At 39.6% G+C, this 288,358-nt stretch overlaps 2 protein-coding genes and 1 long non-coding RNA gene across 3 annotated transcripts; all 3 read left to right on the top strand.

The window, feature by feature from the left end:
- The first annotated feature begins 4,775 nt into the window (after positions 1 to 4,775).
- CENPF (centromere protein F) lies at positions 4,776 to 51,054 on the top strand. The gene is made up of 20 exons (XM_082481901.1): positions 4,776 to 4,811; positions 5,909 to 6,113; positions 7,506 to 7,702; positions 9,890 to 10,005; positions 14,395 to 14,486; positions 17,668 to 17,935; positions 19,508 to 19,710; positions 22,428 to 22,553; positions 25,915 to 26,043; positions 27,663 to 27,785; positions 31,438 to 31,573; positions 32,710 to 36,164; positions 37,774 to 40,059; positions 40,602 to 40,754; positions 41,953 to 42,129; positions 42,875 to 43,036; positions 44,683 to 44,869; positions 45,445 to 45,918; positions 47,953 to 48,146; positions 50,658 to 51,054. Exons 2-20 carry the CDS (start codon positions 5,952 to 5,954, stop codon positions 50,865 to 50,867), a joined length of 8,850 nt encoding a protein of 2,949 aa, XP_082338027.1. The 5' UTR covers positions 4,776 to 4,811; positions 5,909 to 5,951; the 3' UTR covers positions 50,868 to 51,054.
- Positions 51,055 to 72,093: 21,039 nt separating this feature from the next.
- Positions 72,094 to 78,648, top strand: LOC309670645. The gene is made up of 3 exons (XR_014269024.1): positions 72,094 to 72,115; positions 78,087 to 78,286; positions 78,634 to 78,648. It is a non-coding gene; the product is annotated as an uncharacterized lncRNA (long non-coding RNA).
- A 55,963-nt stretch (positions 78,649 to 134,611) lies between these two features.
- Positions 134,612 to 241,005, top strand: KCNK2 (potassium two pore domain channel subfamily K member 2; the record flags this gene model as incomplete). Its single annotated transcript, XM_082481467.1, has 7 exons — positions 134,612 to 134,645; positions 165,279 to 165,589; positions 179,104 to 179,221; positions 213,542 to 213,702; positions 216,965 to 217,151; positions 225,785 to 225,924; positions 240,649 to 241,005. The coding sequence occupies 7 exons, from the start codon at positions 134,612 to 134,614 to the stop codon at positions 240,964 to 240,966; spliced, it is 1,269 nt and encodes a 422-aa protein (XP_082337593.1). The 3' UTR covers positions 240,967 to 241,005.
- Between the last annotated feature and the right edge of the window lie 47,353 nt (positions 241,006 to 288,358).

Here is a 288,358-nt window from a genome sequence, read left to right as displayed (position 1 = left end):
GTTTCTAGCTGGCAGCAGAACTATGAAAAGAGGGAATTTACCATTAAGAAGAAAGAGTTCCAATATTATTTACAGCTCAGCAACTGGTAATTTGAAGCCCTAGACAATATAGACTTGATGTGTCATATCATAATGTAATTGCTGTAATTATTTATCATTTTCTTCACTGCACATTAGTTCTTTAAGCATTACGCTAATGGCTGTATTCATTGTGTTTAAAAATAATGTTTTTAGAACAGGAAGGGAAGATATAAATACCTTTTCACTACTCTAACCATTGCTAATAGCTGCAAGCCATTCACAGTCCTTTAGGTGAAGACAGTATGTGTGTACTCAAATAACAAACATTTTTTATGTCTGTTTTCTTCCTCCACCCTTCTAATATACTAACAAGTGTTAAACAACTAACAGCCCCTTCTTATTTTCAATTCTTTATATCGTTAAATAATTTTACTATTATTTGTGGTAAAGACTGTATCAGTGTAACTGCTTAACAGCTTTAAATTCAGAGGTTAACACTTCTACAGATGTTTGTAGATGACTAAAAATCACTGTAATGCTGCACTGCATGCAAAGGTCAGAATATTTTCCTGTGATGAAAATTATTTAGAATAATTCCACTTAATATGTAAGAGACACTTAAATGAAAGCAGGAGCTGTAAGATAGTTTTATCCTTGTAAAACACCCAAGTTCTGAAACACAAGAATGCATTTACTGTGGGAAGGCTTCTTACTACCATTTATGACAGATAGGTGCTCAGGATGAGAGCATGGGGACTTAGGTTCTTGTTACGTAATATTTTAACTGGTGTTTAAGCTGGTGTTGCCACTCTCTCCTGCATATCCCCGTTCCCTTTGTTGAGTTGGGTCAGGCATTCATCTGATGCCACAGTTCACCAATTTGGAGACCCAAGCTGTACACAAGATGATGTTACCAGACAGGTCTTCGCCTAGAATAATACCCCTTACCAGTTTAACTGTCTCACCTGGCAGTTCGGATCAGCAGCAAAGTGGTCATAAAGGAGCAGTGGCAGTGTGCAGATGGGGGACAGGAGGGAGGGTGGGAATGTGGCAACATTGCCTCCAGGTGTTTTAAACTGCCACAGAGCCACACCTGTGGGTTCCTGTCCAGCATCTGCATGTGATTCACTGTGTCACCTTAGACAAGCCAGGTAACCTCAGTCACCTCCTCAGTACTAGGAAACCTACCCACTCCTGTTTAGTAGGCTACACTAGACAATGTGATCACCAAAGAATAGAGCAGCTGTACGTATTTTATCCACTAATACCTTCATCCAGTCGACCCCAGTCAATATAAGTGCTTTAGTAGCTGTTTCCCTTTGTAGGTAAGAGATACTCTAATACTCACTAAAGAAACATACTCTTTCCTTTGGGAATAAAGTCATAGTTTATAATTTGTGATATGCTGTAGTTTCTGATTTTGTTCATGAACTGTAAAAAAGATTTTGCAGTTTGGTTGTTTTTTTTTAAGAGCCTAAGACTAGAGAAATCTAAGGTGTAAGGTTCTCTATGTATCCTAATGGCACCCTCCTTTACATGTGTTCTGTTCACTGAACAAGGTATGGGTTCTGTGGAGAAACACAACTTTATGAAGGACAGGAAATCTAAGGTTATATAAGCAATCAAACATTGTATTTTACTACAGTAGCTCACTGGGCTTTATTAGTGCAGACTTAACCTTGCAACTCCAGTACTAACGCCTAAACTGCCATCTTCTCAGTTACCTGCCCACATTGGCAGAGATGGAGAATTTTGTTTTCCAGAGGCAAGAGGCACCACTTAGTACAGGGTGGGGCTTGGGTGAGGCTAAGGGAAACGATCCGGCTTTCTTCTCTTTCACCCCCAACCTGGCAGAGCGTCTGCCTCTAGTGCCTCGACAGGGAAACTAGAACCACGTCAGACACAGAGCACCTGGCCCATTTCTCTCTTTCTCTGGGTGAATGGGGTTGCTCCAGCTCCTCAGGTGCTCTTTGACATGTGTGTATATGTGTGTGTGTGTATATATATATATATATACATGAAATAGGCTTTACCTGAAAGATTCTGAGACTGGCAAGGAAGAATACGGGGGGAAATCTCTGTCTGGTTTCTGCTCCTTGTAGCATCCAAGCAGCGTGGGATTTTCTCATTAGAAGCTCTTTCCCTTTCTTTCCCTTCCGGTTTTGTTTCATCATGTGCTCTGACATAAAAGCTGCAGTAATATGAATCCAACCTTTAGTGGGTTTTGTATTCTACTTAGTGTTCTGGCTCTCTACCAAAAATTACAGTACAGAATGCAGGTGAGAAAATGTAAATGGTGATATTTAACATTTGGTAAGAACTGAATGGAATTTCAAGGACAGAGAAAAGCCACTTCACAAGGCTGGAGTAGTTTTCTCTGCTCAAAATCATGGGGTGCTCCAAATCAGAGAATTTTTAGAGCCTCTTAGACCTCAAGAATCTTAGCTAGTAGAGAGTAATAAAATTAATTACAGGTGTTAGGCAAACTGGTGGTTGCTATTAACAACCTTTATAACTTGTTATTATTTGTTCAGAGTATTCGACCTTATTTTTGTATCTTATACTTCAATCTTACATTTAGTAATATTTTTGTATCTTATATTTACCTCTGATAACTAATATATATAATACTTAGGAAGCTACTGTGCAAAATAAGTTGGATATGGCAAAATAAAAAGGAAGTTTCTGTACTCTTCATGAGTCCTTTTATCTGTCATGGTAATTAGTTAATTGCTGCAATAGTAAAGGATGCCAAATATGAAAGAATTAATTTGTAAATCATTATCAACCAGTACAAATCTGACCATTTGTAGAAATAGGCTTCAGAACGAGTGTTCTCTCACACTGAAGTTTACAACAGCTGTCAGGTTCCTTTTTTTGGCCTCAGCTATCCAGGTATTCATCAGACTGCATCTTAAAAGCTATGCACACACCAGCTGATTTTTTTTTTCATGCCATGTAAGAGCCATGAAGGCTGTGTCTACTCATTTTTCCCCTTCTGAAAAACATGCCACCAATCTTGGAAGTTAAAGCTGTTTCGCTGAAACTTTCCCTGAGAGATTCATCATGATGCAGTAGTTTAAAGGCTAGTGCTCCCTGTCCATCAGTGGTCCCACTGTAATAGCATCTGCAGTAACTGAAAACTCTTTCAACTTCTACAGTTGATTGAGTAACGTTTGTTACTGTCAAATGAGAAACACTTACTGAATATAACATATCATGAGTATTTATTTCTTACAGAACATTTGCCTCTTGTCCACCAAGTGGGAGATCCCCTTAAGTTCAGGCTGGTCCCCAGCTTTCATGAAATATTTGCCAGAACTATGTTAGGGTTTCCCACTCTTCCTAGTTCCTGCTTCTCTGCTGTTGTGTTCCCCTCAGTAACACCTGCACAGTCATCTCTAAGAGTGCGTGAAGTTTATAATGGAATTTTCTAGCTTTTTTTTTATTATTTTTTGATTATTATGATGGATTGGTTCCATCAATTTGAGGGCTTGTTGTTTGGCTCTGGGGTTAGTTTAGAGTTTTTAAACAATGTACTAGTGAGTTTGTTGCACCATATTTATTTATAATTAGAGCTCTTGCGAGCTGATTGGTGAGCTGTTTAACTTATCAAAGAAGATTTGTTTAACTTAATTTCCTAAATATGATTAAAAGAACAGTGCTTGGGTAAATATTCTCAGAATGATCACGAGAGGGAAGATGTTTAACTCGGTGGAATAATCATCGGACCGGTAGTTCCCAGGCTCTACCTCCCCCCCCTCCCCCTTGCAGGTGGAGGGGAGGTCGGGGAGAGGAACACCTGAGGAAACCTCTGGAAACCAGTCACGGGCACTCAGGGAAGTTCACAGCAGCGTTAAAATCTTTAAGCCCTCCCTGTTGCCTTTTGCGTTCAGTGATCAGTGTTAGAAAACACTTAGAAAAGCTGTTCTTTTTTTACTCTGTGCTTCTATTTTAGGGTCGAAAATGTGCAATATTGGGCTGAATTGCCTTCCCCCCCCCAAAAAAAAAAAAACACCTCAAAACCAAACAACCCAACGCCCAGCAACAGTTTAGGCAGAACTAAATACTAAGCCATCCCGTGATCCTCTTGTAGGTCTTTTCAAGTTACCATCAGGACAGCATGGGGACACGTTCCTTTTCTTTTTTTTTTTTTTTTTTTTTTTTAAAAAAAACTCATGCTCTCTGTGGGATAGGAAACCCGATTTCGGATAAAAGGTCCGACGCTGCCGTTATGCCCCCACCTCTCTCCCCGACACCTGCTGCCCCTCCAGCCGCGCTTTCCTCACAGCCCTTCTCCTTTCCGCCTCGCCGGGCCGTACCGCGGGGCTCTCCCGGTGGTCTGGCTTTGCGGGAGACCGCCGATCGCCCGGCGTCGGTGCCTGGGACGGCGTTCGGAGCTCCCTCAGGGCCGGTCACCCCGCCCGCCTGTGGGCACCGGCCTCGGGAGCCAATCACCAGCCTCCTCCCCTCCCCGCCACCTCCAATGGCGTTTGAATGCTTCCGAACCAGCCAATCCCGCGGGCGGGCGGCTCGGCGCTGCGCCCTCATTGCTAAGGAGGCGAGGTCCGCCCGGCGAGCGGCGTCGCGGCCGGGCCAATCAGCGCGCTCGGACACGCCATTGCGTGGGGCGTGGACAAACGGCTGCCGGGGCCGCGGCAGCTTTGAATTTTGCGGCGGGGAGCGCAGCTTGTCCCGGCGTCCGTCCGCTGCCGGCTGTGAGGGCCGAGGGACCCAGCCAGCCAGCTGTCGGGGTGTGGGTGACTGCCGCTGGACGTCGGCGTTTAACAGTGAGTGAGTGAGCGAGCGAGCGGTCATGGCTCGGGGCGGGTGCCCGCCCGCCTGCCTCTGTGCGGCCGGGTGGGATGGAGGGGATGTCAGGCAACCCGAGTGGACCGGTGCGCTGTGGTACGCCGTCCGCCTCGCAGTGCCGTCCGATGACGCCTTAGAAGAGCGGGCAAGCGCCGTTAGCAAGGCACCGGCCCCGGCTTTCCCCTGGGGCGGGGGTGGAGGGGGCGTGCGGTGCCTGCCCGCCCGCCCGCCCTCGGCGCGGCGTGTCCCCGTGAGGCGGCGGTGTGTCCCCATCCGGCCCGCGGCAAAGGCGAGGAGCCGCTCCCTGGGCCGGGGGTCAAACCCAGTGAGGTTCGTGACACCCTCGACCCCCCTTCCCCCCCCCCCCATCAGCCCTGGGTGGGCGCTGTCCGTCCGTCGTGGATGTCTAGTTTTACTTATTCTGAGGTGATTTCTCTCACAAATAATCTCTGAGCTGTGCTGGTGCCTGGAGAAAGCAAGCTCGTGCCAGATCCTCTAAAGGCGGAGTCGTTGCAACAGCAAAAAATAAAATCGTGTGAGTGCGTCACAGTTGTATTTAAGGACTAAGTGTCATACAGCTGTTTCTGCCATTAGAGAGCCTTCTCAGTGCCCTGAGCTCAGCAGCATTGCTTTGAAAAACTTCTGCAAAGGAAGAAGCACAGCTGCCACCTGAAACAAAGCCGTGGGTTCTCACAGGGATTTCAGGTTAAACACCACTGAAGTACAATGCAGTCATAAGTACTAATGACTTTCTGCAATGTGAGTGTCAAAATAAAATGCGGAGATAAACTTTTTGAAGTACAGCAGTCAAATGTAATTAAGAATATCAACCCTCCTATTGTCAGGAGATTGAATAATGTGAGGTTTTAAAATCTCATCTTAATTGGACAGCAGTGTGTCAAAATAGGACCTAATATTAAAAGTTGCTGCTTGGTGTTTAGATCAGGAAGCCTGCAACTCAAGGTTGTGAAGTCCTGTAATCTAATCACTGCTAAACTTAAACATGGAATTTATTTTAAAGAGCGGCTTATTTAACCTCTTTCAAGATCTAATTGTAGTTGTCCTTGTGTTTCAGGCATAGTACTATCCATTTTGTTTAAAATAAGAATCCTGTCAATATGAGCTGGGCTGTGGAAGAATGGAAAGAAGGCCTCTCTCCCAGAGTCCTTCAGAAGATTCATGAGCTGGAAAGTCAAGTAGACAAGCTTAAAAAGGAGCGTCAGCAAAGACAATTCCAGTTAGAGTCTTTGGAGGCAGCTTTGCAAAAACAGAAACAGAAGGTAAGCTAGGTACTTCAGTCATTTCCCTAAAATGCCATTCTCCATGCAAAACACAATGATAAAGATTTATTGTCTGGTGGTTGTTAGGGGGTGGGTTAGTATTTTGTTTCTTCCCACTGATTGACCAGAAAGGTAACATAGAAATATAAAATGCCTGTCTTCAACTTACTTCATACTCATCATATTCTCCCTTCTGTTTAGTTCTCATTTACTGTTAATTGAATTCCTGCTTCCTATCAGTGTTTGGCATGGTTGTCCATTTCCAGGTGTTTATGTTTACTTTGAGGCTTTCCTACATCTCTTTATGATTAGGAAAATAAAGTACTACATTGTTATGCCTGTTAAAACACTTGATAATGACTAGGACTGTTTTGTATAACAGAGCTGCCCAGTTGACAGCATCTTACTCTTTCACCTTGCCTGCAGATAACTATAGTCTTTTACTTAGTTTATGGAATTCCCCATTTTTCCTTGTAGAGTCTGTGTTTGGGGATTTGGCTTTCTTTTTAAGGGCTGTAATTTTACACCTCATCTGACTTTACCCTGTCAGCCTTCTATCCAGGAAACCAGTGACCCTCTTGGTCAGGGTCCTGCCATGCTTCAGATCAGAAGTGATGCATTTGGTTGAATTTTGCTTTGTAATGTTTGACTACAGTTCAAAGGCAATTTACAAAGGTAGCCTTTTATTGTCTTTAGGCTGCTACAACTTTATCACAAAACTTAAGCCTAGTAGTTTTCTTTTAATTTCTTCCTGTGGGTTTCCAGGTACTTATTTCAATCATCCTCAGGAACTGCTGTGTACCCCAAACAAAAAGAAGGGGTGCGCTCGAATACACCTGCTTCAAACCTCTCAGAAGCAGCAGCTAATACTCACCACTCTTGAGTCATAAGAATAATGTTGTGCAAAGATGTAGCCTATCTGTAGCCTGCCCCTCAGAAGGTGGAAGGGAGGAGAAGGACATCTCTACTGCCAGGCTCTATTTCCAGTTTTAAAGATGTGACTCTTGATAATCATTGTGCATTCTTTGTTTAGTGAGTCAAGGTATTCTTGTTGTTAAAGTTGATAGGCTGGAAAGAGATGTAAAATGATCAGTGAAGAATGCAGGCTAGTGTGGATTGTTAGTATTTAAGGACTGATGAATTTTTTTGCTGAGCCTGTGTCTAGTCAATAAATAGAAATTGTTAACATCACTGAGCTGAATTTTAAGAAATATGGTTTTGTTCACACCCAAGAATATTTAAGCAATGTATATATCAGGTTTTCAGTGCTGTCAGGATTTTGAAATACTAGGAAGAAAAAAACAGTATGTAAACTCTGTGTTATTAAAATATTTGCACAGAAGTGTAGATGGGACTTGAGACATTTTTTGAAATGGTCTGTATTCCATCTAGGTTGAAAATGAAAAAAATGAAGCTGCAACACTAAAAAGAGAGAACCAGAGCTTGATGGAATTGTGTGATAGTCTTGAGAAAGCAAAGCAGAAAATATCACATGATCTTCAAGTAAAAGAATCTCAAGTCAACATTCAGTCAGGGCAGCTGAATTCCAGCAAGAAAGACATCGAAAGACTAGAACAAGAACTGAAAAGGTGAGGAATTGCTGTAAGTTTCTAACCTATGTACAGTGGTTATTTTCCTCATGTTTCACTCATTCAATGCGTCCTTCGTGGTCTTTTAGTTTCTTTTCTTCTCATACTTCATTCAGATTTTGTGACCAAAATCTCAAAACATCAGCCTTTTTTTTACATGCATGCAGGCATATATGGACTTCTACATAAATCTGTGTGCCACTTGAGGCAGTTAGCACTTATAGTCCTGGTTTAACTTGGGAGAATTCTGCAGAATTATGTGGAAAGGGAGCCATTCATTCTGTGATTATTTTTTTTTTTTAAGTACACGGGTAGTTCAGTCTGTAAGATCAAGTCTACAAATAAAATATGACTGCTGGAAGAAGGAGGCATGAGCATCTATTGGAGTGGAAGAGGAAGCTGCCAAAAGCAATGGTGCTGTGACTGAATCACTGAATCCAGTTGCTTTGGTAAAGAAGTGCCTAATTCATAACACCTCAACTTGTAAACATTGTTATTACTGAGACAGTATGTGTGTACTGTCTGTAGTGGTGGAATGCAATTCATACGATAAAAGAACATTCTGTAATGCAGACACATCTAAAATCCTTTATCCAAGGGTGCTACGTAAATGGAAGAGTTGCCCATAGTGCAGTGAATGTTGTCATCTGTTAAACTTGCTCTTATACTACGAGCACCCTCTATTCTGGAATAAAAGTATTTCTGAAGCTTTGCGTGGGTCAACAAGGCTGAGTATCCTGCCTATGCAATAAACTATTGTGCTAGTAATGCAGAATTACTGTCACAGGAGTGACCCTGATACCAGAATTTGTAGTGATTTTGTTTTTTCCTCATAGCCTGAAGCATGTCTACTTCCTTTAGCTTTTGGATGGTGTGCCTCATAGGTGTCCTAATAGAAGCAAATAAAGAGGAAACTGTTGGCCTTCCTGTTTTTTGTGGTTTTTTTTTTGTTTGTTTTTTTGTTTGTTTTTTTTTTTTTTGTTTTTTTGTTTTTTTTTTTTTTTTTTTTGTTTGTTTTTGTTTTTTTTTCCCTTGCTGTGCGGTCGACCCCCTGCTTTGGAAAAACTAAAGCCAGTTGAGGTATTTGACTGCTGTGAGAAGATTCTGGATATCAACAAAACAATTTGTCATGTAGAAACACCAGCTTTGTGTAAGGAGTTGCTGAAATCAATCAAAGAAGAATCCAGGGATATTCAACAGGATTGATAGAACCACATGCCTTTTTTCTGTACCTGCTGTCAAATGTTGGGCCAGAGAGACTGTGGGCTAAGAATATGTGTTATGTTTATCTATTGCCAAAATTAAGTCTCCTTGCCATTATTTGCATAGCTGTCCACTATAAAAGATCATCAGTTACTACATGTATCTTGATCTTGGCAGTCGGTTTCAGTTTTGTATTTGGCTCTGTTTTGTTTTATGCTGATAACTGATCATTTATGATGTCCTAGCAACTGATAATCCACTGGGAGAGGAAGCTGGTGGTGGTGTGCTGTAGCAGGGAGGGGGAAATAGAAAGGCAAGTTGTGGGATCACTAATGTGATGGGCTGTAGCCTGGAATCATTGTCTTATCAACCTGTACTCACTGGGCAAGACAAAAGTTGTTGTGTAACCTCCAAACTAGTTATTTGGTTTCATTGGATGAGCTTGTAATTCTTCATGTTCACAAAATTCACTGGAATGCGTTGTCTGCTGTGGTGTTTGGGTAGCAATGTAAATGGTACACATGAAAAATACACTGTTGGGTGGAGGGTATGTTTCTCAAAGTGCATGGTATCAGAACATAGAATAAAAGTAGTAGGTTTCCTACTATAAAGATGCTTACTGAAGAGCAAGACTTTTATATTATTAGTGTTTACAGTGATTTATGCATGTATAGCTGGACTACAGCTTCGTACAGTGAGACCTTAAGCAGTTCTAACTGATTTTCCATCTGCTTTGTCTGTTTGTTTTTGTTTTTTAGTTTTGATTCGTATATAATTGATAAAATATATTTAAACTATAAATAAAACATGCTTCATATTTCTGTATTATAGTACCTAAAAATTTTCAGTAGATGTATCTTGATTTGGTCTCTTAAACTAAGTTCTTAAAATCATATAATTTATTTGTGTATTTCAAGCTCTTAAAAATAGATAAATAACCTTTTAGTCTCCATTACTAATTGCTGCTGCTTCTTTCCTAAACAGATGCAAATGTGAGCTTGAGAGAAGTCAGCAAACATCCGTCACAGGAGACTTGTCATTCAGTGGCACTCCACAGAAAAGTTTTACTGCACCTTTAACGCCAGTTCAAAGTCATAATGGTAAATGATTTTTTTTCTTCATTTAGCACAGATAATTAACTGTCAGTTTTTGTCAAAGGTGAAGTATTTTGAACATTACACTTGTACTGAGTTGCCTAGTCCCTATTATATAGCTTATTATGAGACTGTCTAATTCATAGCATCATAGGTTCTGAGTTTAAAAATTATTAATGAAGATTGAACACTTATTGCAAATATTACATTTTTCAGCACTATGTTGATGGACATGGAATAGTAATAGGAATATCCATCATCAGACTGCCCATTCCTCGTGTTAGCTCTTCCCTTCATGTAGTGAAGAGCAAATTTCTTCCTTCATGTGCCACAGGTACTTTAGTTAAAGTTCAGTCAACAGTCATACGTGTTACTTCTTTAGAAAATTATTTTTTTATTTATACTATCATTGCACATGATAATTTGCACAATTTATGCACTGTATCTATTTCAAAGCATCACTTCTGTCTTCAAATTAGTGTCATCAAATAAATTTAAAATATTTGAATGAAGTGGAAAAGCGAAAGGAAGTTTCCTTAACTGGAGAACTGTACTGTAGCCAGACACCTTTATGCTGTCTATAGTGAAAAACTTTGGGTTTTTCAATGGGTTCAATATTATGCATGCTGTTTGCCTCTTTCTTTGCTGTGAACAAATGTTCTTTGAGTTTGGTATCTCAATCTTAGCTTCTGATGGGAAATGTGAGATACTTTCTTGCACTCTTGTTCCTTATAATTTCTTTATACATATCTTAAAAGGCGTACAGTAGTGGCAATGTCAAGCATTCCACTAAGCGTGGCACTACTGAAATAGGGATTAGATTGAAATGATTTAAATAACTGTATTGAAAATGGCATTGCTGGGGAGTTTTTTTGCCTTTGAAAGCTGGTCTTAAATTCTTTAAGATCATAGAATATCTCAAGTTGGAAGGGACCCATAAGGATCATCCAGGCCAACTTCTTGTTCCTTGCAGGACTTCCTAAAATTGAATCATATGATTAAGAGCATCGTCCAGACGCTCCTTGAACTCTGACAGGCTTGGTGCTGCGACCACTTCCCTAGGAAGCCTGTTCCAGTGATTGACCGACTGCCCTCTCAGGGAAGAACTTTTTCCTAATGTCCAACCTTAACTTCCCCTGATGCAGCTTCATTCCATTTACTCGTGTCCTATTGCTGGTCACTAAAGAGGAGATCAGCACCTCCCCCTCTGCTGTCCCCCTTGAAGAAGTTGTAACCTGTGATGAGGTCACCCCTCAGCCTTCTCTAAGCTGAACAAACCAAGTGACTTCAGCTGCTCCTCAGACCTTGCCCTCAAGACCTTTTACCATCTTGGTCACCTTCCTCTGGACATGCTCTAACAGTTTCACAGAATCACAGAATCTTCAGAGTTGGAAGATCATCTAGTCCAACTCCCCTGCTAAAGCAGGATTGCCTAGAGCACATTACTCAGGACTGCATCCAGGCGGGTCTTGAAAATCTCCAGAGAAGGGGACTCCACAACCTCCCTGGGCAGCCTGTGCCAGTGCTCTGTCACCCTCACCGTAAAGAAGTTTTTCCGTGTATTTGAACGGAACTTCCTGTGTTCTAACTTGTGCCCATTGCCCCTCGTCCTGTCACTGGGAACCATTGAAAAGAGCCTGGCTCCATCCTCCTTCAACCCACCCTTTAGATACTTGTACGCCATAATAAGTTCTCCCCTCAGCCTTCTCTTCTCCAGGCTAAAGAGTCCCAGCTCTCTCAGCCTTTCCTCATAAGGCAGATGCTCCAAGCCCTTAATCATCTTAGTTGCCCTTCGCTCCAGCAGTTCCCTGTCCCTCTTGAACTGGGGAGCCCAAAACTGGACACAGTATTCCAGTTGTGGCCTCACCAGTGCAGAGTAGAGGGGGAGAATGACCTCCCTCGACCTACTGGCCACACTCTTCCCTATGCAGCCCAGGATTCCATTGGCCTTTTTGGCAACAAGGGCACATTGCTGGGTCATGGATAATTTACTGTCTACCACAACCCCCAGATCCTTCTCCTCAGAGCTACTTCCCAGCAGGTCCGCCCCTAACCTATACTGGTGCCTAGCCTCCCCAGGTGCAGGACCTTGCACTTGCTTTTGTTGAACCTCATTAGGTTCTTCTCTGCCCATCTCTCCAGCCTGTCCAGGTCACGCTGGATGGCAGCACGGCCCTCTGGGGTGTCAGCCACCCCACCCAGTTTGGCATCATCAGCAAACTTGCTGAGGATACACTCTGTCCCCTCATCCAGGTCATTAATGAATATATTAAACAAGATTGGACCAAGTATTGACCCCTGGGGGACACCGCTGGTTACAGGCCTCCAACTAGACTCTGTGCCGCTGATCACAACCCTCTGAGTTCTGTCCTGCAGCCAACTCTCAGTCCACCTCACTGTTACCTCATCTAGCCCATACTTCCTCAGCTTCCTAATGAGGGTGTCATGGGAGACAGTGTCAAAAGCCTTGTGAAAGTCAAGGTAGGTGACATCCATGACTCTCCCCTCATCCAGCCAACCAGTTATAACATCATAGAAAGCTATCAGATTGGTCAAGCACGATTTACCCTTGGTAAATCCATGTTGACCACTTCCAATAACTTCCTGTTCCTCAACGTGTTTGGAGATGACATCCAGAATGAGTCGCTCCATTATCTTCCCAGGGACAGAGGTGAGACTAACTGGTCTGTAGTTCCCTGGGTCCTCCTTGCCTTTTTTGAAGATAGGAGTGATGTCAGCCTTCCTCCAATCCTCAGGCACCTCTCCTGTTCTCCATGACCATTCAAAGACGATGGAGGGTGGTCTAGCAATAACATCCTCCAGCTCTCTCGGCACTCACGGATGCATGCCATCAGGGCCCATGGACTTGTGAATTTCCAGCTTGGCCAAGTGGTCTCTGACACGGTCCTCCTCAACTGAGGGAAAATCTTCCTCTCTCCAGACCTTTGCCTTCAGAGTATGGGGTTCATGAGGGACAGCTTTAGCAGTGAAGACCAAAGAAAAGAAGGCATTCAGTAACTCTGCCTTCTCTGTGTCTTCCACCACTAGGGCACCTGTCTCATTCACCAGTGGGCCTACATTTTCCCTAGTCTTCCTTTTTCTATTGATATACTGAAAGAATCTCTTCTTATTGTCTTTAACTGCAGTGGCCAAGCTGAGTTCTGATTGAGCTTTGGCCCTTCTCATTTTCCCCCTACATAGCTTTGTTATATCTTGATAGTCCTCATAAGTTGCCAACCCCCTTTTCCAGAGAATGTAAACTTTCCTTTTTTTCCTGAGGTCCAGCCAAAGTTCTCTATTTAGCTAGGCTGGTCGTCTTCCCCGTCTGCTTGGTTTTTGAGACATGGGGATGGCCTTCTGCGCTTTTAAGAGCACCTGTTTGAAGTATGCCCAGCCTTCCTGGGCACCTTTGCTCTTCAAAACTGCCTCCCAAGGGACACTTTTGACCGTGCTCCTAAACAGGCTAAAGTCTGCCCTTCGGAAATCCAAGGTGGCGGTTCTGCTGGCTCCCTGCCTTACTTGATCAAGAATTGAAAATTCTATCATTTCGTGATCACTCTGCCCAAGGCGACCTCCAACTTTCACATCCCCCACAAGACCTTCTCTGTTAACAAACAGTAGGTCCAGTAGGGCACTTCCCCTAGTTGGCACTTCCCCCTAGTTTGATGTCCTTCTTACATTGAGGTGCCAAAAACTGCACACAGTACTGGAGGTGGGGGCACACTAGTGCAGTGTAGAGTGGGACAATCGCCTTCCTCAACAGCTCCCTAGGATGCTACAAAACATTCTAGTTCTAGAATTTTCCTGAGAGTTGTGGAATTAGAAACAAATTCAAGAAAAGGGAAGCAAGACTTTTGTTTTGGACTAATATGCTCCTCTTACAATTTCAGCAGGAGGACTCTAAATAAATTTTGTCCAATTCCTATTGCATTTTAAAGGAGCTAGAGGAAAAGATCCAGCTTTATTTTCTGTTCATTTCTTAGTAATATTAATGCTATCGGGCTGCTTGTAGGAAAACTTTTTTTAAAAAGTACATAATTTATGTGTAGAGATAATGTAACACATTTGTTTCATATATATCTTTTTTAAACCTGTGTATATAGTATATGTGTACACATTGTTTTCAGAGAGAGAGATTAAAAAAATAAAATTCTGGCATTGGATCATTACTTTTAACAGCTATGTTTTCATTTTTATGTCAAGTTCCAGATATCTCACCAGTTCCTTTTGAGGTCCTAAATTACTAAACGTATTGTATATACAATTGTTTCTTCCTCATGATCTGACACTTTTGATAACTGTTCATTTTTATCATTCCTGTAATAGCAATAGGCTAGAAAAGATTACCTATATACTAAGTTAGATTATGATGAAGTATTCATTGTGTCTTTGTAGATGCTAAGTTTGAAGAACTAGAAGAAAAATACAAGAAAGAAGTACAAGAAAGAAAAAAGCTAGAATTAGAACTGAGAACCATCCAGGTTAAGGTAAGTTTCTCTTAAGAATGGTATGTGTGATATCTAAGAAAGTAACTACTTAATGGACTTGGAAAATGGAGTGGAAAACTAGTGAAATATATTCTACATCACTTAAAGTGTAACTTAAAAAAAAGGAAGATAATCTGTGTGTATTGCCATTTAGAAGTAATCTTGGAGAATCCAGAAAAGCCAGCATAATTGAATAGCAAATGAGAACACATCCTTCAAAAAAATAGAATTCTCGTGCAAGCAAGGATAAGAGAAAATGGTGCCAGTTAAATGATAATAAAAGAGTCTTGAAAAGATTATGAGAAATAACTTGCCTAGCAAGTAAAAACTAATACATCTTTCAAATGCGTAAGTAGTAGGAACTGTATTAAGGAATCTCTGAGGCCAATAGATGACTAAGATGTGAAAGCCCTCAAGGAAAAAAGAGCCATTGCAGAAAAGCTGAAAACACTTTTTATGTTGTATTTAGAATCGTAGAATTGTCTAGGTTGGAAGGGACCTTTAAGATCATCGAGTCCAACCATTAACCTGACACTGCCAAAGCCACCACTGAACCATGTCCCTAAGCACCACGTCTACCTGTCTTTTAAATACCTCCAGGGATGGCGATTCAACCACTTCCCTGGACAGCCTGTTCCAATGCTTGATAACCCTTTCTGTGAAGAATTTTTTCCTAAAACCTATCCTAAACCTCCCCTGGTGCAACTTGAGGCCATTTCCTCTTGTCCTATCACTTGTTACTTGGAGAAGAGACTGGCCCCCACCTTGCTTCAACCTCCTTTCAGGTAGTTGTAGAGAATGATAAGGTCTCCCCTCAGCCTTCTTTTCTCCAGACTAAACAGTCCCACTTCCCTCAGCCACTCCTCATAAGACTTGTTTTCTAGACCCCCTCACCGGCTTCTTAGATTTACTATCTAAAGGCTTAAAAAGTTTTCTGTATCAGAGCCTTTCTTTACTGGGATTGAACCTGTGGCACAGCTTTAAACTGAAAAGTCAGAATTAGTCTTAAAATAGATAGAGAAAATGAACAGTAATGAAACCAATCACCTAGAGATAATATTTACCCATTAATTGATAGGGCACTGCAGTGTAGGACTGATCAATCACTGTGATGTGCAACTTACTTTATTCTTCTCTTGGCACTGGGAGGTGACAAGTATAACGCCATGTTTGTAAAAAAAAAAAAAAAAAAAAAAAAAAAAAAAAAAAAAAGCTTACAGTGCTGATGGCTGGAAATGTAGTTTAGTCAGGCCAAGTTTTTATCCTGGGTCAATTGTTAGAAACTTAAAGCAATACATTTATTGATGCATATGTAGGTATGATGTATGGAGAAAAGATCAACCCTTTATTTCTAAAGGGAAATCATGCCTCACGTATTTTCAGAGTTTTTGTTTTTTTTAAGAATAAATCAGAGAATGGGTGAGTTAAGCATGACTCAGTATAATGTTGTTGGATAGCCACAAAACACTGAAAAAACAAAACAGTTTTGATAAGGGGGAGTTCTGCTTGTGAATTTAAAGGTAAAGATAGAGGGCAGTGGCAATAAATGGTCAGTTTTTACAGCCAGAGAATCATCAACAGTGAAGCCTGAAAAAGATTGGTGAAGAGAACTGTGCTATTCAGCATATTCATTAGTGGTCTGAAAAACAGTTGAATAATTTGGTTGAAGACCACACAGTATTTTGTAATACTAAATGATTGCAATAATTAAGATGGTAAGTAAAACTCAGCCTAAAAAAAAAAGTGAAGTAATGCATCTGGAAAACATAATCTGAACAATCCATACCAGGTACATTCAGGTTTCAAATTTAATAAAATGATTCAAGAAGCAATTTGGTATTTATTGTGGCTAGTTCTCTGAAAACTACAATATTGTGTTCAGCAATGATGAAAAAGATTTTTTTAGGAAAAGAATTAAGAACTAATGAGAAAATGTTCTTTGTCCATGTATAGCCCAATGGCTCTCATATCTTGAATATTCCTTGCAAATTCCTTTCATCTCACCTCCAAACAGATATGGTAGAAGCGGATGGTACAAAGATGAGTGAGGATCAAAAGAGGAAATAGAGCATGGTCATTTTCCTACTTTTCATAAGGCATAATTACAGTACCAGCTCTGCAGGCTGAGAACAAAACCTTTTATTACACTGTACTGTGTTAAATGGCTGAACTCTTACTTGTTACAGATTTTGTAAAAAAGGCCAAACCACAGAGATCCAAAAGAGAAAGTACGTGTAAAGTATTTAAGTAAAAATGATTATTAATTCCCCTCAATTTCCTGGACTCAACATTTTGTCTCAGAAAATCTGTGAGTTTAAAGTGGTGTGTAACGGGAATGATTACTATATGTGTGGTTAGGTTTTTATGCTCTTTATCTATTAAAAAAGTTACTTTACAGGATTGGACACAGCATTCTGGACTATATAGATTTTCAGTCGTAGCACAGCTATTCTTACCTAACAACATATTCTCTGTTTGGACTGAGAAGTCACACTGGGTATTACCTGATTTAGGTCTTTAGTTTAAAAAAAGTTTTCAAATGAGAGGCATTTGAAAATCCAGTTAAAAATACAACAGAAGCTTTACTGTTTGAATTTTTTTTTTCACCTAAGAATGAGAAACACACAGCTAGTATTTTGGCTCTGTTCTGTTGTTCTGTAGGAAGAGGTTGAAAGCTAGTACCTGGTATATTTTGTTATTGCAATTTTGGGGTATTCTGTGTGTATAAGTTTACATAAATGTCTGTTCTGAATTTACCTGGGTTTGTCCAGAAGAACTAAATGTGGGTCAGATATCTTAGTCTACACTTCTATATTTCTTGCGGCTTGCTTGTCAGCACTTGCCTGTAAAAATGTAGGCTTCAATTTTGAAAAATGGGATCTCTCTTAAAAAGACAAAATCTGGGTATGTTACTTATGAAAATACACAAATTGAACTACTTTTTGTGAGGTTCTGGTTTGTGTTTATAAGTATCAGCTATTCTTGGATACTTGGGCTAAAGTTATTTATGTAGCATAAAAATAATTATATGAATTAGTAGTCTGCACTGGTAGATTATGTGATATTATAAAAATGTGAAATGACCACAACCTATTATCTACTTATTAATAAATTAATGATTTTGTTATATGTTGGATATGGAGCTGTGTAAAGGTATATCCCTTTTTTTTCTTGGCCACAGAAAATAAATCAGCCTCACCCTCAAAGTTCTTTAAGTCATAGGGAGATTGCTCGGCATCAGGCTTCCTCATCTGTGTTTTCGTGGCAACAAGAAAAAACACCATCTAGATATCAAGAAACACCTGCAAGGGGAAGTTCTACAACATCCTCTTTTCCATGGGAAAAAGAAACAAATTCTAGTATAATATCAGAGAAGAACAAGTTCAACAACAGCTTTGCTGAGAATTGTAATTCTTCACTCGTGATCCAGCTAAGAGCACAGAACGAAGGTATCCAATATGTTTCTTTAAAACTCAGAGGGAGTCTCCTATATGGTTTCATGAAAGCTGGTGTGTGGATAGAAGAGAGGTATTGAAATCAGTGCTTTAGGGAGGAAAAGAGAAAGATACCTGTTGTTACCTTTGGCAGCTAGCCCAGTTGGCTGCTGGTGTGTGTTTTCAATGATCAGCCAGTACATAGGGATTATCCACAAGCTGGGGTATCTTTTACATATGGGGTGTGAGAGTTGGAAGGAATTTGTATTTTGGGGGTGAGTAGGGGACATCGTATAAAAGGAAAATGGCCTTCTCCAATAATCCCATGCTTATGGAATAAAACAGTTAAACTCTTCAGGATTTCATTACATCTCACTGTTAAATGAAATTATATTGCTTCCTTAATTTTGTATGACTCTTGAGATTTATGGCTGAGCAATACCTGTATTAAAAATTCATTGATTGAACATGCTTAATGCATAACTAAGTTGGTCCATGATGGATGTTACTGGAAGCACGGGAAGAAGTATGATGGAAGAGGTCTAATGAAAAAGTAAGATATGATGTTGTGTTGTGCATATTGACATGAAATATTAATTCCTGATATCTGATAGTCAGAAGAGAGCAAAAAGTTGGTTTGTTGTGGATTTGGTGAGCACTTACTTAAGCCTACTATTTGGACCAGCTTTTCCACTGTTTCTTGTAGGGCTGTTATACAAGTTCCTGTACTCTCCAAACTGTTTATTCAAATACCTACATGTAAAACTTCAATTTGGGCAGCATTTTCAACTTGAAAGTCATATAAATTCAGCATCAGGAAGATGTGGTTTTGGTTGTGTGTGTTTGTGGTTTTTTTTTTTTTTTCTTGACAATAAGAATTTCCAGATAATAGTAATTCTGGATAAACACTCCCTGTAGCTGACTAATGTTTTCTACTGTAAAATTACATTGTGATTTTGGAAGGTAAACTCTTAATGATGTATATTGTGACAAATCACTTAATTTCACTTTATATATATGCTGCTTTGGGACAGGAAAAAGATTAAAATATAAAATACTGTATTTACAGATGCCCAATAGCTGAAAAGCTCTTGGAAGCAGAGGCTCACAGTTGCCCCAAAGAAATGTTTGTAGTGGGTATCTTTCTTTAAAAAAAAAAAAAAAAAAAAAAAAAAAAAAGTAGATATATCAAGTGACATGTTTTGGTGTGTTTAAAAACTACAACAAAAACAAACAAACAAACAAAAGCAAACCAGGAGAGGAACAAATTGCCTTTGCCTTTGCAGCCTTTGTACCTGACCTCGCATTTTGCTGTGTTCTCATATATTATGAAGTGGAAATTATTGATTTAGAGTCAGCTATCTTTTGGTCTTGATAGTTTCAGTCATTGATTTAGTAGTAGAAGAGAGTTGAAACTTTTGTTTTAACTTGCTGAACATTTTACAGGCTGGCTGCCTGTGTCAGGAACTTGGGTTGTTATCAAACATGCTAAATATTTTAGAATGTGTAGACACTTGGAAATTTGAGTTGCTGGAAGACATTTCAAAGAAGAAAGTACCCTTAATCTTTACTGTTTTTAAAATTCAGAGTTAAGTTCCACTGTTAAAGACCTAGAACAACAACTGCAAGCTCAAGAAAAAGGAAAGAAATCCCTTACGAATAAACATCAAGAGACTGAACTGCAGCTGGACAGAATGAAGTTGGAATTAACAGAGAAGAATAAAGTTCTCAGCAAAACCACAGATAAACTGACTCAAATGCGAACACAACTTGATCAAGCTACTACACAGGTAAAATACTGCATCACACATCTTCTGACTGTCCTTACAATTCATTCCCAGTATTCAAGTGTGTTAGTTTTCAGCCATTTTGTAAGAACCAAGGTTCTCAGTTAAGTTTCTTGACCATTTGCTGAGGATCAAGTTTTGAGAAGTATATGTTAGTTTGGTATGTATTACCTGTAAAAATGTAAATACTCATCAGCAGTTGCCCATTTCCTGGAAGGTTCTTACACCACCTGAAGAAATATATATATATATATATTTTTTTTTTTTTTTTTTTTTCATCCTCAGGCAAGACTGGAATTCTGAAAAGTATTTTCTGGTCAAGTTACATAGAGCAACAATGACATCTTGTGGCAAGTTCTGACCTTAAATAGACTCTCATGCAACTTTGTCTGAAAATCATTATCTATCTGTTGCTTATACCACAAGATGTTGTGGGAGCATAGTCTTTAGATTGTAAATTACTTGTGTAAAATAAAATATAGGTAAAAATGCCATGCAAGATTGAGAATGTATGTAGTTTCTAAATGGGATTTCGCAACCTAATCCTAAGGAGTTTGGATTCATAGTACAAAACCAATGGTATAGTACAATTTGCTTAGTCAAGAATTTAGAGTCTATTTAAATACGTACATATAAAAATGTGAAATGGTTCAGATTTTTTTGCTCCTAATCAAGCAAAGAAGAGAATGCCAGTGTTTGAAATAATTTAATTAAAACTGTAGAAGATAAATAGAAAACTCTTCTTACTTGTTTTCTTTATTAATCAGGTTGCATTACCTTGCTAAAGTCTTTTTTCACAGCATTTGGTAAATTTGAAAGTAGTGCACAGACATTCATTCCTTTAATCTTCATCTTTCCATCTGTCTTTTTAATTTTTTTCTACTACTTTGATTCATCTACAGGATATGAAAAAAGACATTTCTCTGTGTATCTTTTCAGGGTGTAATAATTGTTATCCATCTTTGTCAGCAAGTTTCTACATGATACTTAAGTATATTGGAAAACTGCTGTTTCCCACAACTCCTGTATTGGTCTTTAAAAAAATAAACCTTTGCATGTTGAGGGTTAATTAACCTGCCTTTTGAGAGAGACAGCAACATTTGCCTATTGCTAGCTTTGTGAGGAACTGGTTTAAGGGACGTCTTGGCTGGGAGTAAGGTAAAATCATATTCTTGATACAGTCTATTGACTAAAGGCACTGTCATCACGATGAGTTTGTGGGAAGACAGCTGAACTACCTAACAGCTCAATTCCTCTGAAAAATCTTTCTTTTCATTTATTTCATTCCCCAAATGACCTGATTCAACTTCCTAAATGATTAGGATATTATGTATTTAATTTTCCCTTTTGGCATTAAATCCAGCACAAGGGAAGGGGAAGTTTATATAGCTAGGAATGTGGACGAGGAGTAGGACTGACTGGCTCCATTTGAATTGAGGTGCAGCCCATCCTTAAGCTGCAGCCTAGCATGTTCCAGAAGGTTCCTTTGGTCTTGCCTTCTGAAGTTTGCTCCTTTCTGTTCTGTTTCTTCTTTCTCGCACTGAAATTGGATCTCTGCCTGCCCTCCAGGCTTTGGGTGTAGAACTTCATTGAGATTCTGGATTTTAGTTTCCTGCTTTTTGGCCTGAATTTAATTTTGACACGCCCCTTGTGCACTTCTCTGTCACTGGTACTATTCACAGACCTTGACCACAGCACCTCCTCTGTGTTATCAAGTATTTTCACATCTTGTGAGGTCTGCAGCCCTTCTGCAGGCAACTTTCTGTGTGATCATAGAGGAGCTCATGATCCCTGCAGTCTGTGCCTAATAACCAGACATCACAACACTACTACCTGCTTATTTCCTTATGACACAGATGGACTATTGTTTCACTAACTCATTAAACAGCCCTTATTGCTGGAAAAGAAAACAGTCCTGTTCACCCTTTGCTGTTTTTCTTACACCCTGGGGGGGGGAGGGGAAGAAGGTACATATTTTGCATTCACAGATTGCTTTTGGAATAAAAATGCATTTTTCTGTTCAGGGAGTTAGGTGAACATTGCTTCACTCCCTTAGATAACGTGATATTAACATAATAAACTGAATTAAATAACAAGTTAACATACTCTTAATGTGGAGTTTAACCTAGAACATAGGCTACTGATTTTTTATTTTTTTTTTTAAATTCAAGTTCAAATTGTGAAAAAACACTCTTCTGTTGTTGCAGTAGACTTTAGTTGCCTCTTTTTCCTATCCAAATCAATGTGCTGAATCACTCTGAAATTCAGTGGACTATCCAGTTATTTTCAGTCTGAATATGTAGTTGTTTAGCAGTTAGTGTTCATTCTTTAGTTCACAGAGACCTGAGGTACTGAAAATATAATCTATTTTTAGTGTTTGATACAGTACATTTTTGTAGACTGTCAAAGACAGATTTTCTGAAGATGTTTTTATTATTTTGTATGTATACACTTGTGTATGTATACACACACCTAACTATATGTATAAGTATACATATTCGTTCTAGATATGTATTATCACTAATGCAAGAAACTATGAGTTTAGTACTTTGGATTGCTAAGGATTTATATGGTGCCAGCTAATGTTTTGCTGTAGGCTATATTGAGTGCTAGAACAGTTGTAGTAGGTGAAATCAGTCTTTTTAAGTGAATGCATATAAATTTAAATAAAATGTCACTTGCGTTTTTAACACTTGTGATTGATAACTAAATTGTTATAGGTCCAAATGATGGAGCAAAAGGTGAAAAGATTGTCAGAAGAACTGAATTGCCAAAGACAAAATGCTGAGACTGCTCGTCAGTCTTTGGAACAGAAAATGAAGGCAAAAGAAAAGGAATACCAACAGGTAAGGCAGGAAGAACTCTTAAATCTTGACTTCCTGAGGAGATGAAATCACATGGCTTCTTTTGTGTACCTGCTTTTCAGTTAATTGCAATCACATTTGATAGAGAGCTAAAAGTTGCAAAAGTAATTGAAAAACTGAAAACAAACATCCCAACAGAGGGGGGAGGCTTGTTGGAGAGATGCAGAGTTATGTTAGTGTTCACTAGACAGTAGAGAATATGTGTGAGAGACCCAAGTGAGATACAAATCCATGAGAAACTAGGCTTCGTTGTTCACATATGTATGTGAGTTCAAACTTAATAACTGACTTAGTTATTTCTGTGGAATCCGAGTTAATATTTCGTGCATCTCTTACACAAGAAAATAATTTCTTTAGAATTATATTTCTATTATTCTGATTTTGGTTCACGCTCAGAAGATGGTAAAATATGGGATTAGCATAACTGTCTTTCACTTCCTTCATGACAGCTCGTGCAGAGAGACAAACTGTAGGAGTATCACAGGAATTTTTCTGGAGTGAAGTTATGTTTAGTGTTGACACTGATTTGAATTAGGTCTAAACTCCTTGTACTTTCTTCTTAAGGTTAGTAACATCATCAGTGTTAGGAAATCCAAGACACAGATTTCAAAGTGAAAGTGCCATTTCAGATGGGCATTTTAAGTTTGCTTTGGGGATTGGGTAAGGGCATTGCCCTGAAGAAGACTGATGTTGTGTCAAATGTTTAACTTGAAACTCCTTCTCCAAGGTATATCCAGAAAGATTGAAAAAAATGGTAGAGGAATTCTGCTGGAGTGGACAATGAACAGCTCTGCTACCAATGCTCTTGAGTGAAAACGTGGTTTCACAAAGTCTGTTAGACTGGGTGCTAACCCAGGATCTCAAAGAGATACTGAACCTTGTCTAGAAGTAGTAAATAGGAAGAACTGATCTTTGTATTTGAATAGCTGTAGCATTAAAAAAACACTGTTGAAAGATTCAAATAGAGCAGTCATTATATTCATCAAAAGATGGGTTGTAGGCCTGTGAACCTTCTGCCATGGCAGATTCTCCTTAAAAACCCAATCCATACTGGCTCTGCGATGCCTGATGCACTCTATTCAGTGGGATCGTTTAAGAATATGGTATTTCTGAGACATTCGTTCAGAGAAGTAGCACAGCATCCTCCACATGGGTTGTTTGTTGCTACAGCTTGTCTCAATAGCTGATAGCTTGGATGTCAGGCAGTTCAGGTGTCATGTGCAGGAACTGCTCCTGTGAAGCAAAATTTATTTTTAGTTAGAAACAAAAAGGCCTTCATAAGACTAATATGTAAATCCACATACTGTCATTCTAGGTTGTTCAGCAAGGCTATTTACTGAAAAAAAGAGAGTTCTTCACAGTTATGTTTGTGATCTGTGAGCTATTACAGGCTTTTGTGAAGTTTGTTTAATGTTAATTTATTTGTAATATTTCGCTGTCATGTCCCATTTGAAGGCTCTGTTTTACACATTCTGGCATCCAAATTTGTGTAATGTTGTAGAAATTCTGATCTGTGCATTTTCCTCAGAGAGAGATTCTTCCCTTCTGGGAAACCTAGATACTGGTCCTAATGAATTCTATTCCTGTAAAGCCTTGCTGATGTGTTGCTTATTACATTTCTGTTTCTAGAAGGCAGGTGAGATCCAGGAATGCATTTCATGAACTTTCAGAAAGACCTGAGAAGCTCCAGGCCTTGTTCTGAGATGGTGACACAGGCTAGCTTCAGAGTTGCACTTGTGTTAGGGCATGGTTTCCAATGTTGTCTCTCAAATTTTATTTAAATGTTTCCATCCAAGCTTCAAATTGAAAAGGTGAGATTCATAGCACCTTACTTTCGACATCCTGTGCAAACCTTATGAAGTTCAACAAGGCCAAGTGCAAGGTCCTGCACATGGGTTGGAGCAATCACACACACAAATTCTCCACCCATGCTGGGTGGAGGGTAGATTTAGATTAGCTATTAGGAAGAAATTCTTTACTGTGAGGGTGGTGAGACACTGGCACAGGTTGCCCAGAGGAGCTGCGAATGCCCCATCCCTGGATGTGTTCAAGGCCGGGTTGGATGGGGCTTTGAGCAGCCTCGCCTGGTAGGAGGTGTCCCTGCCCATGGCAGGGGAGTTGGAACTAGATGATCTTCAAGGTCCCTTCCAACCCAACCATTCTATGATCTCAAATCTAGGTGTTAGTCTAAGCTTGTTACTTAGGCCTCTACTCTGCAGAGAGACGTGTCCGTTATTCCGGACAGCTTAGATGTGGGTCTTAACTCTGGAGCTGGGTGTTTGCCTGCTGGCAATGGAAGGAGCTTCCACTTTTAGCTAGGATGTGGATAACTAATTTTTTGACATCTAAAGCTAGAGGAAGCACTTTTGTTTTGAGCATTCATCTAAAGAAAGAAAGGGTTTCTGCAGTTCCTCTTACCCTGTAACACATAGGGCTTAGAAAGCAGAGTCTTTTCAGTCCATCCACTTTAGAAATAATTATTGGAATGCTTTGGGACATAAAGACATTGAATTAATCATTTCATTAATAAGGAGAGTGCTAGGGTCCTCCTTGCTTGAGCTCAGGAAATGCTCCTGACCAGAGGTTTGCAGATGAGCTCTTTGGAGCTAATATGTTCTTTATTCAGCATCAGTTACTAGTGTCGGCTACTGTGACACCCCGTTGGTGTCCCACCTTTCCTTTCTAAATTGTATAGTGCTTCTGTCACCTTCTTGTGTGGGAATGCAATTGCAAACTTATCTATATTGGGTTCTATGTAACAAAATGCTAAACTTTATGTATATATACACACATATATTAATGATCTTTCAGGGTTTTTTGTTTGACAGTTCCACACTCATCCATACTTTCCCTGATAAACAAGAACTGTTTGTTTACTGGATGTCCTGCTGGTGGAGGAAGTGCTTGGGCCTCTTGTGCTGTCTTTGCTCTCAAGCAGAATGTAAGGGGTGCTGGCATCATTTCACAGATATGACTGACAAAAATACACTGACTTGTATGCAGGGAGTTCATGCACCTGGGAGCCAGTGAAGAATTTTAACACCATTGCTTTCACTAGTTTTAGAATAACTTTTCCCCCTTTCAGTGACAGGAATGTTGCGGTAACGGAGGTTTTAAGCAGATGACATAAATCAGGTTAGGACCATTCTTGCCCATGTAACTTTTGCAGCATGAATCAAAGTTGGTTTTAAACTGTTGTTTACTGTAAGACAAGTGTCTCTGAGCAGCCAGTATCTGCTAATGAAAATCAGTTGTTACTGCTCCAATAACCAAAATAGAGACTAGTTGCAGTTGTGTGGTTTTGGTTTTTTTTATTATTTGTTACTATACCACTGTCTTCTAGGAACTCTCTTGTCAGCAACAATCCTTACAAACACTGGATCAGCAGTGCAACCAGATAAGAAACAAACTGAGTCAGGAGCTACAGCAAGCCAAAAATGACTTCAACGCTCTGCAGGCGGAATTTGACAAAGTAGGCTTTTTTAATATTAAAATCTTCTACTAGATCTGGTATTTAGTTGTCTCAGCAGTACTGCTGTAATACAACTATACAAAAAGTGAAAAATCATTAATGTGGGGTCTTTTATTAATGTATTGTACAATTTGTTTTGTATTTACCATTTCTGACTGAAATACTGTGAATGTGAATTACAGGCTTTTAAAAGTTTGGGGCTAGTCCACTTCCCACAGAGAAGGAGATATGAATGCAGAACAGTTCAGCTAAAACAAACAAACAAACAAAAAAACAAAAACAAAACAAACAAACAAAAAAACTGTTTGAGAGGGGCAGCTTAAGGCTGATCACAAGAGACATATAGAAAACGTGCAGAAGTGCAGATTGTTGGTAGAGCTGAACTGCTTAACAGGTAGTTGCCCTCTGGAACAGCAGCACCGTTTCCTATACCCTGGCCATGCACTCCTGGTACTTCTTTTTTAGCAGTGCTACCCGTCATGTGACCCTGCAGAGAGCTGCTACAGATGCTAAAAGAGCAAAGAAACTATTATATAAATTAGCATCTGTGTACATGGGCACAAGCATTTGTGATCAGTTTAATTCCCTGAACTGGTTCTCCACAAAATCAGATGAGTGTCGGGGCTTGTGTACGGAGGAATGTCAGTATGAAGAACATCTTCCACAGCTTTGGCAGCAACTGTTATTGAACCTATTAGCTGTCACAAAACCACAATTTTAAGGAAGTTAGGAAGCAGCACAAGACTTAAGAGTGGGTGACCAGAAAAGAGGCATATTTAAAAGCCTCAAAAAAACCTCCTGAGAGCAGCTATAAAGCAGCAGAGCTAACTGAATTTCTAAAAAAGGCCACAAGTTTTTGAAGGTTATATTGAGAAGCCCCATTAGCAGGCAGCCTGAACTGAAACAGCATTTCTAAAACTGACAATCACTTTCTTGCAGGCTTGTTTTATTTTAGAAATATAGCCATGGGAATAGATTCAGTCAAATGTTTTCAGTGGAGGTTTCTTTATATGCATGTTCTTTTGTATATGCTTACTGAATAAATTGATTTCATAGAAAAATAGGTACCTTTTAGTTCTTTCTCTAAGAAAGTGAATTTATTACCTAATGACTTCAGAATAGACTTTTTTTTTTTCCCCTTTTTTGACCTGATAATGGTATTTCCTTCCTTTTTAATCTGGAGCACTTTAGGACTATTTTGAAAGAGCTAAAACCTGTTCATTTTTTATAAAATCTATGTCAATGGAGCAATAAGTGCAGTTATGATCCTAACTTTCTGATTCTTATAGCTTAGTAAAAAGGCTATTACATTCCCAATCTCATTTCTATCCTACAGATATCATTGTGGTGATGTAGCTGCAAGCTGGTTGTATTAATCCAATTTCAGACAGTCTAGAAATGTATTTATTTTAGAGACTTTCAGTCTTTCTGGTCAGAGGCAAAGAAGTAGAAAGGCAATAAGCAGCTCTCTTCTAAACTACAGTAAAGCAACCTTAGGTTCGTGGTGGGATAAAATAACGTTGTTTTATTTTGTAATACAATGTTGGAATTCAAGAACGGGAGTTAAAAAAAGTGATATATGCCTGTGAATACAATGTTAATTTTCAACGTTCTTACAGGTTGTGGCAGTGAAACAACTCTTGGAGCATGATGCCAGTGATCTCACCCAGAAGCTGTGCAGAGCAGAGCAGACTTTATTAGCAGCCCTGGCTAAGGAAACTGATTTGACAAGAAGCTTTGAGGTAATCAATGCAGAGGAGTAGTTGATAGAATTAATGGCACAAATTGGTAATCTGTAAACACCAATACTGTTCAGCATTTACTCATAGTGCATTTTCCCGTAAGCAATCTTTAAACACTTTTACAGATTATCTTAATAACGTATCTTAGTTGTAACACAAAACGAGGTCTTCACTAGTGTCATGTAGATTTGTAGAATTGGCTGCGTGGTTAGGATTCATTGCTATAATGCTGCTGATATGATTCTAGTTCATGTTGGACTTATCTTTTATCAACACCAGTTATTTGTTCCAAAAGTTTCTTGCTTTTGGTCCTGAAATAAAAATATATCAATGCTTGTCTGATTTTTAAAAGTGAATTCTAGAATCTGCTTTGCACACTGCCAAACACAGCAATTTTGTACAAAGATTTACTGTATCTTCTTTAAAAAAAAATGCATTTCTCTTAGAAGAAATACAGTCCAACAAATATACACTGCTGTAAAAACTTTCCCCTAAATGAAGATAAATTCAGAGAAGTCTTTGGATGCTGCCATACTACCTCATATTCAAACATGCAGAAATCTATTTGCTGTAATGTCTCCTTTGTTTTCTCAGTTATGTTGTTTTGCTTTGGTGGCAGTTAGAGAGCAGTTGCACTTGAAGTTGTTACAGTTTTGCCACTAGAGACCTCTCAATGCAAATTTTATCCTTTATTTGGAGAATCAGAAGTAAAAAAAGAGAGCTCAACACCTATGTAATCCATGTCACAGTTTAAGTGAAACACTCTTATTTTGCTTGTTGCCTGTTGTTGTGAGCGGATATAAAATAATCTGGCATAATTTTTGCCAAAAACTTACCTCTCAAACTCTATGAACAAATTTAAAGTAAAATAGTGGGTTTTGTTCAGGTCAGCACAAACATTGGTCCAACTTCAGTGTATTGTGAAACTTTAGGTACATTCATGCTGGTAGATTACGATGTCTGGGAACATTCCCAGCTATTGGAATGTGACTATTTATACTGTTAATTGTTACAATAGCACTTCACATGGCCAAGCTGATTAACAGTCTTTTGTACAATTCTCAGACACAGTTTGGGAGTTCACATAAGCCTGGGATCATTCCCAGCAAGCGGTTTGGCTAGAGCCAGCTGTTTAGGAAGACAGAAGACTTTAGTAGTACAGATACGGGCTGTTCCGTGCCTCTTGTCCTTCATGCCAGTTAGTGGATGGTCCTTCAAAACTATTTAGTAAATAAATGTAACTGGTGCCTTCCAGTGGTAAGACTAATCAAGATAATTTTTGTTCTTCCAACGTATCCCAGAGGAGGAAAGCTTCCATCGAGCTTCTGTACATTCTTAATGTAATCTTGAGACCAAAAAAAAAGCCATAGTTTATATTAGATACTGTAGTCTCATGCCCTTTCTAGCTTTGAAATTATGGAGTGAGGTTAGATTTGACCCATATTTTTTAAGTCCGATTGTCAGAGAGTATATAATTTGTGGAAATACCTTTTTTTTTTTTTCTGCAAATTCTTGGGAATGCTTCGTTTTATCTACCAGTCTTGTATCCATCTTACTAGGCTGTAACTATAGTCAGATTTTTTTTCTTCATATTTGTTTGTTTTGGTCAGACAATTGAACAGCTGGTGTTGGTGATGTATTAGAACATGGCCGATAAACTTAAGATTCTTTAATCTTTGGGGTCGATTGTAATATTCGAAGAGATCAGTACTACTAGAGTTCTCTATCTTAAAGACTCTCACATAAGAAATCATGGTATATGTCAGCAGAATTTAGGGCACTGCATGTCTTCCACACTCTCATAAATAAGTATAATGCAAAAAATTACACTGAATTGTTTTGAAGTTTTGGAGGCTTTGTTTACAGTAGATTTTGTTTACAGCAAAAGAAAATGAGTAAGATTGGCATTTCTTTTCCTTTATTAAAGGGAAATTGTGGTCTTACACTAATGGTCTAACTACCCAGTGGAGAATACAGTTGGTTTTTTGCTGGTTAATCCACTGCTGTGTTTAGTTGTTACTGTATAATAAGACTGGTGAGACATACAGGATATGCTTAATCTAAGGACTACTAAGTTTTGCAATGGTGTTATCTTGATAGCTTAGCAGTTCGTGCATCTGAGCATATGGTTTATATTTTGATGGTGCAAGCAAGCCTCTAACTATTCTTGGAAAAATTGTTCAATCAGTCCCTAAACTGCTCATAAGCCTGTCCTGTGAAGAGTTTCTCCAGAATAATAGTACTGCCTGCGTGTAGGTTCTGGGGTTTGCTTTGGTTTGGTTTTTGCTTTTTCAGGGAACAATTGCAGAATGGCTAACTTGAGTAATACAACATACAAGTAGAATTGACAATGGGATTGAAACAAAATTGATTCTTTTGCTTTTAGCTTTGGAAATTGTAAATTGTAAATGGCTAGTTACTATCAGATACTTTAAATTATGGGTTCCTGGGGTTTGCTGAGTGCTCTTATTGGGCGGGTTTGGATCAAATAAAAATAGTTGGACCTTTCAGCCACTTTAATTCTTCAAACTTGTTTGGTTTTCTTTCTGTAGATCACCCTAGCTTTTCCTAACAAATAGGCTTGTTTAGTTTGTGTACTTGTTTTACATCTGTGTATGGTGCTTTGAATGCAAGAAGTTTGGACAGTTGTACTTTCAAAAATTATTGTTAAGATTTCCATTGAAGAAAGTTTTCTAGTACTTACATGTGACTGGATTTATTTTTTTTTTTTTAAACAGTAGGTAGGGAAGCCTATGCGTAGAAGGGAAGGTAAGTGTTAGTGACAGTGACAATTTTAATGATGTTTTGAGGGTGACTTACTTATGTTGTTGCAAAAAAAGAGGCCTGCCATGCCAGCAAGCTTTTAATTTTTTTTCATCCAGACTTCTCTATTTCTTGATCTTGGCTTTTATAAGTACTGCCCATCTGCTAGTAGTAAACGGGTGAATAATTGACGGCCTGTTTCCAATTGGGCCATGTCAGTTCCATGCCATCTGTTGTCCAGCAGCACAGGAGTTTGGAGAAAAAGGATTAGTTTCCTTAAAAGTTCTTTTATTTGGCTTCCTAGGTGCAATGTAGTTACATAGTTTTATTTGTGTTTTGTTTTGTTTGTTTTTTCAAAAACTCAATTTATTTGGAAGAAAATACTCTTAATGGCAAAACAACCCTTTGAAAGAGTAAGCACTTCTAAATAAAATTTGAGCAGTGTTGCCATGGTGACAATGTTCAGTGGAAAGAGAACTTGTCTCTACATGAGATGATAGGCTAAATCTCATCTATACATTCCTCGTTAATTTTGATGCCATTGCAGGGATTTGTTTCCTTTGTTGCTTTGGGGAAAGTAGCCTAACTTCATCAACTCAGATTTTTGTAGGATATGTCCTGTCTTGTCCGATCTGTTTGGGGCAGGTGATATGGAGCTGTTTGCTCTACGCAAGCAAGGGGCATGCTAACTACATCAACTGGCAGCATCTCTCATATGCTGCCAAATAGTTCAGCTCACGTTCCCAAGCAGTGCTTAGGAACCCAGTGACAGCTGCCTAAAGACTTAATAGGACCTAATGGAATTTCTTTCTTTTGATTTAAATGAATGGAATTATTTTATCATCTTGGCAATTCACATGAAATATGGTCTTATTTGGTTTTGTTTTAGGAAGTGAAGCAGGAGAAAAACCTTCTTCACTGTCAACTTGAAAAAAAATTGCAAGAGAACCACGAACTTGAAGGAGAATTGAACACAATCAAGCAGTCTTTAAAGCAGAGCCAGAATTTTGCAGAAGAGATGAAAAGTGAGTTACATATTTAAATTTGCAGAACTCCTGTTGCATGTTTAATGGTATATGTTTCCTTCAATCCTGTAAGTTTCATTATGAATTAAGTAAAAGGTTTCCACTGTGGAATATGATTAGTGTTTCTAACGAACATTGAGTTTGTCCTAAGTGGAAGTGAATTTTTGTCTATGAACATGTACAGTTCCTGAAGATACACAATTTTGAAAATAACTGAAGTGTACTGAACTTACCAGCAAACCGAATTTCATAGAATCTATTTAAACTAGAAAACTTCTGTTTTGTAATCCTTTTATGTGATTCCCAGAGTTTAAAAAAAAAAAAAAAAAAAAAAAAAAGGGTAGGAAAATGTTATATAACCACCAACAGTTGAGTCTTGGTTGCAGTGTTTGTTTCTAATTGAGAACACAGTTTTTCAGGAATTGAGTTGAAATATACCTTGTAGTTCTGCTGGCTCTGACTAAAACAGGGGATAGATTCCCCTTGTTTCTGTGAATCAATCAAACTTTATATAAGATTTCAAAATAAAGCTTCTTTTTTATTTGATTTTGTTCTCCTTAAATTACTGCCCAAACTTTTCATTGTTTTTGAACTTATGATTTGTTTTAGAGCATATAGAAAATTTGCAGCCTTTACCAGCTATCTAGCAGAAAATAATGCCTCCTCCTGTGTCCCCCAACCCCATCCTTAGCCTTGGTGGTTCTTAGTCTGTTCCTATCAAGGCAGGGAAATAATCATGGCAATTTGGAGAATGACTGTGTAGAATTAGACATTCTTTGGCATAAATGGAGTATAAGACTGACCTAGAAGAAGGCTACTTTACATAAAAATTTGGTGACAGTGAGACACAGAAACAACAGGTAGTTACACCTGAGAAGTAAGGTCTGACTGGCTTGGGGTGTAGACTTGTATCAGAATGCAGACTGGAAAGCTGACAATGTCTATGAGTACATAGTGTCCAATAGCCTAAGGTGGTATAAACAATTCTTTAACCAGCGATACAACTTGAGAGTAATGCTTTGTGCTAGAATGAGAATTGAAAATACTACAAGTAAATAGTAATATTTAATCTAGAAAATTATCAGTAGAATTGCTAGTGTTGTCTGGCAAGGATTTGATGGTGTTTTCTTTTACAGATAAGAATACTTTTCTTGAAGCAGAGCTGAAGTTATTGGAAGAGAAACTTAAAAAGCAAGAGAGCTCTCTTTTGCTGGAGAAGCTGAAAATAGCTTTAGCTGACATGGAAAAGCAACAAGATTCTACCCAAGACCTGCTCAAGGAAAAAGATAATCATATTAAAGAACAAAACTGTAAAATAAGTAAAATGGAGGAAGAAACAGAAGCTTTGCAGAGGCTCCTTGGATTCAAGCAGAGAGAATGTGAAAAATTGCAAAAAGAGGCTACTGCTTTTTCTCAATGGAAAAATGAAAATGATCATCTTATAAATAATCTTAAGTCTGAAAAGGAAGGTATGCTGACTTATATTAATGACTTGGAGAGTTCACTTCAGAGTCAGAAAATCAAAAATCACGAGCGTAGTGAGAAACTCAGAATGATGGAAACTGAAAATGACAGGAAAAGCAAAGAGATTAGAGAACTTAAAGACATGCTTGAATGTAAAAGTGCAGAATTAGAAGAACAAAAACAAGCTTTTAATGAACTTCAGCAGAAAGCAGAATGTTCTGATAAAAAGTACTGTAAGGAGATAGAAAATATGTCCTGTAAAATACTCCAGCTTACCAAGCAAGTTGGTGAACTAGAAGCAAAGTTACAGTTAGCAGCAAGTGAAGGACTGCAAAGGGAGCAATGTTATCGTGACCTGCTTGGTGAATATGAAAAAATAAGTTGTGCTGTAAAAACAAAAGATACTTCAGAAATGACAGAAGATGAAGTTAATTTACAAAGCGGTCAAGATAAAACTGGTTTAGATAATATGCAACTTGCAGCAAATAACTCCATTGCTGAGGATCACGGATGTGCAAGAGCTCTTCTAGAAGCGGAACAAACTACAGATCTGGCCATTTTACAAGATCAGCTCTCTTCTCTTCAGACTTCCTTAGTGGCTCAAAGGCAGCTGAATTCAAATCAGCAGCAGCAGCAGTATGAAGACTTAGTGCAAATAAAGAGTGAAACAGAAGAAAGATTATTTAATGTAGAACAGATGCATGAAAGCTTCGTGACAGAAACTAAACAGCACATTAATAACTTACAAGCAGATATTTCAGCGCGTCAGAAATTAGTTGAAAAAACTTTAGCTGTTCTTGAGGAAAAGGACATGCAACTGCAAACTCTGAATGAAAGATTAGAAAACCAACAAACTGAGCTTCAGGATTTAAAGATCAAGAATAAATTGCTTGAGGAGTCAGTAAGACAGCTGGAGCTTATGTCTAGAACATGGGATTCAGAGAAGACAGACATGTCTTCCATGATTTGCTCATATAGCAAAAAAATTGATGAACTTACTGAAGAAAATGCAACCCTTAAGGATTTAAGCAGAGCTTTAGAGCAAGAACAAATAACTTTACTGGAAGCAAATAAAAATATTTCTGATAGTTTAGAGGAAAAAGAAGAAATAATTTCTGAAATGTCTGGAAAGCACAAAGAGGAAAGACAACGTATTGAATCAAGAACTGAAGAAATTGAATCAGAGCTTAAAGTTTTGCAAGCAAAGTATAAATTGGTAGAAGAAGAAAACATGAACGTGATAAGCATTCTGAAAGAGCAGACAATTGAATTTGAGGAAAAGAAAGCAAAATTGGAACAAGAGAAACAGATATTTAGTGAGAATAAAGATATCTTGTGTAAACTAATAGCCTCAGAAGAAATTAAAAAGGATTTGGTTCAAGAACTTCAGCAACTGCAGTCAGAATTTTCCAATATCAAACATGTGCCTTCTGTGGAACCGGAGTGTTTGAGACAGGAAATGTTAAATGTTGGGGCAACACAGAATACAATACAAGAGAAATGTGGTATCGTATTTCAAGACAAGGGGCAATTGGGGAAGGAACTAGAAACAAAAAGTGAACCTCTAATGTGTGACTTCAGTTGTGAACAGAGACTCCATTCAGAGCAGTTGAGGAAGTCCATGGAAGAAAAGGATGCCGAGCTGAATAAATACCAAGTTAAACTTGAGCTTCTTCAAATGGATTTCGAGGACAGAGAACTCTCCCTAGAGAACTACAGGTTAGAAGTGATGCAACTAGAGACTGCTTTAAAAGGCATGGAAGTAGAACTTGAGAAAAGTGTGAGAGAAAGAGAAAGGCTGCAGCAAGAACTACTGGCTGTTAAAGAATTGAAAACTTCAGATTCTCCACTTACAGTATTAGATGAGGATGGCCACTCACTGGAGTATAATTATGATAATGTTTCCCAGAATTGTGGCAAAAGAGGAATGGATGAAAGTTATTCATCGGTCTTCCTGGCATCCTCTTTGCAGGTAACAATAAACAATCTGAGCGAGCTTGAGAAAATGTGTGAGAGGTTGCAGAGTGAGAACATTGTATTAGCCTCTGGATTTACAGGCCCAAAACCCAATGGCATCACAGGTTTTAATAAAGTGGCAGAGGAGAAAGAGAACATAATGAATGCAGATAAAAATTTAAAGGCCGAGAAAGCTATTTTCCCTGATGAACTTATGGATCAAAGTGATAACAGCGATCTGAGAATGTATTTTGATAATAAGGAAGTGTCCTTGAGACTTAAAGATTGCAGTACTGGTCCCAGTTCTGACTACGAAGATTTAAAATTGTCCAGCAAAGAAGTTAAAATACACTTTGCTGAAGTAAGAGAGAAGCTTTTGTCTTTCCAGAATGAGCATATAAAATTATATGAACAACATTGCAGTATGAGTGCAAAGATATCTGAGCTACAGTCTTGTATTGAAATACTGAAGGCAGAAAATTCTGTGTTGTCGACAAGTCTGAGCAATTGTCATATAGATTCTTTGAGAGTGCCACTATCTTCTAGCCAAAATGACACAGTGTCTAAATTAGATGAAACTAAGTCCATGGTTTCTTCTTCAGATCTTTTTGAAAGTCCCTGTTTTATAGAAGTAAGTGAAGTGGTTGATTCTTGTAACAGTGGTACGTGCAAATGGACAGAGGAAATGAATCAGCCGGACAATTCTGCAGAAATAATTCCAGAAGGTGCAACAAAAGTTTTGGTTGAAAATTGTCATAATGATCACAAATTGGACTCTGCTAGAGAGTCCAGGAGTATTACTCCTAGAAAATCTAACCTTGAGAGTAGAATTGAAGAACTTCAGATGCTGTGTCAGACATATGAGAAGGCTATCAAGGTACTCGAAGACCAATTTCACATTCAAGAGAATATGAAAAATGAGGAAATACAAGAGCTGAAAAAAGTTATACTTTCTGAAAGAGAAGAAATAGATCATCTCAAACAGCAAAATTTATCTGACAAGGAGGAATGGCAGCAGAAAATGAATAAAGTGACTATGGAGATGGAGTGCAAACTGGCAGCAGAAAGAAAACAAACTGAGAATCTGTCTTTGGAGCTGGAAGCAGCAAGACTCCAACTACAAGTCCTTGATTTAAGTTCTCATTCACTGCTGTGTACAGATACTGAAAATGTAAGTAATTGCTGCCATGCAAATCAGTTTTATGTAAAACCTCTGATTTATGGTAAGCCAAATCTAATTTTTGAAGTTAAATGTGTTTAAAATTGTGTCCCACAGAAGTGGTACTGTTCTTTAGAGAAAGAAAAATAATCTGTACCTTAAGCCCAGATTTATGTATCACAGGGATTGTGAGAAATAACAAATGATGACAAAATCAACAAGTTTGGTCTATTAAAGTTGTGTAATACTTTGTGCTCCTTTCTTGGTTTTTCTTCAGGTCTGTGTCAGTGTGGATCCTGCTGTGTTTAGTGGGTGTGCATGCACTGTATGTATCTGTACTGTGCTTACAAGCTTAGATCTCTGATTTAACACAGTCAGTTGAAGATGCACACACTTCCCATCTCCCTTCATGAGACGAGCAAACTAGGGCTTCTTCCACACCTCTAATTCCTCCTTCAGGCTGTCAACAGCAGAACAGAATGAACTGGTAGCAAAATAGTTAATTTCCATTTCAGCCTGAATTCCTTCAAAATACTTAAGGGAGTCAGCTCTGTCTTTTTTTGCAGTGCTGTAGATGGCGTGCAACCAGTAAAGTAGATTTTGCTGCTCCTTGTAAGGAGCAGCAGAATCAAAACTTCACTCAAAGGAGGAAAACCAGCTTAATTCTTGCATATATTAGACTAATTCACCTTAAAAATGAAATTATAAAATAAATTATAAATTAGAAAAAATTAAAAATAAACAGGTGCATTTTCCACTTGTGAGAATTCCAGTCTTGGCCATTAAGTCCTATGCAAGTGGCCTCCAGTGCTCAGTCAACATACACTCTGAAATTAAAGTTTAACATGCTCTCACAGTCAGAGCATCTTGAAGCTCTCCATTTTGGCCAACTGTGCAACACTAAGCAACTCTTCCTTGCAGAGAAGAAAATCTTTCACTTGTCTGTGTTGCTTGCAATTCACATAGAGCGTCCACATTGATACATAGACACTTGAAGAAAGAAATACTGTTCCTTACCATACATATCTGGAGCTTTTTTAAGATGAAGTACTCAATATGGATTATTCGGGTGCTGCCTTCAGACCCAGTTCTCTTTTGGAGTTATCAAGTTTTGAAGTTACTCATTTTACTGTTTCAAGTGAGAGCGTCAGGTGGTGCCAAATGTAAACGCAGCTCTGACAGACAGTGGTAATTTGGAAAAGGGATTGTTTGAGGACTTGGGCTTGTGTCCCTTGAAAATTCTATGATGTCTAATAGAAGGTGAGCAGTAAACTTTTCCTCCGTTAGTGATACTAATAATTTTTCACCTTGTCATGTAGACACCTATTTTCCCAAAATATGGAGGCATGTGATATCTTCACACTTAGTCTTTCAGTAAATTTGGCTGAAGTTTCTCCCTCAGTATATCTAAAATCTTTTGCCCAAAGGTGCATATGTACATAAATAAGTGTAAATCCTTTCCATAGGAAAGAAGATTCTGAAGTAGAGAAGAATCTATTTATTTTGTGTAAGAGGACATTTGCAAGTTTAAGAAAACTTTTAAAACTCACCTTGTTTTTTGTCTTTATATATATTCTTTTTCTTTTCCTTTAATTGACGTATTGGTTCTTAACCCTTGCAGAACACTGAACAAGAAAACAATAGTCCTTATCAGTTGGGAGTGCCTATTGAAAACTTGGCCCTGAAAAGCAATAAATGTAAACTAACGTCCATTGAGAAAAGGGCTGTAGGACATACCTCTGTGTATGAAAACATAACTGAGACCCCTGAAGCAAGATTAATGGAAGATTATACTGAGAAGATTTCTGGAGAACATGAGTGTAGAAATGCGTCTGGAGAAATAACCAGTCCTTCAGAACATGCCAGTGCATTGTCATTTTGCAATAGTAGTATGTTTTTGAGTGCAGGGGATTTCTATGAAAATCAAACAACCACTGAAACACTTCAGGAGGCAGAACAACAGACTGCTGAAAACTTGAAGCTGACCTATGAGACAGAAGAAAGCATTGATTTACTATCGAAAGTTGAGCAATTAAACTCAGAGCTGAACTTTCAGAATGCACAATCAACTCCAAAGAGCTCAGCTTTTGCAGAATTGGAGGAAGCTACTGTAGTTGTTAAGGAAGAAAACTGTGACATAAAGGAAAAATTGGAATCGGCCTCTGTCAATAAGCAGCAATTATCTCTTATAGTCTCATTAGAAAAAGAACTTAAGAATGTAAAGTCTGAGCTGGAGATGTATAAAGTTAGATCATCTAATGCAGCAGGCACATTGGATGATGTAGAAATGACCAAAAGAGATTATCATGAACAACTTCTTGCAGCTGAAAGTGAACAGGGGATTCCAAAATTTGAGCAAGTTAATATTGAGAACCGTGCCTTGTTCGTAGAGCCTGATATTGAAATGCTTCAGGCAAAATGTCAGCAATTAGAAAGGGAGAGGGAAGTTAACCTGAAAACTATCTCTAGCTTTCAAGAGCACCTTGTCTCAGTCATGGCTGAGAGAAAACATATTGGCCATCAACTGAGTATTTTGTCTGAAAATAAAAAAGAACTGGAGCAGAAGTGTCAGAAGCTACAAGAGAAATTAAAAGAACAAGAGTCAACTAAGGTAGATTCTACTGAATTCATTAGAAGGTTAGAGGGTGAAGCGAGGACACAAACAAATCTGCTTGAGTCTGCAAAATCTGAAGTAAATCAATTATCAAATGAAAAAGACCATCTTCTGCAGAAGCTGCAAAGTTTGGAAAATGATGCTGTGTCTTTCACATTAGAAAATGGGAAACTCCAAAACGAAGCAGCAGATTTGAAGAAGGAGAAAGAGTTCATTGTAAGAGAGCTGGAGATGATGCAGAGTAAATTAAGTTCATCAGAAATGGAAAATTCAAAGCTTTCCAGATCTTTGGAAGGCTTGTTAATGGAAAAAGGTGAACTTGCTGCTAGACTCAGCTCAGCACAGAAAGAAGTAGACCAAATGCGATATGGAATTGAGAAGCTGAAAGTAAAAATTGAATCTGATGAGAAGAAAAAGCACCTTGTTGCTGAAAAGTTGAAAGAGAATGAACGGAAAGCTGACTCTCTTCTGGATAAAATAGAAAGGCTTGAAAGAGAATTGGAGATGTCAGAGAAAAATCTAGAAGATGCAATTATTCAGTCAGAGACTGCTAAAGCAGAGACAGAAACATTAATAATGGAGAAGGAAGAGATGACTGAAAAGCTGAAATCTTTTAACTTACAAATTGATGTCCTCACCTCACAAAAAGAGTGTTTGGCTAAAGATTTAAAAGAAAAGCAAGAAAGAATCCTTGAACTAGAGTCTTCGAATTTGACTACAGCAAAACTGTTAGAAGGAAAGGAGGAAGAAAAGATGCAAATCAAGGATGAGTTTGAAAATACAGTGGTATTGTTGAAATCTGAGCTCAAAGATCTAAGTGAGAAATTAGAGTTTTCTTGCAAGGAGGAAGCAGATGCTAGAGCAAAAGAGCAAGTCTTGATTAGTCAGGTGGCTCATCTTGAGCAAGAAAAAACAATACTATTACAGGAATGTCAGGAAATAAAAAATGAAAATATCAAATTGGATCAAATGAGGGAAGTACTTGTTCAAGAATTGATGGATTGTAAACAAAAACTTAATGAAAAGGTGCAGGAAAATGGTGTTCTTCAAAAGCAGGTGAAAGAAACGGAGGACCTGTCTTTACAGCTGACACACATGCAACATGAGCATGAATGTTGGCACCAGGAAAAAGAAAGGCTGCAGAATTTGATTGCTGAGTTGAAGCTGAAGGAGCAACATTTTTCTGATAATGAAACATTTCCGTATTTCCTGAATGTTCTAAAAGTGTCTTACAAAGACCTTGAGAAGGAACTGGAATCTACACTTTGTGAAAAGAGCACTTTATGTAAAAAGGTAATACCATTTCCGTTAGGGTAGAGTTCCTTTTTTTTAGAGAGTGAGGATAAAGTGTCCTCTGGCTTACCACTTCCTTAATAAATTATATCTTAAAATAACTTTAACCTCAGACTTTTACAGTAAGCATCCTATTCTTAAAATTAAGTTTTCAATGCATTGAAGTTACAGAACTGGAAAGCACAACATTGTTTTGTATAAGATGAATGGGAAGGTTGCTTGAAAGTAGGCATAGAAGTTTAAGTAATTGAATAGTGCAGGATAGTTTCCTCTTTCTTTGTAGAAGAAAAAGAAGAGAGACAAATTAGTATTGGGTGAATGAGGTTTTATATCAAAAATAAGGACTTGGGAAACTCAAAAGAAAGTGAAACAGTTGGACACTTGCCATGTGAAAACAGCATTAGCCTTGTGGCTCTTGCTTGGAGTTGGACCAGCTATGGGAATAAAATAACCCAGCTTAAAAACTGCTTGTTGCATATAAGGAAATTCTTTGGAGGTCATGACACATATAATAAAAATAATTATGGAAAATTTAATTTCAGGTAAATGAACTGACTGAAAGTCATATTGAGCTGCAAGTCAAGCTAAGTGATACTGAACAGAAGATTTCCAAATTACAGGAAGAATTTACCACAGAAAGGAACAAGCTTGCTGAAGAAATACAACTTCTTCAAGAACATTCAGAAAAGAACAAAGTTAGTTACTGCATGTGTAGTATTTCTGTGTTCAAGGCCAGGTGCTCAAGTACAGTAAATGTGTGGAGGTTGGTCAAGGGAGCTGTGCTGATGTACAGCATCAGATGTTCTTGCTTCCAGATTTCCGAAAGTTTAATGTTCTGGTCTGAGATAGAATGATGATTAGTTAGTAGTTTTTCCCACTTCCTTCTATCAAAACTATGTTTTCTTGCCATAAAGACCACAGGTGGATATCTAGAAATCTTTCAGTGCCAAGAAATTCTCTCTACTACAGGCATTCAATCATCAGACCGAGAATGCTGGATAAAAAGTGTAACGTTTCTCAAGTTTGTTTTAAAACCAAACTACTTTCACTGTTTCAGTAGCATGAAACTACTTTCAGGATAATGTCAAAGAAGAAACAGTTTTAGACTGTTTATTTTTAATTTGTTCATATTTAATTCTCAGAGGCTGTTTTACCATCTAGATGACTGTAGGTCTCATATTACGTGTTTAAACCAGTTTAAGTGGTCTTCTGACCTACTAATGTTTACAAAATGTTATAACCAGGGGCTTGTTTCTGTTGCAGCATTGAGGATTTTGAGGGGGAGGGGGGAAGAGATTTCTGCGACTTTCAGAAATCCTGTATGGAAACAGGCCAGCTGTCCAAAAAGTACAGTTATAAAAGTGAGTCAAAATGAAAATGCTTAGAAAGTTTTGTCATCAGTTGGACGGGGCTCTGAGCAACCTGATCTAGTGGAAGATGTCCCTGCTTATTGCAGGGGGGGTCGGACTAGATGACCTTTAAAGGTCCCTTCCAACCCAAACTATTCTATGATTGTGTCTTAAAAGAAGGTGAGGAAAGTGAGTCTTAACCTCTCCAGTCACTCTTAGAAGGAACAGTGTTTGGAGAGCTCAAGCTTTAATTTTGGCAGTGCTGCTTGATTTAGCAGTGTTGGCAGACTTGCATTCGGCTTACCCCTCAGACCATAAATTTTCTTTTTAGAAGATCCTCCTTTGCCTCCTATCCTGCCTCTTGTGTTCAGGTGTTCCATTCTTAATTACAGTGTGTTTAGCCACTGTTATATACTTTTTTCTTACCAAGTTGTTTTTGGAAATTCAAAGACACTTCAGATGGAAAGTCAAATAGCTTAATAGGTAACTGTTTCTCCATTGAGAAAATTCCAAATACCGAAGAATGCACTATTACTGTTTACAGATTCAGCTGCATCTAACTATGTCAGAAAAAAATGAACTGACTAAGAGTTTAGAGATGGTCCAGAAAGAACTACAAGAAAAAGAAAGTGAAATGAAAAGAGAAATATCAGAATACAAAGACAGACTACTTCAAGCAGAGAAAGAGCATCAGGATGCTCTGACAGAAGCAAACCGGAAGGTAAATCAGAAAATGGGAAGAATGGTGCTGTGAGTTTTTAATTAAATTCTATGTAGCTTACTAAATTTTTCTGACCCTATTGGAAAAGAAATTGTCTTTACTAACAATATTTCTGAACTCCATATATACTTACCTTGGAACTCAGTAAGTGTTAAATTAACCTTTTTCCATATAGCAAGCAATGAAAGGTGGATTTACCTCAGAACTCAGTAAGTGCTAACTGTGTGTATAATTTATCTGGGACTATACGTTCGAAAAAGGGAAAGCAACAGTATGTTTTAGTCCAGGAAATAGTTGTTTTGGTACAAACGGGGAAGAAAGTTTGCCCACTTTAGGATATAAGGGCAAATTTGTTGGAAATGCATTTGGTCAGCCATCATTGTATGCAAAGAGCCATCATCTTTTCTGCAGAAATATCTGTCTATGAATACGTCCTTGAGGCCAGTGGGACACGGGTAAACAATTTAATATATTTCTTAATAATTTTCATTCTTGTGAATTTAAAGTAAATTTAAGAGCAAGTTATAGTAAAATATAAGGGCTTTCTAATGGCAGACTTCTTAAATGCAAGATTCTGGTATTCAAAATGTGTACTTGAGACAAATTGCTCTTTCACTTTTAAACTCCTCAAAACATACCAAGCAAATTTGCTGTGGAATTCCTGTGGGCTGTGATGTGTTCTTAAGTACATCTAAAATACAACTAACTGTCCTTTTTAGTAATTAGGCACATTTTTTTTCTCTAGAATGAAGTAGAAATTGAGGCCTGTCAAGATAAGATGAATTCGCTGGAGCACTTTATCAGCTCACAAAAATTGGAAATTGAGCATTTGAAGTCAAATAAAGAAGAACTAAATAATTCTCTTAAAGAAGCTAATCAAACTTTAGGAGAACTCCTAAAAACTAAGGTAAGAAAAAAATAAATAAATGTAAGCATTGCCAATTACACGAGATCCAAGGCACTGTGTAGTAAAATAAACATGGGATTAGGAACCGGCACTCCAAAGCGTTGGCTTGACTTTGATACAGCCTTTGTTTCACTAATGAGAACATAGAGCACAGAGCAAACATTGTTACTATTGATCTACATTGGAAAAATTCTGTTAGGTCTGCCACAACTGAGATCACCTAGAATTGGTTTATCTGATACTAAACACAGCCGTCTGTTGTCTACACTGAACATTGCAACTGCATAATAACGTGGTTAGAATACACTCAAAGTGACTTCGTAGTGTCTCTATTTTCTGTTTGTGAATTACTTTTATCATCAAAGATACCACGTTCTGTCTTAAGCTTTAGTCTTAGTACGTGGCTCTTAATTCTTGAGAGTATCAATTCCATTTTATATAGAATTCTCATTACAAGTATTGACTACTGTAATTCTCGAAATGCCAGAACTGTTCTAAGTGATGATAGAATACGAGCTCCACATACTGTGAACAGCTGATAGCTGGGAACGGTTCTAGATGTGCTTGGGTCACTTTCTAGTAGCACAGGTGAAGCTTAACTGTCCATATAACTGAATTTCTGTATTAACTTCCCCTGTATTTTTTTGGTCTACTTTTTTTTTTTTTTTTTTGCTCCTGCTTTTGTCTGTGATTGAGTGCTCGCTCCAACTCTGTACTCTCACTTTGGGAATGAGTATCTCTCGAAGTGCACCCTTAAACATAGTCAGTTCAATTTACTTGCAACTAAACACTGACTTGGAATACGTTCATCTTGTTCAACAGTTCTTTATTCCATAGGGCCCTCCGCTGTTGTGTTAATTTGTTTAATACCAGCGGTCCAATGATGTAGTACTATAGGATATGTGCCAGTGACAGAAAAGAGTACTTATGGTAGTGTAAATGTAGCATACAAGGCTTCCAGTTGTGCTCACTGCGTGGTATTTGCACACAGGTTGGTACCAGGCGAGATGAGCAGGGAGCAACCCCAGGAGAGTGCAAGTGGGTGGAAAGGAATGATCTGCTTCTGCTCAGAACAGTATTTTTGAGCTGGAATTCAGAGTGCAAAGCAGGTGTGGGTTATCTTGCCTCTGTTGTAATAGATGCATTCGGGACGAAAAGAAGAATGAAGGAGACTCAGACTAGGAGAGAGCACTTTAAAATTTAGAATGTTGGTTTGAAATTTGTTACCTGGAAAGCAGCACTTTCTTATGCCATGTCGATTAAGTGGTAACAGGTGGAAAAGGACTACTGTCTCAGAACTCATACAGCTTTCTCATAGGTAGGATGCTAGTCTTGACATCAGTAATCTGAACATTCATAATCTGTTGGTATATCTGAAGAGAATAAGTCTCCCTTATTGGTATTTGAATTATTGTTTTTCTGCTGAGTTAATCACCTGTATGTACCCATCTAGTAAGAGGACTTCCATGTTTTCTGCAGTAAAGGACCTGCTATAATCAGGGTGTACAGAAACAAGCAAACGAGTATACATTATAACCATGCTGTACAGCTAATATTGTATAACAGTTGAGCTTCTGTTTGACATGGTAATGTTTAAATGAAAGAATTATGTTTCTGGTGTAATAACTACATTTATTATTTTGTAGGCTGATAATATTAACATTATAGTTCAACTGAAGAAGGAAAATGAATTTGCCCATAATAAAGTGCAGCTGTGGATGAAATCCTGCAAGCAGATGGAACAGGAAAAGGAAATGTTGCAGAAACAACTACTTGAACGTGATGAACTATTAAAGAAGAAAAATCTAACTATGTCAAAGTATAAGAAAGAAGGTAACCGAATCTAGATTCAACCTTAATGCTTTCTTAGCAGTGCATTAGTTTGTAAAACTTTCTTTTTCCTTAAAATGCCTGGATTATGAATATATATTTTAAATATTACATTTTTGTGGCTAAAATTGACTTAAGGTAGAAGGGGAGCGTTTATCTTAACTGAAGTTAGTGTACAAGTTTTTATTGTTTTCCAGCAAGCTGTCCCTTCTGATTCTCGTGCTTTGGTCTTTATATTTTGGCTCAACTCATGAGATACAGTGTATTGTAAATGATACTTAAAGTTAGGGGTACAAACTTGAGTGTTCAGAAGTTACAAAATGACAGGGAAAATGTCTGCCCATGCACTGGTCAACGATTTTTTTTCAAATTTCGTACATTTGTTTTCTATTTAGCAAATATATTATTATGTCTAACATATTACTGATTTGGTTATACACTGTTACTTGTTTTTTCTATAGTTGCACTGTAATAGAATGTGTATAATTAATTAAAAGATGTGTGACCACTGCATTATAAATTCTTAGCTATGCATCTTTTTTTATCTCAGTTATATGAATAATATTTTGCTTTGAAAGGTGCTGATGAGACTGCCATTACAGAAGAAATTAAGTTAAAACTGGAAGAATTACAGGAATCTACAGAAGTGAAAACTAGAGAAGCAAATGAGAACTTGGAGAAATACTGCTCTCTAATTGTTAAATATTATAAACTAGAGGAAGCAAATGAGATGCTAAAAACACAAGTCAGTTTGTTGGGTGCTCAGCTGAAACAGCTAACAAGTGATGCTGTCAGTGCTCCTTTGCTGAATTCGGATGACTCATTAACAGTGAGCAATCAGTCTGTCGAAAGGATGAGGTCAGATGAAGATACTACTAAGCTTTCAAGTAAAAGGCAGAGATATGAAGACAACAGGGAAGATAATGGAGAACCAAGATCCCCTGTACCAGAGACTTCATCAAAAAAAATAAGGAAGGATATCTGTCAAAATCTGCTGGGTCAGGACAACACAGACAGTGAGCCAGATGGGCTTCCAGAAGTAGTAAAAAAAGGTATTTATAGTGTTTTATAAAGGCAAGCATTCTCTGAGCATAGCAGGTGTTTGGTTTGTTTTTGTTGTTTGTTTTGTTTTGTTTTTTTTTCTTTTGGTTTGCTGCATTACTTTTACTCTGGGTGAGTAGGTGACTATGCAAATGCTTTTGGTGACAATGATGAAAGGTAAAAGTAGTCAATGGGAGACATGCCAGTTAGTGCCAAGTCAGTGTTTGTGGAGCTGGGGTGGTAGACCAGCATACTATGTTTATGTTGGTTTAATAACTACCATTCTGCTAAGAGGTAAACGGTCCTGGCAGTTACAACTTTGTAGCTCCTCAGGACATGTGTTAGAGGCTAAACATGATATGTAACAGCAACAAAGTTTTGTTGATAGAAGGCTTGCTGGCATCATTTAAAAGCATTATTTGAACCATTCACTGAAACTTACAGGAGAATAGATGTGGAGTGAATCTAATCTTAAAGGCCACAAGACCAGAGCAGTAAAAAACTGTGCTGTGATGGAGTCATGTTTGCTCCATCCATAGCCCCATGGTTCCTTCAGTATGACTCCTTATGAGGTCAAAGAGGCGGTTAATAGCCATGTGGCATCTGACTGGCAAGTGGTTGGAGGGGAGGGCTGCGGGGGGCCTCTGAGGAAGGAGGTCAGGGCTGCCTCGTGCCCAACATGGTTGGCTTCAGCTGGCTCCAAAGGATGACACCATGTACCAAAATGGAAGCAGTCAGAGGTTTTTGTTGCAGTAAATGGGCAGTAAATGCTGAGACGAAGGAAAAGCAATGCTGGGACCGGAGGGACAGGAGTAACACTGGAGCAAAGTATTATACTGAGCAGGGCATGGGGCTGAGGGGGGGGTGGTGTGGCCTAAACAGGGACAGGAGCTGGGGGACAGCCCAAGCCGGTCTGAGAGGAGACTTGAGGAGGAGGTATAACCCCACAGAGACTACAGCCAGTGGGTTTCTCCATGCTTGAGCAACTGAGTTAAAAACAAGAAGCAGGATCTGACCACGATCACCTCGCTGAACGTGTGGTGTGCGGGTAAGGTGACTGGAGACCAGAAACTGGGGAGGAGAGGTGTCTGGAGAGATGCCGAGGTGTCTTCCCCAATTATTTGCTTATTTGTGTGCTTTTATTTCTTTCAGTACCCAGAATCAATAAGTAAAAGTGTGTTAATTAATACATTAAATTGATTAAAATTCCCTGAGTCGAAACTGTCTTGCCCGTAGCAGTAATATGCTACCATCTTCATGAGAGTTCAGGTTCATTCTACTATGAATGCAATGAAATTAGGTAGCCTGATATCCTATATAAAGGTTCACCCTAGCAGAAAGTAACTGAGAAGATTGCACAAATCAGAGCTTGAAAAACACATTGTACGTTCAACTACCCATTAATTACCCCTTTATAATAAATGCAATTGCAGTCGTGAAAGGACAAGCCATAGAGATACTGAATCACCTCAACGGCAGTGATCACTCCCAGAACTCAGGATTTCTATGTCTACACGTTATTTGCATTTCATTTTCTTACCAGCATTATTATTTTTCTGAAAATACACCTGTTCTGAGGACATATATGCCACTTAATGTTTGACTTCTAGGCTAAATAGAGAGATAATAGACAATATATGACACTATGGTTCTACACAGAGAAAAATATGAAAAATCAAGAATATCATGTCACGGTATTGTGTTCTGACTGAATTCTAGTAAAACCAGTATGTGTTTTCAGACTGAATTTATTCTCCAGATAATAATGTACCTGTAAAGAAAAAGACCAAACACATGTTTGAAAAACTTTGCTATAGAATTACCATTGTAATTACTGTTGTACCTTGTATACAGTTTCCAGGGCTTGGATATGAATTTTGGAATACACAAGATCTCTTCAGGCATCTTTTTGATTCATTTTGTTCAACAGAACAAATTACTTATTTTAATCAGCTACTTTTATCCCCATTGTGAAAAAAGAGATGATTCATTTGAGAAAGTGTAACTTATTTAGCTGTTTTTAATAGAAGCTTTTTATTTTTCAGGGTTTGCTGATATCCCCACTGGAAAGGTTAGCCCTTACATTTTACGTAGAACAACCCTTAATCTAAGAACCAGTCCCCATGTGACTTCACCGAGTGAGAAATTGCCTTTGCCTACACAAGATGTACAAAAATGCAGACCAGATAATCTTAGTGAGCGCTCCTGTTCGACAGCTGGTGGCAGCAAACCACAAAAGGTAACTAAAGCCATTTCTGTAGATATGAAAGCCATGGGGAAAACTAATACATTCACTAAATGTATTCATCTTGCCAAGTAAGCTTAAGGACTTATCGTCGTTCTTTACATTTCTCAGCAATGCAGTGAAGATAAGACCATAAGTACTGAATCACTAAAACATGACGGAGGTCTTGACCATGCTAGCAATCTGCAGATTGTTCCTGTGATATAATTTGTGACCTCATAGGGAAACCCATTGAGAAATGTAAATTAAATACAGGTATATCTTCAGTTTCTTACAATGCATATTAAAGAGCAGATATTCTTTATACTGTGGTTTCTTAGGTTTCAGAAAAAGTAAACAGCAAAAGACAACCTCTGGGAGTCTGAGTTGAGGCTTCAAGTTTTCTGCTAGCAACTTTTCTACAGATATTTGAGAGGCTGTTAAACATAAATAGGGAACACTTAGATGGTAAAGAAACTAGACTTTAATGGTAGTGCTTACCAGACTTTAAAGTTATCAAAACAAATAAATACTACAGAGTTAGGTTTTGAAAGCTCAGTTTTATTAAAAAAGGTTTAGTAACTGAATTTTACATTAACTTTGCAAGTGTTTTCAGTAATATGACACACCGCTGAATGCTTCACAGTACATCAGAATAATGCATTCTTTCTAAGCTGATGCAAATGCTTCGCAGATTATAGAAAAATGTTTCAGCTTTAGGGCAGAAATAAACCTTTTGTTGTCTGAAATCTCCTCCAAAGTTTTTAACCATGCTATCTCAACCTGAGCAGTAAGAGAATAGTTGTTATATATTGATACTTCTTTACATGAGAGCTACATATAAATATGCCAGTAGATAAAAATTCTTCCAGTTTGCCAGGTTACACAAAAGCATTCTCTTGGCAATCAGTGGAGTCTGCTGCACAGCCAAAAGTGAAGCCAAAAAGCAAGAGTACAACTTTTGTTTTGTTTTTTTAAATGCAGTTATTTTGTGTTAGCCTATAAAGTATGTTGGCAAGATACTAAAAGTAAGTAAAAGCAAGAGCCGTGTGTATAGGTTTTGAGGCCAGAAAACACCATTGGGAAGACGAGTCAGATCAGAGCCATAATTTGTTTTGAGCCTATAGCAATAGGAAATCTGTATTTTGAAGTGAGAGTGAATCAGCTGAATTCCTGTATGTTGTTTCAAAGGTTAATTGCCCTACTTGCCAAAATTTTCTGCTTCTTGCAGACATTGCCTGGAGGTCTGTGTTTTATTACTGTTTTATTAAGTGATGCCAATAAATTTTATTTACGCTCATATATGTATGTTTTCCTGTAACTTTAGAAACAAATGGAGGGTATTGTTTGTGTGTTAAAAACAAACAAACAAAAACAAACAAAAGAAAACAAACCACCAAAAAAACCCCTCACAAACTCAGTAGGGCAAAAAAGAAAGGAAGCCTTGGCAGCAGAAATTTGTGTAGTAATCACCTGCCAGCACGGTGAAAGCTTGTTGTAGGCTCTCGCTGACCACAGTCAAGGTTACAGCAAATAACAAGTGATCACTAATATTCTTTTTAATTTAGCTGAGGAGGGATTTCCCAAACAGTCTACGTCTTTGCCTCAGGCTATATTGTCTAGGCCTAAGACAGGCTACTCCTTACCTTCAACTACATAGGAAAAATTAAGATTTCAGGGTTGTTTTTTTTCCCCCCAGGTGTAAATATGCAGAAGTCATCAGTTCCAGGAATTTGTGCCCTTCTGTCTTGGACGTTGCTGGATATATGTGTTTGTTTTATTTCAGGATGACGTACATCTGGGAATTTCTGGGGGAATTGCTCATAATATTGTTTCACTGTTTATTGAAACCATCAAAAAGTGTTGTTCCATGCTTTATATTAATACAGTAAATGGTGTGTCTTATTTTAAAAGTGAAATAAGCCTTGTTTTCTTCTCTTTGACAGGTACTTATACACACTTCATTTCAGACGCCCAGTTTCAAACTGTTGCAAATTTCTCAGGGTGTTTAAAATGCGCCCTGTCATTTTCATACACAAATTTATTCACTTTCCTATGTGAATTTAATGTAGAATTTAAATTGAGTGCTTTGACTGCACATCAGTTAAAACGTGAAAGCAGTGGTTTCTGTCCAGATGTCAGCAAAAAAAGTGACAACTATGTTTTATGTTTGCAGAATATGTACAGGAAAAACGAAATACAGATCTCAGTACACAATACCTGGTACCTTAGTAAACAGATTAAGAGTACTGTCTGTTCCTGGTTTAGCTTTTTTCTGCTCCTAGCAAATATCTAGCCAGCTGCGTAGCAGATACACCGCACCAAAGTGACTGATATCAAGTCTCACTGTATTGTATATTCAAAGTGATAAATGTCTTCAAAATATTTTTTCCTCTTTCTAATATGTATACATTTTTTGCAAACTCCCAATATTTAGTCTTTTGCAGTGAGTCTTTTGACGTACTTCAGAAAGCTAATATGGTTTTCCATTACCAGTAAAACAGGATGGGTTTTTTTGTGTTACAGGTAAATGATGAACAGCAGGCCCAAGTTGTAACAGCTTTTCTACCAATGAAATCTACTTCAAGGTCACCACTTTGCCCCTATAAGCAATCTGCAAAAACTGACTCTGATAATACTACGGAAAGTCGTATGATGCACAGAGCCAAAAATTCCCTAAATGAACAAGGACTACCTGAGCAAGAAGAGCAAAAAGAAAATTGTAAGGTGCAGTAAATCTGTGTGGACTTAATCACAACTCAGAAAAGCTGACGATCAAAAACCAGTTTGTGAAATAAATATCAGAACTATATGGAACTATATTATCCAATGATTAACAATATATGGGTTCTCCTGAGCTTGTTCTTGAATATTTACTAATACCAATAGTCACTCAAACTTGTGGAATGATAGCGAAGGAACAGATATAACTGATCTTCTGTAGAATTTTCTGTAAATAATTCTTCATAAATCTTAAAAAATTAAACCATGGAAAAAGTGGACTACATCTTGCCACGTAGTTCACTGTTGCCATTTTTTCTGTGTACCGGAGGTTGATTTACAAATGGAAACTAAACTCACCTAAGTATCTCTGAAAATATTAGGTTCCAGGAAAAATGAGGCAAACACTATTGGATGATTCGAAACGAAGCAGTGACTTCATTTGGAAGTGCAAAACCAGATATAAGATGCGTCCAATGCACAGGTCTAGTGCACTGTGTCTTGGAATCACTTCCTCCAGATGGAATCACAATGGGGGATGAGACTGGGTCCAAACAAACCCAGAGAGGACTGTTTTCTCTGAAACTAAGCATCTGTCAATCCATCTCTTTGTACTTCCCTGTATGCACTGGCTTTCACCATAGCCGAAGGTCTTACAATGTTAATGTTCACCTCTGCATAATGGCCCTTGGCCAGAGAGCAAGCTCGGGGTGGCACCACCTACCTGGCCAGAAAGGACACCACAACAACAAACTGTGCTCGCGGGACCAATAATGGCTGTCTGCTGATTCTCTCTAGGTCGCCCTTCACCCTGACAATGCTTGGCCTCAAACGTGTCACTTTGTATGAAAATCCTTGCAGACTTGTACCTGATGTAATGAGAGTGGATGTGTTGGAGGAAATGGTCAGGTGTCAAGAAATATGTGCATAGAATGCCCCGAGTTAGCTCCTTTTTATTCAAGAAAAATCCTATTTGAGATCCCTAAAGAAGGTAACTCACCTGGAAATAGCATTTAAGATTCTGGTATCATCACTATAAGAAAACAACTCCATCTAGTTCATGATAGTGCACTTGAATTTAGGATGATGCGTTACAAATAAGCTCACCACTACAAGCTTGTACTTGTGGATTTCAAGGGTCTAGTTAGGCTTGCTCAGTAGTGCAGAGCAACTTTATGCAAGAGAAAAGGGAGACATCAGCTAAATCAGTCATTTTTGAACTGAAGAGAAATTAGTTCCTAATAATTTCATATTGCTTATGCTTGACTACCCAGGGCAGGTGTTAGGAAAATCAAGCTCATGTACGTGAGCAGTAGTACCCTAAGATTCCAAGTTGCACAGCAAAGAGGCATTTTCAAGTTATTGTTCTATCAGAGAGCTGTTCTTTCTCTTTTCAACAAAAGTGGGCAATAGTGTTTTCTACTCCTTGAAAAAGATTCCTGAACTTAAAACAAAAGACAATACTTTTGTTCCAAGTTGAACTTTCAAAGTATAACAAGTGCTTCTCTAATGATTCAAAGATAAGATTCTACCTGAAGTTGAGTTAGTTTTACACTCAGAGTGTTTTTCTCTATTTACGTATACATACACACCATTATTCTGCCTTGCTTACATCATTGGCCATTAGAACACAGTTTATGAGAACAAATAATCTACACATCAGTCTAGCTGACAGACCTTTAAAGAAATTCAGCGTTTGTCTGAAATAAGTCTTAATAGAATAACACAATCCACAACATTCCATATAGTTCAAACAAACTAAAACTTTATATACAAGCTATCCTTCAGTAATTAGATAGACCTATGGTTGAGGTCAGATCAGTAGATCTTGTTTAAGAAAAGGCTACATCTCTAGTTGTTTGTTAACTGGAGTATTAGGTAATTAAAACAATCCTTGTGGCACTCTGCCTAGAGGCATCTTCCAGGGAGACTGAAAGAGGCCTGTCTTAAAGGATGCATTTTGATTTTCTCATCTTCTGTCAGTATACCAAAAAAGCTGCTCATAAAAGTTAAATTATTTCAGATAAGGTTTTGTATCTTCAAATTATTTAGGGATCATGTGTGGAATTGTAGCACTTAAAAAAAAAAAAAATAACTCTTTTGAGGTAGAAGTGTGGCTGTGAAAACACACTGATAGTGGGCAATAGGAAAAAAAAAAAAACAAAACAAAACTGGTGTGTTTTATTTATCCCAAACAATGTTTTTCTATTTTAATCTGATGCCTTGAAAAGTGCCCCACTTGGAGAAGAGTGGAAAAAACATCTACGTTTAGAAAGCTGTCTAATTTTAACCAGATAAATTTAAACTACGTTATAATGAAACAAGTAAATATCAATAAAAGAAAGGATTGAGGCTTTAGTTATTACATATTTTCCAACTTGGCCATTTTTGTATTTTAGACCCCTTTAGATTTCACTAAGTGTGAAATGTTTGCATTTTGAAAGATTACAATGCCTGTTATTTTTCAGTAACTAGTATGTATTGTAGTACTAGCTAATCTTAGTTCTTTGGCATATGAGTTCTTTGGCATAATACAGTTGAAGATTTTCAAAAGATCTTAAGGTACTTAGATTAATACCGAAATCACTTGAAAATGGGACTTAATGTCCTACATCCTTTTGCAAACTGATGAAACTTCAGGTCACAATTCATGTAGGGCTTTGCAAGCTGTATCAAAAGCTTAATTTCAACCTATCTGTAAATCAAGCGTGCAGTAGGAAAAAATCAAAATGCCTATCAGAATTCCTAGTAAGAGGATTGCATAGGATATGTTTTGTCAGTGTCAGCTATCTGTAACAAATGAAAGGACACTTGCATCTGGCTTTCTATTCTGATTGTGAAAGTTCCTGTAAAAATGCCATCTTTGGTGCTCTGACATTGTTCTTAGCATGTTAACCTGATTATTGCCATAGTGATACTGTGTTACGTCACAGGAAGATGCGTTAGCTGGATCTCTTTTTCATTTTCCTGTTTGCCCAAGCTTTACATTGTAATTGGTGTAAAATCCAGTTTGCTGTCCTAACTAATTTTGCATGCTCTCTGAAATGCCCAATGCTGTAGGTTAAAAGCGTGTCGCAGGAATGCTGGCGTCCTTTTGCCGTGTCCCATTACAGCTGATGGAAGGGTCTGGTTGGTTTGTGATGTTCAGCTCTTTCTTCAAGCTTTGAACTATTTTTCTCCTTTTTACCTAGTTAAGAAAGTAAAACATAAAAGGAGATTTGTTTGTCTGCTGCTCTTCCAGGATGATTATTACGGGCCAATGTTTGAACTGATCTGTCATATGGCAGAATCTAAAACACTCCCAGGTTGGATCCTGCCCTGCCTGCTTGCAGCCCTCTCAGCTGCAGAGGTCCTCAGGAGTTCCCTGAGCGCAGGAACAGCGCAGCAGTGGCAGGCCTGAGACAGCCCCGTGCTTCCCATCACACAGCCACAGTCTAACCGACTACCATTTGGATAAAGCTTGTACGAAATTTTTTAAAATTAATCCGTAGTAGGAGAAATGCCATTTATTGAACATGGGCGTGTGCTACTTTCTCAAGTGTTGGCTTTCAGAAGCTGCCCTGCATTGCATCGTGGTTCCACTCTTGGGTACAGCGCTGCCATCGCTAATGTTTGTTGGCTCGCAGCAGGCTCAAGCAGAAGAGTGCCAGTCCAGTAATGACCAGCGGGGGGGAAGGATGGAGCTGAAAGAAGAAACACATTCTCGCCATCCAGTTTACTAATTTTGTTGATGTGCCCTACAATTGATGAAAATTAATGTACTTTAAATAGAACAAGAAAAATAGCAGGAGGACCTGTGGTAAATCCGGATCTGTCTAGTCCAGGCATGCATATTGGACAATAATCCTATATTGCCCTAAAACCTTGAAGGCGATAACAGAGAAAAGGGCAACACACATCTAATGGGATTTTCTTTGTACTCTACATTGCAAATGAGTTCCTTTTAGACAGGGAATCGTAGCTGAACACTCTGTACAGTAGGAAAAGTAGTGTCACTCCATGTGGTAAGAACACTCCAAATTTGTCCCAGAACTGGTTTCAGCTGCCTGATCCTTGTTCCTGCTGTTTGAGATTTCAGCTCTCTAACACTTAAAATAACTCTATCTCCCTCTGCTTTTGCCACCTTATACTAAATTGCCACAAATTACAATAAGGCCGCCAGTTATTTTCTGCAGAAAAGAGTAATTGAAAACAGCTGTTGGAACTTTTTAAAGATGTTGACAACTGAATACATGGTGGACTACTGTGAAAGCAGACTGCAACAGCCGTATGCAAAAGCAATGTTGTGGATTTGCTTAAAATATGGACAGGTATATCTATAGTTCCAGTGACAGGAGACAGGCGTATCTCCTCTGTTATAGATATGTGTGTGTGCATATTCTCTGACGCACTTACAGGCGCACCCAAACACTTACTCACTGTAGAGTTCAGAAACTATACAGAACTTAGAAAAATGGGATGTATCTATAAAATAGCTAAATCTGCTTAGCTTTTTGCATTGTTTTATTTCTCTTCCTGGAAGCTTTTTAACAGCATACAAATAATTATCTCTATTTATAATTCAGCTGTTGAAATACTTAGATGAATGCACTGATGATTGATGGGTGCACAGCAAAATTAGCAGCTTTCTGTATTTTGCTTTTCTGCTATTGTGGTTCATAAATTAAACAGAGTAAAGCTTGGTGAGAATCTGCTCTCAGTACTGCATGGTGCTTCATGGTTCCTTTCTATAGAAGGCCTGCTGAGTACCACATAAAATACAGTGTAAATGCATCTGATACTGTTAAGGAATATTGCCTTTTTCATGAAGTCTGTGTATCTACATCAGATTACTGATTTTTTTTTTTTTTTAGAGGCAAGATAGGGGAATAGGAAATTATTAATTGTGGTTGGGGACTGCTCTGATTCACTATAGAGAAAGGGAAATGTTCTGTATTGTTTTGACCCTGTGCTGAAAAATAAACTGTTTTCAGTACTATTGTTGACATTTAAAGACGTGTAGCTTTAGTCATTATCTGGTGCTGACTGATTGAAGATTTTAGTTCTCCTGAGGAACATAGTTTGGATCCTTTTTAATTAACTTAGGTTCCAATCATGAAGGCTGAAAGTAGTAATGAAGATGACTGGTATTTCATCCTTTGGGATTTTTTTTTCTTGTCAATTTCTTGCAAGCGATTCCAGAGTGAAAGAGACTGTTTTGTGATTCCCAGATCTCCTACTTGCTTAGCTGCTTGCTTAACTTGATTAGGTGCTCTTTTACCTCTCTTTTTATTTGTTTGGTGTCTGGCTCCTGATATTATCTTCAGATCAACAAATCTGCTGCTGAGACAGGCTGTTACATGTGGAAGTATTGATTTATATCAAAGAATCTAAATAACAGTTTCCTATTAACTACACATCCTCTTATGTAGTGTTTTTAGTGCGAATGGGAAGGGTACCAAATGATTGGTTTGTTCAGGTACCTCGATCCCCATTGCTGGCTTCTTTAACACAGCAGCATGCTGCCTGTGTTGTAAGCATCACTTTAATGTGCTAAAATGACGTGGAAAAAATGGAGGGTTAGTGAATCAACTGCAGGAAAGAGAATATAGCCTTGAAAGTTCTGCCAGAACTTCCAAAATGTAGATAAGTTCATGCGTAGAGTTCGCACTGGGTTTGCCTACAGCTTAGAACTAAAAGGTAGAAAAAAGAAAGTCTTCTCTTTGCTCTAATGCTGATGCTTTAAAAAAACACAGTCAACCTAACTTGTCGTAGGACTGGTGCTGGAATAGCCATATTCCATACCCCGTGAACTGGTAAAGGGTCGTACTTGGCTCTGATGAACTCTAACAAAGGAGAGCAAGTGTTAATAAAGACTTCTTCCCCCCTTGTTTCTTATCCTATATCTCTTCACCAGCAGAGGAAAGTGTGGGATTACAGTAGTTTTAAAGGCAAGCCTGCTGGTTTCAGCCACCACAGATGCTATTTCTGCAGTGCTGCCCAGGGTACATTGTAAAAATGTTGATGGGAATGTAAGTGATTGCTGGCTTGCTGTAGCAGGCAGAATTCCACAGATTCGCATCATCCCTGTGGTACATTGGAGATACTTCTATAAATTCAGTAATGCAGCTATGATTATTCTTCTCCTCGCCTCCCAATTAACCAGTACTGCACATATTGTTCCCTGTCAAATATCTTATTTTGTCAGATGCCAGAGAGCAGTGTTGTTCCTTTTCAAATTGCTGGTTTGATTTCTGGCAGTACTTGATTGCTTTAAAATGTGCTTTCTACATTAATTTTCCTCAATACTTAATTAACTGGAGAAAAAGACTGAAATGAGGTTTCAGTTAAGTAGGTGTTTCACTTTTGTCCCCACTATCTCATTCATTTATTTCCTCTAGCTCACTCAAGTAGTCTTGGAGACTTTATCTTTCATTTGCAAGAAAATTTTGCAGTCCAGATTCTCTCTCCTATAGCTAAATCCCCCTGGAAAATGCATGCCATGCTGGGAAGAAGCACAGAAGCAAGGCTGCAGAAGAGGTGGTGAAAAGCAATCCAGTATCAAACCAGAACTGCAGTGAGTGTAGGTAAGCAAAACACAGCTGGTTGTTTGAGAAGACTGTTCAGCCGGCCATGGCAAAAAGCCACGAGCCTAAGACAGAGCTGCAGTAACAGCACGAGAGTTGAGTTAGTCAGGAGTCACAACATTTACAGGAACAGTCTTGTAACTTTGCAGTGAGGAGTTTAGTTTTAACATTGCAAATGCAGTTTCCATCTACACTAAATAACAGACAAAGTTAGAAGCAAGCACTGCTTTACAAGATTGCAGCTATTACAGCACTAGCAATGCTTGAGCAACATCTGGGGTACTTCTGTGCCTGTACAGGAATGTCTTTAGGCATCCACAGTGCAGGTAACTGCTTGAAAGCACTTGGCACTCACCTTTATCCCCCTTCTCTTTAGCCGCTTCTCTTGGTATTACCTGTTCTAAGTGCCCATGGGAAGGTAAGAGTCTGCATGCAGTAAGCTACCATGGAGCAGCAGCTCCATGGAACACATTGCATAAGGTACCAGCAACTTTACCTTTTCTTTGTAAAAATAATGTGGAAGACTGCTACTAAGCCATAGCCCAGGACTCCATATAGTCTAAGGGTATGCCTACCATGTGCATAGGTTTCTCAGAGGTAAAACACCAGCTTGTTGCAGAATTTGTTGGAGCAAAACAGGCTTTTTTTTTTTTTTTTTAACGTTTTCCTGTGACCCCATGTGTTTGTTTATTTCAGCCTTACAAAGAGCCAAAGCTATTTGAGCTAAATACATCAGTGATCCAGTGTAGTCGTAATGGGAGAAGTGAAAATGGTGATGAACTACGTGGTCCGCAGTTTGGATTCGAACTAGTTATTAAGCAGTCAAACAGTTCACCTGTCTTGAAAAATACAAGAGTAGATTCTGAATGGCAGAAGATTGCAGAATGGACTGAGAGCGCCTGACCACTGCGGTTTTACTTGCTCAAGGCTGAGAAAGTTATTAATAGTACAGTAAGAATGAATCAAGTGGAAAAGAGATCATGGGTTTATCAATTAGGATTACTAGAATTTTGCTTTATTAAGAGATAATAATCATGATGGCCTCTTCTTCATCTCTGGAAGAAGACCTGTGGGTATTCAGGACACAAAATGGAGCCTAGAAGCTGTCATGTAGAAAGGGAAAAGGATGGGTGGAGTTAAAAGCTGTTCAACAGATTCTGAGGAATTTATTGGGAAAATCTTAAAACTCTAGTTCAATTTGAAGGTCATTATGATGGGCACTCAATCTCAAGCACTTAACAGAAAATTAATTGTTCTAGTTGAAACATATTAAGGACAGTGGATAATCCACTCTCTGTGAGCTGGAAACACATAATGTCCAGTGCTTAAAAAGGAATCACTTTTCTAGCTCAGCATACTGGTGTTCAGAAAAAATCCAAACTCTTTGTGATAGAGATCCAATGGATTTCTCTGTGCAGATGCATTGTTAAACCAATTTGCAGTCTCAAATGTCAAGGGATTTCTTTTTCTTTTGAGAATTTTATGGTCTTGATAGGCATTAAGAAATGCCCAAGAACAGTGAAAAGAGTAACTTTTAAACCTCCTCCATGGCTCGAACATGACTCTTAATAATTTCTGAACTAATCTAAAAGTTACTAAAACCTATCCACAAGGCTGCTCTTTGTAAATACTGCATTTTATATCTTCTGTGTTCTGTTTTGCTGAGTTGACTGAGTTCCCTTCAACAAAAGGGAAAAATCCAGTACGGCAGCCAAGGTTATGGAAGGCTGAAGACTGTGAGAGCTTGTGGCCAGACCTGCGCAGTGCTGAGCCAGCAGATTTGATCCTGTGTTTTAACTATGTGAGTGTCACCTTTTCCTCTCTTTTCCCCTCAAGATCTAATTTTGGAGCTTGCTGACATATAATTAAAACATGGGCTGGGTTAGGCTTAGTATCAGTGGCTAAAGTAATCAAAGCTGTTGGCTATGAAGGTGTGAAGATTCTATTGTATGTGTGTCCTGTGGTTGTGAGATGGACTGTGTTTACATGATACTTACTTTATATTTTCTAGTTGTCTCCATGTATGGAAACTCTGGTTTACATAGGCAGATACCTGTGTACTTGAAGAAATTGGTATTTGCCACAGTACACACACAGGTGAATATGCATATGTAATGGGAAGAACAGGAGCAACATCTCAGTATAGTCAGCTATGCAGTATATACTGCCAGAGCAGGCAGTGAAATGAGTATGTCCAGTTGAAACTTCAGAAGAAATTTAAGAAACTGAAATGAAACTCTTCACACTGGAATTTCTAAAAATATTAGCCATGCTACTTTGCCAAAATAGAAGATTTGTAATTTAAATCCCATGCAGAAGAGAACTTGTTTCACAGGACATTTCCCTTTCTGCCCATGATGGGGCCAATGGGTCAGTACTGGTTTGGAAGAAAGTTTCCACATACCAGATCACTGACATTTTCTATTGTGAGAAGAATAAACTTGGGTCCTGTGCCCATCTCAGAGCAGTCATTTTCATTTTTACTGGTTTACTTTTAAAACTTTCCCATGTGCAGTATCTAATTATGGTACATTACAAAAATCTGTATTTAAATGGTAACTGTGCACAGTGCTGAAAGGGACTGTTGGTAAATTGCTTATTCACTTTGATGATTAAGCCAGTAATTATTGCATTAGCATCCCAAACCACACTTGTCTGCTGATATATCTCCTCCTGAGGCAACCTATGAGATGTGATGGGCTAAGTAGACCGGGTATGGCACTTGAAGAAGGGAAGGGCAAAGAATATGTAGGAGATAGCGCCAGGGATTACACGGAGGTTGCTTTCTCCTGCATCTGCTGTAGCGTGACTCAGGATAGTGCTGAGGTGCGGTACATCAAAAATGTCTTAGAAATGTAAAAATAGACCTTTCCGCTACTGGCTATGAAAGACCTTATGACACTTCCTGCCAGGTCTTATCACTGAGGCTATACTCACACAGTAATCAAAGCAAGATGGCCTTTCGGCTTCCACGCTGCTGCTACATTCAGCTGCCTATGCTCTTCTGTGTTCCTGTCCTGAAATGTTTGGTAACACTGCTGGATGCCATTTATCAGCTGTCTCCCACCCCCCCACCTGAGGTAAATCTTTTGGTGTCTCTACACTGCATTTTTTTGAGAGTGAACGCTTTATGATCCTCCTAAAAGCAAAGGCATACAACAAGTGTAAGGTATTACTTTGTGTTTTCAGGAGCTTTTGACTTTATATAATAAAATTCCTGGAAATAAGTTACTGGGAACAGTTTGCTCACTGGAAGACAGATGGGCACCGGATCCCGCACCCCTGCAGGAGCTGTGTTAGTTTCCCATCAATTTCCTGCAATGATGCACTTAGAGATCCATTTCAGTGGCTATTTCAAGCCCAGGAGTGACATTTTTTCCTCTGTCCTGGATTCTAAAAGCTGCTCTTGTACCTCTACCTCTTAGCAAGAACCAGCATTTTTTTCTTTTTAGGGAAATATTTTTCATGGAATTGATGGCTTCTTGAGTTGTATCTGAGTATGGATCAGGTTTTGAGACCACTATTCTGCAGCTGAAATGTCATCCTTGCACTTCTAAAGGTATAAAACTGCCTGATGAGCACGTGGCTAGAAAAAAAAACTGGTACAAGCTTTCCGTAGTGGAGACCATTTCATTACTAGAGAAAATGGGGGAACCTGTACACTCTGAAAATTTGTTATAAAAACTCTCCAGTTTCTTAATAAGTGTGCTGCAAAAAAAAAAATTATAGTTCTAAAACATAAAGAAATGTTTGGACCTCTGGGTCTGGGTAGGTGAAAAGCACCCTCAGCTGAAGATTCTAAGCAGACCACAGAATGCGGTCTGCAGAGGCAGTAAAACAGTACGAATAGCAGAAATAAATCTTGGTGGCAGGACTGGTGCATGCTTTCTCCTGGGCACGCTATTTGAAATTGCATGTTCTAAAGCAAAGAAAATTGCTCCTCAGGCATACCTTGATGAACCAGATTGAAAATTGCCTTGTGCTGGAGTCCAGTGAAAGAACTGCCCTCTGTGCCCCAACTTTCCATCAATAACTATGCTATGAACGTACATAGAGAATAACATCAAGGGGGAAGGTGCTAGTTGTTTTAAAAGGCTCTTGTCTTTGAGGTACCATCCTTTCCTCCATGTATGTTTTTCATATGTTTTTTCTTCACTGTCTCCTGCCCTGATATACAATTACCATCTTTTTTTTTTTTTTTCTAATGGAATTAGGCAATTAATTACATTCTTCTACTCCTCAGTCCCCATGTAACATCCCATTGAGTGCATATCCTTCTCTGCGAAGAGCAATGGTGCTACACTCTTTCTCAAAGCTGGAGGGGAGGCTACAGGTAGTACAGCCGCAAGTTCCCTGGTAAGTGGTGGGGATTGCTTGGCTGATGCACGGCCAAACATGGACGGTGGGTCAGGCAATGCAGTTGGATTGCCTGAACCCACAGTAGACCTGTTGTTTTAGGGAACAGATCTCAGATACTGCACTGGAGTAAGTGCTAGCAGCAACTTGGAGAGGGGCCTTGGTTTTGTGCAGCAAGTACACAGAATAGCAGAGCCCAGGGAAGCGAGTACCCAAATAACAAGTTGGTAGGTATCCAGCATGGGTAAAAAAACACTGCAAAGACCTTGACAAATGTTTCCATCTTCTTATTTTGGCTGTCTGGTCCAAAAAACAGTGATAGTGAATAAAAAAAAGTTTGGTTTGAAGACAAGAAACTAAAAGAGAAAAACATATTTTTTTTAGGACAAAAAGTCTACTCACTATGGAATTCCTTTCCATCCACTGGCTAATTCAGTTTTAAAAGTCTCAAAGCGATTCAGCTCCCATTACTTCTTTTGTGGGAACTGTGCCTGTTCTAATAAATGTCGTTGCCCACAAGCTTCTCCAGGTGTAGGTTATGCTTACACTTCTCATTTAATCTTTCCAAAGAACGCTTCTTTCTCTTGTGCATGCTACATCCTTCTAATATATAGAGGCAGTTTTCATCTTTTTTCCTTTCACTGGTGCATGACTAAACATGCAAATATGTGGTTTCAAAAAATTCTTTAAATCCATTCTCTGCCAATTAATTTTACTTGTCTTTTCTGAGTTTCTTCAAAGTCTTCAGTTGGTATTTTTGCAAAGGAAAACACCAGGCCTAAGCTCTATTCAGGTGCAGAACATATATATCAAATGTGTCACAACAGGATATAGTCAAAATCCACTACTGTTTACAAACTCATCCTCCTGGAAGTGCTGGGAGTCTTCTGGAAGAAGGAATCAAGTACCTTCAGTATCCTATTAAAGGATTCCTAGCTCTGTCTCTGAGGCAGTCAGAGCCTTGCAGGAGTTGACCTTAGAAATACACTTGGTGTTCCCTTGTCAGATGTAAATTACATATCCTCTCAAATTGAGGTTCTGTTGCTGATTTTTTTTTCCCACAAAACTGACTTAAAATTCACTAATTTCAGCTCAAATCATTCCCCAGACACTCTTGCTACCTACTGACTGTCACTCAGACCAGCATCTAAACAGATACCAAAACACCATCTCTCTCCTAATCATGGCACTTTGAAAGACAAAATAACCATCTGCATTCTAATTATTTTATAATTCCTTTGATTGTTATTAATTCATCCTACAAAGCATATGCATAACTCCCACACGTCTAGTGTTGAAGAAAGTATAGTACTAAACAGCAGCCTCACAAATTTGCAGAAACAAATAAGCAAAGGTAGCCCATTTAAAAGGCACACTCTGCCGATTCCTCAGAAATACTCCCACCTGAATCTACTGCAGCAATATGAGCTTTAGAATGCAAAGTCCAAACCCCTGACCATGAAAATCAGATCTAGAGGAGGACTCAAGCATCAAATCCTCTCAAGGCTAGAATTCGCAGCATCACTCCCTGCAGGACGTGGGAGAAGCGTAGGACGAAAGAGCCCTCCAAACCAAGCCCTGTGCACTGGGCAGGGACCTGCCGACCAGCAGCTGGCCAGCAATGTAAGTGGAAGACTGTGACTAAGTTCTTGCACCCTCTGTGGAGCTCATAGTTCTGCTCCAGGCCCTTAGGAATGTGTTTTTCTTTCCTTTTTTTTTTTTTTTTTTTTTTTTTTTTAATACAGAGACTGTAAAGAAGAAAAAATTTATATCTCAGTTATTGGGAAAGAGAAAAACTTAGTGACTTTTAAATGAGCGCTGCAACCTCGGTTTATAGTGCTAGTATCTCCCATTTTGCTTCTACTATCTAACCTAGAGGAAATAGTTTAAAAGCCCGGTTGAGTCATCTGCTCTTGAGATGTGGTGTTGGATTTGGGTCTCCCCCAGTCGGGGGAAGGCATTGGAATCTGCCTACCCCCATTTCATGGGCAGATGCTTCAACCAATCTGGGATAACAGTAAAGATAACAATGACACCACTAATACCATCTTCTCTGTGAATGACTTTTAAAAGGAAAACAGTGTGCCCTTTCCCATTTTTCAAAGATGAGTTATAAGCCCTACTCTCAGGAGAGGGCCCTAAGATCTGGATTAAAACAGGCAGAGGTGTTTTCGCTCGTCCTAGATAAGATGCCAGACTTGCAGAGGAGAGAGACAGGACTGTGGCCGTGTATTTGTGCCTGGCATTTCCTATTGTCTCTGCACAGGCCGCTTCCCTCTCAGCATGTGAGATTTTCAGATAAAGCATTTTGAGGTGTATAATTCTTAGCAGGCACCACATGGAGAGCCTTAATGTTCAACTTGGAGTTTTATAATCTGTTATGGTGACCAAACTCCTAAAAGCAAGCTATTAAAAAACAAGGTCTTCTTACTGGATGTAGTCACAGCCTGCAAGCCTCTCTTGCTGGTCTACTCCAGAAAATATCAGTCACAGCAAAAAAGTGCAGCAACAAAAATTCTTTGTAAATAAGCTTTATGTAATTAAAGCCATTCTGCATGCTAAGTACATTATCTGTCTTTTAGAAACCTTATTACACTAATACACAAATATGTATAGAAAAATCTCTCTTTACCAGTCTTCCATGGAAATGTTTGTTGCTGCACTTTTTTGCTGTGACTGCTATTTTCTGGAGTAGACCAGCAGCAGTTTCTCCTTGCCATGTATTTAAATTGCGTAGCAGTTGATCTGCCATAAATTGTTGCTCAGCATTGATGTACAACATTTCTACTGGAGATGACAAGAGTATTTAATAATAGATGTTTTTTGCTCACCTCATCAAGGTTATGCCTCTTACTTTTAATGTGCATTTGAAATACATCTTCCAAGGCCCTTAAAAAAAGAATAAAAAGGAACATCAGTGCAAAAAAAAGGACTTTTCAAAGGCCATATACTTCCAAATGAAAAATACCACTCAGCCTGTCTTTCAGATCACTTAATATACATCCCAACTTTTCGCTTTTGCTCCATCCCCTCCCTGTCCTTCCTGTACCTGTACATGAATTTAAAAGATAAAATCTTAAACATTTTAAGGTTGTTGGATATTCTCATTCCAAGTGCATGCAGTTTGGCAGGAACTCTGATGGGGAAAGTTTTTCATGTATATAATTCCAGTTTCTTTTTCCATATTTCACACAAATACCTCATATTGGTGCTCTCCATTGCAATGTAGTAGTCCACCCCTGTATTTTGGTGGGGCCTATGTCTCTCTGTTGCTACTATCAAGTACTGTCCCACCACATTGACTGGGTGAAACTGCTGAGGGTATTGGGGTGCTGGGCAGTACTGCAAGCAGCTTCCTACCTTCATTTATAGCTGTAGTTCTTTTGTCTAAGATACTGCATTACTCAAAGAGGACTTTTGAACGGCGTCTAGCCCAACACTTTATAGACCTCTGAAGGTCATTGGCATGGTCCCTTTGTTCTTGGTCCTCATTTTTAATAACTTTTAAGGGAAACACTGAAGGTTGAACTTTCATGGTCACAGTTTTGTTAACTAGCTGTACTAGGCAATTAATCTGTCGTGGTTTAGGCCAAATCGGCTACTGGGGACCTGGGGGACCTGAGATGGGACTGACAGATGCTCCCCTCTACCCCTTTTCAAAGAGAGAGGCAGAGGAGGAAAAAGAGACTTATGAGTTTAGAAGGAATTAAATTACTTTAATGAAATATTAATAATAAAATAAAAACAAATAATGAAAAACATATACAAAACTGTATCAAGCTCCCAAGATGACAATCACGACACCAGCTGGCACTGGGGCAGTCCCAGGCTGGACTCAGTGACAGATGGGAACTGGATTCTCGATCTGGATTCAGGATCAGGATCACAGGCAGAGGAACAGAGTCCTCCTCAGATGCTGGCCATTGAAGAAAGAGGGCTGACCCTTTGATCCCTCAGTTTTTATGCTGAGCAGGAGGCAGATGGGATGGAATAACCTGTTGGTCAGTTTTGGGTCACCTGTCCTGTCCGCTCCTCCCCGCAGGTGGGACCCCACTATGCTTTTCCGCTTCCGACCCTCCAAGGGGGCAAATAACAAAGTTGGTTGGCCTTGGGCGTTATAGCAATAAGAATAAGCAGGAGCCTCTCTGCATCCCATGCCTGGGCATCAGCTATAAACAATTGGTCTTATCACTCTGAGAGAGTGAACACTGTCTGCACAATGTGCAGTTAATTTCAGTAGTTAGAAGAGGCCCAGCTAAGAAGCAAAGCTCCTGAACAAAATTGGTTCTGTTTTACCTCAAACCAGGACATTGGGAGAGAGAGATGCCTTAAAAAAGTGCTCTCAATATATTTCTTGATGTCTATGACCAGCTGCAAGCAAAAGATGTGGTCATGGTGATGAGCATCAGTAAAAATAAAGACCCAACTGACTGGGGAAATTAGGCCTCTAAGTTCTACAATCATAACTTGGTTAAATCTAACTCAATGGTTCCATTTTCAGACAATAATAAAAAAAGAAAATATCTGCAATGAGTCGGAGGGCTCAGCGTATTTGAATTGGGAGGACATTTACAATTTTATCTATAGTGAAACTGGTCTAAATAAATTGAGATTTTAAGATATGTGTCTATCATATTAATCCTGCAGCAGGTTAGCTAAGGCCATTAGTTGTGTCTTTTTCAGTCTGTCACAAAATCTATTTAGAAATTCAACTTTTGATTTAAAATGAAAGGCCACTATTGATTATTCACTTTTATTCTGCAGAGCAATTAAGGTCTGTTATTAGAGGCTACTCAAGAAAACAATGGATGATTTTTCATATATTTTTACTAACGTTTATTTTTGAGAGAAGAGAGCACAGCATCTAAACACCCTCCATCTAAAGTCAACAGAGAGATCCGTTCACCCTACCAGTCTGAGCACGGACACCCTGGGTGCCCCTCCATGTTCTGAGCTGGGATCAATGCGGAGCACACACATGACCCCTGCTGCTGTCACATCATACAGGTACAAGTTTGTGTTCTCTAGTTTGGTTTTCACTATCTATAGAGAAAAAACTTATTTTCTGAAGGATACTAATCCTCGCATTAGTATGAGGGCTGCCACACAATAACTTTTGGGGGCTTTATTTTATTTTAATGTTATCTTCTTTTTAACCATATGTATGGGCAAGCATGATACTTAGCAACCTTTTCAATGTGTGGTGAGTTGGTGTTTTTCAAATCTACTACTGTTCCTTTCAGTGTAACCAGAAAATTCTCTTCTAATTTGGGCCTTGAAGTTTGTCTGAAAACTGCTATACCTAGAAGGAAGGAAGCGAACACTTACCTTTAACTGACTGCTCAGAAAACAAACTAACCACTTCTGTTAACAGCCACTTAAGAAAAAGATATTTAAAAGAGCCTTAGGGATTTTAACTGAAATCCTCTAGATTGAAAGGGAAATATCTTGGTTTGGTGTCAGACTGAGTTTGATTGATTTCAGGGGGTTAGCACCTCTCCAGCATCAAAGAACAGCACTTGACAGAGACCGAGATCTTAAACATTGGGGTTAAATCCTCTATCAAAGGAAGAGTTTCTCCCATTTAAGATGCAGGCCAAGAAACGGCATAGAAAAGGAGCACACAACATTGTCACTTTTAGCAGGCCTACAAACAGACCTGCTGCTTATGGCAGCTCTCTAAATATTAGAAATGTGATAGATTTCTATTAGAAATGGGAGTGCGAGGTGGAGGGTGTGTGTGTGACAGGATGTCACATACAGAACATGAAACCAGAAAAGGATGCTGCAGTTAGACACCAGCAGCACTGGGTGCATTTGGCTCTAGCCCTTATGTGTGGATCATTAACTTGATAGCACATACATCCTAAAGATAGCAATTATAGCATTTATTTATTTTGCTCTTATATGAGGGAGGAAGAACTCTAAATACAAAATCTTTTGCTGTGATGCACTTTGCTAGGGAAGACTTATTGTAGCTCCATGGTTTGCTAGCTCAGGATTGACTGGGAACTGATGAGACTACTGAAACAATAATGTCTATCACCATACTATATAAGGGAATGAGCTTGAGAACAGGGTCAGAGAGCATAACGTTTCCATGTTTCTACTAGAAGTCACTGGGAAATAGGAGGCAGGCTGAAAATATTTTCTGTTCAGCTACTCAGTTTAAATCATGACTCCTATAAAGTGCAGTCACAAAAGTATTTGTCAAATTAAACTGATTTCAAGTTTCATTTTAATCTCATTAAACCCACCAATTCTTTACACTGATTGAATAATTGGTCAAAATTTTGTTACTCAAAGGAATAAATAAGAAATGCAAAGCACTTACTCTTTGTGATAACAACTTCTAATCAAAATATCATTTGTAAGATCTTGAAGAAAACGAAGATACTCTTCTTCTCCTCTATACAAATACACAAGCTGTCAGAATCTTTCTTTAACATACACAGAATACAAATAAGGTTTACAATATCATCCAAAGAGGTACCAGTTTTAGAGTAATTAAACTAACTCAAATAAAGAATTTTGCCAACATATTCAAAAGCGATGAATCTATTTACTAGACTGCATTTTTTTACTATCCAGGTTTATACCTTTTTAAATGACTGATTTTCACAGCTCTGTTGGTCAACTCCCTAATTACTTTAATCCATTTATTTAATCTATTACTTTCATTAGTCAAGAATATCTATGCCTTTTGTGAATAATCAGTTAAAAAAATAGTTCCAATACACAAAGTGTAGGTATCAGAAGATAAATTATTATTAAAATTGTTTAACTATTTAACAAATATTTAACTTACTTTTCTTCAAGTTGTGATCCTGGAGAAAGTGGCACTTCAGAAACAGGAATCCATAATCCATGGTTCTGCCACAAACAAGTGAAGAGGAAAAGTAGAATTTCTTTTTAATTATCTTTGTATTAACATTTTATATTTCCATTGAGAGCAGGAGGAAATGATCTGATTTCATAATATATCGAAATCACAACAACATCATACTGAAGTGACAGGCCAGCTCATGCGAAATAAATGTCTTGAGTGTCACTCACTCATATAAATAAAGAAAAAGTATTATTATTAGGTAGGTTCGTGTTAGCAGAAATGGAAGCAGGCTTGTATAACCTGAGAAAAATGATGCAAATACTATGAAGGAAATCAGAAGTTCTGACAAAATAGAAAATATTTGCAGACCTCACTCAAGTGAGACAGCTTTTTCTTTAAAATGACGTGCAAAATATATTTGTATCTTTGAAAGAAGCCTTAGAAAACCAGATTGATATTCAAATTATCTTTTGCTGCAGATTATCAAATGGGAATAGCTGCTTATCTTGACAGTGTTGTAAAATGACGGTTTTGGTGGTTGGAACAGGAAATGGAATAGTCCCAGCTAGCATAGAGCTAGCACAAATCCTGCCTGTGGTACCTTGGCTGAGCTGTAATGAAATTCAACACTGATTCTACCCAGGGATGAGCAGGCCAAGGAATCTTACAAAACCTGTCTATCATCTATGGCTTTGGCTACTGTTAAGCATCCCTTATTTTTAAGAGCACTAAAATTTACTAAATTAATCCCCCATTCATCTTAAAAATCTAGGTGACTAATGGAGTGCAACTTCCAGACAGTGTCCTGTATGGCATACTACAGTACTGACCGTAGGCTGAGTGATTAGCACTTTGCCCAGATGTTTCTGGGCTCCAAGTTATTATTTGGATGGAGCGAAAGGCTGTAAATCAATCAAAAGCTGAAATGACTGCTTGAAATGTTAAGAGTGCAGCAAGATGTCAGTCAAGTAAGACAAAGCTCTGCTTTCAGAAGAACAGATTGTATTGGAATAGACTGGTTTTCACATCGCATAATACCTCGTTTGCATTTCTCAGAGAGACCAGTTACTTTAGCTGTTCCTATTTTATTCACAGAAGTCTGTTGACCCTTTCTAGATACACACGCTAGATTTCTCAATTGCAATCTTGATGACTTCTCACGAGATGATTTAATATTTTGGTTTTGCTCTTAACATATATGCGCCAAAGCCAATGATTCCATTGTCCATCTCATTTCCACACAGCCAGGACAACTTTTGTGTATAAAGAGCGGGCTCCATTCTTTGTAACAAACTGGGTACACCAACCTCAATTGGCTGCTGAGAAGAGTGATCTGAACGTGGTCTCACACGTGTATCTTCTACAAATCTGAAAGATTAAAAACACAATGAAAACCAGTTAAGCTTAAAATGATGCGTTTGAAAGGAAAATTACTTTACTTCTAGCACTGATGTATAAACAAACTGAGTAAGTACCTGTGCAACTCCCTTTTCTTTTCATTATTGACATTTGCTGATTTAACTGATGGTCTGCCAGGGGAGGAGCTCTTTTTTTGGGGAGGAGGATTATAATACCTCTGTTTTACAAGAAAAGATTGGTGTGATGTCTTTAAGATTTGAGGGGTAAAACGCTGTTTCTTTTCTGTGAAGTAAATTGAATGTTTGTCAAGGAGGTCCCCAGAATACGTTTTATTAAACGAGTTTTGAAATGCTTTCTTCCTGTTGCGATTGCCTAAACGCACATGAGACTGCAGAAGTGGTGAAGCAGTTGATCTGTCTGTGCTAGAGTTGTGAACAGGAGTCCGAGACAAAACATGCTGAGCAATATTTTGGATAGTCTTTCCTGCAGCAGGAGCTGGCATTGGAGCCCTTGAAATGAGCTTCTGAAAAGATACAGAGCGGGGCTGCTCTCTCTTTGTCCTGGAACAGTTGTTTCGACCAGACGTCAAATATAGGTGACCATTTTCCAACAGTGACCACCTCGCCTGTAAGTTAAAGAACAAAATAACTGACAAAAATTGTAAAAGCAATTTGCTGAAGACACTGTCTCCTACAAATTGATTCACACAGGAAGAAATTCAAGAAACTGTTTTCAAACTGTCTCAAGTGGTCTAAATTACTTGCCGAGTTTCGGGAACTGCAGTCAGGAGTAAAGCCACCCTGCCACTGTGCTAGAGCCAGTTAATGAGTCCCTTTTTCTAGTTTCTTTTTCCTTCTCTTTACAAGGTTGAAGTTGCTAATGACAAGTAGTCTTGGGAAATTACAGAAATTCCATCTTGCTTGCCAGGACCCACAGAGGAAGAACATGAGGTATTTTCCTTCCTTGGACGCTGTGCATTCTCATCGATGGAACTGATGTCTCAGTGGCAATCTCACAGCCCTTCTTCAATGGCATCTTCTATTCTCTCTTCTTGTATGCCCATGCAGGTGTGAGTATGACTCCATCTCACAAGTTTGAAGTCAAACGCAACCTCTGTTATCCTCATAAATACCATAGGTGAAATTATGGCCTATCATTTTGCTATTTCTCTCAGTGGGAGCAAGATTTTACAAATCAAAATAACACACATGTTTGAATTGGATGACATTCTTTATAAACAGCATCATTGGTAATCTAGTGGTAAACCCACTATAATTCTCAACAAACAGAAAGTTTTACAATCTAAATATAGTCTGATGCGGAATTTTTGCCCCAGAGAGACTCCAGACTATGGCAGAATGAAATGTTTTGCAAGACTTTGTCTATTGATGTGAGCTCCACTGGCAGAACCTGGTGAAGAACAGGCCTACTAACACTATCATGGGGTTGTACAGTTCCTGGTATCTGGCAGAATATACAGAATTAGGATTAATTACTTTAGGGTCTTGCTTTTACCAGAAATACCATTCTGAAATTCAGAGGATACTGTAAGACAATGTAAAGTTATTGCATTGCTTTCAGTGAGAATACTAAGAAACTCATTGGGATTTGGTTCTCTTGAAAATATTGTGTACAGAAATCATCCTAATAAGAATGCTGTCACACACATCAGCAAATTATGTCAATAAATCCACTCAATTTCTTTTTCTGGGCACCCCTGCGATACTTTTTAAAAAATTCTAATTCCATTTGCCAAAGGAGCAAAGAGAGTGCATGTGGGTTTGTGAGTGGCATAAGCATATTCATGCTGTCAGTGCAGGGACGCATTTTAGTCATGTACATGTAGTCATGACATGGGTACCTGTCATTGTAGGCCATGTGGGGACAGCAACAGTTAGATGAGAAGGTACCTGCCAGTTGGCAAAACTGAGAGTCAAATATTATCTCCGTTTGACTAGGCTATAAAAAGGCACACTGAATAAACCTGCACTTAACTGCTGTGTTACAGGCACTCCCCAGCACTTCAGAGTACAGCTAACTACGGGGAAACTGTTTCTTTCATGCGACTCGGTACTACCTGTGTGACGGGTCCTATGCTGTCAGAATGTCACATACCTTCTGCTGGCTTGGAGAAACACTTCTGAAGTTGAATGGTGAGGCAGGAAGACCATGTACAAGGTCCTTCTTACATTTTTCAAGGGCTTGAATTAGTCTGTCTCTTTTCTGCTGATCCTTGTCTGTACATGAAAATATGTAATCACAACCCTTTCCAGTTTAATCAATGGTCAAGTCATACAGTATGTCAAGTCATACAAGTCATACATTCTTCTTTTTGCCACTTTTCTGTCTCCTCCTCTTAATACCAAGTAGCAGACAGAGAAGACGATCACTCTACTTTTTACAGTTGGCGCTTGTTGCTTCCATGCTCAGCACACATCTGAATTTGAAATAAATGCAAGCCAGGACTCACACAGTAAGTAATGAGCTACTGGAGGGATAAGAGAGTGTGGCAACATTTTGTTTCCACCTCCTGTGCACTCTTTCCCCTATCCTAGACAGGAGCTGAGTTGATCAAGTAAGGATTCAAGTCTATGTACTAAGAGTTGGGAGACCAAAGTCAGGCTGCCACTGTGGTCTGTGCAGACTGTAATGTCAAGAAAGTGCACTTTCTGTATTGGTCAAACTCAGGCTGAAAAGAGTAGGGTGACACTTCTGCTAGCATCTCACACAGAAAAAGGACAGAAACAGACATAGTCCTTTGGATGATAGAACGAGGGGTAATGGCTTTAAACTGGAAGAGGGTAGATTTAGATTAGATATTAGGAAGAAATTTTTCACTCTGAGGGTGGTGGGACACTGGAACAGGTTGCCCAGAGAAGTTGTGGAAGCTCCATCCCTGGAGATGTTTAAAGCCAGGCTGCATGGGGCTTTGAGCAACTTGGTCTAGTAGGAGGTGTCCCTGCCTATGTCAGGGGGCTGGAACTCGCTGTTCTTTAAGGTCCCTTCCAACCTAAACCATTCCATGATTCTATGATCTTCAGACCTTACTGAAAATATGTAAGTGAGAGTAGGAATAACAATGCTTATTCTTATAAAAAGCATTATTGCCATATATCATATAATATATTTTTATATATTATATTATATATTAAGTATTATAAATTAAGAAGAATACATAGGAATAAGAAGGCGATATGAGTTATGCAAGACTACAGGGGCCCACAGGGGCATATTCATGGATAATGCAAAGCCTCTCAGAATTCACCATCTTTTGTCAGAACCTTACTTTTAGCAATACAAACAAGAATGAGGCATGACCATTTTACCTGCTGTGTTCCTTCCAAGCATAGCTCTGAGAAAAGGGATATGACTTGTGATGCGCCACACCGCCTTTCTCTTTGTAGATGGTGTTTAAAAAATAATAGCCCCAGCAGTTCTAGCTGAAACTAAGGATTCACGCACAAAATATCAGTAAAGCCGGGTGCACTGAGGTTCTGCAAGCTCCGTATGGTTCTTTTGGGTTGAAAATGCAGCTCTGCCAGAATTCCTTTGCCCTGTGGAGCTCTTGCGCATGGTGGCACATGCCAGTACTGCCAGGCAGGCCAGCAGAGAGACGTGCTCTGCTCCTTCCCCTCTGGGTGCGGCTGCAGAGACTTCTCAAACGGGTTATTCTAGAGGGTTAGCAAGGCTTCAGGTGAGCTGGTGAAATGTGACTTCTGGCTGTGTGATGTTCCCATGAAGAATACTGACTTAATTCCTGACAAAACGCATGACTGGTTCTTGATTAGCCTAAGGCCCCCTGGCCCCCTTAAACTGCTATTGTGGCAATGTACTGGAATTTACGCTCACAATTACCTGCAAAATTTTTGCCAATAAGAAGCAACTCCTCCTCCTCTGAAGTGGTGTATTTGCAGCGCATCTCGCTAGTAATGTGACAGAATAATGTTTGAAACGTGGCAAAGCAGCACTTACTGCAGATTTTCTTTTGAGGGGGAGACGCATCAACCTGAATTTAGTATTGCAGATTTCTGAATTAGCAGAAGGGTTACAGGGTTTTAGTTAGTCTTAAAGAAAGTAATATTTCCTTCAGAAAAGAAATAGCTGAGACTTTTCCTTTTTTTTTTTTTAAAAAAAAAAACAAACCACACCATTTAGATACTGCATGAAATGGTTGGCTCCTCTGAAGTTTGTGATGGCTCTTGTATGGGGCACACCATCTCTTGACAATTCCCCTGTAAGGTGGACTCAAGGCTGTGGCCTGGTCATTGAAAAAACCAGATTTCGCTAACAGCTAAAACCGATATATATAGTCTCCCGAGACATGTAATCTGGCTTTCCAGTCTTGCATGGACATGAATTCATAGCATCATCCTATTAAGAAAAACATGTTGACAATGCTAAATCCTATTTGGATGACTGGGAAGCAGGATTATACAACTCACTGGAACAAATAACAAAATGTACTTGCTCAATCGCATTCATGCAGAGATTAATACCTTCCCCTTTTATCTAGGTTTGTACAGTGCCCAATCAAAGTACCCCCCCAATTCTGATTAAAGACTGCATTCTGCGGTCATACGAAACATGACAAGACAAGGCAGCCTGCTGTGGTGTCCGTGCGACAGTACTGCCAGTCAGGATACTTGGCTTTTTTCACGGCAGTGCCAATGACATGTAAGGCTTTGGGAAAAAGCAATACCCGTGCCTCTCCGCTCCTCTGCACGTGCCGTCTGTCTGTGCGCTGGTGAGGCAGGACAACAACTTTCTGCCCAAGGCATGGCTGAGTCTTCAGCAAGTCTTGCCAAGGACAAGAAAGGTCAAAGAGCCACAGGTTTTAAACAGACTTTGTCTAGTATTTCACTGATATTTTTACTATAAATACGGGTTATAAATATGCCACCTGGCATTAAGCCTATTCAAACAAGTACTATTGCACTGCATTATAGTTTTATGTTTTGATTAGTTAGCAAAAGCGCCTGGGCCAGAATGTCTCATAGCAGCTCTCCATCCCCTTCCCTAACAGTTGCCAGGTTTCACCGCCCAGACCGTCGGGTTTTGTATGTTCCTCGGCCATGTGAGACAGACGGAGGGGTCCTGCAGCACGTCCTGGTCTGCTGACACAACTGCGGAGTGATTTACTTGCCTCCCCACCTTCTGGCCCTGCTATCTCCAGTTTCTCTTTCCTCACTGCTGTTTTTTCTCATTCACGTTTTTCCCTGCGCCCCTTCTTGCGATTCCAGGGCTGCTGAGTCTCACCGGCTCCCAGCGCCCATCGGCTGCCAGCAGTGCTCCAGGCTGCTTCCTTTCAAAGCCTCTCCCCTCCTACACTTCTCTTCCTAAAATGACCTCACCCCATGGGGACCTGGCACGCTCCCCAGATGCACGAATGAAGGGGCTAAGAGTGGAAGTCACTCTTCGGTTTTCGGGTCACATTGTTGGCTTTCACACGTACTCCTTACAGTTTTGTTTGAAAGTCGGCTGCGACTGTGCCACACCGAGCGCCGCCTGGCCCGGCCACACGGATTACTCCTCAGCAGGAGCCTACATGAGGAGAAAAGGATCATCTGCCCATTCTGCCTTTCTCCAAATACTTTTTAATAACAACTAGTAATGACCAAGAACAAAAAAGAAAATTACATATACACTTCGTATCCCAAATGATAGGTGTTTGCGGTTTTTTCTGTTTCTTTTAGAAAAGTAAAAATTAGACATCCCTTGCCTTCTGATCTCATGGCCTAGCTGAACTGTTTAAGAACTGGCTGTAGTTTATGGTTAAAACCATAACTGGGAATAATTAATTGGGACTGGGCAGGCAAGGTTTCACCTATAGAAGCATATCATGATTCAGTCTGTCACCTGAATCCTCTCAGGACTTGCCTATTTTTATTCCTGCAGCAGCCAGTATCTCTTGAGTACCTTTCTGCTGCTTCCCAGGGAACAGAATCATGTGGTATGGCCAGTGCAGCAGTTATTTAGGCAAATGTATTCAACAGCCTTTCTGTTAAGCTCATTTATTTGCTAATTTATCATCCTTCCTACTGTGGCAAGTGTTAATTTATCAGTGCTATTGTACAATTTCACTAGTACTTGTACTTGTATCTGGCACTTGTCAATGCAACAAAAGTACAGAAAATAAAAGAGATTTAGTTGAAATCTGGTCCTTTGAAAAACAGAGGAAGATTCAGATACTGTAGCCCTCACTCTGTTTTCCTAGCAGTTCTTGTTGCTTGCCAGTTAATAAAATGTCTTGTCTCTCCTTTGCTGCTGTGTGAAAGACCTGCGTACAAAACGAATGGACACAAACTTCCTCGACGCAGCAGTAGCAGCTTAGCTGATAATATTGGTCGATCTGACTGAAACAAACTAAACCACTTATGTGATTTATTTATTTATTTATTTATCTTTTAAATCTATTGCCTTTCAGCTGTACTTATCTCTATCTTAAATAGAAAGAAGAGCCGGCAAACACCTTAGACTGATTCCACAGCTGCCTGCTAAAACAGAAGGTTATTTTCAGGTCTAAGACAGAACATTATGGCCCGAGTATGAACATGGGATATAAAGCCGGAACAGGCTTCCCTGAAGTTGTTTACCAGATGTTACAAAACTCAGTGATTATAGTTAGAAATAGAATCCACACCTTGGCTCATGCCTTCATTTTTGGCTCGCAGTGGGAGTTCTGGTTTAATTCCTACCAAGTATTTTAAAAGAGTTGGCTTATGTTTAACTCCTGATGAGTTTTGAAACAACAAGGAAGTTTTCAAAGGACTGTGAGGGGAAAAAGAAGAGCAAGAAGTGGTAAATTAACTCCAGGCTGATATCAGCCCTGAGCGTAACAGCTGAATGGCTGTTAAAAGACTCAGTTAAAGTAAGTAACGTGAGCCACGCCAATTAAAAAGGTTTAAAAAAAAAAATCACCATGCCATGCTAACTCGATAAGAAAAAAAAGAGAGATTCTGATTGTGGTTGAGTGAGATAAAGGTGTTGGTTTAAAAGACTTCTGTAAGCTCCCTGGCTTTGTTCTGCATGACATTTTGACTAAGAAATTAGAACACTACAAAATTATATATGTTTACAAAAGTGGTAACTGGCCAATCTGAAAATGTAATTAGAAGTGAGGACTCCTTGCAAGGCAGGTGTTTCTAATGCAAGGATAATTTTTTATATTATATTATTAAATTATTTCTTTCAGTTATCTGAAAGAAAATATAAAATAATTCCTCATAAAGCTTGACCAACTACAGGTAGGGAAGTCATGAATAATAAAGGGGTGGTTTACTGTAACAAAGCGATCTCTATCGCTCCATGAGGTAGATGTAGGCACGCAGACGTAGGCAAGCAGTGTACTTTTCAGCATGGATAACAGAATATCTCTATTCAGAAAATGCAGGCTCTAACTTAAAGGAGGTGAGTCTTATCTGGGAATCGGTGTCACTGAAAAACATTCGTACCTTCTCCTAGCCAAACAGCTGCCTGTAATTTCCCACAGCGGCAGTTTAGCCAAAACTAGTGTAATACCGTTGCCTATAGAGAGTGGAAACCTCAAGTGTAAGTACAATGAGCCTTTACTGCAGTTTCCTTTGACAGGTGGATGGCTGCTGCTGGAATTATATATCCTGCTCTAAAACTCTACTACTCAAAAAGCATTTATAAATTGGGAAGGATGCAGAGAAGATTCGTAAGAATGATGAAGTCTGGAAAACACTCTGCATGGTGACAGATTTAAGGAGCTGAATGTATTTAGTTCCTCAAAAGGATGGTTAAGAAGTAACTTTATTCCAGCTTATAAACACCTATAGATAGAACAGAAATGAAACAACACAATTTGTCAAGCAAAGATTTACCAAAACTGAATAATTCATCGTAAAAGAAAGGCGTATGTTCCTCATAGCAAGGTGAGTTAGCCTTTGGAACAGTTTAATGAGAAGTAGGATGTAACTAAATAAGATTTGGACATACTTCTAAACCCTTCCCCCCAACTCTGTGAAACAGCAATGAACGGAGAGAAGACTTAGGGAAAAAACAGGCTACATAACTGCAACAGTTTATTCTCTCTGTGTCTGTGAAACTCTGAGATATGTATCATCAACTTACCAACTTATCTCAAATTTAATTTTTTCTTAGGTTTTGCTGCTATTGTTAACTGATGTAACCTCAGATTTTGGGCCAGTGCAATACAGAGGGATACAAGGACAGTAGTTTACGATGTTCACATCTATGGGCCAAATGCTGCAGTTCGCACTGGTAATAGTTTGTCTGGTGTGGGGACCACTTATTTTGGCATTTCAGAGCAAACAAGACCATTCCTTCAGCAGAAACCAGTGGTAAGTGAGGCTCGAGTGCTTAGATTTGATTTTAGATGCTCTTTGCCATGCTAGCTATTGTTATGAAAAGCCCATGTTGGCACATTAATCTACAGCGTGTGGGTGGTTTTTAAGCCCTAAGCTCTGGTTCAGCGTTATTTGTTTTCATCAATATTTAAACGCTGCAATACTACCAAGTGACTGGATAACAATGATTTTATAGGGGAAGAAAAGCCTCTGAAATGCCAGATATACTCAGTAAACATTGCTAAGTGACACTGCCTGTTGTTGTTTGCCACATTGTTTTCTAATCCCGTGCCAAATTCTGCACGTTTTGCTAATGTGAGAGCTCATGCTGATGTTAACAGGAATTTCCCCAGGAGGAAGGCAAGAAGGAATTGGCTCTCCATAACAAACCACCCAATCCAGCAATTCTGAACTGCTTGAAACCTTTGGCCGTAACTCACGTCTGCTGTGACTGCTCCTGCCTTACTAACAAACTCATGAACATCAACGGAGCTGGCAGCACTTGACACAGTTCCTTCATAGACCGCATCAAAATAAGTAAAGAACACACTCTCTTCTCTTATTCAAGCAAAGACAAGATTTGGCATTTGTTTTACTTACTTAGGGGAAGTAGTCTATTTTTCTTAATCTTTTAGTGAGTATTAATAAGATCTATTTAAAAGGTGAGGTTCACAGCTCTGTAACTACCACCTGCTCTTAACTTCTATGTATTCACAACTTCCTGCATAAGCAAATAAAAGCAAACTCTGACACTTAGTGCATCTCCCATTCTTGCAGCCTGTTTCTCATCTTAAGCATGTTTCAGCACATTTCTGATACAAAAGGCCAGATCTCCCTCCCTCCCTCCCGGCAGTACAGATTTACAATGGTAATTTACACTGTGAAAAGGTGGTCCAACAGAAGGGTAACATCCAGCATCATTGCTTTTGATTTTTTAAGATTCTGATCTCTGAAGTTACTAAAAATTGGTAAAACTTCTTTAGCCAAGCTGCAGATTTTCATCTCTTACCTGAAGCCAACAGGCAGCAGGTGGAGGGATGCTCCGCTGTCAACTCTGCATTATGCCAAGGAGTGATCAAGAACTCCTTTCTGGAATTTCAGTTACTTTGACAAACAAAATATCCTATAGCTATGTCACTCATTATTTGAACTGATTCTAAATTTTGTGGTGAAAAAACATTGTGAGTAAGGTCAGAAGTAGAAGTCAGAACATCTGTCTGCGGACCACTGACAGGAACGTACAAGCCTCTAGAGGGATAATGGCACTTTTTTTATACTGGTACTGTATGGAGATATTAAAAGAGGAAAGGAATTCTAGAAGTTGGAGTACAAGAGAAATGTCAAGATACTTCATCCATGTTTAAAGCACTAACTGATTGCTGATGTATGCTGCTTTCTCCTTTGGCAGCAGAGTAGGAACACAAAGTTAAAATGGTCAGTGCACAAAGGTTATGACAAGACTCCTGCTCTCTGCATCCTCCAGTAGCTCCCACTACCTTCTTCCTCCCCTTTTACAAATACTCCTTTCAACAGCACTGACTCTGAAATTGATGGGAAGGATGGGTTTGTGATTAGAGCACTGCGGTAGGACTTAAAAAACTATCATTTAATTCCCAGCTCTACAACAGGCTCCAGTGTGATCACAGGTATGTTAATTTACCTCTGGTGTCTTAATTTCCTCCCTGTAAAAGAGGATGATAGCACATGTTTACTCTGTTCTAGCTGGCACATCATTTTGGGCAGATATCCCCAGAAGATGATCTTTAAACTGTGCAGTGGGTACCATAAAGGAACTCAGATCCCAAGTGGAGCTGCTAGCATAGGGTAGGATTCGAAGTGTGAGAAGAAGAATTTATGAACCAGACTAGTGGTTTAATCATTGATAGCTGAATGACGCAGTCTAGTCATACATTTGATATTCCCTTCATTGCAGCTCCCTTGTAACAATGATATACACATCTATTCTTTACAGACTGCAAAACTTATTAAAAACCATCTCGCTAATGCTCCATAAACTTACAATGATAGAAAATTGATGTTTGCATATATAAACACATTAATTTCCACTGATTGCTAAATGATCCATTCAATTGCCCAAGATTAGTGACAACTAAGATTCTCCATCTGTAAAATTACGTTTATATAATTGACTGTATAGCTTATTCATACATACTGTAGATAAAATGCTGCAATTTTGTATGTCTTTGAACTGTCTGGAGAAACAACTTGTTCTTTTTCACAGGTATTATGGTCTTGAAAGTTGCAAAGCAACTTCATTTTAAACTGGTTAAACCCGAATGGAAATCATTATTTTGACTAATGTCTGTCTCATGCAGAGAATAAGAAAGGGAAAAACAGAGGTTATAAAAAGACCACTGTGTGCCATATCTAAGCATTTAAGTACTCTGCTGGTACACAGAAAAATAAAATTCCTCTTAAAGAAAGCTACTATTCCTTTTTCCAATTACTAAAGCACGTGATTCTGCACACACTTATATGTACTTTTGGCTTTCATATTTATAAAAATGAGTCACAGCACATGGAGCGATTACATGATCAATACTCCATAAAAGGTGAATGAGATGCAGTCACATGGCTTCAGGTACTTACATATAATATTACTTGTGATTCCTTTTGGGTAAATGTATACACTGTACTACTAAAAGTGCAAGGGAACTGTGCAGAATACATAATCGTCTGAATAGTTCATCTTGCCACTCTAAGTAGTTGACCTTGGCTTGGTAATCAAATCATAGCCCAACAGAGAGGACAGGAATGGCGTTGTCTTAAGACCAAGAACATGGAGACCTAAAGGTGTGCCCAGAGAGCCAGATTTACTTTAGGTCTTCCTAAATTTTTTCTTTAACTTGGATAGAGCGAGCCTCCCAATACTCTGCTAATGAAAGCAGAGCAGATAGACTGCAAAACGAGGACAAAAGCAATACACAAAGGCAGGCCTTGGTGGGGTAGAGCTGGTTCCTGGGATGGGAGAGTAGAAAGAGAATTAGGGCAGGGTGCCCTGGATCACCACACTTCCCTGGAGTGGTGGACTGAGTCTGTGATGGAGCCAAAGAGCTGAGCTTTAGTTAGGGATTTTCAGAACTGCAGGACCAACTAACAATTTCGGTGGCTCTTTTTCCTGTATGAAGTGTGGGTTACCTTTATGGATTCCTCTGTTAAACGCTGGTTTTGATTAATCTTTCATGAGTGTTAAGTTTTTCCTAGTTTCTTGCCAGCTCATCTGGGACAGCTTCATAAGCACATCAGCCAAGGTTTCTGCTCCTCTTACTGAGCTGATCAGCCTCAGGAGATCTGACTCAAACTTGGGCTCTGTGAATTTGGGACAGAGCATCATAGTATCATGGAAATACTGGTTGGAAGAGACTTCTAGAGCTGGTCATGGGAACACTGTCTCATGCTTCCAAGGTCTAAGAATATAATTCAGCTGATTATTATTAATTAGTTTTTAATTATTAATACCTAATAACTGAAAACTTTGGAGGACTTCCTGGGTGCCACTGGTAAGTTTAAGTCTCAAGCTCAATGCTGTATAAAGTATCTAATTTAAAACAAAATAATTTTGAATTTTCTCCTTTGTTAGAATAGAAACAATGCCTCATAATGGATTCCCCCCCACACCCCAGAAATTTCACATTTCCATTGGAAAAGAAATTCTTCTTTTGATCACTAAGACACACTTCTGAAACCTGGTCACCGGTGTGTTCAGCAGAACACCTTATGCTCTTTCCATATTCATTAGATGCTCTTTCTAGCAAACGTGGCTTCTGCTGAGAGTAAGAAATGTAAACATCCTCCTAGTCAGACATTTTCCACACTGGGATGGCCAAGGAATCACTGCTTTCACAGTAGTTTCATAAGTCATGCTGCTCTCATGACTCTTAAAACATCTCTGCTTACTTTTGTCTCCACAAGTACACTTATGATGATGAACCGTATCTCCCCATATTCCTGATCTCTGACGCATCTCCAGGTAATATATCTAGTCTTAAGGCAGGGGACATATACATGTTTCCATCCTTTGATGAAAGCTGAAAAATGGACCACGATTCTTACTGTAAGAATACCAGAGATGCTGTCTTACTGCTACAACAAAGCCAGCCGCATGTTGGAGAAAAAGGACTGTTCAGGAGGCTTCATGTTAGCTGTTTCTCCCTAATTTTTGTCATAAGTTTGTGCAATTTCAACAGCATTTCAAATGTTACTCTGCCAGTAAAGAGACACAACTATTATTTCATCCTGGTATCCAGTGACAGGACACGTGGGAATGGTTCAAAGCTGCACCAGGGCAGGTTTAGACTGGACATTAGGAAGTATTTCTTTACCGAGAGAGTCATCAAACACTGGAACAGGCTTCCTAGAGAGCTGGTGGATGCCCCAAGCCTGTCAGTGTTTAAGAGGCATTTGGACAATGCCCTTAACAACATGCTTTAACTTGGTCAGCCCTGAATTGGTCAGGCAGTTGGACTAGGTGATCATTGTAGGTCCCTTCCAACTGCAATTATTAGTCTAGTCTAGTCTAGTCTATTCTCACAAATTGATGAAAGCTGGCACTTGCAATGCTTTATAAACCATATTTAAAGGTCACTAGAAGAATTTTTTATATGAAACAAGCTCAGTTAATTCAATGACACTCTTACCAACTGCAACATTAATAACTTCATGAAACCTAAAACAGCAAAAAGCCCAATGAAGCACCAAATTTAAACTAGTGCCCTTCTAAACCCTAGAATTGAAAATCCAAGATATACCTGAAGACATTCAGGAGGAAGTCCTATACATTGCATGTCTCCCACTTTGTCTATATAGTTCTTAATCTGAAGTGCAACAGTACAGTGAAATGGTTTCTTTTCAGATTGTCAAAAAAGCTAATTATTTACAGTTTTATCTGCAGTGCATTTATTTGTAAAATGAAACAAAGCATTGCACGCTGTATTTCATTCTGTCTTTTCAGAACTAATATTTGTAGCTGTTTGAGTTTTTCTCTTTATTTTAATAGGCTTGCATATGTCTGCATCACTACCGAGTGACCTGAATTTTGTTGTTGCAGCCTACCATTGAAACACATGGTATCCAACACAGATCACACATTTAGAAAACAAGGTTATGCCAATCTAAGTGTTTGGATTGAGAACAGGTTAGAAATTATACTGCATCAGAATGTGTATCCATCAAAGCTCTGACAAATTTCAAGGCTTTAGAAGCACACCCCACTTGGTAACTAGTAATAGCAATAGAGGGAGATTATTGTGGGAGAAAATTTTACATGAAAACAAGAAAACGCTGTAATCTTGTACTAAGCATAAAATTAGTTTTGTCCTCCTATTATTCCAGTAGGCTGGCAAAACAGCCTTAATTAATTTTGTGTCTTTGAATATGTAAATGATAATCAAAAGCCTATTTTTGTAGGCATAAAGTAATTTTATACTGCTCAAATGATTTGCACATCAACCCCATTAGCAGCAACCGTACCGCCATTGTGCTACTGCCCTACTTAACACTTCAGAAGACATAAGTTCTGATGCACCTTTTCATTGTGACTTCTAAATTCTGAGTTTCATCCTTTGAGGGACAAAACATTTGACAAAACAGACATTTCCAGAGCTAACCTGTTAGAAAAAGGGCTTGGTTGATATATAGTATATTTTAGGGAAGAAAGATATTAAATGACAAATGTGATTTGCATTTCCCCAGTGGGCCACTGACAAAAATGATGTTGGGTTCTCACTTTCTCTGACTGAGAGTCTCATGTTATGGCTCCTGTGTGCACCAGGAGCCTTGTACTCATGTGGGTTTCTAAATTAACAGAAACTCCACACAACTGTACAATCCTGCTTAGCTGTGAAAGAGGAATACCTGCCTAAGAAAGCATTACAAGAAACACGCATAATGTTTCCCTCTGATAACATCATCGAGGAAAACTTGCTATTGTAGCTAACGCAGGTAGCTGAACAAATTCCGTGTCCTCATGATCTTCTCAAGTAGGTGCAGTGCTACTCCTCACCCGCTGCAGTGTCAGAATCACCTGTCAAACACTAACATTCTCAGAAAGCTTTCTACAGCATTTCATTCTGTTACTGCAGCACTGTTTTCATAAAGTGATTAATTGAAAATATAAGTTTAAAATGATTATATAAAAAACAGCACTGAAAAAAAGAATAACATACTTTTGAGAATGACAAGTTAAAAAAACAAAATGAGAATTTTGACTATGATGTGTTACAATCCCGAACTTGTTCTCTTGCTTTCCTGTACTGAAGATCTCACATGATCAATTTTTCTGAATCTTTATGGGCAAGAGCTATGTTTGCCTTCTTGGCTTGTCTGTATCTTGCTCAAACAACTGCATCTCACCATTGCCTTTGAGATATCTTTGCTTCCAAGTACATTATACCCTGCTCAGAGCAATAGCCTACCGCAATCTCTGATACGTGATTCCCACTGTGTATGCACTGTGGAAAAATAGAAGCTTTCATTCTTCCAGCCTTTTAAATTTCATTTTAAAACGGGGGTTTTCTGTGCTCCCATGTACGTAACTATCAAAGATAGAAGTAGCATATGTCTCACAACCTGGCGAATAAAGAAAACTAAACACAGTCCAGAGTGAATGCTCCGTTTCCAGGGAAAGAGATGAATGCATTGCTTTTCATTAATATTTCTTCCTTTCAAAAAAGGAAGGGCAGGAGAGACTGCCTACACATTGGGTGCTGCAGGCTTTAGCCAAGAGGTGGCGTTAAGGTGCAGTGCAATGTTCTCTTACCAAAACCCCGTTAATTTCTCAAAACCTTTTAACTGTAGTATGCCTGATGCCCAGAGACACACGATGCAGTTAAGGAAATGAAACACACAGTGCCGATTAGCAAGGAATTCAACGGGCCAGTGGTCTGAGTTTAGACTGGAAAACTAACGTAATTCATGCCTCCAACAACCTTGTTGCTTAAAGCATGTATACCAAAGGGGCCCATGCTCCGCAAGTTAGCATGTACCTGTGCAAACACGAACCAAGTGCTAGATACAGCTATTTAGATACTCGATTAGATATTAGTTACCAGATACTATTATCTTAAACACAATGATGCATATTTTTGGCACGTATATGCCTCTTCAGAACACCTTCATCATAAAAGACGACTGGTATTTCTAAACCAAACAAATGGAGCCAGACTTATTTGGAAAACAAACCAGAACTACTCACATTTAACACTGGTATGCAAACTCTCTGGTGCAGATGAGTCAACAGCAGCTGTATTAACAAAAAGAAGGCTCAGTCCAATGAAACACTAACATTACAAATAATCATACAAAAGTTGATAGAGATGAAACTGATCATCCTAAGGTGTTGAAATCTCTGTGGGAATGTGGTACTAGTCTGCACAATATCAGCATTATTAATAATGCAGATCTACAAACCACCAAATCCCATTGTTTCCCTAGTGATGTATACTATTTTCTTCCTATTTCCTGCTATTATCTTGGCCAACGGTCAGCTCTCAAAAGCTAGCATAGCTTAAATGCAGTGAAATTAGTTGAGTTACACCAACTATAATTACACAAACTGAAGATTTGCCCCCTGTCTTTATCTGGGTAAAAGCATAAGATAAGATCTTCTGCAGTGCTGTCATTGGTTCAGTATCAAACCTGGGTCTGGATTTTCTGGTGTTCGCCCACCTTTACTTAGGCATAGAAGTAAGAGACAATATAGCTACATTTATTAATGTATAATTAATATTCATTTTAGTTTACAATTCAAGAGAAGCTGTACTTATTTTGTATTGGCATCTACTGCTACCCAGACAGTTTATATTTCAGGGATGAGCAGTACAGCTGCTATCAGCCAGGGGAAACTGCCAAGTGATTCTCTAAGAGCAGGAACCAAGTTGTCCCTAGGCTCAGGGTCATCAGTTCTTCATCATCTTTCTAGCAATAGGAGTTATTTGATTATACAATTACATAGGCAGTTTTGTACCCAGCATTTTCTCTTATTCAGTCATTTGGTTTTCATTGTAAAAGTTTAAATCAAGTGAGCTTCAAGGAACCAAGCCCTGCCACCCTATTGCTGCACACTGTTCATTCAGTCATGTATCCATACAGGAGATGGTATGGATGTTAATGGAGCTGTATGTCTGATTGCATGTACCTGGATACAGACTGAGGTATATGGGCAAATACTATTGTCAACTGTGGAGGGAAAAGTAATCACCTAGGAGAAGTTCAATATTCCAGTTGCATTTGAAGGACATTGGCTCCATTTCCATTCAAGACACTTTTGTGATTACTGCCAAATGTCACAGCAAATTGGAGTTTGTGTGAGAGCTCCAAACAATGTTTCAGACATGCAAGGCTAGCTGCTGTCTGGAGAGAGGCCAAATAGGTTGTATTTTAAAAAGCAGTCGTGTTTCTAAAAGATTGGAGAATATTTAGAAGGATACTGGAGACGGCCTTTAGACAACCCTGATCAGATTTTTCAGAGGCACAAAATCCTATCATCTCCTACAGAACATGTGGCACGTCAGCACTTCAGGAAGAGAACCTTGGTATCCTTGCAATATTGCAGTTTTTAATATGTATGCAAAAGTTTAGCTCTACAAGGAAAACCTCTAGGAATAAAGCACTATAATAGGTAAAATAAGTGGTTTAATATCAAAGGTTCCTGCTTCAGTATGCTTCAAATCTGACTTTTGAGAACTATAACTTCAGATGATGAAACACCTAAGAATCAGAAATTTTAGCCACTGCAAACTTTGATTAGCACCTACTGTGAGAATATATTTCCAGCTTGACTGAATTCTGCTACAGACAAGCAGGACTGACATTGGAGAAAAAGAAGATTGAAACCTACTTGGGAGCAAAGCACTTGGCTTCTTTTATGCCAAGAATATCTTCTGTGTATTTTCTTCTGAGCTTTAAGACTGTAATAGACAAAAAGACTGCAAAACATCTTTGTTTTCTTCATTTTTTTATCTTCACTCCCTCATTTAGGCTTTACCAGTTGAGAATAAAACAAATTTCAATCATGTACCACAGCCTTTGCTGCTCTTAATTAGTCCTGATGCTTCTGTATATTTATGAGCAATGCACTAGGATGTGAATTCTGCAGTCCTTAGAGTTCCCTGTTTCTGTGACATTAGCCATGCCAACGAACAAGTCACTTAAGTACAACTTAAGTACAAGCAGAGAGCAGCAACCTAGCCTCCAGCTCCCAATATGAGCGGGATGGTCCTCAACTGCAGCATAGTGGAGGTCATGAAAATTTTAAATAGTGGTTCTGATACCATGATAAAAAGACGCACTAGACTTGAGCAAGGTGGGTTGAAATGAAGCATTTGGCACTGCAAATTGATGAAAGGATTGGTCCCCCGGCAAAAAAGGCAGCACCAACCTCCTCTATTGTTCAACGGTTGTGCATTATTATAAAGCTCACTGTATGTTATCAGTGAATTGTTTGGTTAGAAAGCCTTGGGAGCCCAAGGATTGAAGTCTCACAGTAACCTAACTACAGCTATGACCATTCAACTCCAGTTGTCTTCATCTGCACCTGAAGCAGCAGGAAGTTTACACAGCTCCAGACAACTGATGGAGGACATTTTTTTTATTCCAAATTGTATGTGGTTTGCAGCTATTTACAGGAGAGAGAGTATTTGAAGAGGCCTCTCAAACATGACGGCATGCTAATGGAACTTCCCACTAGGTTATTTAGGACTGATGATAATCTAACTTTCTAAACATCAAAACTTGTTATCTCCCTGTTACTCTTTATCGGTTTCTCCTAATTAAACAAATACCTGCCCTGGTTCTCATTTTACCTTTCCTTTTAGACAACTGCCAGATGCACCTAAACAGAAAGCATTATTAAAATAACACAGGGGAATGAAAAAGTATTTCTTTTCCCAACATGAACTTGTCATTTTGTGGAATGGTTTGACCCTGTAGACTTTATGCCTCTCAACAGTTAGGATTGTTTCTCCCAAGACAAGGTTACAGTTCCAATTGAGTGTTCTACATAACTGCTCTTTTAGGGCACAGCATTTTATGCCTCACTTTTAAATCCTCCTACACTGTTGAGTTAGTGACAAGGAGAAGGAGGAAAGAATGGGGAAGAAATTCAGCAGCCAGCCAAAACTAAAGGCAACCAACAAACCCTTGACTACGATTTCATCTTTCGGCTACCTAGATATTGTACACACCTTTGGCAGACAGCAGTTTCTTGTAATGAGCAGCCATGTGATCTTGAATGATGTACTGTTTGGAAAGCTTGCAGGAAGGTCCGGGAGAAAAAGCTGCAAGAGGGAAAAGTCTTTGTTCATTCAACAGGGCAAGAAATGTCTCAGGCAACAATGGCTCTGAAAGCATTTGAATATTTTTACTCTCCTGCTTGCAATAAAATCAAGTCAATATTCATTCATTTCTTTCAAAAAGTGTAACACAAAATATAACATGAAAAAGTGGTAAGTTATTCTCATTTTGCATGTTTTTGAATACCCAAGAATTATGGCTTGCAATAAGTAATGTATGAGCCTTGGATATTATAGAACTCTGGGGAATAACAGCAGATCTCACTGTTTAATATCTGATATAATAAAAATTACATTTAGAAAGATTTAATACTAGAGAGTAGGACAAAGTACTGTAAAAAACTGTATATGAATATTTTACCTCTTGATAATACCAGGCCTAACTCTGGCATTCTGTAGTGAGGAAAGTGAACTGGATATATGCAAAGACAGAAGTGGGCCCAGAAAAAGAGCCAGGATGTAGAACAGAAACATGTTACACACAGACTGGCCATGACACTCCTCTGAATCTCTAACCCACAAGACTTCTCAGAATAGGAAGAATTTGTCTCTGTATCTGACATAAGTTCATTAGCCCAGAAAAAAGTCAAGAAGCACATAAGCATTTACTAGTTTTAAATTTTAACCTGGTAGTGCAGCTGAGATAGATCATTGTAGTTCAACCTGTTTCCAAAAAAAAAAAAAAAATAAAATAAAATTATTTCTGGTTTCCTTCTCAAATCGTCGGACAGGATTTGTAGATGGGAAGTTGCTAGCAAATAATATTAAAAAATAAACAGTATACTGGAGACCAGAAATCTAATGTGCCTTTGGCCTTTCATCCACAGATGCAGAATAGCCCTTACACTGAGATAATCAGCACATCCACCCTATTCAGATTTGTCTTTCTGACACAATGATGTAAATGATTGTTTCATTGTTCATGTCCCCAATGTACAATCTCAGTTAATGAAGTAGTTTCAAAATTTGTATTGTATTTTGAAAGAACAGGAGACATTGGGTTGAGAATTTGGAAATTAATCCTTCTAACCTCAGTTTGGCTGCTTTCTTGCTGTGTTGCTTTTTCTTGTCTATATCTCTTGCCAACCAAGTGAGACAGTGCTACAAACTGGTTTTCACTGCCAAGGAGTTTGACTACATTCAACATATTGTGTCATCTTTTGAACAAGAACCACAAGAAAGAGTGGGACAGAATACCTAATGCCATATTTGTTGCTTGGTTTAGTATTATTTACTAATGTGCCCCCGCAGGTGACTAAAAAGCCTGCCAGAAGGGCACTGCTTTCAACAACCTGCCCAGGTGCAGCATCACAGCCCAACATGACCAGCCACAGAAAGGTGGTACTTCAGCTCCAGGACCATCCACTCTGATAGTTCATCGAACACATGGGCACAGCCAGAGCGCTTACACCGTGACACAAACAGGTGCAGAGACATCAACAGCAATAATGACTCTATGTTTGCTATAAAGCAACGGAGAACTTGGTGCAAAACTATGACCAAACTGTGTTTATCTCTTGTCTCAATGAAATTTGGTATGACTAGTACAGGTACCACAATGGAACCTGATACTTGAAGCAGGCAGATATAAAGCTCACAAAATTTCCAATCAATCAGGAGCATTTACCATGTGTCCAATTTCAATCAGGGAAACCACTCATGGGTGACAGTACCATACTAAAGAAATCAAATAGTTAAAATCAGTACTATTCTTTTTCAAAGCTTTTATGTGCTTGAGACCAGTAGTTATTCACTTCCAAAACTTTGAAAACTTAATTTTTTTCATGAATTTTGCCCATTGTGCTGTAACCTCCTGCTGGCAAAAGCAACTGGAACAAGCTCTTCAGTAATATCCAGCACCATCCCTAGTTGGTGTAAAGTGGGGCAGCTCTACTGTGTTCAAGGAATGGCAGTGTCCTAAATCACAGCAGCTAGAGGCTCTTGTCACTAAGGAAAAGAAAATAGTATTTTGGGAAATGCCCCAAATCTTTCCCTGATTGGCAGTGACAGCCTGATTTCAATATAATGTAGTGAAAAAGACAACATGACAGAAAAACAATGTGATAATCCAAACAATATCCGAGGATTAAAAAGGGATGGAAAATCCATTTATAAAAAGAATGCTGAAGATATACAAGGCCCTAGTAGTTTAATCTAATTTTTTGTCTTTCATAAAATCTAACTCTATCCTGTGTCCAGAAAATTACTAACATTGTGCAATAAGCAGCATTGTGGTTATTCCTATGCAAGGAAAGACAAAAAAAAAATGCTTTTCTTTGCCAGAGACTTTCTCTTGAACTTTGGCAAGTTCTTTTGTCTTTCTGTGTCTCAGCCTCTCTGAAAAAAGGGCATGAAAAAACACATCCATTTCTCAAAGATGATGTTTTAAGGATAAAAACAATAAAATGGGGAGAGCTAAGTATTTCCCACCCCTAGAGAGGGTGATCTTATTTGAGCTCACTGGAAAGTTCACGCTTTGTAACAGATTTTTCTTTTGTTGTCTTTTACATCTTCGAATAACTTCAAATAGAGGGAAATGTTAAATAGAAATCTTCCAGGAATTTTAAGTAGCCCTGTTATGAGGCTCTGTTGATGGGGCAAACACAGGTCAGATCAAATTGAAGCAGCCCTTTTGTGTGCTGTAAAGACAGGCAGAGTTCTCAAGCCCATGTTTGAATAGAATCAGACTTCTGTATTTTCTGCTGTCTTACATAGATCTTATTTACCTGCAGCATTTAGCAAATTGCTTTATCCAAGTTTTCAACATTTTAGAGTTTCAACATTGTCTATGTAGGAGCACAGATCTACCTACAGAAAGTTGCCCGCTTTTGAAAATCTTTCTAAACTTTGAGTACTATTGTACTTTCAAGACATTTGCATCTTGCTTCTATATATGAGGAAAGATCTCCAGGAACCGCAGATCCAAGAATGAGCAATAAAGAACAGTGACAACTCTCTCAACACTGACTTTATTTTCTATTTTGTAATGACTTCCTAGTAATTTATTATAGTCCTGTATGTGTAGTTGTACGATGACTAATTTACCTAGTTTTCACTGATTGAATTGCAAGAGATTACTTCTGCAAATCATGTGTCCAGAGGTATAATGTCATATCATAAATCCAGTCGTAGCAGCACTAAAGTTTGACTGATACACAATGACAGTGATAAAACATGTCTTTTCCATGTAGGTGAAAAACAAAAATATGGTTTTGAAAAACACGAGGTGACTTTGCTCTGTACCAGACTGTTAATTCAAGGCCACTACTTCTTGCCTCTTATAGGAACAAAAGCATGTTCTGAAGAACAGGTCAACTATTTTACTCTTTAAAAGACTATTGCTATGCTGCGAATAGCAATACCATTGCTAACTGCTAATTCCTACAAGAGGGAATTTCACAACGTGGGGACAAAGCTACATTTACTTATAATCAAAAAATAAAACCTGTTCAGTGATACTTAAGCCTCAAAAGCTTGGAGATATCAAATTCTTATCTACCGTTCACATTACTGGCAAGTGGGAACCATTTCTGCAACATCCTTGGCTTCTTCTTTTGTAAACTGCAAGGAATATCTGTTGAGGGATATTTTTTAGCATAAATAAGTATATGCTAATTAGAATAAATTACTTAGGATTATAATATGGTGTGATTTGTGCTGTTTGCTTAGCTTTACTTAGCAGGAGTAGCTAGATTTGCTGAAGCCTTTAGGCCACAATAGAGTTAATTTTCATAGCAGTTGCCTAGCTGTGGGTACAGTGCTGCGTTTAGTCTTTTAGTGTAAGAAAAATATTGGTAGCACACTGATGTTTTGGTCGTGTTTTTCCCAACTCAAGGACTCTTCAGTTCTCCATGTTCTGCCAGCGAGTGCAGGTGCACAAGGAGTGTAAACTAGAAGATAAGGAGCAAATCAACAAGATAAGCACCTGCCTGCCTGGACACAGAAAAAGAATCCAATAAGATGTTAGAAGACTCTAGACCAAAAATCACTATTGGACTAAAAGATGTGTGGACAGCATGTGAAGGGCACATGGGGGGCGGGTGTATAGATAACAAGGGTATAATTGCCATGGGATTTCTTTGTTCAGGGTCCCTCTCTTTGGAGACACCCAGCCCAGGCTGTCCTTGCTGCTGTACCTTTCAATTAAATTAATTATTTTATAAAAGCCGACGCCTGAGACTCTGCTGCAGGAAACCGAGCATCGAGCCTGAAGAAAGATGAGGAAGTGCGCCCAAAAGTAAGTGTGTGTGTGTGTGTGTGTGTGCGCGCAACACCATGAATGGTGTGTGAGCACTCAGGCAGCAGCTTCTCTTCTAATAGTGTCTGTGGAGCAGTGCAAAGAAAGAGCTTTCTCCTACTATAAGCAGTAGTTCACAGTTACGGTCCTGCATCTGTTTGTACCTGTCTACTTCCTCATCTTGTACTTAGAGCCTAAACTTGGAGGGGAGAGGGACCACCTCTTTGCTCTGTGTTTGTCTCATGCTTAACAAGGCAGAACATTTGCCCGTGGCTCTGGCCACACACAGTGCTTGCTTCACTGCAGGTAAGACAGTAACCAATGAGACAATCCCTCAGCAGAGTGGCCCAGTCTATGGCTGACAAAGGTTTTGCAAATCCTCTTAATTTTGTTCAGCTGCATAGTTATGTCAAGCTGCTCCCCTTCTGGGTAAGTATTTCTGCCCGTTTTCAGCTACAGGAAGCACTGGGAGGCATTGAGTTTGGCTTCTGCTTTGAGTATCTAACAGAGGTGTCTCTGCTTCTGTTCCCTTCAGAAAATACATATATATCACTTCATACAGGAAACCAGTATAACAGGCTGCTGAGGTGGGGACACCATAGGTGTGCTCCTCTCAGTCCTTTTGGGGTTTCTTTGAAAAGTTGGGAAGAGGAGGATGGTAGGATAATACCCTGTAGGCCCTGAAACGCAGCACTCACTATGTGCAGAGAGTGAAATGCCTCCAACTGCAGCTGGGCTTCGTCAAGGGAGGCACAAAGTACAAAAAGGACAAAAATTGTGGGTGGTGATGCTAGTGGTGGTGATGTGTTTGCCAGCATCTAATTAAGGACTGAAACTATATAGATCTGGAGAAGGTGTAGCAGAACAGAGTTTCCGAGATGGGAAGCTTCAGGCAGATCAGCCTTCCAGCAATTCTTCTATAGGTGCTCGGCAAAGATCCTGACCGGGAAAGCTGCTTGACTGAATTAAGAAGGTGAGATTTCTGATACAGCAGATATTAGGAGCACTTATTTACTTTATATCGTTTCAATAATAAAATATGTATTTTTAACAGTCACATAATATTCAAGCTGTTACTCCAAACTTGGAGCACATAGGCACCTCTCAAGTAATAATTTGAATACTTACGGCTACTTTTGAGACTCAAGTGTCCTCTTAAAGGTCCCATCATGGAGTACGTGGGCACCATGGCTATCTGGGATCCTTGGTAGGGAAGGGAAATGTATTGGTTACATATTATGGAAGCATTAAGAAATATGATTATCTTTCTCCAGGTCCTATGAGGATTACAGACGAGTCATCTCCTGGCCAGAATACCACACTACAAATGACCCAGGTATGAAAAGGCTGGTGCTTTCGAGTTTACTTTCCCCACCAGATTACTTCAGTTTTTTTTTGACCCCTCCCAATCAGTATGACCCTTTTGATCAGATACTCTGAGAGAAAATTCCCTGTTACAACAGCCTCTACAGGGCAGTTTTCTGCAAGCCACAAAAATGAGCCATGGCATTGCGCAAATGTCACATATTTTGCAAGCTGAAAGATCATCTCTGCGAAACATAAATCTTCCAGGCAAAAGAAGGAGCAGCTCAGTATGCCACTGTGCTGCTTGTGCCCAAGGGAAGCAGTGGGGAAAAAAGTACAATGATAAAGATTTTCTAAAGATACTTGACAAAATAGTATAGGCTCACAGCACAGAAGCCAGACCTAGAAAAGCCAAGCCCCACACAGCAAAGTAAGCAAACAAGCCCCCTCTCATTTCACTTTAAGGGCAAGTTGCAAGAACACAAATTCCAAATGCATGGAATTCTACCTATTTTATGAAGATATGTCCCACTGCTGACAGCTGAATACATCTCAGATGAGTTACAGGATAAATTTTACCGTATGCCTTAACAGATACAGAGGCCAAGTCTAAATTTCAAAAGCCACTTAGGTTCATAACAGTCAGACAAATACAGATTTACAGGAAATCCAGGATATTTCAGTCCCTACCTGTCCAGTGGTATGGTTTTCAACACAATCATGTTCCTAACTCTCACTAAAATCAAGGAGAAGCTGGTGTCTTACTTTGCAAGTCTGATTGTGGAGACCAAACTTCAGTCCTCATTTTTAACTTACTTTTAACTTAGTGAAATGATTTGTCTGTATGTGAAAGTTCCAGCAATAATTTGAATTATCATTTAAATAGACTTTTTCCAGTTTGGAAACTTATTTTGTTTCAGCTTAAACCTATTCCTGGTTAATGTGAAGCAAGCCAATCACCAATGCAATGTGCATACATAATCTCCTCTCCATCAGATAAATCTGATCACTTTAAACCCACATTAAAAGTCCATGCTTCTTAAGCAGATAAGCCAACTGGCATACAGGAGCCCAAAGCTCAGCAGCTTTATACTCCAAAGGGTTGTCTACCAGCAGAAGTGGCTTAACTGTGAACTTATATTTGCCTGATTAGATTTGTGAGTTGCAAAGGAAACATCTCCTTAGAGATGATCCTGAATGTCAAAGAACATGCCAAGTGCCATCAGAACTAGAAAAATCAGTGCAATTTTTTCTTTGGTTTCAAGGGCACACTGTAATTTGGGGGAGGAACCAGAAGTGCCTGACTGACTCCTAAAGAATGAAATCTTTACTTTTGTTCTCATACACACAGTTCAGGATAATTTTTGCCTTCAACAGCATTGCCGGAACTTTGCAAACCTTGTGTTTATGCAGCTATAGCGAAAACCTCAGGGCAGGGACTTTAGAAAGTGATTACAGGTTTTGGATCTTGATTTGGTGACACTTGACAAAGAGCCTGTTTTTGCAGAGAGTGCATTCTCCACCTGTTCTGAAATTCAGGCCTCACCACCGGTAGCTTAGTTTTTGGCAAAATCACCTGTCTGGGACAGCCTTCTTAAAGGTAAAAGGATGAAGGTATCAGAGAGTATCATAACAGTGTTCTTAGAATACAAAAACTGGAAAGATTATGAACAGTCCTTTTCTGCATCAAATTCTGCCACCTTAGACCACAGGCTTAAAATAAAACCACTATGAAATAAATGGGAGCTGAGTAAACATTACTGCTTTTCCCCTGTGCTCATATTTCTAATTGTCATGGGTCCCTAAGTTAATAAAATCATCACGAGGTCAGTCTTTTTTTGTCTTCTGAAAACATCCTTCTATAGTCACAACAGGATATGGACAAAGGAAGCTACTGCTCTCAAATCCAAGGTAACACATCAAAACATTTGATTATTTTTTTAAAAAATGTATTTATTTAGATATATTCCTTAAGCATTTTTTATTTGTGTTTTGAAAACTAGTGCAACTTAATCCTAGTTTCATATATACTGGCTAAAAACTTAAAAGCAGATTAGTTTAGCTTCATCTCACTGCGTATTACTACTACTAATTTTGATTCTTTAATTTCTTTTGAAATATAAATTATGTCTGGCTAAATCCTCACTTCTTTTGGCTTATTCTTTTTTATGTCAAACATCTGTGAAAGGCATGACAGATACAAGGATACTATACTGAAAAAAGCTCTTAATCACGTGCAACTTTAGAACAGAGAGTAATTCTTTATCTTCTCGTGTCCAATCCTACAATTCTAGCTCAACAATTGCTCCATTATGATTTCAGGTGGAAAAACATCAGTGGGAAACTTCTCTGAGTGAAGACAGATAAAAATGGAACAAGCGTGTATCAAAAATTGTAATTGTTTCATGAAATACATTTAATTTAATATGTGGATGCTATGTGTAATATGTGACTCAGGCACTAAACAGTTGTTATGACTAAACACAATCACAGTGATGGCAGATCTTTAAGTTACTAGTCCTTTATACGTGCATTTACAGCAGCTAACTCATGCAATAACATTGCCGCTGTTGTTTGAACCCTGGTGACTTCCTGAAGTCTCAATCCAGTCCCTGTCCCAGTCTCTGTACAAATAGTCAGTCACTCATTAACATCCCCAAAGAGTTCACAATTGAAGTTTGCCAACCAGATAAATAGCAGGTGGAAAAAAAAAAAAAAAAAAGGATTGTCTTCATTTCAGAGGCTGGAAAAGATTAAGTGACTTGTTCATTGTAACAAGATCAAGAGAGTTAGTGGCAGCGAAATGAAACTTGATGTCCTGAGTACCAGATCAGTGCCTAAACCTCAGGACATCTATTTTCATCTTTACCCAAATATCTAATTCTTTCTCATGAGAAGAAACCCTGTATAATTTTCGTAGCTGCAACCATTGTTGACTTATGGAGCCCTAAAAGCGTCTAGGAATGGTGTGTTTCCCCATAGAAAGTCATACATGAAGGAAATTACTTTGGCAAGAGGTACTTTGAAAACCAGTGAGATGACAGTATAAAACCTATTGCGTTCAAGTTACGATGATTCACTGTGGTGGTCCACGGTGATGCCACTAGCAATATACTCCAGTTAACTTCAAGATCAGGCCTTGAATGATGAACAACCTTTTCCAGAGCAAAGTGTTGGACAGTGAAAAAGGGAACTGTCTGATGGAGTTTCTGTATCCAAAGGATACAGTCTCTTAAAAGCAGTAATTTGGCAACGCTCCTTACCACAAGCTTAAGTCCTGTTGGCTTTACACACAGACTTTGTAAACCTATACTTTAGTGCTATTGCTAAAATAATTTAGCACCTATGCAGATGCTATTATATTTCCCTTTTCTTAGAATGAAAACAAGTAGTATACAGCCTTTGAAGGAATGGTGTTAATTTTTGCGAAGCTTTTCATTTGAGCCATCGCAAACTGAGAGATAGCAAAGCTGCTGTCTCATCTCTGCTTAAACTCAGGTATAGTAATAGAAGCTGCTGTGTTTTGGGATAATTTCAGAAAGGAGGATTTTCCTAAATCTGTCATAATTTATGACTGCCTCTGTTAAAGCTATATAAAACACAGTAGGGAATCTATACCACATACTCAATAGTCACCTATCCAACTATAAATTAAGCCTTAATCTTTGCAGTCATTAGGTAAGGCAACAAGTCCTGGATCTAGCAGAGACTTGCTTCTGTTTAATGATGTGCTTTGTTGTCACCACAGTCTCTTCAGTTTCTTTGTATTTTCTGCATTTCCATATTATCTGCCTAAATAATATCTATATAAATCTGCCTCCCTACACAAACGCTGCAGCAGTTACTTTCACTTGTGCCAAACTGCTTTAATTTCACTGGATTATAATGAAACAATTCAATCAGTAAGTGTTATACTTTGCTATTTTACATCAATGCGCAGTTCTTTTAACAGGAGACCCAGAATGTAAATTATATGGAAGAAAAAACAGGTCTTTCTTATAGCAGATAGGTACATACTGAAATACTTCACAGGGAACTGTTTCTGTTGAATATAAAACACAGCACACCTAAAAAGGTGACAGTAAAAGTGCTGAATGGAAGTTAGAGAAAAGGGAGGTGCTTTTTTACATTTTATCTAATAATAATGCACAGACAACATGACGTTGCTAATGGAATTCACAGAAAACATAGGACAGACTCTTTATGAATACTTTGAATGATGTACAATGAAATAAATTAAAGCATACAGCTAAGCAGTAGCTGCTGTGAGAGGATCTTTCTCCAAAAACAAGGAGTTTGATTCTGTAGCTTTGGACTTGCCTCCAGTGAGCTGCTGAGCAGCATCAGCTCCCAGATTTGCAGGATTTTGTGTGTTGCAAGATTTGGCTCTCAGTACAAAAGTTAGTGACAAGTGCAACTTTTAAGAAGGTTTCAACATCAGTCTAGTCTCCTGTACTTATTATTCACTAGTGATAGAATATCCTGTTTCACTTATTCATATTTAAGGATTTATCACTGCATACTACAGTAAGTTAAAAATTAGCCACTCTGTGCCTAAACCACGACAGCCACATATTAGGCTGTTCCCATTGATGTGAATGTGGAAAGTTTAGCATAGTTCTGGAACAGAAACTGAACTGATCATACTTATTAAGCAATGGAATTTATGCTTGAAAATGTTCTCAGGGGTCTTCTATTGATAGAGTAAGTTTGGGTAAAAAGGAGTGGACCTTCATCCACGGGAATGCAGAACTACAGTATCTGAGATACAGGTATGGCATTTAGCATTCAGAACTGATTATTAAATATGCATTATTTGTCAGCATTCTAAAATCCACTAAATTTCCTAGTGGACTGGAATCACTCTGGATCCTTATTTGAACACCTGCAGAAGCCTGCATCCCTTATCAGGCATCAGATAAGGAAGCAACATTTGCAAACTTAATCCAGAACGTTAAAATAAACCCAACTTGACTATTGATTGTGCAGCACTTTAAAGCTGGTTGAAAAATTTCCAGAAAAATAGGACTTTTGTGGGCATATTTTTTCAGTTGGTCAAAATAGAAGTATTTCTCAAAGAACAGGGTTTTGCTGCACTTGAGAAAAAAGGCCTGCAAGGAATCCCGCCGGCTCACCTAGTGGGCTGCAGGAGAGCACAGGCTCCCAGAACCCACGGCTCCACAGCAGTCCCACCACATGGCCTCCCCTCTGTCAGGGACTGCGGCCACTCCAACACCTGCCGTTTCCAGGCCCGCTGGCTTTATGGAAGTAGCAGGGCCATCATCTCTCTTGTGAACCCGAAAGCAACATCTCACATTCGGCTCTCCAGTTGAGCAACAGGAAACCTGAGACCTTTAGGAACTCAGCTTATGCCCAGGCTCTGAGTCCAGAAGCCCTGTGAGATCCTCCTCTGGGATTCTTGGGACTCACTCTGGTACAAATAGCTAAAAAATGTGGAAGCCCGGGGATCTGGAAACCTATGAGACAGAGCCTCCAGATTCAATGAATTTAAAAAAAAGAATTCAAAGGCACGAGCAGAGGGGTTCTAATACACATTCTAACAAGGCATCATTTATTTTCCCTAATTTTGGACCTTCCTGTGGAACAGGAGTTCTGTCACTTGACCGCCCCTACTAAAGCCTACCATACTTGTATTGGATGAGCACTCTGATGTTTGTACTTTGTGGTATTTAATTATCTAATATCTTAAACTGCATGATTAACTATTAAGAGCCGGAGGCAAATTAAGCAACTGTTGCAGTTATATAAGCGATACCCTAGAGAGCCCCTGGGAAGATATGTATGAACCCACACCCAGACTATCCTCCCACTGAGCAGCAGGATCCAATTTTAGCAGTGTGCTTGTCAGCTGCAAGGCCCCTCAGCGGAGCAAAGACACTCCTTTTCAAATGCCTTTGCTGTCACTGGGTGGTATCCACTTGTAGCTGCAGAGAAAACATGGAGAAGCAAGGAGAGACAGATGAAAGGAAGAAAGAACAGGGCAGTCCTTCATAAAATCTCTTTGATGTAAAAGGGAGATGTTAGAGTTTGGGTATCTGTACAGGCAGAAAAATCAGAACAGAAGACAAATAATAAGAGAACCATGCAAACATGTGGGAAAATTATGACTCTGCTCTTTATTCTCTTTCTCCTTTCGTTAACAGAACAGAAAATGGTTTAACTAGCAATATATTTTACAAAGTTGTCTTTCTTTTTATAAGAGCTCAGACATTTTCACTCACTTCTGCATGTCATTTCTAGGTAGCTGCATACAGATCAATTATTTCTTCTCTTCCAGGACAGATTCATAATTTCCTAGTAACACTGTCAAGATTTTTAAATAAATAGAAAGAGCACCATAAATGTATCAGCCCTTTTATCCCAATTAAATAGCTGAGGGTTGCTCAAGTACTGATTAGCCTATATTCTTGCCCTGCAGGATAAAGAATCACTCTTATTGGGCTTTTCATGGGCCAGAGCTCATCTGCAAATTGTTATCCTTTACACAGTATCCAAATGAGAGAACTTCTTAACAGCAGGGAGTCTATTCATTAATATATAAACTCTAGTTGATGAAGAACAAATTACTTGATTGCCTGAAAAAGTAACTGAGCTACCTCTCAAGTACGCAGCCATGCTGTGGTAGCTCATGGATTTCAGTGGGCAAAACAGTCAAGCAGTTATTTCAATAAGGGCAGGAACCCTTTTCTCAGTTTCTAAAATAAGCACGTTGTAAGTGAAGCACTTTAGATTGCATTTATCAACAAGAAATATGGCCCCATCCTGGGCAGGTAAAAGCAAGATATAAATAAATTTATGCTGTCTCTGCTGATGGATACGAACTTGCTACTGGCACATTACTTCAGTTAATTTAGACTCCTTTGAAAATTCAAACCCTAAAATCACTTCTACCGCCGTGTCCCTTCCAAAATCCTGTTTTTCTCTTTCTCAGCAGGGAGAAGGCTGACACTAGTAGCATGGCTGCAATACAGTTTCTCTCTTCTCCTGGTGCCCAAAAGTTGCCTCGGACATGGCCTGTGACTGGGAAGTATCCCTTTCTCTACTGACTGGGAGGTTTGCGGCAGCAACCGGCCAAAGATGTGCAGCTACTCCACCAGCATGCTCCGCTCTCCCCCACAGCAAGCAAATGCTTGCTTTCTGTTCCCTCTGAACAGCATTGAGTGCTGTGGCAGTGGAAATTTCCTTGAGCTTCAAATTGCTATGAAGAGTTCTGCTGCCGTGACTCTGCAGCAATGTCCTATCTACCAGACTGGAAATGACTTTAGGAATATATTTATAATTAGTGCATAACTTAGAGCATCAAAGACCATGATGTGTACCTTTTTCCCTTCCAATCTGTCTTGCCCAGTTAAAGCAGAGGTTTAAAATTTCTCAGGGCAACAGTTGTCTTTCACTGTGTGCAGACATGTGCCTCACAAAGTGAGTCTTGATCTGTCATATTTAAATGCTAACACAGCACAATTGGCAAGTCAGGAGAAATAATCTAAGTACAAATAAGCACTGAAACATGAGATGGGTGCTGTTAGAAAACTCTGAGGTTTATGTGTCCACCACACTGGTTAGCCAAAGATTAAAGGCCATTTTTCCCCAAAGGGCTGAGAAAGGAAAAAAAGGAGGAGAGAAGACTATTAGGGGAAAGTTTTGTATTATTGCCCAGTTTTTATACTTTCCCAGGCATCTACTTATGACCAGTATTGCAGACATATTTGACCAGATGAACTTCTAGTCAGATGCAGGACAGCACTGGTAAAGTGTTTTGCCACTTTACAGCCTCCTCTATGTATAAATTATATATATTAGATATTGCATTATATGTTATTTAAATTATAAAGTAGAAAAAACCCCAAACTATTCAGAATCAGTTTCTTCTGTCAGTATAGCTTCGCTGATAACTCCTTTCTGTTCTTTTGAGCAAAATAAAGCCACAGGCTGCATCAGGACCGCTCACCTACACCCAGAAGAAACCCGGTCTCTACCAGTCTTGCATATTTTATTTACTGTTTGGGCTCCTCTTGTCTCTAAAAGCTGAAACTGGAACAAATGCCTAGTGAAAAAAGGACTGAGCAAATGCACTCTTAACTAACAGGCCTTCATACAAGATATTCTGTTTATTCTATCCTAGTGACTAGATGCCAAGGAATGGCAAGACATGTGTGAACTATATTTATTTACAAATAACAATGTACCTTAAAAAAGAAATTAAATCAAATGGATGAAAAAGAGCACAGAACAGAATATTTAACCAGAGCAGCTGGTAATTGCTGCCTCTTCTCCCTTGAGTTTTAGGTATTTTTTTCATACTCGACTGGGTTTCCTTTGCTCATGTACATGCTTTGACTTTCTCTACACAACATGACATTGATGTGCTATTGCAAGAAATTTTGAAGCCAACTTCTGTTCTATACAGTGGGGAATTGCTGAATTTCCCCTCTTTTTGTCAGGTATAATGCATTATCAGATATAACAAGTGTTCAGTACAGTTGTTGGAACTACAATATGACATGAATGAATTACATGAATAAGTCTATAATTTATTTTTTTAGGACTTTGACAAGAAAATAATTTCATTCCATTAAATTGTCATACTATTTATTATTATTCTATTATTTCTATTTTCCATTTTTCAACCCACAGGACTGTAAATCATCACTGATGTGCCATGTGGTAGGTCAAAGGTGACCATCTTGAACATAAGATCTTCACAAGGAACTACAGTTCACATTTGAAACCTGCTGGCTCACAGCAGTTAGCTACAAGTTTCAGCAGTTCACAAAGGTAATACAGCCTCTTCCTGCAGCAGCTGCAGCAGACAGAAATAACAGACTGATGGTTGAAGAGGAGGAAAAAAATTTGGCAACTTTTTATTTTCTTTATGTCACTTCAGGGGCATGCTGTGCACTTGGTGGGGCTGCCAGGAAGCTTGCTACAGCACCTTCGGCATGGGTGAGGAATAATCAGTGCCAGGTGTCACAAAGCAAAGCCAAGATCGGCCGCAACTGTGGCCACAGCAGTGACAAGGGAGGGTGAAGCACTGGATGCCAGCAAGCTGGAAATTTCTCCAGAGTAGGCAAAAAACTCCCAATGACCAAAAGCCAATAAAACAGCTCTGCTCGATCAAGTCATAAAGCCTCCAGCATAAGGAAAGCAGGAACAGCGATGTGTCTGTTTCTAAATGCCAAAAAAACCCATAGGAGGATGTATGAAGCCCAATTCAGACGATAACTACAGAGCCAGTATCAATCACCAAGCATATGAACACTGTCAGTTCAAGATGCTGAGCTTTCTGTAACTTTTTAGTGACATATGTCAATAAAATCGTTGCTCTTTGTATCAGAACTGCAGTCCATCTGGTTCAGCATCCTGCCACTGGGATCCTGCCTTTCAAGTACCTGAAAAAAAACCTTCAACAAGTATAAAACCCAATCTGTTCTTGTCCGCACATTACATCTTCTAACACCCAGAAGTTACCTTCTGAATAAGGAAGAGATTTATTATTCTTCCCCATAAATCTATTAGAATTCATTACAGAGTAGTTAATACCTCAGTTTGTGTCTTCTCTAAACACAATTAAAAGGATGAGAAACAAGATCTTGGTATTTATCAATACTTTGTAATATTAGCAAAAACTTCAACAGCTGCCTTGAAAGCGTTTCATTTCCTCTAAATTGCTAAGTAATATTAATTCAACATTTGCAAATTTTCCAAGTACTCCTCTGCTTAACTGTATACGGTGACACTTTGACTAACGAGGCCAAATTAACAACTTCCAACTTTTAAATTAAATAATTAAGGACAGGCACTGATGTCTAAATCTGCTGAGATAAAATTACGCTCACGACTTACAGCCAAACTCTCTAAAGTTATACTGTCACAAAGTTAATGCGGTATTGAAGGACAGGGAAAAAGATGCTATCAGATATTAATGATAAACTTAGCCAAGGTTGAGACCAATAAGTCTTTGGCAGAATCGTAAGTTGTAAAGTTAGCATCGCATGTTTGTGGTTTTGGCTTGACTAATTAAATATTGCAGGATGAAAATAATGATATTATAATGCTTCTTTCCTGAGTGACAGGCATAAAAGGTTTCAGTAAGCGTTCACTTCACATGCAGAATGGAGCCAACCAGTTGTAAATAACTAAAAGAGCTAAGACTTTCTCATTATCTTAATAGATCAGGCTGCCAGCACCAGCCAGATCTTAAAGTTTTTATTTACCTACCTGCACCTTTATATTCCTTGGTGTTTCATAGAAAAGATCTTAGTTCTCCACATTTTTGGGCAACTGACAGATTTTCGTACACGAATGAGCATGTTTTTATAACCACAGCTATGTAACTGTTTCATTTATTTAGATGGGAACTTCTTTATTTTGTTGCAATTTCTTGGTATGTTTCATATTATGCTAGTCAAGAAATCACCAGGACACCTTTTTGCATATTTCCATTTCTTTGTAATTTTTTAAAAAAGAAAGGTAGGAAAAAAAAACCATAAAATCTGTTTTCCATTTTTATCCTTTACAAAATAGGCCGAGTAAAATACTTAACAAATATATAATGACTGTAGGCAAGTACATTTTACTTTCGATTGTCAGTCACCATTATAAATTTGCTTCCAGCTCCGGCCCCCACTGAAGTCCATAATGATGTTGACGTTGACTTCAACAAGGTCACAATGAGAAGGTCATAGGTGTTCCCAAGCAGAAGGTATGAAGAAATATGTGCAGGTATGTGTGTGTTTGTGAGAGCAACAGAGAGGCCACACCTCTGTCTTGTATTCAAAAACTATGTACTCAACTAGTTTCTTCAAATACCATAAGGGCTTGGCTGAAAGAGACTTCATTGGCAGCCAAAGATATCATAAAATGAATCCTCCGACATGTGTAGCAAAACTGGACTATTGCAATTAAACTTTCCATTTTCTGAGGAAAGCCATTTTCTGCTAGCAATTCAACAAACACACAAAAAAGCACCTAATTGCAACGAATCTCTCTGAAGTGGGACTGAGTATCTTCAGATGCACGAGCATTTGCAATAGACTACTGGCTATGCTACTGCAGCAAAACTCTGGCTGTCTTCATCATGGAGACCTGGCTCTTCTTCTCAGTAAAAAAAAAGACCTATAGTGAACTGTGACAGTTTTCTGATTTTTATTTGTTTTTTTTTTCTTAACTTCTCAAATGATGCAAGACACAGCTTAGATCACGACACACTCAGAGCATTCAGTAGGACGAAACAACACGGTCCAAAACTACAGCACCATTAAACTACCAGGCTTTACAGCCACATGATTTTTTTTTTTTTTTTCATTGTGTGAGCAAGAGCATTCCTGTTACAAGGGGAAATTAGTTAACAGAGCGAGATCATACAGCATAGTAGGGGAGCCCTGCTGTTACTTGCTGGAAGAACGTCAGAACTCAAAGGAGGTGGTATTAAATGTAATTCCCTGCTGCTTGCTCTCTTAAGGCACAGGCAGCTCCCTACTGGAGGCCTGCTAGCTGCAATCAAAGTTCGCCCCTAAGAGACCTTCTCCACCATAAAGCCATAAGCAGCAGCAACTGAAAGCAGACTATAAAGCTCTTATTCAATTTAAGCACAATCCTCGAAGTCTTAAGCGACGGAAGATCCCCAGCTCTGGTAGTTCTGAGGGAGGCTCTGCAGGATTTCACAGAACCAGAGAGTGGTTGAGGCAGGAAGGGACCTCTGGAGGTCACCTGGTCCAACCCTCCTGCTCAAGCAGGCCCACCCAGAGCTGGTTGCCCAGGGCTGTGTCCATATGGTTTTTGAATGTCCCTGAGGATGGGGACTCCACTGGGCAGCCTGTACCAGCACTGGGTCACCCTCAGAGGAAAAAGTGATGTCCAATATCCAGAGGGACCCTACTGTGTTTCAGTTCGTGCCCATGGCCTCTGGTCACCGGCCCCCACTGAGAAGAGCTTGCCTCCTGGCACCCTTGCGCTGCCCGCCACCCCTCCTGCAGCCTCGGGGAGGCCGCCCACTCCCTCACGGCCCCCGGGCCAGGCCGCCGCTCCCTCCCGCGCACCCCGGGGGCAGCCGCGGCCCAGGCCCCTGCCCGCGGGCGCTGGGTTACCTCGCAGGCGGAGCGGGGTGGAGGAAGGGAGCCCGCCGAGGTCCCGCGGCCCGAGCCCCGCACAGCAGCAGCCGCCGGCCCACGGGGATCCGCCTGGCAACCGCGGCTGCCCAGGGAGGAGCCCCGCGGTCGGGCCGCGCCGCCGCTCCCCCTGCCCTGCCCTGCCCTGGCCGCCGCCAGCCGCCCTCCCTGGGCTTGCTGCCCCGCGGCCATCTCCGCTCCCCCCCCGCCCCCTTCCCTTCCCTTCCCCTGGGGTCGACTCCTGAAGGCGCTGTCCCCTCCGAAGCAGCGACATTGACGAGGCATTTTCGAAGCGCTTTAAGCGACTCCTATTTATAGCTCTACCCTCTTATTTTTAGAGCGGAGCCTGGGTCTCGGCAGCAGAGGCTGCCGGAGTGTGTGTGAGGTGTGGTGGAGGAGGAGGGGGGAAGGCATCACTTTTTTATTGCATGAGCGATAAAATGTGTTGGCTCATCAGATTAAACGCTTGGAGCTTCAGCGTGGGGTTGGGGCAGCCAACGACGGCCGCCTGTGTGCCCGCTGCCGCCTCAGGGTCTGAGGTGGAAGGAAGGCAAGATGGACAGCCCGCGCGGCCTATGCGGAGTGCACCTTCGAGCGTTTCCCACCAAGAGGAGTGTGTCTTGGAAGGTGGTGTGAACGATAAGGTGTCAGAAGCAGAGGTGCTCCCTGCTTATTTAATGTGAAGAGTGATATTGGGTGGGTAAAGAGCTGGCAGAAAAACATATTTCTGCAGCATCCATAACCTGCTGTTGATTGAGGTGAACAACCGAAGCAATATGTGTCAGTCATAAAAGTGCTTAGTTATCAATATCCAGTCTTTCGTGTATCTTAGAAACAGGCATTATGGTAGGAGTTCATTAGCTTTTCTTGAGAATGTGCATTCACCCAGAAGGGTATGTCTTCCCTTTCCTTGGTATGTTAAATTCACATTAAACTTACAGGGAGCCGCATGTGCGTAATGAACCGGCGTATAGCCCAGGGCACGCACATTCCATCACCGGTGTCCATTATCTGCATAAAGTGACCAGAGGATAAATTAGATTTCATGTGAGCAGTACCCTGATATTTTCTTCAGTTCTTTAAAAATGTGTTTATCTAGACCTCTGTGTCTCCTGCCTTTCAGATTATGCAGCTCCAAAAGAAGCTGTTAAGAATTTCTGTCACAGAATGAAACTGGAGCCAAAGAACCCACAGTGGAAGAATTGCAGGCCACAGTATCAGGCAAAAAGGTTCAAATACCATAGGCAAAGCAACGGCATAGGTTCATGTACTTTTGAAACAAGCCTCTATGCAAGCGCATGTAGCATGGGAAATAAGAGGAGTTAGAGACATGCGCTCACCTGCAGGGCTATGACATTATTGACATCACGGAGACATGGTGGGATGACTTCTATGACTGGAGTGTTGGAATGGAAGGATACAGGCTCTTCAGGAAGGACAGGCAGGGAAGATAAGGAGTGGGTGTCAACCTCTATGTTAATGACCAGCTGGAGTGCATGGAGCTCCACCTGGGGATGGATGAGGAGTTTATGGGTCAGGATTAAAGGGAGGACAGGGACAGGTGATGTTACAGTGAGGGTTTGCTACAGGCCACCTGACCAGGAAGACCAAGCAGATGAAGCTCTCTACAAACAGATAAGAGCAGCTTCACGTTCACAAGCCCTGGTCCTCATGGGGGACTTCAATCATCCCAGTATCTGTTGGAGGGACAGAAGGTTCCTGGAATGCATTGATGATAACTTCCTTCTCCAAGTGATAGAGGAGCCAATGAGGACAGGTGCTATGCTGGACCTTGTTCTCACCAACAAGGAGGTGCTGGTAGGGAATGTGATGGTCAAGGGCAGCCTTGGCTGCAGTGACCATGAGATGGTGGAGTTTAAAATCCTTAGGGCAGTGAGAAGGGTGCCCAGCAAGCTCACTACCCTGGACTTCAGGAGAGCAGACTTTCGCTCTTCAGGGATCTTCTTGACAGAGTACGATGGGAAAAAGCCCTGGGGGGAAGAAGGGCCAGAGAAAGCTGGTTAATATTCAAGGATCACCTTCTCCGAGCTCAGGAACGATGTATCCCAACAAAGGGGAATTCAGGCAAAAACGCCAGGAGGCCTGCATGGGTGAACAAGGAGCTCTTGGAGAAACTCAAACAGAAAAGGGAAGCCTACAGAGGGTGGAAGCAAGGACGCGTAGCCTGGGAGAAATTGTCTGGGCTAAAGCCCAGATAGAGTTAAATCTGGCCAGGGACATCAAGGCCAACAAGAAAAGCTTCTACAGGTATGTCAGTGATAAAAGGAAGACTAGGGAGAATGTGGGCCCCTCTCCAGAAGGAAATGGGAGACCTGGCTACCCAGCATATGGACAAGGCTGAGGTACTCAACAACTTTTTTACCTCAGTCTTTACTGGCAAGTGCTCTAGCCACACCGCCTGAGTTGCAGAAAGCAAAGGCAGGGACTGGGAGAATGAGGTACCGTCCACTGTAGGAGAAAATCAGGTTTGAGACCATCTGAGGAACCTGAAGGTGCACAAATCCATGGGACCTGATGAGATACATCTGCGGGTCCTGAGGGAACTGACAGATGAAGTTGTTAAGCCACTACCCATCATATTTGAGAAGCTGTGGCAGTCTAGTGAAGTTCCCTCTGACTGGAAATGGGGAAACAAAACTCCAATTTTTAAAAAAGGAAAAAAGGAAGACCTGGGGAACTACAGGCCAGTCAGTCTTACCTCTGTGCCTGGCAAGATTGTGGAGCAGATCCTCCTGAAAACTATACTAAGGCACATGGAAAATGAGGAAGTGATTGGTGACAGCCAACATGGCTTCACTAAAGGCAAATTGTGTCTCACAAATTTGGTGGCCTTCTACAATGTGGTTACAGTGTTGGTGGATAAGGGAAGAGCAACTGATGTCATCTACCTGGGCTTGTGCAAAGCATTTGACACTCACTGCACAACATCCTTGTCTCTACATTGGAGAGACATGGATTTGACAGGTGGACCACTCAATGGATAAGCAATTGGCTGGATGGTCACACGCAAAGAGTTGTGGTCAACAGCTCAATGTCCATGTGGGGACCAGTGATGAGTGGCATTCCTCAGAAGTCGGTACTAGGACCTGTGCTGTTTAACATCTTTGTTGACAACATGAACAGTGGGATTGAGTGCAGCCTCCGCAGGTTTGCCAACAACACCAAGCTGTGTGGAGTGGTCAACAGGCTGGAGGGAAGGGATGCCATCCAGAGGGACCTGGACAGGCTTGAGAGGTCGGCCTCTGCAAAACTCATGAAGTTCAACAAGGCCAAGTGCAAGGTCCTGCACCTGGGCCAGGGCAATCCCATGCACAAATACAGGCTGGTGGAGAATGGATTGAGAGCAACCCTGAGGAGAAGAACTTGGGGGTGTTTGTGGATGAGAAGCTCAACATGAGCTGGCAATGTCTGCTTGCAGCCCAGAAGTCCAACTGCAGATGAACATCTTTGTTTTAGCTAGTTTCACCTGCTGTAGAGCAAGGGATGAGGAAGGACACTCTGAGTAGAGTATACTGATCGTTGTTGCTCCTTGTGCATAGTTAAAAGAGATTTAAACATCAATACTATGCTACAGAATATAGTACAATTTGCAGAATACAAGTTGTAGCAGTGTCTTGCCGTAAGTTCTAAGTAGAGAGTGACACTGCTGTTCTAGAGTCATCCTAGTGACATATAGGGCAAGAATATATCTAGAATGAAGCAACAGTTATACAGGAAGGAAATTAAACATCCAGTTTTAGAAAATTGTGTTTAATGTTTCCAGACACTTCAAAATAAAATATGTCTAGGTGGCAAGTGGAAGACAGACTTTCTTTCACTAAAAGTCTTCAGATTAAATCAGGCAACTAAACATTTTTATCTTCTAGCTTCATGTCTTCTAGCAGATCACTACAGGTGACAAATGTTCTGAAGGGCAAGCTATGCTTTAAATTTCACCTAGGCAGTTAATTTGCATACAAATAAGTGACTAGTCCTTTAATTATCCCATAGTTCTGTTGATGATAGACAAGAGCTATAGCTCATACTCCCTCAGTTATGTTGGTGCAGCAAGAATAACAAGTAACTTAAAAAAAAGTATTTTTATTACTGAAGTCAGCGCCTGCATCTCTGAATTCACACAGGGAACAGATGTAATAAGTAAGAAGATACCATTTATACGCAGTCGCTATTTGGGGTTGAACTGTGCTTAAGAGAAAGTTGCGTAGATCATAAGTCTGCAATCAAGAGAAGTTGCTCTTAATTTGCTTGTTCTTTTAGAACCAGGATAAGGCTTTTACATCTTTTAAACACCTACTTTTCTCCTATCAGTCATTGTTTTGATTGAAGAGAAGGAAAAACAAAACAAACACCTTATGCAGAAGATATAAAGCTATTTTGAAGAGCTTCCTTTACAAATGCTCCTCTTGGGACCCAGTCTCTCACATAGAGTGGATCTCTTGTCTGAACCGTCCTTCTCTGTGAACAGGTAAGTTCTGATGCTTTTATTGCCTTTTAATCTAATGGGCAAGTTTCTACCTTGTATTTAATTAACATAGCTTATGCTGACAGTCTTGAAAAGGGAAAAAAAGAGGTTTGTTGAAAGCAAACTGTTAAAGAAATTCAGAATGTTGAAAAATAAGCAAGAGATAAAGGAGGTCAAACAGAAAATTGCTGGTTATCCTCATAAAGACAGAAAAAGCTGTCTGCTGTTTTTTCTTTCTTCCTTTGCTTTCCTTAGACTTAGCAGCTTCTTTTCAGGCTGACTGTGATTGAGTTTTGCTTACAGCCCTACTCTTGTTTAACTCAATAGCAAGATTTTTTTAGTGACCTATTTCTGCAGGGATAGGGCAATGTCAGTCTCAGTACATATGTAGTTTCTGATTCGATATGTTTCTGAGCAATATTAATCTCTTACCTGAAGAGAGAAATACAACTCTTTCAAAGTGATTTGATAAAAGTTATACTTTGGGTGTATACATATATATAAACCAAGTTGGGTTTGCAAATGTAGCTCAAGATTAAGCAACTTGTTATTTCAATTCACAAGTGGAAATAAAAGCTTTGAACTTTAAACTTGATTATTGTGACATTTCAGTTATGTTGTTGTTTTCACTTATTCTAATACAACTTGGTCAGGAGACAGCATATGAGGAAGCAACAATAAATATCAGTCTGGTTCTGTAGCCTTTACTCGAGTGAGTAGTAGCACTGAGTTTGGGGCAACTGCTACTGCTATAGGGACCACAGTGATGGGAGGTTACTTGGTTCTTAAAGATTTTAGTACAAAGAAGGTGTATAAAAATTCAGTGTTGTTGGACTTTTCAAGAGGCACAGCAACTAAACAAACAGTTGAATGATCTAGCAGCAGCAGGAGTCCTGCTAATGCAAATACTTAGTGGAGTGACTCATAAAAACAAGCCGAAAGAAAAACATTAACCGGCTTGCCCTTTCTTCCTCTCTCTCCCCCCTCCTCTCCCTCCTTCCCTCCCTTCTTTTCTTCCTCTGTCTCTCTCTCCCCTCCCATCCACTTCTCTTCCCCCCCCCTCCTCTGTCTTAAAAGCACAAGCAGAGCAACATCACGGAATTTTTCCCGACTTCTATATGGCACATCCAAAAAAATTTGTAAGGGAAGTGAAAGTGAGATGCCATTCCATTTTAAAACCTAAACCAATCTATGACAGTCTCCCTTTCGCTGAATCACTGAAAGGAAAGAGATTTAAGGAGCTTCTCTAGCTGTCTTACTACATAAACTCTTTAGTCACCATCTTGTGTATAGGGCTAGTCCAACCATGGCAGACAATGCTGGAGTAAAGACAAACATCAAGACTAAGACTTCAAATGTAGTTGTGCTGCAAAAACTCCTTAGAGGCTTTAGAGCCTAATTTTCAGAAGGATAAATATCAGAAATAACTGAATACTCCCAACCTTTGGCAATCTTAATGCATCTGTGCGATTTCTATACTAATTCATGTTATCCTTTGATCCTCTGTTTTCTTTCTCTCTGTGTGTATTTCAGTGGATGTTGTTATAAGCTGGGTGTACCGTCATGGTTTGGAGTTTTCTCAGCAGTTTTCTGTGGCTTTGCTAGTCTAAATTTTTTTTTTCCAGGAAGCTGCAGTCACATGAGTTTAACCAACATACCTCTTACATTGTGAAGTAGTCACATTAGCGAAGGATCCCATTTAATCAGTGTGAGATTCAAACTATTAGGTTAAGGCTACTTATAGTACAGGAATTTTAAAATATTGTTTGTGGTTGCCCCATACAACTGTTCCATAGGAAGGAGACCATTCTCTTAAGGGGCTCTCTAAAGCACAAGTTTTGCTTCTTGAGAGGGCATAGCAACTGCCAATGCTTATACTACACTATGAACATTAGTGGAGATTGTGCACCTTGAATGTTCAAACATACTATAAAGACTGCAGAATTAAGCTGTTGTTGAGATTATTTCCATCATCTTCTTTATATGTAACATACAAAATCTGCATTCTCACTCATAACCAAGCTAAACTGATGGGTACTTATAAATGTACTTACATCTGCATATTTATCTCCAGAGTACATCTTAATGGCACAGTTATAAGTTACTCTTGTTGTTGCTGAAATTTTAGAAGTAAAATCTATCCTTTGTGTTTTTCATCTAATATATAAATAGCCTGATTTGATTCTTGGAAACCTTTAATTTCTGGCTGCAATAAACTGGTAGAGGAACACGTTTCTAAAATACATGTTTCCAACCACTGGAAGGAAGTCTATCTTACTAATATCTTTATGATTAATTTGCAGTAATGATCCAGAAACTCAAACCAGCAGGAAGGATAAAAATATAGAGGCAAGCCTTAAATAACTTGTTGACAGAAAAACTTTAGAAATAAATTTAACCTCTATCTCAGCTACAGTGACCGCTTGCCACTCTCCTTTTATATGGCATTGTATTCTGTGCTATTTACTATTTTGTCATGCATCTGTAGAGCAGGCGCATGTCCCTTAATCCTTCATAGGAAACTACATGACTGAATGCAACCTCAAAAGAGAAGGTAGGATTTGAGAGTTGGTGCAGGAAGTCTGTTCTCTAAGCCCTGTTTGGGGGTACACCATCAGTACCTTTACACATGCTAAGGACTTTGTAAGCAGGTCTGGTGGATTCTACAAGTCCTGAAGTCATGAAGCTCATTAATCATTCTAGTTATAAAGTACCTCACTCTGGATGAATCCATCCACCAGCCATATGGAGCTATGCAGTAATTTAGTCTCTGCAGTGGCACTCAAGATACAAATTTTCAGTCTGATAAAGGAGATTATCTTTAGGCTGAGTGTCAAGTTGGGCTTGGAGTGGAGGATTTAACATCTTCACCTGAGACGCTGCTGAATATTGCTTTTCTGTGTTCGTTGCAGAAGATACATCTGCACAGCTAAAGGAAGGATTAACACAGATCCAGTCTTTTTTAGAGAAAGGCAAGATCAACTATAGGTTTACAGTTTGAGCTTCGCCTTTCCAAAATGAAACCCAAGACCCAGGGATTCCAAGCCCTTCACATTCAAATGAAAAGTGACCAGCACAGATATTGATGGACATCTGTGAGATTTAATTCCTGCTATTGACAGCAATTCAAATGTTTCCTGTCATTGCTAGTAATGCAATTATTTCATTAACTAGTTTAAAAATAATTAGCAGAATCTCTTTCATAATATTTTCAACAAATCTCAACCTGGATGCAGATGAATGGTCCCTGTTGAAGTGAAGTGCAGGGATATTGGTTGAAGTATTTAGCTTGTGTTACAAGGGCACATTCCATGGCATTGCCATGTCATGTGTTACCTTGGCTGTAATATTATATTGCCTAAATCACTATGAAAGCCCTGTTCACTGTGTTGTGCAAGAGACCTGGTGATTGCTTCCCAGCAGTGATGAGAATGAGTTACGAGCCTCTCTGCCTCTTCCTAAAATAACAAGGAATTAATTTCATGTGGGCAAACACTTGACTCATTCTTCTTGGAACCGATAGCTTACCACACAGGACTTGGAGGCTGCTCAGTGAACCAGTCCATGGTTCACAGGAAGAAGAAGCCTCCAGAGGAGCTCAGACACTCAAAGAATAACATTCTTGGCCAAAAATAACCCTGAGCACTGAAAACAAATTGGAAAAAAAAAAAAAAGGTTGATTTACTTGTAAATCTGTTGCAGCAACATGTACCTCCAAACATATCTGGGATGAATGGTACAGCCATCTTTGTCTCTTCACTCTTCTGTTTCCAAGTAAAGCTTCTTCCCAACCAAACCAGCGCTACATATGATATACATGGCTTATGATCATGAGTGACATGAGCTATGTCACCTGCTGCTGGTGAAGACCCTGGTGCAAGATGTGAAGGTAAGAATGGCTGCCACAGGGCAATTGCAATGATACAATGATACCTGCAGAGGGACTGAGAAAAGCAGGAGAGCTTAGGAAAGGCTAGAACTGTAACAATGGCAGTGTGAGAGAGGGACAGTCCCACATGTGGTGCTGTACAGGTAGGATAGGTAGGTGTCATTCTTGGCATGTCACAAATGAACGTGCAAAGGATGCAATGCAGCATGTTGCATTGTGGGTTTCAGCACTGGTTTGCGTGTGAACATAGGTGTGGGGGTGAGATGCATTCAGGATAGCAGAAGCGATACATCTCTCCTACCTGTTCACACACACTGGTGAACCGAAGAGCACCTTTTCTCCTATATCCTCCACAGATGCTATATGTTTTTCCCACAGTTCTGTAGCTGACTGTGGGGAATGGCACGGCCAAGTGTATACCGTGTTTTTGAATCTGTGTTTTTCTCTTGACTGACAGACCTTCTGCAGACTCTTTGGCACAAAGTAGAAAATGGCTCACTGACAGCAGAAGGAATATGTCCTTGTTGGAGATGTGAATCCTTCCTTGGATGAAGGAGCTGCTGTGTACTGCCAGCTAGCATTCTTGCTGATTGTTAAGTTTCCAAATTAAAAAATTATTTAACTCTATATCAGGCAATATGTGCTATAAGATGCTGCTGTAGCACAAATTTTTATGGACTCTTGCATAGTTAGGGAACTAAAACCAAACCTACTCCCCCACCTTTTTCCTTCCTTTGTGTTCCCTTCTCTTCCCTACCCCCTGTGCAACCACTCCACACCAGCGGTGATAAAACATTCTTTCTTCCCTCACATTTTTAAATAGGGAGCTAAAGAGAGTGATTAGCTGCCATGAGCAAGGGAAAGGGTCTGGAGCAGCTTGGTAGTACTGGGGAGTAAAGGAGAGGAATTGATCACTCTTGAAAGTCATTCCCTTGCTTCTGAAAATTTGTAATTCCACTGCTGATACCACAGGAAGAATAATCTTTCCTATCACTGGGAAAATTTCAGGAATGCCTGCTCCAAGAAGTACACTTAGCATCCTCATTTGTATGCTGACAAATCAGCCTTCATTCCAGAGATGGCATGGGTCTCCAAGGAAAGAATAACATTTCTGTTCCAGGGTATTAGTGGCCTGAGGCTGATCTCTGTAAACTATCTACAACTAAGGCTTGTCTGCACCGGGAAATGACATTCATGTTGGAACAGGAATGCAGGAAATTAATGTGGTAACAAACACAGTGCTAAACACAACTGTCTATATTTGGAGTTGGGCTCTCATTTGTGCTGAACCCTATTTACCTACACAGGAAGCTATAAAGGGATCTTGAAGCTGATAAAATTATTAGAGTCAGAGGCTTTAACAAGACATGGAATATCCTAAGTCGAAAGACTCATTTTAATGCAATTTACAACAGAATGGGAAACAAGTAATTTAAAGGAGGCTGTTGTCATTATCTTAATTGGTCGTGGTAGCTTCATGCTGAAGTTGAGTTTTTACTTGATAACAGAGATAAACAAAGTGAAAAACCCTATGAGCATCTTTATAGAATAAATGAGGATCATATTTTTATAGTAGTCTGTTAAAAGAAATATGCTTAGCATGGTTATGTTTACCTGTAGACATTTCCGTCAAAAAAACTAGGAAACATCAGACACCATTTGCCCTTTCTTGCAGAGGGTCAGGAGGGGTCACTTAAAAATGGCAGGTCCAGATTGACATGAAAATCCCATTTGCTAAATGTCTTTAAGGAGCACACTTCCTCTGTTCTATCCAGCTGCTGGTTTTGTTAGGACCTGTGCATCACTAGGAATATTTCGTGTTGTAATACGTTCTCTTTGAACAAAAATGGGTTGCATTTTCCTTCTCTCAGAACTGAGATATGTAAGTACCTGTAATGGGTTTGAACAAATCATAATAAGACTGGAAACATTAGACAGTAACTGCTTAATCCTGCGGTTATTTTATTAATTTTTCTTTGTTATTAAGGTAGTAAAAGTAATTGAAATGTTAATCTAGGATATTTGCTAAGGCATTATGCCTACTCTCTATTCAATTCATGTTCCAGTGCTGTGGGTTAAAGATGGATTCACTATTAGAACAATATGAAATTCTTGGATCTCAGCAGTTTGACTTAAGGGATTGAGTTGTGTTAATTGTACTCGTCTGCCCACAGGGCGTAAAGAGATGATCAAAAGGTTGGCAAGCCTTATATGACTTTGATATTGTTGCGCGCTAACAACAATAGGTCTGCAAAAGGAGGAATTTCTCCAGAAGTTAGCTTATAGGGTAACAGTTTTAGCAGGCAGTGTACCACAGGTGTAATAAAGCTAGTGAGGGTGTGACCTTGGGGAGTACTATATTTGGTACTTTCTGATTCAGATTGTAGGTGCTTTTTTTTTGAGCTTGGATAGAGTTACATGAGATATTTTTAAAACGAAGGGATATACATAGTAAAAGGTAGAAGATACTGGTGTTATTTTAATTCTGTTTTCATGCAGCATAGAAAGTGAGATAGCTTTTTGGATGTTGTCCTGAGAAGAGGAGCCAAGAAATTCTGGTTTTAAATCCTGATACTGACATTTACTCAGAGCCAGAAAGAATGAGGCAGCTCCTGAGGCACAGTTACCCCACTTTTGCTAGAGGATCGCTAAATCAGCCCTAGTTACCCTATTTTCAAAATGTAGAAATGATGCTTATATTATGAAGGTTAACTAGATAATGTATGACAAAGATTGAGTACGGAAGAAATTGCATACTTTTAAATAGGGCTTAGTATTTAGTGACTTACCAGCTGGCTTCTGCTCCCTCTGTCTTGCAACAGTTTTGCAATTTGTTTTAATGATGGTAGGATGACCTCCAGAGTTTCTACAATTTTCATCTACATTTTATTTGAAGATGGCAATGCCTGGTCTAAATGGCTTTTTGTGTTGTCTCCAATCCCAGTTTCATGTAACATTCAAAAAAGTCCTATGATAATTCAGGAGACAAAAAAGCTCCTTAGGCCCTAAGATCCTTTAGCATTTTAGGTATTTTATCATATATCTATATTCCAGCATTATGTTGGATGCACATTTTCTCTACTTTCCATCCACTATATAAAAAGAACGTCATTGTTCTGTCAGTTGAATACTTCAGTATGTGGATATGATCAAAGTAAAATAATGACAAATAAACGGTGTAGGAACAGCCTAATTGTACAATTCTGCACAGTTTAGGAGAATAAAACGTGTGCTCATTTACTCTATTTGGACAGAACTATTGTTTTGTAAGAATAATTTGCCAGCTATGGGAAAATAAATTTAAAATTCCTGGCATATCTCTTAATCTGAAAATTCAGGGGAATTCAGAGCTGCATGTGAAATTTGTGGCTTAAACCCATCTCTGGGGAAAGTAGAAGTGTGGATGGAATAAGTTAGGGTAAACCAGTGACAGCTCAACCATTTAAAACGAGGTAACTGTATTGTGATAGATCTGTGAGGGTCTGCCAAGAGAGATGATTTCTGCTTATCCTGTTTTTGTGTTTTGTTCCATGTACATGCTTGTGTCCATTCTCAGACAGGTATTGAGCTGTCAGGACTTTTAGTTGAGGCGGATATGGAAGTTTTCGGTCTCTGCACCCTTTCCCCTCTGTGTATGGGAATAGGCTATGCCGTATGCCACTCTTTAACATCCTTGACCTGATAGCTTCACATCAGGAGTGGTGGACAGTGATGGTGACCTCAGGCACTTGTTGCCTCGGCTGATGCTGGGCCTACTGCCAGAGAGCTGTAGCTCTCACTTACTTTTGTCTACTCCCCCAGCTCATTCCAGATAGCATAGTTACACTATGGCTTTTCACTCTTGCACAAGAGCTTCTCTCACACTTTAGGTGTTGGGAAGATGAAGGGAGTACATGGGCCAGGTTTCTTCATGCGTCAGTGCCACATACAACAGGTAGGCAGGACCATATTCTTGCTGATGGACACAGAGCTGTGTAGGACACTTCTTTCATCCCCAGTGCAGACTTACAGATGCATTCCAGTGGGAATTCCTCACTGTTGCTGCAGAAACTTCCAGGGCCACTTAAAATTCTGGGTTGCTCAGACTCCTGGAACAGAATTTGGTCTGTACTAAGTAAATTGCATTGAATTTAGAACGTGTTTTTGACTTTCATTTAAATCAACAGACATGAAGGAGAAACAATTAAATATATTGCTTGCTAACTACACAGAAGATGTATGTGTTCTGTTACATCTCATTCTATTATTTTTGTCCTTTGGTTAATAAATATAATAAACATGCCCAACTTAAATACATTACTGCAGGATGCTAATATACTGAGGATATTGAATATAATAGTTGTCCTGGAGAAATGGTCCAACAGAACAAATAAAAAAATACATAAATAAGTTGATATGATTTGATGTGATTATTCTGTCTTAAATTTCTAGGGACAGCAATTGTCACTCTAATTTCTTTCTCAGAAGTCCTTAATAGCAAGATAGAGGAACAAAGGATGATCACAAGAGTCACAGACCAGGAACTGACTTAGACCATCTATAGTGAATTTTTGCTCTAGTTTATTTTAAACAGTTGTTTTTTTAGCATGTACATACTTAAGGGACTTTTTCCTAAGAGAAGTAATAATACTAATGAGTAATACATTTGTGCTTTATAGAGTTATATAGTCATGAACATGATTTATCTGACCTTGGTCAAGCTTTGGTTATCTGGTATTTGTCAGCAGACTTCTCTTATTTTATGAAAAATGTATTTTATGACAAATAGAGTATTTAATTCAAAGCAAGCCTGCTACACTTACTTTTCAGCAAAACAACAACAAAAAAATTAAATTCAGTAAGCTTTCCAGCATACAAAAATGTTGAACTAATCACTCAGCATTATTTTGTGTTCTTTGATAAAGGTTTCAACACTGCAATTTAAATCAGCAGGATACCTGTTCAACATGATTTTCAAGGAGATTCCAACTGAGCCCTGATCTGTAAAAGTAGATATTCTAAATAGGTTCCTATTTTTGTAGTGCAAGTGCTCAAGGGTCGAATGAAAAAGTGAAATCACGGTGTATGTGAAGGTCTATTTTTAGTTTTGCATTTTGCACGGCCAGGTTGGTTACAAATATGGTGTGTGAACTCTAGAGTAAGAGTGGGAAGGCAGACCATAACCACACATTTCTTGAAATAGCACACAGTTTAATAGATACTGCTACTTTTAGTTCTGCATGAACAATGCTCTGTGGATTTCTTCAGTAAATAAAAAAAACAGGATATTGGTGATGCTTTGAGCCTTTGGAATCTTCACATGTCCTTGCAAGACCAATGCAAGAAATTCTCTTACTGCTTCTGCATTTTCTTGTAATCAATCATCATTCATACCAAAGGAGTTCAATCAGAACCTCTTATGCATATACATACAGCAGATAGCTCTGAAATTAGCTGCCTTGAAATACAAACTAGTTCTTTGTAGGGAACAGCTCTAGTCTTGTTTGTTTTGATGATATATCCATGTGAATAGTACTTCCTGAGTTTTCCAGTGGTTTTCCTTAAACTTGACAGGCTTAGTTGGATTTTGGGTTTTAGGCTGTCACTGTGTTGCATTTCCAAAATATGACTGAAAGAGGCCTGTGCTCTAATCTCCATATGAATGCTGGGTTTTTATATTGCAAACACCAACCATCCTAACTGCAATACATCTGACATATGATCTATAGCTTTCTGGAAATTTACCCAGAAGTTCACATATGTTAGTCATTTTGAGGGATGATACTCATTTTAATCCCAACAATGCTTATGTGCCATACAACTTTGTGTCTCCTAACCTGTACACTTGTATTGGTAAAAATTATTTGTATCACACATAATTGCAAAGCAGGGTAGATGAGTCCTAGTATGAAGCCTCATATCACTTTAAGTTTACTGCTTGAAGGCTGTGCATCAAAGCATTTTGTGCATCATTAGCTTGTTCCTTGCCAGACGGCGTGGTACCCACACAAATATTACCATCTGGCAACTTCTGTTTAAAACAGCTGTTGCCAGAGTATTCCAGAATTTTAATCAGTATCTAGATTTCTAAATGCCAAAACCAAGATACCTTTGATCTCATTGCAAACGGAAGATCTTCTTAGATTACAGGGCTACACTACAGAGTGCTGATCTCATTGAACTGTATCCATGCTCAAAAGGGCATGTTACAGATATAAATTCCCAGACGATAATTGACTTGTTTTAGGATAACTTTCTGTGGGAACATCTGCAAGGTCACATGAAGGGAAACAAGGAGTGGAGACTGCGAGAGAGAGTTGTCTGCTAAATTGGGATGGTCTAGAAGTTGCTTGGGCTCTTGAGTTTTGAGGCAGGATGCAACTGAAAGCATGCTAACTGTTTATTTTGGTGCGATGCTTCTTAGTGACCATGTGGTGATAAAAGCAGCTACTTATAGGTTTTGGGATATCTGGGTCAGATCACAATTAAACACTGAAACAACTTAAACTAAAAAGAAATTAATCTGATAGCTTTGCAAATAGTAAAATCTAAAAGAACCAGTATACAATGTGGTTTTTTTTTTTTCACAGGGATTTATTTATCATTTCAGAAGGACACAGTAGTGGAAAGATACTGATCAAAAAACTGGCAGGAATGGGTCTTCCATTGCTGACGTGCAACAGGTGTGAAAATTTTATCCTCCATTTTCCTGAGTCACCAGAGAGTTTAAGTTTTAAGCTACAGGAATGATTCAGTAGGAATTTCTGTGGGATATAATAGCAAGGAGTAGTATTGCCTTAGCTACAGACACTGGACTTGATTATTTCTTTACCAACACAAGTGTGGATTTTTCTCCAGGGAACTCAGTATTGGTACCTTGTTTTCCAGTCAGTGGAGTTTTGCCATCGATGTAACACATAATTAGTCATGACCCATAAGTGGTAACTATAGAAAACAACTATGTGTTGCTGAAAATTACGATTCCTTCTAGGAATTAATGAAGGAGAGAGAACTGGGGGACTTGTTGCTATAGCAGTGGGTAAAATGTAGCCCACTACAGATGAATAATATTGGCATGGGATTTCTATAAAACACAGCAGAATGTAGGTAAGAAATCAGTGGGTACATTTAAAGAAAGTTTAACATGAAAGAGTTCAAATATCAGTTCTCCATCATCTGATTTTACTCATTCCCCAAACAAACAACATCCCATCCCTCACAAAAATTCTATAGCATTTTATTTCCATAAACCTTAAAAACTTGTTCTTCTATGCTGTTGTTTTTCACAGCTCCTTCTTATACTAGGCAAAGTTTATATTCTTATTTGCCATGTAGCCCTTAAAAAACACCAGTTGCAAAGCCTGGGGTACTCTACTAGAAACTGCAGATACTAATTCCGTTTCTAGGGGATGCTCTTTGGGGGTGTTTTGCAGTGTGGGCACTGGAGCGTACAGATATTACAAAGAGAGAGGAGTGTTTTACTGCGATTCTTGTGTTCTGCAGATTCTCACAGCTCTCTTTTCTTGATGAATTCTTAAGATTAAGTTTTTTTCCACATTTGTGGCAGCTGAAGATGTTGTGTGGGCTTAATGTCTGGTTGTCCCATGGAGTCGAGGAAACAGGTGAAGTACTTGCCTCTGCAAAGACTGTAGCCGCAAAGGGAGCGGAAGTCATTGTTGGTGTCTTCTGTCCTTGACTACACATTTTCTGCTGCTTGTAGTTTCCCTTCTCACTTCTGGCAGGGTGGCTGGATATGCTTTCACCTGAAACTATGCCACTTCTCCGTGAGTGATTAAGTGACTGGATCTCAGTCCTAGGCTTTCTCACAGATATTATCGCTGATGTGGTTCAGATTGGAATACAAATCAATAGTGAGCCACATTTGCCCTGTGTTAAATAGCTCCACAGAAATAGCACAGGAGATTAATTTGGATGAATATGCTGAAACGTAGTAGATATGAGGACATATACTCTCTGCATTCTGCTTACTTATGTTTAATGTATATTATTTATTTTGTATGCTTATTAGTCCAGGCAAGTGAGTGGGTTTCTGTAAAGCACTTTGTTTTCCCTTTTCTCTGACTTCATGGAAGGCAGAGAGATGCTTGGGGCACCCACACTCTTTTATACATATCTACTGCTGTTCGTCAATCAGAGAGCCACATTCATCTCATCAAGGCACTTTGCAACCTTTGTAATGTGCAGTTGCTGGGGATTTCTTTCCCCTTCCAGCATATAATTGCTCAGTCCTTACTTTATCATAGATTTAATAAGATATTTTTCTCAACCATTCAAGTGCTGTTGCTGAAGTACAATTATAGTGATTATATTAAGGAAGGTTATGAACTGAAAAAATGTACAAAGCCTTATTTTGAAATGAGGTAATATTAGCAACACAAATTACATGAAGCTTGGAACTTGACCACGATAAAACAGATTAAAGGCGACCAATTTTTGGAAGACCAGGATATTTTTTGAAAATCATAAAAGTGTTGAAAGAATTGGGAGTATCACAATAAAGCTGATTTGGAACAGACAGAGGTATCAGATTGTTTTGTTCTCACACTTGAGTAAATCAAGAATTATTCCATTTGAGCAAATAGAATTCTGCCAATAGAGAAACAAATGTAAATAGGAGGAGAACCGACCTAGAGAATCTTATCCTTTGGAAAGCTGTATGCACAAGTCAAGTCTGACATTTTCTATTTTCTGTGTTGAAAAAAGCAAAACAAATATGCCTCCTGTTGTTTTATTTTTTGCCCTCAACAACACAGGAAAGCATGTGGCACGCCAAATGTCATTTCAGTATGAATTACACATATGCATACACTCTGCTGGTACAGAAATCGTAGCACTTTGCAGAGCATTCTGCTGCCCCTTACTCCTCCAGTTTGACAAACGAGACTTCAGAAGAAATAGTCATCAGAAAAAAGGGAGCCTGCAAAGCCATGACATTTCATCAGTACCTGGCTTCTCTTAACAAAACTCTTGATAGGTGTAACATAAACAACAAGCTGTACTTTTCAGGAACTATTTGATATGATTGCGTTTATGTTTGGTGCACCAGTAGCAGTCTGCCTTGTGCATTAGAAATAGACCATGAAAGTAGCCTGATTTTATCATGTCAACTTGTGTAACATTTATATTTCTGTGGTTTTTAGAGGAGATAGGGACATATAACTTTCAGAATCACATTAGACTATTGTCTGATCAAGTCAGATATCTTGCTTCCTACAATGTCCATGACCTAATACTTTGCAGTTGCAAATAGCAACTATTCAGACGTGGCAAACTTAAAGACAGAAAGCAACTTCTGACTGATCCTATCACAGCTTCAAGAATTTAAACAAACTATCCATATTCATTGATTGTTAGTTAACATTGTCTTAAAAACATAGCTCTAAATATTTCCTGAATTTATATAATTCTGTTATTAAAAAAAAAAACCAAACAAAACCCCAAACCAACAATTTTGTAGAAAATTCTGCTTGTAAAAGCAGAGAGGCATCTATTGTCGTTGAACTGCAGGTTAGAAAAATGTAAGTCCTCTTCTCCCTCTTCCTTCGATAAGCAAGATAATGAGATATTAACTGAGTATGTCTCAAAAATGAGAGAAGGGGAAACTGCAGCCTGCTCTGCAAACACTACTGATGGAACTATTTCTGGTACTAAATTTTATTCAGCTGTAAATCTGTGTTAGCTTGAGTCCTCAGCCACCAGCTATGGATTTAATCAATGTTTGGAGCTGGATGAATAATTCAATTTGATCTATTCTCTTTCAGCTTGTGGAATCCATCTTCAAGTTTCAGCTCCCTCATGTATTTATCCACATAGTACCTGAATCCTTTTAGGGCTGTGCTTGTCTCCCTTCAGGATGATGGTTCCAATAACATGAGCAGTCTTCCAGTTCTGCAAAGGGTTCTGCTTAGACAGAAACGAATCAAAAAGGCTGTGCAAGGGAAAACCTGCAAAATTCAGCCCTGATACTTTAGTCTCTGAGTTAAAGGAATACATGGGTGACATTCTAACAAGGGTGAAGTGAATGCCACAGTTCTCACAGACTTGGAAAAGACTGTGGTTTCAGATAAGGTCCCAAATCCTGCATGTGAGGATGTAAAATTCAGACTTGTGAATGCAGTTTTGAAATGTGTTTTCCGTGTTCAGCTCTATGAAATATCTCTTGTCAGTTTAAAGAAAGAGAATGCAAGGATGACTGTTGTTGTTGCATTGTAAATATTTGTATGAATGCTTATGCAAACTCTTTTATAGGTTTTATGCAAAATCTACAGGTTGGTCTGGTGGAAATAAAACTTTCTTACATCAAAGAGATGAGAGTAACTTTTCTATTTTGGATGACTTGGAGTAAAATAATAACAGATGATTCATTCTGCCTTCCTAAAAACATGACGACTGCTTCGATGCAATAGGAAGTTGGTGGGAAATGCTGTGATTTAGTGATGGGGATGGTAATTTTTTTTGCAAGTTTAGAATGTCTTTACTGGAGCAGCTGTTCTACAGCAGTCCTACCTCTGGACTAAGTGACCATCCTGCATTTGGTGGTCTTTGTAATTTAGGCATACTTTTTCTGGTTCTGTTAGACATTATAAATTCAAGTTAATGTGCCTCATGTATTTCCTTCCTCATTAGACATCAGTAGAAGTCAAGGAGCAATATTCAAGACAACGTATTTCTAAAAGCTGAGTAATGTTTCTTTTTTTTTTTTCCTGTTTCAGTGTACCTTCCGTCCAGATCCCTCTCTTTTCAGTGAACACATTTAGCTACTGATATCAAGAAAACAAAATTATATGTTTTAAAACAATCAAAGTGTGACAGTAAATGGCATTATGATGAAATAGGCGTAGTGTGGCTATAATGTGGGGAGCAGATTGATGTTCTTAATTATTCATTTTCATGCTTTTAGGTGCTTGGATTTTTAATGTAATGTAATAGGTACCATTTTACCACATTGTTACATTTAGTGCCTTCAAATGGATTTAGGAATACGTCTGATGATTTGTTTTTCTTTTTATTTTGGTAATCTGGCAACGTTTGGATGAAATGCAGAAACAACATGTTAAATGACAGGCTGGTGAGAAGGAAGGTCAGACAGATGTAATTTCCACGTCAGGGAGAAGGTGTAGGCTAAAAGAAGTTGGAGAGCAGGATTTTTCTTGCTGCTTGTGTAGAGACAAAGCTGCTGCAAAACTTTACATCAATGTGGGAAATAATATTTATTTCTGTTGTGAAAGTTAGTGGTTGAGGCTAAAGCGGGAATTGGGTTAACTGCCCCTATCCTGATAACAGGTGATGGCAAGAATATCTGAGTTGAGTTTGGTTACTTACATTGTCCTCTCAACATGTTCCCCAACTCTCCCTGGGAAAATTGCAATCATCTTAGCTTATAAAGCCTCTGGGTTAGACAAAAGGCAGGAAAGCTTCTGCAGTTTTCCTGCTCTGCCTTCAGCTTGCTTTTCCAAGTTGCTGCAGTCCATGTAGTAGAGAAGTCCTCTCTTGTATTCATATTCATCCTTGCCTTTATTTCTTCTTCCCCCCCCCCCCCCCTCCCCCCCCCCCCCAGTCTGATTGTTAATGACCTTGAAATATATGTTTATGTAGCACAGGAGTAGGAGGACACCTCTGTATCCTTATAAGACTTTTTCTTGACTGTGGAACTACCGTGACAGGAGGAAGCAGGAACAGGATCTATTTTTGGTACAACTCTTCCCTCACCTGGTGAATTGGAGAAGAATAAATTCTCATCTTCCTTAAGCCTACCAGTCAGCAACATCTCCCTGTTTCATTGCAGAAGGGAATCCATGCTTTCAACAATTTATTTATAGGAAAAAAGTATCCGTAAGAGCTCAGTTGTCTATAAGTTCATGGAAGACCAGTATAGTTCAAAGCAACTTTGAAGTACCTTGTCCTTTTGAGTACTTTGGGTACAGATTTAGAATCATAGAATCATAGAATGGCTTAGGTTGGAAAGGACCTTGAAGATCATCGAGTTCCAACCCCCCTGCCACAGGCAGGGACACCTCCCTCTAGACCAGGTTCCCCAAGGCCACGTCCAGCCTGGCCTTGAACTCCTCCAGGGATGGGGCCTCAACAACCTCTCTGTGCCAGTGCCTTACCACCCTCAAAGTGAAGAACTTCTTCCTAATGTTCAATCTGAACCTGTCTTCTTCTAGTTTAAAGCCATTCCCCCTCATCCTATTGCTACATGCCCTAGTAAAAAGTCCTTCCCCAGCTCTCCTCTAGGCCCCCTTTAGGTACTGGAAGGCTGCAATAAGATCTCCCCGGAGCCTTCTCTTCTCCAGGCTGAACAGCCCCAACTCTTTCAGCCTCTCCTCATAGGAGAGGTGCTCTAGCCCTAGGATCATCCTTGTGGCTGTCCTTTGGAGAGCAGGTCCATGTCCTTCTTATGTTGGGGACTCCGGAGCTGGATGCAGTACTCCAGGTGGGGTCTCACAAGAGTGGAGTAGAGGGGCAGAATCACCTCCTTTGACCTATTTCACGTATATTTTGTACAGAAATGACTGGAAATATTTGTTTACTCCTTTGGTCTTCTGGGCAAAGATTATGTTACTTTTGGATTATGATCTGAAAATATCTAATACCCTCTGTTTAAGTGCGATGGAGAGCTTTTTGATTTTCATGGATACTGAATGCTAGTATGGTTTAGCAGCTCAGTTATTATTTATCTTTTGGACCATTAAATCTGACATAGGTACTCCGTGGGAAATAGAAATCATTTTGCTCCTCATGGTTATGAAATCATTAGAAAGGCTGAGGTACATCTGTAATGGCTGTCCATTAATATAATAGTTATATTTATTAAGAAGCAACTTGCAGGCTTGGATTTTCTAAATGCTGTTACTGAGACAGCTACTCATCTTGGTCTTTCCAAAGGACTATGAAGTTTTTGCCTTCCTTCAGATGAAGGCAGTCTGAGATGTTCACAGCACCCCCACCATCTGGAATGCACTGCCCAGCAGCACCAACAGTGAAATGTAACTATTAGACCCGCTCTTGTTTCAACCCATTTATATGTTGGTGTTTCTTGGGTAAAATTTCTCACCTCTCTATGATACCAGTGTAGATTTGAGCCTTATGGCAGAAATGCTGCATGGGTGGTGGAGATGTGAGCAACTTCTGAAGCCAGTCTTGCTCCAGAGATGCTACCCGGGTGGCAGTCAGAATCATCACAAAGGCTCATTATCATTTCCTAATGTCACATTCCCATCATCAAGCAAAACAGCTTAATCTAATGCGAACAACATGTGCAAGATGTTTGCGTGTCTGGTGTCACCTATTAGATATATAAATATTTAAATATTAATTTATGAGATCTTGTTTTTCTAACATGCAGCCCTGTGTTTTTCTAAGACACAGCAGCTATCCATCTGCCTCAACTATGGAAAAGCACTCATATTTTCTAAAACTCAAGTGTGCTCTTGCATAATTGAAAAAGAGTTCTAGTTGTTTTCTGAAAAGTGACAGTAAATAACTCCATTTTCATGCTAGGGATATTGAGTTATGCTGTCTCTTTCCAGTGATACAGTCTCACAGTCTTCAAATTAATCCTGTCTCTACAGACCTGTTGGGCACAGTGAGTTACTGCAGATCTAGCTGCAGACAGCATCCATCTGATACTGTTCATCCAGAAGGAACAGAATCCAGCTCTTAAAATCTGTCCTTGGCTGGGCTGAAGTTGGCAGTTTGCAAGCATGTATGAAGAGATCAGCTGCTTAAGGAAAGGCTGTTTCTGTGTTCTTTGGAGGAGGAAGATCTTATGAGAAAGAATGAATGCAGTAAATAGCTGAAAGCTGCTGCGACAGACTAAAACAGGACAGAATGGGATTGTTGGTGTCCCAAATTTCTCCCTTTTCATGCTTCAGTCTCTGCTCCAAATTGGCAGCTTTTTTAATGAACACTCATTCCTTCCCCTAACTGTTGGCTAAAAGGCGATTTCTAAGGCTGATGCAATATCATTCAAGATGAGAATGCTTTTCTTAGATACACAAGTTGTTGTCATACTCCTATCCTTTCCCCTAGAATCCAAATACATCTTCAAGCCACGCTATTCCCGGTAAAGTGGCCATCACGGTTCATTTTTCCTTCCCAGACCTTTTTATGGTCATAGCATAAAGGTTATTTTAACACCGATTTCACAACTGCCAATATAGTTACCTCACAGTTATGTAGATTTTCCATGCAGACATGGGGCATCTTATTCTTGGGGGCAACTCCATCTTAGCAAGGTGAGTAAGACTGTGTTAAAACGGAAACTATGTTAATTGCATAGTCTACATTATTACCTTAGGCTTCAACCTTCTCTGAGCCTTCTGTTGTTTGCTTTTTCCCTTGTGAAGTAATGCATCTGTACTTTCCTTTGTTTTTCACTTAATTTTGAAGTATGAATAGAACCTTTTCTTGATTGCTGGTTTTTTTTTTTTTACAATGGTTGCTTCCAAAACTTATTTTGCTTCCTAGCCTTTCTGATTCTGTTATTGCATTCTTGTGCTATTTCTTCATATTTATCCTTAGTCCTGTGGCTTTTTCACACTTTTTATGAGTCCTCATCTTAAATATTAGCAAAGATAAATTTTATTAAGAATTACTACAAAATATTTAATGACTTCTGTAATTTTTATAACAAATGCATAATTCTGGATATTCTTTTACATAAAAAAGTCCTGTAAATGCTTAAATTCATTTTGATCTTGTAGATTCTTGTCACACTGAGTGAAAAGGATTTTCTCTTCAGTTTTGAGTACATCACCTTCTACCTTTACTGCAGCTGTGGTTGTGTGTCAGTGTAGTATGATGTTCCTATTGTGTAACAATATTTTCATGCCAACATGTGTTGTCTGCACCTTTAAAAATATAATTTGCCATCTAAAATCCGCAATTCAATTCCTGTGGATATTTTTTTCCCCCCAGTTCTTAGAGAAAAGCAAAGTTATCAGCTCAAGTAGTTTAATTATACCTGAAATCAGTGGTGCCACTGGTATGGTCACGCCTATGATGCTGTTGCAGGTACATACATTCAGACTTTTACCTTCCAACAGTATCAGTCGATCAGCATTTTCTAGGCATTCCATGACTTTTCTGTAATGGATGTGTAATTCAGGGCCTGAAGTATAGAGCAGGGGCAGTTTTATCCCTAATTCTTCCAGTTCTGGCACAGTTAAGGTATCTCATTTTGCCCAAGTATTTGTACCTGTAGAATAGAATAGTTTACATTTCTAACTCTTAAAAGTTGTATGTGGGAATGTGTATGTGCTGTTTTGCCATTGATTTCAAAAGGAATGGAATTAATCTGATAAGATTTTATAAGAAAAATACTTACTTTGAATATTTTCCTAATGACATAATGATGTCACTCTCAGTTGCGCAATTTTCTTTGTCTCTATAAATGGCATATCTGGTATGAATATATAAAACTTTACACTTTTAGGGAAGTTACAGCTTAACAGGGCAAGGGACTTGATATCTTTATCTAAACAAGGAAAACATTTGGTGTTTAAATAAAGACAGCCACAGTTTCAAAGAGTGCACTACTGGTTTATCCAAGTTCATTTAGGGCTTGCGTGCTGAAATGCTGAATTTGGCTCTACATTTCATGGATTAGCAGGTTTACAGCCTACCTAAAGGACTATTTTCAGGAATTGTGTCTGACGTGAGACCTGATAGCTTGAAGACAAGAGGTAGCAAACAGCAGCTTAGTAAAAGCTGGTTCACTGCAAGGCAGAGTGTTTCAGGATGTTTCACTCTGTTTCAGGACAGACAGTTTAGTTAAAATCAACTCCAGCAATGCCTGAAACTTGTCTGCTTGACTTTGTGTTGAAGCAGGAAAAGGACATACCTTCAGGTGCAAATTAGAGAGGCTTTAGGAAGATGTTTGAGGATTGATTATTATTTTTTTCCCTCTGAAATGGATTAAGAGTGCTCATGGGATGAAACTTTGAGTGAGCAACTTCACCACGTGCTTGTGGATGCAGAGCTCAGAGCCTACAAGGGCAACCACTCCTTCCATCAGGGCGTCTTTGTCCCTGTGCCCTGGCTTTGAACGTGCGCCATATTTGGAGCTGGCCCGTTTTCTCAGATACTGGGAATTGAGGCCAGTTACTCCAGATGAGGAAGTAAATGAATGTCTTTAGCCTAGCATTTATAGTAACTAGCTGTTGTTAATTGTCCTGTGATGTGAAAAGGGACAAGCAAGTGTTTCCTGCTCATCTTTTTTTGGTAGCTTTCCATGCCTTAGGTGTGAGACAAGCATCTGAACTTTGTTGAACTTTGTAAACAGGGAAGTCTTTTATGGTCTTCTTCAGGGAAGGGCAATTTTAATAATTTATTTTATTTGTTACAAAACATCAACAGGTTTATGTCTGGTGGTGGAAGACCAAAAAGGCATTTGAAACTGAATGCTTTCTTGTGTTGTATTCAATCAGCTAGTATAGCACAGTAAAACTTTCTCTGATACGTTAGGGAAAATGCTTCTGGGGTCTGTTCCAAGGTTCGGCACATATTGTTGCTGTGCTCAAAAGCACAGAGTACTATGCATGTGCATTGCATGTGAGTGAGAGACGTTGTGGTTTTGGTACACCATTCAAAATTGACTGTATTTTCACATTGGACAATTCCATCAAAAAGAGAAACTTGGAATTGATTAATGGGTTTTTTGATGGAAAGGAGCAAAAGGTAAAGCCATTTTGAGGGTTTAGGAGTATTCTTGAACACTGTTTAAATGAACAATTCAGGCTTTTTGGGAAATATATTCACAATTTCAAATTACAGTCAACACAGGAAAAAAACTGCAAATAAATGGTCAAAATATGGAAATAAGCCAAAAAAAAATATGCCCAAACCATTTCATAAAGCAGATAAACTTATGGAACTTATTACTACTAGGTTTTTAATCTAAAATTGCTCTATCTGACGTGAAGATCTGGGCCATAATATAGAAGTGTATTCTCCAGCAGACGCTAAAGAGGTCCTGAAAAACATTTCTGGGGACAGAGTTTAAGAGAAGAGGGTAGGGAAAAGGAAGGATGGAAAAAAACAGTGAGGACAAAATGGAAATTACTGTAAAATCTACTAGCTGTAATATTTTTTAAGTTTCTAGAAAATTCAAATGACTACCGTTTGAAGATTGTGAGACATGATATCAGTTATAGCTGCATAATCTTGGACTAAAAATGAGATTTGCATTATCTTATCAAAGAAAAGATAATGTGATCTGCCCTAATTCTCAGGGGACGACCCAGCAGAGTTCCCATTCCTCTAGGAATTCCAAGAAAACCTATTAATTAGTCTCTGATTCACAGAGTCTGACTCTTTCCCCACCCTGGGTTTGCACTTGAAGATCTTCATTACCTGACTCATATTAAGTGAATCCATTTCATACATTCCTAATTATTGTCAGTACCCAAGTGCAGGCGTACTGGATTTACAGAGAGTTGTGGCAATTGCTCACAGAAGCAAATTACACAACTTACAGAAATGGGAAATGAGAACAGGCAATTTGTGTGCTTGTGTAATAACCAAATGATCAAAAATGGCCTAAATAAAGAGAACTGATCATCTGAAAGCATTTTTGTAGACATGCACACCAGGAAAATGTTTCTGCTTGTAGAAAAAAGCCAAGCAATCAAAACAGAATTAGAGCAGAAGTGCATGCAATGTGGAAAATCTTTCTTCATAATTTATGCTTTCAGCTCACAGTGTCAGGCTCGCTTTGACCGTCTTTCATGCTTCTTATAGTTCTAAGAACTTCTTACTTATTTTTGACCTAAAATTCCTGGGGCTTGGTTTTCTGTGGGATTGATAATTGTTGGTTCTTAGGTGGCAGCATTTACATGTTTATTTTCACAGAGAGACTGAAAGCTGGATCAAAAGATCTTTATCACTTCAAATTAAATGGGAGCAGTGGAGTATTGTCTATGAGAACTGTTACTTCAAGCAGTTGCTTACAGGGTAGCTGGGATCCTGTACTTAAAATGCACAAAAATAAAAAACGTTCTCTAATCAAAGAACTCCTTGCACTAGTGACTTCTTAACAAATAATACATAGCTAAGTCTTACTGCAAGGCAGATTTTCCTTTAATTTGCATCTACATATTCATCATAGCTGTCAGGCTCTTGGTAAGTATAAAGTTTTAAAATTAATAAAAAATACTACTATGATCGTATTTTATTTGGTCTTTGTCAACTACAACTCGTATTTCCAGCTCTTCACTGCAAACAAAAGACCAAGAAATCAAAGAAAAAAATGTTGTATTCTAAAATATTTGCCTGACTTCAGACATCAGGGCTTTAAGCAAAATATTAACTATTTTAGAGCTCTTGTTGGAAAGTTGTAAAAGTTAGGTATGTGAAACTATTGAAGTATCTATCACAGGGACTCACATATGGCACATCTCCATATTAAGAGGTTCTATGAAAATCTTAAGAAATGACGTCATATGACTGGCCATGAGCACTGTAATTGCTTTAATGCTATCAAATGTGGGTCTGTTTCCAGAGCCTGGGCCCAGGTTACCAACCTGTGAAATTCGTGAGAAAAAGTTCCTTTTTAATTGAATAAGAGTGGGAATGAGTTCTCTGTAATGTTGCCTTCAGAAACAGTTTTTTCAGATCATTTTCTTTTTCTCTAGAGGAGTTCATCTATTTGCCATAGAAGAATAGGGATTATTAAGTAGTGGATTGGAAATCAAGCATGCTCAACTGTTGGGCTATAAGTTAAAGTCCCAAGGGTCAAGCCAGACTTTCTTTTACTGAAAATAATATTCCTTTGTTTGCGGATAGATATATTTACAAGTGAATTACAGAATGTTTAAGAAAGATAGATAGTTACATTTATTCTCTTAACCCCTCCCCATATTTAAAATGATATATCAGATATATATTTTAAATAAAAATATTTAAAATGATATATCAGAAATTTAAGAATAAGATTATATGACTGCCATATCACCACATTACTTAAAATGTATTATTTATCTACTTTTTTAGGTGACAGAATTACATTTTCACAAAGACTAACAGACTGGGTTTTCTGTGTAAAATTCCTATGTGATATGATTTGCTCTGCCATATTATTTTTTTAAGGAATTCAATAATTACTGACATCTGAATTTAGCAAATCTGTGTGCAACTGAAGGTAGGGAGCTAAATAAATGAGTCCTTTTTTCAAAATCTATAATTGAGATAATCATAACACTGCAGCCCACGGGGAGGAAGAGTGGATTAAATTTCTAAAAAAAAGTTACAGAAAATTAAATCAAACCCTGTAAAGATTATGTTATTCCTTTCTCCCTTGTCCTCATCAATAACTATTGATACAGTTGAGAAAAGATGCTTAAAAGTCTGTTTTGTGACTGCTACTTCAGAAACTTATTAATTAAGAAAGAAATTGTAGCAATGTAAGTCTTCCTCCTTTAAACAATGGAGCAAATTGTATACTTTGAGGCGCACCTGACACTACAACATACTGGGTGTCTTTCAGCGGCAATTAGACTGCATACTGCATATGCATGTTTGATGTGAATGATGCTTAAGAAAGGAAGAATTAATGGGAACACTGATTTTCATCTATTCATTTATAGTAAAGAAGCTGTGGTCTTTTAAAACCTTCTGGAACATTTGAGATACTATGACTCAGTCTTTTAAGGGACTCTGGGTAATTTTTGTTCAGGTTTCTGAGCGCTTCCTAAGCTGTTCAATTAGCTGCCCTTTGTAAAGCATTATAAAAATGTAAAACATGATATATGTGCCATGTATCATATTTAGTAACTCACGAGTTTACTTTTATGTGTACATTGAGTATTTTGGACAGGAAATACAGAGAGAAAACATACGTGTACTTCGGAAGAGAATATGTTATGATGAAATGACTTGTTCAGAAGACTCCTTAAAGACAGCGATATAGGAAATGCTTTATCTTAGAACAAAAGCATGGTGACTTCTGAATATTACATCACCAAATGAGGAACCCACAAGCAAGACATAATTTTTACTGTAAGTACCACTACTATAGACAAATAATTTAGTTAAGCTTCACAGTTTTTAATCAGTTTCCATCACTTGAGATGGTGGACTAGAATGTAGAATTAGATTAATTGTTTAATAGTTAAATTGGAGAAAATGCCTCAATGACTTACGTATCCGTTCTAAATAAAGGTGTCTTATTTTAGTTAATAGCTCTTCGTTTGAAGTGTTGGTTTTGTAGTGAGGTCTGTTTAGACCTGACACTTGTGTATATACTGAAGATTTGCTATATCTCAATGGCATAATTTAGGCAAATTGCATCAGTTATCCAGTATGGTATTACTGAGAATGATTATTTGGGAAGTTGGAAAGATCCTTAACTTTGATCCAATCACAAATACCACTGAAATACTGTGCATATTTATTTACATATAACAATGTGATGATTAATTTGGAGCTTGGAGATGAATAAACTGTTGAATAGACTGATCATTATAAAAAACCTACTTAATTAAAACATGCTTTCACTTAAACATATTAGTGTGAGTACTCCCTACTGTAGTCAGATATTGGAGGTCCTTGTGTTTTTATTTGGGAATTATCAGCATGTATGTAAGTTTTGACTGGAAAGTTTTCTCAGGCCCTAAGGAAAATCCTAGCCAAAATCTGAGAGAGAAATCTCTAGAGCTTAAACTGCATGGAAGAGGAAAATCTATTTGCAGATCTCTGTCAGACTAGGGACTTGCACTGTAGGTTTCTGAATTAGAGATGAGTCTTTTGAGCCACCACAAAAGGGGCTGTTCTGGGTTTACAATATTTCCTTTCCTTTTGTGTATTTTTTGTTCTGATTTTTTTTTGTCTTTTTTTAAAAAAAAAACAACAACAAAACCACAACCCTTTAGAAAATGTCTGCTTCCTTCCAATGTGATATATGAATGTTTTTTGTGTGTGAGCCCTCACTAAGGGCTATGGACATAATCTTGAGTAATTGTGTTGGATTGGTAATAAACAATTTATCACCTTCATAATGGAACCTTTAGTGCCATGTAACGGAACTATTCTTTGACGGAGTTCTGTTGTTTGCAGGGTTGTGTCTCCTTTGGATTACTGTCTACTGTTCAATATTTCTGAAAGTGAAGTAGAATTTATCTTTGTTTTGAATGCTTAATTATGCTGAAATTATGCCTTCCAAAATACTTAACCCTGAATGACCACTTTTCTTTGAATTAATTGAATCCTTTATCTTATACTCCCTTTATAAGGTGTGTAGCTGGGATGTGAATGTTCAGGCTGGAATTACTGATTAAAAAGCCCAGCTTACAGTGATTTCTCCTTGTTTTACTTTCCTTCCTTGTCTGCCCTCTCAAAGTATCAGTAATTACATATTTTTCACTAGAATTAGTTTAACATTGCTTTCTGAAGAAATGTCAGAGGCTTTAGATAACCTGTCAACCATTAGCATTAAAGCTGAAGAATGAGTAGTTAGGAAGACTGTGTAGGAATCTTTAGGAAGGTGATGAACTCAAGCATTTATTTTTAAGTACTGAAAACAAACACCACCACCAAGTTATTTTTTATCAATTTTTATGCCATTATTCTAAAGAGTATGGAAAACAGCTGAGGTAAGTTATCCTGAAGTACCAAGACTGCTGTAGCACCCAAGTGCAGCTGTTCCATAGCCTGCAGCACCACTACAAACTCATGACAAATGAAGAATACATTTGCAAAGTCTGAAGGAGACCTCAGGCAGGCAGAATGTAATTACTTAACTAGAATTTAAGTAAGACTGCAGGACCACCTGGGAAAGAAGGTGTTGCTTGCTGTTAGTAGGGTGCCAGGCGGGAAATGTTTTTGGATTATTTACTACACAGAGTAACATACAGTGCAGTCATACTTTAAAATGATGGAATACTAAAGACAAAAATGTACAGTGTCAGTAATTTTCAACCTAGTAATGAAGCATAATGGAACAGAGCCATCATGCTATATTATGCAATCTGCATTTTATAGAATGTGTGAATATAACTTCAGTTACTTGCTGTTTATTGGGTGAAATTACACCAACTTAAAATTTAAAAACAAAAATTACTTTTCAAAAGAAAAGGGAAGGAAGTAGCAACTCTGTCCTCTCTGAAATGGAAGTTTCATATAGGGACTTGGATTAGTTGGACACAATCCTTTTCTGTATCTATCTGTGGCATTAAATCTGAAAGGTACATTAGAGTACATGTCAAAAGAGAGTTGGTTCACTCTCAGTAGAAGGCTGTCCCAGAACTGGTACTCATTGTTTGACTAACTGTTCGCCTTGCAAATATTTTTGTTACATACTACATCATGCTCCCACCAAATGGATGATGCTTTATTCCTGTAGCCTCTCTTCTATTATTCCATTGGTCTTCAAATTTTCTAGTTTTCTAGATTAGTTAAGGATCTGCATCAATAAATATAGCCAGGCATTTGTCAACCCACTACAGCTGTACAGACTTAGTTTGCAGAGATTATTTAAATTTATGTATGCTTAGTATGTGTGGTTTGTGTTTCTCCTGGCCCTTAGATTGAGAAAAAAAATAGATGGAAATTAATTCATAATACCTTTAAAATATGAAGTCAAAAAGATAAACATGTTTGAGAAGTTGAGAGGCATCATGTTGAGATTAAGTAGATTTTTCATATTTTTATTTTAATGTGATTGATTGGCATAGATAAAATAGATGGTAGTTTAATTTTCTTGTATGTGTAACCACTTCCCATCTTAATTAATCTGTAATTAAAAGAGAGGATTTACTTCCTACATGCACTTCTGGAAGAGAATGGAACCGCTCTATGCTGGCAGGCAAATTCACATAACATTCAACATGGTATAATGCTGAGATCTCCGATACGATGCAGTAAACCACAAAATAACATGAAGACAATACCTTTTTGGCCTCTTTCCACTGTTTTATTTATTACATCCTTCTTCATTTTTGACTAGTGGAGAGGAAAAAAACACATGATTTAAAGTAGTCATGGCCACTTTTTAGCAATTTTGTGTTTTGAGACAATACTTACTACATGAAGCATTACAGTAAATGCATAGAGTTGTCCGTACATGATTTTTGAGTTACCCAAAGAGAGCACATCTTTCTAAAGGGGGGTCAGAGTGGGCTGGGAGAGGGATGATTTTATTCATGCAGTGTTTCCTTTAAAGATAAAATGCAGGCTAACAGTGAAATGTAATATACTATAGTCCAGGATTCCACAGCAGTCTAGCACAAGTGTGCTGTGCTGTGGGTTTTTCCCACCTCCCCTTTCACATCCCCAGGAGCTTAGGCCAGGATCTAAAAATTCCTTTCATAACCGTTCTGTCTGCACACTTTGACTATTGTACCCATAAAGTTTGGGCGGGTTCTGGGTTCTGTTGATACAAACAACCCAAACTGTTTGGGCAAAAGAGTCCAGCATGAATTTTCTGAATAAGCACTGAGTAAAAATGGCCATGACTTTGAGTTTTTGCCTCCTGAAGCATTGTTGTAATAGCACGCTCCTAAATCAAAATCAGTGACAAAAGTTGCAGAACATTAGCCTGTCTTCAGTGTTCAGCTTCTGTTCCCAGTGTTTTGGAAGCAGATGGAGATCAGCTTTCTTTGGTCACTGTTCAGTCTTTGAAATAGCATGACTAGCACTCAGTGGGTTAAGTAGATGCTATGTTGTCTGTAAATGACTAACTATCATAGATGAAATGCTACTCTGCAGCTATGCAAGGACACAGTGCCAAAGCACAGGGTTCTAGTGGTGGGAGCAAGGGAGGCTGAGTGGCTGAGAGCTGTCAGCGACAAGGCTGTGAGATTTAGTGCTCAGCCTGTATGGACTGGGGAAGAAGAGAGAAGAACCAAGTACTAATCCAGGCAAGAGAGACCCTGTTGTCAGAACAAGGGTGCCTGGCGATAGAGCTTTCTGCAGAGAGCTTTTTAACTCTCACCTCTATCAAACTAGAGCAAACTGACCTCAGTACAGCTCTGCAGCTTTCCATCCCTGTATGCTTCAAAGAATTTAAGTCCTTTCTGCACTTAGACTAACTAAAGCAACCCCACTTCAGTAAAATAAGAGACAATTGTGGCAGATTGAGTTCTGGATGGTTACTTTCATCCTTTTGCTGAAACGCTGATAATTTACAGAACGGCATTAACAGTAAGGTTTTTACTTTCTTAAACTTTAGTAGGGCTACGAAGATGATAAGGAAATTGGAGCATCTTTCTTACAAGGAAAGGCTTAGGCACTTGGGTCTTTTTAGTCTAGAGAAAAGAAGACTGAGTGGGGATCTTATCAATACTTATAAATACTTAAAGGGAGGGTGCCAGGTAGATGGGAACAGTCTTTTTTCAGTGGTGCGCAGCACTTGTGCGATAGCACAAGAGGTAATGGGCACAAACTCGAACATAGGAAGTTCCATCTTAACATGAGGAGGGACTTCATTACTTTGAGGTTGGCAGAGCACTGGCACAGGCTGCCCAGAGAGGTGGTGGAGCCTCCCACTCTGGAGACATTCAAAACCCGTCTGGATGCCGTCCTGTGCAACCTGCTGTAGGTGACCCTGTTCGGGCAGGGGGATTGGACTAGATGATCTCCAGAGATCTCCAGCCCTGACCATTCTGTGATTCTGTGAAAATCAGACATCCAAAAGGAAGACTATGTCTTTTAATTCTTGAAATAAATCCATTGCATTGCAGGGACACTTAACTAAGTAATTGATATTTTTTATTTTATTTTTTTAAAGAGAGTCATGTTCTATGTTATGAAGTGTTGAGAAAGATTTTAAAAATTGCTCTCTAAAATATGCTTTACACTCATTCTGCAGGAATCTGCACTCTCAGATCTATAAAGACATGCTCTTAGGCATAAAAGCAAAATTCCTTTGCCAGTCTATAATCCATTTTAACAACTACATTTATTTCAGAAAAATATGAAATTAAAACCAAAACTTGGGATGCATGAACCCACATGAAACAGCAAAAGCATTGGATTGCCAACTAGTGAGCTTGAAGCATCAAATTTTGCAAAGTTCTAGTTAAAAAAAAAATAAAAGGAGAATCAGGATGTTTTTAAAAAGAAAAAGAACATAATTTCTTTGCTTCATAACATCTAAAATGCTTTAACCAATGCCTAAGTTAATAGGAAGGCATTTTCTCCCCTATCTAGGGTGCATAGTAAATATCGAGCTAGGTGGAGTGCCTCTTCCTTCTTAAATAGAAGCTAAAACTGCAGAGCTTCATCTGTTCCCTGGATCAATAGTCCTTTTGTAGCAGATAACTTTGCACGTGGCCAGGGGCCACAAAGTCGCACTTTTAGGCGGCTTTCTAGTTTCAACTTCGGAGCCACATCTTTGATTCTGGTTTATGAGATGGATTTACAAACAGGCAGCAAGGACAAAAGTCTACCCTGAAAGCCTGCTTCTAGCAGGCAAGAAACTGCCTTCTAGAAATGTGTTGTCTCTGTAGGGGTTTGTACAAGTGTGGGGCCACAGGGCTGGTAACACTCCACTGAGGGAAGGACTGAACAGGAGAGGTGACTGCCTGTGAGGCTGGTTCAGGTGCTCTGCCTGCTTTGGGTAAAAATGGAGGTATTTGAAAGATGTTGTTTTGATTTTTAAACAAATGATTTAATACATTTGTAGATCTATGAACATCACTTATTCTCTGAATGAAAAAAAGTATCTGAAATATGTTAAAGATTAACGATCATGAAGAATGGAAGGTTGTTTTCATTACTGCAGGCTATTCTTTGACAAAATAATTGTGATTCCTTGAAATTAAATATATGGCACTAAAATGATAGTCATCAAAACCTAAAAGTTTGATTTTTGCATCAAATTAAAGGCTGCTAGTATCGCCTGCAGTGTCTTACTTAAGAGGATGTACAGGGAGACCAGTATATCCCATATTAGTTATTTAAATATTAATCTGACCCATGTTAGATGAAAAATGCCTGCTGTTGGTTACATGTAACAAAAAAAGATGTCACTTCTTCTTAATTTTGATTCTGCATATAAACTAATTTAAAGGCCCCAAATATATCCTAATATCTCTATTGATCTGGATTTTTTTTTGTCTTAGACTCTTTACAAATTAGAATAGTCACTTATTTAAAAGCTTGATGGTGAAACCAAGTGATTCAGAATACATAAACTTAATTAGCAAACTATTTTATTTACTTTGGGATCGGGATTAAGATTATAATATAATCCTTTTTACTGATGATATGTGGTGGGAAGAGAAGCCCAGAGAAAAATAACATTTTTTTCCACAAAATGAATTAGAAGTTTTAGGAGCTGTTGTACTGGAACACAGATAGATCAGCTAGCAAACAACTTAAGGGAGCTTATAACCTCACTTTTTCCTGCTACCTAATAAGTATATAAATCTCCATGTATAAAATCAGTGGGATTCTATATAGGCATAACAATCCATTCCAAATTGATTGACAAATAGAAGAAAACCTGCCAACCCTATGTTCTAAGACAAAATATGTTGCTCATATCTGTATTGAACATGGACCGAAACTTGCACCAAAGCTGAAAAAAATTATTTCCATTTCATACGTTTGTACTGAAAATTTTATGCATAGTTTATTTAGGAGAAAAATTATTTCAACTCGTTCTCTTCCTCAAAGATTTGGAGTAATATATGCTGTATAATGTTATAAACTGAGCGTCTGTTAATACCAGAAAAAAATCTGTCTTAACAGTCACTTGAGTGATGGAGTGGTGGTTGCTGAACTGTTCATTTGAAAACTCATCGAGTTGCACAGTAATCATGGAATCTCCAGTTTTATTGTCCTTTATGCTGCTGAGAAATGCCTGCTGTTTTGTTGTTCTGTTTTCATTTTCATCACGTTCCAAACCAGAAATGTATCACTGTCTAAAAATGTGTTGGTAGGTAATAGAGAAAGGGAAGTGAAAGGTCAAATCTCTTGCAAACTGGTAAAACCACATAACTTATATTTTAATAGAAAACACATCATATGACCAGAGATAAACAACTTACGGATTGTAGTATAATTTATAAAATAAAGAACATTATCATTAAGGGCGGCTGGGACTGTAGCACTGAAGAATAAGGCAAAATTCCCATTGACTTGCCTTTAGATGTGTGCTGGGTTCTTGTTTGGTTGAGGTAAGGGCATTTGTTTGGATTTTCTCTGCTTCTTGTAATGCCTCTTTCATAGTTTCCCACTCTTCACAAAAAGGCACGTAAAAAACAAAAACTCCTCAGTAGGAGACATGCCTACATAATGATTTTATCATCTTGCTAATATTACCATTATTCCCTCAAACAGATCTTTCCATTTTCCCACCTACCATTTGCTTTACATTTGATTACAAAACAACTTAGTGTATTGTGTGCACTTATGTACACACAGGAAAGTTAGCAGAATGCCAAAGACAGTGCTGACAACATGCTCTGTTTTCTCAGACTTGGTTGAGAACCATTTCTTGGTTGACGAGGATAACTTCAGAGATGTTACCATAGTACCAGAAGGGGTGGGAGGGATGCAGAGGCCATACCAGAGGTTGTGCAGGTGATTTTTGTCACACGGAAGACAGGAGCTCAGATCGTATCGCCATCTATAAACACATGGCTTGAGGTTGGGCAGCTTCAACAGCTCTGAGAGTTGAATCTTCATCCCCTTTTTGGAGTACTCTCATGGTGTTAATCAATGAGGCCATGGGAGCTGCTGGCCATGCATGGTAACCAACATATATACCAGAAGAGATCTACGTTCAGCCTCACTGTTCCTCTCACATGAAGAAACCAGAGCCTTGAACACCTGGTTACGTGTTCAAATAAGAGGCTCTGACTATTACAGTACCAGTGCTGCCCAAACTACTTCTGTCCAACTCTCCTGTAGAAAGGGAAGCAGATCAGCAGGGTCCATCTGTAATGTGCTCATGTTGCTGGTTGAGCCTGGTTTACGTAGTCTGATCTGTCACACAAATAAACATTTGCTTCCAAAGAAGTCCAGGCAGAAAGAAATCAAACATTGGAGGTGAGTGCAGCATTTTGAAAATCACAACGAACTTGCATTATATACTTTTTTTAAAGGTGTGCTACCTCCAGTATAACCTTGGCTATTGCAAAGAACCAACTCAAATAGTGAAACGATATCCACTACCAATTCATCTAGGAAAAGTTTTCTAAAGTTTTCTTGAGGACTTTTTTAGAATGTTGTGGTGCTTCAGATGAGACATCGACTATTTTCAAATGTTACTGTAATTATTTTAAGGAATTGTGAAAACCATTAGTCAAGAAGAATATAAAAAACACAGCTGCAGAAATAATCTGGTCTAGTGGAAAGATGTATAGCCCCTGTTGCTGATGTATATGCAGAAATAACATGAAGAAAAGTGATAGGCATCATCATACATTTGCTTTAATTTGGAAAACCCATGTAAAGAATAAACCGTAGGAGACTAAAAGTAAAATCCTATTAATGCATAAGTCACTGCTTCTTAGATTTGATAGCCTCTGGAATGTAATTTCCTATGAACAGAACAGTTGCAAGAAAATGGCAGGGAAGGTCCTCACTGAAGAGCCCTCCTGATGTAGGTCAGACCTGCTGTAGTTGGTATTTCAGAATATGGGGTTTACTTTGCCATCTGTCTTCTGAGCCACAATCATCTCTCTTTGTACCATCAGCAAACGTAGAGAGAGAAGACACTTGGGAGATGCTGCATGCTACAGCTTCCCTATGTTCTTTGTACGTGCTGCTTGGAGTTGAGTCCTTTTTGAGACTGTGGCAATTAGCACGTAATGTGACAGCAATAGATTTATTGTGGTTCTGTGCCTTACTGAGAAATGGCCAGCTCTCAGCCTGTGAACCAAAGTAGAAAGTACCAGTACTTGTCCTCTTCAAGGTGGGACAGAATTCTTGCCTTTACCAAAGTGTATGATACAGAAGTAAAATTAAGTGTAAAACTCCATTGAAATCAATAACAAAACTCAGTGAAACCAATGTTTCACTGCAGATACTTAACTAGACAGTTTTTCTTCATCGTTGTCTGGTTGCTGCACATGAACTGTATTGCCATTTGCCTCTATAGCAAATGTTCTGGGAATCTTTTCTTTAGCTACTTAGAGTTGCTGCAAGAGTCTTGGTTCTCTTGCTACATAAATGCAACCTGATATTAAAAAATCCCAAACAAGCTGATACACAACCTGTGCCTCTTTTCCAATGGTAAAAAAAAGATCAGTTTAATGAACAAGGAATTGGTAGCAATGGTATACTTCTGGTATTCTTTAAAATATACAATATATATGAAAATTGCATCTGAAAAGCCTTTCCTTTATGAATATAAGGAGAAAAAGCTGTTTTGGCATAAGTAAAATCATAGAATCATAGAATTTTCTAGGTTGGAAGGGACCTTTAAGATCATCAGGTCCAACCAGCAACTTAACACTGCCAAAACCACCACTAAACCATGACTCTAAGCACCACGTCTATTGTCTTATAAATACCTCCAGGGATGGTGATTCAACTATTTCCCTGGGCAGCCTGTTCCAGTGCTTAACAACCCTTTTTGTGAAGAACTTTTTCCTAATACCCATCCTAAACCTACCCTGACGTAACTTGAGTCCATTTCCTCTTGTCCTATCACTTGTCCTCAGAGAGAAGAAGCCATATTTTACTGACCTTGAAAAATATAAATTTTTGGTCATTTATATACTTCATTCCATTAATCCTGTCTTCATACAGACTGTAAGGAGCCTGGGATATTTGTATTCAAAAAACCACTTGTATCCAGCAGTATCCAGCAGAAGGAGACACCACCATGAAGAGCTTACCCAGACTGCTATTATGTGGTAAAAAGGAAGGCATGCAGATAAGGAATGAAATTCTGTATAGAAATTTTCTATAAGATACTGATGCTATTGCTTCCATAGACAACTGAGCACTTGTGCAAGGAAGAGAACAACATCTTCACAATGCAAACGTGCTAAACACAAGTGCAAAGCTATGGCATAGGGTGGCTTAGAAAATCAAATTGAAAACTGATGGATATAAAACGTCCTGTCATTGCATCACGACAAGAAAGAAAAATGCAGCTATATCCAGGAAACACATTTATCAACAGGCTTTGCAAAATTATTTGGGATTTCTAGTAAACCATAACAAACACTGCAGAAATCCTGTTTTTAGCTGTGGGTGCAGAACGGCTTCTTCACAAAACCTCAAGTACATGTAAAGCTATGGGGCAGCAGGACTGTGACGGGACAGTGATGGCAGAACTGTGGATGCCTCCAGCTGTATGACTTGAGAGTGTGCTGTAAGGTAGCCTGTATGACAGGTCTCTAGACAGAAAATCATCACTTCTTAAGCAGAGGGACATTCCTGGCACAGGTTGGCAGTCCTCACAGTTAAGAACGGGGGAAGTCTACTGTCTTCTCTACTGAACTCCCAACCGTCCTTTCGAAATTCTCCAACTAGGTAGGCATTTGTCTGGGAACCTCTGTGTTGGCTTTTCCAAAATGTATTCACTGACCCACTGGGCACTGTTCACTTTTCATTTTAAACTAACATTAAAGTGTGCATTAGAGCTCCATTTCCTATAATCTATGTGAAAAATGATGGGGTGGGAACTCTCATTTTACACTATTCAACACTGCATAGTGCCTTAGCCACGCACGGCTTTTGTGCATGGATGTAACTATACCCTGTACTCTAGTTATGGGTGTCTTTTTGCATCACTGCAGAGTTAGCATATAGTAATAGGGATGCACAACACTCATGAAAGACTAATGCCTTCATCCAGGTTAGTGGCAGACAGAACTAGGCAGCAGGAACGCACATCTACTATAGCGTGGACAAGGCTGTGTTTTTATGCTTTGCTACCATGTATTGGAGATGGTGAGAATTTTTTTTGAGGTGTAATAAAATGTCTTTGGTGACAGAAGCCAGTTCTTCAAGCAAAAACCTTTGCTCACAGGAAAACACCAGCCTAACTGAAACTTCCCACGGGAACCTGCATTTCAGCTCCACCATGGCCACAATAATGCAACTCCTTGATTCTGCCAGGCTAGTTAAGGTCAGATCAAGCAGATTAATACTGACTCTTCCACATTCTAGCTGAGGGTCCTGACCTACAGGCTAGTTGCTTTTGCAGGATGTGTGAGGGTCTTTTACTTAGTTGTTCTTAACAACAACAACAAAATTTAAAAAGTTTTAAAAAGTTTTCATTCTCACAGTATGTGGAAGAAGGCATTCACATGTGTGGGAAGATCTAGCTTCTGACTACCTGTGCAGTCAGTGCACATGCTGCCGCCTTAGTTTAGCTTCAGCAATTGCCTGGCTTCTTAGATCCTCCTCAGCAGCAAAAAAGTCATATCAGCCTCTGACACGCTTTAGATGAAACAAGTAAAGGTTTTTTATTTACCCAAAGTAAGAAGAATAACTCTTAACAGCGGAGAAAATGGCGATGGAAAAATACTGAAAAGAAAACATTTAGATAACTGAAAAACCCACAATCAGACCATGCCCGCTCTTCTGATTCATTTTCTTAGCTCTATCCACAAACACATATTTTGTTCCCTGTGATTGCCCCAGAAAGGGTTGTCCTCCTATTCACTATGACATTCTTTCTATTTCGCATGGGAACAAGTACAGCCTCTTCTGCCATTTCCAAACACGTATTATAAACAGTTGTAGGGGAAAGTAACCTCGCTAACCTATGCAAATATCAGAGAAGAGTGTGAGGATTATATTAGAAAGGGTAAAAAAGGGTTAGTAAGATGAAGAAGTAGAAAAAGCAGAAAAAGGGTGTTCCCACTGCTTTTAAATCTGTCTTTAAATTATTTACTTGGCATTTTGACAGCTCACAATTTAATTTTTTCATTCATCTTAATATTTAATCAAAAATTTTAATTATATTAGTAACTTGAGGCTACTTCTTAACTCAGCAATAGCTTCTTCTTCTATTAATAAACGGCACATATCCTTGGCTTTGACAGTAACTTGCTGCAAGTGTTTTGGCTTTGGTAGAGCATGCAGTCCAGGACACCATTATTGCCTCTTAAATCTCAAATCTTCTCAAGTTATCAATACAGTGTTTCAGCCTGATGATGATAATTTAGCATAAAAATATTTTATTTTCACTGTGGTTCTTAGTGCTATTGTTGCTAAAAATACAGGAGATCAGAGGACAAGTTCTTGAAAAAAAATCTTACTCTCAAAGACATTCTTTCAGATGATTTTTCCTCTGTTTAGTCTGGAGAAGGGCCAGCCTGGTACCTGAGAGCTGTGGGTTGGGAGAATGTTACATCTCAGTGTGTGTGGCTGAAAGGGTTTGGGATTAAGTTCTTGGGTTTTTTGAGCTGCATGCCAAATGAACTCCCATGCTGGGGTTACAGCGGTCATGTGGCAGTGGGTTGCATTGGTTTGGAGTCTGCTGGGGAACATAAGGCAATGGGCATGAATTTGTCTGGGATGCAGAGGCCATCCAGCCCAAATCCCCAAGGGAACAGTAAAAGATCTGGGACTTGCTGAGCTATCCGCTCTCCCTACAGCTCTCTGAAGTCTGTGTGGCTCTGTGAAGACTGGAGAATGTGGCTTATGGGGTCAGGACGTTGACCATCTCTCTGTGGAGCCTCAGACCAATCCCCTGTTTTTGGAGGCAGCATGTCAGACAAATCTTTATTATAAATTGACCGGCCTCTATTTTACAACGTTAGGATTTTGTTCTCATCCTCCCTATTGAGAGTTTGTTCCACAAGCTGCCTCTTCTCATACTTTTTGTGATTTCCAGCCAAAATTTATTCACTGACTGGTTTTGGTTTTGTGCCAACATGGTCCCTTAGCTCAAAAAAGTTTTTTTGATTGATCGACACATAGCGATCAGATGTCTTCTCAGCCTTTATTTTGCCAGAATAAAAGTGAGCCGAGCTCTTCCAGTTTCTTCTGACAGAATCCATCTAGAAGTCTTTTCTGCTCCTCTTTGTGTTAATTTCTGTGGAGCACCAATGACTAGAACTAAGTGCATTTTTCCCACTGATGTTTCACTGGGGCCCATGGGTTGGCGTGCAGCACTCAGATAGCACTTGCTGGCCAAACCCTACCTCCTATGTATTGTTAATACTAGCAAAACTAATCAGTATAAACAAGATGGTGGATTTAACAGGGCCTCTAATAAATTTGGTTAAAACAGACTAGAAGGGCCCAGCTTGTTATGTCGCTGTTCTTTGTGTCCAGACAGTGATAACACTGTCTGAAGTGACAGTGTCTGTGTTCAGACAGTGATAACAACAAGATGATTAGGGGACTGGAACACCTCTCTTATGAAGAAAGACTGAGGGAATTGGGTCTCTTTAGTCTGGAAAAAAGACGGTTGAGGGGGGACCTGATCCATGCTTATAAATACTTAAAGGGTGGGTGCCAGGAGGATGGGGCCAGGCTCTTTTCGGTAGTGCCCAGTGACCGGACAAGAGGTAACGGGCACAAACTTGAGTATAGGAAGTTCCACCTAAACATGAGGAGGAACTTCTTTACCTTGAGGGTGGTAGAGCACTGGAACAGGCTGCCCAGGGAGGTGGTGGAGTCTTCATCTCTGGAGACATTCAAAACCTGCCTGGACGCGTTCCTGTGCAACCTGCTCTAAGGTGTCCCTGCTCTGGCAGGGGAGTTGGACTAGATGATCTCCAGAGGTCCCTTCCAACCCTATGATTCTATGATTTTATGAACACCAGGATCAGGAACCAGAATGCACTGGCCCACATGGGTAATGCTGTTTGTAGGTGGGTCTGAAGGAATCAGTACCCAAATGTGTGATGTTTGGTGGCTTTTGGATCTGGGGCTGGCTACTTTGGGTTCCTTTCAGAAAGTGCTAACTCTCCCCACTCACTTATAAGAGACCTACTGCTGATAAGAATCTCCTCCCTATAGCCACAAAGCTTATTTTAGACTCAGGATGAAGCAAGGGTTTAAGGATAATTGTGCCCTGAATAGTCTTGGGCAGAACTGTAACATTCCCTGTGCAATGTATTGCTTTGAATCAGAACAGATCAACAGCAAGAGGAAGAAGGATCAGGTTCCCTCCCTCACAAGCCCCGGTGTTACATATACCTGATATGTATTTGTCAGTTTACCTGTTACAATTGGAAATATTCATCATAGTTACTAGATCCAACCTTGGCACTTGCATTACTTACCACCAAGAGCACTCTTGGTATCTGAAGAAGAGACAGAAAAAGAACCATGTACTCAGTGTCAGAAAGATAGAAGAAAAGGGATGGAGGGGAGGGATGCCATCCAGAGGGACCTGGACAGGCTTGAGAGGCCTCTGTGAAACTCATGAAGTTCAGCAAGGCCAAGTGCAAGGTCCTGCACCTGGGCCGAGGCAATCACAAGCACAAATACAGGTTGGGCGGAGAATGGATTGAGAACAGCCCTGAAGAGAAGAACTTGGGGGTGTTGGTTGATGAGAAGCTCAACATGACTCAGCAACGTGCGCTCGCAGCCCAGAAAGCCAACTGCATCCTGGGCTGCATCAAAAGAAGTGTGGTCAGCAGGTCAAGGGAGGTGATTCTGCCCCTCTACTCCACTCTCGTGAGACCCCACCTGGAGTACTGCGTCCAGCCTTGGAGTCCTCAGCACAAGAAGGATGTGGACCTGTTGGAGTGAGTCCAGAGGAGGGCCATGAAGATGATCAGAGGGCTGGGGCACCTCTCCTGTGAAGACAGGCTGAGAGAGTTGGGGTTGTTCAGCCTGGAGAAGAGAAGACTCTGGGGAGACCTTATAGCAGCCTCCCAGTATTTGAAGGGGACCTACAAGAAAGTTGGAGATTTTTCACAAGGGCATGTATTGATAGGATGAGGAGTAATGGCTTCAAACTGGAAGAAGTTAGATATCAGGAAGAAATTTTTCACTCTGAGGGTGGTGAGGCCCTGGAACAAATTGCCCAAGGAAGTTGTTGAGGCCCCATCCCTGGATGTGTTCAAGACCAGGCTGGATGGGGCTTTGAGCAGCCTGGTCTAGTGGGAGGTGTCCCTGTCCATGGCAGGGAGTTTGGAACTAGATGATCTTTAAGGTCGCTTCCAACTCTAACCATTCTGATTCTGTGAAATGTGAGGGATGAAGGACCTGGAATAGCAGCTAAGGCATGTAGCTATTGCATCTGGGGTTCTCAAGAAAAGCATCAGGCAGAAGGATTAAAGGAGAATTTTGTCTCTTTGAAAAGTTTCTAAAGAGAAAGGTAGGTAAAAGCTAGCTACTCTTTTTTCCAGTAACCTCAGGGCAGAGGCAGTGGATATTATTTAATAACCTACAATTAAAGAAGAGCAGTCTAATTACCAGTTTGTGCTAAAAAAAGTCTAGAGAGTCATGCTCTTTGAAAGAATGAAATTCTGAGAGGATTAATTACATGTGAAACACCCAAAAGAGAAAATATTTTTTTAAAAAAACATACTTTTTTCCCTGTTTATGGGATCCTAATTTTGAGATCAGATTGTAGTAGAGAGACTAAAACTGAGAGCAAAACACTGTATGAGATTCTGACTTACATTTAGAAGCAGCTGTGTTAGTTTGCCAGGCTGCAGAACACTCTTGGATGAGAATGCAAGTTTTAGAAAGAAAAGAGATGATGGCACAGTAGATTGAGCTGACAAACAAGTCTTATTAAAAAAAAAATGGATTGACAAAGTAAAAAACAAACAAACTTCAACAGTTCAATTCTCATGTGGAATGAATTTGCAAGAAATAATGTGAAAGTTTACACTTGAAGGACAAAATGGGGTACTAAATGCCTGGCCTTCGATAGAGCTACTATTTTGGCAAGAAACAAAACTATTTGTGGGAAGCTCTACCTAAAAGGAAATTAAGTATAAGTATTCTGCACAGTGAAGAAGATTGTTCTGTGGAAATTGCTCAGAGAGCTATTTCAGATGACTGAAATGCCCCCTTGAACATGAATGGAATTGTTGTTTGCTTATAAATTGGATATTGATACCCATGTCAATATGAAATCTTAAGTCAATTTGAATACAAACGAAAAAGCCCACGTTGTGCAGTGACAAACTCAGTTCCATAATAGCTGTATACAAACTAAATGTAATTGCAAAGCAGTCTCTTGAAAACATAGGATTTTACTTATTGAGGGAAACAGAAGCTTATACAGGGAGTATGTATAAGCTAGAAGGCCAGAAGCTCTTGGAGGTAGGAAGAAAAACAGATTAAAACCCCCCAAACTCAATTGAGATATAGACAGCAAAGAAAAAAATATAAGGCAAATTTCACCAAGAAAAAAGAAAAAACAGTCATTACAGTCATTACAGAACCCTAAGGAAAATGTAGAACAAAGATCAGTTGTTGTTAAACACACGTGAATGATTAAAGAAAATTTCTATCCATGATCATGATATCCATTATATGTTTTGGAGATTTTAGAAAGAAATGTCCATTACAAAAGAGAAAAATAGCCCAGTTCTCTCAGTGCACATTTACAACCGAGTACACGAAGAGCTAAACTGCAACCTGTTACAAATTTCTTGTCCACGGGGAACTCCCTATGTAATGTCAAGTCACTATTTTCTAGGCCCCTTTGATAAAAATGGACATAACAGCACTTTTCCACCTCAAAGAATTAATGAAATAAAGAGCACTTCACAATGTCGTAACATATATATGCTATCGTAATGAGGCCAATACACACATCTTACCTAGCTAGACTTAGCAGTCTGTACTAGAGAGAAAATTTATGGTAAGGACTAAAGGAATAAGCCACTTTGAATAATTGGCATGCCCTCCGTTCTAAATTAACATGTGACTGTGTTTTGGCTTGGTTCATACGCTGATTTTGAATATGATGGGTAAGGGGTTTTTTTTCATAGTTCCACTGTGTCCAAGACCAAGCTCCGCACACTTTTTTTCAGGTGCATTTTTTTTTAGCGTTTGCCTTTTGTTCTTTCCTACAGTTAGTAGTTTCTGAGAGTTGTGCTCTGCCGTATATCCATGGAAACTTCTCAAGCAGGTAGGCTACTTCTGTCATGGTATGGAGGAGTCCTTCTCATTTCCCTAGGCTCAGAAGCAGATGCAGGCTGAATGCCACTGCTGTACTGGGGCAAGACCCAGACATGCACCGTTCCTTTGTCCCTGCACCTCTCAGACCCAGTTCCCATGCCAAGGAAAGCTCAAGCCCAGAGCCCAAGCATGAGCCATGGCATGTTGGATCCGGGCGTTGGTCTGAACGCTCTGTGGAGCAGGACCCTGGGGCGGGCCAAGGCATGCATGGGAACAAAAATATAGACACAGCCATAGATAATGTGAGAACTGAATGCCTGTAAGTTCTTATGCTTCCTTTGAAGTCGATGGGAATTTGCCTGAATAAGGTATGCGTAAAAATGGAATAAAAGTGTTCGGTTTTGGCCTGTTAGGACATGGGTGCCAATAGTAAATGCTTTATTGCTGAAATCATAAGCAGCTAAGAATTTGGGGATTAAAAATACTCCACCCAATGGCTTGCTGGTTAAAGCATTCACAGGGAGGTAGAGGATGTGAGCCCAGATCTCCTCTCCTGTCTCCTGGGTGGATGCTTCAGCTACTGAGTTGCAGCGCGCGGTGCCTTTTAGCTCTTTGTTCTCCCCCGTTCCTCCTCCTTTTTCACTTTTTGCTCCATCCTTGTCAAGTACTTTAAAAAACCTACCAAAACAACATCTGGAATTTGAAGTGTGGATAGATCCTCCCTTGAGAGACTTAAATCCGTACCTCGACAGGGTTTAGTACACTTCTTTTTCTGTAGTGTTGCCCAGTGGCTAGTTGATAGCAGGTCCTGGAAGACCATTATGAGTTCCTCTTGTGGGTGACTGACTTTCCCCATATGTTATATAGGGAACTCAGGCTCTAACTTTGGTCTGCATCTGTGTTTAACTAAAGCTTGGTGCACCAGTGCAGAACACGGTGACTTTTAAATCACTGTGTTGACTAAGCCCAAAGGCTGTAAGAGACGAGGTGAAATCAAAAGACATAATGGCCAAAGCTTGGCTGGCTTTATTTACACTGGTGTAATCTAAGTGAGATCACATCAATACACAGTAACTGATGAGATGTGAATCTGGCCTGGAAGACTGGGTCACCTACCCTTGTCCTCCATTATTGCAGGCAGCTAGACCATTTAATTCCTTTCACAAACTGGTGACCCTCCAGCCTCCAGCTTGACATTACACATTCTGTAGCACTGAATGAACATGGGGCTAAGGAACATAAAGTCACAGACTTTACTACTGCAGCATCTTGTATGTCAGTATGTCTGTAGTAAGAGGCCTTAGGGAACACTTATGGTAAGACAGCGAGTCCCATGCTGCAGGTCAGAGTCACACATTTCAGTGCCAGTACTCTGTTTAGCTACGTGATAGCTCTATCTTTGTTGCATTATAGGAGTGTATAAAGAAGTTCATTAAAGTACTGATATTTATTTCATTGTTATGAACTCCTTCTGATATACTAATATAATTATAGTAATAATTAGAGCTTATAGCTCGGGTATAAATGCAGTATGTGTAGGTAATACAGATGTATACACATCTAAAACGTGCAAGTAGTATATTGAAGGATGCATTGCTTTTAGTTCATCAGTAATTGTTATATACAGCTTTAATGTTATTTACTTTAAGCGTCACACTGTGACACTTTAATGTAAGTTGTGGTTTTCTATATATAGCTTTCTGTTAAATATTCTACAGAGCAGCTATCATGCGTATGTTCTTCCCTAAGTGGTCATTTTGAATGGCTAGTAGTTCAGCAGTTATTGACAGGTTGCTTTCTTGTCTAAAAATAGAGGAATGTGTGGATCCTTGTACACAGCGGGTATTCAAGTAATAATGAAAGTGATTGATGATAAAAAGCTTTCTTTCTGCTCTTCTGTCATCAACAAGCTATTGGGATCAAGAGAACACTGGGATAGAAATTAATCTTCCTTGAGTTATTCTAAACAGTCAACTGATGGGAGATTTCTTTGATCTCATTCAGTTGAAATTGATTAATTCTGTTAATTACTCTGTTTGAACTGAGTTAGCAGGAATTTTCTGCGTGTTGCAGCATCCTTGATGGTTTGTCTTCTTGCATGCCAAACAAGTAAACGTGGTTAAAGAATTTGAAGGGAGGTGGTGTCAGTGTAGTGTTTGCTGACTAAGATTGATGATGACTATCGGTGATAAATATCTGTAGAAGTGATCAGATGTAATTTGTTTCTGTACTTGGATTTTTCATTGAAATTGTCATTGGTTAAAATGCATAAACAGTCCTTGGAGCAGGAACTCGTGTCTTCCTCTGCCAAGTGAATACATAATCACTAAGCTAGGAATGTTTTCTCTCGTTTTCCCTCTGTCCTTTTCCCATCTCACAAATCCTAAATTCTACAGGAAGAACTGGGATTACATTAGAGTTCTTTAATGCCTGCTGGATTATGGGACTGTCATAAATCTAATCCTTAGATTTATGCCCATTGAATCGCATGCCATCTCCTACCTGGAGTCTGTTATTTCCAGTAAGCAGACCCAACCTTACAAGCTAGAGGAGACACTTGGGGTGTTCGGGGCTGTAAGAACAGGCTGACATGCACTGAAGGATTTGCCGCATATTGACAAGATGGATGCTTAAGGTTTGTCAGCCATCCTGAAATCTTTCTTTGCTCTAACTACATTTACGTCAAAAATAAAATGAATTTATTCTACTAAAATGTTAAGATTTAAAAAAAAAAAAAAAGATAAGTAACTATTTCTGGAGAGAGGTATGAGAAATGAAACAACAAAACATGTTGTAGCTACATCTCATTCTAGTTAGGCTTCAAGGTAATTTGTTTTTCCCATGTAGCTAGTAGGCACTTAAGCCAAAATAATTTCCAAAATACTTGCCACAGCTCTCTGGTGCTGGAATCCAGTTCTCTTGCATCTTGCCTGCCATGGGTTAGTCTTTGCTCTATAAAAATGCCTTTGGAGTGCCCTTCTGTGACAGCTGGAAGTCAGCAGCTAACTGACTCTGAAGAAACCCTTTATTCAATAGGAAGGCAAAACATAATGACAAGCCCAGTACTTGCTCTGGTGATAAACAGGTTGTTTACCTGTTTTCAGTAAAATTCTTTCTGGTGATGGCAAGGGAGGTTAAACTTTCTAAGCACCCATGTAAGTATATTACTATTTGTAAAACTCAAGTGTAAACCTTATTTTGCACAAATATGTAAGTGAGAACAACAAATACATCTCAGCAATATTTCCTAGAGACCAGACACAATCACAGGACAGCACACTTGAGTCCAGTAATGTATTAGGATCGGTGATCTCTAAGTGTGGCTTGCTAGAACTGGGGGAGTCCCAGTGACTGGCTCTTTCCAGGAAGGTGAAAGATGTGAATTTAACTTCCTTTATGCAGAAGAAATAATTAGAGTCCCTTTCCCCCTTATCTTGAGAGAGTCTTCCAATCATTGCACTATTGCATAAAATCTGGTGGAGGCATTTCTTTTATTTATGTTTTAAAAGACAGTGGTACCCATTCCTGCATTTTCCATAAAGTTTGTTCTTCTAGCCTTCCAGAAAAGCCTACCAAATAAACACCCCTGAGGAGATAAGTAAGGCAGGCTTATTTTCTGGATCAATTGGGCATAAGAATGCCATTAGTGTTGAGCAGCATGGTGGGAAGTGTAGTTGTGTCCGGAAGCAGAAAGCTTGCTAAAGAACACCAGTGGGGGAAACTGAGCCGCACAGAAGTTATAAGAGACAGTTGTGGTTTTTTATCACAATTTTGCATATAGGTGCCTCTGTCCAAGTTAGATACTAGTTTGTACCCTCCACAATGATATAGAAAAACCCAAAGTAGCCGACCTAGAGGTAACTCCAAAACTGCAGGCAATGCATACATGCCATGGAATACATGCTGAGGGGTCAGAGTCACGAATTTGAGTGTGCTGCTGTGAAGACCATAACTGCCCTACCTTCAGGAGCTGGCAATATTTTTGTGTTATGCTTCACAATCTTATGCATGCAGCAGCTTGCTCCAAATTCCCACACGGCTCCTTGTGCGGGGTTCTGCTGTGATGTACAGGTATATCCAAAATCGTTCACATCTGGATTACACATATTTCTGTTGATTTGCTAGCAGGATGCAGGACCTACTCCCTGTGACCCTGTAAATTGGGAATAAGGGGTATTTTTTTTTGCCCCATAAGTCCACTTTACTAGTTACAATGTTGTGATCATAGCTGACTTTCCAAAATATTCTAGGCAGTTTTTATGAGTAAGGAAAATCATCACATCTTCCCTCTAAAATAAAGAAAGAAATTGCCAATGAGTCCCCAAGAATCTGGTACAAATGTTCAGCCTGAGGCTTCCTTACTCACTGCTTTTGTTGTATTTCTTCCATTGAGATATTCTTACTGGATAATGCCTTAAGTAAATTTTTTTGAGTAGTAATCCTCTTAATATCTGAAGTTCTCTCTGAGAACATGAAAAGCTAGGAAAGCTATAATTTCAGGAATTGGTTTCTTTATGACTTTTCTATTAACTTTTCTTGGCAATCATGCTTCTTAAATTGGTATGCTCCCATTTTTAACAAAAAAATCACATAAAGTTTACATAAATCGTTACAGAGGTTCACTTATGCTATATCTGTCATCAGCATAAATAATTTAGAAAACTAATATTTTTATTGAAGAATACATTTTACACTAGCGTAATGATTTTTTTACAATCTTACTCTGCCCATTTGTGCCATAGGGTAAGTTATCTTTTTGGGCAAGTGATTATAAAAATATTAAGATGTTGAGGATTTTAGAAATAGAACAGCCTTTATGTCCAGGCTGCTAAAATGTCATGGAAACTTCATAATATTAATTTTAGCTGGTTTATGTGAAGAGGTCACAAAAAGTAACTTTCTCACCAGTCACAGTCCTAAGTGCATCTGGTTCTATTTGGTGCCTGGGCTATTTACATCTGGGGTATATTTATATTTGTTATGCAAAGAGGACGACGTGGGCCAATCTTCCCCTATATTTTGTATCTACATTTTCGTGGGAGCTGCGAACCAGCTTTTAATGTTCCCTTTAACAACTGAAAATAAAAGAGGAAACTGTACAAAACAGTGGGTCAATTTCCTTGCATGCTTAACATCAGTGGCACCACACAACTGAAAGGCTTTATTTCTAGCAAAAATGTAAAGATAGATTTTCAGATCATAGAATCATAAAATGGTTAGAGTTGGAAGGGACCTTAAAGATCATCTGATTCCACCCCCCGTGCCATGATGGGCAGGATACTTTAAAGCTGAAAGGATGAGTATGAACCTTCAGCTTCTTGTCCTGCCTACACAGTCCATAGCTTTCAGCCCAAGATTAAACCACCAAGCCCAGAATTTCAAGGTTTACACTTTAAAGAAAATAGAGGGAAGAGCGTTCAAGGATGGAAGTGCTGAGCAATGCGAACGCACCATGCATCCGAATGGCAGCAATTTATGCTTCTGGCTGTCCTAGCACCTTAGGAAAACTGGGCTGTGTTCACCCAGCTTTCTGCCCGCATGGTGCTAGCGGCATCTTTATCACAGCAGAAAGATTTGGTCCCTGGAAAGGGCAGGTGATCCTTTGCAGATAAAGCTTTGAAGTTGTGATGCTTTGATTTTCAAAGTCAGACTTTTAATGTGATATGAAATTACCTCTTCACCTGTGTTTAGGTACTTCAGTGTAAATCTGTGAGATACTTTTTTTGCTCGGAGTTTTAAAACCTTAAATTCTATGCCTCTTTAAATTAACTAACCATTACTTACCAACTGCCATATTTTGACATTAGCATTAGCACACAGCTTAGTTTCACAGTGTGATTTGTGAGCTCTGTGCCTGGCATGAGGGGAAGAGAAAATGACAAAATAATTGAGAAGAGATAAAATAAGAGGTCTATCCTTAGAACAAGCTATTGAATTCAAAAGAAAAAAAAAAAGACTACGAAATGCTGACTTTCTGTAAAAAATCTGCAGCATCTTTTCCAGATGTATCTCCACGTAGCTGAACACGCAGACTGCCAGAAAACAGTGTCTCTTGTCCACATTTGAAAATAATTCATAGATTTCACTGCTCTTTCTCTTCTGGCTACTGCCATGTAGAGTAAGTCTGGTGGTTTTAAAACATAGATGATACTTAATGTTCTCCTTTTCTATCTCCTCATTTGTATTGTTTATTTCTGCCAGCAAGTTCTTTCATTATCCCTGCATGATACTTATTTAGTATTGCCTGGGCTATTTTCTCTTCTCTTGTCTTTGTCTGGTTTGTTTTATTTCTTCCAAATTTTATTTGTGGATTGCTCTACAAGAAAAGCACTAATGCTATTTTAGGTGATTTCCAGTGTCCTTTGTCTGTATTTTATTTTATTTACAGATTGTTGTGCCATAGGTCTGTGTCACAATTTCCAGAGTTCCCTAAAATGTGGATGTAGTACTTTACAAATATAAAAATCAAACCCTCAGTTCCTCAAGACATATAATTTAAAAGTAAGCACCTGCTTACTTACTTGAGGAAAACTACCTTTAAAGTCAGCATGAACTTTGGCCATTCTCTTGTCAGGCCTGATGGGTGCAGTCTCCTATGTATGTTCTTTTTCTTTCAAAATACTCCATGCTTTTTTTTCAGTCTGCAAAGACAATACAGAGATTAGGTTTCCATCTCATAAGCCATCCAGTAGCGCCATGAAAATCTACGAGGACAGTCGCATGGTTGGTACTAAGGGGTGTGGGTAGCCAGATAAAAAATCTAGTCTTCCCATTGTCAGTCTCCTTTTTTGAAGAGACCACAACTACCAACAATGAAAACCAAATTACAAACTAGCAATTTTGTAGAACGTTTTGATGATTACAGAAAAACATTTTGTAATCATCCCAAAGCACCACTAGCTTTCCCTCAAGGAGATCAGTTATTCAAAGTAGTAGTAAGTTTTCCCTGTGTATAAATAATACATAATAAAGGTGACATATGGCAATTCACATTTATCATTGATGAGAATGGCATTGAAAAGTTAGTTGTAATTGTTGCTTCTGAAGCTGTCCAAGCATAACAGATTTGTGAAAGCAAATATGGAAAAAACAGTGGCAGAACATGTGACAAATAAATCCCATTAGGTCTGGGAACACGACACAGGCAGGGAGGAAACCCACTGGGAGATTTGCAAGCCAGTAAAGAAAAATACACATTCACAATATTAATTACAACAGCGAATACTTTATGGGTTCTAAACCAACTTCCCACTTGCTGCACGTGGATAAATAGATAAGAATTACTAGTGATGGAAAGAATTAGAACCTAATTAAAACTGACAACTGATCTGTATGAAAATAGATGGGCACATGTAAACATTTTTTCTGGTAATTGATGAGGTGAGAAACAATGGCTTTTCTGCTGAAGAAATAATTTGTCAGACTGTAAGACAGACACTCAGGGTAGGTGTACTGGCTTGCTAGTGAGATAAAACTCATTAATACATATTCTAGTTCTACCACATATGCTTAGCGCGTTTAAAAACGTGAATTAAAAATGATTGCATATTTTTAAATGGGTCTCCTTTAAGGCTTTAGCATTTTCAGAGGCAGATGAGGCCTGAGTACCACTTAGCTGCAAGTGTCTCCTGCCTATTGCCTTCTCTTTGGCCTCCCAGTGCTGGCTGTGGGCTGGGAGGGTGCAGTCTCAGCATGGTCACTGGGAGCAGCCCTGCGTCCTTATTGTCTTCGAAGCACACTGTCTGTCTTCTCATGTGCTTAAAGGAGAAGCAGGCTGTGTGCCATTAGTTTCTCGTTTAGTGTAAATTCCCATCACAGGATATGACTAATGGTTTAATGGCAGAACACAGCAACATGGCATGGCCTTAATGTCATAATTATCCATAAAGAACTGACAGAGATCTTTTAATGTCTCCAAAGAAGTCAAGAGACAAGTCATTTGTAAGTCCCACTGAATAAGTAAAATGAGCTTTAAAATTAACTTACTAAATAAGTCCAGTAGTATTTCTGCTGAGCTCTCTTGTAATAAAACTTAGCAGTAGCAAAGGTTTATCGTTGACTTTAATGGGGTGTATGGTTTGGCCCATTCTGAAGAAAAGCAGAGGTTTCCTGCTCTCATGTCACAAGGAAGTTTCATTTCCTTTAGAGAGGAAGATGCTGTGTCCGCAGCAAGGCCTGAAGCCTATAGCAATATGTTGTTTGATGAAAGGCCGTGGGTCCCCTGGGGCAAATTAAATAGGTGCCCATATGAATAGTCTGTTGAAGCCAGCGAGGGAAATGCCCTCAGTGGAAGCCTTGCCGTAACAGTCCCTTGGGAATGTAGAAAACCTTGGCAACTAAATAAGAATGAAGGCGGCTGGAACCTGTGGCGCCTGCTATTACGCAGCTGGTTAAAGGAGAGCATGTACTGCACCCAGAGGTGGGGGCTTAGCAAGAGCTCCTTGCTCCGGGCACAAAGCAAGTGCTCTTCATGGCCTTCCAGGGAGCAGGTGGCTCCTGCAACTGGAAAGAGGAAAAGAAAGTGTTAGTGACAGATAAGGGTACTTTTTATGTACACTTTTAAAATTGATCTTTCTAGGGTGATGTTTTTCTGGAATAACTGTTTCCTTCCAGGTGTGCTCCTGTCCTACCAAAGCTATGTTTAGATCATCTACAGCTGTTATTCGTATGAATCTGCGATTGCTATGTTTATCATGCAACTTTGACTTCCTCTGCATGCTGCATGCCTGTCTCTCTCGGCTGAGCCTACTTTTAACATTTCAAAGAGTTGAGCAGCTTCCAGCAGCCACCGTCTGTGAGTAATGTGGCCATCCCAAACCCATGCCAATACGTTATTTTAGACAGCATTTGACAGTCCTGTACTTTGTCAGTCTGTCTCACGTTAGCATGAAATGCACAAACCTGCATATACTTAATCTTACAAGAATTGTTTTTTTGTTTTAGTTTGTTCAGATAAATCTCTGGCTCAGTAGCAAGCCCATTTGCTTTCAAGGTTGGAGCTCTGTGTTGTAGCTCCTTTTACTACTTAATCTCGTCCGTGTTGGTTGGTGGTATGTTTTGCCAGCGATACGCTGCATTTGAGTGTGTTTGTTTAGTAAAGCTCAGGCCTGATGCTTCAAACCGGTTGAATGTCAGTTCCAAATTTGAGGGCAAAATGGTCACACACAATATTCAAACAATGTGTGGCGTACCTTACAATAAAAATATTGGAGGGCACGACTCCACAGAATAAATGCTGGTGCTATAGAAGGCCACCAGAAAATAGGAGTTGCTATACACAATGGTTTTTGTTGTGCACCACAATAAGAATTACTGGTTTTCTTGCTGGATTTGAAGATGCCTGTCATTAAAGGTACCTACCGTGTGTAGACTCTTTGTATCTGTAGTAGAAGTGAGAAAGCACAGCTCAAATCCACTTTAAGTAAGCAGTAAGCTCCATCTGAGGATTACATCTGGGATCACAATAGGTGGAAAATATCAGCCAACTGAAAGTAGCTGTTGGAGATATTTACTAGGTAATTAATGGAAATAATTACTTTCACAGAGACAGCTCTTCAGCTATTTAAGTTAAGGCACCAATGCAGTCATTCCTGGAGTGGATCTCAAAATGGTTTCTGCCTGTTGGGTGGAATGCCTGTTTTTAAGGCCTGATCCAAACCCTCCTGAAGCTATTGGGAGGCTTCCTACTGATTTCAAGTTGTAGGCAATAAGTCTGACCCTCTTACAGCTTTTAATAATAATTCCTCCCCTAATGGAAAAACAAAATCTTATTCCAAATATTTAGATTGCTAAAGAAAGGCATGTAGTACTATTTTCCACAATATTTTATAGACACACGGGCCAGCATGGAGGAAAATTTTCATGCCTGTTTTCCCATAGGATGTTGGAAGAAATCCTGTGAAATTATTCTTTTCCATGAGATAGGAACAGACAGTGTTCACATAGGCTGATGGTTAAGAAATCTTTCGGGGAGAAAGGGAGAAAAATGATGAATTTTTTTTTGGTATAAAAAAAAATGCAGGCATGAAAATCTTTCATCTTCAAGAATCCCTTGAGCAAGGGAGTATCAGTAGATGGGAACAGGCATTTCACTTTTCTTCTGTTGTTTGAGGATTGGGACTATGTTGATGAAGTCGACCGTGTGACTGAAGGTCTACTTGCGAAAGGGTTTGTTGGATTGGGCCCAACGGCTCTTGTTACTCGACAACTGCTTTGCTGGTTCACGGCGATGGGGAGCGATGAGCTGCTGCTCAAACTGAAATAGCAGATGCAGTTTCCTGCCCTGTGCTGCATCTCGTGGAGACGTGTGAACACGCCAGGGAAGATTGGCGTGATTGATGTTGCTGAAATTGGAGTCCTAAGGAACTCAGTATTACACTCATTTGTATTATGTCACATTGATATGGAGAAGCGTTAAAATAAGTGACTTCTAAAGCGTTTGCTGATGGTGCTGCTGATTTGAGCAGGATTAAAGCCCATTAAACACCCGATGTATGACTGACTTTGGCCATTTTACAGATACAGCCTCTGGTCTGGCTTTAAATGCTTGTGACCTAAACCCATTTGTTATGGTGGGTAATTTTTTTTAATGCGTTTGCAGAGACTTTTTAGAGAGTGGTTTTGGGACCAGTTTTTGCATTCTCTTGGTAAATCCTTGTGTCTTTTAGGCGAGTGTAGATGTTCATCACCTCAGTGTGAACAACTGACCCACGGATAATGTCACAGGTGATAGATGACCGGGAAATCGGGGAGTTAGCCCGTGGCAAAAATAACAAGAATAATTTCAGGCTTTTTAGTGGCAGAAACCACAGTTGAAGCAGCATTTCTGATGGATCTATCAGGCTAAAATGGAAGGAGGCAGTAGGCTGGCGCTGCGTGCGATAGGAGAGCAGCTACCATCCCTGACTCCTAGATCCCACCTAGTTAACTCCTTGCAGCAAAACACCGGGCTGCGAACCACACGGGTTAAAAATCAGGCCAAGCCGGGAAGGACGGAGCCCGCCTGGTTCGGCAGCCCCGCGCCGCTCCCCGGCGAGGGCCGGGGTCTCCCGGCGTGTGCCCCCCGGCTCCTGCTGCGGTGACATTTCGCCTAGTTCAAAAGTTCACGGGGAGGCTGTGGCGAGGCGGTGGCGATTGGGGCTGGAGCGGGGACCACCGGCAGGTCCTGCCTCGCCGGCGGGGGTGGCCGGTGCCTTCTCCTCCCCTCCTGCCTCTCTTCGCTCGTTTCCAGCCGAGACCTTGGTCTCCGCAGGTACCGCTCTACCTCCCCCCACACGCCCCCCCGGCCGCCCCCCTCCATTTTTTCCCTGCGCCCCTACAGCATCTACCCGCCGCCCCGCCGGGCTGCCTGCGCGGAGGGGCGCGGAAAGGCGCGCACCGCCCGGCGGACCGGGAGCGACGCGGCGCTGCCCGCTCCGCCGGCGGGGGGCGCGGAAGGGGGCGCGGAGGGGCGGGGGGGGTCCGGAGGTGGGGGGGGGGAACCCGCGGCGCGGCTGCCCGCCGCCCCACAAAAGGCATCGCCGGGCTCGGGCTGCTCCGCACGCCCCGCGCACCGGAGCACGCACGGACACACACACACACTCACACTTACACACACACACGCCGCGATGTGCGATGCGCGATGCGCGACGTGAGGCACCTCGCACGCCCCGGGGCCGGGGGGAGCCGGCGGGATCCGCGCTGCCAGCCCGCCCCCCCTCGCCGCTCCCTCTCCTCCAGACCCATCCATCAGCCTCTTCCTCGCGGTCTGCTCCTTCCTTTCTTTTTATTTTCTTTTTTTTTTTTTAATTTTTTTTTTTTTTAATTTGCTCTAACCGTATCTACCCAAGCCCTGAAAAAATGCCTGCCCGTGGAGCGAGGAGAGGGCACCGGGTCGGTAAATAAGAAGTGAGTACGAGCACAATGGCGTGCCTCCCCGCTCCCAGCCCTGCGGATGCTGCATGCGCCCCTGCTTCCCCCGCCACCGGGCGCGGGGGGGGACCCCGCGATGGTCCCCGCGCCGCGGCGGTCCGGGCCCCCTTTGTACCTCGCCTGGCTGCCTCCCTTGCCTTTCCTTTCCTCCTTCCCTTCCCGGCCCCGCTCCGCGCCCCGGCCCCGCCGCCGGCCGCCTCGCCCCCGCGCCGCTCCCCGACGCGGAGCATCCCCGCCGGCGGCGGCTCGGGGTTCGCCCGCCGCTGCCCTCCGCACCGGGGCTGCGCCTCTCGGGGGCGGCGGGCATCCCCCGGCGCATTGCACCGGCCGCGGGGAGGGGGGGCGGCGGAGCGGCGGTGCCCGGTGCCCGCTCCTTTGTTCGCCGCCGGCGGCCGCGGCGGGTCGGCGCTGCCCCGGGCGGACGGGCGGGGAGCTCGGCGGGGTCGGCCGGGAGCGCCGCGGCCCCCGGCACCGTCCTTGGGGTCGGGGGTGGGCTCGGAGGGTCGCGGGGGCTGCCACGGAGGAGGGGAAGGCGGCGGGGAGGGGGCTCCCCCCGCCAAGGTGTGGGGCGCGGAGGTGGGGGGGTGGGGGGGGGAGTGCGGCCGTCCGCGGGTGCCCGCGGGGCGTGGGGCGGGGGCCGGGGCGGCGGGAGTGGGAGTGGGAGGCGCGACGGCGCCGCGCGTGGGTGTGCGGGGTGCGGCGGGTCCCCGCTCCGCCCGGGCTATGGGCTGCCTCTCCCCCTCCTGGCCCCGTCTCCCGTGGCCGAGGGGTGTGCCGGAGCCCGGCGGGTGCCCGGGAGGTGCCCGTGCCACCGGCACCCCTGCTGGGGGACGTGTCCCACCTCCGCCGTCCGGAGGGAGACTTTCCTCTTAGATTGAGATATGGGCTTTTTTCCCCCACCGGCAGCTGGAAGCGGTGTCGTGGCTGTTGCAAATGTACTTGTAATTCCAAACAATTTAAATATAGCTGGTGCGGTCAACTGCTGTGGCCATCTTCCCACAGGAGACCTTTACCTGCGCTTGATGTGGTGGATTTTTTTTTTAGTGCCCGTGTAGTTGCTGGTAGTCACATGAGTTATCGAGATACTTGATAACACACTCAGCTGCTCTTTTCCTAACCCGGTGGGGTTTTGTAGCTGTAAATAAAAATACACGCCTTAACAAATGGGTGACTTTTCCAGTAAGTACACATATGTTTTACTGGTATTTTCTGAAAGGTGTAATCGATACGCAATTAACACTTTAAGACCAGTATGAGGAGCAATGTATTGTTTTTATGGTTGTGTCTGGGGAGTGTGGAAGTGATCATGCAACTGTTCTCAGAAAGCATTTGTTGGAGCGCAGGACAAAATAGGTGAGAGAAAAAAGGATTTGTATTTTTCCGCTACCTCTGTAATGCTGAGGTAAAACACAGCTGGAAAGCTGCTTAACAGTGCTTAAAAGAGCAGCGGCTGTAAAGAACCCTGGCAGCAAAATACCACCTTATGCTAATTTAAATGCAAGAGCGCAGGGGAAATCTGCGATTATGAAATGATCCAATATCAGAAGGGGACAGATGCATATAGAAAATGTTGCAAATGTGCGTAAAGTGGATAATACTACTCTGGGCAGCGGCTTCGTTGTAACGTGGCGTGGGGTTTACGTGAAAGATTCAGCAGTTTAAGAATTCCAGTTGGAAGCAACAGAATTTCTGTGATCTCTTGGCAAGAAGTTCAGTTAATGAAATCCGAGCAGCACTCTAAAAATTAACTTTGTTTTTCTGTTTTGCCAGTGGCGGCACCTGACTTGCTGGATCCCAAATCGGCCACTCAGAACTCCAAACCAAGATTATCATTTTCCACCAAGCCTACCGTGCTCTCTTCACGGGAGGAAAGTGATTCGGCTATTAATGTTATGAAATGGAAGACGGTCTCAACAATTTTTCTGGTGGTAGTCGTGTATTTAATAATCGGAGCAACAGTATTTAAAGCCCTGGAGCAGCCTCATGAGACCTCCCAGAGAACCACCATTGTGATTCAGAAGCAGACGTTTGTATCTCAGCATTCCTGTGTGAATGCAACAGAGCTTGATGAACTGATTCAGGTAATCCATACCAAACCCTCGTCACCATGGCTCAGAGGAACAAATTGTATATGGCAGCACTGCTGTGATAAAAGGGAAAAACTTTATTAGCAAAGCTCTGTATTGGCCGAGCGATGTAACAAGTGTTAAGACCAGAAGTTGAGCAATAGCATTTTCATGCAAAGCCTCATGGTTGAAAAGCTGTTGCTATTTTTAGGTCCAGTACGCTTGGTAGACAGCCTTCTCACTGAAGCCTCCCTTTATACTAATTAAATGATTATTCATCAGCAATATATATAATTAATAGTTCACAAAGGAATTGATATATTGATTGTGCCTTACTAGGTCTGTCGATATTTGAAATGCCTAATTCTGAGGAAGAAAATACACCATCCATTGCCTTAAAGGACTTCTAATTTACCGTGATTGTATCAAACTAGCTTTCCTTCCAGCCGTATGCTTCTTTATATTGATTTTGTTTTAAGTACAGGAAAGTACCACGGACTTGCTACTTTGATCTTAAATCTCAATTTTCTCTCCTTCTTAAAGGCGCAGCCACAACTGATGTACATTGGTGTGTTCCTACTAACGTGACTTTACCTTTGCAGGTCACCTGCCTCAGAACCATAGGAAATATTTATTTGCAGTAGCGCAGAACTAGATGTAGAGCCTTATGAGGCCCTCTCCAACTTAAATCCCATGTTCCCATGTTCTTATGAATATCCAGTGGCACTGCAGGGAACAGCAAGGGGCTGCCAAATAATGTCAGTTCTGGGGATGAGACCATGAAACGGGAGGCTGGAGCGAACACCCAAGAGTTGGCAAGGTTTGACCCCTTCATTAACAGTAGCCATGGAGCCGTCTGGGTCTGCAGAGCCTGAAATGGGACACCGGAGAGCAGGAGAGGGTGGTGGGCATCCAGACCCTGGCTAGCACGAGCTCTGGAGCATGCTAGTTGCATGAGCAGCAAAGCTTTCTGGACGTGTTTTTTGACAGCAGATCTGGCTGGGAGTTTAAAAGTTGATTTTACACCTCTAGACCAATCTGCCTTGAGCATCAGCATGAACACCTGGGTGTTTTTTTTTTTTTTCAGGTTTAAATGCAGAGCCCTGATGTTATTTTTATGGCACACTACTGAATTTTAAAGGCAAACTGGGAAAATGTATTTTGTGATTTCTCCCCTGCCTTGTTGCTCACATGTGTTCCAAAACTGCCACCCTTTAAATGACTTTCAGGCAGTTCCTATCTCCCCGTGTCCTGACTGGGCGTGCCTGAGGAGGTGCTGTTGATACTAATTTTGATGCTGTGTAATAACTATGTTTCGGTGGTTTTACCAGCAGAATGTGAGATCTTTAAGAGAAATATACTAGCACATTCTGATTAAAACAATCTCTTGTCGCTAGTATAAATATCCCCATACGAATTTTTTAGGGTGGATCCTGTACTTGTGAAGATAAGATAAAAATAGAAATTTTGAGGTAATATTACCTTACATCATCTATGAGATGGTCCTTAAGGCAAAAACTGTTGAAATTTGCTCTGGAGTACTTAGATATTTTAGCATTTATGATTCCCTACCCAGAAGCACAGATTGCTAATAAAAAAACCACTTCATCAGCATTCAATGCCCATTTGATGTTCTATGTAAAATAAATTACAGTTTCAGTACAATTATCGGAGCGCACATATCCGTATCAGCGTTATCTCCCTTCTTCGCTAGCCATCTTGGCATGACCAGAAAGACACAGGCTTCTGAAGCACGGGCGTGTGACACAGCCTCCCACAGCGCGTGGATGAGAGATGGTTGTGGGAAGAGTTTGCTTTGCTTGTTGTTGGGGTAAAGGGAAAATTAAGTTCTCCTTGTGCCCTTCTGCTATTCTGCGAAGAAGAATGGCACAACTTGGAGGTAGGAACATGCTGTTACTCTCCTTTTATAGGAGGAGAGCTGAGGTATAGGGAGCCTGGTCCGACAAGTGCATTTGGGTGCCTTTCTTTACACAGAATAAGTGATAAAAAATCACATCAAGTTGTTTAAGGGTCAGGAATTAAGTGACTTGCCCAAAGTAAAATAGGAAGTCAGTGGTAAAGCAGAGTCTCAAATCCATTTTTCCGAGTCTCGGCTGCTACCCTAAACATGGGGTCATATATCCTCCCTACTTACCACTCTGTCATAGAAGCTAAATTACTGGAATGCATTTTGTCTCTCTGGGTTTATGTCTGGCTGTTATTACAATATAATGTGGTATTTCTTCAGTTTTTGTTGGATGTCTGTATGAATAAAAATAAATAGTGCGTGTGAGAAAAAAAGTAAATGATATTTAAGAACTCACGGAAAGCTATAAAACTGAAAATTAATACGTACTAGTGTAGTAGGAAGCTGGAATGATTAGTGTGTGTGAAGAAAATTACAGCTTACAAACTGTAATGTCTTCTTTAATCAAGTATTTACCTTGACTCAAACTATAATGAAATTCATTATAAACTTTTCCTTTTTGAACTTAGTGTTCTGGGATTCCAGAAACTGGTTTGGCTCTTGTTCGTGCTAGTCGTTGCTCAAGGTGCTTGTCATGCCAGGCTTTTTCAATCTTCACAACTTCTGATCTGCCATTTAATCCTCCCTCTGCAGCAGGCTTGACTATCCCAGGACTGCTAACCCACAGTTCAATGTGCAGTGGCTTGGGCGGGTGAGCAAATTAGGGAGACTGGCTTTGGAGCACAAATTCAGCTAAAAAAAAAATTGTACGAGCGGAACGAAAGTCCAGTTCGCTAACACCCAGGGGCCAGCTAGTTTCCATCACCTTTGCTAAAATCTTCCCTTTGCCACAGAGCTGATTGCAACACAGAGTTGTGTGCTTCTGTAAGTACACGCAGGAGAGGGAATTTTCCCTTCCTGTCTTCTCCATCCTTGTTTTATTTCACCAGTCACCAAAAACCTCCCGGGCACAACAGTATATACTGTTGCCAACTTTTCAGCACACAGGGCTTTATTCCCTGGGTTTTGAATTCCTGAAAGTATGTATTTTCACATTAATTGTGTGGCTCCTGTAGGGGTACTCAGTGAGAGCTATACTTGTATAGACTTGATATATTTTATATCCATGTGAAACATGGGGTGACGGAGAGCTGCTATGCAGCATAGAAAACGCGCAAAGTTAATGAAATAGAGTGCTCTCACGATGACAGCCAAGTAGCCTCAGCTGCCTCAGAGAAATGACCTGGATTTTCCTCATAACTTTTCAGCCCGGTCCAGCAGCACTGTTTGTGTGTTGACAAATAGGTGGTCTTCATGACCTTCTTCATCTCTGACTTCCGTGATCCAGTGTTGCAAATCTCTTTCAGAGATTCCACTTCAGTTACTTGTTGCTTCGCTATAATAAAATACACCTGCAATGAACCACAGTAATGTATGACCCTGAGACCTGCTTCCAGGTACATCACTTTTTTTGATATTTCATGAGCACTTCTGTTTAGTGGCGTACTTAAAATGTGCAAAAAGTCACACAGAGCGTATCTGTACGCCCAAGAGGCCATTTCTTTCCAGGCAATTTCAACTCCATTTGCTATAGCCTGAAGCAACTATTAACAAGAATATTAAGTGGATCACTGCGTGCTGCACACAACAGTGCTGAGGTGGGCAGTGTCCAGCAGTCAGTGGTGGTATGTCTAAATCTACAACTAAAGAAATATCCCAGGAGGGACGTTTGTGAGCATACAAGCACTGCCTTGGGGAGTCTGATCAGGATACAACAGACCAGCAAGCTCTGCAGGGTCTGATGTTAAACTTCAGTGTTTAAAGTTTCACTTGGGAGGTCTTGAAAGGATCTCAGTTATTAAAGGATGAGAAAGCATTGGTTTGGTGAAGGTTATATATGATATCTAATACATTTTAAAGCTGTAGAAAGGAATGTGGCCAGATACTTTGCTACTATTCCTCCTTTTGGAAGAAGAGCTCTTGACAATTCATCATGGATGGTGTTTTGGTTTCTCTGTCTATGCCCGCTCTCAACTTGGCTCTGCCATGCAATGCAGAGTAACTGCCAGGTGACAGAATAAAAGAGTAAATGCAGTTCAGACTGCGTGGATTTTATGCATGTATGACAAAATATATAAACCCGATCTTCATCTACACTAGGGATTTTTTACATCTTGCACAGAACAGGTTTTTTCCCCACCACTGAGCTTTTTGTGGGCAGAAACTGATAGAAACCTGGGAGTAATCCAGCTATACCCATGCAAATAACGATAAGCATTAAAGAATGAAAAAAATTCTCTAATTAGAGAACTTGTATCTCAAATTATTTCAATCTAGTTCTAGTTCTCTCTTAGTGTGTCGGCTGTTCCCCATAGTAAGCTTGCCGCTAAGCATTTCAAAACGTTGGGTACAGTTTCCAAACTCAGATGCACAAAGTGTATTGCCAAGTATCTAGAAAAAGCTCCTGCTGTATTTATGCACCTGTGCCTAGTAGAAAATGTAAAGAGTCCTGAGGTTATGTTGCTGATGTTCAGGTTGCGTGCATGTCCTCCTGCAGTGCTGCGCCGCCATCAAATACATACGTATACCTTCATGACATCTCTTGGGCTTAAGAGTTTGTCTCTGGGGACAGGTGAGCCTGACTGAATAGGATATCCAACAACTTTGAAAAATTGTCATTATTGTGGTTTCGTACACCTCATTCCTCTATAAGGGGAAAATGATTTTGGTTTCTGTCCCCCCCCCCCCCCCCCGAACCCATGTTGTTCCTAAGAGGTAAGGATGTGACCGGTATTGTGTATTGTGGGATGTCTTGGCACTGACAGGCATATATTTGTCCCCCTGCCAAAAAGAAAGCTGATTAAAAAAAAGAGAAGAGCTTTTTATGTAAATATCCCCTAATTATGTATTGCTCTGCAGTTATTTGCTTTAGTGTTGACCTTTATAAACCAAAATGGAAAAAAAAATTCCTCTTAATCCCCAAGTATCAAGTTCTTTAATGTATTATTTTTGCATATAAAAATTTACAATTCTTGCATACAAAAATTGGAAACAAGAGAAATTTCAGTTATGTTATTTTAAATATCTAGAGTGTCCCAGCAAGCCGGTGTGAATTATTTTAGTTATCTTAGTGAGTTAATTCTGAAACTTAATAAAGAGTTTTCAAGTAAAGGTACACTGAAACTTAAGTTAATAACAGAACGTAACCACATTTCTGGTTCCTTTAGCAGAAACATCCTTCAAACATATTTATTCTGAAAACTCTAACAAGTGGAAAAAATAATATCACGCTGAACAGCACAATCTTTTAATGTGTTCCAAGTGGTAATTTTTGTCTTACAAAGCCTTCATTTCAAAATCGGAGCAAGTTTTCAGGGTGCTGCACCAAGCTGTCTCAGCAATAAAGGACTCTTGTAAGAGTTTTAAGTCCAGCCCCTTTCAGGGTACGTGGATTCTTCTGAAAACTGAATGCCCACAAAAATGTGCTTTCATTTAAAACAAACAAAAAAAAGAATTAATGAACCACCAGGACTGGCTGAATTGACCTTGATCCCACAAGTTGATCTCCTTGGGTTCTGCGTGGGTGTGTGGTAAACAGGAGGAGAAAAGCTCTCCGTGCCGGGGCCCACAGTTATGTCCCATGCCTGTCTTCATCTCACGTTTGCATCAGCTGCATTCTCCCTTTTCTTTCCATTCATCTCTTAGACTATGAATGAGATGAAAATGTGTTTGCTTTTTATCTCCCTTGAGGAAAAATGTGTTTTTTTCTCCATCTCTCTTGAGGAAAGCCTGACACAGTTATGAATGACATGGGAGCAGTGTTTCTTTCATCAAACTGGCATCACCAGGATGTCATCATGGCTCCTTATGTGATTAATTTCTTGTAAAAATATTTTACTTTAAAATATGTGTTTTCTGTGGCTTAATTTCTGTAGTTCAAGGTAGCCAGCTACTTAAATTGCATCTCCACCAGTAGCTGATTTTGTGTCTTTTTGATAGGCTTTTTTACAGCTTGCATTGTAGCCCCAAGAAACTTATTTTGCAGCATCCTCAGGAACATGTTTTATTTCAGCCAATAAGCTCCTTGAGCCCCAACCTCTCTGATTATGTAGAAAACTGTTAAAATAAAGCAGTGTAAATCCTTCTTTCTCTCCCAGAGATTAGAAGGTATTTGAACTTGCAGTATCATTTTTGGAGATGATAAATCACAGAGATGCAAAGATGTTATTTTCAGACAAATCTGAAATGTATTTAGAAAAATTTAATATTTATTAGCTAAGGGTATACAGCTTGAGTCAAATTTTATTCATTCTTTGAATCACAATATTTATAGACATTCTCAGTCCTGTGAGCTGTAGTTTATGGGTCCTCTAAGCAGGAACTTCCTGAGGGAGTTTGAATGTACCAGTTTAAACCCAAAATTTTCTTAGTCTCTTCCTTTTGCGATTCCTTCCAGCCTCTCCAAAAGGAAGCAGGAACCATCCCATGTCTGGATCCTAATCTGGAAGTAGCAGGTGTTTATGCTTCGTAAACCTTAAAGGCTTGAAAAGATTGATAGACCAGCATAAAAGAAATTGATGCTGCAGCATATTTTATTTATTTATCTGGGGCTCCAAAATACCATTGCATCAGTTTTTTAACGTACTGTCTACATGTCGGGGCTGAGGCTTGTGACAAATTGCAGATACCCGTAGCAGAGCTGCCTGTTGGTGTTCTCAAAGCAACATTAAATGAATTACTTTTAAAGCAGTTAAAACATGAAGTGCAGGAACTGTAGTTTGTGTTGTTACCTTCTGCATACGTCTGTCCTTAGTAAGGTGTCTGCCCATCAAAGCATTCGAGCTTATGGATTCTTAACTTTTTAGTATGCAGGTGGTCCTAACTGGTACAGTAAGATCCTGTTTCTCTTTTCCTCTCGCTGAGTCTGTAAGTCTGGTTTTCACCCCACTCTTTCCTTTCTGCTTCAGTCTTGTCAGAAATGAACATTCAGATGCTAATGCCTCCTTCCACAGTAAAACCCTCCAAATTCTACCTGTATCCCCAGATCAGAGGGATTTTTATTAAATAAAAGATGTCTGTGAAAGACTTTCTATCATAACCTTACCCAGACCTGTCCTCTACACAGATACCCACCTGCTGTGGTCGAGTCTGGACGGGCTGCAGAAACCGCTGGGTTGTGTGCACTCCTCCCTTAGGCTTGCTCCAGTTCCTGCTGTCCTCTTCCAGCCAGATCCATTCTCTGCACTTAGCTCCTGGAGGGAGGGAATTTTTTGCCAAATTTGCTGTTGCCTGGGAGCGTTTCCTTCAGTGACAGGACAACTCCCTTTTCTGCAGCTATTTTCTACATGGCGGTTAAACCCAAGGGAATTTTTTTAAGCACGCAGTCTTTATCCCTTGTGAGCGTAAGAGCAATACAGGTTTTTTTTGAGAATAATAAATAAATTCCAACTTGTCGCTTCTTTGTACAAGCAGGTTGGTTTCTAACTTTTTTTGCCGCTTCTGGTGTTGGGGCTTTTAAAGGATACATTTACTTCAGATGAACAGTTTTATAGGACCTAGAACCTAGCCAGCTAGCTTGAATGCATCTGAATGACAGCTTTTGTCTTAGAAAGGCTGGCAGATATGACTCATTAGTAGGTCGGTTTTGCTGAGCAGCTGTCTGCATAATTCTTCCAGTCTTCAATCTCAAGAAGCAAAGCAAAGCCCTCTTCCCGGAATGTGCATGTATACATACGCATATGTATGTATGCACACACACAAAATTTATACACGTAGTCTGTTTGTAATGCATATTTAGAAATAGAAATGTATTTCAATATGTTTCTACATGTTTTTAGTTTAAGTACATTGTGAACATAGGGTGAAAAGAGTTCTTTAATTCTTTAACGTGTTGCGTACTAGTCTCCCGTGCAGATTACACTCATATGTTATACAAACTAAAAAGAAAAACATGGAGTCACAGAATTATAATCAAACATCATTGCAATCTCTTTCAACAGCAAGGCTCAAAAGCACATGCTTTTGGAGTCTGGAGAGTTGTTTGCCAAGTGTTAAAAGCATCCTAGTGTGCCTCTGAACAAAGAACTAGGATTTCCATTCTTTGCAAACCAAAGCTGAAATAAGAACATAGGACTTGTGCAGAAGCTGGGCCATATGAGATTTATTGTTATACTGGAGAATGAGAGAGTGCTCTTGTCAAACGGCAGCGGGACAGCGAAGGAAGAAGTCCAGGATGAGAAATGAGTTTCCAGAAACTTTGAGGCATATCTGACTTTTTGACATGGCTTGTTAAAGGATTGCCAGGAAGCACAAGCTAACTCCTGACAAGCTGGGTAACGAAAGGCTGCACGCTCTGTATTTTATCAGAAGCATAATTTAAGATGCTTCTATTTTAGTCTTTGGATAGAAAAGCTGAGAGTGACTGGAAGATGGTACAAAAGCACATATTGAGAGCCTGGTGTGGAACAAGGAGAAGACTATTAGGCTGACTGGTTTCACACATACTCATTTCTGCCTGATCCCTCTTTGAGACAGCGGTAGACTACCAGAGGCAAACTTTCCCACTTTATACTCTCTCTGTATCGCTCCTGTGGTTCTGCAGACCCCTGCCTACCCAATGTAGCTCTGCTGCCAACAGGCTGGCTTCTGTCGGTCCTCTCCATTGACGCTTTGTGGGGTCGGGTGACCAGGGGTTGAAATCCCTGACCTAGGAGAATTGTCTTCTGTTTTCACAAAATGTCTGTGCTGTTTGAAAGGCTCTCTTATCTCCTGTTTTGACAAAAAGAAGCCACAAAATCCTGTGTCTTAGTCTGCAAGAGTAGCTCAGCGTGGCCTCTATGGACAGATACGTGTGTGAGCGCAGGGATGTGACAATACAAAACTGCGCAACGTATTTACCAGAAAGGGTTTCTAAATTATATAGGAAAATGAAAAGCGGACATTCAATTAAAATGAGATTTATATCGACGCCCTCCTTTTTCCAGTGTTCTGATTTCAAGCCAAAAAAGTAGCAGCCTGAATGCAATGCTTACGTGCCTGCGGAGCTCCGGTCCTGCTTTTGAAAGTAAGGCAGGTCATGCCTGGCCTGTCCGCTCTGGGCTCAAGTGTCTCTGCCTCTTTTCCCTGGTGCTCTACTGAAGCTTATTCAGGAATACGGGTGTAAAGCCAGGTAGTTTGGGTGCGGTACAGGTTAGGACTTGTACTGAGACGCAACTCATGCCTATCCAAAGATATAGTACAGAGCTAGCCTAAGAATCCATGTAACTTAGAAAAATGAGAATTAAGTTCCTCCTAAAATTTTTAGATACTTGAAAATTTTATCCCAGTTCTTTTTACTATCAAAGAAAGCCCACATTTTCCCCATTATGAAGACAAGTAAAGAAGAGCAAATGGTGAAAAGCCTATTGCTTTTACTGTGACCATATAATACTGTTCTTAAAATCATTGCACATAGAGGCCTTGATTGGGTGCCATGTGGTGGGTGACCCCTCCTCTGCTCAGTCCTCAGTCATCTCATATGAAACAACTAGTAGACAAATGCTCTGGAAGCAGGTAATCAGGTGAAATAATCTACATAGTTTTAAGAATTGAAACTGTCCGCTTCCCTATTCTGATGCTGACTGTAGTTCTGTAATGCTGACTGTGGTTCTGTAGTGCTGAAGTGAAACTGTTTTTTAAGTCAGAATTTAGTTTGTGTATGGAATAAAAATAAGAAAAACTAGGAAAATTGCCACTGAGGTGGTCAGTAAACTTTAATAGTGTTTAGTAATTTTTTAAAAGCCAGGGAATTCCCATGTTAAGATCACACAAAGTGTTTACAGGCTGCAACATATGATAAATGTAAAGATAATACAGTGTTTTCATGTTTCTAACAGTTTCAAGATTCGAAATGCACTGAGTTACACTTACTAGTGTATAAGTTAGGATAAGCTACAGGGCTCAGGTGACGGAAAGAAGTTGCGAAGGAAAGAATGACAAATGCCAAACTTGTGACAAATGAAGTGGTTATGTTTGCTCTAGTAGTAAGGCGTCAGTCAAGAAAAAAAGCTGAAGACCAACAATAAAGTGGCAGAGAAAATGGAATCTAACAGCACTGGCAATGAGCAGCTGCTGTTTGAACATGGAGGGTGAGATCCCGCCTGTAGTGAAGTTAGTGGAAAGCAGCTGCATGAGCCCGGGTTTTTATTCTGGGCTATGGAAATGTTAGTATCCAATATTCCAGGGAAGTTTGAGTGGTGGATGTAGTCAGAAAGAAGATGCTACCCTGAAATCAGTGCCCTGAAATGTACATGCTAGGAATTATGTTATGTATTATTTTCTTTTAAAATTATGCTTGGGAGTATTCTTAGATGAGGATCTGCTCATAGGCACTGACCAAACTAAGAAGAAAAGACGTCCTCTGATCCAAAGAACTGAAAGTGCGGTTACCCCTCCTGAAAAATCTGCAGGCAATATTCAAGGACTTTATGAGATAGTAGTATTGATCTCAGTAAACCAGCAATCTTACCTACTTTTCATCCTTGTTAGTAAGGAAGGCTCTTAAAGAAGACTCTGAAGGAATATAATGCAGCAGCTTTGTTAGTCTTTAAGGCTGACTCCTCCCAAACATGGGAACAATGCAGGAGAAAGCATAACAGTGTGTGTTTGGAAACTTAATAACCCATCGATGAAGAAGGCATCATCTGGCCATTTATAACTAAAACTATGTTTAAAACAATCAATAAGGTAAATCAGTAAAGTTACAAAGCAAGTCAGTAAGAAATACTGGCAATAACAAATTACTTATATACAATACTCAACAGATTTATTTAAATAGGTAGATATTTTATTTAATAAGAAAGAGTTTAATCCAGAAAAGAAGAGACAGCTGATGAGTCAATTTGATCATTAATTTCTTGAAGGAAAAATCTAAGAAATTGCTATTCAAGTGTTTCTCATAACATAAGAACTTATAAAATTACTTTGAAGCACATAAAAATCTCAAAAGGGAGATGCATTCTAAATGATCCACAAGTAAATTGCAGAATGTACTGCCACAGAATGACTTGGCTCCCAAAATACAAATGAAGTCCAAAAGTAGTTAGATAAATTCATGGCAAAATGATCCACCCAAACCAATCTGCACACCATGATGGAGATGCAGCCTCCCACTCAGACAGCCTCTAGAACTGCGCTTAGTCAGAAGCTGGGAGGATGTATGAAGAGAAGGCATTGCTTGCCTACTTGCCCCGATTCTTTTCCTAATTAGCAGTTGGCTAAAATCAGAGACATAATAATAGTGGCTAATTGTCTTCTGTAGCCATCTGTCGTGTTCAGTTAGGACTGACCCAACAGAGTAGTTTTGGGTTAAGTTGTATCTTTTTTTCCTGGAGGTCTGTTGGTAGAGTATAGCGCGGTTAGGGAAATGCATAGCTGTAAAGGATCTTCGAGCAGTTTAGGTTGGCACACCTTTCATGTAAAAGACGTCGAAGTAGCATGGCTTCAAAAATGTGTAGTGAGGATATAAAGCTCTGAAAACGTTTTACATCTGGATCTGTATAAAACTTGGTCTTGCTAGACTGCCTAAACGGGTGCGTTGCTCTGGGTGGTGCATGCATCCAGTACAATAAACTCTACTAAAACATGAACGGTCCCGTAAAGTTATATTGATCCAGTGCTTTACCATGCGATGTCCTCACTGGAGAGCATGTTCCCATTCGCAGGTACAAGGGCTTACGATGGAAGTTCTTAGTCCACTGAAATGAAACAGTACTGAAAATGTATTCAGTAGGCTTTATACTGCAGCACACTGGGCTTTGTAAGTCAAAGGAATATCAGTATTGTGTAAATTATAAAATCAATACAAGGGATGGTTTTTGCATGCTGCTTAGTCTGATGTGTCCCTTCCTACAGTAATGTAAACACCTGTCAGTGCTGCTGTACTTACCGCCGCCAAGTTGTATGTGATGTACAAACGTAGAAGGAGCTTTATTCTTCCAAACCAAAGGAAAATTAAACTCTCTTCCCCTTCCCTTTCCCCATCCTTTCTCCTTCCTCAGAAGGATTGAAAATTCCCCATTTTTGATGTCTGCCTTTTTGGTGTTTTAAAAAAAATGTTAAAATGAAAACAGTTGAAGGTACAGAAGATAAAACGGCGTTAAGTCTATGTAAGGATACCCCCCAGCTGGCTTTCTGTTGACAGCCCTGGATGTTGAAAGCGGCTTAGGTGTGGCAGCAAGATCCCTGTGGCTGCGGAGATGCCACTGTGGGCTTTACAATGGCTACTTTGTGCATCTGAGCTTTGAAAATGGCAAACTGGAAACGGGGGTTTTAGTTGAGATCCCATCACGCAAAATCGATGGCCTGGTTAATCCAGTGTTCTGTCATTTCTGTCCAGATCCACTGACTTCCATTGGCACATAGAAACAAAAATGTTTTCATTTGCAAATTGTCAATGTATTTTGGGATCGAAAAAATTATTGCTACTGCACAACACTGTTCCTCTGCAACAGACTGCCCACACGGAAAACCATTCTGGTCTGCCCTATTGCTAAATATCTTTATGTGCATAATCATTGTTGGACAACTTGCCAAGCAGAAACTATTAGTTAGTTAAAATGTTCATTTCAGCTTTGCAGTATTGCTTCCTCTGTTGTTCTTTTGTTAAATGCCAATTATTATAAGGATCATGATTATGAAATAAGTCCCATTTTAAAGTTTCAGAATGAAATGCTAACTTACGATACTTAAAGTATTTATTTCAAATTTAAAAATACTTTTTCTTGACGTGTACTATTTAACTCAAATACTGGTATGTCTCTGCAACGGAGATATAACTAAACAGGAATGCTGTTTGTGTTAAGAATTTACAGTAGGTGACACTGCTGAAATGGGAAATGTTTCATATTTCTTGAGACTATGAAAATGTCACTAGTGGCAAGCATGTTCATTTTAGCTGCTAGAACTGAATTTTTCAAGAACGACATTTATGAAGTATATAGTATAAACTTAGGGATACATGTTTGATATTTGACTCTGAATTTTTAAGTACTATAGTGAAAGTTTTATAACTGTAATTGTTAATCTTTAATTGCCGAATGATCTGTTCTACAAAAGTGTTTTAATGAGAGTTCATTTGATCCAAAACAATGCATGGGCATTTTTTCTTGGAGTTTTAAAACGACTGTGTTTTAAGAAGTACATTTGCTTGCCTAACTCAATAGAGGAATATTTTGGGAAGTTCTCATTGTAAATCTTTGTCTAATGCATATTTTTCTTCACCAAATAGTTGCAACAGTAAAAACAATTGTGTTTGCCGTCTCGCTGAGGTGATGCTGTTACTGGTGTGGTTTTTGCATTCTCCTTAATGGTCTGGAGTTTACAGCTCTGCTGCGTGCCGAAGTGCTTGGGTGTCTGCTGAAGATTAAATTGTAGCCTGGCTGAATGATAAAACTCAAGCAGAGCAACCGTCATCCTTTTCTGGTTTATTGCTTGGATTAAATAAGTGATTTAATCAATTTACTGTGTAATGTACATTAATATCCTTGTTTCATGAATATTGACGCAAATCTTTTTAAACTTGCAGCAAGTAGTGGCAGCAATAAATGCAGGAATCATACCTTTAGGAAACACATCTACTCAGATCAGTCACTGGGACTTGGGAAGTTCCTTCTTCTTTGCTGGCACTGTTATTACCACCATAGGTAGGACACAGCTTCTTATCTTTTCATAGTAAATGAGCTGAAAGTCTTCCAGTGTGTACATGTATTTGTTAATGGTAAATCTTCCACATCTTCTGGTTAAAAGTAGAGAGTTACTTTGTAGCTGCAGGGGCAGAAATTATAGCTGTTTGTAAGGAGCCCTAACTGAGTACACGATTCTTCTGGAGAAGAAAAATGTCACTGTGTATTTCTGCGAGGTGACTAGAAGAGGTTGTGGAAACATTTTCTGGGGGGAATTTGGTCAACTGTGTAATCACAAGTGTTAAATAGGGCATGATTTAAAGCACATGTGCATTAAACCTTGACTGAGATGTATGGAATTTCAGGTCTTTATAATCCCACCCTACGTTGTCGTTTTCTCTACATTCTGAAAAAAATGAGAACTTGGTAAAGATTCAGTTCGGCTTAATTTAATCAGTTGTGAGTGTTGTGTTGATAGGCAGATTTACATTCAAAGGCTTGCTTCGAGGCTTCTGCTGCATTCAGAGAAGTCCAAAGCTGTAGGGTGATTTATCCATGCTCACAAGCCCAGGGAGTTTTCTGGATCCTTTCTGCATTTGAGTGGCACTGTCCCTCTGAGCAGGTGTGAACAGGAGCGGCGTTCGATCTTTCAGTTTCTTCCCTTTGACTGCAATATAGTGCACGTGGTAATACCGTTCAAAGATGTAGTGCAGCTCACAGATCATATAAGGGGCATCCACAAAGGTGGCTGGAAACTAGAAGAAGAAATCAAATGAGAAAAATTTAAGACCAACATTATGCTAGTAGTGTATAAGGACTTGTAGCATTGTTGCAATACTAATCTCTACGTAATCTCTACCTATATGCATATTGTGATGGAAGGGAATGTTCTTTTCAAATGTTGTTCTTTCTTTATGTAGAAGTGCATGAGTACTATATTTTTTGTATGCTTGAGTATATACATGTCTCTCTATATATGTAGAAATATTATGTCTCTGTGTAACATTTTTTCACATCTAGAATAACTGAAACAGGGGTTTAGTGAAAAGAGAGTGAAACTTTTACCTCCCTGAGGTTAGTAACAAACTTAATGATTTTATAGTAGTAGGTCCACAAGGTAATAAAACCCCAAGTATTGAAAAAAGTAATTTTAACAGATTATAACCAAGAAAAGTAAGAACCTTGAAAAACAGCTTTACTATCAGTTTTATGTTATCCTCTTCTGACAGCACAACTTGGCAGGTTGTAGGTAAGTAGCCATGGTCCTGTAGAAAGTGTTTAGTATTTGCTTCAGTTCTGAATAAGGATGAAAGTTAACATATGAAAAGTGTTCGAGGAATTAAATCATTCAAAAATTATTTTACAGCAGTGAAATATTTTCTTTCACTGTTTTGTTTCTAAGTGGAACGAAGGCTTTGCTAAATAAAAATGTTTCCTGATTTAATTTATTGACCTGATTCAACCGAAACATGAGTGAGTCCTGCTTAGAGGAGAGAGAGGGATCTGCAAAGGCATCCAGGCCACAGATCTGCAGTCCCCAAGAGGCAAGATAACCCAATAGGAAATACATTTGAAAATTAATATTTCAGGTCATTTTTGCAAACCAGAATCGTCAGAATCAGGTCAGACTAGGCAACTGTAAATATTTATTTCAGGTTTTGTGACAGAAAACTAAGAAAATCTAGGGAAAAAAAATCTTCCTTAAAATCTTTTGGCTTAGGAGTAACAGTGTTTTTCATCAGAGACCCTTTCTGATGGGAAGCTCGCAATCAGTTGCAGTTTTGAGCTTTGTTTCTTAGGACAGCTTGGGTGAAAGCCATAATGTGGTTGGCATTGTCTTACTGCTACAAACCATCTTGCTGATGGTTCACAGGGCTTGCAGCGTGACAGCACGCGGAGCTGTCATGAAAAGCCCTTGGAATTGTGACTTTCCTGGGAAAATGTTGACAATTGTAAAAGTTGCGTGTGCTTTCCCTCAGTTTTTGTATTATTACGTGCCATCAAGTGATTTTGTGTTCAGAGAAATCTCTCTTCATATATGAGTAACCTTCTGAAAATGAAGGCATTCCTTCCAATTAGAGGGCATATGGTTATCATGTAACTTGATATTTTAATTTCTCAAGAGACTCTAAATGTGGTTTATGAACATCTCCAGAGAGTTGCCATAGGTTTCAGCCAAACACTACAGACATCGTCTGTGGACAAATACAGGACCTTATAAATTCATAAAACAACTTTACAGAAATAATTTGTAAAAGTGATTTTATAACTATGAATAAAATTTATAAATATTATGTCCTTTAGAATGTATACCTTAAGAAGTACTGGAATAGAAGAAAAAAGGATTCCTACCATTTAGAGAAAATGATAGCTTTCCAGTGTTGCAGCAGATTCTCTAGCTTTCCAAACCTCTTATTACTATATTTTTACCTTATCATTTAGCCCAGACTCCTCCTGGTGATATCTCAGAATCCAAGAAATTCAAAGGGAACCAAGAGTTTATTTATGGACAGTGTTTCCCAAACCTTTCTTTAATGACAGTAGCACTTGCGTCCCACAAGTATTTGGTTCCTGGGGAGAGAGGGTAATAAATAAAGCCTTTAGAATTTCCCTAAGCAATAAGTTATTGTTTTACAGTTACTGTTATTGTTGTATCACAGTAGTGATGAACATCTAAGTGAAAAATATTAACCATGTATTTTGGTGGCTATTGGCAGCCGTCCAGAACAATCTGTAGTTTCTTATTCCTCTGGGTCTCCTGTGGGCTGCTGAAAGGCTCTGTGATGGGGCCATGTAAATCTATTGAGATTCAAAGCCAGCTAACGAAACAGGTATCACTAGAGAAAGCAAGTCTTGATGTCTATTTAACAGTTTTTTTTATTCTCTTATAACCCTTCATGTTATCCAATAAATGTTACAGTGCGTATTATAAAATTAATAAACTCAGTTTTCACAGAACATACTCTGTTATACTGCTACGAGGTCTTTCCTAAGAAATGGATTTAGTTGAGAGGTCAGGGTCAAATGATTTCACAAGACTTTATTTAGAAAAGAAAGATCCTCTTTAGCTTTTTTCCCGTGTCTGAGTGGGTTGGATTTGGCTTTGCATTTACTACTGTGCAGCAGCATAAAACCTCACTGGTTATAGGTTTGGCTTGCTTAGTTAGCTGTTCTCGCTTGTGGATATGTTTCTAGAACAAATACACCTCATCTCAACAAAGAAATGGGAAACTACGTGATGTAGTGTGTATGGAGCAGTTTCAGAGAGTCCCTAAGAGGGAAAAGGGTAACAGAGGGAAATGGGAATGGAAAAATTATCTATGAAAAATTGCTGCATTTTTCCCTGGGATACTGTGCATGCTGCAAAGCACAAAAGATACTCTGTTTTCCTACCTGAAAATGTTATTATCCAATCAGTCCTGTTCTAAGACCGCATGTCCAAAGAAAAGGAAAAAGAGATGAGAAGAAAAGCAAGAAAAAAATTGTAACTCAATCATAGAGCTGGAGATAGTGTTGAGGAAGAGAGGAAAATAATCTTTATGTCACATGTTTTCATTCTGAGAGCTCATTGTTGGCGCTGCACCTGTTTTTTTTATCCTCTAGATCATTTCCTTCAATTAACTCAGAAATGGGCGTAGGGACACAACCTGCACACACCCTGCTTCCCCCCAAAACAACTTATATTTTAGGACCCAAGAAAGTTTTATATTGGCAGCAGGGTAGGAAAGGAGACCTCTCGTACTGCAAGCTTGAGACCTGTATCTAGAAAAATAAAAAAAACAAAGTAGACATGCCGAGGCCTTGAGCTTAGCAGTTGTTTTCCCAAATGACTGCTGTCTCAGCACATGAAAAATGTAGTGTCAACCATAATATCAGAAACTGTATCATGAAAACCTCTACTAGACTCCTATAGATCTTCATCTAAAATAGTTGTATTATTTCTGTTGTTATTCCAGCCAGTCTATAACGACTTTTTTGAGCACTGCAAGTAGATATATAGTGGAAAGGGCACTTATTCAGACTCCTGGAAGATGGATTATCTTGAATAGTAGTTGTGAGCATGTCAGGAGTGCCAGCAACCTCACTGGTAGCTGTGGTTTGCCAGAGCGCATCCTTTCCAACAGAGCTGTGTCTACACGGGGCTCCATGAATACCTTAGCGCTCGAGGATACTTTGCAGCTATAGTGATGTCCGAATCCAATAGTTGCTAATAACTGTGTCTACAAATCAAAACAGGAAGAACGCATCATAGCACTGGAACAGGTTGCCCAGAGAGGTTGTTGAGGCCCCACACCTGGATGAGTTCAAGCCCAGGCTGGACGTGGCCTTGGGCAACCTGGTCTAGTGAGAGGTGTCCCTGCCTATGGCAGGGGGGTTGGAACTCGATGATCTTCAAGGTCCTTTCCAACCTAAACCATTCTATGATTCTATGATTTGGTTTTGTCCTTTTCCACTTTCACCAGCCCTTGATTTTTGAACCCAAACTCTCCTATGCACTGCAAACTGAACCTCGTGAGAAGTTCACTCATGACTAAAGTCTTTAACTTATCTTCAAGTAGCTAGCTATAGTAATACAGGTATGGGTTTTTGGGGTCCAAAAGCCTATCAACTGTTATTAGAGTGCAAAGGAATGTGATTTTTTTTTTAAAGAAAAAGAAACAAATTGTAAATATTTATGCTTAGGGAGCATTTGTGAATAGCAAGGAGCTAAGATTCTGAAAAAAGATGAATAATTTTGGCTGGAAATCTGAACTTGATTTGTCACTCTTAGACCTGCAATTAGTTATGTAGCTTCAAATGCAATTTCACTGTAGGGAACGCTTCTTTCTGCCATTTTTCCACTGCCTGGACACAAGCTTTTCTGTGAAGGCAGGGTATTTTAAAAAGTCTTAATACAGTGCTTATTGATTTGAAACAATAATAAGATCCTGCTGCTAAATCTGTCCCTGCTGGCACCATTTCACTGCATTTTTGAAACATAAAATAACAGAATAATGTGTTGATAACTAAAATATACAAAATCTGTTTGATGTTATAAAAAGACAAATATTGTTGATGATCAAATACGTTACCTATTATGTCCGATAATCATAAAGATAAGAAATTGCAAATGATGTTGAAAAATTTGTTCAGAAAAGTGAGAAGTATAATGTACTTATGTTAGAGCTGTTTTCTTGGTTTTTGTTTGTTTGTGCCACCAAAGAGGAAACAGTGCTATCAAGGATAAGCGTAAAAATTTAATTTGAAAAGATTACTCCAGTTTGCTTATCCCAATATAAATGCTGGGATTTCTGTTTTTGTATTTGCTGAGTTTTCTGTTTGCGTATTTGAAAGGGAAAAGAAGCAAGCAAGAGAGTGTGAAGTGCAAGTGTTGAGGTGATTGAGGAGGGGGTTGGTGAAAAGCTTCTAAAAGTACAAAACGTAAAATACATTTGCCTGAGAAATATTATGACACATGATTTTTCTCCATCGTATCAGTATTCGAATCTGCATTTGAACTTGAATACATAGTGGACATTGCAGTCTACAGCTTCTGAGGACCTGTTTCTTTCCAGGCTCCTCAACTCAAAATAATCTTCTTTGGTTCCCTTTCCAAAGCAAGAGGTAAAGTTTCATTAAGGCAGGCTCACGGATCTTATCCTCCTCTAATAGTCTGGATGCACGTGTCCAGATTTCACATAGCTTCTAGCAGGGGTATGTGTGTGGCAAAGCCGAGTATAACCAGTTGGTAATAGCAGCTGCAGAGCAATGCAGAAAAAAGTTGTTAAGATTTATGGTCTGTGAAAATGTGGTAGTGAGAGACACGCTAAAGAGGTCACTGGGGAATGAGGTGGAAATGCTCCTTCCACTCCTTACTCTGCAGAGGACTCCACCAAAAACTCCTTCTGTCTTACCGTGATATCATATTGAGTCAAAGTGTGTTAAATATGTATATCTCATCTGATAAAATGTCAACAGAAAGAACTATTTTGTTTTAAAAAAAATCCCCCTGAGATCTCTTCAGAATTCAATGTTTCATCTAGGTTAGCGTTGTGCTTCCTTCCCATCCCTGTGCTGCTGTTCTTAATAGAAGACATTAGAGCTGCAGTAGCTTTTTAGTCTCTATTTGTTCCATTCTAATTTTTCTCTTTTGCTTCTTTTGTTGCTCCTGTGAAAAAGGGTCTGAATTTGACCCAGTTATTGGCTGTCGACAAATAGTGGTTCACTCATGCTCGGGGGAGACCTGTTAGGATTTGGCAACAAAATTCTCCAAATATTTCATCTGAACTGAGCATACTCTCTCCCAGGACAGCAGCGACTAAACAAAATTTCCTCTGTAACTATTTCTCCCAGGAACAGTGAGTAGAGAGTGTATTACTACTATGCCCTCAATTTTCTCCTGCATTTGTTCAGGCAGCGAGAAAGAAGGCTGATCTGACTTGAATGCTGGGGAAATAACACTTGGACTGTACAAGGTTCAGAAGTAATAATTAGGATAAGACTGCTGGGAGCTAGGGAACCTGGAACAGCGGTGGAGGAAGGACCATGTCGAAGAGCTGTAAGGAAATGATATTAGATGAAGAGCTCAGTTAGAGACATTGAGGGCTTGTATATCAGAAAAATTGAATTAAATTCAGTGAGCAAATCAGAGACGAGAAACTGAGCTCACTGACCAAAACAACTGCGACTAAGAGGAGGAGAGGACCACTTTTTTTCCTGCACGTGCCAGAGTACTCAAAAATGCTACAAGTGGCTCTAAAATTGGAAGACATGCAAGTTTATGGGACGATAAACAGCTTTAATTACACAGAGACGTGCTGTTTTTCTACCAGCGCCTTTTTGATACACAGGTATCTGACGTGGAGGTGTATGGTAAATTGCAAGCACTTGCGTGTTCTGTGGGCCATATTCGTGACAGAAAGGATCTGATATTTCTGGTGATACTGTTACTTGAAATTATTAGCTATATTAGAAAAGCTTAGGGTGATGTAACTTCTTAGTAGTGTGAACATACAGGGGAATTTTTGTTGACCTCGTAAGCTCTGAATTCTGGACAAGAACCTTGGCAGTGGATGGTGTAAAGGAATGCTGTCTCTTTAGGGAAGGTGGTGGCATCAATGACATTTCATATCACTTTTCATATCTTTTTTGCACTGGTCTTTTTACACATTTTTTGTCTTTTAATCTTCATTCAGAACACCGCGAGCTACTTGCTTTTCTTGTAAGACTGAGTTTCCAACTGTGTTTATATTCTGGAATATTTTTTCCGACCACCTGTAATGTTTTTCAACATTGATGTGATTTCATTACAAATTGGTTTTGTCAAATTCACCTTTTTAATTTCATTGATAAGCTTCCTTCTAGGCAGCACTGATGGTTTTATTTTGGTGAGGTGTGTATTTGTTGTGGGACCTTGCAAAGCAAGGAGGAAGACGTATCATTTTGGCAGTTTGATGTGTTTGCACATTCTGATCTTTTAATCTACCTTTTCCTCAAAACCAGCAAAAAATTATGTTAAAACAAATTGCCAAGTATGCCGCTTTCCATCACTCTTTTGTACCTTCTGTAATTTCCTAAACAACAGACAACACTTAACGCGGTTCTGCTGAGGTCTTGCTGTGGAGTGAAAATGTCAATTCATCAGTTGTGACACAGTCCCCAATTTACGCTGCAAATGAGCACTGAAATTTTCACAGCTTACTCTGTTAATGCTAGTGTGCTAATGGAACTGGGTTTTTTTTTTCTTTATTCAGATTTCTCAACACCGGCTGATCAGTATAGGGTTTCTCAGCCTCCCTATCACGTCCAGTTTTAATTTCCAGGTTACGAAAGTTTGTTGTTATCAATAAAGGAAAGGCTGCCAGGAAGAACTGCTGAATATGGTTACACTGTTTGCAGAATGCTAGGACGAATGAAATTATTTCCTGCTTCCCTTTTTGTTTATTTTCATAATTGCATCAGGAATGGTGCAACCAGCCATGAGAACCTGGAATCCTATAAGCAAACAGAGGCACAGGATTTTGGAAAATACAGAAAAAAATGAATGTTTTGTGCTTTGTTTCTACTAAACAAGAAGTAACAAAATTGGAGTCACTTAGCGTATAGGATTTAGAGGTCAAAATAAAAGCACCTGTACATTGTGTGTCTATCCCATCAGGATGATCTGTTGGTAGCTTCCCCTCTGATCATTTTAAGCTGTTTACCATTATGTGCTGCTTTATTCACAGCTGTTTGCACTTACTGTTTAGTTGAGCTGCTAAACAGGACCAGCTTTTAAAAAGGGAATGGCAGCCATAATCAATGCCAGATTTTTTTTTTTTTGAGATTAGTGATATAAGAGTAGCTTGTTGGGCTGTGATCTGCTTTGAAAGTGAAGCTGACCACCTTAGCTAGAGATCATGCCTACTGATCACTTCAGAAAGTAAGGCACTTTTTAGGTGCCTTTAGCATGAGTTCTGGGTTCTGAAGACTTCAAGATCTGTTTTTGAGCAGTTTGTTAAATCTGGCCAAATAGCATATCGCTTTATACCAGCTGAGAACCTGCCTATGTAAGTCCTACTCTGTCTGCTTATTGCATTGACCTGAGTGTCAGATGAGGTGGTTTATCTTCCTGGAAACTAAGATCTGAAGATGATTGCCTGTGTTGCATTTAGGCTTTGCTCAACGTACACATCAACTTGTACAGCTGCTCACAAGTCCCAGGAATGCCCCTTGGCACTCTGGCTGGTTGGAGCAGGGCAGGGGCTAGTGCTCGCGGGGAATAGCTGGGCCTCGATATTCTAGTGGTGTACAGAACTGGAGATGTAGGATCTGTGGAAGAAAAGGCCAGGATTGACTCTTTGCCCCCTATTCACTCAAATGTTTGTATATAAATTGGGCTGTACCGTTCCTGACAGCTGAAACTAAAAACCTGAGGGGTTCTAGTTCAATGATATTTGAAGGATAACTACTTTTTTTTTTTTTCCTTCCCCCCCAAAGAATATAGGAAGGAACTTATACTGATAGCCTAGAAGGGCTTAAAGATTTCTTGATGTGAACTGCCAGTAGTATAAAATCTGATATGTTGTGTCACCAGCATTACAGAGTAAAATAGCATTAAAGTATCACTACAGCGCATGAGAAGATCCATTAGCATTTTAAAAAAGTGTTTCTTTTTTATGCACTGAGAGCTCTCTGTGTTTTATAGATTTCTCATTATTGCCAGCAGCTTGGTTCCATCAAAAAAACCCTGAAAAACCAAAAGGGAAGCTGGGTAGAAATACAGGCAAGGGGCAAATTAACAAAATCCATTAACTTTTTTCAGTGAGTTTTTTGCTGTATTGAATCCTCTGGTGCTTTGGAAAATCTCACCCTCTGGTGTCTTTTTTGCAAGAGCTGCATCAGTTGGTATGGCTGCAAGCAAAGTTCTAGCTCACATCTCGGTGTGGGTTAGAAATCCATATTTTTGAGGAGTACAAGTTTGTTTCTACAGTAGCATGAATATAATCTGCATATGCAGTGCTTGAGATGAAGGGGATAAAAAGTGACAAAAGCCGATTTGAACTGCAACTGCAATTGTTGAGTACAAAAGTTGTATTCTGATGACTTCAGTTTTTCATTTAGGAGGAGCAGACATTTTTGAAAGACACCTGTTACTTGCAAGTCACTAGTAAGATGGTAAGATGAAAAGGACTCAACGGGATGCAAACCTTAGGTGGCAGTGCAGAAAAGCCCTATATATGCATTATCAACCCTTTCGTTGTCATGCTGGATTTTACCAGTGATGTTTTTCCAATTGTGAAAAAAAAAAAAATTGGGATGTAAACTAAAGGAAGGACGATTGTCTGCTACATACTAGCTGAAAGCAAATAAATATGTGTGGTAGTACAACTGTCAGCCTGGAAAACACATGATGAGTTGCTCGCTTTCTCAAGGTGTTCTTATATTAAGTATTAGTGGTTAAAATTTTAGTCTGGACTTGTGCAGCAGGATTGGGAAGAACAACATCTTTTTCCTCCTGGTTAATTTACTTTCTGAAAGTCATCCTATTCTAGCTAAGGCAGTCTCAGATTGATATTTATTTTATTTTTTAAGGGAAGTGGTTAGAAATATTCTTTGTTAATGAGAGATTAGCTCCTCAGATTTTGGCATTTTTGGTTCTGTAGGGACAAATCTGCAGATAGTTTTACTGTTGTGGCTTCACTAGAGATGTGCTTTTCTCCCTTTTCTGCAGTTGTCTGGGATTCTGCTGTGTTTTGCTGGACCAGTGACCAGGGCCTAGAGAGAGCCAAGTATAATTAAAGAAAAAATGTTACTTCATATGGACATCTTTACTATGGATGTTTCATAGCAAAGATAACTGTAAATTCAAGCCTCACTTTACCAAGTAATTCGATGGCAATCATGGTCCCAGTTAGTCTCCCTTACCTGCAGGAATCCTTACTCAAAACCGGTTGACCATATGCAATCAGTAATGGTCAGATACTGTGGGTATGGAAGTAGTAATTTAATATTTAGATGAGTAGGTGGAAAGTATCAAGCAGTCCGAGTAGGAAAAAGAACTCCAATCTTGAGAATTCAAATACTTTATGAAATCCATCAAGGCAAAGGTGTCTTTTTTTTTTTTTTTTTTTTTAATGCTTTGAATGTAACTACAGTTTTTTCATTCCACAAAACTTGTTATTCTTTTCTATAAAACATATGTTTAAGTTTTGGTATCCAGAGTTAAGACTCTATCAGGTTAAGAATGAGATTACTTGAAAATTTCAGTGATGTTTTTTATCTGCTGTAATGTCATGAGGATGCTTGAAATTGTAACCAAATGGAAGAATTGGGTACATCACTCTTGGTTCCTCTCTTGTTTTGGATAGCCAGACTCCGATTGTCACTTCTGAATAATTGCTTTCTTGCTGTCATCACCTCTTGCTGTCTAGCTTTTTCATCTCACTTTCTTTCTCCGGCACAGGGTGTGAATTAAATATTTCTCAAGAATGGATTGATGATGCTTGCTACTTGTGGGGCTAACAAATAAACTCTTTTCTGTCAGTGGGGTTAGTTGTACAGCTTTTTTAGCTCAGGAAAGTATTATTTTTGGCAAAGATAAATACCTGAAGGATCAGATTGCTTTTATTATATGTTAGCATTTTGTTAACCTGTGAAAACTTTCACCATCTGAAGAGACTGCATAGGAAGGAAATTCCCTCCTCTTGTCTGCAGTTGCTGTTTCTTCTTGTCTAAATTCAGAACATGTCTCTTCTAGCTCTTCAACCCCCAGGATTAGCTATAGTCAGGATTATTTGTTCACCTGTAATTTTTGCAGACTTTCATTCTGAACTTATGTTATCGGATCATATATTAGTAATGACTTGCTCAGTTTACCTGCATTCTTTGGGTAGCGTGGCACAAAACAGTTACTGGGGAAAACATGGATGCATGGATGACCTTGATTCACAGACCTTCGAGGCTTTTTGCTGTGTGAAGCATCACAGGAAACAAATGATTGTGGAACCAGCATGGTGCTTGCCATCCACTGTTCTGATCTCTTTGTGTTGTGTTTTGTCTGTCTTGTTTATTTAGATCACAAACCTTTTGAAGCACATATTTTGGATCATAATGGTAACAACACAATCAAGTTCAAGATCTCTACAACTACCTGAAAGGAGGTTGTAGCGAGGTGGTGGTCAGTCTCTTCTCCCAAATAACAGACAAGACAAAATGGCCTCAAGTTGTGCCAGGGGAGGTTTAGATTGCATATTAGGAAAAATTTATTCACCGGAAATGTTCTCAAGCATTGGATCAGGCTGTCCAGGGAGGTGGTTGAATCATCATCCCTGGAGGTATTTAGAAGTCATGTAGATGTGGTGCTTAAGGACATGGTTTAGTAGTGGACTTGGCAGTGTTAGGTTAATGGTTGGACTTGATGATCTTAAAGGTCTTTTCCTACCTAAACGATTCTATGATTCTATAAGTATCCCAAGTGTTTGTATTGCTCAGTTTAACTGATAACATGTTAGGGAGAAATCTTACACTATACAGTTAAAAATGCTAATTTTTATTTCCTAGCTCTGCAATCAACAAAATTTCAGCATCAAAGTTCTCTCAGTTTAAGGATCTGTAGTACTTCCAGTTTACATAATCTAATTTTGTGTGATATTTGAATATTATTCATAAAACAAAACAAAACAAAAACAAAACCCCACAACAGACTCACTTAAAAAAACTGAAGCATTTTTCAATGCAGTGGTGCATCTTTTACTCTATAATTTTTTTGTTAAATAAGATAAAGTAATGTCAGAGGCTATTGCAGCCTCTAACTTCGTCATTTAAATAGGTAACATTCTCTATGGGAAATAACTGGTAATTTTAATGGCTTAAAAAGGCCTTTGATTAGATATTGTTGGCACCCATTCTAAAGTCATGTTGGCAGTCTGAATGTGGTCTTTGATTTGGACATAAACATGCTGAAACACATTTGATGTGACCAAATGCTTTTAGAAATCTGCCAGCAAAGTTGCTGGGTTACACCTTTTCTCCTATTCAAACTGACCTGGAGGTATCAACTCGTGCGTTTATTGCACTGAAGTTTGATAAACTTCACTCTGGTCAGAAAAGCAAAAAACCAGTATTTGGGCTTGATAAACAAGCATGGTTGCTGCTTGGAGAAAAGGGTGCAGGAAAATACATTTGCTAGAATTTGGGAAGTGTTAGGCACAGATAGCCATGGCAGTGGTACTGGGGAAGGCAAAGAAACTTCTCTGGCTTGCTCTATTCTTTCCCTGATATAGGCAGGGATGTATTAGAGGCTGTAAACCTTGCTCCACGTTTTGGATAGTGTAATTGGCAAGTGTAATTCAACAGCATGAGAAATGCGAACTTCTCTGACCATATGTCTGTCTACTGTCTGGTTAAGAACTGGCCAGAGAAAATGTCCTTACCAGAACAAGAATCCATTACTTGATTCACTGCTCCATTATAGATCATCAAGACTCAGAAATTTTTAATTTTTGTGTGTCTCATGGGATTTATTGGGCTTCAGCTGCATCCAGAAGTGGTATTTTCTTAGGCTGCACAGAAATGTAATTTAGGTTTGCATTTGCCTGAAATACCTTATTTTGCTGTGAGAATATTTGTAGATCATCTGTGTGAAGAGACATCTGTAAATTTGTAATGACTTATGACAGATTCTTATTAATATATTTTTCATCCTAGTAAATAGCTTTTAAATTTGTACTTGCAAACGTCGCATTGCTCTTGTGTGAACTTTTGACTACTAATTAGTCATTGCTGTTGAATTGTTCAGAATTTTCATGTCTACGGACAAATATGAAATATGGATTTAATTGTTCAACTAAACTTATAGTCTCTTTTGTCCACTACAGGTCAATGAAGACTTGGAGAAGTCATTATTCTGTGGTCTTCACTCTGTGTTTTTTATCTTGCGGTATTCAAGCTGCGCTTTTCTTGTGATTGGGTGAAAGGAGCAGTAAACAGTGTGGTTCTGCAATAATTAGAGAAGAAATGAGTCAGTGCCGTCAGAAATACACACACATTATAACAGCAATTGCTACTAGTAGAATATTAATCTCAAAATAGTGTTTGATAAGAGTGAAGATACTGAAAGAATTAAAGATTTCATTGCTAGATGTCTTGTAAATATATAGATTCATAGGTGCCTCTGAAGCTGCAGTATTACCAATAGAGTGGTTTTGGTAGGTAAGGCATGAAAATGAAAAAAAAAAAAAAAAAAATTGTATCCTACTAAACCAGTTGACTTTGGATTAGTGTACAGGGTATGATATCAAAATTTCCTTCTTTCTTCTTATTTTCACTGACTTATTTGCAGGAGAGAAAAATGTTTGCATGGAGTGCTTCACTAGTGGGGTGAGAAACCTCAATTGCATCTCCGAGTGTACAGTATCAATTTGTGCAGTAGTTTGTTTTGGTATTAAAGAACATGAGTGTGTTGCAGGGACCAAAGATCAAGCTCCATTTTAAAGGGTGGAGTCGCAGGAACTGCAGATGGTGGATACCTAGTCTTGGAGCTTGATGTATTAGCTTATAACAGAAATGATAATTTCATATCCTAAATTCAGCTTTTTTGTTTCATTGAAATAGTGATGCATAGAGAAGGCAGGAGTATAGTTCATTCAAGCACAGTAGGAGAGGTGTGTTATGTTATACCATGTTCTGTCATCCTTTGAAGTAACCATCCCTGGCAATTGCCCCCAGTGGTAGTGAGCTTGATGAACCTACATGAAAATGTAGTATGGCAAGTATTTGATCCTGTGCACTGGAGAGATTTACAGAGTTAAACACCCTTGGTGAACAACAACAGCAACAGGGAAGGAGAGATAGACAGGAAAGAAATTTATTTTTAAAATTCCCAATTCCATTTTAAATTATCTTTAAAATGAAAATATTTCTCAGATGAGTCTAATGAAGGCAATTCATAAACCTGGGAATGATTATATAAAGGAGTCGATTGTAGTAGGGTATGATCACTATTTCTTGGTGATCTCTTAAGTTTGGAAGAATGTGTTTTGTGGGGATTTCTTCTTTTATGAGCAAGTCTTACTACATGTTGATAAAACCGCAGCATTTTATGATGGAGAAAAATGACTACTATAACATGACTAGAATTCAATAATGGGTGATTACTTCTGTGTAAGAATAGGTATGATTTGTAGGAAAAGGCACTGTCTTTTACTAGAGCCACTCAAAACAGCTGGAAGAACAGATAAGCTTTTTGGGCATAGCTGGGGAAGGCCTCATTTACCCAAAATACTGTTGTTGTTCTAATTGTATCAGATATTCTACTCAAGGTTATTTTACTTTTCTATCATTTTATCTCACTTATGTTCTTCTAGCATTCTGATTAGAAAAGAACTATTATGAGGCCTCTGTATGAAATGTTTGAGCCATCTTGCAGCCACTGAGAGACTTATGTCTCCACTCTCGTAGTAAAACATTTAAAAATGTTTTACTTATTCTCACCTAATTTTTAAAATGAGATTTCCATAATGATATGTTGCTGGATCATCATACAGATATCAGCTATAGTGGAAGTGTAAAGACCCATCTGTGATACTCTCCTCCCCGCCATGTTTTATGTTTGATATTTAAAGCGCCTCAGCCTTAGTGGTTGTCTAATATTTCTGAGTGGTAATTTATCGGGACTAATTAGAAATAATAATTCTTTCCATAATATGCTGAAAAATAAGAGATCAGGTTTAGAATAAAGGAATTTAGAGATATGATTCATAAAGGTAAGAAAGCAGTCAAAATTATTTGTCAATCAAGAAAATAATTTGTATTATGTTGGCTTCTGCATTAGAGATCCCTTCTCCAGGTTGTGGCTGGCTGATCAAGTCCTATTCTGTGCTCTGCAGCCACGAGAGGGCGACAGAGGTGGGAATCAACCAAAGAAACACGAGGACTTTCCCCTCGAACTAGCAATGAAACAGATTGATGGTAGGATGGGACCTATATTCAGCTCTCATTAGCATCAAGAAGTTTTGTATTTGATTTTGAGAGAAACCAACCCATCATGTTTGAGTGGGCAGTTTTACACCGTGGTGCTTTGTGAACCCCGTGTTTGACAGATGTGTGAATGCATGTGCATATATATGAATATATACTGTTATCCATCATGAAAGTAGCCTGCCAGGCTTGGGCATGTGCGAGTTCCCTGCCAGCCAGGATGCATGCAACAGTGAGCAGTATGCCTTTGCTGAGGATACATGCTGTGATGTGTTTCAGAAGGGCAATAAATATACCATGGCAGCTTGCCACTGGCTGGCCGCGCACTCCTGAAATTGTAAGATGGTTCATGGGCTGGATGTAAAGATGGAACTACTCTAGTCTCATGCTCATCCAGAAAGTTCAGGATTTTTCAAAAGATAAATTTCTGTGATCTGCTTAAAGTGCCTAACTCTAATGATAGGATAGAGGAATGAAGTATTGAAAGCCGTTGGAAGACGTGAAGGATTACCAGATGCTTGTTAAAACAGCATGTTGCTAAGTAGTCACACAGAGACAGGATGGAAACTTCAGCTGCAGTCCTCTGCGAAAATGCTCCCACAGAGATCTGCTTATTAACTAACACCAAAAAATCATAGCAGGAGAAGCTGAAAAAGCAGCTAGAGTGGTGAATGCTTTCTTGATGAGGGACTGCTGGACACAGAATAGTGCAAAGCGTGTTTTGGCTCTGGGGATGTTATTTATGCCTCTCCCTGCTACATGGCCTTTGGAGAAACTAAAGAGGAGACACCTACCATAAGCATCAAAGCTGGGATGTTCCTGTGAGTTGTCTGGAAGCCCGAGTAGGTTCTTCATCCTGTGCTGGCTGCTTTCTCCAGCACTCTCTCCTTCTCTCCCTATCTTTTTCTAACATCCTTTTCATCTCAGGTTCATCTACACCTGCCTTTCTTGTCTCCTTTTCCATCCGTCATCCTTCTGAACTCACCTGGAAAAATAACCGCAGAACTAACAGAACGCCTCACCAGGGAAGACTGTGGCCTGCATCTGAACGAGGAAGGGGCTTTGAGACAGCAAGTGGCACCATGTGCGGCTAGCTTCTTTTTATCACAAAGCATTTAAACTTATTTTTTTAGGCTAGTCCAGTTGTGAGCCCCCAGTAATAAATTTGTCACGTAATATATTGCATATGGCACTCTCATTAATGTTATAGCTAAATACTAAACCACAAAGAAATTTCTAGGGGAATTAAAATCTGAAGATTCCGGAGAGAAAAGCAGATTTGACAGCATTTGACAGTATTGATGCATACAGCTAGTAAATCTGCATGAGTCGGATGGAATCATCTCCAACCATGAAAACTTAAAAATAATGCATGTGTGACACGTGGTGTAGTTAAAATGCTAGGTCCTCAGCCTACAAACACCAGTGCTGACTTGAGGAGCATGAGGAGGTTCTCTGTGGGTCAGGACTTTGGAGAACTCTTGTGGAAAAGGGATGGTTTTGAGACTAGAAGTTGCGACATGCCTGGTGTTACAGCTGAGTTCGATCTTCGTGAGTTCAGTGATGTCTAACCCCAAAGTTTTCCACTCTTCTGTTTTCTGTCTGTGGTAGAGGCATATGCTTCTGGAGGCTTCCTGTAGTCATGACATTTTGTGCTTCCTGTGAGTCACTCTTTGGTAACATTAATACAAATTAATTTAAATATACTGGAAAAAATAGTATTAAATTTTTTTTCCTCTAATCTGGGGAATACCACCGGGCTCCAGGTATTTTTACTGAAACAAAACTACCTCTAGGTTACTTGGCTATATATTCTTTAATACTTCTTAAAATCAATGCCATTCTAGTTTTTTCTCTCTTACACATTAGATTCTAATGAATTTATTTTGATACTGCTAAAGTCCTCTGCCAATCCTTGTCCTTTCATATACATATCAAAATTCTGTTTTTCATAGAAACTGTGTATTTCTATCAACTCAGTGGCTTTCAGTCTCCTTAAAGCATGTAAGTTTTGCAATCAGCTATTGTGTACTTCACCGATGGCTCAGCTGCTACCCACGCTTACTGTATTTTGGACACTTTCCACTAAGTCCCACGCAAAATTGGTGACTTGGTGTGCAGATGCTGGGTTCAGACCTTTGTGCTGCTTTGAGTGCTGCATGTATTCTACCAGCTGACAACGCAGAAAGGTTTCAAATCCAACCCAGTAAGGTAATTTTGCACTGGGAGGTTTTGGAGGTTTTTCTCTTACCTGTTCTAACAGTGGAGCAATTTAGTTCCCGGTAGCTGTGTTGTAAGGCAGCCACAGGTGTTCCCATAACTTACCTCAGCTTGCTCAGAGCTAATAATGGGGGTTAAAATAACTTAACTGGAACAGCGAAAGACCTCCAGAAGGATTTTAAATACATATATGTTGGCATTTCTACAAGCAGTTTGTGGCTTTAACTTTTAATAGTCACTTACTGTTCCCACCTCCAAGAGGAGAGAGGCTGATCAGCAGATCTCCTGTATATAAGGTGTGTACCTAAGATCTCCTCCTGGCTGTTGTTTTGAGTGTCACTTCACAGGTAGCTGATATACCTTGGTAATTGCTGTGTAATGTCCATCAAACGTGTTTGTCTCTGGGATGCAAAGATGCAAATGATCCCCTCAACTAGTGTGTATAAGTAGACACCGATTTAAAACCTCTGGTGTCTGCAGTTCCAGTCTGAACTGGGGTAACAGGTGGTTTCACAGCCAAATGGTTGCACCAAGGCTGTGTGACCCAGTAGCTTGCGGTGTCGGTGTGGTGACGCCTTTGGTCCTCTCCTCATTGCCCTAATACTTCCCTGCCTGGTTGGGGAGGGGGGGGTGCCTGCGGCCCTTTGTGCTCTGCAGTTCTGTTCTTTGTGAAGCTCTTGACTGACAGGTAAGCTTGACTGTCGGCGGAGACTTTTGGTTTGAGTGATAACAGGAATGATCTTGGAATCACATTATCAGTCTCTTTGAGAATAGTGCATTTTTATGTAACATCTCTAAGGGATTTCTCAGGAATTTTTGCAGCCTTGAGCAGGGTTCTATCTTATGCAGGTCTAATCTCTGGTAGAATAACTAAATATATCCAGCTTTTATAAGATAGTGTCTTAGGAACTTTGCAGAGGATTGATACTGTGGTCAGAGCCTCTGGCTGAGCTCTGGATCCTGATCTCATTTCTGGTCAGAGAGGAGCTAAATTCCGTGGGGTGCAAGAGTTTGTCAACCATCTCTGAAGGGGGTGTTGTGAAAGGAGTGTGGGAGCAAATAAAAGAAAACTAATTCAGTAACCGTGGGTGAAAAAAAAAAACTTCTGCCTTTTTTATTTCTGCTGTTCATGTTCACCCTTGTTTTGAGCCTCCTCAGTTGGGACATCTCCTGTCACTTGGCTAAAAGATGCAGTTTCCTCCTTCTTTGGAGGGGGTGGTGGTAGCTGAAGCCAGAAGCAGTTATGTGGATAGTAAAATCGGGGGATGGCGAGTGACCAGGCCTGTCCTTTGCTTAGAAATACAGTGGGGAAAAAAAGGACACACTGATGTGGCTTCCCTGAGGAAGAGGAATAAAGTTAGCGGTGTCTTTTTTTTTTTCCATTTTGTGCATGAACAACATGGAGGAATTTTAAATAGCTGATTTTTTTTTTTCATCAAAGAGCTCATACAGGAAGAAGTTGCATTATAATTTAGATTCTTAATTTTATTTCGTGGCTATCCAAAGGCCAGAGTATATATCCAGTTTTGAGCTCTGAATTTTTTATATGTGTGACAATAATTTTGTCAAGGAGATCTTTGTTCTCAAATCAACTTGGGAGTGGTAGGAGTTAAAATGAGTGAGACAGTAAAAGGGAAACAACATCCACTTTGAGAAATGTGCAACTTTTGTCCAATCCTAAAAATTTGGTGTGAACTTTCTTCCCTGCTATCACTTGCCCAGTTTCTTCTAGTCTTCCACCATTGCTACAGGCAGGCCTGCATCCTAAAATACATATGCCAAATAAGAAAATAAATGATTTTTTTTTGTTGTTGGCTAAATGCTGCCATGTGCAAAGATGACATACTGACTAGAGAAAACTTCTGGTTTTGAGGATATTTTCATGTGGAATCCTGTATTTCCTAGCCTAAGTTGTTCCAATTGATCAGTTTATGTGGTGGTTTCTAGATGCTCAGTTCATCCGAATTGTAACAGTGCTGTAGGACAGACTGGTTGTGCACTACGTGTTTATTAGGACTCCATAGTGTTTACTGAGAGTTTGAGTACAGGGTTGTACGACACAGCTGAGGCACACAATGTAGTTTTCAGCTAAAGAGAGGGCTGCACTGAAAAGCTCTGTGCCAGCTGCTGTTAAATGCGGATTGTATTTCTCCACTACGGACATCAGATTTGTAATTATTTTTTTTTTGCCATTTTTACTGATATATGAAAATGAGCATCTGGAGGCTATTGTTCAGGATACAAGAGATAGCATGAAGTGTCTTAGTCATATGCAGTATATTTTTTTTTAAGATGTCCAGGAAAAGAATTGTGGTATATAGAGCCAGTTACTCTCTCTGTAGTATTGAATACACTTATTTCCAGTTCACAGTATGTTCTTTACCTGGAGAAGAATTGGGGGGGGGGGGCGATGACACGTTACCTATTCTGAGATGGTTAAAGATATAATTAAAATGGTTTCAACTTTCTTTTTCTGTCAATACATATCTGAAAATATACTTAACCTCAAAGGTAGGTTATTTTTCTAGAGATAGCTGTGGAAAGTTGTCATACTATTCTTGTACTTGATTTGCATTTTTCATTGGCAAAATTCTTCTCAAGATGGTAAGGAAGGTGATTTGTGTTTCATGATCAACATCTTATGATGTCCAAGTACTTAAGCATCTCATCAGAATAGATAAATGAAATTTCACTTCCAAAATTCTGTGTCAGTACATGTTATTTGAGGGTTATGTACCCACATTGAGGACTCTGATTTTTAAAATTTGATTCCTTTTTTTCACTGGCTCTTTGTATGCAAATTTATGATTTGGTCTTTTTTCATTATTGTCTGCATATATTTCTAACCTGTATGTGTGGATGCAGAAGGCAGAAGTGTTCAAAGCTTAGTCTTAGTATATTTTTGGAAGGGCATTTCTTCTTTGCATAAACAAATATACCAATATGCATTCACAAAAATAACTGTTACTGTATTTCTGGAGCACTTTGATTTAGTGTGTGGAGCAATTTTCTTGAAATGAGGAACAAGAAGGAAAGGCACATCTGTTGCACCTAATTAATTTTTTTGCGTGTATGCTACATGAATATAATTGAAGACACAGAAGGAATAGGATGCTGTTATGTAGAATCTCTGTATATTCTCTGCATTTCCTGAGTGTGGCTGCATGAGAGTCCTAGGTCTACTTATTTTCATAATGGCTATTCCAGTTAGACCCAGCTTTGGATCATTCAGCTCTGCTTCTGTAGCTTCCTCTAGAAGGCATATATAACCATTTTATTCTAGTAGAAAAAAACATTTGGGTACAGTATTTCTTTTGCGAATAAGTTTCATCTGTAGGCATTTCATCAAGCATTTATTTCTGTTCAAAACTTCTTATCTATTTTGACCCTTCTGAACTGTAGAACTAAGTGTAAGTTAAATGTACATAGAATTGTTTAGAAAAATATTTCTAGTATGATTATTCATAATTTTAATGTATGTAGTGCTGTAGTATTTGGCTACCAAGTAACCTCAATTGCCAACAGTTCCATCCAGAAGAACTGTTATTGCCATTCTTTCACTTATAATCCTTGCTGTATGGGATGTTCCCCCCTTTTTTTTGGTGGCAATACAATTTTGTTATGCTCTGAATACTAGAGTCCTACTTTAGGTTGATTTCAGGAACTATACGATGGAAAATCCTTATGTCCCAGAGTTTTGTCCTTTTCATTGTGGCTAAGGTATGTTGGACCACAGAAACACATGCAGTTAATTTTGTGGCCTTATTTGGGGTGGGGTGGGGGAATATGGAGTGCAGCTTCAACTTTCACACCTGGGATGCAGTAAAGATTTCATTAATGTCTTAGTCACCAGTTGAGAACCTAAAGAGATTATTTTTTTGGTGTGGAAAAATTTGAAATGCCAAATGATAAATATCATAACATTGGTACGTAATCACCTAAAGAAGGGAATCAAAAGACTTACAGTAATGAATCCCACTGAGTCTTTAAACATACAAATAGACATGATAATTTATTTAGCTTTTGTCTATTCATGGTCTGTTTGTGTGTAAACATAAAGAATTCAATCAATGGTTCTTTTTCTACCAAGAGTCAGAGCTATGCTGAAAAAACAAAATGGCAACAAACAATTTGTTTCCTATTTTTATGTCGATAGATGAAACTCTGAGATACTGAATTGACACAGATTGCTCTTACAAATCTTCTGGTCCCAGAAAAGAAGTCCTGTTAAAGTAAGATAAAAAACATTAGGCTTCAGTTTATGATAGCTTAATTACTTGCTGCAAAATTAATTGTTATAATCAGAGGATTATGGTGTTCTCTTGAATTAATAGTGTCCAGTAGAATCAGACAATTGTAGTGTAAACAAATTAATTTAGGCTTTGTGAGTGGGATTTTTTAAAACATTCACTGTTTTCCCAGTTATCTTCCCAGTTAGGTTCCATTCTGGTTGCTTGAGGAAAATGAGATCCTGTAAGCAAAAGCAGCTGGAGTTACAAAACGCTTATGAGTAGTAATCTTTCCATGATAACTCTATACAAACTAAATAGGAAACAATGTATTTTGTTTGCGTATTTGGACACAAAGTAGCTCCTTTACTCTCTTTATATTCAGCTTGCACAAGGTAATTAATATGTATTGGGGAAGTATACATTTTCTTTCTTTGTTTTCTCTGTTTGTGATTGGTATGCGGGCTTCTGCAAAATTAGCTGTTGTTATTTGCCAAAAGATTTGAAGACAATAATTTGCAGCATTTGGCTTCTTGTAAACCCTTCAACACAGACAGTCTTGGATACGTTCTGTGATTTTTCAGGATCGTATATTCCTAAACGAAAACAGAAACCTTTGAAGGGGGTAGACAAAAGTATGATGAGTGATAGTCTTGTATTAACCTAGACTCTTAACGTGCCTGGGTTTTTACATTGTCCCGTCAGGATGGTATGTGAAATAAGCACAAGTACCTGTTCAGGATGGAAATAATTACAAACAAAAATTCAGTAAATCCTTGTGTGAACGAAAGCTATATATGTAAATGTCATAAGTGTCTTAAGTGTCTTGTCCCTGCCTATGGCAGGGGGGTTGGAACTCGATGATCTTCAAGGTCCTTTCCAACCTAAACCATTCTATGATTCTATCGAAAGCCCAAAGGAATAGAAACATGCTTAAACTTAACACCAGATCTTCAAAGACAGTTTATGAACACTGCTGCAGAATATTTAAAAAAAAAAAACAAACAAACCCTAAATATCTTCTGACAAATATTATTTTCTGTGTGAAAGGGCAAAATGTGTTTTAAGAAAATGAGTGCAGATTTATCTCTCTATACAGGATTTTTTTCCTGAAATTTAGCCTAGGGAATTTTAAATCCCATGCATATTTGCTATGTCAAACTGGAGTGACTAATATGGAATTCACAGAAGCTAAAACATTGATGAAAATTTCCGTATAAATAAGGATGAGTCTGAGCTGCTATTTGCCTATTTCTGGTACTAATGGAGTAGTAGTGATCTTCAGTGAGGCTAATTAACACATGTTCTCTCTGCAATGCATTTCAGAATTCTATAATAACAATACAAAAAATTAATATCAGTTTATGCTATCTGCTAAAATACTGTTAAGAATATTACTCTTCTTACCTCCATCTTACTCTTTTAGTTTTTAAGGTTGAATAAGGGCATGGGGTATACTTGAATTAGTGCAACGGTCCTCTTCTCATACCAGGAATAGTCCTATTTAAAAGGCATTAAGATATACTGTCCTTAGCTTGCGTAATCCCTGCACTGTCCATACCTCTGTGTGCTTTCATGTTTTATGGGAAGAGAAACAGTATTATTTTATTCAGGAAAAGGTTTTCCTCGTCTTTCAGTTCAGAGAGATATTGGGCTTTTGATGAAAAGGGAGCTGTTGCTTTTACAAGATGTACTGACACTTAAAGGAGAGACAGAGGAAACAGTAAATTGATGCTTCTGTGTTTTAAAACTGGCATATGAGTGAAGGTGTTTGTTCAAAGTAGGAGCTAGATCAAACCTGAATCCATTAAACCTAAATCTTCTATTTATATTGAAAGACACCGTTATACACTCCCCAGAGGTGATGCTCTTTCCTTTTCTGACTCCCTTTTACTCTTCGGCAGTCGGTGGTAATGCAACCCAGGACTTCATTTGCTTCTGGGATCTTTCCTGAGTCATCGTTTCTTTCATGTGGGCTGTTGGACACCAGAGGATGGAGAAACCAAAGGGCTTGACCCTGCAGGGTGTGAAATGCCCTCAAGTACTTTAGATTTAAATAGGACAGCAGGCCGACAGTCTCCACAAGGATCCAAGGTTGGGGAATACCTGGAAGCCTTTTGGGAAGGACAGGGAAGAGACAGGTTGTGCCTTATACCTCACAGCCGTGATGGAGAGGAGCTCTAAATGTTTCAGCTGATGATCTGAGCTTTTGAATGTCAAATTCTCAAGTTATTTTCCTTTTGATTTTCCCCTGTTCTTAATAAATAAATAGTTCTTTACTCTTAGTTGGTGTGCTTGGCTAACTGCGACTGTATTTCACACCTGATTTCAGGAGATGATACATATCCCACAGGCCAAACAAGACTCAGAGCTGTGTTTGTAGACTCAGATGGCTTAGTCTATGCTAATTTAGCTATTCATATTTCAGCTCAGGGCTTTGGAGGGCAGGGGGAGAAATGAAATAATGTTTGAGAAATATCTTGACATGTGATTAATTTTTATATGTATTTATTCTTGTGTTTCTCTTCTCCCTGTGAACTGAAATGCAAGATTATATAAATTTAAGACCTTTAGCTGAAAGCCTTATTCTCTGTTTGTTGAAGTATTCTGTCCCATATTTTCCTATGTGCAGGTGAGGTGATTAGAGATTTCTGAAAGATTTCTCTTACTTTGTGAAGAAAAATCATAGCCTGTATATTTAAAAGTAAGGTGTGAAGGAAATGATTGCTCATGATTCTCCTACTTGCTGAAATTTGTTTACTGTGAATCACATTAGCTTCTTTCAAAAGAAAGCTGGGCATGGAAACCCAAAATATTTCAGTGTACTTAAAGGGTGAACTTTGGAATTTATTTTGCACTGCCTGACAATAATCTTTTTAAAGGCTTTACAGCACGCACAGAGACAATTTTATATTCGATCACTGCTCTGTTAGGAACTTTGAGTTAGAATCACAAACTTTTATGAGAAACTTATCTTTATTCTTTTCTATAGATCCCCATCTTTAGACTTCTCTCTTTGCTAAAGAATCAAGTGAGAATCTCCAGTGTGATAGCTCACCGAGTGGCTTGGGTGAAGACATGGAGTTGTACTAAGGGTTGGTAGGACACTGGTGGACCACAGAGTGCTCATCTTCCACTGCCTTCTGCTGAGGCTCTCTCACTGCAGAGAAAAAAAAAAACCCACACCTGCATAAATTTAAGTCACTAAAAATTGAAAACCGTGGAAGCAGAAATTAATTCTTGCTCCTTTGCCTTCAAATTTAAATACTTTCACAGTCTTGTAATTGCGCTTTCCTCAATTGCTTGGATAATGACATTATAACAAAAGATTTTTGATATATAGCGTGAAATTCTGGGAAACGAAAGAGCTGGTAACAGCATGATTTCTAGGATTCATTTCTGCCACATCACGACAGTGTTGAAAATCAATTGAAAATCTTTTAAGAATTTCATTTGATAAAGTATATATGTTTATTAATCTTTGCAGGTGTATATGCTGACAGAAGGAGTATGCTTTCAGGTATTTAAACGTTACCTGAGTAGAGATAAATTTAAACATTTTTAAAGTTAAGCATGTTACTTGCTTTGCTGAATCAGGGGTACAACACATAAGTAGCTGGAAGCCAAAATGTGACATCAGTAGAAGTTATTTATGCATGGTGGTTCAGTTTTTCTGTTTTTAAGTTTCCATGTTACTCCTAATGGTAAAGATTGCTCCAGGAAAAAAAAAAAAAAAGAGAAATAGGAGAATGACCTCACACTTTCAGATGCTTACTGGTGAGCCTCACTGACAAAAAATTCTCTCATTTTCTTTTTAAAGAAGATAATACTATGAATAAAAGAAAAAGCTCTAAAGGTTTTTAGAAACTTTGTAGTGTTCTTTCTTTTTTTAACCTTAACTCTTGAGGAAATTATATTTCTTAATATGCTGGTATATGTTAGGACTAACTGCATGGAGTAATTTTCTTCAGTAATCAAATACTCAGCTATTTGACATTGTGTGCAACAATGTGTGTGTATATGTATGTAAGTCACTCTGTGTGTATATATATATTCTCTTGAAGAGCCCTCCTTCCTATGTGCCTTACTAAGATTAAGCAATTGTTTAGTTAGATAAAAATATGCAAAGGAGGAGGTTCTCTTTCCTGGCAGTCTCCTTGCCTCCCACCTCCTCTGGCCTGTTGTCTCTTCCCCAGAATTTCTCTGCTTATCTCTGATTCAGGGTAAATGATCTGGATACACGGGCTGTGTACGTGTAGCTTATAAGCAAGAATAGATACAGGACATACAGAAAAAAATGATGAGGCAAAATATTTGCATTTTTGAACACTGACCTGGTGAAAGGTCTCTTAAGGTGAAACAGGTTCATGAAGAAAATTTTAAAGCCACACAGAAAATTGTAACTTACCTAATAGTTTGAGGTAGCTGCATTCATTTTGGCCAGTTGTATCAGCTCAACAGGATCCCAAGTCCAAGTCTGCTGATTGTAAGACTATGGGGTTTTTAGTTCTTTCTTAAAATCTGTGACTTCACTGAAGCCAGGGTGCGTTTACAGAATACCTGTGCTGGCACAGAACATGTTTCGCAAGAGAAACTGGATGTTCTCACCTCTGGGAATAGCAGTGCTCCTGGAGAGAAAGGGCAAGTGCTGAAGACTTGACATATTTTAGCTGTTCACATCTCATTTGTTGCTGTGAGTCTGCCATAGTCCTTAATTTGCTAACACTTTTGCTACGTTTTATTATTTGTAGGGAAGACAGGAACATGTACAGGCAGGGTATGCTTTAACTCTGCTGGAAAGCATGTGGATTGCTTTGCACTTAGGATGGAGAGGCCGGCAAGAGCTTGCTTTACCCGACACCAAGAATTGCTTTATTTGTAAACAAAAGTTCAAACCTGTTTCTTCAAATACTTATAGGGAACAAAAAGGAAAGGTATTAAAAGAAAGCTCCCAAACTCTAGAAAAAAATGATTTCAGATATCCATTAAAGTTGCAGTGTCAGGAAAATTGTTCATAAATTGTTTTCATCAGTGTCTTAAAATTCACAATTCTTGTTTTTCTATGGATCACCTGTATCGATGCATTTTATCTACACCCTGATATCGTTCATGACTTTGGTGCAGAACAAGTGTCACTGTCACATTTGATACGTGTTTACACTTGATAAGAATATGTGGGTAGTGCAAATATTGTGAACTATTAACTTTAAAGTAAAAAGTCCATTATTTTTTTGCTGTCTGTGTTAGCCAGGCATCTTGCTCCCATGGAGCTCTCACTTAAAGGGAAAAAAAACAAGTGGGAGTTCTTGAGTTTTGGAGCTGATTCAATTTTGCTTGAATAAGAATTAGAGGTAAAATGAATGCAAACAATAACAACAGCAACAAAAAAAGAAATAATTGAAAAAGGGACAGAAGTCCTACTACTGATGAGAAGTAGATACTTTTCACTGGGCAAAGTGTCAGCTGAATGAAATGAAGAACCTGTACTGGGAGGCAGAGCCATCTGAATTGATGTTTAAGCTTTTAAAAGTCTTTTAACAGTTATTACCCAGTTCCTGGAGAAATTGCCGTAGCAACTGGATGTGAGTTGTTGAATATTGCAGCAGCTTCTGTACCCATACAGAGACTTTCCTTACAACACTCCTTCACCTCTCCAGCAGAGCGCTTTGACTTGAAGGAAACTTATTTTTTATGAATATTTATAGCCTGTTCTTTTAAAGAAGTTTTATTGATTTGATTACTGCTCCCACAGAACACAGATGAAAAGAAACCACTGAAAGGAGATCAGCCTCTGTCTTGTCAATTCTTGAATATTACACATTTTATTAATGTCAGTCTAGGTTTTCCTGTTACTATTCATAGTTGAAAAAGAGAGGTATTGGTAGTTGTGAGGGTTTTTTTCTTTAATAAAATGTCTTTTTTCAGGCTTAAGCCAGAACATTATAACCTTCAAAATAATATATTAACATTTTTGTGACAGAGAATTATGGATTAGTGCTAAAAATCAGAATTTTGTAGGTTGGAATACAGATAATACCAAAGGGGGCGCTGTGCTGAGCAATGATGTTATGTAAACAGCAGTATTTTGTGACAACATGATTCCCAAATCGCTGACTAAAACTATTAAGAGAATTGGCTTCTAGAAGCTCTAGTGAGTGATAAAGAAATTACATCTAACTTTTGTAAAGCAGAGATTTTCAGTTTCATAGAAGTTTAAAACAGAGGTACCTTCACCTCTGTGTTATTGCACAGGGCGTTTCCTTCATCAAGATTCATGCAGAAATTTCATCAACTGCATGTACAGAAAGGTATTTAACTTTTAAATTGAAGAATTAACTCGGAGGAGGAGCGTTAGCTGCATAACCATAACGGGTTTCACAGGCAGCAGCCTGTGAGCAATGGCTATAAGATATAGTATGTCCAGGTGTGAAAGAATTCATGTATATAAGTAACACAGAAATGTTATGCTGTCACTGCAAGGCTATCCGTATTCAATTCATCCGAGTATTCAGATTTGCAAATAGTCTTTGTCCTTATTCAGCCTTCAAATTCTCTTGCACTGTGTTCAGGAATATACATGCGTGCACATGTGCGTGTGTGTTGGCCCTGACAGAAAGGGAGCCCGTAGATTAAGTATTCACAAGAGATTTCTGTGTGGCCTTGAACAAGCTTGACTGAGGTTCTTTAGATGAGGTACTTTAGGTACTTTAGATGAGGTACTTTAGATGGCAAACTTTCCCTAGTTAAGGGTCGATGCAATGTGATTGCATCGTCCTCAGCCACAGATTTGGTTTGACTTATGGACCTAAATGATATGGACTTTCCTTCCCTCTGTGCTTAAGTTACTTATGTGTAAAAAGGGGAATGGGAATTTTCTAGCTGCTTCACGATGTTGGGAAGGGAGTCACATGTAAGACCGAAAATGCCCTTACACTATTACTAACCAAAGCCATAAAACCCCACGAGATATTTATTTGTAAATGTGTATGACATGGGCATACACAAACTTTGGAGTGTAGGACAGAGTTAAGAAGAGGAAAGGAAAAGGCATCAGTTTAGATGTTTCCACGCTGTGAACACAAATGTGCAAGTTTACTATTTCTGCAGTGTAAGCAGAGATTTCTGCATAGCCAGTATGGGTACATATACTAGCTTTTTGTTTAATGATTCTATCTGGACCATTATTTATGCTAAAAGGTATCTTATTTATCTGTGAATAAGGGCATATCTTTGCCTTGGCACTGAGGGAGGGCATGTATTTAAACGCTAATCTCCTGAGCCCAAGTGGTGATCCAAAGGGAAAAAGCATCTTAGCTCTTAGAAATTCAGCGAGGTACCTTTCATAAAGATTTCATCAGATAGCTCCTCAGGGCCTGGAAAAAGCATCTTTTGATCTCTTAAAATCAATTTGACATTCCGTATCAAAACACATGTACACCCTTTGGAAAGGTTAATCACTGTAATTGAGCTGCGTGGTCAGGGTGGATGTGAGCCTACGGCAATACCGCCGCCAGTTGCATGGTGTCCGGTGGCTGAAGCCCAGGGCACGGCAGCTGGTTCAACCTGACTCCGGCCTCGTGGGATTCAGCAGCAAAGAGCTCAGCCTTTCCTCTGAGTCGGTGCAATCTTCTCAGTATCAAGTTTCTGGAATCCATTTTTTTTGTGTAATTAAGGGTGTGCGTGTTCACCAAGTCGTTTATCTTTCAGTATTGAGCTGTTTCATCAATTGCCCACATACCCAAACCTACAGCTGAGAGTAGTTTCTCATATCTCAAAATATATGACATTATTTTGGTATAATTTTCACTTTGCTACCTGATGGATGATGTCTCGTGTAATCTGAGGTATGTCAAAAACAGTGAGAAAACATTTACTGGTGTTTGAATTTACATTTTCTTGTTTGCAGAGAAAATGTTTCAAACCTTCCCCAGACCTTTCAATCCCACTTGAGCTATTTGGCACAAATGAATCATAAGTGGTGACACTCTTTTCCAGTCAATTTTGCAAGTAAAATCTAGTCCTAGAACTCTCAAAAGCACCTATAATCTCTCACATGAGAAATACTTAATTGCAGTCATCTAGTTTGAGCAGATGCCCTGCTTTGTCTAGGAATTTTCTGTGAAAATATATTCATTTTGAGTCTCTGTTCTTCTAACTCCACTTTGAAAATGTGGATCTAAAAGCTTTCTGAAAGACTGAGATGCCAGGTAACTAGAAAGCAAAGGGATCTTTTTCTCAACTTAAACCAGAAATTAGATTTTTTTTTTTTTTTAATTATTTGCCAGCCTTCCTTTTTGTGAAGTCTTGAATGCAAAGCCGATTTTGTTTCTCATTTGAAAAAAAGCATGTCTTGACAATTGTATGAGAATCTCTAGAATTTCAGACTTTTCCTTATTTGCAATATAACCTATTGTTCATCACGGGGAGGAACCAACCAGAACTTGAAACTTCAAATACTGTTTTGCTCAAAAGCAGTAATATATTTGTAGTTATCAAAGTTACTAATTCCTTCTTAATAGCAAATCTATTTCAGATGAAAAACTTACAGACACTTTCATCCTCAAATAAATATGTCAAAAAAGGGGATATGAAAACAAAATTCCTATGGAGTCGTCGTCTTTTTTTTTCTTTTCATTTAGCATATCCTTGCTTCAGTGTCTAGCCAACCAAAGGGACTAAGGTTCCCTTTGAATCTGATTTGAACTTTGGAGGCTGTAAGGTTTTTGGAGCTGAGACCATGGAATATGTTATTTTGTTGAATGGAGCAATTAGTTACAATCTATTTACAATGGTCTTTTATTCTTATTTCACTCAGGGGTTACTGGAAGCTCCTTCTAAAATGCATTTCTTGTCTGCAGCTGCTTCTCAGGGACAACGTATTCTAAATGCACAAAGTCCTTTGGGCATTAAAGACATGCTAAGTGTTTAGCAGGGCATGAAAGAGATTTGGTGAAATTGGGAGGCAAATTGTGCTCCTGGTTGTGAAAGTGAAGTGAGGAGGATGCATTGGGAAGGACAGTCTGAAAATGGTACTAATATTGTCTTGGGTGAAACTGATCCCATTCTGCAAGTTAAATTTTCTACTCTGTACAGTGCATTGCAGACAGCGTTGGTTAAAAGCTCTTTGAGGGAAACTTTCCCATAAATTTAGCAAGTTTAAATCAAGTGCTTAGTTTATTTCCATGTTCAAAAGCAAGTGTAATGGTTTTAATGGGGAACTGACTGGTTTGAGGAACTACCGGCTCAGTAGAGCCAGAGGAAGAGAAAAGCTGCACGGGACTGAAAGTGTGAAGAGCAACGGAGGTACTGAGGTACTGATGCTGCCCGTACGATCACCATGTGTGCCGTCCCCGTGGCCTCTAGGTCAACAGTTGGGAGGGAAGAGGGGGCAGAGAGCGTGCTGTGACGCGGCCCATTCCCCCAGGTTTCTCAGTGAGCGCAGCCAGACTTTGTGCCGGCCTCTGGAGCAGAAGTGGGAACTCTGAAGCATCACCACTGTGCCAGGGAGCTGCTGCAGCGGTGCCCTGCGGGTGGGGAAGAGCTAGTGGTATGCGGGGACTATGTGGCGGCATTCCTGGGGCCGTGTGCTCCTCTTCAAGCACGGTGCCCAAAACGAAGGTTTCCTTTGGTTTTACCTAGGAGCAGGATTTTTCTGATTTTTTTTTTTTTTTTTTCCTTTCTTTAAAGAAAGGACTAATACGTTTCTGAGACAAAACCCTGAGGAATTACATCAACCGTATGAAATATAAATACGTTTTCTCTCCCATTGCATAAATGATGGATTAGCTTTTCACTGGAGAAACGAAGAGTAGGATGTAAGAACAATTTGTGTAAGTCGCGAAGTAGGCTGTGGTGTACAGCAGCAGACTGTTATGAAACATGACACTGTAGGAAATGTGATTAATGTGTGATGGACACCCCTTGGTAGATCAGTTCACTAAAGTACATGTCCTATCATGAAAGCACCATGGTTTGTGTTATGCGCAGTGAGCATCTGGACAGAGATGAACTACAACCTGTTGGAGTATTATTTTACCCAGTAACGTGTGAGCTTTTTTAAAAGTGTAGCTAATAACACAAGACTTTCTTTGTCATTTCTAGAAGAAAAGCATTTGTCATTTTTCAGGGTGAAAAGCAGGAATGGGTGAGTGTAGAAGTGAGGTACCATCCTTTTCTTGAGCAAGACATGACTCTGATTTAGGGAGGAGAATATATGGAGCTGAACGTGAACTTCTTGTCCTCGTAGCGATTAGCAGCAGATGAGAAGTAGGCCGCAACAGCAGTTGTCTCTGTAATAGCTGTGGGGTGCACAGAAAACGCCAGTTTGCTTTATGAAGCGAACCGAGTAAAACTGGCTGCTTGGCATGTGCTTCACTGGGCTGGTATTTTGTCACCATTACGAGACACCACTTTGTAGAGCAAGTGAAATAGAGTTCTTGAGCTAAAAAAGGGAGAACGATTTCCAAGCCCCTTAGTGCGAGTTTTATATATCTGGTGTATCCAGGCCCCTGATTCTGAATTGCATTAGGACCCCTCAGGAATTACACCCTGGCAACTATTCAAGCTCCTGTTGATGCATAAACACGCACACTTATGAAAACAGAGTAGCTTGGATCTGTTTGTCCCTTTTTGGTTGGTGATGAGCTAATTTTATTTTAAAACTCAAGGGTCTTTTCTGCTTGGTGCATGAAGGGACAGAGTGAACTTAGCGGAGCTGAAATTTCCTGAATTATAATAATCAGTAACTTTAGCCCCGGCTCTGGGTTAGGGAGGGATATGAGGTTGGACTAAAGGCACTGTGACTTTGTTCCACTTGCCTGAGACAGACTATTTTTATTATAGTAGGGCAGGGAAAACTGATGAAGTTGGAGGACTCCATGACCTGTGATTGATGATGTTTCCTGTAATTTTGCCTTTTATGTTTAGTTTGACAAGGTTTATTAGTCATGATATGGGGGAAATGTGAACTTTCAATTTTTTTTTTTTCTATCTAAGTGAACTCTATCAACATTGCATTTATTATTTGTACAATTACTATCTGGTAACAGATGTTAGGGCAAAATATCTAGGAGAAAAATATATTCCCAATGTGATATACTTTTTCTTTAATGAAGGTGAGTGAGGGGCAGCTTTGTCTCCTGTGTACTGAAAGGAAAAAGTAGTTTTGACACAGCTTTGGTGTAGCTTACCTACATGAGAGCAGAACCAAAAATTAGGATAATAGGTGACAGAAAGAAAATCTATATTTATGTTAAAACACCATGCTCAAAATTGTTAAATAAAAATTCTGATAAATAGGTAAGCTATTCATTAAATGTGCTTTGCATTGTGGAAGCTTACAGTCATTGCGCATAAATACTAAGCTATTTTAAAAAGAAAACTGACATTGCAAGCTATCAGTAGAGCTGATAAAATTTGTCAGCTTTTTCACATGAAAATTGGATTTTCATTGAATGATTTATGTATATATCAGAAGTATGTTTTTAAATATTTAATTAACTCACTGAGAAACTGAGTTTCTCGGTTACTTGCTAAAATATTTTGCTTTTTATATACAAGTTATCTTTTCCTACAGAAAAAGGTAACTTTTAAAAAAGGCTTTTGTTTAATTTCTCTGTGGAAAATAAGCCTTTCTCTGTCAAAAGGCCTTTCCCCCCGCCCTGACAAAATAATTCTTTTTCCTTCAAAGGGCACATTGTGCAGAAAAGTGAAACAATCCCCAAAATGCTGGGGTGCTCCTACAGCTGCCCCACCACTCCCTCAAAACACTCAGTGATCCTTTGGAGGAGAAAAACGTTTGACTTAAAACTGCAGACTGGTGCTCATGAAACTTGTCTGTAGGGTTCTGTGAAGACAAAATGATTTCCACTTTGGAATGGACAGAGCTGTGAACTCTAAACTGTTTCTCTAAGCTTTGTTTGTGACACTGAAAGAACCAAAGCCTTTAATAACGGAGACTCTAAGCAGTCCCATTTATTCTAGAAATCCCCGTTTTGCTCATCCAAGCTGCTTCCATTTGAAACACGGCACATCTGAAAGAAAATTGTATCTTGTTTACAAGTACTGCAGTCTCCCAATTATGAGTCCAGTAATAGACATTTGCAGGTAGCAGAGGCTAAGGCATATCTTAACCAATTGGTATTAACCACATGTAGTAGATGAGAAAAGCTGGCATTTATTTAAATAATAAAAGAAACTCATTTCTCTAGTGGGAGAGGTTTTTCTTCTCCACAGTGTGTATATATATATACAATATAAAAAAAGAATGGTGAATCGTGCAGCGGTTTAATTTTAGCTCAGAGGGTTATATGACCTACACTTTCATTTGATTTTTCACAATGTTTGCTGTGTCGTATGTTTCACCTAGTAGGACCTGTTTGCAAATTGTCCTTTTGAAATGTGTTATGTAATATATATGTAACTTCTTAAACATCTGAAGTTGTTTGTAATTTAGGCTTTGGAAACATCTCCCCACGCACACAAGGTGGAAAGATATTCTGTATCATCTATGCCTTACTGGGAATTCCTCTGTTTGGTTTTCTGTTGGCTGGTGTTGGAGATCAACTAGGGACAATCTTTGGAAAAGGAATTGCCAAAGTAGAAGATACCTTTGTTGTGAGTATACTGACTGTCTCGGTTTTTCTTCATGCTGCTCGATGTTCTGAAGTTCACAAGTGAAATGAAAAGTCTGAAAAACAGGGTATAGCTCATCATTGTAACCAGATGCCTAGCAAAAAGTAGGAAGAACTTTGCAAAGTCTGGCCATGTTACTGAATGTTGTTAATTGATAACTGGATGAAGCCCAACATTTTCTACAATAATTATGGTTGGGAAGAGGAACAAGATCCAAAACATCTTATTTTTGCTTTGCCCTTATACTCCTAAGCTTGCTGTGATGTTTACCTTTAAAGGTTGTCATATAGTTTGTGGTAGGAAATCACTGACTCAGAGAGATGGAAGAGTGGAGCTGCAGGGGTAACGTGTGGAAACTGTTGCTGCTGCTTTTGAGTTGATTCACAGAAGACCTTTGGTGTCTGAGCCTAAAATCACAAGTCTTAAAATCTTTACTCAGATGCCATCATACCAGAGGAAATGCTTACAGTCTGTAGGCATCTACATTTCCAGATTTATGGGTCTGTAGGTGACTAAACCTTTGGGCATTCACTGAAGCAGAACAGCCTAAATGGTACAGAGCCTGTTGGTGCTTCCCTGACATCGGACTCCTCTCTGTGGTCTCCTCGCTGGACTGTAGGATGTTCTACTGTTTAAGGTATTTTCAGCCTCTTCTGCTGAACTGCTTAGCACAGCCTAGAGGTTCTTGCCCATCGTTTTGTTTGGCTACCGATCTTTAATTATTCATGCAAAGGGGCACAGTTTCAGTAGAGGAAGAGGCTTGTCAAACAGATGCTGCGCAGATATTGATGAAGTTCAGCTATAGCCAGCCCTTAACAACCAAATGCTTTGAATTCTAGCAGAGGGACTTAATTTACTTATCTTAGTCTCTGTTTCCCACACAGAAAAGGTTAAGGTTGTATTTTACAATGCAGTTATTAAAGTATTTACTGAGATTTTTCAAGCATAGAATAAATGGCATAATGAAACTTAATAAACCTAGTTATTAAGGTGTTTTACTAACCTTTAATAAAATGATATAGGTTTAACTATTGCCTAACATTCAAACCAGATATAAAATACTGTTTGTCTTTTGATATGTAGAATGTCATATCCAGTGAGTACAGAGTAAGCAGCTTGACTTTGTAGCTGTTTGAATTAGCACTGCAAGTGTTGGAAGGATTGTTTTTCTGCAACAAGCCCTAATCTTTCTATAACTGGAAGGGTCTGTCATGGCGTTACTTTTGAAGCAAAGCAAACTGGGGCTGTACTGAGTAATCTTATGCAATAGGTAAATACAAGCTTGAAAGCTTTTTAAGACAAGACAGGTATTTTTGACTTTGAAACATCAGTTCAAGTCCAGAAAGTTACTGGTGAATAACATCCATTTCTATTGAGAATTGCCTAAAAAAGGCAAGAACACTCCATAAGAACATTTTGGTTTTATCCTTTCTGTTTTTTTTATCACTGGATTTTATTTTTGCTGCAAAGCACAAAAGATTTGAGACCAATTTGTGTGTCTCAGTCTGTTGCTCATAGGGATAATGGTTTTCCTTTTTTTGTAATGGATGTGTCCCTACAACAAGAATGTCCCAAAATAAAAAGCCTCTTGCCCCCTTTTTTCAATCTCTGAATGAAAACACTGATCTATATGTTGCAGTCTGGAACACTCCGAGACACTGATGGGTCAGAGGCATGTTGCCATAACCGAAACTACTACTGTGATTTGGGTTACAAAAGCTGAACCTTGGTCATGCTGACTGTAAAACGTAGTTCCCATTGGCACTAAACTTAAATACAAGGAAACACTTATGAACAGTTTGATTTCATTTTTGGTCTCCTTTTGTGAAAGTTTTCAGTTTTGTGCAATCCATTGCTTGCTTTAAGTTGAATCAGCATGCTTTGGATGGATGGAACACATGCTTTGGATGAGAGGAAAATTGTGAAACTGGCAGGGCATGTCAAATGGGATTTTGCAGTGGTCTGTTCTAGCTTTGGTACTGTTAAATTTCATTAATAGTTAAATTTCATTAATAGTTTACACAACAGATAAAGGACTGTTCATTAAATCTACAAGTTATTTCAAGATGTGGAGAACTAAAAGTTAGAAGACAGAATTAGAATTCAAAATGATCTTGAACATTTTGAGAAGCAGTCTGACTATATAGGATTCAAATAAAGAGGGACAAATTCAAAGTACTCTTTGAAAGAATAATAAAATACTCAAATGACAGGAAACAGTTGCCTAGGTGCAATTTTGTAGAAATGTTCTGAGGATCCAGGGGCTCATAAGATAACATGAGTTAGTGTCATACTGCTGTGAAAAACATACATCATAGTTAGAAGTATAAACAGGAGTGTAAATAAATGAATAAATGGCTAAAGCATAAGAAAGGATCCTTCCATTCCATTTCGAGATTCATTTTTTTACATCCAGTTAGTTACAACAGATTAGTTGGTTGGAGCCAAGGGATAGCAATGAGAATTGAAGGGTGAAGAAAGACAAAAAAAAAAAGTTTATTTGGTCTAAAGAGTATATGACTGAAAGAAAACACCTGTAAAACTTTGCTGGGAAGAGTAAAGTAGCAATTTCTTTCTTTGCCTTGTATAAGACCATCAATAGTAGACTTGAACGGAAGGGGATGAGATGGAAGTTAAGCGTTAGGAAAAATTTCTGATGACAAGAACAGTTAAGTGTGATCACATACTGCCTGGCGAGTAATGTATCTGCAGTGGCTTAGTTGGGTTGTTTTTGTCTTGGGGCAGTTTTGGAAGAGGTTATCTCTCCCAGCATTATTTTCTGTGGTTATTTAGCCGGTTACTTGATTAGAGAGAACTTTATGGTTAAAATTCACCTTTTTTTATTCAGTTATTTGTGGATGCACAAACATAGGGACATCGCAGGTGCAAACACCGCTTGAAGCTCACTCAAATATCTCGCATGATACTCAAAACTTTAGCATGATCAGGTGTTAATATTAATGAATGCTACACATGCTACTCACCCAGATCACAAACCTGGCCACAATGAAGAGTCTAGCCCTGCTCTGCATTTCCTGCTAGTAAATGTTTCCTAGGGTACTCATGTTTGCTTTGAAAACCCTTTCAAAATAAAACCCTGTTTTGATTTTTCCTGTTTATATGAGAATTTATAATGCACCGTCCTCTTGAGCAATGTAGTGCTCACTGTGGGTGATAGGTGCCTATATACAGTGGTGCAGTTTTATTAACGATGGGTTTCCTCTCTTTCCCCTTCCCTTTCCAGAAATGGAATGTGAGTCAGACAAAGATTCGCATAATTTCAACAATAATATTCATACTGTTCGGCTGCGTGCTGTTTGTTGCTCTTCCTGCAGTTATATTCAAGCACATAGAAGGCTGGAGCACACTAGATGCAATTTATTTTGTGGTTATCACTTTAACTACCATTGGATTTGGTGACTATGTTGCAGGTAAGATTTTTCTCGTAACTCTTTATCTTATAATATTTTGCACAATGGTGTATGTTCTGTTTTTGTGGGACGGGCACATCTTTGTTGTGGTGCCTCTCTCCCAGTTTTGCCCTTTATCATTCTTGTGTTGGTGCAGAAGATGAGAGGATATGCCCTCATCTTGGATCGTGTGGCAGGCTAGAGACAGGAGGTGGGACAGTGAAATGCGTGGTGCCTGTCTCTGTATATTCCATTTTTTCTTCTCCTGTACTGTTAAAGATGTTTTACTTAATCCTTGGGTGTATTTTTTTGTTCTTACAGATTGAGTGAAATGCAAGAATTAATATAGTATTTTGGTCTGCTGAATATATTTTTTTCAGCTGGAGTCACTTAAAATGTCTCACCTTTTGAAGATACATGACATAGTGTTTGTGTGCATCTCTTACTTTCAGTGTTGTTCCAAACCTCTGTTTCTGCCATTGAGATGTCTCTATGGCTGTTGGATCCTGTTTCTGTGCTTTCTTTTGTTTGCTATGTATGCATTTGTCCACGTGCGTCTTGTAATGTAAGGAGAAGGTTTAGCACAACCCATAGATAACACGGCCTACTTTTATGGTTCTATTAACCTGGATTTGATTGGTTGCAAATAACTTTAACAAACAGAGCTAAAAAAAGCTCGGGCCAGTTTTCTGCATCAACTTCTTTCTTGAAAAGGTGTTAGAGGTGTTAGACTGCTTCTCAGAATAGGATTGAGTAAAAATATGTTGTCTATGAGGAATTGTGTTGGTCGGAGTCAGTGATGTATTCAGGTGAGGATTAGAAATGCAGAGCTTTGTGCTCTGAGTCTGAGACTTGCTTTCTTCAGCCTGATCTCATGCTTCTCCTGATGCAGCACCATCATCTCTCTTTTTTAATGAGATGAAACACCACGCCTGGACTCTGTGCAAGGCAGACATAGCTGAGAAAGGTGGCCGAGAAGGACAGCAGTGCTGGGCTGCTGACAGTGAGCTACGCTGCTGGAGGGAAGTGTTTCTAGCAGACATCCGTGTGGTGTGGGCTTCTCCCATGTCCCGCCTGTAGCCAAGGCTAGTGCAAGAGCACCAAGGTGAATGTCTCAGGTTGGGCAGCTCCTCCTAGTGACTTGCAAGCCTGCCTGAAGTTTGCCTTGGTGGCAGGAATGTGACTGGTTTTGTGGCTGGCAAAAGTTTTTCAGGCTGGTGAAGTCCCACAGGGACGTCTGAAGTGTTTGGCGTATTCATAAATGGTCTGGGTAAAATGGGGGGAAAATTTAGTTAGCGTTGAAGATACTAAGTTATGCAAGCTGTTTAAAAAGTGAAGGCCACGTGACAAGTTGCCAAAGATTCATATAAATTATGGAACTGGGCTGTAAAATGGCAAACGAAATTTATTTGGACTTTCACATAGCTTTTTGTGATGTATCCGTATTTCTTTTGAATGTCTCACTGATTTCTTCCTTTTCCCTTTCCTTTCCCATATTGTGTTTCTTATTTCCATTTTGTCTTCAGGAATTTGTGATTCTGGTCAGATTCTAACTTGCACCAAATAAAAATTTACGCTGTTTCCAAGCCAAGAGTCTGGGTATTTTAGACTTTTGTTCCTGAGGGGTACATGTATGTCAGGGAATAAAAATAGTAGTGTATAAAGGCCTGGTTATATTTACTGTAAAGCATTAAGCGAAATGGCTCACTTGGTTCTAACTAGAACACTGAGTACATTCATCATTACTCTCATTATAAATTTCCACGTATTTTTCTATTTGTAGACCACTTGATATCATAATTTGTTCCCAAATCATGTCTGGTTTTTTTTTTAATTTTACTGGGAAATGCTTTCTCTTTCTACAAAATGTCCTTGAATTACATCGTTCTATAACTTACGGCTTTTTATGGTTCACTTCATATATATTTTTTTATTTTAAAGTTCCACTGTAAATGCACGATGTCAAAAATGTCATGAATGTTTTCTATTTTCTTTTAGAGTAAGATGCACAAGACTTGTATTTATACCATAATATGTTATTAACTTAAAGTTTCAGTGTGTGGGAGTTGGATCTGTACTTGCACAGATGATGCTCAAGAGAACAGGGTTGGATGACTATCTCCATCCTAACTGGGAGGTTAGCTTTGCCACGGGACTGTATTTTGTCAGAAATGAAGTTGACAATATTATCATCTTTGTGTGGACTAACATAGTTTATGGCAAATGACTTGAAGGATTTTTCGAAATGATCCATTTGTTTTCTTGTTGCTCTCATACGTAATTGCCTAGTTAAATAAAAATCCTGAAAAATAGGCAAGGTACTCATTGACTCTGCTTTGCATTATGGAAGTTTACAGTCATCAGTGTGCATAAATACTAAGCTATTGGAAGAAAACTCATGTTGCAAGTTCTTAATAAAGCTGATAAAATTGTTTTAAGGGCTAGGTTTCCGTATGAATTTTGAGGAAGTATGCAGAATCTTTTGCACAGTAACAAATTATTAAGTCGTCTTTATGACTTTTTGGTTTGCTTGTTTTTCTTTTTGGTGAGTCATAACTACCACACAGGCACTAAGGGCCACTGATATTTTTGTGATAGGCTTCATCTACAACACTCCGTCTTTGAAGTTTAGGAAAGCTGAGCACCATAAACAGAGGCGAAACAAGCATGTAGAGTTAAGGCACATAATGCTGTATAAAGCCATAGGGGAGGCTGTTGGAATATGGGTATTGCATCTGGAATTGTGACTTTAGAGCATGATGTTCTTGGTTCTGGTTTGTCACGGTGAGATGTGAGGCAGAATGACGCGCCAGTCCACTTAGTGCCTGGATGGCAATTCATTTGGAAAAAAACCCACTCACACTGGCATTAATTTATTCATTTTTCTGATTTCCCACCCCCCACCCTCCGGTCAGAAAGGCATGTTTCTTAATACTTAGAGTGAAAATTACCTTCTTCCACTCAGAATTATAGTCAAATATAAAGCAGAGTGGTGGGCAGTGATACTCCAATATGTAATTACAGTGGAGTGAACTCTTTTAGCAATAAAAATAAAATTGGCAAGTCTTGTAGCATATTGAAGGTCCATGGTATATTTCATGATTGTGTCAGTTTTAGCTCAAGTTCCCTCAAAAATCCAAAATTCCTAAATATTTGAAGACTTCCAAATATTCTGGTAATTTTTTTCTGGGAACAGTCATCCCAGAGGAAAAAAAATAAGTTTGCAAGCTCTACATACAAATGTCACGGTTGTGATAATATGTGTATTGGGATTAAAAGAAACATTTCTTACAATGTCTGTCACTTTTCACTAACATGGAACTTGCTGCTTTCTGGCACCACTGCAGGTAGGAGTTGAAGAGAAGCCCTGAAGAGCTTTTAGGAGGTAAAGGAGAGAGTGTTTGTGAATAGCTGTACCAAAAGGGAGCCGAAAGAAGAACTTGGGATTCAGGAATGTAATGATGTTAAAGTCTGTAGTGCAGGTTGTCATATTAGAAATTCTTGTAGAGTTATCCAGAATTTTTCTACAAGTTTCTTCTCATTTATATTGGAGTCCAAGTACTCTGTTCCCAGAAACTAAAATGCCGAAACATCCCCTTTAGCAACCTAGATTCTGAGTACAATTTGGAGCCTATGGAAGTTTCAGCTACAGTTTCCACCAGCAAGAGAAGCCTTAAGGCAAATGTAAGACTGATGACTCAAGGTGCGTGCAAGGAGGCAAAAGATGAAGAGCCCTTGTACTGCATGTTCAAGAGAATGTATGAACAGTATTCCAAAACACAAACTTAATGTTTCTGTATCTTATGACATGCTTTGATTTTTTCCAATTTTTGGAGAGGTTGATTTTTTTTTTTTAATTTTATTTTTGCAGGGGAAATAAGTAATTTTTTGTAATTGAAGAAAGTTTATTGTTGTAGCTTTTCACAAAAAAGGAAGTAAGAAACTGTACTACAGCCTGCACTGTCTTATGAACATCAGGAGTCAAACATCCCTTTTCTTGTTTTCAAGAGAATCCGATGACTTTAATGTGACAGAAGGAAATCCAGCCAGTATTATGTATATTTTGTGAAAGAGAAAAGAAAGATCTTTTCATGTCAAATGTGTCATTTTTTTAGTATAATGAAAGATATTACTGGGTACTAAAGTTAGCACTGAGGTACATCTATATATGTATAACATGACAATATATAGTTCATATGTGCAGATAAATCCTTTAACTGCAGTGCAGATGGGAAGGTATAGCCAAATATTTCTAAGGGAGTTAATGGAACATGTTTCAAATCAAAAGTAGATGAGATGATAGATATCCAAAACTTGACTGAACTAAGTAGAGGTCAGATATATAAATATACCACATCAGTAGTCTGTTTCACAGTGGGGCATAATGATGGTACGATGGTACAAGGTTGCACTGCAATCAGTCCATTTCAACAGATTACAGAATTTTGCAAGTCTCACTTTAAAAATGTATTCTAACTATTTTGTTGTTGTTGTTTTCCCTTGTTTGAGCTCTGATTTTTAGCTTATTGCTTCTTTACTCTTTCGGTCTGTAATTTAATTCGGTGTATTTCCACTGTAATACAGATATCTGGGTCTGCACCGTATTGCTTGGCCCGAGACCCAGTTTGTAGAGTGCTGAGATATTTTAGTCTCATTTAATGTCACCAAACTGGAACACTTCACCTGGTGGTTGTAGCAGCCCAGTTGATCCGCTCTCGCTATGTGATATTACTTACCTGGCAGAAAGGGCTCTACAGGAAGAAATTGCTGTCATGCTGAGCAAGAGGCGTGTGTCGAGCATCCCGTGAGAGCTGTGCGCTCTCCCGCAGGCTTTGTGTCTTTTTTTGGCACTTGGAGGTGCTCTTTGCCCCCTCAGGACTTCAGGTCCGTAATAGAGGCTGTCTGGTGTGACCCATGCAGCCTGCTTTAAGCTCAAGTCAGCGTGCTGTGTCTTGCTTGGTTTCTGTATAGGACAGCACATAAGGAGTGTTTTATAGCTGTGCTTTGTATCCTGAAGTAGCTCTCCATTTTCCACTGAGTGGCATCAAGTAACTCGGATGGCCTACTTACATTCTCTCTCGCAGACAGCGCAATGTTATCTTGTCCCAAGCATGCTGCTTTTCTGTGTCTCCGCATAAGGCAGCCTTTCTCCATCCCTTTTTGCAGTCCTCGGAGGTAATTCCTTTCAAGTTGCAGGGCTGAACCTCCATACTTCTTTGGAGTGGGACAAAAGACCTTTCTGGATTAAGCCTCTCGGGCAGGTTTGTCACAACGGGGATGATGGACCAGCTACTCGTTCTTCTGCAATTAACACTGTGTTTGGATTTAATCACAGTTCTATACCCAGAATAATTTGTACTGCTGATAAAAAATAATACATTTCTTGGTTTGAAGGACCAACCTCTGAATAACCCAGCAGTTGTGCTGGTGTGGAATTAAGATACTCAATGGCAGTAGCACTTTCTATTCTCTGCTTTTAGTTTTGAAGCAAAAAGGCAAGCAAAACCAGACAACTTTACAGAAATAATTACATGCTTCTTTTTTGAGTCAGTTAGCTGTAGACAGAATGGGGAGAAGAGTGGCAACAAAAAGAAAATTATTTACTTGTTTTATGTAAATGAATACATTAAAAATACATATGTTTTCCCTGCCTATGGCAGAGGGGTTGGAACTCGATGATCTTCAAGGTCCCTTCCAACCTAAACCGTTCTATGATTCTATATTCGAAAACCTGAGAATCAGAATTTGTCCTAGTGCACCCCTGAAATCCTCTCTAGTGCCATCCTTCACTAAAACACCGAGCTTTTCACCTCAGTAAGAATGCGTTTGGGCCATAAAACAACCTATGCCTTCCAAACTGTTGAAAATCCCAAATAATTTAAAAGTTGTATGGCAGATGTAAGAATGGTGGCAGTGGCAATACAACAGCCTGTGATGAAGATGGATGGACAAACTCCTTGATTTATCATAGATTTTAAGGGACTTTGGATCAAATCTTTGCTACAAAACATCTTGGCAATAAGCTGTGGCTGCTCTTGGTAAAGATAATGGCAATGAGACTTCTAGTTAAAGACTAAGCACGCTGCAGTTGGAATATATATTTCTTCTTTATTATGGTTGTAACTTATTTCATGTAGAGGCCAAACAAAGTTGGAAAAAAATTTTGTCCCTTGACCTACAGAATGGGGTTTGCCAAACAAACAACAAAATTCAGCATCTACCTTTTCAGCATTGTGCTTCCTGAAGGGCTATATAAAATAATGTGCTTTGCAAAAGAAAGATGACAGCATTATTAAGTAAAAAATATGCTATGAAAAATCCATACAAATGTATCATGTTGATACGCTTTTAACAATGTTACCAGTAAAACCATTAGATGAATTATCTCATATACTTCAGTACAAATACATTTACCTATACGTACTCATATCCAAATACATTAATACCCATTTATGTGAATTGTAAATCAGTAGTTAATGAATTCCATTTACTTTAAATTCAGTACAGTTGACTTTTGATCATATTTTCCTATCAGTGAAATCCTATTTAATGACATTCCCAGGTAACTGCATTATAGCACTGCGATGTTTAAGCATGGCAGGAGACGGCAGTTACCTCAGGACAAACATCCTTCGGTATGTCTCTATCTCCCTGGTGTTCCATTAAATTGAGACCTCACCCGAGGAGTTCTTGAAATTCAGAAAGTCAACAGCCAATAAAGATTTTAGCTGTTAAGCCTTTTCCTAGAGGGTTGTTAACTGCCCCTTTCTAACTTTAGGAAAGCTGAACTCCTTTGGGCATGGCTAGATGGAGCCATCTCCTGGCCAGACAGTAAAGAAAACTCTTGATTGAATATGCATGTGTCCTAACTCCTGCCCTAGTAATTAACCTTGCTGTAAACAAATTAGGAATAAACTGTGAAGGAAATGCTCCCTGTAGACTGGCTGAGTTAGGTTCCAGTTGCAGTTTATAAACTGAACACACCAAAAATTAAAACCAGCTGAGTGGGTGCTTTATATGGTGCTTTCTTGAACAGCCGGAGAAGAAGGTGAAGCACCGAGCATGGTTCATTACTAGCTCCTGAGAGAGCAAAGGGATGGTGGTAATCCACCGTTTTTTGAATGACGACAAATCTTGGGTGAATCATCCCAACCTGTTTCACTGGATTGACATGACCTGGATGATGTTAACAAATCTCTTCATTTCTGATATTTTGTTGTCTTGGGCTGTGACAAACTCAACCCTTTGATGGTTGGCTGTCTTCTGTTCCACACAGAGACTTGTCTTCTACCTTATGTGTGACTGTGTAGGTGTCAAAGTATATCCATTTTTGCAACGTGGATTCATCTCTTGGGTAGTTGAGTAAACCACTACAGCTCAACAGATTTTACTGATGAAAAGGCTTATTGACATGAGAGAACCAAAATTTCTTTCTATGAGGGCTTCTATACAAAGATAACTGTTAGTAAAATTCTTTGTTATTTGCATGTAATCCCTGTCATGATTAGATAATAACAGCTAGGAGAAAAACATTACTCTCTGTGAGAGTTAATCTTGTTACTGTAACAAGGTGCTTGACATTTTGGGGCCAATTTTCCTTTGACTATTTCACTACAGGATGCAGATACATAAAGCAACTTATTATGTTCCAGCACAGAATACTTTAATGTGCCTGAAAAGGTTTTACTGTAGAGTCTCTTCAGCTGTGGGCAGATACACTCAGCAAACTTCTACTTGCAGCAACCCAGACTGGGAGCCTGGTTTTATTTGTCATAACACGGCTGAATTGCGAGTTTAAGGCTTCTGTTTTATTGTACTGCAAGATGTGAAATGTGAGTTGTATTGTGTTGTGAAGAGCTCTGGATGAGCATAACTTTGTGTGAAAATAAAGCATCTGTTCTCTATAGCTGTATTGTACCTGAAAGCTCCATTACGGACATCTCTGAAATTCATCCTTTTTTACTTTAACACTGGAAGGAAGAAAGCAACTGGTGCTTATGGCAATGGGATTCAAAAAAGCTGCCTTCAGCTGACATCTGGTTTATCCACCTTTTTTTGGGGGGTATGATCAGTCCAGCTCAAATCCCTGCACCCTCCTCTGCAAAATGGAGATGAGAGTGTTTGCCTACCCAACAGGGACACTTGTTAGTGCTGGTGCTATTCTACTTTACTAGGGCTAAAGGATTCATGTAAGTATTGAGATGTGTTTCAAAGTCGTTGCAGAATCAGATTTCTCAGGATATGAACACATTATGTATTCCAGAGCAATACCTAAAATTTGGTACGGCATTGTTATGTGCAGCAAGTTGGGAAGGCTTTTTGTGCAAGCTGTCCTCAATGACCTCTGTCTTAAATAATGATATATCAGAAGTTGAATCAGTTCGTCTGGGTTCATTTTTTAATTATTATGAATGATTAGCAATAATTGTCTAAAATTTGCATACTCTGACCTGTGTTTTCAAGAGTGTATGAATTTAGAACATTGTTTATTCAAATTCAATAAAATGTTTTGCTATGAATTTTTGCATGGGTGAAAAAATAGAAGAAGTTTTAAGAAATATAACTGGTTTCTGTTAGGAAGAGAATTAATTTAAAAACAGTTTTGCACCTCTAACTATTAAGTCTGCTTTAATTTTAACTCTATTGTTTTTCAGGGGGATCAGATATTGAGTACCTAGATTTTTATAAGCCAGTGGTGTGGTTTTGGATCCTTGTTGGGCTTGCTTACTTTGCAGCTGTCCTCAGCATGATTGGAGACTGGCTAAGAGTCATATCAAAAAAGACAAAGGAAGAGGTAAGAACATTTTGAAAGGGGAAGAAATGCTACTTTTTAAAAACTTTGGAGTCAAATGAGCTTATAGATGCTTTTGCTTTTAGGGCAAAGCTGTTCATGTATGAAGTATATGCTGTAGCTCAAACTGCAGCAAACTTTGTAGCAGCCTAGGCAAACATATAAAATTAGATTAAATGTATTATTAAATTAACTGTAAATGCACAATTGCACCTGACTTACAGGACAAAAATCTCTAAACCGATTATTCTAGGCAGTAGTCCTTAATTTTTGAGGCAAAAGTCATTCTGCTTTGATTGTTTCTATATGGGATTCAGGTATGTAAAAAAACCAAACCAAAACAAAACAAACCAAAACAAACAAACAAACAACAACAAAAAAAAACAAAACCAAAAAAACCCCAACCAACCAAAAAATCCCCCCAAACAAAACACAAACCTAAAACAAAACAAAACAAAAAAACCAAACAACCCCAAATCTCTAAATAGTTATATTCAAGGTACCTTTGATCATTTTATAGTGGTAAGAGAATAAATGTTTCACATCATGCAGGGTATTGGAATGAATTATTTAAATATGCCTGGGTGTATTTTACCATAATATTTTCAGTGGCATGTGTAGTTATCTGTAGTCAGGTGCATTGCTTTCAGTTCAAATATATTTTTACTTGTAAATGTGTTTATAATTCCAATGATGCTACAATATTTTACTTTAAATTTTGTCATTTAGGAAAATGGCCTCATTTTGAAAATGTTAGAGGATAAACAAAATTTCCTTTGATTGCAGCTAGCACAGCTCGGGATTTACTAGAAGTCTGAGAAATAAATAATGTTGGTTTAAGCAACATATTATTTCCCTCTAATTTAACTTCAGTCCCTCTGCACGCATCAGTTCATTTGTATTACTCAAATATTAAAACTCTAATTTCTTTTTGATGGAATGAATACGTTGGTTATTGTGCAGTGGCCTACTACTTACATTGTTTTAAATTGTTTTCCTAGCTGTAGGGCATGGCATCGATGCCTAGATGTAATCCTGGCAATCCTTGAGTTCCCAAAGACCTCCCTGTAAAGGGTAGCTTTCCCCTCCATACCTTCACTCATGCCAGACCCTCAGGGTCCCTGTCGCTTTCTGACCAGAGGGCGGCAGGGATGGTGACAGCGGGCAGGAGGATGTGAGCTGGGCGCTTGGGCAGGACGAAGGCCGCTTTGTGATGCACGTGGGGTGGGCAGCCCTTTTGTCATTGCTGTGCTGTGCTCACAGCTCTTTATAGTTAGAGACAGCATTGGGGCAGGTCCGTCGTAAGTACGCTTTTACCAGGCATTTCATAAACACTTAGCTTGGAAGCAGGGAACAGTATTTATTTGATCAGGTTCATTTAAAGAGTATCATGTTTTCCCCTGCGCTGTAAATTTGAAAGGATGTTTATAACTTCCCTGATGCGATGACCTTCACTAGTGTCCTTCACAGATACGGAGCAGCAGGTATCGCCAAGTGTCCCCGTTTGCAAGTTCAACAGTTTGCACAATTCTGTTTTCTGGAAGAGCACTGAGGGTGTCTTTAACGTCCGACCTGCATGTTTTACACTGGCTGCAGGGAAACCAATGGGTCACTTCAGATGCCATTAACCTGCGTGGTTATTCTTCATTATTTTGAGCTTCAGAATTAGGTCGTTCTAGCCCGTTTTTTCCTCTGCACTAGGAAGAAATAAGAGCTGGGTGAGCACATGTGGTGTTTCCCCTGTGCATTCTCCTAACTGTTCTCAACTTGGGGCGTTTCCTAAACTGCATCTAGTTTCCCTGGGCTGTTTGTTTCTGGATTCCTGAAAAAATGTGATACAACCGAGGCACTATGACTCGGAATTGTGCAAAAATACCTTGTTCAGGCCTGGTTTGCTGCGTTTCCTCAGGCACCGGTGACACAGTTTAGTTCTTCACACTGGTGTTTAATCTCCCCTTTTCTTATACTCTTGTCTCTTGTCCAGACAGTAAGATCCCTGGATAAGATGCTGTCCTGACTATATAATTTTACGTAGCACGCTGAGGGGTTTATCTTGTTTAGACTGTCTCATCTGTATTATTATAACGATGATAATATACATTAAAATATTTGAATTTTATATCTTGTTGTTACTTTATACTGAAGCTATTTCAATGTAGACTAACTTTGGAAAAGATTTAAAGAAACATGAACAAACTCATGAATTCCTTTGCCACATTAAATATATTCCTATTTTTATCAATTAAACTCCATTTCCCAAGTTATGGAGCACAGTGCTATGCCAAACTCTTTCTCAGGCACCAGGAATGTATGCCCTATTACATCTTTCCATTCTTTCTCACCTTTGTAGCCTAAACAAGCATATTCATTTTGTCTACAGAAAGGAAAACCTCATTCTTCAGATATATCCAAATTCTTTTGGCTGATGCAGGTATTCAGGATTTTGCAGTATACAAGTGTCTCGTGTGTTAGGTTAGATTAAAGATAGACATAACATAATTGGTAACATTCGTTCAATTAATCATATCTCTGATGTTCAGAAGTCTCCCCCCTCCCTTCTTAACCCATTGCTCAGGCATGTGAGAATTCATAGGAGAAAGAAAATGTTCTAGGAGTTTAAAAGTGCTACAGTTTTAAAAATGACAGAGACCAGTTTGAGAACTGAATTATGGCATAGCACAAGCTGTGTGCTAGCTACAAAATACGAAAAATTATTTCTGTATTCTGTCCTAATGATAGTTTGTAGGAAGAAAGTTATATAATGTATTGCATTTTGTTATAAGATTGGCTGTGTTTGAACAGAAGTGTTGTACAAATGTTCACTTTACAGGTTGCATTTTATGATTAAAACCTGCTGCTCTTAGCTCATCCTTACTATCTGCCCAGGAAAATTTGAGTGGAGAAGTCTAGTGGAAATTTAGTCATCAAGTCTCTATGCCAGCAGAAGCCAGAGGACACTCTGAATTTCTTGTATTGTCTGCTTTTTCAGTTAAACCTAAATTTACGATGGTCTGTTCCAGCTGCTATGGATGTAGATTATAGCGGAAGAACCTATCTGGAGTTCAAATAGTAGAAATGGGGGCAACGGAAAATCCTAGTTCCAAGTATGTTTTTTAGCTGTCTTTTAAGGAAGCATTCTGCTGGTCCTTGGGGAGATAGCTCGTTATACCTAAAGGTAGTCTTTGAAATTAGAAACAATATTTGTGTACTGAAATCTAGTGAGAGACAGAGGCTATAATAAAATCTATAAGACCGTAATTAATGCACTCTGAAAAGTGAAACAGTTTAATATGTCCTAGGAAATATAAGATGCTGAAAATCTTCCTTCACAAAACTTACTCACTACGGGTATCAACACCTGCCAGTCAACAAGATTTTGTGTAGGATTTGTGTCATACCTTTCATTAAAAAAATAGTAGTAGCCTACCATGTTTTAGATACAGAAAGGAGCAGATCATTCAATAGTGATCGGTTGTGTTGGCTTCAGCGGTCTAAGAGTGAGGGCTGATAGTAGCCAAGTCTGGGGAATTGTACCAGAGTTAAAAGTCAGATAAGACAGAGAGGTTGCAAGTGTTGGAAAAACCCCTCTCTTTACTTCCCCTCAACAACCAATCTATCAGCCGAGGTATGTGAGATCTGTTTTGATAGGCAGCCGTAATAATCTCCTTTTTGCCTTTCCCTGTAGTCTAAAGTAAAAAATAGTTTATCATAGCATATTTAGGGTGTATATTGTGAAAGGAAACCTCCAGGCAGTGGGCATGCTGATAATGAGCATCACATAATATCTATAGTCCTGTTCACATTTTTCTTAATGCAGTTGCAGTGTTCTTAAAAGCAGTTTACCTAAGACTTTGCGGTAATACTGCATTTCACCGATTCAACAAACCATCTATTTTTTTTCAGGATACTACCAGGAAAGTTTGCCATATGCAGGTGGGACCAAGACAAAAAAAAAGCCTGATCAGATATGCACTGATCCACAATAATGCTGTATTTCGATATTAAAATCCAGATAACCAGAATGTCTGTCAGTTGCTCAGGTGGCTTTTGTCTCCTGAAATACTCTTGAGAGTTTTGAATGCATCAAATGGGGAGGGAAGTGAAAGACAAGTAGAGACAGAAGTGGGAGTTTTAGAAGGATAGATCTGCTACTGGAAGCAGTTCATACAGTAAGATAGATGAAGTGTCAGAAAGTCACTGGAACATGCTGTGCGCTGTAATCTTAAGTAGGCGATCTGTCTCTGAAGTTCAGCTTCAGCTGTACTAGCTTGCCTTAAACTCCTTCCTCTTCATTATTCTCTGTACTCTTGATTACTCAGAGCACTTTTAAAGTCTGATTTTAGTTTCTTTGAAAGGTAAAATTTCAACAGGATTCTTTCCCTGTCGTATTTTTCTTTTACTTCAGTGTGCTGCAGCTTCTGAATTTCAGTGGTTCCAGCAAAAATGCCTACCCAATCAAGAATCTTAGTCATTTGGGCTGTAAATTTCCAATTCCTGTTTTTAAAATTAAGTGCTTGTGTCCCTTGGCCTCGCGATATTCTCTTTGTTAAGCTCCAGTCCAGACTCTATTCAAGTCAAGGAAGATAGGATTCATCTCCAGTGTGCAGATATCAACATCTGACCTAGTCATCTTCATTACCTCTATAGTTAGTGGAAGGAAATGAGCGCTTCTAGCATAATCCATTTGAATTTTTAAGGCATCTACCGTATGAGATGAATTGCATCCTGGAAGAGTCTGTTCTCTTCATTGTATATCAAAAGTCCAGGTGACAGACTCATGTTAGACATCAGCTCAGTTTGGACAAGTGATTTTTCATGCTGGGTTTCTTTCTTTTGAATTGAACATTATAGATTTAGCTTTAAAAACCAAGCCTAAAATGTTATGAGAAATAGCACACTTACTTCTTGTGGAATTTCAAGAGGCAATTGTTATCTTTGATATTTATAAACAAATTAAACAAATTCAGCTCGCGTGAATCATCATTCAGTTTAATCTTCTTGGCACCGGTGGCAGAGCTGTCACTCATGTCTGTCAAAACAGAATTAGGCTTGTCATGATGATGCCATGGAGATTATCGCTCTCCCTATAGTATTTGTTGTCTTTACGTTTTACTAGCTTTAGGCTAAAGGTGCTCACCGGGCAGAAAGGTCCCAAGCCTAAAGAGAACCCATCTCTCATATCCCCCAAGGAGGGACCCTACATGTAGGCTATATTGGTGAAAAGATGAAGATATGAGTGGACTCAAGTGAGAACCAGTTTTGCAAGTTGAACTGGCCTACAAGGCAAACATGGGCCTCGGAGGCTGTTAGGTGAGGTTGTGCAACCACGGAGGAGGAAGGAGAAGTTCTTTCAGTGGGCTTCTCCTTTTCTTACAAAAAATTAAAAAAACAAATGCAGTAGTTTTAAGAATCCACAAGTTCAATGGGTAGGTCAGACTGACTTGATGGAAGCCTGATCCTAGAAAGCACTGAATCAGAAATATTTGTGGGAGACAGTCATGGTGTGAAAGCAATTGCACGTGAAGTTCTTTTGCAAGGCAGTGATTAGTAGGGGTGACACAATTCTAGAATGTGCAAGCAGGGGATCATTGAATTTCTGTAGAAACATGGTGTCGCTGCTGCAGATGTTATTAGAAGGTATGTTACCAGAAACCCGTCCCTAGATCTGCAGTCTAAACTTTGGAAAGAATGCAGAGAGCTACAAAAATGGGAAAATAGCTGTGTGGAGAGAAGTCTGCCTAGCATTGAGTTTTTTTCCCAGTCCATCCAAGATGTACAGAAAAGTGTATTTAAGAAAGAATAGCCACAGTCAAAAAGGTGATTGTTTCTAATAATTCCTGTGAGATGGGGGAAAAATATAAAATCTTTCTACAGTAAATACAGCCATAGGTCTCTGGTCAAATTTGACTAGCAACAGGACAAAAAAACCCCAAACCACCCCAAAAATGAAAGATATTAGTACAGTCCCTCCATGACATCTGAGTCTTGTAGATGTATGAAGAGTGGTATTGATGTAAGGAGGAAGTAGAAATGGCTGCCCTGGTTTTGAATGCAATTTGACATCTTCTCTTCTCAAGAGATTATAAATGATCCTAGTGGTATTCTCGGTCCTGCCCTAGCAACAGTCTGTAATACTGAGTTTCTGTGTCGATCACTCTTTTTAAAATCTACTGTAGTACTATGTGCAGTAATGAATATGAAAGAACATGTTGTTCTGAGAGTTCCGGGAAAACTGATCTGCTGATGGTTTTTGATGCTGTTTTTGAGATGTCTTTCCTCATAGCTTTGTGCACTTTGGCCATGTGATGCCTACTTAACTTCAGATTCAACACACACACAAAGGTGACTGTTATCATTTTGGTGTGGTTTATATCGTTTACACTTATATCATGCCTCTTAGCTGGGCATATTAAAGCCCTTTAGAGACGGCTCTTTTGTTATTGCGCATTAAGTACCAGGTCCCGAAGTGACGCTGGTGTGATGGCGATTACAAGAGGCGTGCTGCCTGAATGCCCTTCCGTGAGCAGCACGGCACGCTGTGGCTGCTGAGGGCAGGGGGGCACTGTCGGTGTGTCGCCTGCCAGCCCCCACGCCTGGCCCTGCTCTCCCACGGGGCTCCCCCTTGCCTCACCGTGCCGACTGGACGGTTCAGGGGAGATGGAAATGCCTCCAGTGTGGGCTGCACGCAACCAGGTCGTGCTGGCGAGAGCTATTGAATTTGCAAAAATAAAACTGGAGCCGAGCGACTTATACTTCATAATATGAGAAATTGATTAAAGAGCTCAGTTATAGCAGTGGCATTTCTCGGAGTTAATTACCCGTGAAGATTCCCTGAATGTACATTATCATGGTTTACATTAGGAAATCTTGATTTCTGGAGACAAGATATAGTCGATCCTTTAGGTTACTGTGACAAATATATCTGTGATTTAACTCTATTGACAGAGTGATATTTAATCTGGAATCTGTTCAGCCCCACATCTCCGTGATTAACATTCCTGAAAACTTTACTTTTTTTAAGCTAATCACGCTGCTTGGAGATTGTTAGAAAAAGATGCCAAAACATGTTAGTAATACTGAGCGTGTACGCATTTGATAGCTGTCTTGTGGACAAGTGCCCAGACAAAGCCAGTTCAGTGGAATACCCTTGCATCTTCAAGAAGTTGTGTTGACAGTGAGGAGACTGCTTTGCAGTGATGGATAAAAAAGACTGAAGAAACTACGGAATACTTTCCTTTAGAAGAGATGAGTGCAGTTGTAATGCTAGTGTTGAACAAAGTGGAGCTTTAATATTTCACACAAATATCTCTCCAGATACTGACATTAGAAAGTTAAGATAGAAAGTTTTTGCTGGGACTTGACCATATAGTTACAGTAGCCATTCCTTACTGAGTACCAAGTCAAAATTCAAGGTCCTTTTTTTACGCTTTCCTTAGCGTATCTTTATAAGCTAAAAAAGTCCAAGGAGTTTATGAAACAGTCGTCGTCTCTTTCCTGTGGGAGAAAGTTGTGAGAGTCTTCCAACTGCCTGTGGCTTGGGTTTCATTATGCTTCTAGTCTAATTCTTATAATGCTTGCTGTTTCTGGCCACAGCAAAGTCATCGGCAGTATAGTGCAGACAGAGCATACGTGCTGTTCTCCTGAATCACCTTGGGCTCAGCTGGTAGAGCTTTATGTAATCCTAAATAGTTTCATGTGGTTAATACAGGTGGATGTCATTCACTCTCACCAGGCTGAAAGAGCGGTTGGATGGCTCTCTGAGGTAGATAAGGGAACTAAATAGAACCGCTGATTTTGATAGGAAGATGTCGGCATCTTTTTTTAATCTTTGGAAGTTATTAATAAAGCAGAACATTAGGGACTGAGACAATCAGGCCAATAACTCGTGTACAGTATTGAGACACACTCACATGCAGCTCTATGCAAAAAGGTGTCTCACGGGCAATATCCAGTAATAGTTCTGAGGAGGTACCTAACATAGGAGCGTTCGTATTTCTGGAACAAAAAGAGGTAAAACAAAATAAATGTGGTGACTTTTAGTCTATCTGGTTCTGGTTTTGTAGACATGATTTTTGTTTTCAATTATTCTGTAGGCTACCTGTTTTTTATTTTGTTGAATCAGACCATGATAGAGCAAAAGGGCCGTTTCTGCATGTGCCATCTGTCACATCTCCACAAAACGTATTCCCACAGCTGCCACCATGGATGTTCCTCCACAAAAAAATAATCAAAATTCATGGGCTCTGTGCATTCCCATTGGAGAATGTGGTTTATTTCATCCAAGGCATCAGATGTGCTCATGGAAGTTATGTGGGTGAAACCAACCAATCATTGCTCACCAGAATGAACTCACAAACATTACTTATTACAGGACTGAATAATACATTTTCCAGTGGGAGAGCATTGTTCCCAAAACACTTCTGACCACCATGGCTACAAAAATACAACTGTCTATGTAATTTAAATGTTACTCCAGAAGATGGCAATTTCACAAAAAAAGAGTCTTTTCCCCTCTAATATTTGCCTGCAAAACAGAAGGACATGTATACCAGTCGGGGAACCAAAAAAAGAGATCGCTTACTGCTTTGTTTGTGCCATTCACTATAAAATTAAAGTCTGGTAGCTTAAAGACCTGATGTAGAAGGGTTCTCTGCTACAGAGCTGAGGTCCTGACAGAATGAAGGAATGGAAGATAGTGATTAAACACCTGGGAAAGCTCAGCATAGGTATCTCAGCAGTGCCTGTGGTATTTCTGTGTTGCATTTTGTTACTGTGCTCTACTTGTCTTTACAGGTAAACTCTAAATACCTGTCCACCGATTACAGCACAATGGGGTTTGGGTACTTAATACTAACAACACTATAATTACGGAAGTACTAAAAGCCAGATAATTGAGATGGGAATTTATTTAGTTGGACTATTTAGTTGGACTATAAATGAGATTCCCTTAAGGTACAGGAAATGCACAGGCTTCAATAAAAACGTCTGTGAAAGTTGTCTTTTTCTCTTCTACACTCCAGTCTTCTGTAGCCTATAGACAGCTGATGGAGTGAACATAAATTTGCGGCCAGCAGGAGTAGCTCAGGTGGGAAGAGGTGGTGTATGCTTGCCCAGAACTGTAGGAAAGTGAGACAGCAGATAGACAAATCCACCTACCCACGCAGGGAATCAACCCACCCAGCAGCTGCATTGTTAAACCCATCAACCCTCTCCGTACCTACATTTTTTTAAAATTTTGTTTTTTTAAGTAAGATTTTGAGAACAATTTCTGCGAACGCTGGATGAGTTTCTTGAAAGCTAAGACAAAATGTTATGTACTCTACTCTGCTGCCTGGATAACGTGACAGGTACATGCTCTTTCTAGTTTTGTCTCTGAGTAGCATATCATGGAGAGGTTAATTGGATGTGTTATTTTTAAGTAACAGAAAAAGTACATTGGAGAGGAAAAATGAAGCTGCGAAACTTTGGAGAATGCATTGGGGATAAATGTTAAAAATTATATACTGAGGAACATCTAGAGTGTTAAGAATATCTGTAAGGAAGGCCACTTCCCCCCCTCCCGGCCCCCCCCCCCCCCCCAAAAAATGCAAAAATGCAGTGAGATGGATATCTGCAGCTCATCTACTTGCTTTTTAATTCCTTTTTTTTGGCTTGAACTAACATGGCCACTGTAAAATGTATGAGCCCTGTATGCCAAAGGAAACAACATAAAGTACAGCTATGAAAGAAAAGGCTACACACATTATTTAGAAATAATATTTTAATTTTCTTGCTTAGCATATATAATGTTAATTTTTTTCTTATTTGTACTTAGTGGTTTAGCTCCTCCCCAGTATATCATAACTTTCATGCTGTATATCTGAGCCCCATACAAGCAGGATATCTCTCTTCCCACTCTGTAAGTAGAAGTAGATCAACTGGTTATACTGTAACATTGGGATTTTTCAAGAACCTCCCTGAGACAGAGGAGAAAAAGTAAGGCAACATTAAGTTAGACAAGTCTGTATTCTTTCTGGTCTATTTAAGGATGTCTTTAATAAGGGTTGTTTTGTTGTTTGTTTGTTTGTTTTTTTTTTTCTGTTAGACCACAGATGTGGCTTAATTCAAAGTACAGATTACTCACGTAATGGTTATGGCTACATGGCTTGTGCTGTCCAGACCACTCTTAATAGGACGAGTGGTCTTTCTGCACGGTGGGCAGTTTTGTTTGTATAATTATTTGGATATCTGTTGTGAGCGGAGCGTCCAGAAAGATCTCCAAACTCCTGACAAGTATAAGGAGTTAGAGTAAACGTACTGAAGAGTGAAGCAGGTGCTTCAGTATCTTCGAATGCTGGGTTCTTTTTAGCAGTAGCATCCCTTTGGACATACTTACATTCTGGGGTATGCTGTTGGCCTCTACCCAAGCCCGGAGCTCAGCTAGACAGTGAGAAAGCTAAAACACAGTGGTGATGAAAATGAATAGAGAGTTTTGGTCTTGCCACTGATACTGACTGAGAGCCAGTTTTAGGTCTTCATTAATTTAGATGAGTTCTGGCAGGAATAGGTAAAGGAATGGTTGCTTAATGTCCACATTTTTTCCTAGTTCTGTCAAATTCAGTACGTCTGTCTTTAAATGATATTGGTGATAACGTATGTGCACAACCTGGAACCGTTTGGTCATTCAGGAAGTTCATGCAGTATTTTTTAGATGTGTAGTTGAAAACGAACGACAAACTCCCCCAAAAATCAGAAGTGACTTTAATAGGAATAAGTATAGATGCTTCAAAATTGTTCAGAGGCTAATCTTCATTACATCCTAAGAGACTAAATGTGACATTTCCACTGCAGGTGGATATCCAGGCCTACCTGCAGTGGCAGCTGGAGGCCACGCAGCCTGTGCTGGGCAAGGAATTGGCTGTTTGATAGAAAAGTATCTATTTTTTTTGTGGTGAGGTGTGCTGGGTGGAATGTTTGTTGTGTATACCATTACCATATTTCTTGAGAACTTGTCATTGAGACCTGTCTTCCCTGGATTCATAAGGCAGTCGGGTATTGCTTCATAAATACCTAATAAAGATACTAGATGTTTGTGTTCAAAGTCCAATGTTAATATGTTAGAGTTGATGCTCCTTGCAAAATATGTCTAATACCTTGCAGTCTAATTTGGATTTTGATGTGGAGGAAATCAATCCTGGAGCCAGGCTAGGGCCTGCGTCTCCATTACCGGTGGCGTTTCTATTCCCCAAAGATTGGGAGCGAGCAGCATCACCAGGTTAGTGCTGCTTATTGTATGGCTGAGTCAGGAGCTGTCGCTGTGACATGTTTTTCCTATTACTTTTGCAATATTTTGTGTCATTTAGCCTTATGTAAAGTACTTGGTTGTCAGTAATTTCTGTGACTAAGAGGCCTCGTCCTCATGTCACATTGCCCCCAACTATGACAGCTGCAGAGTCTACAGAGCTGTGTGCTGTAATGAGGGAAGAGAATTGGAGAAAAGCAAACAATTGTTATGGTAGGTAGGTACGTTAAGATTCTTTTTTTTGGAGCAGCATAGGCAACTGGCATTTCAATCACTTTGCATAAGACATTTTGTGGCTGTCAGCCCCCAGATGAAGAGGAGCTGTAACGCAGTATGATAAAATGTCATACCCTAAGGACAGAAAGAACCTGAACATATACAGAAGTGTCCCTATGGATAAAGGAGGGATCAAATTATAAGAGCAAGTTGCTTATGTACACTGGCAGTTAAAAACGGCACGTTTCCTTTCCTGTGACCTTTTGTGCTTGAGTCTGGAAGTGCTATGGAATCAAGAGTTTTATTCCGAAGAGATAACATTTTGGAGTGCATTTCAGTTCACACAACAGCTAGGGGCTGAAAGCAGTAATTTGGGGCACACATAGTTCACACAGCACTGAACTTCTAGTTTTTCATGCTGTGCCAATTACCTCTGTTTTACTACTAATGCGTTTCAATTCTGCCTAGCAATAGCACTGCATTTTTCATTTATTTTTCTATGATTTTAATATAAAACTCAAATTGTGCCAAGCAACATCATAGCTCTGGCCTATGGGAAGATAGGATTCAGTCCACCATGTTCCACATCACCTTAATTGGAACATGAGACTATCTCCAAAGACATATTCAATGATGTTTGTCAGCTGGCTGCATAAACATGCTTCCCAAAAGAAATTTAATTGGAATTTAATAATCAGATATCCTAACAACTACAATTTTAAAATTCTCCTGAATAACTTAGATGCCCAAGAGTTGAAATATAGCAGCTTGCCCTGTTCAAGACGGGTCCATCACCAGTATGCGGTGAGGTGGGCTGGTGAGGGAATTCCGAGCCTATCCTTGGGGTTACACAGGCATGCTTTCATCAGAAGCACGGTCAACTGTTTTTTCTTTGCTGGGAAAACATGAGAGAAGTGGGAACTGAAACTACTAGTAAAAGGAAGGTTAAAAACCATCTGGGAAGACAGTTCAAGATGCTCGTAACTTCCAGTAGGTTGCCAAGACACCATAAAGCTACCAGTCTGATAACATCCCTTGGATGTGACCACAGGCAATGCCAGAGTTGTGTGCCTGAGCAAAATAACTGGTGTGGTGAATGCTTACACAGCTGGTGAGGGGTACAAATGTGTAAGGTAAAATAGGAACCCGTATACTGGCTCTTTGCTTCCCTGGGTGGAAGCATGCTCCAGAACCCGCACAGCCTGCCTTTAGGAAAGCTTCGGAGAAGGACAAACCTGCCCTGGGTGTGCACTGATACTGCTTATCATATTTTTATTACTTGTTTACTACAAATAAAAAAAATGTAGCGGATGAAATGTTTCAGCATTACAGATTTCATTATTTTCAGATCTGAAGTGCAGTGTGTCTGATCCTAATTGCACAATTTAAATACTAATAATCATTCAGCTGGGCGAGTCCTCTGTGTATTACGGAAAATAATCCTTGTTTTAGAAAATACACATAATGGGTCCACATTAGTCATCTGTGTAATTCACTGAAGCTGAGACAAATGTAATAAAATGACCCCTGGGTAAAGAGATCTTTTTGTCTTGTTTCTGGAGGGGGAAAGTTTTCCTGAAACCCTGTCACTCCTGAGTGAGCTGATTATTTTTTACCTTCATTATATTCCTGTTTTCCACTGCACTGCAAAGCATGAATAAGCCTGTGGCCACTTTTCTCTGATGGCTTACCCCCCATATTCCTCTGTGTTCATTTTTTTTAGGGTTGGGGGGTTTTTTTGGTTTTGTGGTTTTTTTTTTTTTTTTATTTATTTCTGTGCTCACCACGGCTGAGCTTGCTTGCCAATGATTGAAATTCTGGACTGAGCAGTACCAATTAGACTAATTTATTTAAGTGCGTTAATTCTTCTGAAATGCTTTGCTTTGGAGTTCTTTTTATCAGCAGTCTATCTTCCCTGTGCTATACTTTCAAACTATTAAACTGCCTGCAAAGCAAAGATTTAAAGAGAAACAATCTATTTAATTTGCAGTTATAATGAGATAACGTCCTCAAAAGGTGTCTCCTTTAATTACCTGTATAACTTATGTAATATTGTAACGGTGGTTTTGTTGAAATACAACAGCAAAAATATAAATAACATATAAATTACGAGGCCACCGTTCACCTCAGACTACTGTCTGGGTGAGCTGCTCAGTCTACCTCATGCCGTATCTCAGGAAAAATAAGGATAATTTGGGATTCTGGGCTAGCTGCTGCCTTCCTCCCCCTCCTCAGCCCTACCCTCAGAGCTTGGGCTCGGGGGATGCTCCGGCTTTCCTGGTACTGAAACACAGAAATGGTGGAAAGGAATCTTAAGGGGTAAAAAAATTATGGTAGTTTTAGTGCAAGTGGAGCAGGCAGCCATAAGGGCTGTCAATATGAGGATGTATAGAGTTAGAGCACAGGAACTGAGCGGGCAGCAGGGGATATATGCGCGTTCGTGAAATGGTGGCGATGGTACAAACCAGCACCTTGCAGCCAACCTGACTGGCGGTGGCAATACCCTCCTCCAGCTGTTTGGTAATTGTACAGCGGCTGTGTGCGGTGACTGGTGGGCTGCGTCTCCTTTGGGTGTGATCGGGAACGGCTCCCGGAGTCCCTCTCTGCGGTTGTCTTCATGCTGCTTTTTAGTATGTCATTTCGGTGGGGTCAGGGTGGTAAGCAGACGTGTTGCTGACATGACTGAAACGGCTGCTGCTATTAGTGCTACGTTTGAGCGAGCACGAAAAAGAGAGAACACAAGCAGCTGACGTTTTCCTTTAAAAAAAGCTTTTCTGTCTAAATTTAGAAGATTCTTTGCCAAGTCTCCCAGGGATCCTTCCAGACACAGTAAAAGTGCTCATAAATAACCCTGCACCCTCATAACGATGCAGAACGCAGCCTGGGTTGCTGGGATTTCAGCAGCCCCTGACCAGCTGGGTACTGTGCAGCTGTCGGGGCTCCGCAGCTTCCCTCTATTGTTGACTGCCTATAATTAAAGAAAATTCAGCAGAAAAGATTTGTATTGTGTTTTTAGAGTCATTGTTAACTCTTACTAGCGCAACACTTCTTCTTGTTGAGTTGCTACCAATAAAAGAGCGAATGTGCAGCATGAGAAATCTGTGCCGGCAGCAGCGGCAGCTCTTTGCAAGCCCGAAGCCTCATTGTGCTCTCACTGGGCTCTTGAGCCTAAACAGTCTCTAAAGTCCTCGGCCCCGTAACGCTTCTGTTCTATCTCATTTTTGCTGCAGGTAGGGGAATTCAGAGCCCATGCTGCGGAGTGGACAGCCAATGTCACCGCAGAGTTCAAAGAAACTCGAAGGCGCCTGAGCGTGGAGATCTACGACAAGTTCCAGCGGGCTACCTCTATCAAAAGGAAGCTCTCCGCAGAACTCGCCGTCAACCACAATCAAGACCTGACTCCCTGCAAGAGAACCCTGTCGGTCAACCATCTCACCAGTGAGAAGGACATCTTGCCAGCTCTAACAAAGGCAGACAGCATTTACATGAATGGTTTGACACCACACTGTGCGGCAGAAGAGATAGCTGTGATTGAAAACATTAAGTAGCCGTGACTTTGGATCCCAGCCCTTGAGAAGCTCTTGGCGTAGACTGGCCATTTACCTTTTTTTCTCCACCCTGTCGATGATCAATGCTAACAGCATTTTATATGTGTGCATGAGTTCCACAGAAACTACAGTCCAGAGTTACCATCGCATCTCTTCAAAGACACAAAGATGAATGGCACTTCTGTTATCGAAAGATGCTGGAACAAGCAACGTCTTCTGCCTTTATCTGCCCAGACTGTTTTTCACTTCTCCTAATGTGCCATATGGCCTCAAGAATGAATCACACATGTTTATGGTAACAATGTAGCTTTGAGGGATCAGTCCTTAAAATTTCAGGGTCTACCTTACTGAGCCTAGAAATGGACCATTTCTGGACTACAACACACTTGTAAATGGCAAGAAATTCTTATGCAGCCTTTTACCTAAGAAATTTTTGTCAGTGCCTTATCTTTTGAAGAACCAGAACCTCTGCAGTTCCTGTATGGTTTTTTTGTTTGGTTGGTTTTTCTCATGAGAAGTGTATTTCAGTTGAGCTTTCATTCTCCTCGAAACGATGGTGTTTTAAAGGTGTCTGTCGTGAAGATACCAACCAGCATGAATGAATGCCAAAACTCAACAATCATCAAATGATGTTCTTAGCTCTAAATTTAAAGGCACTGCGGTTTCAAAAGTTGCAAACATGTCCCCCACAAGCATTTTGTTTTACTCAGGTCCAGCTGATACTTGTTCGCACTGACTTGTAGAATTTGCAGACCCTCTTCGGGTCTTATTTTTTCCAAGCAGTGTTCAGCAGAGTTGTTTTTTTCCTCTGTGTCAGATGTACCAAAAAAATCTGCAGCTTATCTACCACTACATTATTTGGTAGATGACAAGAGCAAATAAAAATTACCGTTTTGAGGAGAGGCAGGAGAGGCTTTTAATTGCTGTATTCGAATAACCACATCCAGAAAGCAATGCAGGAAAATACAGCGATTTTTAATAAGCATAAACCTTCTGCCAGATATTTGCTCTAGGAAGAGGATTCTTAACTTCCTCTTTAAGTCGAGTCACACCAGACGCCATACGATATTTTTCCCAGGAATCCTGCTGGAGTGCTTTCCCGAACGTCACAGTGTACAGTGGCTGCCTGTGCCGGAGCTGTGACTAACGTGGGAACGCAGTTGAAACTGGTATCACTGTGACTTTCTACATTTCAAAGAGAGATGGCTCTGAATATGAGTGCAGGCATGGAGAAGAGCTGATAAATAGCACAATCTGAATACCGATGATTGTTCAGACAGGATAGGCTGACAAGAAGCAGATCTAAACCAGACTATGGGTTTTCTTTATTGGTTTTAAGAAAACACATTACCTTTAATTTTGTATCTCTTGTTTTGCTTATAGATGTACATGAGATTCAGAAGAAATGCAGGATGGAATGGATAATTTTGCATTTTTTTTTTTCTTATGTTAGTCTATTGTAACCTGGCTGTACATAAAATGAGTAGAACAGGCCTTAAAGAATCATTTAGGCTCTGTGTAAATTAAAAAAGAACGGGACTTTGCTGATTGGGCATGATTCAAGTGGCAAATCTTACAGCATCTCTGACCATTAGATAACATGCAAGATATGAATGTTAATGTTTTTTGGATGCTTAGCTTGTTTTCTAATAAATATAAGTTAATATGTAAATTCAGTCGATCCAGTGTAAATATCAGTCAATTAACATTTACAGAGAGTACGCTTTTAAAACTAAGGAAGTTCCATGACACAGCACCGAGCAATGCTCTTATAACAAAGACCCTTGTCTCCCCAGCACAGTGTTCTGAATGTCCACATGGCGAGGGTTCGTCTTGCCATGTATAAACTGTGAATTGTAATGAAAAATAAAGTTTTTAATTAAAATGAGCTTTTCTGAATCTCCTGCTTGCTACAACTGGAATGTTAAGAAATAATTTGTGAAACTGATTTTTGTGCTTTCAGTGCTTACAGAGCATAGCGGTTTGCCACCTGCTTTCATTTAAGCTGGTATAGCAATAAAGGCTTGACTCACCCAGCATAGAAATTATTTTTTTTTTCCTTGATATTAAAAATAATGCTCTTCGCTTGCTATTTCTTGCTGTTTTGTCTCAACAACTTGGCAGGCTGCAGTTCCTCCTGTCGCGTGCTACCGAGAGGATGGGAATTGCTCCGTCTTTGCACGTTGAGGGAGGTGCGGGAAGCCCTGACCTGCTGCCCCGCCAGCTCTCCCGTGCTGGTGGAAACCTTCTGCAGAAGTGTGTAAACAAGCAGCTCTGAGGGCAGTAGCCTTTCACACTAGAGCAGAAGTCGTTTCTTCTGTGAATATTTTACAATGGCCTCTTTAATTAAGTCTTGGCCAAGGGAGCGACAGCCTTCAACTGTGTGGCGGTAAGTGAAGAGGACCGTTTGTTTTCTTACATCGTTCCAATCTGATTTGCGTGGGATGTATCTCAGTGCCTTTTGGATCTCATTTTCAGAAAGGGACTGGTAATGTTTAATGGATCATTGTCTTTGACACTCAGAGATGTGATACCTTAGGTTAAACCCTTGGATCGTTCCCAATAATGGGTTTCCATTTACCAACCTGTGGAAGTGAAGAAAGTCTCAGGATCTGCTGAAAAGACTACCTTGTTTCAAGATCCTGTGACAATGTTTGAGATATTAGTATGGATATTTGTTAAATCCATTCAGCATTTATTTACCTTGATTTTCTATATGATTTCTGGAAAAAAACCCAAACCTGTTAATTTATACATAAATGATAGTGTTCCTTTTTTCACTTTTGTAACAGATCTAAATTTTATCCTACCTTTAGCTAGATAAAATAGGCAAAAATTGCCTGTTTGGAACAAAGCATTAACAAATAAAATCCTTTATTTTTAAGTCTAATAACTGAAGAAGAAGAAAAGATGCACTAGTCCAGATGGCATAAGTAGGTAGAGTTATCGTGATCCAAATGTGTCTAGTACCATTAATGTTATTGGAAAATCTTTTTCTCCCTCTCCACATACAGCGATAGATCACAGATGCTGTGGATGGCTAAATGAATTCATAAAACTTGATGAACTCTATAAAGGGTTCTCTTTTTATTCCTGTAAGAGCAGACTTTTGTATTAAAAACCTGCGTCTTTCTTACCTCTGGAAATTTTGCATAGCTCACTTTTTAATTCCAAATATGCAACTACAAAAGCATAAATTAGGACTTAATGAAATTACGTTTGTAACTTCCTTCCTCTCTCGCCCACATGGAGATGTTTCCAGACTGTTGGGATACTTGCTACGTCAGCAAGTTTGTGAAAATGGCATTTCAGTTTGGTAGAGGGTTGTTTTCTCTTTTACTGCCAATCAAATATCATTAAAAAATGACACTGGCAAAACATTTCGGATGAGAGACAAGTTCTAGCACATAAGAATCTGTAAAAGGCACATGTGCCACATAACAAAATAATTTATTTCTCAATGTTAGAGGAAACATTACATTACTAAAAATGATCTGAAATTTGTTTGAGAAGTAGCTAATCGGTATTGTTTACTGTTTTCTATGCTAATCCTGCCTCTTTTTGCATTCTCTGGTGTACTACATCTGGTGAAGTGTCCAAAGTGTCTACGTTGGTGAAAGCCTTGATTTTTGGATAGCCCTACATGAGGGGCAGGGAGATTGAGTCGCAGAGAATTTGTTCCCTGCCCCGTTCTTGCTTGAGTAACAGCTTACTTTGGCATCCCCTTCGTGTTTTGTAGCTCCAGGCTGCCTGTCCTCCTATTCCCAATATTTAGGCAGCCTTGAGGCGCTACTGTCTGAGCTGCGAACGGCCTGGAAGGGTCAAACTCAGGAACTCGCCGAATCTCATGAACCTCATAGCTGTGCCTTCCTCTCTTCACCTCTTCCTGAAATTGTATTTGACACAAGAGGAAGAAAGCTGGAGGGTAACATAGGAACCCGCTGGAGGGTAACATAGGAACCCACAGAAGTGCCAAACCTCTAAAGGGACCACCCTTGAACTGGAATTGGACCTTCCTGAGGTTACTAATCAAACCCATAAGACCAGGATGGCAGATGGGAGAAAATCTGGTCTGTATGTTTGTTTTGAGTTCTTGCTCCTCCAGCATTATTTCTACACCAACGATCTCCAGATCAGAATACAACGTGCCCCATGGAAGAAGAAATGGAGGGCTGCTCTACTTAAAGTCAACCCTACATGGTCATCGCAAGTCTGTATATGTATATAATTCCATTTCCTGGGAAGGAAATTTTCCTGTCGGGGAAACTACATATAGTGTCGAAATACAGCAGTAATAGTTCTAATAAATTGCTGTCATACAGTTATGTGGTAATTACCTTTTCTTTCCTACCTTGCAGTACTGTTTGAAAGAAAAGGGTTTTTTATATTAAGAAAAATAAATATTTTACATGAGTTAGTCAGAGTTAATTATTTTGTCATAGAAACATGAGTTAAGTTTTGGATTTTTGTTTGTGTTGCCTTGCAGATTTAACTGAACAAAGTAACCTTACCCCAAACAAAGTGTTCCATTTGGAAAAATAGAGAAGATGCTGACTTACTGTTATTAGAAATAAAAAGCTGCTGAGCTACACAGAGGTATTAATGCTACCTCTTTCATTTGAGCAAGCATTCTCTGCTTTGCCAAATTATTGTTCAATTGCAGAGAGCCTGTGTGAGAATCAACTGTAATAGGTTAATTATACTTAGAAAACTTGAAAATTTTCACTTTAAGCCATTGCTTATCATGCTTTCACAAACTTTCAGGGGAATATGTTGAATTAGTTTATGAACAGGTACATTACTTATTGTAGAAAAACATTATTTTACCCTTTATAGATAACAGCTGATACAGTAGCTTATACAGCTTTTTATTCTGGACCCAGATATATTTATGCCTTCAATGTATATGGACATTGTTGTACAATCTTAAATTGACTAAAAAACCCACATTGGTACATTGATTTGGTACATTTGGTACATTGGTTCCATGTTAATTTAGTGATTTGACAATATAGCTCAATTTAAAATCAGTATCTTAGAAAACCAATGGATTTCACAGCTTTTTATGAATTATAGCAGTCTATCTACACGGGTGATATAATAAATAATGTATTATTTATTGCCTGTTTTAGTTATTTCTGAATGTTTAGCCTATTTTCTAGTCTAGATGCTGTAGACCTAATTACAGAGGAAGAAACTCATCTCTATGGTTTGTAATTAATACACTATGATCAGACTATTGGTAATAGAATTCTTTGTGACTAAAACTGGGATAACATGTGGTGTTCTGTCTCCGCTGTTCCTAATTATTATTAGTAGTATTCATTAAACGCTCTGGGTGCACTGTTTTTTTCTGGGAACGTCACAAGAGTGTTTATATAGACATCTTTAGTCTGACTTTGGCAAGTGAATGTCCTCAGTGAGAAGCTCCTGTAGAAGGATTTGCTTTATTAACTCAATGGTTAATTCTAGCTAATTCTCAAGACTAATTATATGCAGCCAGATCTTCATCCTCCAGAGAAAGGTATATAATATGCATATAATAGGGATCCTGATGGGAATGTACTATTTGTCATAAGTAATAAATAACAATATTCTCCAGAAGATGAACAGCAGCCTGAAATGAATTCTTAAATAGTAGTAGAGTGATAGCTCCTTTTTTTTCCTTGCACTATATATTTGGTCCTTCAAATTAAACAGGGAGGTCTGAGAAGTTTTGCTGAAGATATACATCTTTCACAGTAAGTGTGTTTTATTCGTGTTTGCCTCAGGGGAGACGGAGACTAATTTTGCTGGATGACTAGAAATATTGAATCTATTTGTTACAAATTATCTCATGGGAACATAGACTCATAGAATGGTTTAGGTTGGAAAGGACCTTGAAGATCATCGAGTTCCAACCCCCCCTGCCATAGACAGGGACACCTCCCACTAGACCAGGTTGCCCAAGACCACGTCCAGCCTGGCCTTGAACGCCTCCAGGGATGGGGCCTCCACAAACTTGAGAGAGTACGTTGCTATACTGTTGATTCTGACTTTCATACCAGTCACAAATCTGCTCCTGTTTTGTATGGATTTTGCGTTTTCTCCAAAGATTATAGTATTCAGTATTCATGCACTCAAGCATGCTAAAGCAGAGTGATGGAAAGCCGTTCCTAAAGTTTTTTTCCAAGATCATGGTTTTGTCCAAAGCTTCCCTATATTTTCTACCAATTTCCTGACGGTTGAGTGCCAAACAGGGATATCTGAGTATTAAAAGTCTGAATGGGGCAAATATAGGATGTGCCCACACAAGGTAGAGTGCATCACTGCAGTGGACAATCCCTGATTCAAGTCCACTAGATCTGGCAGTAAACACGGTTAAGAGAGGTTCTGCTTTAACAAGCACAGCCGCACTTAGCATATCCTTCTCCGTAATTTGTAGGGCATTTAGAATAATCTGTTACCTTTGCTTGTCCTGTAGCGGAAGAGAGGAAATTTTACAGATGTAAAGGCACCTTATTGCACAGCTGGCCAGGGTATTAGCCCAAGAGCTGCAGTCCAGGCCCTTCTGAACTACAGAGGGAAAAGTCACAAAGTCTGGACGTTTTTTTTAATAGAGAATACCTTAGCGGCTTGTAGCAAAAAGGAGGATAAAAAAAATCAGGCTCCACTGTGAAAACTGAAAGTGGGAGTAACGTGTCATGTACTATTGTGCGCTTTGTAAAGTGGAGGTGGTGCAGGCACAAAGACCTTTTCATTTCTCAGTGTCCTTAGAGACTGTCAGAAGAGAGTCAGAGTGTAGTCTGCATTATACCAGCGTGCTCTCGCTCTTCTGCTACGCTTTTGCAAAGCTCTGAATGTGCACCGGCTATACGTGCATCACACCTTTCTGGGTGCCCAGTGATTAACGAGGACGGGATAGCTCAAAAGGGAAGAAACTTTTTCGCTTCCTCGGCCTGCACAGGTGGAGTAAGAAGAGATGGCTTTGGCGTTTGTGGGACAGGAGCAGCCTTTGGGAACAGGCGCTCCACAGCTGAGTGCTGTCGATGAAATTCCCTTTTTCAATACGAAGCCCTTAAAACGCTGTTTTGCGTAGAGAAAGGATTTTGAAAGGATGGATTCCTATTTGCTCTATGAAGACCAGAGCAGAGGCTGCAGGGTGGTTTTTTTTAATCGCTGCAGCTGCATGCTGCTTTTGAGCTTGGCCTGTCTCTTAATGAGCAAGGCTTTAGTACAAAATTAGCATTAGAATTGGTTTCTACTTGTGCAGACTGAAAATATAAGAAAACAGTTCCTTGAAAATTAGTAAAGAGAAAATCCCTCTAAATTCTCGCTGCTGGTCGGTGATCATGGAAACCAGGTTTAGAACCGAAATTAATGTTTATTGTCAGGTTAGAAGGGCTGCATTTGCACATCAGTTTAACTCTGCTAACCTCGATAAAGTTGTTCCATACTTACTGTCCTTTAACGGAGCCTACTGCTCCAACAGTAAAGGATTACAATAGACAATACGTAGAGCCCTTAATACAGAGCATTCCATAAACCCTTCATCCTTTGCATTACAAATCCAAAGCCAGTTACTCCGTACAGAAAAACAGAATGCAGAAACGCATAACTACCTACAAAGATAAGTCAGGATAGCTTGCTTTCATTCTTTTTTGTTGTTGTTGTTTCTGGTTTTGTCTGTAGGCTATAGTTAAACGACTTCATACATTTTAATGTTTTTCTTTGTGGCATCTTGCATAAAAAATGTAACTCACTGAAGCAAATTTCTGTGCTGTACGCCTCTGGTTTGCACATTTCTGGTCCTGTTAGAAACTAATAGAACAATCTCCAGTGCAGGTAGAAAGGGTTGTTTATGAAAAAAAAAAAAAAGCAACATGAGAAATGGCAAAGATGGACTAAGCATCTGATTAATGTTTTCCCAACTACTATGCCAGAAATTTTGAAAACAGTATGTTGCTGTGGAGATTGTAGCATGACGCGATGTATGAAGAGGACAACATGACCATGTGCAGACCTCCACGGGTTGCCATTTCCTGCAGTGCCTAAGACAGCTGTTGGAATTGCATGCAACCAAAATAAAGCTGTTTTCCGGTTTCTTCCAGCTTGTCTGCCTGTCAGTTTGGTAATTTTGCAGCAAAAAGATCTCTGAAGCCAGTGAGAGGAGCAGAAAGACAGGGGATACTGACCCGAAAGGATCTGGGGGCAGCTGCGGTGTTTACATCACGTTCTCAAGTGTTTTTTTTTCTCCACCTGTGCTATTTGGGAGCTGTGCAAGAGACGTAGCTTGACAATTGAAGTGCTATCTCATCGCTGCAGAAATACAGCCTGGATTTGAAACTGCCTGCGAGCTTCCATTAAATCTCATCCTGAGATAAATAAAATAAAAATTAATTCAAAGAAGCAATGGCAATTCTTGGGACAGTAATTATCTCAGGAGCTTTTGGTGGTCAGTCTGTATTTGAGCTATATCTGAAGCAAGTGATGCTTAATGCAAGTCCACAGTACTACAAATCAGGGCACCCTGAAGTCAGGTCCTTTGCATCTGACTTCGTATTCCTCCAACATCCTACAGATGATGATAAAAGCCAGAACTAAAAATCATTAGCCTGAAAATCATTACAAACAAAATCAGCCCAAGAGTTCAGCAGAATTCCTCATTTCCTCAGTATTCTCTAGCAATATCCCACCGCTATGATGTTGTCTTTTTTCTATTTTTTTTTTATTATTTTATTTGACATTTGTTGTGTTGTACAGCAGTTAGACAGGAGTTTGAGAGTTAGGCTTCTGTACTGTGTTCCAGTTTGTGGCTGAGTCAGACAGCAGCAGCAAGAACCTCTTTAATATAGTTAACAATTGTATTAGGATGTGTCTGTAAAAAGAAAAAAAAATATACATTTTGAACATCTAACATAGAAAGAATTATGGAATTGCATTTTGTTTTCTTTTTACTGCTGCAGGTAAGAGCCAGCACATGCTTGCTCTCATGCTTGACAGAAGCTCTCTGCAAGTATTTTATCAGCTATTTATTTGCTATGATAAAAATACAGAGTACTGTTTGGTTACTGTTGTGCTCAGAGCAAATTTGTTGTGGTCACTCATTTTGTTTCCATTTTGCTGAAATATTCCACGTCTGTCTGTATCCCTGTACTTTCTCTTGTCTTGGTATTGTAACCTTTGGACACAAGGATCATCTCTTCGCTCTCTGCTATATTCTCTGCCGTGTGCAGTGGGGTTCTCGGTCGGTATTACAGGAATGAAGATTTATGACGTGATCAGACAATTGCATCTTTTCACTGTGTTGGATACCAAAATACCTAATTTCTTTCTTGTGGCAAAGAAAATGAGCCTTCTTGGATAACTCAGTCGTGTAGACTACCAGGAATCTCTCACACTACCTGGTTATCTTGGCCACCGGTGGTTAGTTTATCACCTTGGATATCTAGTGAAGTGCAGGGTGATTCTAACAAAAGGAAAAAATGTGCACGGAAGAAATCTTTTTGAATTAGGGTGTTAAAAAATTGCTGTGTGTTTGTTGAATTAGGATGATACTTTAACCAATGCAGTTTACTGGGAATGATTTGTGGCTATGTAATAAATAAATAGTATCACGGTAGTGAAACGTATGGGAACCACAGATAATATGTTAATTTTTTTTTGTCATGTTTATTTGAGAGCGCTCTAAACATCTGTCAAGTCGGTATAATGACAGGCATGTAAAATCAAAGCCAGCGCTTGGAGTCTGGCCTTCTCCCCAGCAGAGAACTGCTGGCTCACTGAAACTTCATAGTCTCAGGCTGTAAAGCAGTACTCATTAAATGTCACAATTTTTCTAAAAAATAGGCAGCCCTCAGAGTACAGACTCTGGGAAAGCATATACAGGGGAATAGACTTTGGACCTGCACTTTAAGCTGGAACAATGGTTACCTCCATATTCCCTTTCATGGGAGATGACAGCAATTATTAATTTACTAAAAGCTATGCTGCCAAATCACAGTAAAACCCTAGACGTGAAGCTGCTTTGATAAATGAGGTAGCCAGATTGCTGGAGGGCTTCAGAGGTGCTACTCATGAAAATTCCAAGTCCAGAGGCAGGTACATGACAAGAAAAAATATACAAGAGAAAATATAAAAGGAGAGCTTTGCTTTGAGTACTGCTACCAGGCCCAGGAGGCAGTGTCCTGTATTTTTTTTATGTCAAGTAAACTGTTGCTAAAGGCAACATAAATAACTCTGCTTCCTGCAAGAAGGCTGTTAAAGGGATGTCCTTCTATCTGTGCAGAATATGGGGTTATAGTCTCATCTCTTGTGTCTCTTTGACTAGCTCTGTCCTCTGGTTTAATCCTGGAGTAGGGTAAAAGAGGGTAGTGTCTACCCAAAGGAACCGAAGGACTGGGAAGAAAATAGGAATACAATGTTTGTGGAGGTCATTTCAGTGCTGTGTGCCTCTCTAGGACTCTAAAGTTTGGATGAAGTGTGTTGCTGAAGTGCCTTTCCAACCATTTTTTTGACCTTGTTCTCAAAATGATGCTTTTGTCTAGTTTCTGAATAGGGGCAACAACAACAACAAAGTCTTTTCTTGGAGTTTCTTCTCATTTGCTTGTACAGTTGAACCTCACATAAAAATATCTCAACTGCTTCTTCTCCAATAACCCACAGAGTAACGTTGTCTTTAGAAAAAAGTGGGAGAATGAGGACATTGCAGGAAAGGGTTTGTTTTAAATCAACCAGAAGTCTTATAGTTGCAAAAGCACAATTTATGCAGTGAGTGGGAGCTTAATACAAGTGCAATTAACTGTAATGATGTTGCTAATATGCCTGAATTGTTCATTCATCTTAACACTTGAAGCTACAAAATCAAGTCATTTTCAAGTCTGTTGGGGTCTGCAGCCACCTCGGCTCACTGTCAGTGCAGACAAGTGGCAGAAGGGGAAAAAACTGCTGTAGGCATCTTACAGCTGATCCCGGGGTGATGAGGTGCACTGAACTAGAGCTGCTTATGGCTGTCCTAGGCTGTGCAACCTCTGCTCCCTTCAGGCCTCTTCTGCTGGCCCTTCATCGGAAAGATGTGTCCTATGCATTGGAGGGACAAGCCCTGACACAAGTCGGAAGCAGAATAGTCGCACTGCTGTGGCACTTCAAATCACCTAAGCTTTCGGGAGATTTTCTTGGTGTTCGGTAACTTGGCAGCTCAGCAATTTTGCTTTCTGAACAAGTGCTAGTGTGTATGCTTGACAGTGTGTCCTGCGCTACGTGGAGGTGAGGGAAAAGGTACATCAATAGTCCCTTTGACGTTCCCCATTCTGCAGAGCAGCCAAATCTTCTGAAGATGCTTTTTCCACCCAAGGGGAGCGCCTCTCCCATCTTTGTCAGTCTCGGTTTATTCCATATGCAGGATGACACGTAGGCTGACAGATGAGGTTACAACTGGATTTCTTTATTGTTGTTGTTTTTTTTTTTTTTTTAATAAATCAAGCTAGGAAAAAGAAGTGGATGAAGAGAAGGAACTCAGCTTCATCTTCATCCTTCTGCAATGTCACAACTTAGGTTCTCTGAAGATCTTGTCACAGCCTTCAAGCCACTAGAGGAAAACAAAGGTCATGGTATTTCTTGTCTAAAAGGGGGGAAAAAAACCCCCAACATACAGAAAGAACATTTTCTAAGGCAATCTTCATGCATCTAAGATCCATAAAGAAAAGGGCACAATATATCTAAATTTTGCTTTGCAAATCACATGCAGGTGACATAAGCACAAGGGCTGAGGTTGGAATATCATGCAGTGGGATTGATCCATTTTGTCTTGCCCCATTTTTGAGTGACCTCCACGCAGCTGAATTCTTACTATGTATAAAAGCGCCTATCAATGGCTGGGTTTTGTGTTTTGTTTTTTTTTTTTAGAATAAAATATAGAGTTAGTTAACATGCATTAGAATAACTTCTAGCCCTCACTTTTATTATATTACGGAACATTTTCCTTCTAATTCATCAGCCCTCAACTTTAAAAGATCAGGCTTGACATAAAAATATCTGAAATGACAGAAAATGAGAAGGAGAGAGAGAGACCTCTGATCAAATGAAGGAATGCTAAGCTTTTCAGCTAACATGAAAGACTAATTACTGAGGTGATACTTAATAATTGATGCCTTCATTCAGTATAGCTCTGAGATTTAGGTCCAATAAAGAATTTATGTACCTAAAAATAGTCAATACAGAACCTAATTTTCCAGCATTTGGTCCCCAGACAGGGACCCAGAACCCTATGCATATTACTGAGGCCCTAAAGCAACAAAGCAGCCAAGGAAATTTCTCAGATCATCAGAGAGGGGCGAAGGTTAGTGCCCTCAGCCTGCCCACAATTAGCTAGGCTGGATGGGACTCTGCTGATGACACAGAGGATGTGGCGGGGGCGAGGGAGGGGGGGCTGAGGAGCAACTGAGCTCTATTCTGCCATCTGATAGAAAGCACCAGGGTTTGCCAACTTATGAGTTTCCTTCAGATCCCCATTGAGTCCTTATGTCTAGATCCAGTTTAAAAAATGGAAATGCTGAAAATAGAGGCAAGTGTTATGTTCAAGATTTATCTGAGGATGCTGAGACATGTTTCTTCCCAGTCCTTGATCTAATGTGTTACTGAGGTTTTTTCCTCCCAAAGCACTTAGCAGGACCTTTTAATGTGCAGTCAGAGAAGGCTGAAGAGGGTTTAGCTACTGCCCCTTTTTACACAATAGCTCTTAACCAGCAGCTCTCTGGGAGATTGAATTTCTTTAGCTGGAGAGGATGAGTTCATGCATCCCTGAAGAGCAGCTGAACCATGGGGCAACAGGTCAGACTGTCGGGGTAGGGCTTTTACTTCTGCTTGGAACTGAAGTGGTGTGTGGCAAAGCATGGAGCTAAGGAGATGAAAGCCCTGCAGCTCAGGTGCAAGCTAGTTGCTCCTACACAGCTGAGCCCTGTTGCTGACCCACTGCCCACGTAAAGCAAGGTGACAAAGAAATAACCAACTCCAGGGAGCGAGATTAGCAGCCAAAGTCTCCAGTCTTGGGGAGGTCCCTGAGTAGTAGCCCAAGGAGTAAGGCTGCTTCTGAAAAACCGCCTAATTCCAAAAACCCAGTGCTCTGGGACTGAAAGGATTGATTCAAGTCTTCCGGTAAAAACTGGTGGGTTTGTGACCTGCAGCAGGGTGTGGTTGGAGTCTCATCAGCCTCTGCCCCTGGCAGCTGTGGTGGTGGGGATGCTATCAGGTGCTGGGTGTGATTGTGGTGGCAAGGCCTTATGGGTCAAGGAGCTGCATAGAGGGCCTGTGTAGGGCAATGAGCTGTGGTGGTGGGTGGCTGAGGACTTGTGAATCCCTTGGATGGTGACTGGTGCGTTCAGACAAAGCCTGGTGAGTGGATTAACACAAGGGACACTTGTCCCCACTGTGAGGGGGGTGTTGAGTTCAGGCTATCTTGGAAAAGGTGGTTGAAGACCTGTCTTGACTATTGGTGTTTTACTTTGATTCCCTGTTTTTACCACCCCACCCACCCCCAGATTTTTTTTTCTTTTAAAAATGATGGGTAAGGGTTTTGTTGCTGTTCTGCTTCCCACCAATACTGCCTGGGACTGGAGGAATTGTAGGTCCGTGCATGTGGCTGCCAAGGAAAGGGGCACTTGTCCGCAGGTGGACCCAATCCAGATGGGGAATCATCATTAACTGTTCCCCTGTTAAAGAAATTAATATTTCCTAATACACCGCATTCTTTATTTTCTATCAACCTAGAAGTGAGAATTTTGTTAGGTCTGAGGTTGTCTTGTACTTGAGCCAAGATAGTGATGCCTGCTGTAGAAAATATTATGACTGGTGATGGCAAGTTAATATTCATCCTACAGTTGTAGTGTTCCTGGAGAGCTGTAGGAAATGTCCTAATGTCATTAAGTAAGCAGGATGATAAGGAATCCAGCAGCAACTATGCTGCAGAGAGAAATCAAGCAGGAGCAGAACATTAATCAAATGCATAGGAGGAAAGAAAATGTGCTGTGCAAAATCATATGAGTTGCCAGTTATACTGCTTCATAGTTTTTATGTTGATAGCTCACTGAAAAAATGCTTTGTCAAGTTTATTGTTGAAGGTTACTTGATGAATGTGGGGTTTTGCCAGACATAACTAAAAGGACAAAGCAATTATCAAGGTGTGCAATTGGCTTTCAGAAAAGGAGTGAAGCAAGTCCACATTTTAGTACAGAAGGAAGAAAAGCTGCGTGCGAGTTAGCTTTTCTTTAAGTTCCCTTTTTGGCCTTAGTTTTCTATTGTCTTTTGTCTTTGACCCAAATTCATCTCTGTTGAGGCAGCATGAAGAATGATACCTAAAAATAATCTTATTTGTGTGTTTCTGTTCGTGTGGGGTTTTTTTTGTTTTTTGGTTGTTTTTTTTTTTGTGTGTGTGTGTGTTTGCGTTTGGTTGATTGGTTATTTTTTTAACCAAAGCACATCTTAGGCCTGTCAAGTGAATTTGTCTAATTAGGAGTTGCTAAATATGGTTTTGAAAAAAGTGGCATTAGGTTTGGGTATATAGGAACAATACTGAAACAATCCAGGGTCGATCACTGCAAACAACCAAAAAATTAAGTGGCTCTGTGACTCTGGCTCTTAAAAAGAAAAATAACACAAAAACCAAAACAACCTGCAAACCTGCCTTTTTGGTCCTAATTAAAAAATGTGTAGGTTTAGTGTTTAAAATGTCCCTTCAAATAACTGTTGGTTATTGCTTTGTTCTTCTGTGTTGACTTAGTCACTTGGTTCGGTCTTGCAGCCCTCTGGGAGAGGCTCTTCTCCCTCCTCTTCTCACCGTGAGTGTTCAGGTTCTCGCCATTCGTGTTCGCATGAAGGTTCCTGTCCTGGCTTTGAGCGGATTGCCTAATGACAATGGCACCAAGCTATGGTAACAGGCCACAGAAGGCCATGTGCCGGAGACCACAGTGTCCGGAATGGAGGGCTTTTGGATAGCCACCCAGAGATGTACGCTGAGGTACTGTGGGCAAATAGAGTTAGGAGTGTCTTATTTACTTTTCCTGCAGAGAAATGGATTAAAAAGCAAGCATTGCTAGGGTCTGTTTTGCATCTGCCAGATGCTCGTGTGCTCAATTATAATATCTTCCTTTTTGTGTTCAAGACGAATAGATGTTCCTTCCTCTCTCTCTTTTAGCCTGCCGCAGCCTGCTTCCACTCCGGTGCTCTCTTTGTACCCGCTACGCAGTAGTTTGTTGTTGCTTTGGGAGCTGCAAATGCCCCTCTCTAGCCCAAGGCAGATCTCTCCGCGAGAGTCTTGCTCTGCGCAAAGCAGTCTGCTTGGGCGTATGGGTTACAAAGCTCATCCACCTTCGTCCCCGGCACGAGCTGAGGTAGCCGTGAGTTCTGGAGAGACTGTGAATTGCTTGCGTGTGTTGTCAATTGGTTCATTTCAAATTTAGGTCAACCTGCAAAATATTCCTGGGGTCGCTCTTTGCTGTCTGGATTGTCTGCCCGTGTTCTTCTCTCTAGCTGTAGAGATTTGTAAGAAATATTAAATTTGGTATGAATGAAATATGAATTGAAATGAGTCTGTGAACGTACTGGAAGAAGCATCAGACAAAGGGTTAAAAGAATAGCCTGTGCTCAAGATGAAGGATGTTGCTGCCAGGTTGTTCTTCCCAGAAGTAAAACTGAGAAATGTGTTTTTTATGTCAAGACTATGCTGGCGAGACCAGAGCACAGATGACTCCTTGGTGGAAGACACTGCATCCTAACAACAGGAGGCGTATGGCATTCTTTTTCTTGTTAGCCCAACAATAAAACAAGCCTTTTTATTTTTTTTTTTTAACCCCCCCTTCTTTGTTAATAGGAAAACCAATGAACAGCAACTTTTGCTGTTTTTTGTGGCACTCATGTACTCTGATTCCAGAGTGGACTATTCCAGGGCAGATGGAAGATGCTTGGCTGCACCACTGAGCCAGTGTCGCATACCAAATCTCTTCTGCATGTCATCAAAGGTTTCTTAAACTAAACTCTTTATCAGCAATATACAACTCTCTTAAAAATATTTAGAAATTCAACACTTGTGTATATGCTTCTCCTGTAGAATACCTGAGGGTTTTGTCTATTGTAGGCTTTGGATAGCTGGTCTTATCCTATAATCCTCCTTCATGCAAATTTCTTCTTATGTAATATATATTTTTTATGTATTAGCCTTTATATATAATCAAACTACTCCAAGCAGGATTTAAAATTAAATTAAGATTGTTTAGAAAAGGAGGTGCAGAGTTGCACTCTGTAAAGAGATTAAACTGTATGTTAATTCTGTCTTTCCGCAGCAAAGACCCCAGGAAATCCCCACCTTCAGCTCTTTGATATCCACAAGGCTGCCCCCCACCCCAGCCCCAAAATATCAGATAGTTAAATTTTTTAGACTATGTGGTCATATAGAGCTTAGTAGCAGAGTTGCATGAATCGAATTCCTGCATATTACTTGCATACCCTTATTGGAAAAGCTTTCAACAAGGTCAGGTTAAAAAAAAAAACGGATTTTGGAAATTGGTGACTCTGACAGATAATGGCTTTCTTAGTGATTCCAAGCAACAGGGAACGGTATAGCACTAAAAAGTGGAAGTGTAACAGCAGACAAACACATATGACACAACATGTTTGCACTGTTTATTTTCAAACTGTGCTGTAGCCTTGATATTAAGGAAGAAAAAAAGAGGGGTGGTTGGAGAACTTTGGGAAGATTTTACTTTTCTAACACCCATGCTCTTTTCCCTTGACTTCTGATTATTTGTGAGGTTGTCAGCATCTCGGGGGATAAAAATAAACCGGTGCTCAGGCCAGCTCTGAAAAGTGTTAGCACATTAAAGATAAATTATTTTGTCAAGAGGAGAAGGACAAAAGAGGAAACAACACCGGCATAATGGCCATATGGTCTCAGTAATAGTACAGCTCCAAAAGGAACTACAGCTGTTTTAAGTGTATCTGCTGTAGACAAACACTCATGTTAACTAGAAATTAATGTAACTGAACCATGGAAAGAGGGTAATTGTAGTTTAATATGAAAAATGCAACAATATGATAATAGGCCAGGATTTGAAGGAACCATTAGATTTTCAGCACACAGCCAGTCTCCATAAACGTAGCTTTATGCAGCTCTGTTTCTACCAATAGTGAAGAGGGTATTGAAGAATGAAGTTATTGAAGCTTCCAGTAAACAACATCCTCTTTGGTCTGTTCACTTTATTTGTACCACCTGAAGCTGGGCAAAACTTCATCCAAACCTCATCAGCTCTCTTAAACTCCGGAGTAATTATCCTGTTAAACTCACTACAAGTAAAAATAAACCCTGCAAATTTATGTGACTTGCTGCTATCCTGGCATGCTGAGCCTGGTTTCCCATTTTTGTTTTTATTATCTTAGGCAGACAAGTTGGTAGGAATTAAATGTGAGATCAGTTACATACTGCGTTTCTTGGTATTCAGAAGTGCTGATAAAATCTGTTATGGATGGCGTGGATCAAATGTTACTGGGTTCCAGACATCTTTCGCATCTGTGAGCTTTGCATCAGACTTTTGGCAATGCCTTTGAGAAACTTATACCTAGAGGAGCTACCTCTAGCTTAACCAGTACCAGAAGGGGACTCGCTTGAAAAGAGGCAGTCCACTTGTATGCGAGTCATACCTTTATTCACCCGCTTTCCTCAAAATGAAACAGCATGTCAACGTTTAACTGGCATGCGAACTGGAGAAGTATCTAATCGTTTCATGCTACCCCTATAGATGAGATAAAATGAAGCCTAAACTAAGGTGAAAAATGGTCACTTCTTTCTTCACCTAACCTCGATCCTGTTGTTCCTGATTGATGTGAAATTATATAGATACCCTGGTCACTTTTTTATGGGGCAAAATCTGGGGTCCACTAAATTTAGTTGGCCTCCAACCTCTCATTTATAGCTGCTTTACCTAGCCAGAGCAAAAAACTTTTGGAGCTAGAAAAGAGAACAGCTCTGACGTGATAGCCACAGACAAATCAAGTGACTAAAGAGCCAGTTAAGTGTTATTGTGCTCCTTAGTTTTCTTGGGGCCATTTTCTAGAAATAATGAAATATTTCTGAATACAGAAATACTGAAATGCAGCACACCGATTACAGAAATCTAACTGTTGTGCTATTTTTATCAAGGCCTTGCTTGCCTGTTTTTGAAAATGAAGGGTTGTGCAGGAAAAGGGAAGTCTTATATTACAGTGGTTTTGAAGATGCCAGATGTTTCAGGCAAAGATCTTATACCTCTGAAACGGTCGTCAAAATTTCTCTTAATGGTGTGATTGACAGTAAATCCCGTGTCTACCTTGCTCAGTCACTCTTAACTAAGAGGACATCCTCAAGACAGAAAAGGCAAAGACATTGGTGTTTGGGAACAGTACTGTCATGAGCACTACTGTCTGTGGTGCTTTGGAAATGAAAGATACTTTTATTATTATTTATGACATTTTATTGGATGCTCAAGATCTAATGGTAAGGGGAGAAAATGGAGTTGGAACCCATTGGAATTAATAAGCAATGGAGATTTGTTCAAAAGTGTTTGATGGTTTTGTATTTTCTGAGGGGTAGGAAAACATGGGAATCTTCCAGCACTGCTGTCTGTGCTGCTCTTGCCCTCTGGATAAAATGAGGCTCTCCGACTGCCAATCTGCTGTCAGGGTACCAAAACTACAGAGGTTGTTCAAACCTGTTTTTTTCTTTTTTGAATCTTCAATTCACTCTACCCGGGGATGATAATGTAAATGTGTAACTACCTGTTTGATCGGGAAGGTAGCCTGGATGTCTGGTAGCAGTGGAATCGTGTTTCTAGTGCTTCTGGATGTAGCTGGGCTAAGAGTATGCTTAAATCCCATCTCTGCAAAACCTGAGTTTTCATGAAACAACACGCGAGACCTTACAATAGAAAATAAGTTCTGTTTTCAAACAACACAAAATTATAAATATTTTTGTTTCTGTTTTAATGACCACCGCTCCTTAGGGCGCTTTCACCGTCCTATCTTCAAACTGGCAGTGTCCCAGTCATTTGTAGCAGGATTTAGTTTACTGTTGTAGTAGTGAAGAATCTTGGAGCCATCAACCCTCATCTCGTGTTGCAAAAAGAGGTGTCCTTCTGTTGTTTGGTCTCGGCCAGCCAAACTTGTTTTAGCTGAAAATCATGCTAAAGTGACAATGGGGTTTTGCTGTCGGTGACTTACTCTGCTTTTATATTTCGGTGATTAATGTCAAGATATTATCCTTTGAACCAAAGAGTTAGGGTTTCAGGTGCGTGTATGTACTTTTCTCTGGAGCATGTATGGCATGTCTCTTTTAATCAAGGATAAAACCCAGAACATACATGGTTCTTCAGAAAGGTTAAGAGAGTTTTTGTGCCTGGATTCTTTTTTTCTTTTTGTTGATTTGGGGTATTTTCCCAACCAATTAAAAAAAAAATAATTGGAAAACATTGCTATTTCTATTGAGATGGGAATTAATTTGTTGCCTCCTAATGATCATCTCTGACTAAAATCATGGACTTTATGTTGATGTCATTGGATTTACTAATTCAGTGTCTGATTCTGCTTTTAATTAAGCTGCAGGGACAAGCAGTACAATTTAACTTCTGTTTTTTATTTCATATTTATAGTTGGTAATCTTAAGAGCTGGACTCTCCAAGGGTATGCAGGGTTTTTCTTCAAGCTTTGAAGTTTAAATTTAATTACTGTTCACAAAACTCTTGAGCGGGTATTGACAATTTGATAAGAACGGCTTGGTTTTTTTCTGTTGGCTTTCTTAAGTACCAGTAGAATAACTTATGTGTGTTTGTTAAAAAATTATTTTGAGTTCTAGCAGTGTGTCTTGGAGATACTTATTTTGGTTAAAATGTACCCTCTCCTTTTTTTGTCGTCTTTTTTTTTTTTTTTTCAAGTAAAGAAACTTTCTGTTCACCTTGCAAAGAAACCAAATTATTGCAGTCATTTCAAAGTGGTAGATGATAAAAACCTTCTAAATCAATGTTATAGAGCCTAGATACAGGATTTAGTTCTTGCTAGAAATCATTTTAAGTAAGTATACTTTTAGCAGCTTATTTCTGAAAACTTAAGTTTACAAAGTGAAAGTTGCATGTATTGGAATTGCATTCTGGATCACAGCTTGTGATCTAAAATTAGAAAACAGATACATAAAATCCTCTGAAATCTCACGTGGGCAGATTGAAGAACTGCCCAAGATGCAAGTGTCCAGAAATTAGAGTTCTTTTGACGTTTGAATAACAATTAAACTTCAAACGTCTTTGTCACCGTTGCAATATGTCACTTATCCTGCCCTAAAAGTCAGCGTATGTTACAAAAGCATAGGCCGTGGCTTGTGTTTCTGCAGCTGTGCTCACCAGTTGCACGCTGTAATGATGTGGGGGAAGTCATGTAAATCAGCTGCTGTTTCATGGGTTTCCCTAAGGACTTCTGCAGGTTGCACTGGAAATGAAGAGAAAGCTTCTGGTAGCAATAAGCTGTATATGTTAAGATCGCTAAGGCCGTTTGTGTGTTGTGGACCTCGTTGAAGGACCTGTGACCTAACAGGGGGTTTTCCTTTCAGGTGTGTGTCTGGAGGTGGCAGTTTTCCAGCAATTTACTAAAATTAGATCAAGGCTTATCTAACGGTGAACGAGGCTACAATAATAATTGTAAATGGAAGTCGTACTAAAAAGTGAAGTTTTTGAAGCTTTATTGTGTATTTTGGAGTAAGGAGTTAAAAAAAAAAAAAAAAAAAGTTTTGTGCTCCTCTTCATGGGGAGAAGAGAGTCTGAAAGAAAGTGGGGAAAAATTGTTCTCAGAAAGACACTGCTGGTTGTTGGGCTTGTATTTATTATACCAGGTAGAGTTCACGTCTTAGCTGCACTGATCCAAAAGTTAGTTATTTAGGTTTTCTTTTTATCTGCTGGAGAGGAGAGGCTTATTTTGAACTACCCATCAAATTGACTTGGGCGTAAACTTTCGCTAAATCCATCTATGCTATAAGAGATTTTTATTTTTTTTTACAGTGCAATACATACAATGCATTATATAATCAGCACGAAACACTAATGTAATATACATCTAAAGAAAATACAATACAATCTACTTCAATCAAGAGGAGAAATATTCTCTCCACTTAGTTAAAACCCCTATCCTTCACAGTTGCACTGTGGGAAGAAAAAAGCTCGTGCTGTATTTAAATAGGTAACTTACCTGGCTGTGTCCGGCTTCAAATTTGAGTTCTCCCAAACTTTGAAAGTATACAAATATCAAATCTTCTTTCTTGAAATCCAGAACAATTTTCAAAGACTACATGACTGCTTCTAATTAAAGCACCTCTAACGATGGTGCCTGGGTTCTTGCTGATAGAAATACTACTGTAGCAAAAAAACTTAAGATCCCTCAGTGAAGACCATTTAACCAAGTTAGTTATTTTCCCTGTGGAATTGCCCCCCATTCCCCTCCCCCCCCAACAGTTTGCTAGTGTAATTGCTGATGACTCATTTGCAAACGAGTAAGCCTAGCTCTTTGGCTAGTAAGCCCTTTGCAGAGTCAATCATAACTTCTGATACTTTAATTAATGTGAACTGAAAATCTAAGCATACAGCGACCTGTTTAGATACGAAAGGTATAAATAATGCTGCAGATCTGAGCACATCCTCCCTCTCCCTTATTTATGCTACCTTGTTCTTCAATAATTAAGGACAGACTTAATCAAAGGCATTCTGAGCTCTCCTTTTATACCGTATGAGCTGTGAATGTGCAGCTCTCCAGGGTTTCATGGGACTGCTGTCTTCCCTATATTTCAGTCCTTTTTTTAAATTTTTTTTTTGAGTTTTACTGAGATGCAGTCAAGATCAAACATGAGAATACCACTAGCATAACCCCACACCTTTGCTTGAGGGTAACTAAAACATTTTATTACTTTTCTCTTCTAACCCTGAAAAGAATGATGGAGGAGGGTTAATTACTTCTGAAAGCTGTTTTATTTATAAAACTTATTTACAGAATTTTCCACCTGCATATCTGAAGAGATTTTATGGATGGTAGTGATATTATTCTTGGGGGTAAAAAGTTAAGGTGCAATTTTGAGCAGCCTTCTTAAATGTTTTTCCTAGAAAATAATCCTTAATCATTGTCCTCTTTTTCTGCCACATGCAGTGGTGAAAAGGAAGGTCCTCTGGAGCAGAAGTGCTCTAGTTATTCCATCTGAAATTAAATATTCCCTCCTCAAAGAGCAGCTATCCATAAGAGAAGATTTCTTGCCATTCAGTTTCTGGATCTTTTTATTAGTTAAAGATCATTGTCAGCAGTCACTATACCTGCGTAGCTACAGTCCCTCCCAAAGAGCAGAATCAGCGCAGTGGTGAAACGGTGATTGGCGGCACTCAATGCTCTGATGAATTAGGGGGAGTAGATATTTTTCATTTTTAATTAAAATAAGCAGCACTTCTGAAGTGATGGTTCCTGAAATATATGGCTGTAAGGACCATAGCTTGGAAGTATTCCCGGTTTAATCTGTGCAGCTTCATTGCCACAATGCTCAGAGGATCGGCACATCAGAAACGCTACAAGTCTATGGTGGTTAACTGGGAGCTATGTCTTTGTTGGTGAAAATGCCAATATTAACTTTTAAGTTGGTTTTACTGGTACAAAACAAGGGCCAGAGTTTTGTGGGCAAAAGACCTCTTCTTCAAAGTCTCAGCATCTGAAAACACTAGGTTTTTAGCTATTCTAGCTATGAAATGTGAAGTTTCTGAGTCTGCACTATGCTTACGTTACCTTACGGGGTGGAGCAGGGGAGGGTATGAAGATGAATAAATCTGCTTGGAAAGCTACAAACTAGGTAGAGCTTTCCAGAGAACAATTTTTCCTATCTTTCTTTTTCATCGTATATGAAAAAAGAGAAGTCTGCAAATTGCACAGAATTTTTACTGCTCTGGGAATCGCATTAAGGGGGTTGTGAAGGGCTAGAGCGTGCACAGCTTGGTTTTGGGTCTAATGCCTATACAAGCAATTCAACAGGAAGAACTGTGCGTGGTCTCCATACACTCAGTAAGATTTTTAGGCATCTTAGCTGTCAAGGTCCAGCAATTCTCTACTAATTATCTGCAAACAAACGATTCTCAAAGGTACGTTTAATAGGATCTAGGGAGCCTGCATCCTTGGCACAAAATCCGTAAAGTGATTAGGGTTTTGCAAAGTCATACCTAACTGAAAGTAGGGTCTTGGGAAAGTTCCCTGACACCTTCCATTATACCAACTAGAGCTATGCAATTCCATGAACAACCTGGACTAGAAGTCTTGCAAAAAGTGTGCAAGGTGCTAAAGACTGAAAATAAATTGTTTGAAGAAGTTGAAATGTATAATGCTCTGAGAGGGTGTTTGGATTTTTGGTTTGCTGTGTGGGTGTGGTTTTCTTTTTTTTTTTTTTTTCTTTTTTGTTAAATTAAGCTTCACTTGAGGAAATAGCCAGTACTTTATGTCTCACTGGTAAATTCTTCTTTAAAATGGCAACAAGCCATGAAGGATCCTGAATATTTTGCCAAGCAATGCTGCAAAGTGAAGAATATCTCACAGTTCTCCCAGGGGTCAATACTCGGTCCAATTTTGTTCAATATATTCATTAATGACCTGGATGAGGGGGACAGAGTGTATCCTCAGCAAGTTTGCTGATGATGCCAAACTGGGTGGGGTGGCTGACACCCCAGAGGGCCGTGCTGCCATCCAGCGTGACCTGGACAGGCTGGAGAGCTGGGCAGAGAAGAACCTAATGAGGTTCAACAAAAGCAAGTGCAAGGTCCTGCACCTGGGGAGGAAGAATGCTAGGCACCAGTATAGGTTAGGGGCAGACCTGCTGGGAAGTAGCTCTGAGGAGAGGATCTAGGGGTCCTGGTAGATAATAAATTATCCATGAGCAAGCAATGTGCCCTTGTTGCCAAAAAGGCCAATGGAATCCTGGGCTGCATAGGGAAGAGTGTGGCCAGTAGGTCGAAGGGGGAGAATGACCTCCCCTACTCTGCACTGGTGAGGCCACAACTGGAATACTGTGTCCAGTTTTGGGCTCCCCAGTTCAAGAGGGACAGGGAACTGCTGGAGTGAGTCCAGCGAAGGGCAACTAAGATGATTAAGGGCTCGGAGCATCTGCCTTATGAGGAAAGGCTGAGGGAGCTGGGACTCTTTAGCCTGGAGAAGAGAAGGCTGAGGGGAGACCTTATTATGGCATACAAGTATCTAAAGGGTGGGTTGAAGGAGGATGGAGCCAGGCTCTTTTCAATGGTTCCCAGTGACAGGACGAGGGGCAATGGGCACAAGTTAGAACACAGGAAGTTCCGTTCAAATACACGGAAACAGTTCTTTATGGTGAGGGTGACAGAGCACTGGCACAGGCTGCCCAGGGAGGTTGTGGAGTCCCCTTCTCTGGAGATTTTCAAGACCCGCCTGGATGCAGTCCTGAGTAATGTGCTCTGGGCAATCCTGCTTTAGCAGGGGAGTTGGACTAGATGATCTCTAGAGGTCCCTTCCAACTCTGAAACTCCATGATTCCGTGAAAATGTACAAAAAGGAAAAAAAAGAAACCACAGAATCAAGTTGAGTGGGATTAAGCAGAATGACCATTCTCACCATTAGGTACAGGAGGTGACAAGTCAATGGGTGACTTCAGGGTCATAGTTTTTGCTGCCCCGTCTCCTTCCCTGCTCACCAGAGAAGACAGCAGCAGTGGCTGGTGCCAGGGAAAGGCAGGGACAAGGCCTTGCTGCTGGGCTGTGCTGGAGCTATTGCCTTCCAAAAAAACCAGATCTGACTTGTTCAGGGCAGATCTCACCTTTGAGCAACACGTGAGGCATCAATGCAGAGCTGAGCTCCGTTTCCCACCTTGTACCAAATCACACTTCACCCTACAGTGATGTGTGAGATGTTGGCTGTGAGCCACTGTTCAAAAGCATCGCTGTATCCTATGTATTTTGCATTATATTTAAAATAATAATAGCACATCATAGTAAATGATACATTATTTAAATGACAAGTAACTTAAAGCAAAGTTACTTCCAAACAAATATACTACTTCTTCTCAGCTATTAATGCTATTAAAGAATACTTCTTTTTGCATACATACCTGAATCTAATACTCTCTGGTTGAATGTAGGAAAAGTAATATCTTTTAGCTGAAAGAGATTTGATTTCTTGGGGCTACAGTAGTGATCACTTAATTTTTATTTTTTTTTTTTTCACATTCTTGGCCCTTTTCTGAGTCCTGTTGTATAGTGGAGGGATGTTTGCAAGGTATTTGCTGTAGACTACAAAATGTAGATATTTCACATGGAGACTTGGTACGCAGTCATTGCGTCAACCTTGCTGTTACTCTGATCCTACGGATACAGAGCCTGATCATGCCGAGACCCAAGCTGATGTGTCCGTCGTTCATTGTGTTACTTTGGGAGTTAAGGCTGCCTGTTCCTCATGCTGTTCAGGCAGGCTGACCGCGGGAGCAGAATCTGGCCTAACTGAATAAGGACCCTGTAATTTTCCTTTCCACTTCTATGGCTTTTCTGTTGTTTGGGATTTTTTTTGTTGTTGTTGGTTTTGTGTTTGGGTTTTTTTTGTTTGTTTGTTTTTTTTTTTTTAAATACAAATCTCTTTCTGCTCTTCAAACACTAGACCGTCTCAAGTGGAAAAGCATAAAAGTAAAGGCACAGGTGCTTTACCTAGTCCTAAGTATCTGCACGCACAACAAGCCATGTTTAGCAGAATGAGGACTGAAACTGATGTTAAGCTCCCTCACATGTCTCCTCTCCTAAATTAATATTATCTGTCTGGTGTAAGCTTAGAAACCTCTTCTCTGATATTAGGGCAATGTTACCAGTCGGAATAACGGTGACTACAGAAGTAGCTGGTTTGGTTCCTTGGTGTAATTTGTAAATTGGAGGAAGAAGGGGGAAAAAATAAAAATATCCTGCATCTTCTTTCCTAACTGATTTTTCTGATGTGCTAAAAAGGTGAGAGAAAAACCTCAAAAACTTCTTTAACTAAGAAAAGGGAAAGGTCTAGATTCAACTCTGAAGGAGCCAATTGGCAGATGAAAAAGGTGTAAAATATGTTTGCGAGTTACCCTGACTCTGATAATATTTAGACGCGTGTGATTGCTCTATTGACGTCAGCTAGCAGGGCGGGATGGCCTTCTTCCAGAGCACTTGTTTTTTTTCTCATTAGTGAGGAAGAGCTATCAACCTTTTTTCGATATTATGTCTAATTGAAGCCGCAGCTTCTGCACCATGTTCTCATTTCCAGCTACTTGAAAGGATCAAGGACAAACTAAAGGGCCTCCTGTGACTTGCAGAACATTAAAGCTCAGAACCTCTGGGACTGATTTTAGAACTTGATAGGGTTTGGTTTGGTTTTTTTTTTCCTCTCCAAACATGTTAATGCTTTACAGAAAAGTGTTTCAGGACCCAAGCTGATGAGCCATGTCTCCTTTGTCTCTTTTTTTTTTTTTTTTTTTTTTTTTCCTTTTGCCTTTTTTTTTTTTTTTTTCTGATCAAAGCATCACAGCAGAATCTCTTTGATGTCTCCCTAGCTCTAGCTGTATCATTAGCAGTTTGAGGCACCAAAAAGGCAAAAAGCATTTGTGGAAAAAATAGTTGCTTGAGTGAAAAATCATCTTGTTTGGAAAATTAAGAAGCACGCAGGGAAAAGGCTTATACAATTGGTGTTGTTTTGATTCCACGCTCAGCCTTCAAGGAAGGGAGCACTTAACAAAGATGAATTTTTTTTCATTTTTTTTTTATTTTATTCCTGCTGCTTTTTCTTCTGGAGGTTCTTGTGCACCACCTCTCCAGGCCTCCCCTTGCACTGACCGCAGAAAGCCTGCTTATTCCATCCCAATCACGACTTAAACAAGTGTGAAGCCTATTGTGAGCAAGAGGAAAATCAGGCCAAGTGTGTTTATATTGGGAGTTGTTAATAACAACAACAGCTCTTGGCTTTTGTTAAGCACATGTCAGGCAAGGAATGCAAAGTGCTTTTAAAACAGGCATTAATTAAGGTTGACAACCTCCACCCTCTTCCCTTGCCATGAAGTTAGTAACGAGCCAGGAACGTTGATTGGCTTTTAATGTCCCTTCCCAAACGGTGACCTGTCCTCCAAGCGGTGCGGTGGGTGTGCCTGGGCAGGGCAAGGGAGGAGATGGGACCTTTCCATCTGCCTGAGGATGGCACAATCGTCCCCGGGAGGGGCTTCTGGCACCAAAAGTCTCACATAACCTGAGAAGTAAATTGGCTTTGAGGGAAGGATTCCTAAGGTGTGTTTTGACCTGTCTGTAGAAATGGCTGCTGTTTCTTAAATGTTAGAGTTGGGACTCGCTCAGTTACCCCACGGCGGGATAAGACAGATTGCTCACAAGGTAATTGGGGCATGGTGTTATGAACTATTCGCTTGGGCAGCTACTCTTCTCCACTGGATTTCACCATCCTGTCATTTCATCTTGTTATGGAAAATCTCTGAGCTGAGCCAGAATTAGAAAAACCCCCAAAATTAATAAAAAAAAAAAAATCGCTTTTGCACTAGAATTGCTAGAATTCAAAAAATACTAATAAGGGGGAGCTGAAAAGCAGTCACACTATTTATTGTATTTGCTTTCTGTGACTGCAGAAGGAACGTTGGTCATTTACACCTGAAGAAATGTACAGTGGCTACTTTGCCCAAGTTACGTGTTGACGCTGGCACTATGAATATGGTGCTCTAGTCTTTGATAACTTCATCCTAGTTTTGTATCTGTAGAATTCCATCAACTTCAGCAGGCTTTGAATTGGACTGAGATTTCGCAAACTGACCTAAGAACTCCTGTTCTCCCCATGCACAGATCCAGATGCTTTTATGTGGACCTGAGCCTTCCTTTGAGCTGCTTGGGCTCGCTGAACCAGCTGACAAATTCAGCAGAAAACTGTGCTGCTTTTGCCTGATCATTTTTCTGCTGAAATTGTGAGCTGAACTCACTTTTGAGTAGGGCCTAGAGAAACTATATTTTGATGCGTAAACAATAAAGAGAGGAAATACTCATTTGTTTACCAAACAGAGGGCCCTTTGAGGTGTGGTGGCATTTACCGACGTGTTTTCAGTTTTGTACACTTCCAATTTTTCCACATTTTCACATGGCTTCTGTTAGACTCTCTCTTCTCTTCTTTACTCACCAGCTGTTCCTTTATATAAATCAGCTTGTTGAAGATATGTAATTTAAAACCTGTTTTGGAAGCTTGCCCAGTGAAACAGCAGCACATGGAGGGTGTTAAGAGTCTCTCAACCAGTAGATAATCTTCTGAAAGACCATTTTTCATAGGGGTTAAGTTTTAAACACAAAACTAAAAGCTACTTTGTAAGAAGTAGCTAAAAATATTTATACAAGTCCCTGGATTAATTTTCTTAAATATTTCAGTAGGAAGTCTTACTGAATTGAGAAAATTTGGGAAGTGCGGTATGGGAATGCAAAATACGCTGAACTAGATTTCACCTTAGTCAATAAGTTCTCTGCTAAGTAGCCTTGTAAATATTTTGATTGGAGCAGTCAAACACAGCATAAATGCCTCCTTTTTTTCCTGTGCCATGAGTGTAAACAATAATACACTACAATTCCTGGCTTAAACTCCAGAATCTGATTTTATATCCCTGCTCACCTCATCTAACTTGGAGGAAGTCTGATTGAATAACGTCAGGATTATAATTGACAGACTTACTGTCCCTCTACCTTTAAATATTACAAAAGTATCTTTAAATATCATTTTAGCATCTTTAGGTCTGAAAGGTCTTTTAAAGTATCTTTTAATAGCCTAACGTAAAACTATTGCTCTAATTGATTCATGTCAATACTGCTATCAATATATGGATTGCTACCGCATCAGAAGAAGCGTGGCCAGCAGGTTGAGGGAGCTGATTCTGCCCCTCTACTCTGCTCTCGTGAGACCCTGCCTGGACTACGTTGTCCAGCTCTGGACACCCCAGCAAAAGAAGGACGTGGACCTGTTGGACTGAGTCCAGAGGAGGGCCATGAAGATGATTGGAGGGTGAAGCACCTCTCATCTGAGGACAGGTTGAGAGAGTTGGGGTTGTTCAGCCTGGAGAAGAGAAGGCCCCGGGAGACCTTATAGCAGCCTCCCAGTACCTAAAGGGGGCCTACAGGAAAGATGGGGAGCGACACTTTATCAGGGAGTGTAGTAATAGGACGTGGGGTAATGGTTTTAAACTGGAAGAGGGTAGATTTAGGTTAGATATTAGGAAGAACTACTTTACTGTGAGGGTGGTGAGACACTGGCACAGGTTGCCTGGGGAAGTTGTGGCTGCCCCATCCCTGGAGGTGTTCAAGACCAGGCCGGATGGGGCTTTGAGCAACCTGGTCTAGTGGGAGGTGTCCCTGCCCATGGCAGGGGGCTTGGAACTAGATGATCTTTAAGGTTCCTTCTAACCCAAACCATTCTGTGATTTTATGGTAAGATTCTAGATTAATTCAGATCTTTTAATATGGCAATTATTTTTAACATATTTACAAAAAATAGACAGGGGAGTAGTTGCTTTGCTGCTTTCTTTGTGTTAATCTTCCAAGTACCTAAGGATCCAAACCATGGCTTATAAATAAACAGTTTCCTTGGGAAAGGAAAATATAGTGTTCAATGGCATGAACATTAGCTCACTGTTTTATCAAAGTGAATGTTTATTTAAAAAGAACAAGGAATTAATGATAACTATATTCAATAAAACTAGACCGACATAAAGAAATGAGTAGTATATTCTTAATGTAGCTGAGCATGTCCTGGCCATCTCTTATATTAGTGTCCGTGTTGCATTTTTTTGAATGTATGTAATTATAAAGGGAGCAAACTCGCAGTTCATTTTGTCTTGCGTCCTGCCCCTGTGATGGGCTATCACTTCTCACTTCAAAGGAGAGTATTCTGATATAGGAGAGATTTTTCTTCTGTAGTAGTCTTTTCCCTGATCTTTAACATAGCACTAATCTGTAGCTATCCCGAGGCTTGGAGCTCCGAGCTGTTGTAGCTGTGACTGGCATATTGCTAGGTAGAAACTGTTGATTGCTTCTACTAGAGCTGAATTATAGATGTAGTATTTGTGTAGACATTTTTTTATTATTATTAATTATCTGAATTGCCACGGTGGCAAGATAAACCAGTTATGAACCAGCTCTTTACTGTGTTAGGAGCTTTGTAAGCACAGAATAAAGAGATTTTCTGTGCCTCAGAGAGTTTAATATCTCTATAAAAGTCCTTAGGCAGCGGATGACAGAATCACAGAATGGTCAGGGTTGGAAGGGACCTCTGGAGATCATCTAGTCCAACCCCCAAATGCTGATTGACAGATGGAAGTCACTGAATAGAGGCAGCAATGAGCTGGATTTTATTTGCCCTATATGGAGTCATACCAACACAACTGATGCTTAACCTCTGCCAAGTGTATCACAGTTTGTAGTTTGAGTTTTAAGGAGCAGCAAGGGAACTGAAGGAAAATCACTGAGGTAACTTTGTGGGTATCGATGAGGAATTCCTTTCCAGCACAAGGGATGGCATGGGAGAAAGCAGGGAACCGGGACAATTCTTTCGCAACAGAAAGAGGAGGAGGGAATAGGGGAGACAACTCATACATAATGATGGAGTAAAAGTTATAGGAAAAAGATGTGCGAGAGTATAATGTGAGAGCACTGGTGACATAAACAGCATTAAGTGGTGCTTGGAGAGAGGGACCACTTCAATATAATCTCCACTTACTGTTTAAGAACAGTTAGAAGCAAAAAAGCAGAGACAAACACTCCAAACAGAAATTATGTTGGGGAAAATGAGGTTACCTTCTGTTTGCTTTTGTACCTCAGAGTATGTTATCACACCAACTGATAGCTAATTTGCAACCCAGTGGTTTGGCAAAATCAATGTCCCAGTTGGGCAGTTCAGCCCATGAAATGTGCGTTAGATATGCCTTAAAGCCATAATTTCAGACATATTTATTATGGTCCTTTATAATGCATACATAGAGTTGGTCGGCATACACAAATAGTTTTGAGTGGTATGACTCAGCACAGCCCAGCAGTATTTGTAAGGGGCGTATTTTGACTTAAAGGAGTAACTTTTCAACTTAATGTGTAGCAATGTTTGTTGTTGTTTTTTTTTTTTTCCCCTCTCTAGTAGGAAAAATATATATCCTGCTCTGACCTCTTTAGGAGGAATACAAAACCAGGATTAGGAAAACAGTAATTAAAATGCACAAAGGGGTCACATATGACCAGTGTGGGAATATAACGACTTGATTAAAAGAAGGCATGATGCTTAGAGCAGACTTTCACTGACTTGACTTATTTCCATGCAGTTCTTCCCTCCAATGTAACTTAAGGGTGCAACTGGCTACTCTGAAGCTACTCTGTGAAGTATTCTCCCCATTTCATATTTCCTATGTGTAGCACCTGAGAAATCTGAATTTATATTGAATTGTCAAGAACAGCAATCATACAAACAGTGAAGGATGAAGTCCCTGTGGTTTATTTTCTGCCATTTACTGAGTAGTGAATTACAATTCATAAAACCATTTCTCTGCTCTCAGTGCACAGTGCCCCATATTACTAAAATCATTTGGTTTCACAAATCCGATTATGTTCGTACTATTTCTGAAACAAGACATTTCCCTTTCTGTTATCTTGGATAATACAATTTCCAGTGTGCATTTAGAAGATCAGAGAACCTCAATGACTACAGCTGCTCCTATTCTTATGGCGCATATTGGTTATGGTTCTCCACAGCTAGAGATGACTTAGTTATGTGCTTCTGATTATGAAACCTTATAATAACATGAGGCATACTATACAATCAATTACAATAAATGACTTTATTGCCAATATCTAGCAATTTCCTGTTATTCTTATCTCAATTATTTTCAACAGGACTAATTGCCTAATTGGGTGTTTTATGAGCAGCTGATCAGCGTGACCTTAAGGCTGTAGGGGCAACGCGTGAAAAGGGGAAGAGAGAGCCTTGAAGATCCTCAATCATATTTGCTTATTATCTCATCTCACTAGGAAATGTGCAAAGTCCCCGTCTTGGTTGCACACATCATAGACAGAGAGGCTCGGGACTATGTATAGTTCACTAGCAGCCTATGGTTGTCAAGGAGAAATGATGAAGATGGTGGTTACAGTAATGTCTAACTGCTAAATGCCCATGAATTATTAAATGAAAAAGAAAAATTCAATGTTCAACCATTTTATTAGCCTTCCGAGCCTTTGACTGTTCCTCTGTAGCAGCACAAACTACAAGTCTTTGAGAGAGGACTGGATTCTCCTGCCACCTCTCTGCAAAATAGCTAGTACAAAAGATCACAGGGATGACACTGAAATGATGTTAGCACTTGGCAACATCTCATGCATTGCTGGCTCTGAAGAAGCAGGCTGAAATCACAGGAGCGTGCTGTGAAAGGCCATTTTGTAAATGCGGGGAGAGACACTTGCTGCATTCAAGAATATGTAATCAGAACTATGAGACTGACAAACTATGAAATGCATTTTATAAAAGAAATGACAGTGCAAAGCAATGGAAAAAAAATTGGTCCAAACCCTACATGTAACAGAAATTACAGTGGAGCCCAGAGGTCCCTATTTCAAGCTCGGAGAACTAACTAAAAAAAAAAAAAAACAACCCCTTTTTGTTCAGTATGTGCATAGTAGTGCTCAAGAACACTGAGAACACAGAACAGCTAAGGGATCCTCCCGACGCTCTCAAATCCGCCCCAATTTGTGACTTGCACAGGCTCTGGTACCCAGGCACAGCTTTGCTGTGCTCTCTCTGCTTGTGTCCCCCCGCACCCCCACCCCCCCACCTTTCTAAGGAACCCCCTCATTCACATGTTGCTGTTGTGACTTTCACTTCAGCAGAGAATGTGCATTTCCCCGTGAACCATTCAAGGTGTGTTCTCCTTTCTGCACGTTATCGGCTTCTGTTAATATGGGATGTAGCCACTGAGTTTAGATCCTAAATGCTCTTTCCATAAGACATCACACCAGTCTGAGGTCTAGAAATAACTGCATCCAGGGCCGATTTAGATGCATATCCAAAGCAGATAACACTTGTGGCTACTATCCCATGCTTGCTCCTTGCTGTAAGGAGCAACAATGACATCAGTAGGTTATTCACAGCCAAAAGTGAGCATTTGGGAAACAATTTATTGGACTAGGTTGAACCTACCATTCACTATGGAGAAAAATATAAAAATTCCCAGAGAAGGTCTTTGAAGTAGCTCAACCTTCAACTTGTCAAAAACAGGATACCTAAATCGGTGAATTGTTGTTTTAAGAAAGAGATACTCAAGCTTTCTCGTTTGTTATTAGAATATTTCAATTGGCTCTTGTGCTATAGAAAACGAATTTATTTTAATGTGACAGGTCTAATTGTGGGAACGTCTTAAGTTTTTTATATAGTGAGGCTTGAAAATACCGTACAAAAACATGTTTGGGGAGATTTGAACAGACTTGGAAAATATGTTACGAGAAAATAGAACAAGCTAACAAGAAAGTGAAAGGGAAATGATTTGCTATTCTTTTACAAAGATGAAGAATTTATCTATTTCCATTGGTGCAAAGTGGAGGGGAAAAAATATAAAACGAAGCAGGAGACAGTAATGCAGTTTTAAAGTAAGCAATTTCGATGACAAAAGGAAGATTATTGTTTGCTTTCGGTTTTCAGATTTATTTTTGGAAATGGAATTGAAAGTCCATTCATTGGGAGCTTTTTCTCAATAAGGGGCTACTTAAATGAGTGAAGAATTTAAGTTCGAGGGGTGGTTTTTTGTTGGTTGTGTGGTTTTTGGTTTTTTTTTTTTTTTTTTTTTTTAGTTTAGCTCAAAATGTTATTTCCTTGCATGGATAAAGTTTCTGCCATATAGCAGCATTCGGTGTTGTGGAAATGAAGGCAGAGAGCAGGCAGATCTGTTAAAAATGTTTTGCTATATAAATCATAACAAAAATTTATTAAAATATTGTTTGCCGGTTAGAAGGCTGCAGAAGTCGAGAATCATGTCCAGGCTTGTGTATTTGGTCCAAAATTCATTCTCCTGACCTAAGGGCCTAATTTAAGAGACCAAGTTCTTTGGGCTGTGGTTGGCAGAGAGATGCTGGGTAGGATGTGTTGCGCCCAGCAGGCTGTCCCCATCGACTCTGGAAGGAAGCCTAACAGAGGGGTTTCAGGCACCAGGGGTCTGAGCTCTGAGGTTCAGAGACCAAGGATTGGATCTGAGAAGTCCTGACACCTGATTTTCACAGGTTATCTTTAGATGGGCAGCTTTGGGGATTTCAGATTTGAAAATAACCTTAAAAATTACTGTATCCACATTTCGAGATGTATCCACGTTTCGAGGTATCTGGCTTGCTTCAAGTTGCAATTAGTTTCTGAAGCTTTGGCTTTCTGGAAGTGCTAGACTAGTTCTGGTCTTCACAGGTGGCAAGTTAATAAACTGCTTGTAATAAAGCACTTTTCCGGCTTTCTCCTTTTCCTTTAGAGGTTCCTATATCCTGTCTGAGGCTGAGCTGGTGAGTGGAAGTTCTTGCAAATAGCACTACTTTTTGGTCTAAATGAGCTCATGTTCTGCAGCTCTGCATTGTGAAGGGCTCTACAATTTTTTTCTGAGAAGCGACTCTTTTTATACAACTCCTAACCTTTCTGTCTTTTAGTCAATGATCAAAAAAAATCCAACTTGCCAGCAGCTCTCGCTGAGATCAAAGAGGAAGGGAAAGTGGTTTGCTAACAATAGACTGCCACCTTCTATGTGAACAGGCTGAAATTATGATGAGGTATAAGGTGGGGACGCGTTTTTGACGCGTGGTTCTGTGCCAGAGCTTGAGCATTTTGAAGCTTTAACAGGAACACTGGAAGGTATTTCTGTGTATGAAAAGGAAGAAAGTTTTCCCTCAGGGAAGATCATGTTATTAAGTCCCATATTGATCCTGACAGAATTCTGAAATAGCAAACCCATTAATACATTGATTTCTCAAAACATACTGATTTAGCAAAGAATTTAACTGCTTGCTTAATACATAATGTAAATTAAGGCTTATTTCTTTGCTTAAAATTAACTGCTTTCAAATCTTTGGTTCATTTTGGGCCTAACGTTTTCTGTTATGTTTGAGTATAAGGAAAACTTGATTAGGGAAATAATGATTTCAGAGTCTCCTGATATAGCCTGTCCTTGGGAGATCCTGCTCCTTTGAAATAGGTTCTCTGTCCATTATTTTTGGAGAGCTACTGGCTAGCTGAGAAGCCAGAAAAACTATTTCATTAGTTATTTTCCTCAAGTATGCTGGATAACAACAATGTATTACGTGCTTACAAAGTAGGTGTATCGGCCACTAGTCCATGAAAACTCTTAGGGCTCAAGTCTTCCGTGCTTGTACGTGATAAACCTCCAAGAAGATCCCAGGAAGACTTTTTTAATGCACTCCACTGGGTTCATTGAACGGCCTGCTTGACTCATAATACCTTCATGGTAAAACTGCTGTTACTTCTTGTGAGAGAATGCAGTGGAAAATGTGTTTTATCAACACTTACTTCACTGGGAGGAAATTTAATCCATGGAGCTCTGGTCTTTAGCTTGGTGGGTCCAGGATATGAATGTTTTATCAGAAATTTTCCAAACAGGAAGGGACTTGTTAACCATTATCAAGCTCATCAGTGATAAAGCAGAAGAATGTGGGAGTTCTTCATTTTGAGCCTTGCACCTGGACTTTGAGAGCTCATAAACAGATGGTTTTTTTCCCATTTTGGAATCAGCAGCCCTTACAAATCCCGTTCAGACATCCTGAACACCTGCCATGGAAACAGCAGAGGTGCCGGCTTAGTGGACTTGGACACAGCAGGACACTTACATTTCTTCTTGGCAAGTCAGTCTTTTTATTTTTGGCTGTCCAGTGTTTTTTAATGTCTTATGCTACTCTGTTTAAAAAGCCATAAGAAAAACTCATAGGTGGTCAAGTAATTCTGCATTTCTGGGAAAGCGGTACTTCAGTATTAACATAATTGGACATCTGTGGTTCAGAATTAGACCCGCATAAGACATAAGGGCAGTGAAAGTATACTCATGAGTTCAGAAGCTTTTTTGACGCTTTTCTTCTAACTCAACGATCTCATGTAAGTCTTATGAGAGAGAACTTACACAGGTTTTGCTGGAGTTAAAATCCACCCAGTCCCTGTGTATTCTTTTTGGCATCGCTGTTTTTTTATATTTGTATAATCTCAGTTCTTTCTAATCATGACATTGTGGACACATTTTCAAACCTTCTAAGAAAACTGTGTTAGGAAATAGCAACAGAACTGTGATAAAGCTTCTTCTGGTCTTTGCAAAAAAAAATAGTGGATCTTACAATTAAAGGATGCTCAACACCTCTCTAAGAGTACTTAGCTAACAACACTGTAGCTGATAAAATTATGGTATAGATATATCTGTGCCAAAAAATTATAAAAATCAATTACTTCTCAACTTCTAATTTGTCATGTAGGTTCTAGCACAAATCTCATTTTCTTAACTACTCTCAGTATACCAAAATATATATCACTTAATTCTTGGCCATGGCTGTGTTGATAATTCTTTACAATTAATGAAAGGTAAATCATAGCAATTGTTGGATGTGTCCTGTGGCCCAGGATAGCATAGAATGCACTTATATTAAAACCTGACCCATGCTCATGCAGCATAATCATCCACTGATGCATTAATAGCATCCATCCTTCTGAGACAAGGTGGCCATTTGTAACTTTTACAGTAAATGTCCCTGAATAGGGACAGTGTCCCTAGATGACACCTTGCAATCCAATACATTCTAGAGGTACTGGGTATGTACTGTTACCCGGAACACCACCACAATTCTAGTTTCTGTTTTAGCAAATCCTGAGCACTACTTGAGTTTAGCTGTTTAACTGGCTTTTTCACACTTAGACCATTGTGCTAAAGGTCTCCTAAGAACAGAAAAAAGAATGGGAAAAGCCCTCATCTCCACATGAGACCTTTTCCACAGAGATATATTTGAAATTATGAATTCTGTGCTCTATGTTGGCAGGAGAATTTCTATTTTCATGTGCATTAAAACAGTGAAATCACATGTGTTTTATATATATAAATATAAAATTCTTACCCAAGAAGCTGATGTTTTTGATCAGTTTCCATGAGTTTAAGGAAGGATTTGCTGGTACCCAGCAATGATAAGGCATAAAAGAGTCCCTAAACGTACCACAATATAATCAAGAATATTCTACTCTTCCAAAACATATCAAATGAAATTCTCATCTTTGTAAGGTCATTGCAGTTTTTTCAGTCAATCACAGTGATTCATCTGCCAGACTGCATGAAAACCTGTAATGAAGTATGTTTTGTTAATAACTTCTGGGTAGAGAACTTTATTAAAAGGCCATACGCTGCAGTTTTCAAAATTAAGTTATTCAACAACAGGAACAAGTGCATTTCTGTTGGAAGAATATCAGAAGTGAAAGTGGCTTCTTTGGTTTTATATGCCTTTTAGGAGTCAAAACATTGTGCTAATTTGCAATAAACAGCCAGACTTTCAAATCGTAAGTATAAGCCATTGAGCTCTTTTAAAATGGTGTTGCAAGGCAGTCTGAACATCTCATCTAGCTTACATCCCTGGAGGTCGAAAGCTGGAAAACTTGGAGCCAGTGAAAGGATATCTGGAGGTTCAATAATCTGTAGACAAAAATCACAGAGGATGCCTGTACCAGGAAAATGTAGAATGTGTCTTTTTCTTAAGTGAAAGAAGGTTCTTGGAAGCGGGACTGTGTTTGTGTGTACTCCCAGATTCTGCATGGGGAAAATAAAGGGGGGCTGGTGGGGGGAAGCACTGCAGCTGAGTTCATATAAGGTTTTTGTAATGGAAAGCGAAAACCTGGGTGAAACAGCGTCGTCCACCCAGTATTATGTAAGAGAAAAACTGATTACTCAGTCGCTAGTAGAAGATGGCAAACTTCCATATCTCTTAAATAAGGTTTTGCATGGCTCAGAAAAGCATTTCAAGTGTGGATGGTTTCAAAATAAACACTAGAGCGTGAAGTTAAGGCTGTTATATTATAAATATCTCTAACCATCTTCCGCTGTGTTTCTGTGGTGAACGTTCATCCTTTGAGTCATCGTGTGGTTTTTCAAGGAGGTTTCCGTGGCATGATATCAGCCTTCAGGATCTCACGGGAGGATGCCATGCTATTCTGCTGCCTTGTGTGGTGAGACATACCTCTCTACCTCCATCTCAGCCACACACACACAGCCTGTTTTGACACAGGAGAGAGATGGGAAGTCCAACTCGGTAAACGCCACGCTATTCAGATCTTGAACTCGGCACTAGAACTCTAACAAATTCTATCCAGTTTCAGGGCATCGTTATGGCCCTCAGGGATGCCCAATGAATTCAGGACAAAGGCTTATTATGTGGAAAGAGTGTAAAGGACATAAACTTAGTTGTGTTGTTTTGTGGGTGCATGTTCACGGGCAAATGGGACAAGACCTCTAGCTAACACAAGGCAGTAAGAAGTTCAGCAAAGTCAAAAGTTCAGTAAGAAGTAAAAGGCTCTCTCCTGCTCATCTCCAGCACGCTAAGCCACGCAACAGTGCCAGCAGGACAGGACAAAACAGATACAAAGCAGAGATCATATCTGGAATATGATTTTAAACAAGTTCCGTATTTACACGTCCATCAGACAGCCCTGGTGAATCTGGTGGCAAATGTGGGCAGATTAAAATGTCTGTCTGTGGGAAAAATCCTCCTCCCATTGAATGTGCGGAATAAAAGCATCATAATGTAATTTTTAGAATTTGAATGAGATTAAAATAAAATTATGTTGCTTTTGTTATCCTTAAAAGGAAATCCAGAGCACTTCAAGACAAAACTAGGGAATAATCGGTCAGAAGCAATCTGGGAAAAAGTGGGATGTTACTAGTAATAAGGCAATATTTCTGATAAGGCGTTCACTTATACTTGAAGTAGGATTTGCTAATTTGATGTGTTTTGTCCCATTTGTAGATTATTAGTCTTAAATTAGGTATGTTGATTTAAAAATCAGTGGGTCCAACACCAGCTGTGTATGCAGAAAGTATTTCTACATATTCAAACATTTACTCTATATTTAGAGATGTATAATTGAGTATAGTGTTGGGCCCCCCTACTGTACAGGTAAATAATAAAAAAAAGCCAATATATAACCAGCTTTTACTGAGTAAATGTACCAGTCACAAATAACTGGAATGCTTTAACAGTTGTCTTGGCAGAGAAGCTGAATGAAGTCAGACCGGGAGAAGTCTGTACCAGGACTTTTTTACCCAGAGTGATTAATTAGACTTCTTTCATGTAGGCTTAAAACAAAGAGGAGCAAGAACTTTAGAGGCAAGTGAGTCAATAAGTTGTCAGCAGTAATTTGCATTGTTGATGTATAGTATCTCACGGAAAATAATGCATGAGAGGCTGACCATGTGCTAGAAGGAACTTCAGGATATAATGATAATTTATTTGAAGGAAGGAGAATAACCGTAATTAAAACACGACAGCAAAAAAAAAACCCCACACCGAACCCTACAACCTGAAAACAGCAGTAATAACAGCCCATGAGATGAAAGGACGTGCAATATGTGAGAGTTTTAATGTGATAAATTCAGGACCTTTAGCCATATCCTTAAGTGTGCTCCTTTCAAATTTCAATCCTCTTGATTGCTAGGAGAACCTTGAAGCGTAGAATATGAGTGAGTGGTGTCTCTTCAGCTTACATGCTCCAAATTGAAAACAAAAGAGCAATACAATACCAAGTACTGACCAAGCAGCAATCTCGCTGAGAGGAAGAGTTATACCCTGTTCTGAGCCTTAGGCTCATCATGTTTAGAGGGCCAAAGCCTTATTAATCCTGGCAGAGGTACCACGATGTATTATCAGAGGGATGTTCTGAATCCCTCATTTGGCCTTTTCTGTCTCTCTGTAGCAGTGTATAAATTATTCATCAATTCCAACTATTAGTGCTTGATTGTCCTTACGTTGTAAGCGCAATAAAAAATGTCATCCAAGTGTAAATAAGGATCAGTCCTGTCAACACTAACAATTAAGATTTTTAAGCATAAGAGGGATATATATGTTTTCACTGTATCCCACTCCCATGGACTGTCAAGACAGTCAAGAGACTTTCAATCAAAGCATAAAGATAATGCCACCCTAGAAAGGAGTCACAAATACAGATTCTTCTTCTTGGATGCTTCTCATCACTAACATTTTCCTTGTAAAACCTAGCGTTTTATTTGTTCAGTTTCCAAACGGATGCTTCTCTTTCTCCCCAAGTAACAGAGAATAATTTAGAATAAAATTCACTTGTACGTGAAGATGGACCCATCAGTTATGGTAACCCTTAAAGGTTTATGCAGGACCAGGTGCAAGAAGTGCAGTGTCTCAGAGCTGAGGGCAAGGATACTGCCCATAAAATGCTACTCAGAAGTCTACAATAAATTCTAAACCCACAGTTAATGTGCTGATAGATGTATGTACAATTTGCCCAACTGAGTTTTGAATATCTGCAGGGACGGGCATTCTCAGTGTCTACGGGTGCCTTGTTTCAGGGCTTAACCAAAACTTTTTTCTTATGTCCTTCTGAAACTTCCCTTGCTATAATATTCAAAATTTGCCTCTTGTTCTTTCTCTTTGCACCACCAAGAAGAGTCTAGTCTCCTGTCTGTCTTCTTGATAGCCCCTGTTTAGCAGCAGATTACTGCAACTGGATCCTCTTTACTTGTCGCTAAGGCAAAGTCCAAATTACGAAGGATTTAGTTATACACTTATTTTACCTATTTAATTCCACATAAATTTTAATGAATTTATAAAATACACCTAACATTATGTATAATTTGTGCATATTATTAAACATGCCAGTATAAACTGGGTACAAAGAGTACAGTTCTGTATGAGATTAGCTGTTTAGAGTGGATATTATAATTTTCATCCTGAAAATTTAAATCTGTAAGTGTCTCCAAGAAAGATATTTTACATACAAAGGACTACCATCTTTTGAAAAATATTGTATTTGCACTCCATTGAGATGAAAGTCTGGAATGAGTATGAATAAGTGATAAAAATATGCAATACGGTCACTCCATGCTCTGTGACTTGAATTTTTGGATAAGACTGTGATTGCAGTTTTCTTTTAGCCCAATAGACCTTAATAGTTTCATTAGAAATGTGAGTCCCAAATTATGAAAAATTGCCTCCAAATGGAAAAGAAATAATTTGCTTTTCTTCCTTTCCAAACGGAGTTTTATATAAAACTATGGTTTGAACACATATTTCATATTTAGTTGCTTGGGCGTCTTGGGCAGAAGCCCTCACTGGCAAACAGAGGCAGTGCTGTATGCGTGGCCTCTATTTTATGGGGCGCTGTGATTTAGTGAGTAGTCTTGCTACAGCCAGTTGACAGAAGTCAGCTGGAGGATGCCCAGCACTATGAGAATGTACCAGGTTATGTGCTCATATGGAGCCTGGTCATTTTGTGCCTGTGCAACAACTCTGTGCGTACAGGTCTGCTGCTGAGTTGCGTCTTGGGGACAAAAATGCTGCCTCCCTTGCTTTCATCTGCACTCTGCTCTTTCGGGTCCCTTTGCCCAGGGGCAGAGTCAGGGCGTGAAGTAGCAGAGGAAGGACGGTAAGGGAGCACTGTGGCAAAGTGGCCGTGCTCAGCACTACGGAACTGGACAGGATGCATCCACAGGGTGCTGTGGGAAATGGCCAATGTCATTGTGAGGCCACTACGATCATCCTAGACAGGTCGTGGCAGTCAGGGGAGGTTCCTCATCACTGGAAAAGGACATCCCACAGCCATGTTCAAAAAAAAGGAAGAAGGAGAAGCCAGGGAGCTATCAGCTAGTCAGTCCCTGGGAAGACCACAGAGCAAAGTCTTGTAGAAGTTATTTCTTCTAGGGAGAAGGTGACTGGGAACAGCTTGTGTGGATTTGCTAAGAACAAATGTTGCTTGTCAAACTTCATTGCCTTCTGTGATGAAGCGACTGTTTCAGTGGATGAGGGGGGAGCAGTGAGCATACCTTCGCTTTAACACAACTTGCAGCATGGTCTCCCATAGTATCTTTGTAGTCAGACTGAAGACATACAGACTGGATGGGTGAAATACAAAATGAGGGTCAAACTGGCTGGACTGATGGGCTTCAAAAGTATGGTCAGCAGTTAAAAGGCAGCTGATGTCTGGTTACTAGTGATATTCTCTAGGTTTCAACAGAGGTGGCAGTAATATGTAATGTCTTTGTTCCTGGATGATGGGACAGAGTCAACTTTTGCTAGCTCACCAGTGACACCAAGCTGGGGAGCAGAGCAGAGAGACTTTCAGAACCTGGTCATGTTCAGAACTCAACTGGCCAAGGCTCTGAGCAACCTGATCAAACGCCGGAGTTAGCCCTGGTGTGAGCAGGGGTTGGACCAGATGATCTACAGAGGCCCCTCAGGACTTATATTATCCCATGATTCTACATACAGCATCTATGCAAGAAGCACACGTTGTGTATACACAATAAATCTCTTTTGTTGAGGAATGTCCAACTTCCTGGTAGGGACAGAGCTGCACAAGGCCCTTCATCTCTTGAAACTGTGCTCCTATGTGAGCAGGTGTATAAGATTTATAATTTTAAGCACGCTTACCCTGTTGCTTACATGTGCAGAATCTTCTCATCTTTAAATCATAAAGTCATTTTGTTCCTCAGAAATAATGAACCACAAGAGATGCCATTAATAATGCACCCTTCTAGATGTCCTAGATTTAGAAATAGTATGCTAAACCAATATTTTTAGCTATTGATCATCCTTTAAGCAAGAAGTTATCATACTTTTACAAATAGTCTCTTTTCTTTTTGTCTCTGCAACTCTGATATAAAGGTGCCGCCTCTGTCAGCTTCTCCTTCTCCATAGTAAAATTTACTTTTATTTCGTGTCAGTTTGGTTCACAGAATTGGTAGAGAGAAGTTCAAAGGGATTAGATACAGCTTGTGCTAGTCTAGAAAACTGAAAACTCTGATGGGTAAACTTTTCCTTTGCCCAAAAAAGTGCAATAGAATATGGGTGAGATTTAAATGCGGTGTAACCAAAACTAGTGTTCAGTTGCCAAGGTGAGCAGCTCCAAACAAGAAAAAATTGCAAGAAAAAATTAATCCAGGAAGAAACCTGCCGAAGAAGTCTCTCTCAACTGACTAATGAGTATTGTTGATGGAAAGTGTATGGAAACTGAGAAAAGAGAGCTCCTGAGAGACCCATGGGAAATGACCAGTAGAAAATCCAGCCCTTATTACGTCTGCGAGTCTCTGAAACACAGTCAGAAGCATGAGACCTCTGTGTAAATGGAGAGGTGAGGTTTGTTTGGCCAGTGGTTTGGGTAAAGTAAGGCTTTCTATGGTTGCTGTGTTTCTCTCTCCAGAAGATAAAAGCTGAATGAGTCCATCCTATTCTATCTTTGAGAAGTACAGTGGAAGGACAGCAGCGAGGAGCCTGTTTATGTGCCTGGCAGCATGCTTTAGTGACCGCAGGTGTAGACCAGGGACCTCCTGAGGGGTTGGGCAGGAGATGGGACCTGCTTCTGAGTCTGCCCAGGGCACGAGCAGCCCCAGGCTGCTGAAGGCAATTTCCACTAGTGATCCATGCCTGGCTGAGAGCAGAGGAGAGAGCCGGAGGGCTCTCACCCCGTCCTTTTCTGCTCAGTCTAGGCAGCTGGCAGCTCTGTGGTTGTGTTAGGTCCTGCAGGCATCTTCATGCTTTCTGGAGGCAGGGATGAGAAAAAGACCATAAATAAGACAGGTGGCGAAGCTGCTTTGCGTGGCATCTCAATAGATGTGAGCTGTGAGGATGTACGCTACCATGAGGGCCCACACTCTCGGTTACTGTAGCTCATCTGACGAAGAACTGGATAATCTGTTGAGCTTTGATTACTACTAATTAGGTATCCATATTCTGATTCATTTGATGCCATTTCTGTTACTTAATTCCTACAAAAATAAAATAAGAAGTTCTAAACCCAATTACTTTTTTTGTAATGTAATTACCACTAATGAACAGCTGCCAAAAAGACAATTTTGTCTAAATAGTGTAATAACAATTTGCCAATGGACAGCAGTGTAAATGAGCTGTCCATCATGCAGCACTTTCTTAAATTAACAACAAAGCAAGCCAGAGCTTTTCCTTCTGATTTTGATCTTGCATAAACTGAATTGAACAGGCATGAAAAAAAATCACCGTAAGCTTATACACAGGATTGTGACCGATACGTGACTCAGGAAAGGAGCCAGCGATCAGAGAATGTAACTGCTCGAAATCATTTATGGCCTTTATGCTGCCAACTCGCTTACAACCGAGAGTAAATGAGGTGACGAGGCAGCTCTCCATAGGAATGAGCGCACAAAGTTCGAAGCCTGAATATCTTCTCGAAAACGCACGTAAGCCCGGGCCAGAGGAGAGAATGGATACTCGGGCCAAGATCAACCCAGAACCCCGCAAGCAGACACAGTGCTGTTGCTCAGCGCTGGGAGCCAGTTCAAAGCCAGCCCTCCTGACCCAGCAACAAAACGCCTAAATTCTTACCCTTAAACCCAAGCACAGCACACGGCTAAGTCGCCGCAAAATCTCGAGCGGAAAGGCACTGTGTTTCAGATGTTTATGCTACGTATTTACCTTACAATTTATTTAATCTGAAAAAACAGTCTTCTGTTCGACTAGACCTGTTTGCGGGGCCGGTTTTACATTTTCCATTTATTTCTTTGTCTGCTTCAAATGCATCAGCTGTGTTGCTCGCATGCCTGCCTGCGTATTCTGCTGGAAGGACGTATTTGAGAATGTCTCAATAACAGCCCATAAACAACCAACGAAGAGACTGGCTCTTCAGAAGACAGTCCCTTCTGTGCCCGTCTCTGTTGAGCAGTCATTTTGAAAAACAAGGGGGGACGCAGGGCTTGGAGGTGGGATGGAGTGGAGAGAGGTTGAGGTGCTACATCAAAGTCCTTTTTTTTAAAAAAAAAAAAAAGGCAAAAAAGAAAAATGAAAACAAACAAAACAAACCCACTGAGCTATTTGAACTCCATTAGCTTGGCTCAGGAATTTCTATGCGGGGGTGTTTCTGATTTCAGTCAATTTTTGGAGAGGCGGTGGTTTCCTGCGTGTTGGCAGCGTGCGTGCCCAGCCTCTCCGATGCCGGGGTCCCCTTCCAGCATGCTGCTCACCCGCCGTGCATTGCACCTCTTGCAGCCTTGGCAGGGCAGATCTTGTGGGCAGCTCCCACTTATTGCCTGCCCTTCGTTATTTTAGGTGGCACGGCCCAGAAACAGTGTGCTTTAGTTCATCCCAGTGTCTGCAGCACCAGCACGATGTCCAAATAAACATTTTTTATCCCTGCAGGAGTTTGGCAGCTGGCTTGCTCCTGCTTTCTCCCCGAGCCCAGGAAATCCAGAATTTCTTTCCCAGAACAGGCAGAAGCAGACATTGCTGTAGAAGTGCAATGAGCTAGGTTTATATGATTAGAAAGGAGAAATTAGAAAGAAAGCAGTACCTCAAAAAGAAGGAGAAGTAGGGGGACGTGTAGGTCTCTTGTCGCTGTGATTTCTGCACGGAAGCGATCAAAGCAGGGTCAGAGCAAGCAGTGTGGCAGAAGGGAGGGACATAGCAGAATGGGGTCGAGGGGCGACTTTGGCTTGTGAAAGAGTGCCGAGTGCTGGTACAGGACTAATGGCAGTTTATAAGGCTGTTTGATTCAGCATATTAGCAGTAGGACTCTTCTTTGCATGTAGGTCCTTTTAATAATGTCCAATATACGACAATTTTAACTTTCTAATAGAGATCAGAGAGTGCTCTACATATACCTTCTGCTGTTTTAATGTAATAACATTTTGCAGTTATTGATTTACCATGCAGCCCTTAAAGAAGACAAAATGCTTACCCGTGTTAAAATGTTTACTTCAAATAATCTAGATAGCAAATGCTTTTGCTTGATAGCCCGTATTGCCACCAGCTGCAAAATGATGTCATATGGTCCTTGGTTTCGGGAATCATGCACTGAGGTCCACCTTGGTGTCACCAGGAGTAGAAGCAAATGGGTGTGAAGTGGGACACAGGGCAGCAGAGGATGACTATGCATTTTAAAAGTTGCTGGGTCCCTTTTTACATCATGCGGATGACCTAATTCATTTGATGCCATGTTATTTTTATTCTACCAATTTCTTTTTTTTTTTTTTTTCCCCTTCTTTTTTTTCTTTTCCCTTTTTCCCCTCTCTGAAGGGAATGGAGGCTTATGAGACCATGCTGTGCAGGACTGTGATACGTTTGCCTCTGCGTCTATTCCTTTCCTAGAAGTTTTTCAATCCATTGGTTACTTTCAGTACAATTTAACAGTGAGGTTTCTCTAAGGCCCATGAAAACAGGTAGGCGGATAAAGGTGCAGAACAACCGTAAGTCTCTTACTGCCTAGGCAGTTGGAGTTTGTGCTTCATTAGGGAGTCCAGGCAGGAGAGAGGCCTCACAAAATGCTCCCCCCTCCCCGCTGACAAAAGCTTTAGTCAGAACTTGTACCTAAGACAGCAAGCAGGAGACAGAAATCGATAGGAAAGCTGGCTTCATTAGCACTCCTGCTCCTACAGCTGTTTGTTTTTCCTTTACATGTTGCACAAACACTGATTTACACCGCTGTTTTGTAGCAAGTCTTCACTTCTCATTGACCTCACTTTGTCACCTTTTTTAGATATATTCTATACAGGGTCCTTTCTCCTCCATCATTCACTCCAACGCCCAGTCGCTTCCGAGTCTGCTGAAGGGTTTTCTGCCTGGAACCTCATTATATATCCAGTTCTGATTACAATGTGGCACACGTAAACAATTTATCTTCTGTGCAAATTAGTTCAGCTGCTTTCTAGCACTTAAAGAAAAGTTCGTTCAGACAGGCAGAGAGAAAGAAGCGAACAGCCTTGAAAAGCAGTCAGACATCAGAGACAAAGACAAATGGCACTGATTTTGTTCACATGCTGTGTGGGATTCAAGGGAAGGTAGATTAACTCCCTCCTCATTTACTTAAGGGTTCTCACTGATGGCAACAGGAGTGTTTTTCTCCTCAAATGAGGAATGAGTGAAAACTCAAGAAGATTTGGAACTGAATGTATTTGCCGTTGTTTATGTTTTTGGCTAGCAAGATACTTTAGCATTTACTGTCATCTGCCCTACAGGTTTAAATTATAAATTATTTTATAGAATCATAGAATGGTTTAGGTTGGAAGGGACCTTGAAGATCTTCGAGTTCCAACCCCCCTGCCGTAGGCAGGGACACCTCCCACTAGACCAGGTTGCCCAAGGCC

Source organism: Vanellus vanellus (assembly GCF_965231255.1).
Source record: "Vanellus vanellus genome assembly, chromosome: 3".
Classification (NCBI taxonomy): Eukaryota; Metazoa; Chordata; class Aves; order Charadriiformes; family Charadriidae; genus Vanellus; species Vanellus vanellus.
This window is presented reverse-complemented; position numbering and strand designations above follow the sequence as displayed.

What these genes read in the sequence shown, in the direction of transcription:
- CENPF (XM_082481901.1), top strand. Translation starts at nt 5,952, where the DNA reads ATGAGCTGGGCTGTGGAAGAATGGAAAGAAGGCCTCTCTCCCAGAGTC. An exon ending in AAGAAAAGGAATACCAACAG is followed by an intron (nt 22,554 to 25,914) that starts GTAAGGCAGGAA and finishes ACTGTCTTCTAG; the next exon opens with GAACTCTCTTGTCAGCAACA. An exon ending in TGTGTACAGATACTGAAAAT is followed by an intron (nt 36,165 to 37,773) that starts GTAAGTAATTGC and finishes TAACCCTTGCAG; the next exon opens with AACACTGAACAAGAAAACAA.